Here is a 233,757-nt window from a genome sequence, read left to right as displayed (position 1 = left end):
AATTCACACAGATAGTCTAAAAGCTTCTGGGGGGGAAAAAATCCCAGACACTCAAAGTTAGTGTTGGCAGTCTGTCTCTGAGTAAATAGTAGCACAGGTACACAAAAACTATTGATTGCCTATACCTGACCATGCTTAATATGCAGACTTCCTCAGGAGTCTGCGGAAGTTCAGCATGTCACTGAAAACCTTGGCAAGCATCTACAGATGTGAGGTGGAAAGTGTGCTGACTGGCTACAGTACAGCCTGGTACAGGAACACCAATGCCTTTGTGCGGAAAATCCTACAAAATGTGGTGGATTCAGTCCAGTACATCACGGATAAAACCCTCCCAACCATTGAGCGCATCTACAAGAAACATTGCCATAGAAAAGGAGGACTCATCATCAAAGATCCCCACCACCCAGGCTGTGCTCTTTTCTCACTGCTGCCATCAGGTAGAAGGTATAGGTGTCTCAGGATTCACACCACCAGGTTCAAGAGCAGTTACTACCCCTCAACCATCAGGCTCTTGAACAAAAGGGGATAGCTACACTTATTAATGACTCTTTTATCTTGCTATTTCATGCTCGTTATTTATTGTTGTTTATTTATATCTGCACTTGCACAGTTTGATTACAATTAATAATTCTGATTTTATAGTTTACAGTTACTGTTCTATAGACTTGCTATGTGCGCACTTAGTAAAAGAATTTCAGGGTTGTATTAGGTAATACGTATGTACTCTGATAATATAGTTCACTTTGAACTTTGAACTTACTTTGAACTTTGAGGTGACAATGTCCATCTGGTCTGTCAGCTTGCACTCAAGTCACAATGGTGCAAATAATTTAGCCACATTGCCTGGTTTGATGCAGGCCAATTAACACAATCCCATTGTTTTAATGCTTGACTTTTGCATATGCAATCTCTTAGTCTGCCCACAGACTTGTGGGCAACCTCGGGAGAGACGAAAGCTACAGGAGTAAACCCAGACAGCAGATCTGGTGTGGAGATCCTAAGGCAGCTGGGTGTCACAGAACGTCCTCCCAGCAGCTCCTGCAGCCGAGCCAGTGCCAAACACATTGCTTCAAAAGCCTTCCTTTGGACTACACTGGTGAGGCCGAGAGGGGGGATCTTGATGACTGGGCATCTCAGGATCTCCATACCTTCCGCCCAGGCTTATCATCACCCATTGTCCTTTGTGACAGATGGATGCCAACCAATCTCTTAGTCTGTAGAGCAACCTGCACTTTTAACTTCAATTTACTACGTGCAATTTACAAAAAAAAAACTGAGGCTTCCCAAACTTACTTATATTTACAATAAGAACTGAAGCCTGGTTCTTGTTTGAATTAATAACTGCTATATTAACATAACTCCAGAATACTCCCTAGCAGTTGTCATGTCATGAAACTGACAGCAATTTCTGTAACAGATAGTTTAAAGTGGAAATTCCAAAGTGGCTGTCAGTTTTATGCATGTAGATTAGAATTCCCTCCTGAAGAGAGCCATCAATGTCTACTGTAGCAGCTGAGAAACTGGAGGGAGAGGAGTTAGAATTTATTGTGAATGGAGAGCAGATATTTAACTGCAGCTTTCCCATTGCCATCAGCATCTAAAGATAGATACAGTTATAGGGACCTCCAGAAATATTTATCAGGAAGAAGATGTTAATATCTGCCTCCAACTACATTGTAGGAAGAATGCTGGAACCTAAAGTAAAGGAAATAACAATTAAATATCTGGGAGAGAATGAATTGGTATGGATTTATGAAAAAAAGATCATGTTTGACAGATCTGCTGGAGTTCTTTAAGGATATGACTTGCAATCATCATCAGCAATCACTCGTAATTGAGTATGCTTCTTCTCCTGATGGTTGACCTAATCACTTGTGGGTCTTGGTTGACTGATGAGGCCGATCCATGATCCACAAGTCCTATTACAGTGTTGGCAGCCGCAGATCATTGAGGTGGTGGTGGACGTAGCTGGTTGGACCTCTCCCAGTCTCTCCTGACATTGAAGCAGCCTAGTATTGACGGCATGGTGGAGGTATTTACGGAACCAAATGCTTTTGTAAGGTCTATGAAGGCTGTATAACATGGGAGATGTTGTTCCAGGGCTTTCTCCTGCAATTGACGTGCTGTAAAACTCATGACAAATGTGAAATCTTTATGAGTTTTACTTTGCAATGAAGATAGCTTTCATTCACGACTATGAAGCTTCATTAAATTCAGCGTCAAATTTTGTCAACTGAGAAACATTACAATTACTTTACCACTTGTTTCAAAACAGCAGGAAAATCCTGAATTGAAAAATTAGGATTAGAATCAAATTAACAACCTGAAGCTAAATTTTCAATACTGCTTAAATAAACACAGTATCCTAGGAAATTGCATCACCATTTTTCAGCACCAGGCAATAAAAATACATTGGAAATAGAATATTTATGTACTGTAATTCACGGTCACTCAGCAAGATGCTGGAGGAACTCAGCGGCCCAGGCAGTGTCTATGGAAAAGAGTGAATAGTCAACATTTCAGGCTGAGACTCTTCATCAGGACTGGGAAAAACAGGTGTAAGTGACGTCAAACAAAGTCAATATTGCCATCCTGGAAAGATGCTTCCAATAGTAGGAGAGTCTAGGACCAGAAGCCATAGCCTCAGAATAGAAGGACTTGCCTTTAGAAGAGATAAGTTGTTAAACTAGAGGGTAGAGAATCTGTGAAATTAATTGCCTGAGATAGCTGTGCAGGACAAGTCATCGGGTATATTTAAAACAAAGATCAATAGGTTTGAGATTAGTAGGGCATCAAAGATTATGAGGAGAAGTTAAGAGAATGGGGTTGAGAAGGAAAACAAACAGACATAATCGACTAGTGGTACAGACTAAATGGGCTGAATGGTTTAAACCAGCTACTGTGTCGTGGTCTAATTGTCTTACAGATTTTCAGGTCTTTGACAATTAACTTGCACAGATGGTGGAAAGCAGTACAATAAACATTCTATCAGAACCTGCTCTACCTGACTATCTAGGTCCCTCTATTTTCTAACATTATAGTGTCCTGACGAATGAGTTTTCCAACAGCAGTTGAATCAGGAAAGACAGAAAGGAAATGCATTGGTTCTTGGCTGCAGAGTCGAGCAGTTAGTACACATCCATAATGCAACTGAAGTGTTACCACTTGGGAGTACTGTGCACAGTTCTGGTCACCTCACTATAGGAAGGATGTGGAGATTATAGAAAGGGTGCAGAGGAGATTTAAAAGGATGTTGTCTGGATTGGGAAGCATGCCTTATGAGAATAGATTGAGTGAACTTGGTCTTTTCTCCTTGGAGTGATGGAGGATGAAAGGTGACCTGATAGAGGTGTGTAAGATGATGAGAGGCATTGATCATGTGGATAGTCAGAGGCTTTTTCCCCAGAGCCAAAATGGCTAACATGAGAGGGCACAGTTGTAAGGTGCTTGGAAGTAGGTACAGAGGAGATATCAGGGATAAGTTTTTTACGCAGAGAGTGGTGAGTGCATGGAATGGGCTGCCAGCGACAGTGGTGGAGGCAGATACAACAGGGTCTTTTAAGAGACTCCTGGATAGGCACATGAAGCTTAGAAAAATAGAGGGCTATGGGTAACCCGAGGTGATTTCTAAAGTAAGTACATGTTTGGTAGACAATTGTGGGCCAAATGGCCTGTATTGTGCTGTACGTTTTCTATATTTCTACCTCCATGACCATATGTTCTAACATATAGATTTTCTCAGTGTGGAAACCAGAAAAAACGAGTTGCATTATTACTGAATGGATGACAAGAACTAAAATGTTGTTAGAAAGAACTTGGCTGTTCACTCTGATGAAATGATCAAGATTAGCTTCAGATTTTTTAACTTTGAATTCATTGTGGTAGCAAGCACTCCTCTTAAAGAAATAGTTAACATACTTAAAAAAATGGAATCAGACATATGGAGAACCCAGTAGTTGTGACACTCTCCCCAAAAGAAAAGAGTTTTTAAATCGAGTAAATGTGCCCCTTCTTTTTCAAATCATAGGAGACATGTCCATCCATAAAAATTATTTTGCATAGTCTATGTGTATCTTCCTTTTTTAATCCCTTGACAAAAGTATTTTAAAAAGTTTATTTAGACATACTGCGTGGAATAGGCCCTCTTGGCCCTTTGCAGCATGTTGCCCAGCAACCCCGATTTAACCCTAATCTAATCACAGGACAAATTACAATGACCAATTAACTTACTTGGAAACGGATCAAAATCCAGATTCACGAGGACTTGCCACCATTCATTCCTTTTCTATTTATCTTTACTCACATAAATAGAGTTACAATAACAGCTGTATAAAGACAGATTGATTTTGAAATACAAGCCTAGGTATTGGATACTGAAGAGAAAGCATCGCTAAAGCATTACAAGTCCACCTGTCATGGAGGTGTTTTTACATAACAAAACAGCAAGAATTTCAAAATCATGTTATTATCATAAAGTAAAAGAGTCATAAGTCATTACAGCATGGACACAGGCTCTTTGGTTCAACAAGTCTATACTATGCACAGTGCCCATTCAGCTCATCCTAATTTCCTGTCTTCAGTCCTTGTCCCTCTAAGACAGGGGTTCCCAACCTGGGATCCATAGACCCCTCAGTTAATGGTAGGGGTCCATGGCATAAAAGAGATTGGGAACCCTTACCCTAAGCCCTGTCTGTCTGTATACCTATCCAAGAGCTTCTTAAATGATATGATCGTATCTTCCTCAACTATTTCTGGCAGCATGTTCCATACAATCACCATCCTCTGCATGAAGAAGATGCCCCTCAGGTACTGTCTATATCTTTCCCCTCTCATCCTATATCTGTGCCCCCTAGTTTTGGTCTCCCATACCCCAATCCCTGAGTCGATCATTGGGATATCTCTCCTCCCTATTTACCAGGAGCATTTTATACAAAGGGTCCAAAGCTTAGCTGAACATTACCTGCCATGCATCCCACAATCTCTTTGACCCACTGCCACCAGGAAGGAGGTAGAGGAGCATCAGGAGTAGGACTGTCCTACTGGGTAACAGCTTTGTCCCTCAAGCCTATCCTCTTTAACTATACCTCTTAAAATTTCAAACATTTCTATAATGTTGCCCCTCATTCTTCTATATTCCAAGGAAAAAATGACAGCCTGGCTCCCTGCCTAGAACTTTTCCCTCAACCATGTCTTCTTCCCAGTTCTGATGAAATGTCCTTCCCCCGATGCAGCCTGATTTGCCGAGTAGTTCCAGCAATCTTCTGTTCTTACTGCTAAATTCAAAGAACCCAACACTGCCAGAAATCTTATGAACTGGAAAATGTGGACGGAACCCTGACGTAGGCGTATGCTATCCCACAAGGCGAGTAACGCTGTGGAGCAGTGCTATCTTTCCAACATCAAATGCCCTCAAGTAGTTTGACCAGCAACCAAACAGAACAGGTTATAGCTCATAAAGAGGCTACTCCAGCATAATTTGCTGTGTAGCAAGTGCTGATTTAGCAGTAAAAACAGAAAATGCTGGGACTACTAAGCAAGTCAGGCTGCATCAGTGGGAAGGGGGTAATTGAGCAGAAGGATCTAGGGGTCCAAGTTCATAGCTCTCTGAAAGTAGCTACGCAGGTTGACAGGGTCGTAAAGAAGTCATGTGGTGTGCTTGGCTTTATTAGTTGAGGCACTGAGTTCAAAAGTCAGGAAGCTCGGCTTTAAAACTCGAGTTAGGCTGTTTCTGGAGAATTCTGCTCACCCCATTATAGGAAGGACATTGAGGCTTTGGAGAGGCTTCAGAAGATGAGTACCAGGATGCTGCCTGGATTGGAGGCCATGTGCTACAACGAGAGGGTGGACAAGCCTGGGTTGTTTTCTCTGGAGTGAGGGAGGCTGAGGGAAGATCCGATCGTGATTAGGCGAAGACGAGGACAGAATGTGAGCTTTTTCAGTTGTGAGCAGCAGCTTTCCAAGGTTATGAGTGGCACTTTAAGTAATATTGTTACGTAAAGGACAGCGCAAGTGAAGTGCATTCCTGCTGAGGGTGATGAATGATTGTTGTTAACAACATGGCAACAGAATATTGTGTTGCAACACCTCCTACATGGGAGCTGAAAAATGAAAAGCAATATCATTATACCTGCAACAGATATTGTCCGTGTGTGCACTAAGAGTAGGAATTCTCAGATCCAACAATGTCAACGCTGCGGCGGCCATTTTGTCAGTTAATGACATGTACTTGTTCAAGCTGCTCTGAGCAAGCAGCATGATGGTGTCCCAAACCTTGGCTTCACACCATTCACTTCCTTAGGGATAAATGCTGAAACTAGACCCGGCACTGGGCAGAAACAGACTCCAACAGCAACTGTATGTGCAGGGCTGTATTTGCTCATTCATCTCACCATTTTTTTTTGTGTGGAGTTATTAAGAGATGTAGGATGATCACAAAGAAAAGCTTTCAAGCCTGGAACAAAAAACACATTTCAGCGAGTTCAGATCTGATAATGAAGAAAGAAAGCCATGGGAATTCTCAGGAGACTCCCATGCTTGAGCAATCTTTGTTCTACACTGTAAATTCCCTAACCCCAACCCTAAACCTCCACCCACCCACATTTTAGAAGACCTTGCAAAGCTTCCCTCTGTAATCAAGCTTCCAGTTACCCCTCAGACTTCCCAACATATTATTTTTATTCCTGTTTATTCTCCAAATTAATATACAATTGATTGTTTTAACATTAAAATTGCCACTATAAGTATAGGCTGTAACTGAAGGCAACACATAACATGGTCTAAGCACTATTTACATCCTGCTCCCATACAGAGCAGATGTCAAATGAGTCACAGTTCTGCATACAAACATTCCTTTAATCTTGATACCTCCCACCACTATAATCTTAAAAAAATGTCATCAGCACGTCACTACACGTTCAAAAGAAGCTTATATTTGAATATGTACAAGATGAAATGTGCAGATGTGTGTCCACCATTATAAAATATGGCTTGCACGTATCATTTTGCTAGAAGTGGAGACTTTCTAAATGTGAGCAGCATTGTTGGAAACTGAAATAAAAACAGAGAACGCAGCAAATTCTCAGCGGATCACGCGCCATATGCAGAGAGGGAAACAGAGCTAACACTTCACTTCGATGACCTTTCATTGCTCATGGAAGCTGCCTTCTGATGACATCATTGTAGACTCATTCAGCAATTCCTGTAAACACAGACTTCTACACCAGACATCAGGCTGGAAGCTCTTCTGTGCACTGACTCCAGCACTCAACTTGCCTCAGTGGTGGGCAGGCTGATTAGACCACACCCACAGAGTGCAGAAAATTTATCCCCATTGATTCTAATGCCCAAAATCAAAGATGTCCCCTGAGCAAATATACATGAGCAAACTCTTAAACGGTTGAGCAAAACTACTAGTTACTGGCAGCTTGTGTGAAAGGACTTGATATTCTAAAAAAGTGAAAAGAAAGCATTTGGTTTAAAAGGCAGCTGGGTGTTTCCTGCTTTAACCCCAAGGAATGCAAGAAAGATTGAATAACAAGTTAGCCTGCTACATTACAAATGTGAAGGATAGTAATTGGACAATCAATAAACAAAGGCATTAATTTTCAAGCTATATATGACAGACACACCTTACTCTCTTGTGAACAAGAGGCTGAAGAATCTCATGAAACCAGCAGGCCAAACTGTCAGGCTGCGAGTACAACAGATTCTCAGTATTCAGAAAGCAAAAATAAAACTGCAGATGTTAGAAAACTGAAATAAAAACAGAAGATGCTGGAAATAATCAATAGACCAGGCAGCATCTGTGGAAAGTGAATCAAATCTATCATTTCAGGTCAACAGCCCTTTATCGGAATTAGTAAAACTTACCCAGTGGGCCAGGCAGCATCTATGGAAATGAGTATAGTTGACATTTCGGGCCGAGATCCTTCATCAGGACAGGAGTAAAAAAAAAGATGAGGAGTTAGGGTTAGAAGGTGGGGGGAGGGGGAGGAAGAAACACAAGGGGAGGGGTGAGGGGTGATGTAAAGAGCTGGGAAGTTGACTGGTGAAAGAAATAAAAGGCTGGAGAAGGGGGAGTCTGATAGGAGAGGACAGAAGACCATGGAAGAAAAAAAAGGTGGGAGGGGCACCAGAGGGAGCTGATGGGCAGGTAAGGAGATAGGTGAGAGAGGAAAAAGGGAATGGGGAATAGTCCCTATGCAACTCCCTTGTCCATTCGTTCCTCCCCACTGAAGAGATCACTCCCTACGTGACTCCCTTGTCCATTTGTATCCCCCCACTGATCTCCCTCCTGGCACTTATCCTTGCAAGCAGAACAAGTGCCAGACCTGTCCCTACACCTCCTCCCTCACTACCACTCAGGGCCCTAAACTGTCCTTCCAGGTGAGGTGAGTCTGTTGAGGGTCATTTACTGAGTTCGGTGTTCTGTTGTGGTCTCCTGTATGTCGGTGAGACCTGACGCAGATTGGGAGACGGCTTTCTAATTTTCATGTGCACATGGCCTAGAGGAGGAGGGGCACTGGAGGGAGGAGGTGAGCAAGTAAGGAGAGAAGAAGGGGTTAGAGGGGAATGGAAAAAGAGAGAAGGGGCAGGGGGTCAGAAATTCCCCTCAGTAGATGCAGCTTAATCTGCTGGGCAGAGCTTTTCAATAGTACTGGGTTTTAGCCAGTGGCTAATCTAGCATTCATTTTACAACCACCCAATCTTTGAAAGGGGTATAGTAAGTAAATTGCCTCTGCCCCCGAGACCCAGTTATAGTACATACTTATGGCTATTTATGGGGAAGAAGGCCCAACAGACAACAGAAGACGTTAACACCCCATTCCTAATGTCAAATCAGAATCTCTAATGAGCTGATGTTGGTTGTTCTAAAATCTTAGAGACTATCTACTTGACATTGAGTGCTGCACCTTCTTTGTCTTTTTTCACAGGACATAGTATCAGTGATGCCATCATTAATCTTAAAGACAAGAGATTAGAGCACAACATTCAGGGCTGACACTCTATTGCGATACCAAAGGAGTGCTGCGTCGTTGGGGGATGGTCTTCTGGCTAAGGCAGGTATTGAAGCTGTCAAGTCATTATTTCAAAGACTGAGTTTATCCCTGGTCTGGATAATGTTTACCTTTCATGACAGCATCACATAGTCATCTGGTCAATATCAATATCATTGTCTGTGGGAGCTTGCTGGTGCAGAAATTGCCTGCCATACTTCTGTGACCATTGTTCAGAACTCTTCATTGCCTATGAAGCACATCTCAAGGACATTGAGAGTCACTTGAAAGCAAATGCGTCTTAAGGAGTGAATTTTTAAAAATATACTCAAATAATGGAAGTGTATATGAAATAGAATAGCAGATTAATTAACAGTGATTAACAGCTTAACATCATGAAAATGGATATCAGTGTCAGATGAAACAAAAATCAAAATAATAAGTTAAGAGCCATTCTGATGAAATTTCTCCCTTTTCACCTGAGAATTGTAGTATGCCCTCAATTTTAAGACAGCTCCACCTGGGGAAAACACCCTCACTATCCACCCTATCAACGCCTCTCACAATCTCAGAAACCTTTATAAAAAGTCACCCTTTTGCTTCTGCACTCCAATGAGATCAATCCCAGGATAGCCAACGCAGAGATTCAATGTAGAGTGCAGAGGTTTCCTGGCGATGGTCAGTTGTGTTCAGTGAATTTCATTGTCATGACAACTGAAGAATATCTTCTAGTAACTGAAGCCCTCCATTCCAGGAAACTTCCCAGTGAATCTCTTCTGCAGTCTTTTTAATGATATCTTATTATTCCTGTAGTTTAGGCAGCAATTCCCTTTTTTCTGTGTCTAACTGTTCACTCACAGGTGGATCTGAAACATAAAATCTGTTTCTCCTCCCAAAGATGGCACCTGGCCTACCTTTTACCAGCGTTTTCTGATTTTACTTAAAATAATAAATAATCTGGTGCTCTGAGATCCCTTCTGAACAGAAGTGTTTGCCTTTAATATCTTGCCTGATTTATCCATATTGAGACAGTTTGTGCTTCAGTTGCAAATTTACCTTCCTTTTTAACTGCTGTCCTTTATTTTCCAGCTGTTGATTTTACCAATAGCATTTTACCAATTAACATTTCCTGCAGACAGCAGCATGATAATAAATTCAAGTTGCCTGTCATTGATATTCAACGTGGAGTGCTGAGGTTTCCTGGTGATGGTCAGTTGTGCTCTGTGAATTTCGTCGCCATAACAACTGAAGAATATCTGAAGATCTCCAGAATTCTCCGGGACTGCACACTGGCTCAGGGCCACAATAAAATCCTTAACAAACTGGTGGACAAAAGTCAATGTCTAAGAACAAACAGACATCTGAGGCTATCAAGACATTGTTATTAAGGAAGGACTGGGGGCACAGCAGTGATAGCGGTGATACAACTAATTCAGCTGCAGCTCCATTGTTCTTGCAGTCCACGTTCAATTCAAGCAGAGTAATAGGGTGGGAGGATCGGTGAGACCAGTGAGGAGGAAGGTGGGTTGAATTGATATGGGGTAGTCAACCGGATCTTGCCTTTTGGAGGAAGGTCTCACCTATCACCTGCCAGCTTGTACTCCTCTTCCTCCTCCCGCCATCTTGGTTGTCTGGTTTCTGCACTCTTCCCTTCTGCCCAATATGTCAACCCTTTATTCCTACCCGACTTGCTGAGTTCCTCCAGCATTTGGTGAGAACTGCTCAACATCTCCAGCATCTGCAGAATGTCTTGTGTTTAAGGTAGCCTGGAGGACCTTTTTCCATGAAGTATGACTCTTTGATCTATGATCTAAAGTGAATACCAACTGCACGTGGATAGATGCAGAAAAGAGGGAATTGCTGCCACAACCACAGGAAGGGTGGCATAGTGTTAAAAAGAGCGTAGAAGAGATTCACCAGGATCTTGTCTGGAATGGAGGACTTGAGTTAGAAGGAGAGACTGGATAGTCTGTGTTTGTTCTCATTGGAGTGCAAGAGATAAGGGATGACCTTAGAGAGGTTTATAGGATTATGAGAGGCAGAGATGGAGTGAATGGTGAGGGTGTTTTACGAGTCTAAGCTTAGAGGGCACAGCTCTCAGGTGAAAGGGGAGACACTTAAAGGCAAATGAAACAGTGTGAACATCAAAAAAAAAGTGCTGGAAGGCCGAAATAAAAATAGAAAATTCTGGAAATTTTCAGCAAGCCTTTCTTTCTGTAGAAAGAAAAAAAAGAGCAAATATTTCCAGTTGAAGACCCTCCATGGAATAGTGGGAACTTTTGATACTTTGCCTAGAAAGTACTTTTCATAGTAATACACAAATAAAGTTGGAGGAACTCAGTATGTCAGGGAGCATCTTCGGAGAGGAATTAACTGTCAACATTTTGGGCTGAGGCGCTTCATCAGGTCCAGAAAGGAAGGGGGAAGAATCCAGAAGTCAGTGCTCAGTTTGTATGTGTTAGTCTGGACTTCCACCATCTGCAGAATCTCTTGTGTGTCTCAGAGCCGTTTATATCAGTGCCACCTGATTGAAAATGCGCTTGCCCCAGAGTGAAAAGCAATAATTTTTGTTTCCAGATAATTTCAGGTGACACCAGAAACTTGACTGAGAACTTCCTAATTTCAGGCATGCACCAGATGCTGGTATTTCAGCTGAACACTGATTCTGAAGCAGGCCAGGGAAATTATACTGAACTGTTGTGAGAATGCCCACCGTTGGGGCATTCCCAACAGACCATATTTACATTTTATCCCCTCAGTCCTCCCCCACACATGGCACTGAAAAGTCCTGACCACCAATCAACCTCCCGAACCCCAAAAAATACTGATCTTCTTCCCTTCCCATTCTCCACCCCATGCCTCCACTCTCTCACTACCTCCCTCACCCCGACCCTCCTGGCAGACCTGTGCCTTCAACACCACCACCCTGAGGCCCGCAGTGAAAATGTTGATCTCCACTCCATCCCCAAAAATTAAAGATGGCGGCGTGCAGGGACTCCAGCTCCCGATAATGGTGCTCGCTTTAAATTCTTAGCTAGTGTTTCAAAGTTTCGAGTCAGGGATTTCCATTGTCCAAACCTCAACAGATATAGCACCACTGAACTCTCAGACAAAGCTTAATCCACCAGCAGCAGAGTTAGTAGCTGTGCTCAATGGAATTGGGATTCTATGAATGCTAGACCCAATGACAGTGACCTGGCCTAAGTGGTTCAGCTGAGAAAACGGCAGCCGCAGGCAATGTGAGAGGAAGCAGAAACACGGCGAGAGAACCAGGGCACCAGCTAGGCTGACAGCTAACCTGAACAGACCAGCGGTACCATCACTTTTCCTGGCCAGCATCCGCTCACTAGAAAATACAACGGACTCACTGACACTGGGGATGACTGTACAGAAAGAGATGAGGAACTGCTGCGTTCTGGTCTTTACCAAAACGTGGCTAAACAACAACATGCCCAACTCGACGTTTTTGAACTCCGCAGGATGACTCTGTTCAGTGCAGATAGGAACTCCTTATCGGGGAAATCCAGAGGAGTGGGAAATTGGTGTGCACATTAACATGCACAAACTCATCTGTAGTTAGTAGTCATTGTTCTGGGCAACTGAACGTGTTACTATTAAATGTCGGCCACAGATCCTGCTCAGGGAGTTCACTGTTGCGTTCATCACCGCTGTCTACATTCCCCTGAGCTCAAGCGCCAAGGGAAAGCTTTACTGTATCATCAGCTCTCTACAGAACAAGCATCAAGACGCTCTCTTTTGGACCCCCTACAATTCGCTTACCGCCACAACCAATTGACAGTTGATGAAATAGCCACTGCTCTACCTACCATCCTTACACACCTGGAGAAGAAGGATGCTTATGTGAGAAAGCTGTTCTTGGACTACGGTTCAGCATTCAACACCTTAATTCCTTCCAAGCTCGACAAGAAGCTCAGAGACCTCGGCCTTCAGCCTGCCTTGTAGAGCTAGATCCTGGACTCCCTGTCAGATCGCCGGCAGGTGGTAAGAGTGGGCTCCCTCACCTCTGACCCTCAACACAGGTTCCCCTCAGGGCTGTCCTAAGCCCCGTCCTTTACTCCCTGTATACCCATGACTGTGTCGCCACCAACAGCTCCAATCTGCTAATTAAATTTGCTGATGACACTATGCTGATTGGCCTAATCTCAAATAATAATGAGGCAGCCTACAGAGAAGAAGTCATCACCCTGACACAGTGATGTCAACAAAACAACCTCTCCCTCAATGTCACAAAAACAAACAAACCGGTTGGAGGAATGGAGACAGGCTAAGCCCTATTGAAATCAATGGATCTGGGGTTGAGAGGGTGAACAGCTTTAAGTTCCCTGGCATAAACATCACCGAGGATCTCACGTGGTCTGTGCACACCGGCTGTGGTGAAAAAGGCACAACAGCACCTCTTTCACATCAGACAATTGAAGAAGTTTGGTATAAGCCCCCAAGAACTTTCTACAGGGGCACAATTGAGAGCATCCTGACTGGCTGCATCACTGCCTGGTATGGGAACTGTACTTCCCTCAATCGTAGGACTCTGCAGAGAGTGGTGCGGACAGCCCAGTGCATCTGTAGATGTGAACTTCCCATGATTCAGGACATTTACAAAGACAGGTGTGTAAAAAGGGCCTGAAGGATCATTGGGGACCCGATTCACCCCAACCACAAACTGTTCCAGCTGCTACCATCTGGGAAATGGTACCACAGCATAAAAGCCAGGACCAACAGGTTTCTTCCACCAGGCCGTCAGACTGATTAACTCATGCTGATACAATTGTATTTCTATGTTATATTGACTGTTGTGTTCCACATACTATTTATTATAAATCATTATAAATTGCACATTGCACAACTAGATGGAGTTGTGCATCTTAAAGTAACTTAAAGTAACGATTTTTACTCCTCGTGTATATGAAGGAAGTAAGTAATAAAGTCAATTCAATTCATAATTGAAGGAGACTTCAATCATGTTAGCCTGCAGGACATTTTACTCAAATTCCATCAACTCATCACCATAGCCACTAGGGGAACAAACTGACTCAACCATGTTTATACAAATAGACACAATACTTACAAATCCATTCCATACCCTCACCTTGGCCTCTCTGACCACATCTCCATAATATTAAACCCAGCATACCAAACACAGCTGACAATGGAGAAACCAGTCAAGAGGACCATCATTGTCTGGCCTAATGAGGCAAACTCTATGCGTCAGGGCTGTTTTGAATTGACCAGCTGGCAGATATTCCAGGAAGCCGCCACAGAGTAGGAACAGACCTTGAGGAATATGCCTCATCTGTCATCAGCTGCATTAGCAAATACATAGACAAGGTTGGTACCTCAAAAATGGTCACAACCAGAAGCCCTGGCTGAACACAGAGGTACGCTGCCTTCAAGTTCGGTGACAGAACTGCCTGGAGAAACTTCATCTCAGACATCAAAATGGAAAAGACTACCTATGCACAAAAAAATCAAGGAGCTCCTGTCTGATAATGATCCCTAGCATATGTGGCTGGGCATCACCGAGTACGCAAGGAAAAAACAGCCACTGTACTCCCTCCCTGAAACTTGAAACAACTTTAATGCACACTTTGAGGCATGCAACGTTATGCCAGCCACAGACGCTACCACCCTTCCTGTCTGTAACAGCAGCAGATGTGAGGAGAACTCCACAGAGTGTCAAATCCAGTAAGGTAGCAGGGCCAGACAACATCCCAGGTCAGGTACTCAGGTGGTGTGCACACCAGCTCACTGATGTCTTCACAGACATTTTCAGCACATCACTCATCCAGGCTGCTGTCCCCACAGGCTTCAAACCAGCCACCGTCATACCTGCGCCAAAGAACTAAACAGCTACCGCCCAATGGCATTGATGCCAATCATCATGAAGTGCTTTGAACGGCTGATGATACCATAGTATCTGTCATGCACCTGGCCTTGACACACCTAGAAAACAAGGACACTTATGTCAGAATGCCTTCCCTGGATTTCAAGCATTCAACACTATTGTCCCAAGGACCTTGGTGAATAAATTCCTACTCCTTCTTCTAAATACTCCTCTGTACAAATGGGTGTTGGCCTTCCCCACCAGATAGTCAGAATGCTCAACCACTCCTCCCTCCCCATCATCCTCAACACAGGTGCCCCCACTAGGATTGTGTGCAGAGCCCACTGCTGTACGCCCTGCTCACACACGACTGCACTCCAGCTGACGGAGATCACTGAGGGTCAGATGATACGATAGGAGGAACAGAACGATTGTGGGAGGGTGAATTTACTCTCTGTAGTTTTGGGGCTGTTAAGTGTTAATAAACAGTCAAGACTTCATCGGCAGAGCTGGCGGCAGATGATGACACATTACAATGGCAGTGAAGGCAGAGGAAGGCTGCAGCAGTCAAGTCGACTTGCACTCCGTGTCTGCTCTGTCCAAGAATGTGTGGTGGCTGCCCATGCATCAGCCTCCCTACATTAAACAGAGTCACGCACAAGTGTCTCCATTAAGGAAATCCACCCTAACATCCCAGTTATGTGGACCCTAGATTGGCCTCTACAGCTACCTGAGGCCAACCTCAATGCAGAACATCATACTCCACTTGAGTAATCACACTAATAATACTCTTACAGTAGCTCATGAATTCTGCTCCTTGCTTCATCTTCCACCTTTTGATGTTCCCAAGGCATGGACAATATATGTGATATGAGTTAGAATGACTAAGATGAAGACTAAAAACTTAATTATAATAATTAAATAATGCACCCAAGTCGATTATTCACTAGCCTTTTTGCCTACTTGGGTTATAATCATAAACAAACAGGCTTCAGATTATTGGATCGCTTTTTCAGATATTTTGACTTTAGTTCCAACCTTCAGTTGGTTGCTGTTTGGGAGTTAGTGATTTAACCCTTTATTAACCAACAAGGTTTGTTCCATCTGATTGGCGAATGCAACACATCAATACATCTATTGGTCACACCAGAGTGGAGTTCTAATAATTGGAGTTCCAGTGCAGAAGCCGAGAGGAAGTCCTTGCCAATGTGAATCTGCTAATGATTACTCCGTGCACACGGACCAGGCCAACATTTTGAAAAGAACATCCACATTTATTTAGAGTCATTGACTCCTTAATTGCTTTGAGTGCAATATTAAGGCAGTAAATGTTCGATAGGCTAATTTATATTTGATATTTTGTGACCTTTTTCATCAAATCGTGTCTAACATTATTTTATAGATTCCTATCAGCATGATTACCTAATTCACAACGTTTACTCAAAATAACCAAATGGCTTGCTCTAGAACAACAGGGAATGGTTTAATTTGTATTTATGTTTTTATGATGCTAATTTATTATGGCTCCTTTATAATCTCTGTTATTTTCCAAATCAAAGTACCCTTGGATTTTATTTCAGTTTTTGTTGATACCCACAAAAACCACAAAATCCTAACTTGGGTCAATTAACCTAACAGTATGCAGCATTGACTGATACCATATCTTTTATATCACGACCTTAAATTCTGGATAGGTTGAAAAATTACGTGGAGGAAGATCAGTTTTTTAAAAATTCTTTCATGGGATGTGTCTGTCACTGACAGTACATGCACTTATTGTGTATTCCTCATTGTATGTTTGGTGAGAGAGCAGCTTAGAACCAATCATACTGGTGGATCTGGAGTCACATATGGGCCAGACAAAGTAAGGAAGGCAAATTTATTTTTCAAGAGCCTCAGCAAACCAAAGTAGGATCTCGGCCCAAAGCGTTGTCTCTACTCTTTTCCATAGATGCTGCCCGGCCTGTCCAGTTCCTCCAGCACTTTGCGCATGAAGCAAGCTGATTCTGCTTAAATATGATTGCTTTGTATTTACCATTAATGAGTTCAGTTTATTTTAAAACCAGGCTGTCATGGAGGCATGCAAAGTTATCTCTAGATTAGTGGTCTCGAGCTCTGACTGCTTTACCAGTAACTTATTGTGACAAGGGTCATTGATGAGAATGGTTTGGACCCAAAAGCAGGAGTATCTGAAGCAAGGACTGAGAAACGGTACCAAACTGGACCGAGAACTGAGCTGGAAAACTTAAAGTGGTTGTGCGAGCTATCCATATTCTGAGAGTTCGAGCATCTAGATCCCAGAAGCTGGCACAGTTGGGAGTGTTAAAGTGAGTCTCTGTCTTCTCCTTTGGTTCACCTTGGTCTCTGCCTTCTGGGACTAGGCCAGCAAAATCTCTCTTGCCCCAACCCATTTTTGATTGCCACATTGGATGAGATCTTCGGCCACAGGGACCCCAACCTTGGCCTCTTGTTCCAGAAAGAGAGGCAGAGGATAACCAAACGGGCACCTGAATGGTGACATCCCGTGCACCGTGCGGTAAGGTGGGTGACCTTTGCCTACATCACATGATCACACCATTTATCAGGTCTTCCTGAGGCCAGGCATCTTAGGGTACATTCTAAATCTTGGCTGGTTGACTCTGTCTGGCTGTTGGACTGCAGGTGACACCCAGAGGAAATACTTGCTGTTGCCCCCATCAGCTTGTAGAATGCCCTTCAGAAATGTGATGCAAATTGTGGACCACGATCCAAACAATGTCCACCAGAAATCCGTGGATCTGAAGACTTGGTTCAGGACAATCTCCACTGCAGATGGTAGCTTCCCCAAGCCAATGAACTTGTAGACTTTCAAAAAATGATGAAAAAGAGTACATTTGACGCTCCAGACTGAGACCCTTCAGCAGGACGGGGAAAAGAAATCTCAGGAGTAGATTTAAAAGGTGGGGGGGGGGGAAGAGAACCACAAGGTGATAGGTGAAACCTGAAGGGGGAGGGGATGAAGTAAAGAGCTGGGAAGTTGATTGGTGAAAGAGATACAGGGCTGAAGAAGGGGGAGTCTGATGGGAGAGGACAGAGGGCCATGGAAGAAAGAAAAGGGGGGAGGAGCACCAGAGGGAGGTGATAGACAGGTAAGGAGATAAGGTGAGAGAGGGAAAAGGGGATGGGGAATGGTGAAGGAGAGGGGTGGGCATTACTGGAAGTTCAAGAAATCAGTGTTCATGCCATCAGGTCGGAGGCTGCCCAGATGGAATACAAGGTGTTGTTCCTCCAACCCAAGTGTGGCCTCATCAGGACAGTGGAGGATGTCATGGACAGACATACCAAAATGGGAATGGGAAGTGGAATTAAAATGGGTGGCCACTGGATTTCCCGCCTTTTCTGGTGGGCGGATCATAGGTGCTCGGTGAAGCGGTCTCCCAATCTATGTCAGGTCTCACCGATATACAGGAGGCCACACCAGGAGCACCGAACACAGTATGTGGTCCCAACAGGCTCACGGGTGAAGTGTCACCTCACCTGGAAGGACTGTTTAGGGCCTTGAATGGTAGTGAGGGAGGAGTTGTAGGGGCAGGTGTAGCACTTGTTCTGCTTGCAAGGATAGGTGCCAGGAGGGAGATCAGCGGGGAGGGATGAAAGAACAAGGGAGTCGCGTAGGGAGCAATCTCTGCAGGAAGTAGAAAGGGGTGGGGGGAGGGAAAGATGTGCTTGGTGGTGGGATCACATTAACATTCTTGTTCTGTTTTGTGCAGGGGAGGGGGTTTGGGGTGGATGTTCTTGTTCTGTTTTGTGCGGGGGAGGGGGTTTGGGGTGGATGTTCTTGTTCTGTTTTGTGCGGGGGAGGGGGTTTGGGGTGGATGTTCTTGTTCTGTTTTGTGCGGGGGAGGGGGTTTGGGGTGGATGTTCTTGTTCTGTTTTGTGCGGGGGAGGGGGTTTGGGGTGGATGTTCTTGTTCTGTTTTGTGCAGGGGAGGGGGTTTGGGGTGGATGTCCTTGTTCTGTTTTGTGCAGGGGAGGGGGTTTGGGGTGGATGTCCTTGTTCTGTTTTGTGCGGGGGAGGGGGTTTGGGGTGGATGTCCTTGTTCTGTTTTGTGCGGGGGAGGGGGTTTGGGGTGGATGTTCTTGTTCTGTTTTGTGCAGGGGAGGGCGTTTGGTGGAGGAAGGGTTGATGATCAGGATGCCTCTCTTATTTTTGCCGGGGATGGGTTTGATGTCTTGCTATGAACCACTTACATCTTTGTTTCATGGCTATCTGGGAAAGACAAATCTGAGTTGTATATGGATACATACTTTGAATATAAACACAACTTTGATCCTTTGAAAAACAATAAACATCCAGTAAGCGGCAGTTCTGTGGGCAAGACTGCCATATTAATCAGAGAGAGGTCAGAGGAGAATGGCCAGACTGTTTCAATCTGATAGGAAATGACCACGCATTGCAACAGTGCGGTGCAGAGGCGTGTCTCTGATACATTGAAACTTGAAGTGGATGGGTTACAGCAGCACAAGACCACTCCTTTGCCTTCGCCACTGGGTGTTGTAAATTTTGAAAATTGTTGTTTTTGTCGCATATAGTGCCAGCACACCACAGCAAATTCCTAATGCATGTAAATGTATACAGCGAATAAACTAGTTCCTGGTCCTTGTCTCCTGTGATTATTTTGTACGACGTATGTTATAGCCGGAAGTAACCACATGAGTTGATTTTGATTAAAAGTGTATCAATACATTGCCATTTACAAGCCATGTTGTCTTGAAAAAGTTGCTATAGTATATCACCTTGTCATTAGAGAATTTTGTTCATATACAGGAAAAATTAAAACAGAATTTGGGATCAACAGGTGATTATAACTTCAAAGGATGGTAGTGGTGTGGAACTGTTATTGACATATTGGTTTCTATCTCTGCAGAGCTGAAGTATGACTACCATTAACAACTCTTTTTAAAAAGAATGAATCTTGAATCAAACATCTACCTTGAATCAAATTTGCAGAACTTTTCCACAAAACTACTTCCATTAAAATCATGTCAAGTTTCTGTGAATAGAATGGAGCAACATATTTAATATTGTTTCTATAACGTCTCAGGGATAATGTGTTTTAGTAGGTTGTAGGATTTGCCACTATTTCATTTCAATCTACTACAGGTATGTTTTTCTGATTAGTGCAGTCATGTGCATGTGCTATATCTATTAGATTCTGCCTCATTTAGCATAATTATAAATGAAAGTTCCTTCCCTGTCTGGTAACTTCGTTGCAGCACTTTGGGATCTCTGCCAGAGGCTCAGTCGGATGTCTGCCTGGTGGAAACAGTCACATTACATCTTGGAACGGCGTGACACTTTCTTTGGGCCAGGCATCATTATCACTCCGCTGCAGGGTCTTGTGACTGCCTTGTTCATTACTTAAATGATCAGTTTCTTATAATTTGGGGTAGGCTGGTCGATAAGTCAAGCAACTAGGGAAGTATTGTACCTATCACATTCCCACTGGCAATATAATGTGAGAAATTACATCCTCTGTTATCATCACATTTAAATTGATAGATACAGTAAATCCAAGTTTAGAGAAATTTTCAGTTAAAAACCGAAATAGAAATAAACTCTTTTATCCAGCATTAATGCATCCAGAATTCTCATGCAACTGGCAAAAGTTTCCAAGAATATTAAGCAATTTCATAACTTTTCTTTGAAAGCATTTTTGTAACTTTGGCACCTTTGTTGCAATGTGATTTTATTTGCTGTCTCCCAGCAGCCTGTCCCCAGTCTCTCACTCGTAGGTCAAGTCCAGTTGTATTTCATAAACCGTACTGCATTTCTATACTATGTCTGTTTACCTCCAGCAAAGTTACAAAGTGGAATTATATTTTTAACATTGAACCAAAAAAAAATGGAAATATGTGAAAGCCAGAAAAGTGGTGAAAAAGTGAATGTTTCTTATGGAAGAATTCAACATTTGTTACTTGATAATGTATGGCATAAAGTTGCAAGGTTCAAAGCTCATGTGTTCAGAGACGGATAAAATACAGACTGGCAATTCATTTAAAGGCTTATGCAAAGAATGATAGTGTGATGGACAGAAATGTTATTTTGAGCACTTTTCATACAACCAGCATATTCATGCACCAGAAGAAAATGACAAGCTTTACCTATACAAATACAAGGGAGTATTGAGAGAGTCCTATTGATGTGGAGTGTTTGAGGAAAGCAGGGGGGATTATCTATTGAAGAGGGAAAGCAGAATTGGCAGTTAATATTGGGAGGTTTGGGACTGGAAAACTGAGAACAAGTATGACCTATCCAGGTCTATATTGGGCCATCAGGCAACCCCGCACCTAAAGCTGCCAGTCTAGCTTATGGTCTCAATTTGATTATTAAATGCAAAAAAAAAGTTTAATGCCCTAATTAATTAATCTAGAACTGTTGTAATTAAAGTATTTAATAGTATTGTTGAAATAAGTAGATTTGCAAAGACTGCATATAAATTAACATGAGTGGTTTAATTAGCCTGCTCTGTTTTGTTGAAGAGTCCCTGGAAAGTAATGAGTCACATTTGAGAATAATCTTTAGAAATAAGTTAAGAAAATGTGTTTATTAATGTGTTTATTGTTCATCCAAAGGCCTTTCTTTTGCTTTCATTCTGCGTGTGTGATTCCATCCATTTCTTTAAGCTTAACATTTTGTGAAATCAAAATGAATGACTGGAACGTTAGATATGTGCTTACCAAGAGTCAAAAAGAGGCACGCAAGTTCCATTGTAACACAACGCACCAGATGAATGTTGTTGAGGCAAACAATGCCGTGGCTTCAAGTTCCCCTGAGCAGGACACGAAAGCGGCTTGATCCAGTCTTGATCAGGAGTCGGTGGGAAACTGTGTAAACAAGGGCAGAGTGTGCCAGAAATACCCATCGGATCAGGTAGGGCTTGAGCAGGGAAAGAGAGACTGAATAAATCCTGGGCAAAGAACTTTTAGCAGACTGACAAATTGTCCTGGGACTCTTTCCAGAAGAGTAAATGCTCATCTCTGAGTGACAGCCTAGAATGTAGTAGGTATCACATCCAGAGCTTCGCTAGCTTGGGGCACTACCTAGTTCTTGGGTAATCCCATGGGGTTAAGGGTAACTGGCTTTCACTTCAGTTCTGTAACTCCTGGGGTGGATGATGAGATCTGTGTGGGACCTGCAGACTCTACCACAGGCGGAGTGAGCAAGCTGATAGGGTTGTGAGATGGTATACTCCCTCCCCTGTCTCGGTGCATGGAGTAGAGACTCCCAGCCTGAAGGCTCCTCCATTTTGAATGCTTAGAACTAGGGGCACAAATTAGTGGGACTGCAAAACAGTTTTAAGGAGGCATTGTTATCATCCTTGAACCTCTTCCTCTGTCCACCCGGTAATTTCTATCCGTGACAGAACTTGAAAGGTATTGTTTATTTAGGATTGAGATGTCAGGGTTGTAAATGATGTGGCCAGGCCATTGGAGGTGAGAGAGGTAATTGAGATCTCAGTGTTACAGCATTGACTGGAAGAGAATTTGAAGATTGGTTTGTTTAATTTGCCAGGACACCTCCCAGATTATGCAGCCACAGCGTTGTTAGTACACATGCAATGCTCGAGTGCTAGTTGGAGGTTGTCCACAATTCTGATGAGTGCATGAATATAGGCAGAGGGGTGGAGGTACAGGAGGTGAAACGCACGCCTTCCCTCCGCCAGCCTGCGGGTCACCCTTGGGCAAGGTGTAGCGCCCGTTTAGCCCCCCATTCGGGGTCATGTGAAGCTGTGGGAGCAGTGGTGGATTGTGGTATGTGCTGGTTATGTGACCACTGACAATCTCTGGAAAGTGTTGTTGCCTTGTAAAGACACTGCCCAGAAGAAGGCAATGGCAAACCACTTCCATAGAAAAATTTTCCAAGAACAGTTATGGTCACTGACCTTGATCACCCACGTCACACAACACGGGACATAATGATATAAATATATGTTTTTACACAGAGAGTGGTGGTGGTAAAGGCAGATAAGTCAGGAATATTTAAGAGACTCTTAGATAGGCACATAGATGAAAGAAAAGTGGGGTGCTATGTGGGATGGAAGGTTTAGATGGGTTGGCACAGCATCATGGGCTGAAGGGCCTGTCTTATGCCGTACAGTTCTATGTTCTATGTTTTACGAAGGCAGGATTCCCTGCTGTCTGAGGGACCAGGTTTGAAGACTTAATCTTTATACACTCTTTTCCTCAGATCCAAAGATTGTGCCGGTGTGCCAACAGTGAATTTCATCTTTGGTGTTCGGCTTCACTGAACTGTGCTCCTGAGGTAAAGGAAATGATCTGTTTTCCAGGATCGTAGCATGCACGTTTACTGTCGGAGGATGGCATTATACAGAAGGGGCAGAATGGTAGAGGATCCATGTCTTGTATCTGTTTTGTTCGTTGTGCAGTAGATTTCCCCACCAACTAGAATGAGATTTTCAACTCATATTTATAATGGAAATCGTTGCCTCATGATCCATATGGGTTGTTTACCCACACCTTTCACCTACATAGAAGGTCAAAAACTGATGACCCTGCAGCTAGTAATGTTCATAGTCCAAGAATAACAGCAGTCTAATTTGTAGTCTTTAACATTTCCCTGCTCTGCTCGCTTCCATCACCTTCCTACATCTAGCCTTCCAGCCACGCTCTCTCGAATATATTACTCATCTCATCGTCACGATCTGGTCACGGACCAGAATTTTTCCAGCAGAATTTTCTGCTTCAAAGCCAGACTCATGAGTTTTATGTGCAGAGGAACTCAGCAGGTCAGGCATCATCTATGAAAATGGACAAACAATCGATGTTTCGGGCCAATATACCTAGATACATATATAATATGTGTGTGTACAAGTATATACACACATTTATATATATGTGTGTGTGTGTATGATTTGCATATAAGATGCACATATTTTAGCTCCCCATGTCTCTTAGTGACTTGTTACATTCTTGACACAACATGTGGTTAGAATGAGAACCCACACACATTACTGTCTCACACCATCTTTTCCTCTGCATAATATATAATATTACAGCAGAAAGCAGATTGAAATTATCTTATTGATTATTGACTGTTTAGTTGTGTACCTTTGAAAAAAAAGATTTGATTTATTAATGTATCAAATCATCTGTACTGGTTACACATTGGGTAAATGATTTGACTTGGCGTTGCAGGATGGAAGAGGTGGGCTCTTATCTTTTTTAACTTAAGATCTAATCAAAATTGATATTCAGACCTTCAAATGCAACAGGCATCAGGTCCATTGCATTTGGAAACAAAGTTCCCAGAATCTATTGTAAAGGGTTAATTTTTGTGCTGTCGAATGTCTCACCACCACTATGACCTTGAACGTAACTGTGGAATTCTCTGTTGAGTTCTCTGCCCAGTGAAGCAGTGGAGGCTACCTCAGTAAATAAATTTAAGACAAGGTTGGATAGATTTTTGCATGGTGGGGGAGTTAAGGGTTATGGGGAAAAGGCAGGTAGGTGGAGGTGAGTCCATAGCCAGATCAGCTCAATGAATGGCAGAGCAGGCTCAATGGGCCAGATGACCCAATCCTGCTCCTATTTCTTATGTTACAGAACTTCGTTTCCTGCCATGGGAATGCGACCATGAAAATGCCATTCTGCAGTAGGGACAACTGTGGGAATACAGAATACTGGGGTGAGTCTCATAAACAGTGGTGACAGGTGATGATTGGTTCTGATTCTGTGGTTTGTGCTGGTCCACTTACTGCGGCACGTCATGTTAGTGGAAGGGGTTTGAAAGAAGAGTGTCGCAGGGCTTGGATGTTGTTCTCTGAGGTCTCACCAACAAGCTGGTTGAGAACAGGGCCACAGATTGACTGAGAGGTGTGCTACGGTGTGAGGGGCCTGTGCATAGCTAGATAAGTATTTTAATGCTTGTTCTATTCTGTTCTAATACAGGTGGTTTTATGCAGGTAACTGGTATTTGTATCTTTCTCTCTATTTGAACCAGATCCCAGAATCTTTTGATGCAACGAAGCACAGTCCCTGTTTGAAGCCCCTGCCTGATGTCCAGATGACTGGCTATGGTCAGGAAAGCCCAGACTACACGCAAACACCAGAGATTCTGCAGTTGATGGAAATCCAGAGCAACACACACAAAAAGCCAGAGGAACTCAGCAGGTCAGGCAGTATCTATTGAACAAAATAAACAGTCAACACTTTGGCCGAGGCCCTCCTGCAGAACTGGAAAGGAAGGTGGATGAAGCCAGAATAAAAAGCTGGATAAGAATAACATGACTGTACATGACCTGAATTTAGTTCATTATAGGATTACAGAACACTGTTGCGGAGAAATACAACATGCAAACAGGCCCTACGAACCATCAGGTCTATGCTAACCATCAAGTACCCACTTACATTAATTCTACACAAACCCCAATTTATTTTCCAGACATTTGTGCCAATTGACCATGTGCCCCATCTCCCCCAGATTCTACCATTTACGATGGCCAATTTACCATAACCATTAAACTCATTGACCGTAGACTCATTGCGTCGACCAGATCAGAAGCAATGAACTACTATCAAAAAGTTAATTTTGTTAGAAGTACTTATAAGAGCTTGGAGCTGGGAGATCTACATTTGTAGATTTGGTTCCATATTTAAACCCAGGTTTAATAACTTAGGAACATAATAAATAAGAAGAGAAAACTGTTTAAATTTTATTTCTTTCATGAGATACAGTGCAGAGAAGGCTCTTTGAACTGCGCCCTGATTTAACAGTAACCTAGTTAAGGCCAATTAACCTATAAATGGGACGTAGTTGGAGGGTGGGAGGAAACCCACACAGCCATGGGGAGAACATACAAACTCCTTATAGACAGTTCCTTATTGAACACAGGTCGCTGGTACAGTAAAGCGTCGTGCTAACCACTACACTTACAGGCTGTTCTTAATTTTCTCTTGTATTTATTCCAGCACTGTAAGGTTGTGACTGGTCTTTTATTTCTGCAATGACTTTATGTCCCTTTATTCCTCATTCTCCAAGAACCTAATCAATCTCCCTCTTGAATATACACAGGAGCTGAGCAGTCACTGCCCTTTCTGGTGGAGAATTCCTAACATTCACTACACTCTGGGTGAAGAAATTTCTTTTCAGTTCAGTCCTGAATAGCGAATCTCTTGTTCTAAGACTATAATACCCTTTTCCAGATACCATAACAATGGGAAACCATCCCCACATCTACCCTATTGTGTCCCTAAGGATTTTATCCACTTGCTTTGTTTCGCGACTTCCTATTCAACCTACTCCCCAATATCCCAATGAAGCAACTTTCCCCTTGTCCCACTTCCAACTGACCCTTTCAGATGTTGCAGGATTTGGGGCGTAATCCATTGTAGTGCAGGATTTCTGCAGAAATATATAAATTCCAAGGTCAAAGGTTTACTTGTAAACCAAGTAAAGTCCCCCAGTTTGTATTGGAAGCATTTTCAAAATTAAATTGTAATATGACTAGAAGGACACAATTCAATTTTTCTTCCGGTTCCCTTTCTGCCCTTTTCTGCCATTCAGCAACAAGTTTGTTTAGTTGCAATTTAATTTTTTTTTTGATTCCCACCTTTATGGAAATCTGACATTCAAAGATTTCTCTTCAATGAGATGCATTACATTTGAGCAGGAGACAATACTGAAGCGTGAAGCAAAACACTGGTTGGACCACACTTGGAGTATTGTGTTCAGCTGTAGTCGCCTGATTATTGCAAGGTTGTGGAAGCTTTTCAGAGTGCGTAAAGGCTGCTGCCTGGATTTAGAGAATACTGTATGTCTAATGAAGAGTGACTGAGGGAGCAAGGCTTCACTCTTTGGAGTTAAGGTGGATGAGAGGAAACTTTATGAGAAGCAGAGAGTGGACAGCCAGCAGCTTTTAGCCATGGTGGCAATCAATGGTCAATGCCAGTGGATCTTTGTTCAAGGTGAGAGGATAAAGTTTAAGGGAGACATCAGAGGCTGTGTTTCTTTCAACATAGAGTGAGCGTGCTATGTGCCTGTAGAGGCTGATATAATAGGGACATTGAAGAGACTGTAGATAGGAATGTGGATGCAAGAAAAATGGAGGGTTATGGGCTGTGTAAGGGGGAAGAGTTAGATTGATTGTGGAATAGGTTTATGTAGGCTGATACAACATTGTGGGCTGAAGGGCCTGTACTGTGCTGCACTGTATCTAATCGGAAAGTACACAGAACATTACAGCACAGTACAGGCCCTTCGGCCCACAATATCATGCTGACCTTTTAACCTACTCGAAGATCAATCAATTTAACCCATCCTTCCCACATCACCCTCCACTTTCCTTTCATCCATGTGTCTAAGACCACGCACGGATTATTGTGTTCAGTTCTGGTCGCCTGATTATAGGAAGGATGTCAAAGCTTTTGAGAAAGAGAAAGTGCAGGGGAGATTTACCAGGATGCTGCCTGGATAACAGAGCATGTTTTATGAGAAAAGGCTGAACAAGTTAGGGTTTTCTCTTTGGAGAGAGGGAGGATGACAGGAGACTTGATCGAGGTGTACAAGATAATAAGAGTCATAGATAGAGTAGACGGCCAGTACATTTTCCCCAAGGTGCCAATGGCTAGTATGAGAGGACATCATTTTAATGTGATTGGAAGAAAGTACAGGGGGTTGTCAGAGGTAGGTTCTTTACACAGAGTGTGGTAAGTGCATTGAATGCACTGCTGGCAATAGTGGTAGAGATAGATATGTTAGGGCATTTCTTAGATATGCACATGGATGATAGAAAAATGGAGGGTTACATGGGAGGGAAGCATCAAATAGGTTAAAAGGTCGGCACAACATCGTGGGCCAAAGGGAAAGTACTGTGCTGTGTTGTTCTACGTTTTACTAATTAGATTCAGTAGTCAAGGGACTAAAGAACCTTTTTGACCAGTTCTTGCCTTTGTCAGTTTTATGTCATCAGGAAGGAACAGAAGTCTGTTTTCCTTATTTTTGAACAACATATATCTAAGGTTTGTTAAAAGAGTCAAAGTGCGTTTATTGTCAAGGTATGTAAGCGGTATACAATCCTGAGAGTCATCTCCACACAGACACGAAACAAAGAAAACCATGGAACCTGCTCAAAGAACAACATCAATGCCCCCCCAAAAAACCGAGCAAATGGCAATAAAAACAAGCGAGCGAAAAACACAGAATATAAAACACAAAAATCGAAAGAATCCATGCATACTCAGTTCAGTGGTATGAGAAGGGAATGCATTAAAAAATCGGAAGGAATTGTACAGAACAGCATTTTGAAATTCGCTTCCAGAAAAGCTCATGCCTTAAAGGACTGAGAGCTAAATGAAAACCATCATAAACACTAGTCAAGAAATCAATACTGGTTCTTGGTCTGAAGTGATTATTCCTCTTCACATTCATTCAGTCTGATGCACATGCTGTTGCATGAGATAATGATCAAGAGCACTTCTCAAATGTGTTAATTAGGATTCCTTCAAATAATTTTGAAAAATTGGTCTGAAGAAAGGTTAAAATATTTTTCCAAAGTACTGTTGCTGCTGCTAATTTCTATGTACTTTGTTAAATTGCATCTGTCTTCAGTGACCTGCTCCACAAAGCGGACTACACAAAATTCAGGGCGGCACAGTAACATAGCTGGTAGAGCATCTACCTCACACGAACGGAGACAGTGTCTCTCCGAGTTTGTACATTCCCTCTGTGACAACATGGCTTTCTGCCAAGTGCACCTATTCCCTCCCAAATCCCATTGCTCCAACTGATGATTGATTATTGATCTCTCTAAATTGCCCCTATGTGAATGCGAGTGGTAGAATTTGCAAGGAATGGTATGAAGTTGTGGAGAATAAAAATGGGATTAATATAAGATTATATGGATGGTTAACACAGATTTGATTCCACAGGACTTCCACTCTGAATTTACTCAAAGACTGAATATCCAACTAAAAAACCCTGTCTTGAATATGACATCCAAATAACTTTCACCACAAGATTTCTGCTGAGAATTAAGCAACAATTCTGTATTATGGTTCCATGTTGATGAGCTCAAAGAAGTTGTCTTCTGATGGATTGGTATGTAGACTTAATTAGGGTGCAACAGACAAAGAGATAACTGATAGACTGATTCCTTCATCTGTTCACTTGATAAAATAAAATGCTAGTTTATTTATCTCAGCATATGCCTTGAAGCCATTAACTCATTTCCTGATCAATCCATATCCCAGAGATCTGAGTCTGCATTAATTCAATAGGAAGTTCCTGGCAGAAGCCAAGTTGTCTATATTTTGAGGACGAAAGCCTGGAAGAGGGAATGTGTATGAACACCTTCAGTCCATCCCTTCACAAGCTGGGACAGCAAGATGAAAAACAGATTGGCTGAGGTAGTGGAGGCAAATAACATGGAAGAGATATTGGAAAGAAAGGTAGCAGCTACTCGAACAAGCCACTGCCACTGCTGGTGACCACATAGGGAGTTATCTTGTATGACGTGCCCTCTGAGCGATCAAATAATAATGTTAAAGAAAGTCAAAGAAGTGTATTTGATCCTTTATTAGCAACTAATAAAACATACAATCTTGAAGCGATGAAACTCATGAAACTAAAACTAGCAATATTAAATGTACTTAAGTGGACCTAAGCAAAGTTAAGTAGAGTTAAGTGGTTTCAAATGTAATTAAACAGTGAACAAACATATGACACCAGGTAGTCTGCAGCTTTAAACTGCCAAGAGCAAAGCATGTACACGTAACTAAATCCTTCATTTTTACCACGCCTGATCCGTGTGGTTAGCTGTCATAAAACTGAATAAGCTCGCAACTCAGAATAAAATGCAGACAGAAAACAGATGCATGGCTCCAAAAGAGAGGCCTAAGCACTTGGAACCAATCTGAAGGGGAGCAGATCTGTAACTAGTCCTGTCTTTTCACTGTTGCCACATGATTAAACAAGCAGAACAAGAGGAGACTACATGCAGCACATAAACTTAATGAGGACTTGGTTCAAAAGATAAGCTCTATTTGTCACATGGACATTGAGTCATTGAAAACGCACAGTGAAGTGCTTATTGAAAGACCGAGATAAATTGAATATAGTGGGGGAGTCTAGTTCGGGAGGGTACAGCCCCAGAATAGAAAGAAACTCCTATATAACAGAGACGAAGAAGAATTTCTTCAGCCAGATGGTAATTGAATCTGTGTAGATTGCCACAGACAGCTCTGGAGGTCAAGTTTTGGGTATATTTAAAGAAGAGGTTGGTATGTTCTAAGGTTATGGGGAGAAGAGAGGGAATGGGATTGAGAAGTATAATAACTCAGCCATAGTGGAATGGCAGAGTAACTTGATGGGCCGATGGTGTAATTATGCTGTTATGTCTTCCTTATGGAAATGACTCATTTTGCATCAACACCATCACAGTCTGATGATTGTGCTGGAGGCATTTGTCACATGTCTCCTTGTTTCCAGCACCAACATCAGGTGTCAAGTGACAAGTGAAGTTTATTGACATTTAGCTACGTACATGTAACCATATAATATATATAGAAACAAGACAGTGTTTCTTCAAACCAGGGTGTAAAGCACATAACTCACGATAACTTATGAAGGTAAGGATAAAATTTATAGATGAATTACACATAAATAACAGACTAAAGTGCATTAATATTAAACGTTGTAAGGTACAGAACAGATTAACTGGAGACAATTTGAATATGATGCGGTAGGGAGTTCATAAGCCTAATGGCCTGGGGAAGAAATTGTGTTTTGTTCTAACAGTTCTTGTTTTTATGCATCGTAGTCTCCTGCCTGATGGTAGAAAGTCAAAGAGGATGCTGGATGGATGGATGGGGTCCTTAATAATACTAAGGGCCCTGCATACTCAGTGTTTCTGATAAATGTCCCCGATGGATGATAGGGAGACCCCTATGATCCTCTCAGCTGCTCTCACAGTCCTTTGTAGAGGCTTCTGGTCTGATGTTCTGTTGCTCCCACACCAGATGGAGATGCAACTTGTCAGGATGCTCTCAATGATGCTCCTGTAAAACACAGTTAAGATGGGATTGGGAGCCTTGTTTGCCTCAATCTTCTTAGGAAGTGGAGATGCTGCTTTGCCTTCTCTTACAGGAAGCTGATGTGAGGTCATCCGTGATGTAACTTGGTACACTTAACTCTCGACGGAGGAGCCATATATTCACAGAGGGGGATGGTTTGACTGCACCTTCCTGAAGTCCACAATGATCTCTCTATGTTAGGTGTTCTCCTCACACCAATCCACCAGCCGCTCCGCTTCCTCTCTCTACTCCATCTCATTGTTGTTCTTGATAAGGCCAGCCACCGTTGTCGTCTGCAAGCTTGCTGACCAGGTTTGAGCTGGATCCTGCGACGCAGTCACGTGTCAGCAGTGTGAGCAGCAGCGGGCTGAGCACGGGGCCTTGGGGAGTGCCAGCAGTCAACGTAATGGGACGAGGGACGTCACTGCCCACACGGACTGACTGTGGCCTTACTGTGGTGAACTACATATACCTGTCTGGACACGCCTCCCCTGCTGACTGCTCCTGTGGCCCCTCCCACAGACCCCGGTATAAAGGCGATTGGAGGCACGGCTCCTCCCTCAGTCTCCAGGATGTTGTGTGGGGATCTCTTGCTGCTGATAGTGCTCTCTTCCAGCGAATAAAAGCCTATATCTCGCCTCACGTCTCTAAGAGTTATTGATGGTGCATCAACTTTATTCGCTGGAAGTTTTAAAACATGGAGAGTATCTTACGTCCGGAAAAATTAGACTTGGACCCTCAAGCTCCAGAAGCAGCTCTTGTCTTTGAACTCTGGCTTGCATGCTTCCAATCATACTTGGAAGTGATTCCCCTGACTGAGCCTGCCACAATGCACAAAATCCTCCTTTCCAGGCTCAGCCCGAAAGTATTCTCCCTTATCAGGGTCCTGCCGACCTACCAAGGGGCACTGGACGCCCCCAAAAGACAGTACCTGCGGCCGGTGAACACCGTCTATGCAAGACATCGCTTAGCGACGTGGTGGTAGCGGACCGGCGAGTCGAGCAGGGAGTTTGTCCGAGCCGTGCAGGCCTGCGACTGCAAGGGACTGACGGCGGAACAGCATGCAGAGCTCCTGGTACGAGACGCCTTCGTTATGGGGATCAGGTCAGTGTACGTGCGCCAGCGGCTGCTGGAACACGCTGATCTTACCTTACGCTCGGCGATTGAGCTGGCTGACACACTGGAGGCTGCTCTGCACAACGCTGATGCTGTCCAGTCGCGCGATACCCTGCCGGTTCCATGGACGCTTCAGACCCCACCACCCACGAGCGAATTGACTACCACTGCTGCCACTCGCGAGTCCATGAACTCCCCGAAACCAACCACAGCTGCTGCCAGTCGCAAGTCCGCGCAGTGTTACTTCTGCGGACTCAACAAGCACCCCCGAAAACACTGCCCGGCCCGAGAAGCTACCTGCTCCAGCTGCGGAAAGAAGGGCCATTTCGCCAAGGTCTGTAAGTCTGAACAATGAGCGAGGTCAGGCAGCGCTGCGTGTGAGGCATGGGGGCCACCATCTTTGTCGCCGCCATCTTGCCTGCCCGCCTCGTGCAAGACATGGGGGCGGCCATCTTTGTCGGCACCACCTCGTCCTGCCCCCTACCCACGGGTGCTTACCGGACACCAAGACGGCGATTCAACTCTGGCCTCCGTAACCCTCGACCAAAGCGCCCCACAGCAGCTTGCAAGGTCAATGATGGACATCCTGGTGGAGGGGACCAGGACTAGCTGCCTGTTTGACACGGGCAGTACTGAGAGTTTTATTCACACGGTGCAATGCTGCGGACTCATGACATGGCCGGTAAGCCAAAGGGTCACCTTGGCTTCTGGGTCGCATTCCATAGACATCCGGGTGGGTTGTGTAGTGACACTGGTGGTGCAGGGCACAGAATATTGGGACTTTGCGTTACTGGTCATGCCTCAACTGTGTGCCCCTGTGTTATTGGGGCTCGACTTCCAGAGCCACCTCGAAAGTGTGACTATGGCATATGATGGGCCCCTCCCACCACTCACTGTCAGGAATCCTCAGTTTTGTGGGACCTCGCCATATACCCCACTACTGACCACACACACACACCGAACCACACATCCCACCCAGCACCATGCTGACAGCTGCGCTACTGACACCACTTGCAGCCTCTCCACCCTCAAGATCCCTCCCCCACCGCTGTTGGCCAACCTGACCCCCGACTGTAAAACTGTGGCAACTAAAAGCAGGAGGTACAGCGCGGGGGACAGGGCCTTCATTCAGTCGGAGGTGCAGCCGCTGCTCAGGGAGGGGATCACTGAGCCAAGCACAAGCCCTTGGAGGGCCCAGGTGGTTGTTGTTCGGACTGGGCAGAAAAATAGGATGGTCATGGACTATAGCCAGACCATCAATAGGTTCACGCAGCTTGACGCGTACCCTCTACCCTGCATCGCGGATATGGTCAACCAGATAGCTCAGTACAAGGTGTACTCGACCACAGATCTGAAATCCGCTTATCACCAGCTCCCCATCCGCCCAGAGGACTGTCCCTACACTGCCTTCAAAGCGGGCGGCAGGCTCTATCACTTCCTGCATGTCCCCTTCGGTGTTACGAATGGTGTCTCTGTCTTCCAGAGGGAAATAGACCGGATGGTGGACCGGTGCCAACTGAAGGCCGCATTTCCCTATCTGGATAACATCACCATCTGTGGTCACGACTGGCCGGATCACAACACCAACCTCCAATGATTTTTCCAAGTGGCCAAAGCCCTGAACCTTACTTATAATAGGGACAAGTGTGTGTTGGGAAACACCCAACTCGCTATCCTTGGGTATGTCATAGAGAATGGGGTCATTGGCCCTGATCCAGACCGTATACACCCCCTGTTAGAACTCCCTCTTCCCACCACTCTCAAGGCCCTCAGACGGTGCCTGGGCTTCTTTTCCTATTACGCCCAATGGGTCCCTCATTACATAGACAAGGCCCGCCCCCTGGTCAAGTCTACCACATTTCCCCTCTCTGCCGAGGCCTGCGCGGCCTTCAGCAGCATTAAAGGGGACATTGCCAAAGCAACGATGCATGCGGTAGACGAGACCATTCCCTTCCAAGTAAAGAGTGACGCCTCCGATTTCGTGCTGGCTGATACCCTCAATCAGGCAGGCAGGCCAGTAGCATTCTTTTCTCGTACCCTTCGAGGCCCTGAAATTCAGCACTCCGCGGTGGAGAAAGAAGCCCAGGCCATAATGGAAGCTATTAGGCACTGGAGGCACTATCTCGCCGGCAAAAGGTTCACCTTGCTGACCGACCAGAGCTCGGTTGCGTTCATGTTCAGCAACCAACAGCGGGGCAAAATCAAAAATGATAAAATTTTGCGGTGGAGAATAGAACTCTCCACCTACAACTATAATATCCTGTACCGGCCTGGAAGGCTCAATGAGCCCCCTGATGCCCTATCCCGGGGAGCGTGTGCCAGCGTGCAGCTCGACCAGCTATACACCCTCCACACAGATCTTTGCCACCCAGGGGTCACCTGATATTACCATTTCATGAAAGCCCGGAACCTGTCGTACTCCCTTGAGGACATCAGGACGATGACCAGGGACTGCCAAGTCTGCGTTGAGTGCAAACCGCACTTCTACTGTCCTGAAAAGGCACAACTTATCAAGGCCACCCACTGCTTTGAGCGACTGAGTGTTGACTTTAAAGGCCCCCTTCCCTCCACCGACCGCAATGTCTACTTTCTCAACATTATGGACGAGTACTCACGGTTCACCCTTGCCATCCCTTGCCCCGACACCACTACCACATCCGTCATAAAAGCCCTGCACCAGCTCTTCACTCTGTTTGGATATCCCTGCTATATCTACAGTGATAGAGTGAATGAGTGACGAGCTGTGCCAGTACCTGCTAGCTAGGGGCATTGCTACCAGTCGGACCACGAGTTATAATCCCCAGGGAAATGAACAGGTGGAGACGGAAACTGCCACAGTGTGGAAGGCCACACTTTTAGCCCTTAAGTCAAAAGGGTTGCCGGTCTCTCGATGGCAGGAGGTCCTCCCTGAGACACTCCACTCTATCCGCTCCCTGTTATGTACGTCCACCAATGCCACCCCTCACGAGCGCCTATTCTCTTTTCCCAGGAAGTCTGCCACTGGGACCACTCTACCAGCTTGGCTGACGTCCCCAGGGCCAGTGCTGCTCCAGAAACATGTGAGGAGCAATAAATACTCCCCGCTGGTCGAGAGGGTTCACCTACTTCATGCGAACCCCCAGTATGCCTACGTAGTCTTACCTGATGGGCGGGAGGACACGGTATCCGTCCGCGACCTGGTGCCTGCAGGAGCAGCAGACCACTACCCCGAACACTCCCCGGTAACTATGAACCCTGTACCCGAGGTGACACCGGGCACACCAAGCCCTACACAGACTCCTCACGACACTCCCATACTGGGCAACTCGCACACGCATGAGGGATCACTGATGCCTAATGGGCCAACACCTCAAGTCGGGCCGGAACCAGCTACGTAGATCGCAGCGACAGATTCGACCACCTGATAGACTTAACCTGTAAATATACTTGTAAGAAACTTCGCCCCATGGGGACGCTCTTTTAAAACAAAGGGGGAGTGAATGTGGTGAACTACATATACCTGTCTGGACACGCTCCCGCTGACTGCTCCTGTGGCTCCTCCCACAGACCCCGGTATAAAGGCGATTGGGGACACAGCTCCTCCCTCAGTCTCCAGGATGTCGTGTGGGGATCTCTTGCTGCTGACTGCTCTCTTCCAGCGAATAAAAGCCTATATCTCGCCTCACGTCTCCGAGAGTTATTGATGGTGAATCACTTACTGTTACGAAATCCAGTAACCAATAGCAGAGGCAGGTGTTGAGACCCAGCGAGGACAGTTTCTCCACCTGTTTCCGCAGTACGAACTGAAGTCTATAAGCAGCAGTCTGGCATGAGACCCCATTTTTCAAGTGGGACAGGGCAGAGTGGAGGGCAGATGTTATTGCATCATCAGTGGATCGATTTGAGTGATAAGCGAACTGGAAAGGGTTGAATGTAGCTGGGAGAAAGGCTTTAACGTGCTCCATGACAGCTGTTCAAAGCATTTCATAATGGCTGATATTAATGGCACCGGACGATAATCATTCAGCCTTGCCTGTAACTCACTAACCCTAACAGGTATGTCTTTGGGACGTGAGAGGAAATTGAAGCATCCAGTGGACACCTACATGGTCATAGGGAGAAGGTTCAGACTCCTTCCAGAAAACCCCAACGGGTGACCGGTGACATTGCAAAGTGATTGCGCTACTCTCTGGTACTGTGCCGTTACAGTAGAGTCTCAGTTTAAAGTATTCAGAATGTATAATGACATCTCTGCAACAAGTTGTGGAAAATTATTTTTAGACGCATAGACACTGTGAGCTTGAGGGACTGCCATGTGCGGATTGATAGCACAGCGACTCTCACAATGCTTTCCAGTGCCAGCCACCACTGATCAGGGTTCGATTCCCGCTGCGGTCTGTAAGGAGTTTGTGCATTCTGCCTGTGACCGTGTAGGGTTCCTTCAGGTGCCCTGGCTTCCTCCCACGTTGCAAAGAGTAAGGGTTAGTGAGTCGTGGGCATACGAAGCAAGGTAACGCTCGTGGACTGCCCCCAGCATAGGCATCGGACTGCGTTGGTTGTTGATGCAGACGATGCATTTCACTGGGTGTATCAAGGTACATGTGACAAATAAAGCTAATCTTTAAAGTCTTTGATTATGCGTCATGTCCTCAAGGTCAACATTCATTCAAGTCAGAAGAATAAGACATCTCATTGTCCTAACATACTAGCGTTTATAAGTTGGATATAGGTGTTTAGAGCAAGGTGTTCAGCTCAGTCACAGGACTAAACAATCTACTTTGATAGGCACCCCATTCACTAACCTAACGTTCATTCCCATACGATCAGCAAACACACCCTAATTATTCATCCTATCCCCCACCCTCTAAAACCAGGGGACACCACCACCTATACATTACCCTCCAAGCTGAGCAAGATCCTTATCTGGGACATATTGCGGCTCCCTCCTCATTACTTTGTCCAGATTCATAGAACTCTCTCCCCAATAGTACCATGAGAGACCTTCATCAAAAGCATCACAGCAGTTCAAGAAAATGGTTCACCAATACATCATGAATGTGCACTACCCAAGTGGACAATTGCCAACAACACCCAGATTGCACAAATAAACATTAAAAAATGATAACACACACAAAATGCTGGTAGAACACAGCAGGCTAGGCAGCATCTATAGGGAGAAGCGCTGTCGACGTTTTCGTCATCCTGACGAAGGGTCTCGGCCCGAAACGTCGACAGCGCTTCTCCCTATAGATGCTGCCTGGCCTGCTGTGTTCCACCAGCATTTTGTGTGTGTTGTTGTTTGAATTTCCAGCATCTGCAGATTTCCTCATGTTTGCTCATAAAAAAATGATGGTGGGATTGGTAAAGCACGACTTTTCAAAGTTCAAAGTAACTTTTATTATCAAAGTACATATATGTCACTGTATACAATCCCAAGATTCATCTTCTTTTGGGCATACTCAGCAAATGTATAAAATAGTAACCATAATAGGATCATGAACGATCAGCCAGAGTGCAGAAGACAACAAACTGTGCAAATGTAAATATAAATTAATAGTAGTAAATCATAAGAATTTGAAGTAGAATCCTTGAAACTGAGATTATGGGTGTAACCCTGAGGTTTGGCCAGCTTACGCTTGTCTAGGGTAAGACAGCTTCTGTCCCAGCCAAACTGAGAAATCTTGTTTGTTTGGATGGTGCACGACGTGTTGCCCGGTTACAAATCCAAACCGCAAAAAATCAGACCGTACACTATATGCAATTAAACAATTGAACTTTATAAATTTTAAGCTGACTATAGGGTTGGTAAAGAAAATAAAAAGAAAAAGGGTCAATTTTAATGAAACAGTTTAAAGTGCACGTTGGAACTCCACAGAGTCGTCCATTCGTTCCCCATCGAGCTCCTCCAAGCATCACGGTCGGACTCTCACTCCGAGTCCACTCTGTCCGGTGGTCTACCAACTCTCTCTACTTGCACCTTCATGAAATCACTGCTCCCAGGCCCACAAGAAAGAACAACATGCCTCTCATTGGCTAACATACATTCCAAAAGCCCCATTATCTCTAGTCATAACCCAAACATTGCTGCTGCAGAGAAACCATTACCTTAGCAGTGAAACATTACAGAGAGGCCATTACATTAACAGAGAAACCTTGCAGAGCATTACATTGGTTATGGGAATATTTCAAAGATGGGACGTGAAGATGAGTGTAGCTATCCCCTTTTATTCAAGAGCCTGATGGTTGAAGGGTAGTAACTGTTCTTGAACCTGATGGTGTAAGTCCTAAGGCTCCTGTACCTTCCACCTGATGACAGCAGCAAGAAGAGAATACGACCTGGATGGTGGGGATCTCTGATGATGGACACTGCTTTCCTATGACAGAGTGTCATGTAGATGTGCTCAATGAAAGGGGGGGGGGCTTTATCTGTGATGTACTGTACCAAATCCACTACTTTTAGTAGGATTTTCCATTCAAAGGCATTGGTGTTTTCATACCAGACCGTGATACAGCCAATCAATACACTCTCCACTACACGCCTACAGAAGTTTGTCAAAATTATCAAGATATTCATGGAATCTGTCCACCTGAAGAGCTGCATTCAGATATAAATGAGAGGAGCTCTATGGATATATTCTGAGACCCAAAAATCAGTATTGCAGGGGAAGAAAGAGAAACTACTGCAGATTCTCTAGCTACAACAGGACAGATTATTGCAGCTTTCGGGTCCCACAGAAATACCACCTACTATTTGAACTGTGAATGTCCATGGAAGACAATTGGATGACCTCCAGAGAATAAAATCAGAATTTCCATCTTCATTCTGATTGATAATATCACCTTGGAAAGAACTCATTTTTTTACCAGCTGGAATTGGATTGTCACTGGTATTTTGTTTGACCCTAAGGAGACAGAAATGCCTTCAATTTCCTTCTCAGTATACTTTGCAAATTAGCTACAAATTGCTGGCTCCACTGGAAGATTCTGTTTATCTTTTACTTCACAGTGTCAATTATACCTTTGCAAATGATTTTAGCAATTAAATTGTCGCAAATTGAAATCAAATTAAAGTTTTAGTTTTCCATCAAACCCAGTGAAACTAAATCAATTTTGCTGCTTTTATCAAAAGTCTAGAACTTTGCTGGCATTACTGTAACTAGGTTTACTGATATAAAGACACAAGTAAAGGAAAAACAAGTAGTTAAAGTGAAACAATATTGTTTCAGCAAAAGATATAATATTGTGTTTCTATACCTATTAGTTTTTCTCAATGATAAAACTATTTCAATACAGAGAAATGTCTTATACGAGAAAAAAAATCATTCAAAAAGTCGTCACTACCTCCTCCCATAGATGCTGTCTGGCCTGCTGAGTTCTGCCAGCATTTTGTGTTTTTATTCAAAAATTCTTTATTTAGTTTTGTCACATTCTGTGGCGAATGTTTTATGAAACATGTTGTGAAGAAATGAGGGAACAAAATATCAAAACAGCAGTCAGCTGGTTCTATTAACGAAACATTTGCAAACAATTACCAGTGTTTCTGGAAAATTTTCAGAAATGACTTGCTTCACAAATTACAACATCCCATCGCCAACCTCTGACAGGAAGGTATCTGCTGCCGCCAGACCTCTGCAATCTCTTTTCTGTAGGGCAATTTGGTTCTATTTTAATTACATTTTATGGTGATTTAATATTTTGTGCCTGTTGCAGTAAGCAGCATCTGTTCTACAGAGTGAAATGAACAGACAAAATTTTAGTGTCAAGCAGTATTAACCTAGCCAGAACACAGGCAGTTGCACTGTTCAGCCTTTTGCTCCAACAGTGATGGAAATTCCTTCTTTGCTCTATGGGAGCAAAGTTAGAAGCACATTTATAAGGTTTGCATTTATATTCAGTTGCAGCAATGCACAGAGGAAATAATCCTTTCCTGAATAAGAGAAACGCACTCCCCTGATGTGACATTTTTCTCACTACTAGTTGAACACTGACTACACTACAAAATGGTCGAAAAGTGGGTGTGGTGAACTACATATACCTGTCTGGACACGCCCCCTGCTGACTGCTCATGTGGCTCCTCCCACAGACCCCGGTATAAAGGCGATTGAGGCCTGAGCCCGGCCTCATTCTCCAGGATGTAGTATGGTGGTCAACTACCGCTTGTTCTTTCTTCCAGTCAATAAAAGCTGATATCTCGCCTCATGTCTCAGAGAGTTATTGATGGCTAATACAAAGGATGAAACTGCATCTTTCACGTTCTTTATAAGGTTAAGTGTTCGTACATGTACCTATTTTGTCTAGAAGAGCTTCAATTTAAAAAAAAATACATGCCAAATAATTAATATGTTGGATCCATATTTTCTCAGATGGATTCAGGTTCTTTAGATATCAGGAGGGTATTTAGGAAATTATTAATTTATCATCAACGGTGTCATCACTTGTCGTTAGCAACTAGTGTGTACAGTATATAGCACCTTTAATTAGTAAAATGCTCCAAAGTATTGAAAGGTGGGCCAGGAAACAAAAATTTGCTGAGACAAATACAAAGATATCAGCAGGCAATGGCAAATGTAGGTTCAGGAAGTGTCTCAAAGTGGTGGAAAGGTGGATATATCAATATTTTCATACAACTTATCAGTCCAGTCAGATCATCAAGTAAACTGGTTTATTGTTGTCACCTGTACGGAGGCACAGTGATAAGCTTGTCTCGCATGCCATCCATACAGATCAACGGTGCATTGAGGTAAAACAGTAACAGAGTACTGAATAAAGTGTTTCAGCTACAGAGCAGGTGCAGTGCAGGCAGAAAATAAGGTGAATTGTGAGGACAAGCATCCAATTTAATGCACTATGGGACCACTCATTCGTCAATAGTTAGAAACAGTCTGGAGCCTACTGGAATGTACATTCAGGCTTTTGTATTATCTGCCTGATTGGAGGGGAGAGGAGAGGGAATATCTGGGGAGGGTGGGGTCTTCGATTCTGTTGACTGCTTTACTAAGGCAGCCAGAAGTGTAAAGGAGTCCATGGAGGGGAGATTGGTTTCTGTGATGTGTTGAGCTGTGTCCATGGTTACCTGTAGTTACTTGTGGACACAGGTGGAGCAGTTACCATACCAAGCTGTGATGCACTGGGAAGGGATGCTTTCTTGGGTACATTGATAAAAGTTTGCAAGGGCCAGAACGATGTGCCAATTATTTGAACCTCCTGAGGCAGCAGAAGCACTGGTGAGATTTCTTGGCAGTGGAACTTAAAGCTCTCAACCCTCTCAACTTCATCAGCACCATTGATGTAAACAGGAGCATGTTCACCAGCCATTTTGTTTTGCTGACATTGAGGGAAAGGTTGTTAGCATGATACCATATCACTGGGCTCTCCATCTCTTTTGACTCATCATTAATTGAGATTCAGCCCACTGTGGTGGTGTCATTTACAATTGCTTTGCAAAGTCGATACTCGCTCACAAAAAAATCTGATTCCCTTACTAATTTGCCCTCTAACCTATTCTCCCACACTCCCATCAAATCTATCACTCACCTACACAAGCACAATTTACAGCGTCAGTTAACTTACCAAGTAATATGTCTTTAGAGAGTGTAAAGAAATCTGGCCTCACAAATCTAATTGAGTTTTTTTGAGGAGGTAACATATTAGATTAATGAGGGCAGAGCAGCTGGTGCAGTACACATGTAGCTTTTGACAAAGTCCAACATGGCAGGTTATTCCAGAAGATTACAGTGCATTGGCTCCAAGGGATATTGGCAAACTGGATCCAGAATTGGCTTGGTGATTGGAGGCAGAGGGTAATAATCAAGAGTTGTTTTTCTGACCGGAAGTCTGTAACTAGAGGTGTACTGCATCAATTGTTACTGGTATCTTTGTTGTTAGTTTTATATACACAGCACTGTGCAAATATCTTAGGCACATGTAAGAAAATCTGCAAAGCAAAGATGCTTTCAAAAATAATGAAATGAAAAGTTTCTAAATATGAAAAAAATACTATAAAGAGCATAAGTAAAAAAAAACTAGATCAAATCAGTATTTGGTGTGACCTCTTTGCCTACGTCAGTTCTCTTAGGTACGCTGTCGTGCAATTTATAAGAAAATTAGCTGAAAGGTTGTACCAAGCATCTTGGAGAACTTGGCACAGTTCTGCTGCAGACTTCGACTGTCTCCCTTGCTTCTGTCTCTCCAAGTAATCCCAGACAGTCTCAACGATGGTGAGATCACGGCTCTGCAGGCCACACCATCTTGTTGCGGAACTCGTTGTTCTTCTTTTCGCTGAAGATAGTTCTTTATGACCTTGGCTGTGTTTTTTGGGGTCATTGTGCAAAATGAAGTTGGGACTGATCAGATCCCTTCTTGATGGTTTGTGGACCGGATGAGAATCTGCTTGTACTTATCAGCATTGAGGATTCCACTAATTCTGACCAGATCACCAACTCCATTTGCAGAAATGTAGCCCCATAACCTGTAGGGAGCCTCCACCATGCTTCACAGTTGGCTATAGACACTCTCCAGCTTTTCTATGGACAAAATGCCTCCTGTTTGATTCAGCTGTCCAGAACACTTGCTGCCATTATTCAGTACCCCAGTCCTTATGTTTTTGTACGTCTGTGAGTCTCCTGGCTTTGTTTCCACCATGAAGACCACTTCTGACAAGACTTCTCCGGACTGTAGAGAGGTGTACTTGGGCTCCAGAGGTTTCTATGCGCTCAGAGCCGATATCAGTGCTGGACCTCTTCCAATTTAGGGATGTCATTTTGGTGTAACTCTCATCTGCTGCACTCCGTTTCCATGGCTAACTACTGCATTTCTGGTCCTCAACCTTGCCCATTTCTTTGTGCCTCTTCAGAGGAGCTTGGACAGCACATCTTGAAACTCCTGTCTGCTGCAAAATTTCAGTTTGGGGGAGACCTCGCAGATGCGGGAAGACCACCTTGTGTCTTGTTGTCATGCTCACTCTTGCCATGGTGTAAGAATTGATGATTTGAAGGTTAAACTGTCACATCCGACACATCCTCACTTTTTAGTTTGGTTGTACTTCACCGAGTTTGATTCCTTCTACACCTGTTTTCTGTTTCAGTTAATCAGCTTAGTTCATTCAACTCATTATGCCATTGATCATCATCATCCTGTTTGTTATCGTTGTTTAATTATGCACTGAGCTATACACCTACAAAGTAATCAAATCTTTATTTGAAAAGTGGTTGATTTTTTTAATATGTTATTCTCTTTAACAAAATACAAAAACATTCTCTGACATTTAATGTTTTTGGAAATCTAAAATGTCCTCTTTTCTACTGACGTATTAATGCAGAAGAAGAAGGAGCAAAAATAAACATCTGAAACATAATTTATTTTAAAAATCTAGGTTGCCTAAGACTTCTGTACAGTTCTGTATACTGAGACTATACCGTAGGTGGTATAATTAAAAAGTTTGCTGATTACACAAAAATGGATGGAGGAATAGGCAGTGGAGAATGTTGGCATGTAACTTCGGACTGTTCATGTACAGAGGGACCTTGGAGTGAAAGATCATTGCTCCCTAAAATGGCAACATGTGGATATGAGCATGTTTTCACACAGAGAATACAGAATGAGCTGCCGGAGGAGAGGATGGAGGCAGATACAATTGTAATATTTTAAAAAAGACACTCGGAGGGGTTCTTGGTTAGGAAAGGAGTAGAAGGATACAGGCCTAATATGGACAAATGAGGTATGCATCACAGTTGGCATGAACAAATTGGGACAAAGGTTCCATTTTTGCTTTGTTAGTCTCAATGACTCTGTTGTTCAACGATTCAATGTAACTGTTAGCACTCAGGGGAAACCAATGTACTGTAATCAGAGGGAGCACATGCAAACTCCAAATGACACAGCACCAGAGGTCAGGTCAGTGGAGCTGGCAGGCAGCCAATCTACTTGCTGTTCTTCTCCTTTATTCCTGGAAAGGGATTCCATAGTTTTGACACACTATATTGTTTGTTTAATTTGGAAATCTTGGTGCAGCTTCCTCTATATCAGTGAAATCTGATGCAAACTGGGGGTGGGGGGGGGGGCGAGAATCTGCAGATTCGAGCGCCTCACTCCATTCTCTGCAACAGCCAGGATCTGCCAGTGGCTATACATTTCAATTCGACTTCGCATTCCTACAGCCACATTCATCTGCAGACCCCTCTACTGCCATGATGAGGGCAGACGCCGGTTGGAAGAGTGACACATCATATTCCATCTTTGTAGTCTCCAACTTGATGGCATCAACATCGATTATTCTAAATTAGGTAACCACCCCCCTTGTTATCACTTAACCCTGTGACCCCTTTCCCCTCCCCAGCCCTCCAGACCTACCCACCTCATTCACTTTGTAACCTCTAGTTCCCAGCCACTTCCCTATCAGATTCCTTTGTCGACCCTTTGCTTTTGCTATCCATCACCTCCCAACTTCTCACATCATCCCCTTTCTCCATCCTCCTCCTCCCCCTCCCTCCCTCCTCCCTCACCTGGATTCACCTATCACCTACCAGCTAGGAGAGTTCCCCTCCTGCTATCTTTTTATTCTGGCTTCTGCTCTCTTTCCTTCCGGTCCTGTTGAAGGGTGTTGGCTTGAAATGGTGACTGTTCATTTCCCTCCACAGATGTTGCCTGACCTGTTGAGTTCCTCCAGCATTTTGAGTGTGTTCCTCCAGAGTTTAAAGCCTGGTTTTTAATAAGCATCAATAGTTAGGCCAATTTGGAGAAGAGGAGGTTTCTAAAGTGTTTTGAGGAGATTATTGAGATAGTGAGTGGTGAGGACATAGAGGAAATTGAAACAAAAAGTTAAAAAAATTAAATTTGAAGCATTGTCAGATCAGGAGCACACATAAGGAAATGAGAGAGCTTGGATTTGTGTGGTCGAGTTTTATTTAAGCACAAATTCATTTAGTGTGGAAGGATTAGTTAAGACAATTGAGTATGAAATTAAAAAGTATGAATTATGATTTAAGTAGTGGATCTGAAGCAAGCCAGTCAGTAAATGTGGTCCTAGTGATGGTTTACATGTGGTCAAATATTCAACTCATACAAATTGGTGAACAAATAAAACTTGCTTTCCCTAATTAAATTCATGTTCACTATTAGTAAAACAACCTTACTTTCAATCAGCTCCAATATTTTTAAAAAATGTGAAAATCTGCAAATAAAGAAGTCTTGCATTCTCTGATTTTCTTCCAGGTTTGTCTAAAGTGCTGAGCTGGATGTCAGTCTTTAACTCCTGGACCCTCCGAAGCAATTGAGGAATGTTAATAAGCCTCCAGTATTTGGATAGCAGATGGCTATGCTGTTTTGCAAATTGTAATAGGTGTCCCCTTGCTGTCTAGTGTTCTCTGTGTGGACATATTCATGTGGAAGACCAGAAATGCCTCATAACGACACGTTTTGATAACATATTTGGGCCACAGCCCATCACAATGGGCTCTGTTGGGATGCCCCAGGAAGCCCCAGGGAGGGATAGAATTCAAATGTTGCAAGTTAACATCCTTTTATTCCAATTCTCCTCTGTCCTCTGCTGAGGAATATTGCACATCGTAAACAGTAAATGTAATTTGTATATTCATCAGAAAATATGTCTTAATTTCCATATTTCTACTTACTAAATCTGGTTTTCTAAGATTGATACTAAATATGTAATTTCCTGCAAGCTACAGCAGTTTTGTTTGTATGCCTCTATAGTGGCCACAGTATGTGCAAGATACATATATCAGTAATTGTTACAGCAAAGTCACTTATATCAGCATGATTTCTAAACTTCCCCTTTCTCACACAGTGTCAGAAATATGAGCAATTGGAACTGAGTCAGTTAAACAGCTGGAAGCAAATATGTGAAACGATTATATCACACTGTTAAAAACACACTGACAAAATAGTGCTTCCTCCACCACGCTAATGAACTTCAGAATTAATTATCAGTATCAAATGCTACATAAATAAAAATATTTCAGAAATAATTGATTTTACTAAATCTTTTTACAGATTAACATAATAGTCTTATGGGTGGTATTTCCAGATAATCTTATTTATATAGTAATAAATAGTTGCATTATTTCTAATTGTTTCTTTGTAATATTCTATAATAAATTGTACATTTGTGGAGAAGATGCTATAAATAGAAATAACTTTGAAATGTCCTCTCTGGCTTAAAGGTGCAATTTAATCATTGTCAATTTGCATTACAATGAACATTCAAGTTTCTGATTTTCCATTATCCTCACTGTATAATTAAAGATATTTCACATGCTTAAATAACAACGGTTGCAGAGAAAAATAAGACTGTCATTTTCAAATGATACAATAATGAGGTGGATCTACCAAGAAAGCTGTAAATTCGGTTTGTATTGTATCTTGAAGTATTTGTTAGCTGAGTGGAGTCTTCAAGAAACACAGCATGGACACAGAGAAAATGAATCATGGAAAGTACACAACACAGCCAGAAGCCATATCATCTTATTTGGTCTGTGTCTGTCAAAACAGAACAATCCAACCTAATCCAAAAGGATAGACCGAAAGAGAAGATGGAAACTGTGATAAACTGTGAGGCCATCCACCTTTGTTGGAAAATGGGAATGTGGATCTTAGGTTTGGGGTTAGGACGGATGTTTTTGTGATAGATGGAGTTTTAATAAACTCACTGGAGTAACCCCTGGCATTTGACAGGGTGGGAAAATGGGGAGAGATTAAGTAGATCAGACACAAAGACCTATAGAATTTTAGATAATCAGTGTTGTAAGAGATAATGAACAGGAGAGCGTTGCTGAGGCAATGAGCACCCATGATTTTACTGAAGAGGGTCAGGTACAGGGGAATGACTGGTGCACACCCTGTTTCAAATTCTTACAAAATTTAATGCACCTCACTTACAGTACCGTGCAAAAGTCTTGGGCTCACATATATAGCTAGGGTGAGCTAAGAATTTTGCAAGTACTGTAGTATTTTATGTACTGCACTATACTGCTGCCCCACACACACACACACACATTTCATGATGTACAGTATGTGAGTGATGAAATTCTGATAGAGGTCTCTTTTGTGGACTGAGAGTGGGAAGGTGGCAGGGAGAGGGGAATCATGGTTGGGAAAAGGGAAAGGGAGAGGGGAGAGAGTGGAAAGCACCAGAAAGACATTCTATGATGATCAATAAACCAATTGCATTGGAAACGAATAACCTTGCCTGTGTCTCAGAGCTGGGTGTGCCACCCTCCGCCCTTGGCACTCCTTCTCTGCCAGCTGTCCCAAATCCTCCAGTGGCATTCCACCCTCACTATTCCAACATCCTTTCTCCCTCCAGATTTACAGACTTGCTCTCTACTCCACATTGTCAAATACAGTAGTGTGCAAAAGTCTTAGATACTATATATATATATATATGTGTGTGTGTGTGCCTGAGACTTTTGCACAATACTTTAGAACCCCTCCCCACCACCATAGCTTACCTGCTCCATTGCCTTACAATCTACCTTGTTAAGATCTTGCACTGTTTCGCTTATCTGCACTGCACTTTCTCTGCAACTTTTACACTTCATTCTGCATCTTTATTGTCTTATCTGCTTTTCCCCTCAATGCACTGTGTAATGATTTTGATTTGTACGAACAGAATGCAAGACAAGATTTTCACGGTACGTTGTAACATGACAATAATAAACACATTCTATTCTATTCAATTTAATTATCGTCTCTTATCATAACTTCTCTCACTGCTGAGATTTTACAGACCTGGCAATGCCTTTGTAAGCTTGCAACCTCCCCCACCCCCAATGGCAATCACATCTTCCCTGTAATATAGAGTCTTGAATTTATGCAGCCCTCAGACAAAGGCCTAAATGGTATTGTGTACACCCGCCCCCCATCATAGATTAAAAGTGTTTGATTCATGGAATTCTTCAGATAATCTGTTCTGGAAGTTTTTGAGTCACACCTTCCTGAGATCAGACAATTGCATCCTGGAGTAACAGTACCTACTGGATTTTCTGATCAGGTCAACACTTTGGCATCAGCTAAGGTGAGATGACAATCTTTCGGATCCTTGTGTTACAGTCCTGAGGTATCTGAGTTACAGTGCTGGGCCAGGAGCTCGCTATGCAGTTCAATGTCCCAGCACCGTCTCATTTCATTCAAGCTTCCGTCCTCCACCAGTCATAAGTCAGAGCACCTTGCTGGGTGGACTGTGCGGGATGATGAGTCAGGCAGGAGATCCTTTTGCCTGACTTTAGTTCCATGTGGTGAAAAATGGACTGTCCAGTCATGAATGTTGCTCTGACCTAATGCCAGTCAGTCTTTGACCTTGATGCTCAGCTGCCATCCGGAACAATGAAAATTGGATCAAGTGTAGTCCCTACGATGTTGTTTGTTGCAGCACAATCTCTGTAAGAAGGAGAGCAACAGAGGAACGGCAAGTTGGGCAACATCTACTGAGGGGAATAAACAATCAACATTTTGGGCCAAGACCCTGGAAGGGTCTGGAGAGGAAGGGATTAGAAGCTGGAATAAAAAGGTAGGAGAGGGAAAAGAGTATGAGCTGGCAGGTGAAAGGTGAAGCCAAGTGAGGTGGAAGGTGGGTGTGTGGGGAAGGGGAGGGGGATTGTGGTAAACTATGTACACCTGTCTGGACACACCCCTCTGCTGACTACTCCTGTGGCTCCTCCCACAGACCCCTGTATAAAGGTGATTGGAGGCACTGCTCCTCCCTCAGTCTCTGAGATGCCATGCTCTATTTTACTGCTAATAAAAGCCTATCGTTCACCTCCCGTCTCCAAGAGTTATTAATGGTGCATCAGGGATGAAGTGAGAAGCTGGGAGGTGATAGGTGGAAAAGGTAAAGGGGCTGAAGAAGAAGGAATCTGATAGGAGAGGAGAGTGGACCATGGGAGAAAGGGAAAGAGCAGGGTTACCAGAGGTGGGTGATAGGCAGATAAAGAGAAGAGAAGGGGTAAGAGGGGAGCCAGAATGGGTAATGGGAAAAGAGAGAAGAGGGAGGAGGGATAAATTACCAGAAGTAAGAGAAATTGATGTTCATGCCATCAGGTTGGAGACTACCCAGATGGAAGATGCAGTTTTGCTCCTCCAATCTGAGAGTGGTCTCACCATGGCAGTAGGGGAGGACGTGGACCAACACATTGGAATGAGGATGGGCAGTAGAGATAAAATGGGTGGGCATAGGGAAGTCCTGCCTGTTGTCGTAGATGGATCGAAGGTGCTTGACAAAGTGGTCCCTCCATCTTCGTCCAATGTCAGAGGAGGCCACACTGAGAGCACCCAACTCAGTGGATGACCCTGAAAGATTTGTAGGTGAAGTATGGCCTCAACCTGGAAGGACTATTTGCAGTCCTGAATGGCAGTGAGGTAAGAGATGTAGGGGAAAGTTTTGCAGTCTGTAAAAGGAATAAAGAGATGATTCCATCTCAGGCAGGAAACACATCTATTGTATTGAAGTACCATCATTACCAGCAGAACAAAGCAGAGTGGCAAACAACTATCTGGGTGGGTGGGTGGGTGGGTGGGTGGGTGGGTGGTGGTGGTGGTGGTGTGTGTGTGTGTGTGTGTGTGTGTGTGTGTGTGTGTGTGTGTGTGTGTGTGTGTGTGTGTGTGTGTGTGTGTGTGTGTGTGTGTGTGTGTGTGTGTGTGTGTGTGTGTGCGCCCGCCCAACCAGATACAAAAGGAATCTAAAGTACAGTACTTATAACGTTGGCACTGGGCAAAATCCCAAGAAAAAAAATGGGTGCCAAAGCTAGCATCAGTGATGCTCTGCTGCTCAGCAGGCCATTTGAAATGGAGAAGCAGAGTTAATGATACTCTGCACCTCCATCAGAACTCAGAAATACACTACTCGGTGGAAGTGAACCCACAATATGTTGAGAAATGACACTTTATTGCCGGTTAGAAGGGGTCAATTCATACACTTTATCCTGGTACTTGGTGCTTTTCTTAAAATCTTGAACTGTTCCCTTTAAATTAGGCCTTCATGAGTCAAAGCACTGAGTATAAAAGTTGGCGGTCATGGTCTGGTGGACAAAACGCTGGTGAGGCCACACTTGAACTGTTTGTCCAGTGACTGAAAGCTTCTCAGCAGCTTGCCAATTGTCAGAAGAATCAGCAATCTGTTATGGTATGAAATGATCTGGCTGAGTTGTAGAACCCACCCCTCAAACAAACATCCAGCAATCACTCTGGTCTCATTCAAGGTACATGTCACAGAGATTGAAACTGTACCCAACTCATTCCAAATAAGAGGGAACACACAGAGTCGTAATACACTAAATCATTTCGCTTTCTTATCGACTCTGACTACTTCTAGTATTTTCTATGCATTCTGTTACCATTTTCTGAATCTCCACTATTTTCCCGGTTACTGATGTCAGGCTAACTGGTCTATATAGTGACTACTTTTCTCTCTCTGTCCTTCCTAATTTAGTGGAGTTTACATTTGCTCTCTTCCGATCAATAGCAGCTGTTCTTGCACCAGTGGAATTCTGAAAGCTGACAGCCAGTCCATCTACATCAGGGGCTGCCCACCTTTTTAACACCATAGACCAATAACGTTAAGCAAGGGGTCCATGAACCCCTGGTTGGGGAGCCCTGATTGACAACCTTCACAGCCACCTCCTCCAAAACCCTTAGGTGCATGTCAGCAAATCATAAGGATTATTGCCTTTCAGTCTGATTAATTTCTTCAATATTTTTTGAAGATGTTGTTTTCTTTGAGCTCCTCATTCTGGATTTGTGGCTCCCCAATATTTCCTGCAGTTTTCTGAGTCTTCTCCTTTATTCCTCAATATAATTTTGCCTGCCTTATTGGACCTGTATTAACTTTAGCTAATCTTTTCTACAGTATACACCTATAGAAGCTCTTAAAACTATATTATTGTTTGCCAGCCTGCTCTTAGATTTTACTTTGCCAATTTCTTTCTCTTAAGGGATATATGCTACTTGTAAACTGCTGCTGCTGCGGAGGCCTCTGTCGGTCAGAGTTGACCATGGGTATTGCATCCTGGATGTCTAGATACACAAGCCTGGGGATACGATACGGAGCGAGCTGTTGCCAATGCAACTGGCTCCCCCTCTCCACGCAGCTGATGAATCCAAAGGAGCAGCAGGGACTGATACAGTTTGGCACCAGAAGCGTTGCAGGAATTGCTGGTCAGCATTGAACTCAATGTAGGACTACTTTAGGGACTCCAGCTCCGGACTTTTCCCTCGGGGTTGACTCCCAAGCCTTTCCCATGAGCGGGTATAGCTGGGATTTGAGACGAGAGTTTTCCTTCTCCTAGATAAGCTGCCATCCACAGCTGATGAGCCCCGTCAGCCCAAAGCGACTAGTTTTAAGGCGCCAGTAACCTGCTTTTGCCCCCTCTCCCGTCAGTAGAAACAGTTCCACTGGGCTTAGTAGCTGAGCCACACATGAAGGCCATGACTTGGACTTGGTTGTCAGAGGCTATTTGAGGCGCACACATTTAGTAGGTAGTGGGAGCTTGTCCCCATTACCTCTCCTGGCTATGAAAACTTTAAGGAATCTATATTAACTTTTCTACACTATGACATGCTTTCTACATACTTTTCTGTATTAACTTGTAAACTATACATTAATTATTTCAGTATTAGGCATTGTTTCATACCTTTCTACCCAATCTACCACAGCTAATGCATATCTTCTACCTCATGCCTTCCTCGTTTGGTTTATTCAACTTTGGGACTCTAGTCTTAGATTGGACTAAATCACAGTCAATAGTTTTGTAAAATTCAGTCACATTATTCATATTCAATCATATGAAGGTTGGCATGGTAACATAGTGTGGAAGCTACAGTAAGGCAAGGGTTAAAGACAACATCCAGGTGAGAATGACTGTGTAATCAAACCCAGGCAAGGGAGATCATTGAAATGAGAATGCCAGAGCTAAGTCGTTGCCCAATGCATACAGAAGGGCAGGGATGTCTGGGCAGCATACACTCGGGCCAGACGAGTGAGGCCCCTTCAGTGAGACTTTCCAAAAAATGTCCTCCTAAAACTCAAGGAGACAGTTGAGATAGGAATGACAGAAAGATGTGGAACACACCCAACAGCTAAGGGATGATTGCTTTACTAACTTTAAAATACCATCAGCTGTCGCTTGAAGTGTTGATTGACTTTTAACATTTCCATTGTCAATGGCGATTGATCTTGCAAATAAGGAATTTAAACATATACAATTTACCAGATGGTCAATATCTGTAGCTGATAGGCCAATTCTGTATAAAAAGAGTAGTCTCCTGTTCAGGCTTCATGGTGACAGGGGTCATACCGATCTCCTTGTGCAGAAGTAAATTATGTTTGAGTCATAACAGTGTTATGAATGAGGAGCAAATCTGATGGGCAGAAGGGTACAGAATCGCCAATGCCCCCGCCCCTTTTTGAGAATTGCAAGATCACTGATACCCAGGAAATGAGAGAGATACACATCATGTCAGTAACGAGAGAGAGAGAGAGAGAGAGACGCAGGATAACAGAAAAGGCAGTTGTTATTGACAACACAGGAATACACAACAAGTGGAATGTCTCCTTCTAACAAAAGTGGAACGGAACCACTGATTACTGCTATTGTCTCTTGGAGAAGGAATTGTGTATTGAGTACTGTACTATTCATTGAAACCCCTCAGGGGGCAGCCAAAGTGGTCTGGTTGAGGGATTGCATCATCCCAACCTGACTGACATCTGAGACCCCTTGAATGAGGATAAAAGTCGGGTCTGGGGAACACCCCTCAGATGCACCAGGAGAGACGCTACGAGACCGGTGGGGGCTTGTGTGAGTGTCCACCCTTGCCTGGGTGACGGGTCCTCCACAGAATGGTCTAGCTAAAGGACGGATACGGATCAAGATCGTAACAAGGAAAGTCGGCAAGTTTTTCTCTCTCCAACAATTGCCACACGGTGATCAGCAATGACTGCAGCCTGTATGAACTGAACTGAACTCTATATTTCCATTGGACAATTCATTATCCCCTAAGCAACGATAGAGCTTATTTCTTATTGGTGATTATTATACCCGCACTTTTAGGTTTAGTATTGATGACGTATATATATCTGTATATTTGCATTGATATTATTTTTGTGTATTTTTACTAATAAATACTGTTAAAAATAGTATCATCAGACTTCAACGGCTACTCCTATCTTTGCTGGTAAGACACCCAGTTATGGGGTTTGTAATAACAGCATGTGTGTTCTAGACCCAGATAATTATTTTATTTTATTATCCACGGCAAGTACAGCAGTCCGTGTAATACTATTACAGTGCTAGCGAGCCGGGTTCATTTCTGCCTCCAACTCCAGCAAGTTTACGTTTTATCCCATAACCACGGGGGTTTCCTCCAGGTGCTCTGGTTTCCTCCCACATTCTAAAGACTTACAGGTTAGTAGGTTAATTTGTCACATGGGTTTAATTGGGCAGTGCAAGCTCGTTGTGCGAGAAGGCTCTGCTGTTTCTCTAAATACGTACAAAAAGTGTGATCACCGTCCCCTAAAAGCCCATGAGCTGCCGGTTCATTAATTAACCTCCTAATTGAACAACATTAGATTAAGTAGTCTGGCCCCTCATTAGGTCTTCAGCACATTCATCAAGAAACTAATTCCTGTAGACTGAATGAAGCCACCCTCGCCCCACTATTACTGCTAATGTAATTTGCTCAATCTGTATGTAGATCAGAGTCCACCCCTTCCCTCCTGAATATTAAATTCCACGCTCCTCTTTGTTTTTATTTGTGCTGTATCCTAGTCACTACTATAGTTTGGGGTGCCAATATTTTCTTCTCCTTACGGTTCTTTTAACTGTTTCAAAATTGATTCTGCTTTTTGATTTTCTAAGCGAAAATCCTGATTATCACTGGTTTATCCCATTCTTTATCCTTCCTTGTCTCCTTTTCTGTTTTCCCCCAAAAGTTATGTATCTGGAATATTTCATGTCTAGCCTTGCTCACTTTAAGCCAAGCCACTGTAATTGCTATTAGATCATACTCATTAATTTCCACTTGTGCAATTAATTCACCTATCTTGTTACAAGAATCTATGCACTTACATTTTTCTTTGCTCTAACTCTAATTGATATACTCATATACCTGTATACTCCACTCCCTTCCTGACACCCATTTTGTTACCCTAACCAACCCTTCCCTGACAACTTTCTAAAATTCTCCTCACCAGAAATCCTTTTCACCCACAATTTGGTTTTAACACATTGCACATTTCTATGAAGGATGCAAAGAACACCATCTCAAATTATGCTTGAGTAACTTAGAACCCAGTGGTATGAACATGGAGTTTTCTAGTAACCCATGCCACCAATGTTTTCCCTTCCCCTCCCCCACACTCACCTGTCCACTTAGCTTTCTGCTCCCTTTTATCACCTTTACCATCCCCTTCCTCTACTCGGTTCCATCTGCCCATCATCCACCACCAGCCCCTGCCTTTGTCCAGCCCCCGTACTGTCACATACCGTAAATCTTTCCTTATCGCTCTGAGTCCTGATGCAGGGTCTCATTCACCTTTAGCCTCCACAGATGCTGACTGACCTGCTGAGTTCTTCCAGCATTCTGATTTTCTTTTTGCCATTGCTGTAGTTTTGTTTGTGGATCAATGTCAATGCTAATTCCATTTTTGGCGTTATTGGTTGGATTTCATCGCTGAGACAGAAGATTATAGTTTCAATTGTCTTACACCTGCAACAATAGAGAACCATTCAGCCAGTGGCCCCATGAATGGCCCCATGCCCACAGCTAGACAAGCCCTATTTCTTTTCCCTACTTCCTCGTATCTGTGCAATGTGCTTTCTCTCACATGGCCCATTAATTCCCTTTGATTCTTTTCACTATTATTTAACGCCAACTGGTCCTTTACAGTAGCTGATCACTTTAGGACATGGGAGGAGATCAAAGCACCAGGAGGAAAGCCATGGGGTCATCCAGAAAATGTACTAAACTCATCCCAAACAGCACTCAAGGTCAGGATCAAGCCAGAGTCCTTGGAATTAAGAAACAATGACACCACTGAAGGAGAATTGCGCTGTCTTCACAATAAGTATTCAAACACGTGTTCCTTCGTGCTCCACTGGGCAAATCTCAGCACTGCAGGACTGCTTTGAAAACTGAGCTGGAGAATGTTCAGGGAGGCTGCTACCGATGGCAACCATGTTAACATCAGGAAATATGTGGATTCTGTGACCAGCTACAGACGGAAGTGCACTGATGATGTTACCGTCATGAAACACATCCGGGTGAAGGCAAGTCAGAAGCCATGGCTTACTGCAGAGGACCCAGCATGGCTGAGGGATCCTGGTGCTGCCTTTAGATCGGGTGACATGACAGCTGTCAGGGAAGCAAGAACTGAGTTTTCCTGCTTCATCAGGAAGGCAAAACGGGAGCATTCTCAGAGAATATACAACCACTTCTGTGATACCAGAGACATGAGGCACATACGGCAGGGAATTCAGAGGATTACAGACGACAAGTCTACCCAGCACATCACCGACCAGGACTCCTCAACACCCAAAAGGCTGAATGTCTTTTACGCCTGGTTCGATGCACAGAACAAGGTGCTGGCAAGGAAGGCAGCCCTCCCCCCAGGGGGGCAGAAACTCGGTCTGGCTGAAGCTGAGGTGAGCAGGACCCTGGCCAGAGTCAACCTATGCAAAGCTGCAGGGCCCAACATACCATATCGGGTTCTGACGAACAGTGCAGCCCAGCTAACTGAGATATACTCAGCATCTCTCTGGACAGTCCATTTTCTCTTCAGTTTTCAAGGCAGCAACCTTCTTTCCAGGGCCAAAGAAGGCAACAATATCCTGCCTAAATGACCATTGTCCTGTGGCAGTAACATCAACCATTATGAAATGCTTTGAGCGGCTGGTCATGGAGCACATTAAAGCCTTTCTCCTGGCTACATTGGCCCTTTCCATTTTGCTTATCGCTTGAATTGGCCCACTGATGATGCCATAAACTCTGCCCCCCAGTCTGTGCTGTCCCACCTGGAAAATGGAGACTCATGCGCCAGACTGTTGCTTATAGACAGCAGTTCAGCATTTAGCACCATCACACCCCAGAAACTGGTGGGGAAACTGTCCTCGCTGGGGCTCACCACCTCCCTCTGCAGTGGGAACCTGGGCTTCTCAACAGGAAGGGCACAGTCAGTTTGTGGGCAGCAGTGTCCCTTGTCCCAGGGCTGTATGCTCAGACCACTGTGTTCACACTGCTAACGCACGACTGTGTTGCAGGATCCAGGTCAAACCGTGTCGTCAAATGTGAGGATGACACAGCAGTGGTTGGCCTTATCAATGATGATGATTTGGAGCACAGAGAGGCTGTGGAGCAGCTGCTGAACTGGAGTGAGAACAACAACCTACGTCCGAATGTGGAGAAGACCAAGGAAGTGATTGTGGACTTTAGGAAGGTGCAGATGAACCGTTCCCCTCTGCACATACATGGCTCTTCCATCGAGAAGGTGAAGTGCTCCGAGTTCCTGGGAGTTCGCATCGTGGATCCTTATTATCACCTCCCTGGACAAGAAGGCACAGCAGCGCCTCCACTTCCTGACAAAGTTGGAGCAAACAAGGCTCCCCCACCCCCTGTCTTAACTGCGTTTTACAGGAGCGCCATTGAGAGCATCCTGACATCTCCACCTGGTATGGGAGCAGTCGAGCATCGGACCAGAAGTCCCTACAACAGACTGTGAGAATGACCAAGAGGATCATAGGGGTCTCCCTACCGTTCATCGGGGACATTTATCAGGAGTACCCAGTATGTGGGGCCCTTAGTATTATTAAGGATCCCACCATTCCATCCAGCATCCTGTTTGACTTCCTACCATCAGGCAGGAGACTCCGATGTAAACAAGGATGGTCAGGATGGGAAACAGTTTCTTCCCCAGGCCATTAGGCTTCTGAACTCCCGGCTGCATCGCAGTTAAGGTGTCATAGAATAACTTGTACTGGACCCTACAACATTTAATTTTTATCTCTGTGTGATTCATTGGTAGGTATTCTTCTTACTTTCCTAAGTAATTGTCAGTTAAAGTCTCTCCTGAGCCTATCAGGCTGGTGTTTATGCTGGTTTCCGTGGCGTGAAGTGACTGAAAGTACGAGGACCGCCCCCCCCCCCCCCCAGATAGGACGCCAGTCTATCGTGAGTTAACCCCCAGCATTTTGCCGGTACCCATTTTCAGCTGGGTGGACTGGAGCAATGTGTGGTTAAGTGCCTTGCTCAAGGACACAACACGCTGCCTCGGCTGGGGCTCGAACTCATGACCTTCAGATTGCTAATCCAGCTCCTTAACTGCTTGGCCACACACCACACCCTAAGTAATTGTACTGCATGTTATATGTGAGTTATGCATACGACTGTGCTTTACACCCTAGTCTGGAGAAACGTTGCGTTTGGCAGATTCCATGTATATAGTTAAATGACAATGAACCTGACTTGACTTGACATCAGAAAGATCTTTAGTGTACGAGTATGACTTTTATTTCTGCCACAATTGTTGAAGATAATCTGATTAATTAGCATTTAGTTGTGGATTAATTCTTAATGTAGACGTACTATCCTGTGTTTTAGCTAAGCATACTCCAAGTCAAACCAAGCAAGACGAGCTACTAAAGGAAAGAATTTCCAGTCCTGGCTGGATTTGAACCCCAAGGCAAAAAGGCAGTGTGCCATCATACTGCACCATCCAGTTTCTGATTAGTGATGAATTGGATTGAAACCAATGACTTTACAGGGAAAGCAACCAAAACTATGTGATTATTCTGTTACTATCATTACGAACCCACAGATGCAAAACAAAAACAAAGCTAACCCGTTTGGTGGGAACCATAACTTTATGAAAATATCTTATTAACTTAAACTGTATCGGCCTTTAGATCTGAACTGCCACTTCTGTTTCAGGAATTTACTTCACTATTATTTTATCAGCTATGTGCCTTTGAGTTTATGTGTCACCAATTTCCATTCTGCATTTTTTTAGTTTTATTTTTGCATTCTTTTTGGTTTTTGAAAAACTTAGCTTTTGGAAATTGGTTTTCCACAAATCACATTCTGTCAAAAAATTAATTTGCAATAAAAATATAAAGTAATTCACAAAGCCGTAACATTGTTAAATCAACAGTTAAATAATCTCAGATTCAGACTGCAGCTCCCTGAGATCAATCAAAATTTGCTTACATAAATTTTCCATCAAGAGTGATAACTTCATGTCAGCAATGACTTTATTTTGTGGTGGAGTTCTTGGGGCCCCATTTCATGTCAACCTGTTTCTGCAATCTCCCTCAGCTCCCGCCAATCAGAAGATTGCCTGCTTGTTCACCCTGCAGGCAGGAGCTGCAGGAACTCTGCCCCAACACATACCCAATGTTCCAAAGGTCTGCTCAAGGCAATGCCTTTCTACAGCCTCTCTGTCTCTGCTTATTTTTAAGCCTCACCCCTCAGGATTTATTTTTCTATCGATTCCTTTCTTGGTATGAGAGTCTGCTGAACACTGTGATCATCTGCAGGTCCCCCACGACTGCAGTGTGACTGCAGGAGATTAGAAATGACATTGGCGTTTCCAGCACAGTCCTTCTCAGGATCAAAGATGATATGAACCCACTCCTTTCTTGAGTGTTCTGAGGTGTCTAATGAGGCCAATGTGGAAACAATTGATTGTGCTACCGGTGGGGGGGGGGGGGGTAGGAAGTGCCTGAGAGGCAGATGAGTGGTAAGCTTGGATGACTACAGCAGGCAGTTCAAGGTACTGGAAAATACGCCAGTGCTGGCCCAGCCAAACTCCCTCAACTTGTCAGAATAAGTGAAGCAACACCAGCACCCTTCCCTCTTCCAGCATCCCCAGCAGTGACACCCTGGTCGCCCTCCGGCGGCTGATAGCATGCTACCAAAATGGACACTCTAATCAGAGCTCTGTTGTGGGAGGTTCAAGGATGTGCTCAAAGCTTCCAATGGGAAATGCACCATTCCCACTAACTCCAGGGAATCTCTGGCCCAGAGTATTGAGAACTTTGAAGCCATGCATCAGCAGCACATAGAGGTAATGGAATGAGCAGAGGAAGGGAGGAGGTGATAAGTGATGAACAAATGAATAAAGAAGATAGAAACCAACTAAAGTGAACGTTGAGATGGTAGATAAATGAACTAAGTACAGATCCACCCCAAGTTACAAACACCACGCTTAGGTACAACCACGCACATGAACAAGTGCTTGAGAGATCACCGGCATGGATTTGCTGACTTCCTTGTGGCTGCCATATGGGAAATCAGTCTGTGGCCACATCCCTCATTTATGAACTCTTTGGGTTATGGACTGTTCACAGGAACAGAATTCTGCTTTAACCCAGAGGTGACCTGTAACCAGTTGTCGGTATGAACCTGCTTTCTGAATTTTGTTATATTTTCTAACATCTCGCTCCAGACAGCCTGAACAACCATCTCCCAGGGTTTCCACATGGGTGTTCTCTATAAAACTCAAGTTAGTAAACACTTGGAGTATTGTGTTCAGTCCTGGTTCAGTCCAGTTATTATAGAATGATGTGGAAGCTTTAGAGAGGATGCAGGGAAAATGTACCAGGATGCTGCCTGGATGGGAGAGCCTATCCAAAGAAGGATTTTTTCTTTGGAGTGAAGGGGAAATAATTTAACATAGAAACATAGAAAACCTACAGCACAGTACAGGCCCTTTGGCCCACAAAGTGGTGCCGAATGTGTCTCTACCTTAGAACTACCTAGGCTTTCCCAAAGCCCTCTATTTTCCTAAGCTCCATGTACCTATTCAGGGGTCTCGTAAAGGACCCTATCGTTTCCGCCTCCACCACCACCACTGGCAGCTCAATCCACGCAACACTCTCTGCGTAAAAAACTTACCCCTGACGTCTCCTCTGTACCTACTTCCAAGCACTTTAAAACTATGCCCTCTCATGCTAGCCACTTTAGCCCTGGCAAAAAGCCTCTGACTACCCACATGATCAATGCCTCTCATTATCTTGTACACCTCTATCAGGTCACCTCTCATCCTCTGTCGCTCTAAGGAGAAAAGGCCAAGTTCACTCAACTTATTCTCATAAGGCATGCTCCCTAATCCAGGAAACATCCTTGTAAACCTCCTCTGTGCCCTTTCTATAATTTCCACATCCTTCCTGTAGTGAGGTGACCAGAACGGAGCACAGTACTCCAAGTGGGGTCTGACCAGGGTCCTATATAGCTGCAACATTACCTCTCAGCTCTTCAACTCAATCCCATGGTTGACGAAGGCCAATACACCATACGCCTTCTTAACCACAGAGTCAACCTGCGCAGCAGCTTTGAGTGTCCTCTAGACTCGGATCCCAAGATCCCTCTGATCTTCCACACTACCAAGAGTCTTACTATTAATGCTATATTCTGCCATCATATTTGACCTACCAAAATGAACCACCTCACACTTATCTGGGTTGAACTCCATCTGCCACTTCTCATCCTGGTTTTGCACCCTATCAATGTCCCGCTGTAATCTCTGACAACCCTCTGCATTATCCACAACACCCCCAACCTTTGTGTCATCAGCAAATTTATTAGCCCAACCCTCCACTTCCTCTTCCAGGTCATTTATAAAACTACAAAGAGTAAGGGTCTCAGAACAGATCCCTGAGGCACACCACAGGTGACCAACCTCCATGCAGAATATGACCCATCTACAACCACCCTTTGCCTTCTGTGGGCAAGCCAGTTCTGGATCCACCAAGGAAAGTCCCTTGGATCTCATGCCTCCTTACTTTCTCAATAAGCCTTGCATGGGTTACCTTATCAAATGCCTTGCTGAAATCCGTATACACTACATCTACGGCTCTACCTTCATTAATGTGTTTAGCCACATCCTCAAAAAATTCAATCATGCCCATAAGGCACGTCTTGCCTTTGACAAAGCCATGCTGACTATTCCTAATCATATTATGCCTCTCCAAATGTTCACAAATCCTGCCTCTCAGGATCTTCTCCATCAACTTACCAACCACTGAGGTAAGACTCACTGGTCAATAATTTCCTGGGCTATCTCTACTCCCTTTCTCCAATAAGGGAACAACATATGCAACCCTCCAATCCTCCGGAACCTCTCCTGTCCTCATTGATGATGCAAAGATCATCGCCAGAGGCTCAGCAATCACTTCCCTTGCTTCCCACAGTAGCCTGGGGTACAGCATCTTCCCCTCTGCCATCTGATTCCTGAATGGACTTTGAAGCTTTGGACACTACCTCACTTTTTTAAAAAATATACAATATTTCTGTTTTTGCACATTTTTAATAATCTGTTCAATATGCATGATTTACCTGTTTATTTATTATGGGTTTTTTTTCTCTCTCTCTGCTAGATTATGTATTGCATTGAACTGCTGCTGCTAAGTTAACAAATTTCATGTCACATGCTAGTGATAATAAACCCGATTCTGATTCCCTCTGGTCCCGATGATTTATCCAACTTGATGCTTTACAAAAGCTCCAGCACATCCTCTTCCTTAATATCTACATGCTCAAGCTTTTCAATCCGCTGCAAGTCATCCATACAATCGCCAAGATTCTTTTCCATCGTGAATACTGAAACAAAGTATTCATTAAGTACCTCTGCTATTTTCTCTGGTTCTGTGGTGAACTACATATACCTGTCTGGACACACCCCCGCTGACTGCTGCTGTGGCTCCTCCCACTGACCCCGGTATAAAGGCGATTGAGGCCTGAGCCCGGCCTCATTCTCCAGGATGTAGTATGGTGGTCAACTACTGTTTGTTCTTTCTTCCAGTCAATAAAAGCCGAGATCTCGACTTCACGTCTCAGAGAGAGTTATTGATGGTGCATCAATTTTATTGACTGGAAGTTTTAAAACATGGAAAGCGTTTTACGTCCGGAAAGATTGGATTTGGACCCCCAAGACCCTGAAGCAACTCTTGGCTTTGAACTCTGGCTTTCATGCTTCCAATCATACTTGGAGGAGGTTCGTGCAACTGAACCCGCTGTTATGCACAGAATTCTCCTCTCGAGGGTCACCCCGAAAGTTTACTCCATTATCCGGGACCTGCCGACCTACGATGGGGCACTGGAAACCCTCAAAAGACAGTACCTGTGGCCGGTGAACATCGTCTACGCAAGACATTGTTTAGCCACCCGGCGACAGCGGCCTGCAGAGTCGAGCGCCGAGTTTCTCCGAGTCCTACAGACACTCGGGCGGACTTGCAATCGCAAAACACTCACGGCAGAACAGCATGTGGAGCTCCTCGTACGAGACACCTTTGTTACAGGAATCAGGTCAGTGTATGTGCGCCAACAGCTGCTGGAAAATGCCGATCTTACCTTACGCTCAGCGATCGAGACGGCCGACATGCTGGAGGCTGCTCTGCACAACACTGACGCTGTCCAGCCTCGTAATCCCCTGCCGGTTCTGTGGACACCTCAGACCCTGCCACCGCCGAGCAAATTCGCCAACGCTGCTACCAGTCACGATTCCACGAATTCCCCGAACCTGACCACAGCTGCTGCCAGTCCCAAGCCTGTGCAGTGTTACTTCTGTGACTCGAAAAGCACCCCCGAAAACGCTGCCCGGCCCAAGAAGCGACATGCTCCAGCTACGGGAAGAAGGGCCATTTCGCCAAGGTCTGTAAGTCTAAAGCACGAGCGGGGTCAGGCAGCGCTGCATGTGAGGCATGGGGGCCACCATCTTGCATGCCTGGATGTGGGCGGCCATCTTTGTCGGTGCCCACATGCCCCGCCCCCTACCCACCGGTGTTTACCGGGCACCAAGACTTCAGTTCAACTCTGGCCTCCGTAACCCTCGACCAAAGCGCCCCACACCAGCTTGCAAGGTCAATGATGGACATCCTGGTGGAGGGGCACAGGACTAGCTGCCTATTTGACATGGGCAGCACTGAGAGCTTTATTGACCCGGACACAGTGCAACGCTGCAGACTCATGACACGGCCAGTAAGTCAGAGGGTCACCTTGGCTTCTGGGTCGTATTCCACAGACATCCAGGTGGGTTGTGTAGCGACATTGGTGGTGCAGGGCACAGAATATCGGAACTTTGCACTACTGGTCATGCCTCAACTGTGCGCGCCTGTGCTATTGGCGCTGGACTTCCAGAGCCACCTCGAAAGTGTGACTATGGCATATGACGGGCCCCTCCTACCACTCACTGTCAGGAATCCTCAGTTTGGTGGGACTTCGCCATATACCCCATTACTGACCCCACACACACACCGACCCACACATCCCACCCAGCACCATGCTGACAGCCGTGCTACTGACACTACTTGCAGTCTCTCCACCCTCAAGATCCCTCCCCATCGCTGTTCACCAACCTGACCCCTGACTATAAACTTGTGGCAACTAAAAGCAGGAGGTACAGCGCGGGGGACAGGGCCTTCATTCAGTCAGAGGTGCAGCGGCTGCTCAGGGAGGGGATCATTGAGCCAAGCACAAGCCCTTAGAAGGCCCAGGTGGTTGTTGTTCGGACTGGGCAGAAAAATAGGATGGTCGTGGACTATAGCCAGACCATCAATAGGTTCACGCAGCTTGACGCATACCCCCTACCCTGCATCGCGGATATGGTCAACCAGATAGCTCAGTACAAGGTGTACTCGACAATAGATCTGAAATCCCCTTATCACCAGCTCCCCATCCGCCCAGAGGACTGCCCCTACACTGCCTTCGAGGCGGGCGGCAGACTCTATCACTTTCTGCGCGTCCCATTTGGTGTCTCGGTCTTCCAGAGGGAAATGGACTGGATGGTGGACCAGTGCCAACTGAAGGCCACATTTCCCTATCTGGATAACATCACCATCTGTGGTCACGACTGGCCGGATCACAACGCCAACCTCCAACAATTTTTCCAAGTGGCCAAAGCCCTGAACCTTACTCATAATAGGGACAAGTGTGTGTTCGGAACCACCCAACTCGCTATCCTTGGGTATGTCGTGGAAAATGGGGTCATTGGCCCTGATCCCGACCGTATGCGCCCCCTGTTAGAGCTCCCTTTTCCCACCACTCTCAAAGCCCTCAGACGGTGCCTGGGCTTCTTTTCCTATTACGCCCAATGGGTCCCTCATTACATAGACAAGGCCTGCCCCCTGGTCAAGTCTACCACTTTTCCCCTCTCTGCCGAGGCCTGCGCGGCCTTCAGCCGCATTAAAGGGGACATTGCCAAAGCAATGATGCATGCGGTGGACGAGACCATTCCCTTCCAAGTAGAGAGTGACGCCTCCGATTTCGCACTGGCTGCTACCCTCAATCAGGCAGGCAGGCCAGTAGCATTCTTTTCTCGTACCCTTCAAGGCTCTGAAATTCCGCACTCCGCGGTGGAGAAAGAAGCCCAGGCCATAGTGGAAGCTATTAGGCACTGGAGACACTATCTCACCGGCAAAAAGTTCACCTTGCTGACCGACCAGCGCTCAGTTGCGTTCATGTTCAGCAACCAACAGCGGGGCAAAATCAAAAATGATAAAATTTTGCAGTGGAGAATAGAACTTTCCACCTACGACTATGATATCCTGTACCGGCCTGGAAGGCTCAATGAGCCCCCCGATGCCCTATCCCGGGGAGCATGTGCCAGCGCACAGCTCGACCAGCTACACGCCCTCCATGCAGATCTTTGCCACCTGGGGGTCACCCGATTTTACCATTTTGTGAAAGCCCGGAACCTGTCGTACTCCCTTGAGGATATCAGGACGATGACCAGGGACTGCCAAGTCTGCGCTCAGTGCAAACCGCACTTCTACCATCCTGAAAAGGCGCAACTTATCAAGGCCACCTGCCCCTCTGAGCGACTGAGTGTTGACTTTAAGGGCCCCCTTCCCTCCACCGACCGCAATGTCTACTTTCTCAATATTATCGACGAGTACTCGCGGTTCCCCTTTGCCATCCCCTGCCCCAACACCACTGCCACGTCTGTTATAAAAGCCCTGCGCCAGCTCTTCACTCTGTTTGGATATCCCTGCTATATCCACAGTGATAGAGGGTCCTCCTTTATGAGTGACGAGCTGCGCCAGTATCTGCTGGCTCGGGGCATTGCTACTAGTCGGACCACAAGTTATAATCCCCGGGGAACTGGACAGGTGGAGAAAGAGAATGCCACAATGTGGAAGGCCACACTTTTACCCCTTAAGTCAAAAGGGTTGCCGGTCTCTCGATGGCAGGAGGTCCTCCCTGAGACACTCCACTCTATCCGCTCCCTGTTATGTACATCCACCAATGCCACCCCTCATGAGCGCCTATTCTCTTTTCCCAGGAAGTCTGCCACTGGGACCACCCTACCAGCTTGGCTGACGTCCCCAGGGCCAGTGCTGCTCCGGAGACATGTGAGGAGCAATAAATACCCCTCGCTGGTCAAGAGGGTTCACCTTCTACATGAGAACCCCCAGTATACTTACGTGGTCTTACCAGATGGGCGGGAGGACACGGTCTCCGTCCGCGACCTGGCGCCCGCAGGAGCAGCAGACCACTACCCCGAACACTCCATGGTGACTATGAACCCTGTACCCGAGGTGACACCGCACACACCAAGCCCTACACAGACTCCTCACAGCACTCCTATACCAGGCGTCTCATATGCGCATATACCAGGCACCTCGCACACGCATGAGGGATCACTGATGCCTAGTGGGCTGACACCTCCAGTTAGGCCAGAACCAGCACAACCACTGTCTTCGGTGCAATCACCACCGGCACCTGTGCAATTACAGCCGGTGCTACATAGATAGCAGTGACAGATTCGACCTCCTGATAGACTTAACCTGTAAATATACTTGTAAGAAACTTCGCCCCATGGGGACTCTCTTTTAAAACAAAGGGGGGGTGAATGTGGTGAACTACATATACCTGTCTGGACACACCTCCGCTGACTGCTCCTGTGGCTCCTCCCACAGACCCCGGTATAAAGGCGATTGAGGCCTGAACCCGGCCTCATTCTCCAGGATGTAGTATGGTGGTCAACTACTGCTTGTTCTTTCTTCCAGTCAATAAAAGCTGAGATCTCGACTTCACGTCTCAGAGAGAGTTATTGATAGTGTATCAGGTTCCATGCACACTTTCCCACTGTCACACTTGATTGTCCTATTCTCTCATATCTTATCCTTGGGGTTTTCCTGAATTCTGCTTGCCAAGGCCTTCTCATGGCCCCTTCTGGCTCTCCTAATTTCATTCCCTAGCTCCTTCCTGCTATCCTTATAATCTTCTAGATCTCTATCATTACCTAGTTTCTTGAACTTTTCATAAGCTCTTCTTTTCTTCTTGCCTAGATTTACAACAGCCTTTGTACACCACAGTTCCTGTACCCTACCATCCTTTCCCTGTCTCATTGGAATGTAGCTCTGCAGAACCCCACGCAAATATCCCCTGAACATTTGCCACATCTCTTCCGTACTTTTCCCTGAGAAAATCTGTTTCCAATTTATGCTTCCAAGTTCCTGTCTGATAGCCACAATTTTCCCCTTACTCCAATTAAGTGTTTCCCTAACTTGTCTGTCCCTATCCCTCTCCAAAGCAATTGTAAAGGAGATACAATTGTGATCACATGATAGGTGTATATAGTGACAAGAGCTATTGAGTGGACAGTCAGCACTTTACTCCCAGGGTGGAAATGGCTAATATGACGGGGCATAATTTTAATGTGATTGGAGTAGAGTGATGTTGGAGGCAGGGTTTTTTGCACAAAGTGTGGTAGCTGCGTGGAATGTACTGCCAGGAGTGATGGTAGAGACAGATACATTAGGAACATTTAAGAGACTCTTAGATAGGCACATGGATGAAAGAGAAATGGTGGGTGGGGGGTGGGCTATGTTGGAAAAAGCATTAGATTGATCTTGGTGTCGGCTAAAAGGTCAGCACAACATTGTGGGTCCAGGTGCCTGTACTGTACTGTTCAATGTTCAGCAACTCTCTGCACACACAGTAATCACTTGGAATTCAGCCACTCTCATCACTGTAGCAGAGTGGAGACTTAAATTCCTTTGTTTTGTTCATTTAAGCATTTCTGCAAAAGGCACGCACACACAGAGCTTTGGGATGATTAGTGCCATCCATTACAAATAAAACATCCCTTTGATTAACAATTGATCACTGCTACATCCCTCGAGTTCACCTGTACTCAGCAGACCTGTTATTAGTTGCCACGTTTACTCTGGTGACCCTGTGTCCCAGACTTAATATCCTTCTTGCATTCCAGCAGAGATTAATTATGATATAAAAGTTCACTACTTTCTTTATCTCTTTTCTACCCTCCAGCTATCTGCTAAGTCGCTTGTCTGGAGAACACAAGTGTGTCCTCTATACCTCCATCCGCGCTGTCCTCTTCACGGATTGTTTCACTGAGTCAAGCACCTGATTGCCTTGGATATTGCTACAAAGGGTGCTACAGCCCTGTCACTCCTTCCAAAACTACCTTACCTTCATGATAAAGTTTTAGCAGGCTGTTTGTTTCTCATTATTTGCAATCTCACCAGGTCTTACATGTTTAATAGACAAGGACATTTGCTCTGTAACATCCTGTCTTATCCTGTAAGAGGACCTCAACCTTGTCGTGGTTTGGAGGCTTGCGTGCCTCAATGACCTGGAGATCTATGCTGGCTGGAGTTAGGGTCTTGTGCTTTGGCTCTTGGGAGGGTCACCCTTCCCAAACAGGTCAAAGGGCAGAGGGCAGATTGAGCGTGGTCCACCAGTCCGCCAGGTTCGAGGGTTCAGCTCAGGGCTAACAACCATGACTGGTAAAACAACATTGTTATGGAAGCAGCAGTGAAGAATCCTTCTACATCGGAGTGCTGCCGTATTCCTGTGTCTCCACTCAGGATTTGCATGACTGACAGTAGTGAAAACTGACATGATGAACAAAGCCCTGCCAGAGGCAGAGGACCTTCACTTCTGCCCTAAGCACCAACAGCGTAACAGGCAGTAAGTAAGTATCCTGTCTTATACCAGCTGTGTTAATGTCTGAGTGCCATAATATTCTCCTCAGAACCTAACATTCCTACTCAGAGCTTACAGTTCATAAATAACATCAAATTTTGTTCCTGGTTTTGACCAGCAGTAGGGAAGTACTGCACATAAGAGATCATGCAGAGTAGCTCAGATAAAATTGAGGAAAACTGGTCTAGAAGTAATATTTTCAAGGGAAAACTAGCCTCTTTTAAAGCGGATCTACACCCTGCAAGAAGAGCCCATCTTTCCAAGATTATTACAGAGAATAGTAGCAATTAAAGAATATTGTTTTCAATCATAAGCTGACCTTTCATCCCTGCCCTAAACTATAATGTCCTCAGTCAAGCACCTGCCACAAAATGTGAGGAAGTCACAATATAACAATAAAATTATTTCCATTAGGTAGGGTATTGCTACAGAGTACCGATAAGCTCTGTAGCCAACCTCGTAAAAAGAGAGCATCCATGTCAAGATGAGGGAGCATATAATTCCTGTTCTAACTACTGTGTTGGCTTCCTGTATCTTTCAAAATGGATTTTTTTTTAAAAATGTTGCTTTAAAGAAATCTAAAATCTGACCGGTTAACTAACATCATTCAAGGGAAGGACATACCACCTCTAACTGTCTAAACAGAATATTATGATAGTCTTGGGCAATAAAGGATGGGTAATAAATATAGTCCACCTTTTCAAACCAAATAATAAAGAACTTCACAGGTAGACTTGGGAAGATGGAAATTCTTACGTTAGTGGATGAGTTTTGGAAAAGTGCATGCCAGTCAGTCTATGTCCTGTACAGTAACATCCCTTTCAAAATAATCGATGCTGCACGATGTCTTAACTGTTCCATATAAGACGAGTGGAAAAAAAGTCAAAATAGACTCTGCTGTGATAAACTACTGTTGGGAGTCAATATGAATATTTTCTTCAATAACTAGTCTAAATTCACAGTTGGTTATTTGAAAGGTTAGTGCACCTGTGAACATAATCTTGATTTTGCAATGAAAATGACATACGGCAGGTATGGCGCATAAGGTTTCAGCATACGTGTGCATCACTTGCCGTACAAAGTGATTATGGAATCCTGAAAGTTAATAGAATGAGGCATCTAAGAAGGCAGTAGACTAATTTTAAATGGCATGCAATTAAATAATATCCAACAAATTACCTCAGCAAACAACTTCTATTAATGTTTTGAAAATATAATTTACAATTAGATCATATTTTCCTTTTGATTACTTTGCATCACTCACATTAAGAAGTTTATTTTTAAATCTGTGACTCACAGAGTATCTTGATAAAAAATAGGTCAGTTCAAGTTGTGAGAGTAATGTTCTCCAAACCTGTGAAGAATTTCTGTACTGGCCATGATCCAACAAAATCCCATTTTCTGCTTTGGAAATGACCATACACTTAGCTATAAATGCAGTATGTCAAATCAACATTAATCAGGCTCCCAAGCTCAGCTGATGGAATCGTAGAATGATGGATTAAAAATTATACCGACCATTTGGTGTAACTCAACATCCAAAATATTGTTTAATTGGATTCTGCCATCGTTTCATTTTCCAATCACATCTTGATATGCAGTCTGCTGCTATCCAAGGTGATGGACTGGGTCACTGTGACCACTTAGGTGCAGCTGGAAAAGTGGCTTTTATGAATCAGCCAATGATAGAAAGTTAGTCAGGTGGATAAGAGGCTGAATCCTTTACAGCTACAGTATTAGTACCGGCAATTTCATGATTAAACAAAAATCTGAAGTCAGTTTTAGAATTGGTTTCCCTTAGTGTGTATTTTTCTATCCCCAACACAGCTTCTCACACATTGTTCTGCTAAGTTCCCTGTTGTCCCTCAACTACAAACTGAAGTTCCCAGTGTCCTATTGGTGAGGGAGTCTGAAGATCTCCTTAAGTTATTTTTGTAGGAATATTATAATGAGAAAGGAGATAAAAAAATAGCAAGTACAAAGGAAGAGAAAGCACAAGTATGAGTGTACCTTCAGTTTGAAACTGGTCACAATGATCGCATATCACACATTTAAACGACTCCAGAGAACGTGTTGTGACACATTGTAGAACATCTTTGGATTGGCCCATTCACTGGAATCTTGCTCATCATTATATTTGCATCATTAAACATTTCTCTGCAACTTCGATGGTGTTCTAATGAGGAATCATTGATACAACGAAGAGGAGGACAATCCTTTTCACCTTTCCTCACTCCTGACTCTGCTGAAAGAGAGATGAAACACTGAATGGCACCATTGCAGCCCTCAGCAAGTGTTCTGTTCATAAACAAGGAACTGTGTCCTGTAGCATAAATAAAATGTAGATTTAGGAATGGGAGAGCATATCTGCAGTTACCTTTGGGCCCCGTATGGATACGTTCAACAGCTTAAAAGGGGCTATGAAATAATCAGGTTATTCTGCAAAATTACAGTGGCACATACATCCACATATGTGACAGCCACTTTAACTGTATAAAATGAGCTGCTTTAACAAAATTGCTACTGCCGACTTCCAACGGAATTTACATCAAATTGGCTAATCTAACAAAAGTCTCTTTGGCTCCCTGCAGCAAATGGTTTGAGCACGCTGCTCACGCTCTACACCAGCAGGGGTCCTGCATGTAATGGACCTTGACTGCAAATAAGCAGCATCCACTTTAAATTCAAAGCTTAGTGACTGAAGTTCACCTCTTGAGACAGTTTTCTTAAGACGGGCCTGAGAAAATGAGGTCAAACACATTATATGCTGATTATTGTAAAGCTAGTTTAACTTCTCTCTGGGCTGCATGATTTAACTTAGCCTCCTACTCTGTTAGTATATCAAACATTTAAAGCAGGAATCTCATTACGTTGTCCCCAGAGCTTAGCTCAGTCATGATGTGTTCTTGTGGGGGAATATTTTAAGAGCACAATTGAATCCATGAAGAATCTTGTTAATCATCATTCATTTTTAAATTACTTTGATCAAAAAGCTTGGTAAAACACCCCTTGTGAACAGTGGCAGTGGTCTTCAAAGGAGATGAGAAAGAAACAAATATGGTACGAGTGACATTAGATCTTCCTAACTCCATCATCTGCTATCGGCTGCTACCGGAAGGGTCACTCATTACATCAGCCTTTCCTGAAACTGAATGCAGGTTATGAAGGTATGCTTCTCGAGCAGAACTTTGGGAATAACTAGAAATTCTTGGCCACACGCATACTGTATGCAGAACAGGTTTATACCATTCCCTAACATAAATATTTTTTGGCTTTGTCTGCTTACCAGACAAGTTCACTTTCAATACATACGTGCACAGTCTGTCACAAGTGCAAACTAAATTTAGCCACTCATGACTATTAAAATTTAAATTTGAATATTTCCAATGCAGTTAATACCCATTTCCCCGCTGCTTTTGTTCCATGTTAATTTTTAAATTTAGCCATCATTGTAGAGCAGCTATATTGGCCAAGAAGTCTGGTATTAAGGTAAGAGGCAGACAATAGGAGCGCAATAATGCTTAAGGCACCTTATAACAAAATATTATTTTGGCTCACTGTGTCATCAAAACAATTAAATAAATTCCAGCTATTTTCAGATTTTGCACAGATTAATTTATATTCTAAGCACTTTAGTTGGCTCTGCAATAAGAATATTCATTATCTGAGCTGTTGGCAACATCATTAGTAGGCAAATGCATCAAAGGCTGTGTGGTTCTTGTGTCTGATCTCTCAGGCTTCAGTGAAATGACATAACATAGAAAACCTAGAGCACAATGCAGCCCTTCGGCCCACAAAGTTGTGCCGAACATGTCCCTACCTTAGACATTACTAGGCTTACCTATTGCCCTCAATTTTACTGAGTTCCATGTACCTATCTAAAAGTCTCTTAAAAGACCCTATCGTATCTGCTTCCACCCGTGTTGCCAGCAGCCCACTTCACGCACTCACCACTCTCTGAGTAAAACACTTACCCCTGACATCTCCTCTGTGTCTACTGCCCAGCACCTTAAACCTGTGTCCTTTTGGGCCAACTACTTTAGCCCTGGGAAAAAGCCTCTGACTATCCACTTAACCTATTCTCATAAGGCATGCTCCTCAATCCAGGCAACATCCTTGTAAATCTCCTCTGCACCCTTTCTATGGCTTCTACATTCTTCCTATAGTGAGGCGACCAGAACTGAGCACAGTACTCCAAGTGGGGTCTGACCAGGGTCCTATATAGCTGCAACATTACCTCTTGGCTCCTAAATTCAATTCCACAATCCTCCACACTGCCAAGAATCTTACCATTAATACTATATCCTGCCATCATATTTGACCTACCAAAATAAACCACTTCACACTTACCTGGGTTGAACTCTATCTGCCACTTCTCATCCCAGTTTTGCATCCTATCAATGTCCCACTGTAACCTCTGACAGCCCTCCACACTATCCACAACACCCCCATCCTTTGTGTCATCAGCAAGCTTACTAACCCATCACTCCACTTCCTCATCCAGGTCATTTATAAAAATCACGAAGAGTAAGGGTCCCAGAGCAAATCCCTGAGGCACATCCCTGGTCACCGACCCCCATGCAGAATATGACCCATTTACAACCACTCTTTGCCTTCCGTGGGCAAGCCAGTTCTAGATCCACAAAGCAATGTCCCCTTGGATTCCATGCCTCTTTACCTTCTCAATAAGCCTTGCATGGGGTACCTTATCAAATGCCTTGCTGAAATCCATATACACTACTGCTCTTCCTTCATCAATGTGTTCAGACACATCCTCCAAAAATTCAAACAGGCTCGTAAGGCACAATCTGCCCTTGACAAAGCCATGCTGACTACTCCTAATCATATAATACCTCTCCAAATGTTCATAAATCCTGCCTTTCAGGATCTTCTCCATCAAGTTACCAACCACTGAGGTAAGACTCACTGGCCTATAATTTCCTGGGCTATCTCCACTCCCTTTCTTCAATAAAGGAACAACATCCACAACCCTCCAATCCTCCGGAACCTCTCCCGTCCCCACTGATGATGCAAAGATCATCGCCAGAGGCTCAGCAATCTCATCCCTCACCTCCCACAGTAGCCTGGGTTACATCTTATCTAGTCCCAGCAACCTATCCAACTTGATGCTTTCCAAAAGCTCTAGCACATCCTCTTTCTTAATATCTACATGCTCAAGCTTTTTGGTCTGTTGCAGTCATCACTACAATCACTAAGATCCTTTTCCATAGTGAATACTGAAGCAAAGTATTCATTAAGTACCTCTGCTGTTTCCTCCGGTTCCATACACACTTTCCCACTGTCACTCTTGATAGGTCATATTCTTTCACGGCTTATCCTCTTGCTCCCCACATACTTGTAGAAGGCCTTGGGGTTTTTCTTAATCCTGCCTGCCAAGGCCTTCTCATGGCCCCTTCTCATTCAATAATCAGTATGCTGTCAAGCTCAAGAGTTAATGGATGTGATTTGCATTTCTATACACATGATAGGGTGTGGTAATGCTATGTCAGTTGCCATGATTAATGTCTACTTATTTTATCTCCAATACATAGCTACTAATATCCAGCAAAGGGCAAATTGCAGAAATTTACTTGTTACGATGGATATAAAATTTCGTAATTTTCATCAGATTAAACAAGATAGATTTCTATTTAACTTAAGTGATGGTTAAGGAATGAGCCTCTTCCCAATCAAAGGGGCAGGCTTCTATTAGTCAGGGTCAAACATGATATTATAGCTTAGCTAACAACGTGATACACCAGCCAGGACAGTATGATATGGAGAGCAAGCTGTTGCCCATGTTGCAGGCTCCCCCTTTCCACGCAGCGGATGAATGCAAAGCAACGGCAGTGGCTCATAGTCTGGCACCAGTGGCTTCGTAGGAATTACCAGTTAGCAATGAGCTCTATGTAGGGCTGTGTTAGGGACTTCGGCTGTGGATCTTCCTTTGGGGTTTGTTCTTGGCGCCTTCCCCATGAGCGGGCATAGCCACAAGGCAGCGGAGGTTTGAGATCTAAGTTTTCCTTCTCTTAGATCGGCTGGCAAGCCCTACCTGCCCGAAGTAACTGGTTTTAAAACACCAATTACCTGCCTTTGTCCCTTCTCCTGTCAGTAGAAACAGTTCCACCAGGCTTAGTAGCTAAGCCACATGAGAAGGCCAGAAGTTGGACTTTGGTGTCAGGGGATATTTGAGGCACATGCCACTGGGAGCATTTAATAGGTAGCTTATCCATACTATCTCCCCCGGCTATGACAACCTGAAGGAGTCATCAGTGCAATTAGCCCTAAGTTAGTACTGGAGCAAATATCCGGCAACCTCTGGCAAGTAAAAGCTCTTTTCTTTGAATGGTTGTTGATTAACAATTATACATTAACAAGCAATCGTTCTCTATGTTGATGACTTAAAAAAGAAAAGTTCTTGTCCAGCAAGTCTACTATTTACAAATCCATCCCAATTTCATGCTCTACTCAGGAACAATAAATCCAATGGCAAATTTTGGTAATATCAAAAAAAACAATGCTAAAGTTATTTCTTCCTCTCCCTTTTAATAATTTGGAATTTTACAATCAAAAGGGCTATTCCCAAATCTAGATAACTCTACAGAATAATAATTGAAGCATTCCCATTTTCCTCATTTTATATAAGAAGTATTGAGAGTGGAAACCATCTAATTTGGAGATTTAATCTACTTCAGTCATCCTTATTTTTTCTATAGCTATTTCCTTTTAACCCATGATAAATTCTTTATATGCAATAACCCATTATCTTCCCTTTACATTATTTTGCTGCTGGTAATTTTCCTCTTGCTTCTCCTCATTTAACATTTTTCTATTTAATTTTTATTCATAGTTGCCTCAGTTGAATCTACCATTATTGGGGACATATTCATATTTACCACTACTTTTAACTCACTTATAAAAAAGTAGATCTAGTAACTACTCTATATCCCAAATAATCCCTTTATTCTTTTGATGGAAACACTTCTTCCTGCATTAGTATTTCAAATACGGGAATTATGAATACCTGTATCAGACTGAACATAAGAATGCATTTTCCTGGTCAATAGCCCATCAGCTTTTCTCATCTTTTCCCATAATCAATTCTCTAGACTCTGACATTATCAATAAATATTTTCTACCTCATGACCTTTACATCCTTTCTAAAGAAAGACCTCCACCCACCCCCACTGTAGATCTATACGTTGTTGAAAAATTACACAAGGAGCACAGTGACAGATCAGACGCCTTTCATACAAGAATTGAAGGCTGTGCACAATGTTTGGGGGAGCATGGAGAACATTGCTGGACTGACAAGATAAAAATATTCAGAGGCAGATTATTTTTAGTACCTATCCTCAAAAAGTACTTTATTTTAAAAGTAGGTCGTCATGAAGGGTCTCAGCCTGAAATGTCGACTGTTTACACTTTTCTATCGATGCTCCCTGGCCTGCTGAGTTCCTCCAGCATTTTGTGTGTTGCTTTGGATTTCCAGCATCTGCACATGTTTTCATGTTTATGAAGACAACACTGTTGATATTCATTATATGCTGTCTATATGGACTTTATTAAGGCCTTCAACAAGGTCCCACATGGCAGGCTGATGTGAAAAGTTAGGTCACATGGAATTTGGGGGTGGGGGTTGCTGGCTAGATAGTTTCAAGATTGGTTGAAGTTGAAGGTTGATTCTCTGACTGGAGGCCTATGACTACAGCTGTGCTCCAGGGCCAGTTTTGGAAACTCTGTTATTCGTCATAACAGCTAGGATATAGATTACAAATTACAGCAGGAGATAGAAAAGCTTGTCAGAAGGGCAATGTCATGATAATCGTTGGGGATTTTAACATGAAAGTGGATTGGGAAAACCAGGCCAGTACTGGACTTCAAGAGAGAGAATTTGTAGAATGTCTATGAGATGGTTTTTTAGAACAGCTTGTTGCTGAGCCCACTAGGGGATCAGCTGTGCTGGATTGGGTGTTGTGCAATTATCTGGAGGTGATAAGAGAGCTTAAGGTTAAGGAACCCTTAGTGATCAGTGATCACAATATGATCGAGTTCACTTTGAATCTTGAGAAGGAGAAACTAAATTGCAATGTGTCGGTATTTCAGTGGAATAAAGGAAATTACAATGGCATGAGAGAGGAATTGACCACGGTTGACTGGAAAGGGACACTAGCAGGAAGGAGGGCAGAGCAGCAATGGGCGGAGTTTCTGCAAAAAAATGAGGGAAGTGCAATACAGATATATTCCAAATAAGAATAAATTCTCAAATAGTAGAAGGACACTACCATAGCTGACAAGTGAAGTAAAAGCAAAAGAAAGGAATACAAGGAAGCCAGAGCTAGTGGGAAGAAAGAGGATTGGGAAGCTTTTAAAAACTTGCAGAAGGAAACTATGAAGGTCGTTAGGAAGGAATAGATGAATTAGGAAAGGAAACTGGCGACGAATATCGAAGAAGATACTAAAAGCTTTCTTAAGTATATAAAGGGTCAAGGAGATATTGAACCAATATAAAATGATGCAGGAGATACAGTAATGAGAAATTCAGATATGGCAGAGGAACTCAATGCATATTTTGCATCAGTCTTCACAGTGGAAGACATCTGCAGTATACCAGACACTCAAGAGTGTCAGGGAAGAGAAGATGGTGCAGTGAAAATTGGGACTGCTGCTTCTTACAATGTATGTCAGTGATTTGGATGATGGAGCTGTGGCTAAATTTGCTGATGATACAAAGATAGGTGGAGGAGCGGTTAGTGTTAAGGAAACAGAGAGCCTGCAGAGAGACATAGATAGTTTAGGGGAATGGGCAAAGAAGTGGCAACTGAAATACAATGTTGGAAAATCATGCACTTTGGTGGAAGAAATAAATGGGCAGACCATTATATAGATGGGGAGAGAATCCAAAATGCAGAGATGCAAAGGGAATTGGGAGTCCTTGTACAAAATGCCCAAAAGGTTAACCAACAGGTTGAGTCGGTTGTGAAGAAGGTGAATGCAATGTTGGCACTCATTTCTAGAGGTATAGAGCAGGGATGTGATCTTGAGGCTCTAAGAGGCACTTGTGAGGCCACACTTGGAGTATTGTGTGCACTTCTGGGCTGCTTAGTTAGAAAAGATATACTGACATTGGAGAGGGTTTAGAGAAGATTCACCAGAATGATTCCAGGAATCAAAGGTTACCATATGAGAAACATTTGGCAGCTCTTGGGCTGTATTCCCTGGAGTTCAGGAAAATGAGTGGGAATCTCATAGAAACATTACAAATGTTAAAAGGCCTGAACAGGTTATATATGTCAAAGTTATTTCCCATGGAAGGGGAGTCTAGGACAAGAGGACACGACTTCAGGATTGAAGAACGTCCATTTAGAACAGAGATGCAGAGAAATTACTTCAGTCAGAGGGTAGCAAATCTGTGGAAATTGTTGCCATGAGCAGCTGTGCAGGCCAAGTCATTGGGTGCATTTAAGGCAGAGATAGGTTCTTGATTAGCCAGGGCATCAAAGACAGGGGAGTGGGGGTGTCATGTACACACAACCCTGTAGAAGTATCAACAGCAACAGAACACATCTGGATTCTGGTTTTGCTGTTGACAAAACACTGTTCTATTAGTAACTACGTAATATAGCAACTTAAACCAGGTAAATCAAGAGTTAACAGTGTTATGCATATATAGGTGTAAATATATAAATCCCCAAAACTTCTTCAAGCATAGGTGGTGAGTGATACAGTCTTACGATGGTGTAGTAAGAAAGTTCAGTTCAAATGCACAAGGTTAATTAATGCCAGATGTTTGTAATCCAAAGACGAATGTTGTGAGAAGGCAATTACATCGATATGCCACAGATTCCATGACAGCAATACAAAATAACACTAGCAGTAGGTTTTATCTCCGAAGTTGTTCCACTCCACACATGAAATATCACTGACAGTGATCTTCAATGAATATCCTTTCAACACAAGTGGTACCACACTGGAATTCAGATACGGGACATCCCAAAGTGGTGGCCACAGGATACTCAAACAGAATCCACGTATGGATTATCACCAACAGTAGCTTATCACAAAGGGGTCCATCTTCAAGGGAACCACCACCCAGGGAAGGGTCGACACACCGGTATATTCCACAAGGTTATCCCAATCACACACAACATGATAGTCATTTAGTCAGTTTCACGACATGCAAAACAACTCCAACAGTGACTTGCCGCAAGGGTGCCTTTTTTCAGTGAACTACCACACCCAGACAAAGGGTAAACAAACACGTGGTATTTCCAAAGGTTTCCCCTCACCAGAGAACCAACTCCTGTGGATTAAACTAAGTGACTTTTGTAGTCGAATGGAAACAAACTCACCCTCACGGGCTACTTAGAGAGAGAGTCCAAACAGTGATCTCTTTGTCACTAGGTTTCTTCTGTTTCAAACCTTCATCTCCTCTCTTCCTGCAAACTTGTTATAATTGCAGAACTTCTGAGAGTCATGTATCAATACTTAGGATACTCACCCCTTTTGGGCTACTGAAAGTTTAAACCAGCCACCGACTCACTGGTATCTTCCACTGACTGAATCTATCTTGACTCTAACTGTGTCTTTCTGTGTTTCTGTGACTGTCTTTGTAAAAAGTAAACAAGCTGCAGAGAAACCATAACATCGATTGTCCATCAAATAACTCCACCTCTCTCACCATAGTAACTAAGCAATTCTGCAGTCAGCAGAAATCCAAGTGTCCAAAAGTCAGGTCATTCTCCCGGCGTTTTAAAATGACAGTCTACAGAAAAAAATGAACCCTAGGGGTGCATAACAGGGGTCACTGGAAGAATTGGATCAGCCCATGATTGAATGGCAGAGCAGACTCGATGGGCTGAATGGCCTACTTCTGCTCCTATGGTTATTTATGTAAATAATTTGGGTGTGAATGTTCATAGCATGATAGCAAGTTTGCTGAAGGGGTCTTGTTGATAGTGAAGCAATTTACAGTGAATTCCAGAGAGATCTTGATCAGTTAGGGAGATGGCCTGAGAAAAGGCAAATGGATTTCAGCTTAGATAAGTATGAGGTAATCCATTTTGGGCAGTCAGAGTAGGACTTACAGAGTGAATGGCATTGCAATGTCAAATATTGTAAAACAGAGGGACCTGGGAGAAAGAACACACAGTTCCCTGAACGTGGCCACGCAGGTAACGTTGGTGAAGAAGGTGTTTAGCATGGTGGCCTTCAGTTAGGGCATCGAGTTTAGGAGTAGGGATATTATGTTGCAATCTTTGGTGAGGCTGCAAATGGTACCGTGATTTATGAAGATGCTGCCTGACTAGAAGGCATGAATTATAGGAAGAGTTCGGCCTCTCCGAATCTTTGATTTCTGGAGAACGAGTGATCTCATAAAAGTTTAGATAATCATGAGGAGTATGAATAAGGTGCATGGTCATCAGGGTTGGGGAGACCAAAACTAGAAGGCACAGATACAAGATTTCAATAAGACCTGGAAGATAACTTTTTTTACATAGATTACCTGGAATGAGCTGCCAGAGGAACTGGGCGAGGCAGGTACAATTGTAACATTTAAGATGCTTTTGAACAGACACATGGAGGAGAGCAGCTTGCATGCTTTTGGGCCAAATGTGGAAAATTAGGATGCTGTGGCTGCCTGAACTAGTTGGACCAAAGGGCCCGTTCTTGTGCTGAATTACTCTTTGAGTCTAATTACACTGTAAAACTGACCATAGCAACTTCAAGATTTCCTCACGTGCATTTCCTCAGTTTAAAGCAGAAATTCTGAGAGAGTGGCAGGTGATTTGTCCTCTAGATCTGCATAATTAAAGCCTTTTTCAAGGCATCAATAACAATGGGTAAACACAAAATACTCTGCAGATGCTGGGGCCAAGCAACACGCACAACACGCTGGAGAAACTCAGCAGGTCAGGCAAAATCCGTCGAAATGATCAGTCAATGTTTTCAGAATCAGGTTTAAAATCATTGGCATAAGTTGTGAAATTTGTAGTCTTTGCAACAGCAGTATAATGCAATACATCATAACAATAATAATAGAGTAAAAAACCGAATTCCAGTAAGTATATTTACAGAGTGTGTGTGTATATATATAGTTAAATTAAATCAGTAGTGCAAAAATATAAGTAAAAACGAAGTAGTGTGTGATGTTCTGGGTTCAATATCCATTCAGAAATCGGAAGGCAAAGGGGAAGAAGCTCTTCCTGAATCATTGAGTGTGTACCTTCAGGCTCCTGTACCTGCTTCCCAATGGTAGCAATGAGAACAGGGCAACTCTCTGCAGCTTATTTCAGTCCTGTGTACTAGCCTCCACCATTTCATACCAGACAGTGATTTAGCCAGTTAGAATGCTCCCAATGGTGCATCTGTAGAAATTTCCAAGTATCTTTGATGATATGCCAAATCTCCTCAAACTCCTGATGAAATATATTCCCTCACTTGCAGACCCCCAGTTAGTTCAGATTGGCAAAAGCATCTTCTCCACAATCTCCACCAGCCCAGGTGCACCACACAGGGCTGTGTGCTCAGCCCCTGCTCTACTTGCTTTACACCGATCACTGTGTGCCTAGGCACAGCTCCAATACCATATTCAAGTTTGCTGATGACACCACTGTTGCCGGCCGAATCAAGGGTGGTGATGGATCAGCATACAGGAGGGTGATTGAAAATTTGGTTGAGTGGTGTTATAACAACATCATGTCACTCAAAGTCAGCAAGACCAAGTAACTTATTGCAGACTTCTGAAGAGGGAAACCAGAGGTCCATGAGCCACTCCTCATTGGAGGATCCTGGGTGTTTCTATCTCAGAGGACTTGTCCTGGATCCAGCATGTACGTGTAATTGCAAAGAAAGCACAACAGTGCCTCTACTTCTTTAGGAGTCTGCAGAGATATCAAAAACTTAGACAAACTTCTATAGATGTGTAGTGGGTATCATGGCCTGGTGTGGAAACACCAATGCTTTTGAACAGAAAATCCTACAAAACGTAGTGGATTCAGCCCAGTGTGTCACGGGTAAAGCCCTTCCAAGCATTGGGCACATCTACAGGAAATGCTGTCTGCAGGAAGGCAGCATCCATATTCAAAGATCCTCACCACCCAGACCATGCTCTTTTCTCACTGTTACCATCAGGTGGAAGGTACAAGAGCTTCAGGACTCACACCACCAGGTTCAATCTCTCCCATTTCCTGCATATCTGCCCTCACCCTATCCGCCCACCACCCCACTCGGGATAGGGTTCCCCTTGTCCTCACCTACCACCCCACCAGCCTCCAGATCCAATGTATAATTCTCCGTAACTTCCACCACCTCCAACAGGATCCCACTAGCAAGCACATCTTTCCCTCACCCCCCTTTCTGCTTTCTGCAGGGATCGCTCCCTATGCGACTCCCTTGTCCATTCATCCCCCCATCCCTTCCCACCGATCTCCCTCCTGGCACTTATCCTTGTAAGTGGAACAAGTGCTACACCTGCCCTTACACTTCCTCCCTCACCACCATTCAGGGCCCCAGACAGTCCTTCCAGGTGAGGCGACACTTCACCTGTGAGTCGGCTGGTGTGGTATACTGCATCCGGTGCTCCCGGTGTGGCCTTCTATACATTGGTGAGACCTGAAGCAGCCTGGGAGACCGTTTCGCTGAACACCTACGCTCTGTCCGCCAGAGAAAGCAGGATCTCCCAGTGGCCACACACTTTAATTCCATGTCCCATTCCCATTCTGATATGTCTATCCATGGCCTCCTCTACTGTCAAGATGAAGCCACACTCAGGTTGGAGGAACAACACCTTATATACCGGCTGGGTAGCCTCCAACCTGATGGCATGAACATTGACTTCTCTAACTTCCGTTAATGCCCCTCCTCCCCTTCTTACCCCATCCCTGATATATTTAGTTTTTTTCTCTCTCTCTCTGCCCATCACTCTGCCTGTTCTCCATCTCCCTCTAGTGCTCCCCTCCCCCTTTCTTTCTCCCTAGGCCTCATGTCCCATGCTCTGTATCACTTTTGCCAATCACCTGTCTGGCTCTCAGCTTCACCCCCCCCCCCCCTCCAGTCTTCTCCTATCATTTTGCATTTTCCCCTCCCCCTCCTACTTTCAAATCTCTTACTATCTTTCCTTCCAGTTAGTCCTGACGAAGGGTCTCAGCCTGAAACGTCGACAGCACTTATCCCTATAGATGCTGCCTGGCCTGCTGCGTTCCACCAGCATTTTGTGTGCGTTGCTTGAATTTCCAACATCTGCAGATTTCCTCATGTTTGCCACCAGGTTCAAGAACAGTTACTCCACAACCATCAAGTTCTTCAACAAAAGGGGATAACTACACTTACTTGCCTGTCCACTGAGATGTTCCCACAATCGATGGTCTCATTTTAAGGACTCTTTACCATATTATCACATGCTCTCATTATTTATTGCTGTTTATTTCTATTTGCATGTGCATAGTTTGTTGTCTTCTATGCTCTACTTGATCTTTCATCGATCCTGTTACTATTCAATAGATTTGAAGAGTATGCTCACAGGAAAATGAATCTCGGGGTTACATGTAGTGACATATAAGTACTCTGATAATAAAGATTGAACTTTGTAGCTGCATTGATACGATGGGCCTCAGAGATGTTGACACCCAGAAACTTGAAATTGCTCTCTCTTTCCACTCAGTCTCTACATAACACTAGGTTACATATGTAGAATTTAATTCCTTTGTATAAATATTTCAAAATGTAAATTGTTTTAAAAGTTATTCATGATGCTTTAGTAGTTTTAAGCAATCCACACTGGTATGCTATACCATGTGTACAATGTACTGTGTATGTTAATCAAAATGGCTTCTTTGTTTTGTTAAGAGTAGGAATGCTTCTTTGTATGATAAGTGCTTTCTCTCGTATTTGTTTAGCTTTAGACTTGCTGATATCGGGATTGTATTCATTTGTTAACCAATGGGGAATGTTATTTTGTCTTGTGAGGCTGGGGGCTTGGGGGTTTTCGCGGTCTTTTCGGGGGAGTCGGGAAGAAGACACTGAGGAAGGTGGATGCGCACTGCACTGCTCGGTCGACCACCCAGGTGGTCCCAGGTGCGAGGACGTGGAAGTCGGAGGAAAGTGACGAGGGGTCGAATGGTTCGATGGTTGAGCTCCAACGATGTGCACTAAACTGACTGAACTTTGATAAGTTGGCGCTTTTTACTTTATTTTCTTTTCCTTCATATATACTGTATTGCATAGTACTCTTTTAGTTTTAGTAAAATCTTTAAAGTGTATTCCATAACGGTATCTGGTGTGAGTTTGATATGGTGTGTGTGCGCATGGCGTAAACTTGATTCTCACAGCACCTGCGTGTACGGGAGGTGGGGCTGGTGAGTGGCTAGATCTCCTTTTCCCCGAGACATATACCAGCCTGTTGGGTAGGTGTTACACATGTATGAAGTGCATTGCAGCTCCTAGACTAGGCAACTTGTTCTGAGTCATTCTCAGTTGTGGATATCACTGGCAATGCCAGTGCTCGTTTCCCATCTCTATGTGCTCCTGAAATGAGACAGCAGAAAAAACTCAAATGCATTTTACGGCCTTGAACATCGCCTAAACCTGTAACCTCTAGTATGAAGAGGGATGAAGGAACAGGAAAATGTGTTGACTCCTCCAGGTCAACACATCATCCTGTTTTAGGAAGATGTTACTATGTTTTAATCACTATAGGGTCAAAATACTGGAAAATTTCACACTAAAGTCTTCAACAAAGACTGTGGTGAGCAGCATTTTGAATAATTGTGTTCCAATTTGGCCATCTTGCAACAGGAACAAAAAACCATTCAGCTAGTAAGAGTACAGAAAAAAGATTTATTGATCTCTTCAGAGAGGTTGAGCAGACTAGTACTATATTCATCAGGGTGTTGGAGAATAAGGGGTAATCTTGAAGAGGTGTCATGAGAACCATAGATAGGGTGAATGCATTTTCCCAAGGTTGAGGAATCAAGAACTAGAGGGCATAATGTTAAGGTAAGAGGGAAAAGGCTTAATAGGAACCTGAAGGGCAAAACTTCTTCACCAGAGAATGGTCCATATATGGAATGAGCTGCCAAAGGAAGTGGTTGAGGCAAGTATATTTAAAAGACACTTGGGCAGATGCATGATAGGAAAGTTCAGAGGGATATGGGCAAATGGGACTAGCTTACATGGTATCTTCATTAGGCCAAAGGACCCATTTCTATGCTGTATGACTCTATGACTTTATGAAATGATCATCGTTCCAAGTAAGTAACCCACCATTGCCTACTCAAGGGCAATAAAATTTGGGGAATAGGTGCTGTCATTGCCAATAATGCCCATAGCTAAAAAATAAATAAGTAACAGGCAAGTGAGTGAATTTAGTTTGATTTTATATTTGGGTTTTCCATGAAACATCCAACAGTGAAACTCCTGCAGAAATAGGCAATTATATTAGCATTAGCAATTCAACCCCATCAATAATGCCTGAATCAGAAAACAGTTTCTGGCAATTTGTCTTCCATTGTTGTTCCAAAACTGATTCAAGTCAATGTACTAGATACTGCAAGCATCAGAAAACCCTTGGGAAATTAGACAGCATTGTGCAATCACAGTGAAATCATTTACAGATACATTGAAATTTAGGCTAAATTTAAGGATATTGTGAAAGGAATTCTCATTCCTGAAACTATAATGTCACCTAGGTCATACTGACAGTGGTCTACATTCCCCCGCAGGTGGACGTGGAGTATGCTGTGAATACACTGTATGCCAACCTCAGTAAACTTGAGACCAGGTATCCCGAGGCTTTGCTCATTGCAGCCGGGGACTTTAACCAGGGCAACCTCAGAAAAGCGCTGCCAAAGTTATACCAACACATCTCCTGCACCACTAGAGGCCCAAATATACTTGACCACTGCTACAAAGCAGCCAAGGATGCCTACCGTTCCGTCCAGCGACCTCACTTCGGAAAATCGGACCATCAGGCCGTACTCCTCCTCCCGGCTTACAAACAGAAATTGAAGCGGGAGGTCATGGTGTCAAAAGTGGCATCGCGTTGGACAGAGGAAACGGATGAGGTCCTCTGTGACTGCTTTGAATCGGTGGACTGGTTAGTATTCAAGGACTCGGCAGATAACCTCGATGAGTTAGCTGTCACAGCTGTCACAGACTTTATCTGGAAATGCACAGAGGACTGTGTGTCTCGCAAAACGATCCGGGTATTCCCTAACCGGAAACCTTGGATGAATTATGAGGTCCAGTCCCTTTTGAAGGCTAGAGCTGCGGCTTTTAGGTCCGGGGATACCAGTCGCCACATGGAAACCAGGCGTGAACTCCGGAAAGCCATTAAGGGCGCCAAGAGGCAATATCGAGCCAAGTTGGAAGCCCAGGCTAACCAGAGGGATGCCAGTAGACTATGGCAGGGTCTAAATGAGATCACTGGGTGCAAAGAAAAGGCTGGGAATATCAATCACTGTAGTGCTTCTCTTCCTGACGAACTTAACGTATTCTATGCAAGATTCGAAAAGAAGAGGAGCGTCCCGCCCCCTCCGGATGAACCGGACCTGGTGGCATCGAGATTCATCATCACCGAGGAAGACGTTAGAAGAGCCTTCCTGAAGATAAATCCAAGGAAGGCGACGGGCCCAGATGGTGTCCTGGGACGGGTTCTCCGGGCCTGTGCAAGCAAGCTAGCTGGAGTGTTTGCTGACATCACTCTGAGCACCAGTGCCCCACAATGCTGTGTACTCAGCCCCCGCTGTACTCACTGTACACCCATGATTGTGCAGCCAAGTTTCCATCGAACTCAATATATAAGTTTGCTGATGACACCACAATTGTAGGCCGTATCTTGAGTAATGTTGAGTCTGAGTACAGAGAGGAAATTAAGAACCTGGTGGCATGGTGCAAAGACAATAACCTATCCCTCAACATCAGCAAGATGAAGGTATTGGTTGTTGACTTCCAAAAGAGTAGCGGACCACACAACCCCATCTACATCGGTGGTGCGCAGGTGGAACAGGTCAAAAGCTTTAAGTTCCTCAGGGTGAATATCACAAATGTCCTGACCTGGTCTAACCAAGCAGAGTCCACTGCCAAGAAGGCCCACCAGTCCCTTTACTTCCTGAGAAAGCTGAAGAAATTTGGCCTGTCCACTAAAAACCTCACTAATTTTTATAGGTGCACCGTAGAAAGCATTCTTCTAGGGTGCATCACAACCTGGTATGGAAGTTGTCCTGTGCAAGACCAGAAGAAGCTGCAGAAGATTGTGAACATAACCCAGCACATCACACAAACTAATCTTCCATCCTTGGTCTCACTTTACACCACATGCTGTTGGAGTAGTGCTGCCAGGATAATCAAGGACATGACCCACCCAGCCAACACACTTTTTGTCCCTCTTCTCTCTGGGAGAAGGTTCAGGAGCTCGAAGATTCATACGGCCAGATTTGGAAACAACTCCTTTCCAACTGTGATAAGACTGCTGAACGGATCCTGACCCGGTTCTGGGCAGTACCTTCCAAATATCCAGACTTGGCTTGCACTGCCTTACTTTCCTTTTTCTATTTTCTAATTATGATTTATAATTTAATTTTTTATTATATTTACTTCGATTTGTACTTAAGGGAGCGCGAAGCACAGAATCAAATATCACTGTGATGATTGTATGCTCTAGTATCAATTGTTTGGTGACAATAAAGTAATGGATACATGCTTTCACACACATTGATGAAACATTGTCAAAGTTGGGAAGTTGCAAAGTGTTCAGTTGAAAGTAAGTTGGAAAGAATGGCTAACACAAGGTAGGGCACAGTTTTAAGGTGCTTGGAAATAGGTACAGAGATGTCAGGGGTAAGTTTTTTTTTATGCGGAGTGGCGAGTGCATGGAATGGGCTGCCGGCGATGGTGGTGGAGGCGGGTACAATAGGGTCTTTTAAGAGATTCCTGGATAGGTACATGCAGCTTAGAAAAATAGAGGGCTATGGGTAACCCGAGGTAATTTCTGAAGTAAGTACATGTTCGGCTCAGCATTGTGGGCTGAAGGGCCTGTAGGTTTTCTATGTTTCTATGAAACTTATTATTTATTATATCAATATACAGTAGAATAGTGACTAACACAACACTTTACAGTACCAGCGACTCAGGCTCAATTCCCATCCACAGCCTGTATAGAGTTTGTACGTTCTCCCAGTGACCACGTGGGCTTCCTCCAGGAGCTTGAGTTTACTCTCACACTCCAAAGATATACTGGTCGGTAGGATAATTGGTCATTGTAAATGGTACCATGACTCGACTAGGATTAAACAAGGTTGCTTGGAAGCACGATGCAAAGAGCCAGAAGTGCCTATTCCGTGCTGTATCTCAATAAAATTTTTTTTAAAGTACCAAACTTCCCCTTTTAAATGAAGGTTACAAAAATGAGATGCACTGTCTGGTAATCAAAATCTATACCCACAAACCGATAGTGGAAATAAATCACACAGTTACTAACACTTATATTTTTAAATGTACAGATAAAGTGCATTGGTCAGAGGATTCTTAAGGTTAGATGATCACCCAAATAAAAACGAACTTTGAAGCCCTTTCTTGGCTTTTCCACTTAGACCAAACCTAATTCCAACATTTTCTCAAGGTTCTACCAGAAGAAGTGAGGAATGGCTCTCCTCAACACATTTGCAAGCAGCTGCTTGATCTGTAGATAATGCTGGTGTAAGCCAACCTGCATTGTAGCAGGGAAAATCCAGGGAACATCGAGTAACGTAGGTGTCAGATATTACTACCTCACAAAAAACATTTGCACCTGGCATTGCATATAGATTTCATTCTAAGTCAAGGAAAATTGCCTTCCTAATTTTAAATAGTTCTTGCCTTGCTGTTCTCTAATCAATTATCTAACTAACCGGCATTCTGAACGACCAGACACTGTTAAATGTAACTTCATTGGTGGTAGCAGACAGACAGATACTGTTCTTGGTCATGAAACACGTGCGTATTTATCATGGTACCATTGCTCATTATGTTAATCAGAGTGTCACAAGAGATCTGGAATCCTAATTTCAGAAATTACAGACCAGTTAGTTAAACATCTGTTGTGGAGGAGATATCACAATCCATAACCAAGGAAAGTATGTCTATACACTTGAAGAATGTGAATAGATTAGAAAAGCCCATGGCTGATTTGTCGAAGGGCTGGTCATATCTAACCTAACCAAATTTTTTGACACAAACACGAGGAAATCTGCAGATGCAGATCTAGTCCTGACAAAGGGTCTCGGCCCAAAACGTCGACAGTGCTTTTCCCTATAGATGCTGCCTGGCCTGCTGCATTCCACCAGCATTTTGTGTGTGTTGCTTGAATTTTTTGACAATCAGAATCAGGTTTTATTAACACTGACATATGTCATGAAATTTGTTCCGTCCTCAGAAGCAACCAAAATAGAGATTGGGGAATGTCTGATACAGGGGTAACTTAACATTTTGATCCTGTTGCATGCTTCTCAGGCCTCAGCCTTGGGTGCTTGAGATTAAATTCGCTTCATGAAATAAATCTGAAGTTTAAAATAAAATGGTATCAAACTGGTATCATTGATACCACTCATTTGACTGTCTGGTGATGAATAAGTCATGGTGTACACAAATTCTGCTTTAAGTATAGGAGCCAGGCTTGCTGGTCTTTTGTTTAAAGAGAAAGAGAAGCTGTTATGTAATTCTGCCACATTTCCATTATATCTTGCTGCAAAGGGAGATTTCCAAAATGTCTCAGTTATGTCTCAAATGATCGCATTCTCTGAGTCAGGAGATGTTGGATTCAAGTTCCATTCTAGACGCCTGGAGATAAACTCCAGCTGATTGTGCGGTGCAGTACCAGAGGTGGGCTGCACTGGGAGAGGCCCTCACTTGGATGGGATATTGAACTGAAGCACAACCTACTCCCTCGAGTGAATAAAAGAAAAGATCCCAAGCCAGTACCATGTAGAACAGAGGAATGATTCTTGCCGAGTTCCTCCAGAATTTTGTGTGTTCTGTTCAAGATCTCCAACATCTGCAGAATATTTTTATATATTTAGAGATTCAGCATAGAACGGGCTCTTCCGGCCCAACGAGCTGCACAGCCCAGCAACTCACCTATTTAACCCTAATCACAGGACAGTTTACAATGTCCTATTAACTGGAACATGGGATCCTCATGGGAACATGGACCTGGAGCACCCAAAGGAAACTCACACATTCTTGGGGAGGATGTACCAACTTCTTACCGAGGACACCAGAATTGCACTCGGAACTCCGACACCCGGAACTGTAATGCCTATATGCCACATCATATAAAGAACATCATATGCTGTGAGGTGTTTTGTATTTTTCTGAATGGGCAATGAAAGGCGCTATATAGAAATGGATTTTTCTTCCTTCCTGTCCATAACGAATCCACTTGCAGGAAGAAAGAAAAAGGCAGGGTTAGGGAAGCCCAATTCTTCCTGCCTTTCCTACTTCTCGTTCTTAAGGAATTCTCACTAAAGATGTCCTAAAGATTAAATTTCGGCTACTGTCAAGGTCTTACTGTTAACTCTCCAGCAATATGAGTTAAAGTGGGCTTACCTTGCTGATGAGCGCGTTGTGTCATAACTTCCCATGTGATGTTCAGCAGATCTCTGTCATCACAGCCGCAGCTAGCTCACATCTCCATTCTTTGTCTTCATTGCTACTTTTGGTGGCTGTGGAAGTGAGGAAGCAAGAATTCAGTACCTTTGCAATGAACTTACACATGGGAGCATTTAGGTATTTCATCTTGAGTTAATCAATAAACACAGAACTATCACAATTGACATCTGATTTTTTCTTTAAACAAACCAATACTTAAAATACATTCTCATGACCAAATTCAGAGCAGCCTGTTGCAGCTACTTTTTTTTTAAACCTCGTTACCCATGTACATTGAGCCAATTTACTCTGCGTATGGATGGTAGAATCCTTTTCAATGAATTGCTCGTCAGAAAGTTGTTTTCTAAGCAGAAGGCAGAAAATCACATACTGAAATGCCAGATGCAAGCTGAACTTAATTCTGAAAAGGTCGGGTTTACGCATGAGCAGAACTAATTAATCAGATGCATCATAACTTAGTCTGTGAAGCTACTGCAAGTGGGTAAGAAATAATCAGTAATTTTTATTTTTTCAATTATCCAGCAAGGATAAAGTACTAGCTTCGATTTTTTAAAAAATGTAAATTCCCTTTAGCACATGAGTGCCATAATAAGTTACTGAATAAGAGTTTGCCACTAAGGAGATGCTCCGCAAAATTTAAAGTGTCACAGCACCTTAAAATCTGAGACCAACTGGATAGTAATAATTCTCATTTCTTTTGCAAGTTCTTGAAAATGACAACCGTTGGCAAGTACCTTAAGCAAACAGTATATGAAAATATTGGAGAGCAGTGTAACTGCTGCCATCTATTGCTGATTTCAGGAATTTCAACTTGCATATTTCCTGCAGACTGACAAATGGAGTATGTTCACGAACTCCAGAAAATATGTAAACTTTGAATTTTAATATTTACTTAATTATAAATAAATACATCGGTCTGGAACTAGTTAAGAGGATGGGACACAGTAAATTATATTCAGCCTGTGTATGCATAGTTGGGCTGAATGAGGAGGGTCTACAGACTAACCCCCCCCAACCCCACCACACCTAGGGTTATACAGTGAAGCCTCAGATGATGTATTGCAGATGACCAGTCCAGAATATCCCAACATCTTCACAGAATACAAGGTTGTAGTTGGTGTCCAGCCTTATGTCAAAGATTATAAGGCTTTGTAAAAGTTTTTTAAAAATGGAAGTTGGGAGGAAGGAACTTGAAGGGCATTTGAAAATGAAGGAATTGTTGGATAGTGATCCAATATACATCAGTACATGTCATGGGTTAACTGGAATTGATAAAAGTTACAAGATGAGCTACACATGATTACAGTTGATATTAGTTAATACTTAACATACTCCTGTGAACTTCCTCTGATTAAAACCTCAAACGTAAGTTTAATGAAAATTAAATCATCAGAAATATCCTTGTGTCCAATTCAAAGAAGAGCTTTTGGAGAAGCATTGCTTTGAATTATTATCAATTCAAAGCACGATATGAGGACATTCTTACTCTCAGCCATTAGTTCTATAATGAGTGAACCTATAGCCAAGGAAGTGACAACCCCCTCCAGTCAGACTGTTTGAGGTAACTCATTTTCCATTCTTTCTACTTCTCTTCTATTATTTATAGATCTGTGCACTTGTAATGCTGCTGTGACACTGTAGTTTCCTTTGGGATAAAGTATCTATCTATCTATCTAATAACATTATTAATGATCTGGATGCTGATGTGTAACTTGGATTCTATCAGGATCTCTTTACAAAATGAGTACAACCATAACAAGAATAAGAGAAGATTTACTAGGCTTAATATTAATTTAGCATGTTCAATATCAAAATTGAAGTTGGTGTAAGTCAGCAGTGAGCTTTCCTGTGTCTAGAGACATGCCTTATACATAAGAAGATCCTGTAGTCACCATTAAAACCATTACCCTCTTCCCTTGATAGACAGCGCATTTGAAACACTCCACAAGGCACAGATCTTCCCCAAACTGGATCTACTTAGTGAATACCATCTAAACCCGATCCACTGTAACAACCACTGACCACAATGGGTACTTAGAGATGCCTTTTGGACTTTCCAACAGTCCGGCCATTTTCCAGGCCTTCATCAACAAGGTCCTCTGAAACATGCCACACAGATATGTATTCGTCTACCTCAAGAACATCCTCATCTTCTCCAAGTCTGTCACATCCAATCATTCCTTTAGTGTCTTCTCAAAAACCAATTGTACTGCAAATTAGAAAAATGTCAGTTCCACACCCCAGCTATTTCCTTGCTGGGTTACGTCCTTTCACCCCAAGGCATGACCATGGACTCGGCAGAAGTGCATGCTGTTATTGAATGTCTGCAACCATGCTCCAACAGCTACAGCACCTCTTGGGCTTCTCCAACATTTACTGCGGTTCATTGGAAACTACAGCCATATCACCGCTTCTCTCACCTCTCTCACCAAGTCGCCGACCTCAAGGATAATTTTTTCTGCTGCCATGGATCACAATTTTGAGCAGCTCAAGAAATGCTGCACCACTGCTCTCATTCTCTGCCATCCGACACCCTCCGGATCTTTTGTGATAGAGGTGGGAGCATCTGATGTGGGTGCTGGAGCCATCCTGTCCCAACAAGGGCCGGACGTGAAGACACACCCTTGTGCATTCTTCCCTCACAAGTCGAACTTTCCACAGCACTAACATGGAGTAGGAGACAGGGAGCTACTCACCATCAAATAGGCCTTTGTGGAATGGAGACATTAGCTAATGAGGAACTCTGAGTCCTTCCTGATTTATACGGACCACCAGAACCTCATCCATTCAAAAGATCCACCGACTCAACCCGCATCATTCTCACTGGGCCCTCTTTGTCAAGCTACTTAACTTCAGCATCTCCAGCTCCAAGAACACTAAGGCAGACACCCTGACACAACAGTTCGATCCAGCTGAAATGGAGATCGACCCTCAGCCCATTATTCCATCCTCCCAGATCCTCGCCTCAATCATTGAGGACCAGATTGGCCGAACTCTACAGTACAAGTCTGCTCTGGCTGACATACCTTAATAACCAACTGCATGTGCTTACGGACTTGCGCTCTGAGGCACTCCAGTGGGCTCATGCCTTAGCCATCTTGTCATTCAGGGGCATGACGGAATCTGGGTTTTCTGGGACACTGCTTCTGGTGGCCCACCATGCTCACAGGTGTACTGTACATCATTTCATCACCGTCTGCCCTCAGTGTACCCAGTCCATTTCCTCCAACTAGTAGCCTGCTAGGTTCCTGCAGCCCCTGCCAGACCCTCACTGTCCATAGTCCCACGTCCGCATGAACTTCAACACAGCTTTGCCGCCTTCTGATGGGACCATGGTGATCACGACAATGGTGGACTGGTTCTCCAAGGCAGCCCATTTCCCTGCTCTCCGCAAACTTCTATCAGCCGCTGAGATGGAGGGCCTAGTCCTCCAACACGTGGATCGCCTCCATGGTTTCCCCCCACAATTTGCCCTCCCCTTCTGGTGAGATTTCTTCTTCCTCCTTCGTTCCTTGGTGAACTTGCCCTCTGCTTATCATTCGGAGACCAATTGTCAGTCAGAAAGAGCCAATCTGCAAATGGAGAAGTGTCTGCGATGCTTTGCTGCCTCTAAAACTTCCACATGGAGGAAGGGTCAAACAATCTACACACCTCCTCATCCACAGGTATGTCACCCTTTGAAGTGCTTCATCATTCCCAAATCCGTTTATTCCCCATGGAGGAGCCGACGGTGAAGGAACTATCCACCGGGGCTCGTCTGCTACTGCAGGAATGCTTGGAAGAGGGCACAGAGGGCCAACCTATTTGCCAACCCTGCTTAGTGTCAACAGGCCAACTGCCAGTGGCCTGGGGACCATGTCTGACTGTCCACCTAAGATGTGCCCCTGTGCACTGACTCCTACCAGTTCTTGCCCCAGTTCCTTGGTCCCTTTAATATCACCCATTACTTACCATCTCCAGCTGCCATCGCCCCTCAGGATCACACCTACCTTTCCTCATCTCTCTGACGGCATCTGGTGGCATTGACATTGCAGGGTAATATAATGGGTGGAAACGGGCATAATTCACAATCACCGACATTGAGTTGGGGTTCCCTTTAAGAGGCTGGTCTGGTGCGATGACGTAATGACATGAAGTTTTTTTTTACCACGCATTGTGTTCTGTGTTTGGCCGGCAATAAAGGAGTTGTTAAAGGTTTCACTTAAACTCAAGATGCCTCTGCCATTTTATCTGTGAAAACCTACAACATCATCATATCTATTTAGGGGAATGTCCCTCAGTCAAGATCTTGAGGCTTACCATAAGACACAGGAGCAGAATAAGGCCATTTGGCGCCTTGAGTCCTCTCCAACATTCCATCATGGCTGATTCACTTTCCCTCTCAGCCCCATTATCCTGCCTTCTCCCTGTAATCTTTGACACTCCAACAAAACAAGAACCCATCAACCTCTGCTTTAAATATACCCAATTACTTGGCCTCCACAGCCATCTGTGGCAATAACTTCCACGGATTCACCACCCTCTGGCTAAAGAAATTTCCTTGGTTAAAAATTTAATTGAGCAATGTATAAATATAAATATGTCAATTACTGACTAATGCAGTTATTCATCTGCTCCCTATAGAAACCCATTCCAGCTTCTAACAAGATAATTTAGAAGTGTTGCAGATTATTCTCCACCTGCTTGTGTAAGTGACATAGCAACAGCACACGAGAAGCTCAACGCCATCGAGAATGAAGCAGTCCATTTGACTGGGAGACACAAGACTGTAGGTGCTGGAATTTAAAGCAAAAAGAAAAAAACTTCTTGGAGGAACTCGGCAGGTAAAACGGCTTTGTAGATGGAACGGAGTTGTTGGAATTTTGTGTTGAGACCCTATACCTGTACTGTTAAGACCATAAGACATAGGAACAGAAGTAGGCCATTTGGCCCATCGAGTCTGCTCCGCCACTCGGTCATGGGCTGATCCAATTCTACCAGTCATCCCCACTCCCCTGACTTCTCCCCATACCCTTTGATGCCCTGATACCCTACTGTTGCAGGGTCTTGATCCAAAACTTAGTCAATTCCTTTCCCTCCAGCACATCTTGCTGAATTCTTCAAGTAGTTTGCTTTTCTCTCCACTTCATTGATATCCTACCCCCACTTAAGTATTGCCTTCTCAATCAATGCACAAGATGTTTACATTTGCACCATATGCACCTATAAAGTATGCAATATAAAATGCATTACAGCAAAATGGCCAGACATCTTTGACGTCACTCTATTTTTTTCTCTCTTGGTCAGCTAAAAGTAAAAAGTGACAAGCTTCATTTCAAGAGTAATAGATAGATGGAAATGTGACCATGAAGTGCACATCCTGACTTGGATGAATAATCCTCTATTAACCCAGGAATAATATCCTGCCTCACCAAGGCACACACCATTCTTATTTTGAAATACATATCACAATTTTTTAATGTCATTAAGTCAAGATCTTCACAACATTGATTGTAGCTGTTCAAGTTGGGACCAACCTCTTCAGAAGAGTGGGAAGCAAACACTGGAATTAAAATAGAAAATGCCAGCGATACTCAGCGTTTAGGCAAGTGCCTTCATTGTTTCTGAACTAGGAAATTAAAGAAAACATGCATATTTTAAAATCTAAATCCATTGGTAGCCAGGATAATTTAAATCATTATCCATGGACAATGGCAATGACAGGCTGGCTACCACTAGATATTGGATGAGAAATGAAAGGGGGTGGTAAAGACTTGGCAACTGCAGTTGATCTGTCTGGAGGAGGTATGGACAGAAGGACACGAATTTGAATGGGGGAGAGAATTGCAACAGGTAACTGAGTTGGAGAATACAGCAGTATCTCCGTTCCAGCACTATTTTGTTTCTTTTTTCCTGGTTTCCTTAAATTTCTCTGTTGCCAACTGTCTTGAGGCTGTGGCCCTAGCTTGAGTACAAGTTGATTGTCGTAGGCTTACATATGGACATAAGAAATAGGAGCAGGAGTAGGCCATCTTGCCCGTCAAGCCTACCCCACTGTTTAATAAGATCATGGCTGATCTGGCCATGGACTCATCTCCACCTACGTGCCTTTTCCCCATCACCCTTAATTCCCCTACTATGCAAAAATCTATCCAATCTTGTCTTAAATATATTTACTGATATTTACAGGTGCAAGTACCATATGACCATGAGGTATTTCATTGATTTGACTGAGTTTCTTGTATTTACTCTAAATGCCCACAGGAAAGTGAATCTCAGGGTCGTATATAGTGACATATATGCACTTTGATAATAAATTTCCTTTGAACTTTGAACATCAAAAATTAACAGTTTGCAGTAGTAGCAAAATAGTGCATTATACACATGACAATCATAAATCAATATAATTGTAAATCAACAAAAATTATACATAATTCACATGGCAAAAATACAAAATAAACATGATAAATTTAGAGAAAGTCAGGAGAGAGAAAGAAGAAATATAATCCTATGTGTCAGTACCTCCAGTTGAATTTTGTCTTTTCCCCCCGAGCCATCAGACTGTGGTTTTGTTTTGCCATGTGCTCATTTGTTTTCACACCCCATGTGCTCTTGTCTCTGCTCCTGCTCTACTCTGCCTCTCACCTGTTTCTCATTATTACCTGTTGTGGTGAACTATGTGCCTGTCGGGACACGCCCCTGCTGACTGCTCCTGTGGCTCTTCCCACAGGCCCCTGTATAAAGGCGATCTGCGGCCTGACGCTCGGCCTCAGTCTCCAGGACATAGTATGATAGACACTCACTCCTGGTTCCTTCTTCCAGTCAATAAAAGCCGATATCTCGCCTTACGTCTCAGTGTGAGTTATTGATGGTGCATCACCTGTTTGCTGCCACCTGTGTCTCATTGTGCTCCACCTATTATCTGCCTCTCTGTTTACAGCTTAGTGTATTTCAGCCCTATGTTTTCACCTATTTGTTGCCAGATTGTGCTAGAGAATTTTCCTGAGCCTTTCTGGCATTTGTATCTGTACTCTGTCTCAATATCCACTCTGCCTGTTTCCTGATTCTGGATTTTGGATTTCTCTGAATGTTTTGATCTCTGCCTGAACTTTGATGCCAAATTTGTTTGCACCTCAGGATTTGTTACTCAATTAATATCACTGTGTGCACAGTACTGGGTCTGTGATTGGATCCCTGCTCCAGTGTCCTGACACCTAAGTAGCATTTGGGTTTTTCAGGTTGGAATGGCAGTGGGGAAGAGGCTGTTGTAAAATCTTGAGATCTGGGTCTCCTCCTGCTTGATGACAGCATCTAGAAGAGGGCACAGCCCAGATTGCCCCAGTGGCGGGGTCCTTCATGATAGATGTAACCTACCTGCGATATTGCTGCCTTAAAGGCATCACCAGTTGGTTTCGAGAGCTGTGATGCAACAGACTGAGTCCGCTACTTTTGTGGCTTCTTACAATCTTGTGGATTGGAGTTTCCATGCCAGACTCTGATAGAACCAGTCAGAGTACTTTCCACTGTACACTTAGAAATGATATGAATCTTTTATTCTTATAAAAGATTATTTATCAGAATCTTTAATGGCATGCTGATCTACTTAAGCTTCTAAGGAAGTAGAGATTCTACCAGACTTTAGGAGCATTCCCACTGTAGGTAGACTGTCTAATCCTGTTGGAATTTTATGTGAGATCCCATCTCATTCTACTAAGCTCTTATGAGTATAGGCTCACCTGTCCAATTTCTTCTCCTATATCTACCCTGCCATTTCAAGATTCAGTCCCATAAACATTTGTGGCATTTACCAGAAAATAATTCCTGAGAAAAGGAGACCTAACTACATAGACTAATCCAGATGGTCTCACACCAACGGTTATGCATCTGCTGCAAAGATGTAGATTCTTGCTCCTATATTCAAATCCTCCTTCCAGTTGCCTTCCTCATGCTACACTGAACACTTGCTTTTAGCAACCGGTTCCCCACCTGTAACCATTTTAATAATAATCTGCCTTTTGTTTTTAGAACCAAAGTGGATAACTTCACATCTGCCTGTGTTAAGCTGCATCTGACATGTATTTGCCCAGTCACCGAACTGGTGTGTGTATTTAAAAAAAAAATCTGGTGCAAGAACTTAGCACCTCTCAAAGTCCAACCCTATGTACCTGTTGTGAGGGTGCCAATGGATAAAAGGTCAGCCAAATAGGGCTTTGGTGAAGCTGAAATCCTTGTATGGTGGATACAATGGTTTACAGGAACATTGATTAACTCCAACCATGCCATTGACTTTGGACAATGGAGATGAGAGGTCATCGATGGCCTCTGCTCCACTGGATGCTAAGAGCCCAAGAAGAAGACAGAAGAACTTAGCAGGTCAGGCTGCATCTTTGGAAGCAAAGGGAGGGTCAACATTTCAGGTTTATTTACTTCCACTGATGTTGCTGGACCTGTTGAATGTATCCAATCGTCTGCTTTTTGCTCCAGATTCCAGCACTTGCAGTCTCTTGTATCCCTAAAGCACACTGCGTGTGTTGTCTTTATGGCAGTTATTTAGTTTATAATATTTTCACATAGTAATTCATTCGTTAGTATTTTCTAGTTAGAATTAGAAGTGTTTAAAGTATATTCATTGCCTGTAAATATATCAGCATGCGATGACGTCACATCCGGTTTCGCCGCGTCTTGTGGGAAAATACCGGTTTGAGATCAACGCGAGGGTGGGGGCTCACCACAAGGCAGACCCGAGCAGAAGTTGTTTTGCAAGCATTAGAAATCACAGTGAGAGCAACGCTGTAAGTTAATAGATAATCGATATGTTGAACTAAGATGTTAACGCCGATCCTGTTAAAAGTAACAACGGTCGATAATGTTTATGTTTTCGTTAGTTAAAGAGTTGCGGATAGTTTGCATTGAAGTGTATTTAAAGTAGTCAATGGCGTAGGTAAACTCTGCCTGTATACTGCACCTTAAAGTCACTTTTACAAGTATTTACAATGGAAATGTGATATCAAGAAGGGAACAAATACTGTATCAATCTTGTATTGTTTTATCAACAGTTTTCACCATATGTTAATGTGAAGAGTAAACAGTAAATGGTTAATCTTACTGCGACCTGGTTCTCATTGACTGTGGTTTATCTCGGCGTTTAATTCGGCGTTCACTTACACCCGAACGAGAACATTACAGTGAAAAAGCGGCATTATCAGGTGTTTCAAGTGCTGCAATGTCATCTCGATCCAGCATCAAGTCAATGTCACCCAGCGACAAGGGCAGTAGAGTGACATCAAGTAAGTCCACCCAGGCAAGAGCCAAGGCAGAAGCCGCCAGGGTGCGACTGCTCTACGCCAGACAAGAAGCAGATTTGAAAATGGAACAGGCTGCCAGAGAAGCCGAAATCCAGAAGGAAAAGGCTGCCAGAGAAATGGAAGCGGCCGCCAGAGAAGCTGAAATCCAGTTGGAAATGGCAAGGATGTCGACAAAGTTGCAAGTGCTGCAGCTAGAAAGAGAAAAAGAAGCTGCCAAGGCGGAAGCAGAGTACATAGAAGAAGCTGAAGAAATGCATGATCCAGCCGAAGTAAGATCTACTTCAGAAAGGACCAGATTGGAACGCACAAGCGACTATGTCCGATCTCAAATAGACAGGCAGGCTCGTCCTTCCTCTCCATACGTATTCAATAACATCCCATGCCATGAGGAACCTCAGGGAGGCACGATTGCATCACATCCATACGAGGAAGACAATTTACCCTCGCATCTCCATGATGAAGTCGAGAATGAAAGAGCCGACAACCAATACTTCTCGACACCAAACTTACGAGATTTGGGGAGAAGAGATGCAGAGGTCGAATTCAGGACAGCAAGTTCCATAAGAAATGTACGCCCTCAGTCAAATACGCGCCAATGTATTTCCCCAGCCCGCATGCCGCTTACAGTTGATCCCACGATGCAGTATTCAGCACGACGGGATCTCGTCACTTCGGGACTGTACCGGTTTGATGATAAACCTGAAAATTACCGTGCATGGTACTCCACATTCACCAACGCTATCGACGGAGTCCAGCTCAGAGCAACCCAAGAGTTGGACCTTATGGCGGAATGGCTGGGAAAAGAATCACGCGAACAGGTGAGACGCATACGTTCAGTGTACATCAACAGACCCGAGCTAGTCTTAAGAAAAGCGTGGGAGAGACTTCGGGAGGGCTATGGGGCCCTCGAAATTATTGAAGCGGCGCTATATCGACGTCTGGAAAACTTTCCTAAGGTGTCAGCCAAAGATCACATTAAGTTAAGAGAATTCGGAGATTTACTCATAGAGGTCCAAGGCGCCAAAGAAGATGGCTACTCAGCTGGTCTAGTATACTTAGATACTCCATCCGGGATTAGACAAGTCGTGGACAAACTTCCATTTGGGCTGCAGGACAGGTGGCTGTCCGTTGCTTTAGAATACAAGGAAGACCACGATGATCGATTTCCTCCCTTTAAGCTCCTCACTAGGTTTGTGTGCAGGGAGGCGAAGAAGCGAAATGACCCTAGCCTCACGGGTCCAGGAAGCAGTACAATTTACACCAAGCCAGGTAGATCCTCTTCGAATGTTTTCAACATTGATAAACCCGTCTCAGTGCTCAAGACTGAAGCCCTTACAACTAACAACGACCCTAGCAAGTATTGTCCATTGCATAACAAACCTCACCCCCTTAAAGGATGCAGAATGTTTAGGGAAAAACCCCTTGAAGAGAGGACGGCCCTTCTCAAGGAGAAAATAATATGTTTTAGCTGCTGTTCCTCAACCTCTCACCTCGCCAGAGAGTGTACGATCGCCGTGAAGTGTCCGGAATGTGATAGCACTGATCACGTCGGGGCCATGCATCCCGGCCTGTCACCGCAAACCGACAACGCTCCTTCACCCCCACAACAGGACGGCGGGGAGGGAGAGGCTCACTCCAGGACAACAGTTGTCAGCACGAACTGTACAGAAGTTTGCGGTCAAGCTCAGTCAAGCCGTTCTTGTTCCAAGATCTGCCTCACTAAGGTGTACCCTAAAGGAGCCAAAGACAAGGCCATCAAAGCCTATGTGATTCTGGATGATCAGAGCAATCACTCATTAGTCAGTCCAGAGTTCTTTAAATTGTTCAACATTGAGAGTGAGCAGTTCCTATACTACCTTAGAACTTGCTCAGGCAACATGGAAACCCAAGGAAGGAAGGCAGAAGGCGTCCAGATCGAGTCCCTGGATGGTAAAGTCGTCATCTGTCTCCCTCCGCTCTTAGAGTGCAATGAAATCATGAATAACCGCACTGAGATCCCGACACCAAGTGCGGTACTACACCAGCCGCATCTCCACCACATCGCCAAACACATCCCAGAACTGGATCCAAAAGCAGAAATACTCCTGCTATTAGGAAGAGATGTTATCCGGGTACACAAGGTTAGGCAGCAGGTCAATGGACCACTTGACGCCCCCTTCACACAACGCCTGGATCTGGGCTGGGTGGTGATAGGAGAGGTGTGTCTCGGTAACGTACACAAACCAACGGTTAACACACTCAAGACCAATGTGCTAGAGAGTGGCCGCCATTCAATTTTTCAACCCTGCACGAGTTCCATGTGTATCAAGGAAGCACAACAAGGTGTTAACAAGCCCAAGGTAACCGACGAGTCGCTGGGCCAGTCAGTCTTCGCTCAAACGGAGCATGATAATAACTTGCTCCATCAGCTCAAGATGTCTTCTTCTTAAAAATGATGGACACCAAAGTCTTCAGGGATGAAGCAAATAATTGGTTCGCCCCACTACCCTTCAGAGAACCACGCCAGCGCTTGCCAAATAACAAAGAGCAAGCGGTCAAGCGGTTAACATCCTTACAAAAAACCCTGAAAAGGAAACCCGAGATGCAACAACAATACATAGCATTTATGGGAAAGATCTTCACTAACGGACATGCCGAAGTAGCACCACCACTGCCGGAAGGCGGGGAGTGCTGGTACCTCCCAACATTTGGAGTTTACCACCCACAAAAACCCAATCAGATCAGGGTGGTCTTCGACTCCAGTGCCCAGTGTTCCAGCGTCTCCCTAAATGATGTGCTTCTCACAGGCCCCGACCTTAACAATACCCTACTCGGGGTCCTGCTGCGCTTCCGGAAGGAGAAGGTCGCAATCTTAGCAGACATCCAGCAGATGTTCCATTGCTTCTTAGTACAGGAAGACGATCGTGATTTCCTCCGTTTCTTATGGTACAAGGACAACGACATCAACAAGGAAGTTATCGAGTACCGGATGAAAGTCCACGTTTTTGGCAATAGTCTGTCACCTGCCGTGGCCATCTATGGGCTGCAAAGAGCCATCAGAGAGGGCGCACAGGAGCACGGCGATGACACCGTTAAGTTTGTAGAAAGGCACTTCTACGTCGACGATGGCTTGATATCACTACAGACAGAAGACGAAGCAATCGATCTGCTGCGACGTACACAAGCCTCACTCGCGGAGTCAAACCTCCACTTGCATAAGTTTGCATCAAACCGTCAGGCAGTAGTGGAGGCCTTTCCACACAATGACTGTGCTCCAGCAATCAAAGACCTAGATTTAGATGGAGAAACCATACCTACACAAAGGAGCTTGGGTCTCCTCTGGGAGATAACGACCGACTCGTTCACATTCTCCGTGCCGACCGTGATCAAACCATTTACCCGCCGTGGAGTTCTCTCCACTGTCAACAGTGGTTTCGATCCCTTGGGTCTACTGGTGCCAGTTACGATCCAGGGAAGAGTCCTTCTCAGAGAACTTACCTCTGAGCTCTCTGACTGGGATACTCCCCTACCTGAAGACAAGCTAAGCAAGTGGGAGGCTTGGAGAGAGTCACTCCCAGATTTAAAACAGCTTCATATCCAACGTAGGTACACTGCGACCTCACCCACCGAGGCAGCGCACACAGAATTGTGTGTTTTTTCGGATGTGTCTACCAAGGCCATCGGCGCTGTGGCTTACTTGAAAGTAGTCGGGAGGGATGGCCAAGTTGAAGTAGGATTTGTAACTGGTAAGGCGAAGCTCACTCCTCAGTCCGAGCCGACGATTCCAAGGCTTGAACTGTGCGCAGCCGTCCTGGCCATGGAAATGGCAGACCTTATCCAGGACGAGCTGGACCTTGAGTTCGACGATATCAAGTTCTACACAGACAGCAAAGTCATGCTTGGTTATATTTACAACGAATCAAAACGCTTCTATGTGTACGTTCATAATAGAGTTCAACGCATCCGCCTGTCACCTAAACCCGAACAATGGCATTATGTACGTACCGAGGATAACCCTGCAGACCATGCATCAAGATCCTTACCTGCATCCCGCCTGGCTCAGACAACCTGGTTTACCCGACCCCCCTTTCTGTATCAGCCACCATCGGAAAGGACTCAAATGAGTGAGACATTTGAACTGATCGAACCCGAGAGAGACTCGGAAATTCGGCCGCAAATACAAACAGGAGCCACCTACCTCGAAGAATCGATACGTACCAACGAACGCTTTCGGCGGTTCTCCACTTTGAATTCTTTAGTGAGAGGACTTGCGTTCCTCATTCATATGGCCAGATCACATAAACATTCATCCCGAAACAGTAAATGTAGGGGATGGCACAAATGTACTTTGCCTCGCACCGCGAAAGAATTAGCCCAGGCAAAGGACGTCATCTTTAAAACAACGCAAAGAGCGGCTTTCACAGGGGAGTTTTCAGCTCTCCAAGTCAACAAACCAATACCAAAGGACAGCCCTTTGAAGAAATTCAGCCCGATCCTGAAGAATGATATCATCTGCATTGGAGGCCGGTTAATACACTGCCAACTTCCGCCCGCAGAAAAGAGTCCAGTAATCCTGCCCAAAGGCAGCCATGTAACCTTACTGCTCGCTCGCCATTATCATGAACAGGTAAAGCATCAGGGCCGTCACCTTACCGAAGGAGCAATAAGGGCAGCGGGACTGTGGATCTTGGGAGGTAAATCACTGATCAATTCGGTACTTCATAAATGTGTAACCTGCAGGAAACTACGAGGCAGATTAGAAGTTCAACGTATGGCGGACCTCCCACCTGAGCGCCTTGAAGCCTGCCCTCCCTTTACATATGTGGGGCTGGACGTATTCGGCCCCTGGTCTATCACTACGAGACGCACCAGAGGAGGAGAAGCAGAGAGCAAGCGGTGGGCCATTATGTTTAGCTGCATGAGTTCAAGAGCGGTACACATTGAGGTCATCGAATCTTTGGATACATCCAGCTGCATTAACGCTCTCAGGCGCTTCTTTGCGATAAGAGGCCCTGCAAAACAGTTAAGATCTGACTGCGGCACGAACTTTGTAGGAGCATCAAAGGAGCTGGGGATGGACAAAGCAGTGCAAAGGTACCTCAGTCAGCAGGGATGCAACTGGGAGTTCAACATACCACAAGCCTCTCACATGGGAGGTGCATGGGAGCGGATGATTGGGATCGCGAGAAGAATTCTTGATTCAATGTTTCTGCAGCAACGCACCTGATTGACCCACGAGGTGCTGTGCACCCTAATGGCAGAGGTCACAGCCATTATAAATGCACGACCACTCCTACCTGTGTCTTCTGACCCAGAAAACCCCTTCATACTTTCGCCATCAATGCTCCTTACGCAGGAGCTCCCCCTCCACCAGGAGACTTCTCAGACAAGGATTTGTACACAAAGCAATGGAGACAAGTCCAAGCTCTGGCAAATCGGTTCTGGTCTCGCTGGAGACAGGAATATCTACCTTTGTTGCAACACAGACAAAAGTGGACCGAACCCTGCAGGAATCTTCAAGTTGGAGACTTAGTCCTGCTCAGGGACAAGCAAATCGCCCGCAACAGCTGGCCAATGGCCAGAATCACTGCTACATTCCCTAGCAGGGATGGACATGTCAGGAAGATCGAGTTGAAGACTACTGACCAAGGCGATGTGAAAATTTACCAAAGGCCAGTTACAGAAGTCATTCTACTTCTACCTAATGACTGATTAGAGACTAAGTTTTGTATTCTGTTCATTGTGACCTTACGAAGGTCAGGCGGGGAGTGTGTTGTCTTTATGGCAGTTATTTAGTTTATAATATTTTCGCTTAGTAATTCATTCGTTAGTATTTTCTAGTTAGAATTAGAAGTGTTTAAAGTATATTCATTGCCTGTAAATATATCGGCATGCGATGATGTCACATCCGGTTTCGCCGCATCTTGTGGGAAAATACCGGTTTGAGATCAACACGAGGGTGGGGGCTCACCACAAGGCAGACCCGAGCAGAAGTTGTTTTGCAAGCATTAGAAATCACAGTGAGAGCAACGCTGTAAGTTAATAGATAATCGATATGTTGAACTAAGATGTTAACGCCGATCCTGTTAAAAGTAACAACGGTCGATAATGTTTATGTTTTCGTTAGTTAAAGAGTTGCAGATAGTTTGCATTGAAGTGTATTTAAAGTAGTCAATGGCGTAGGTAAACTCTGCCTGTATACTGCACCTTAAAGTCACTTTTACAAGTATTTACAATGGAAATGTGATATCAAGAAGGGAACAAATACTGTATCAATCTTGTATTGTTTTATCAACAGTTTTCACCATATGTTAATGTGAAAAGTGAACAGTAAATGGTTAATCTTACTGCGACCTGGTTCTCATTGACTGTGGTTTATCTTGGCGTTTAATTCGGTGTTCACTTACACCCGAATGAGAACGTTACACTGCGTCTTCCTTGCATTCTTTTAACAGCCCCTCTCCCTCTGCCTCTGCTTGGTGCTGTCTACACACTTAGAGGTATTATATCGTATTCAGCTCTCTCTTTCAACTCATGGTGTTATAGGAGAAGCCCAAGCACTGATCTCTGGTTTAGGCAGTGTCATTCTGTGTGCCTGTGTGGTGAGGCACAACTCAAGCACTGTTGGCAGAACTCGGGTGTGATGAGGAGGCTTACAGGAGTGAGATAGATCAGCTGGTGGACTGACATCACTCAACGTCAGCAAGACCAAGGAATTGAACTTAAGAAAGAGAAGATCGGGAGATCATACACCAATCACCATTGAGACAGCAACAGTCGAAAGGGTGAGCAACTTCAACTTTCTGGATGGCAATATTTCCAAGGATCTATTCTGAGCCCAATACATTGATGCAATAATGAAGAAGACACAGATGGCTACACTTCATTAGGAGTTTGGGAAATTAGTTATTTCACTAAAGATTCTAGCAAATTTCTACAGATGCATTTTTTTAGGTCGAGGGTGTTGAATTTGTTACCACAGGCAGGTGTGGAGACCAGGTCATTGGGTATATTTAAGGCAGAGATTGGATACACCATCAAAAGTTATGGGGAGAAGGCTGCGGAGTGGAGCAGAGGAGGAGAAAAAAAGGATCAGCCATGATTGAATGACAGAGCACACTCAATGGGCCAAATAGCCCAATTCTGTTCCTGTCTTATGGTCTTATGATAAAATTTAAAATTGTACCATCATGCATAATTGTAAACCAGAATAACCATGTAAGAATTATAGAAATGTACACTAGTCTCATAAAAGGTATTTCCCCCTTTAACTATCCTTCATTCATGATGCGTACATTAAATACAATGGTATTGCCATTCAAAGGTCACCATTCTCTGCATTTGTTGTACCAGCAGTTCAATTCATGTCATTAAATAGTTCAAGAGACATTTAAATAATCATATCTACAGACAGGGAATGGAGGAATGGTAGACCATGTCCAGGCAAATAGTTTGGATCGGGATTTTGTGCTATGTTCTACATCGTTAAAATTTCCTCCTTAAATTGTTGGAGGGAAGGAATTTTGGGTTGAGACTCTACATCACAACTGCTGCTGCTCGATGTGCTGAGTTTGTCCAGTAGACGTTCCAGATTGCTGCCTCTACAGTCTTCATCTCTAAACTGCTGGAGGAAATCTGATGCAGGGTTTCAACCCAAAGCATCAATCAATCTTCCATGATGAGGCCAAACTCAGGGTGGAAGAGCAACACCTCATATACCGTCTGGGTAGTCTCCAGCCCCTTGGCATGAACACCGAATTCTCTCCAACTTCTGGTAATTCCCTCCCTCTCCCTTCCCCATCCCAGTTTCACTCTGCCTCTTCTTCCAGCTGCCTCTCTCATGATTCGGCCTTCTTCTACTACACAGTGCCTTCCCCTTACATTCCTCCTTCACCTTTCCTGCCTATCCCTTCCCCACCCCTTGATCTTTCCACCTGGTTTGGCACCTACCAGCCTTCTTCCCACCCTCCCCCACCTTCTTTATAGTGCCCCTGCTCCCTCCCTCCTCAGTCCTGACGAAAGGTCTCGGCCCGAAATGTTGACTGCTCCTTTCCACGGATGCTGCCCGACCTGCTGAGTTCCTCCAGCTTGTTGTCCGTGATCAATCTTTTCACTTCCACAGATACCGCTCAATTCCTCCTGCAAGTTCTTCCGTTCCTCTGCAGCCAACTTCTTGAACTCAAGTTCCCAATCAAGCCCCGCCTCTGCGCTCGCCCCGCCCGCCCTGGCCGTTTTTGGCCCCGCCTCTGCGCTCGCCCCGCCCGCCCTGGCAGTTTTTGGCCCCGCCTCTGCGCTCGCCCCGCCCGCCCTGGCCGTTTTTGGCCCCGCCTCTGCGCTCGCCCCGCCCGCCCTGGCAGTTTTTGGCCCCGCCTCTGCGCTCGCCCCGCCCGCCCTGGCAGTTTTTGGCCCCGCCTCTGCGCTCGCCCCGCACGCCCTGGCCCCGCCTTCCCGCGGGCGCGGTGTGCGTCGGGACGGAGAGTGACGTTGCACAATAACAACAGCAGGCCACGAGTGCAGGCGGGCAGGGACCCGCAGGTCTGTTCGCGGCCGGGGGCCGATGCGTTATGGATGCGAGCTCCGTGCCTGATGGCGTGATTGTCGAAACCGCAGGCGACGCGCATAACTTGAAACGGACTGGGGTAGGGCACCATCAGCATGAGAGGTGAGCACAGAGTCACAAGCCACACGCGAGTTTGTCTGAACTTTCCTGCAGTTCCCTTCATTGCAGGGGTGTGTCAGTTATTGGGCTTCGCATCCTATCCTCGGGGCACTTAAAGCCCATGACTTGTGGTTTTCCATATGTTCACTAACTGATTTAGTTCTGTTGTTATAGTCTGCAGAATAATTGAGAGTATTTGTACAGTTTGTTTTGAATTGGGCTATGTCATTAAGAAAATAGCATTTTTAAAAAGTTCAATGGTACATCCATAACTTTGATCTTTTAATGATGACATAGTAATAAAAGGAGCAATTCAAGATGGTTAGAAGGAACATTATAAGGTTGCAATTTTTTTACATTAGATTGATGAGTTGATTAAGTCTCCAGCAAGAGTGAAAAATCATTGATATCTCAATACAATAATTGCACACTGTGGCCACTTTATTAGGTACCCCTTCTACATCATGCTCTTCTGCTGGTTGTAGCCTGTCCACATCAAAGCTCACACACAAAATGCTGGAGGAACTCAGCTGGCCAGGCAGCATCTATGGAAAAGAGTAAACAGTTGACGTTTTGGGCTGAGACCTTCGTTAGGACTTCAATATAGTCGTTGTGATGGTCTTCTGCTCACCAATGTTGTAACGCGTGGTTGAGTTACTGTCGCCTTGAACCAGTAAACCAGTCTGGGTATTCTCCTCTGACCTCTCTCATTAACAATGCATTTTTGCCCATAGAACTGCCGCACACCAGGGTTTGTTTTTCTTTTTCACACCATTCTCTGTAGACACTGTTCTGAGTGGAAAATCCCTGGGAGATCAGTTTCTGAGAAACCACCTTATATAGCACGTACAATCATTTCATGGTTAAAGTCACTTAAGTTATATTTCTTCCCCATTCTGAACAACTGAACCTTTTGACTATGTCTGCTTGCTTTTATGCATTGAGTTGCTGCCACATGATTGGCTGATTAGATATTTGCATTAACAAGCAGGTGTACAGATAACCTGATAAAGTGGCCACTGAGTGTGCATCAGATATAGCAAAGGAAACCGGTTGAGACTTCAGTGGCATAACTATTGGAAGGACATATTCGTTACCATTTCCTCAATTTGGAATATCGATTTACAACCTAACTTTATTACTGCAATCTTTGGTATACCAAATGAGGATGGTAATCAGTTTTCTCCTTCAATCAGACGAATGATTGCTTTTGTAACATTAATGGCCAGAAGGTCTATATTACAAAATTGGAAAGAAGTAAACCCTCCTACCACGTCTCAGTGGCTTTTTCAAACTATTTCTTATCTGAGTTTGGAAAAAATTAGAAGCACTATTTTTGACTCGTCAATTAAATTTGAAGAAACTTGGGGACCGTTCATTCGACATTTTCATATGAATTAATTTGGCCTCTTCCAGACCTTCTCTCTGTTTATTCTTGTTCAGGTATGGAGTTCCGGAGTTTTTTGACACTATCATATACTTATAAACTTATTATTGCCCATGTTAGTTTTAGTTTAGTGTTTGTTTCATATATATATTTTCTTTCACACATCTTTAATTTTTTTTTTCTTTTTCTTTTGATGATTATTTTTTCATATATAATTATATAGACTCGATTGATGAATGTACTTTTTTTTTGTTGATGTTTAATAGGATATTATTATCCTATTATCAATGTAATCTTAAGTCTATTGTATTCATAAGCTACTCATTATTATGTTATGTTTTTTTATATTTATATGAAACTCAATAAAAAGATTGAAAAAGAGACTTCAGTGGAGATTTAGCCATGGTTATCTTTTAGTAGAAACACAATGTTGGATTCCCTTTTCTGTGCTGAAAAGAATGGAAGTCATCTCTCTGACACAGTGGTGTCAAGAAAACAACCTCTCCCTCAAATATCATAAAAACAAAGGAGCTGGTTGTGGATTACGGGAGGAATGGAGACAGGCTAACCCCTATTGACATCAATGGATCTGAGGTAGAGATGGTAAACAGCTTCAAGTTCCTCCGCATCCACATCACTGAGGACCTCACGTGGTCTGTACACACCAGCTGTGTGGTGAAAAAGGCACCACAGCGCCTATTTCACCTCAGACAGTTGAAGTTTGGTATGGGCCCCCAAATCCTAAGAGCTTTCTACAGGGGCACAATTGAGAACATCCTGACTGGCTGCATCACTGCCTGGAATGAAAACTGTACCTCCTTTAATCGCAGGACTCTGTAGAGAGTGATGCAGACAGCCCAGTACATCTGTAGTTGTGAACTTTCCATGACTCAGGACATTTACAAGGACAGGTGTGTAAAAAGGGCCCATTGGATCACTGGGGACCCAAGTTACCACAACCACAATCTATTCTTGCTGCTACCATCCGGGAAACAGTACTGCAGCATAAAAGCCAGGACCAACATGCTCCGGGACAGCTTCTTCCACTAGACCATCAGACTGATGAACTCACGCTGATTTGAGTGTATTCTATGTTACATTGACTGTTCTATTCATTATAAATTACTATGATTGCTCATTTAGATGGAGACGTAACATAAAGATTTTTACTCATGTATGTGAAGGATGTAAGAAATAAAGTCAATTCAGTTCTTTTGATATATCAAATACAATGGGAGTAGGGTACCCGTTTCTCTCCACCCCCCCCCCCCCCCCAAAACTTATCTTGTAGTTTATGGTTGGCCTGCCACAAGCCTCAACTCTTTTCTTGTACACCAATACCTTGTGAACTTGAATTTAAAACTATATTTCCCTTCTTAATTATCCTTAGTGAACCAGAGGCCATGATCCTCCACGAGAAACCACCTTCTCTGGAGAATTCCAGAGAATCATTACCAAATTTTACTCCAAACATTACCTGAAAACGTTGCCATCGTATTCCTGTAATGATAAATGCTTTAAGACTACCTGGTGATATATTACAATGTATTTGGCTTTTCAACATTCATTTAAGTTGATTTAATATTGATGAATGATGTTATTTGTTAAACATTTTAATGTTGTGTTTATAATGAAGAATAGTATTGATTTAAGTACTTCTGCCCCTGCTTTTGAGATGAAAGGTGGAATGGGACAGGGAAGAGAGCTTTGCAACATTTGAATGTTATTTCTTTGCAAAAAGCACGTATTGATGATTCAGGATAATTATTAATTTTGAATTATTCAGAAATGAATTAAACAGCTGCTTGAAAACCACAAAAGTGCACGGAGCGGTTAGGCCGTATTGCTTGCTTCTCCGTTTATGGTTCATCCTATGCTTTGTCCATTTTCTTGCCTGTTCTTTCTTATCCAAAGATCTTTATCCCAACTTTATTTCAGTGAATAACTAAGCATTCATGGCTATCTAAGAAAAAGAATTTCCCAAGGAATAAAGAACTTTAACCTTCAATACTATGGAAATTTGTTACCTCAGATAATCATGGACTACTTAGTCAATTTTCCTTTTTGTATCTGGTCTCAATGGACTTCCTCTTATTGCAGTACTTCGCCCGTTTTAGGTTCTCCTTTACCTCCGTGTCCAGCTGTCAGTAACCAGAATTGCTCTTAGTTTTCCTCAACTCCAGACCAATTGTCTTCAATCACTCCAGATAAGAAATATTTAAGAAAAGTGAAAATAGGAGACAGAAATTGAGTCATAACTTGAAATATGAATTTAGTATGTATTGGAAAAAATCACAAAGCTGATGGAGAAGTAATAAAGACCTTGGCAAGTTTATTTTCTGGACTAATAACTTGGATCTTAAAATAAGTAGATATAAGGTAGAAATTTTGTGTATGCGTGTTTGCTTATGCTGGTTTGAGTATTGAGGATAATAGTCCTTGTTTCTTTTAAAATGTATTGCTTTAGTGCCTGTTTTGAAAAATTGTGTAAAATAGATCTATTTTATATATGTTCCATTTTGAAGGGGTAGGTTATTGTGTAATTCAGTTGAGGATATTATCTAAGTCCACAAACATAGAAATTTTGTGAGCAGCAGAGGACGTCCAATCTATAAATTGCATTGAAGCCATTATACTGATTGCATAGGCCACAAATTTACTACTAAATACATCCTCTGCCTCCATCAACAAGCTTGCAGATGATACCACTGCAGTGGCCGTATCTCAAATTACAACGAGTTGGAATGGAGGAAGAAGATAGAGAGCTTAGTAACATGGTGTCATGCCAACAACCTTCCCCACGAGAGCTCATCATTGACTTCCGGAAGGGGGGTGTACTCATGCTCCTTTCTACACCAGTGGTACTGAGATTGAGAGCTTTAAATTCCTTGGAGTGAGCGTCACTAATAGCCTGTCCTGGTCCACTCATGGCCAAGAGAGCTCACTTCCTCAGGAAGCCAAAGAAATCCAGTACGTCCACTTTGACCCTCATCAGTTTTTAAGTAGAAATCTTTCTATCTGGATGCTTTGCTGCTTGGATTTGGCAATTGCTCTGCCCATGACTGAAAGAAATTGCAGAGTGATGTGCACACAGCTCAGAAACCAGTCTCCTTTCCAAGGACTCTGTCTACTCTTTCTGCTGCCTTGGTAGAGTAGCCGGCATGATCAAAGGCCGCTGCCACCATGGATATTTTCTCTCTACACGTCCCCACACCTCCTTCACCATCTAGGTACAATAGCCTGAAAGGACAGGCTCAAGGACAGCTTCTATCACTCTAAAACTACTAAATTGTACTCTGACCTGGTAATCTATCTCATTATTGTTTATCTCATTTTATAGTCTTGAAATTTGTCTCCTAACAGGTAGCCACAAAACCCAGGAGAACCCACTTAAAAAAGATCATCAAACACCCCACTGTGCAGAGAGAAAAAAAATCAAATCTTTCAAACAATAACTGCAAGTAAATAGCATTCTGAACTAAAGTCCACAAAGCAAGTCCCAGACCTGTAGATCAGTGCAGAGCTGAGTAAACATCACGGGCAGTGAGCTGAACCAGCCTTAGTCTCACCTCAGGCACCGACTCCTGATCTTTTCAGTCTGGCCTGGCGCATAAATCATCATCGAAACATCAGTTTCAGTTGCTTTGATATGCTGTTGGCACTAAGCCCGAACTTTCTGATTTAGCTTAAATCATTGTCCAGACACCTGAATATTTGGCCCATCAAGTTTGCTCTGCCATTTCAACATGGCTGATCTATTTTCCCTCTCAGGTCTGATCTCCTGCCTTCTCCACATATCCTTTCATGCCCTGACCAATCACGAATCTATCAACCTCAGCCTTAAGTGTACCCAATAACTCCCCCACCTGTGGCAGTGAATTCCACAGATTCAGCACCCTCTGGCTAAAGTAATTCCTCCTCATCTCCGTTCTAGAAGGATTCCCCTCAATTCTGAGGCAGTGTCCTCTGGTCCAACACTCCCTCATGATAGGAAACATCCTCTCCACATCCATTCTATTGAGGCCCTGCAATATTTGATAGGTCTCAATGAGGTCACTCCTCATTCTTCTGAATTCCAGTGAGTAGAGTCTCAACTTCACACACTCTGCTCTTTGACCTCTCAAACTTCCGGCATACTGCTTGTGTCTTCCAGTGAAGATAGATGAAAAATACTTACTTAGTTTGTCCGCCACTTCCTTGTCCCCCATTACTACTTCTTCAGAGTCATTTTCCAGCAGTCTGGTATCTACTCTTGCCTTTCTTTTAGACTTTATGTATCTGCAGAAACTTTTGCTATCCTCTTTAATATTATTGGGTAGCTTACCTTTGTAGTCCATCTTTTCCTTAATGACATTTTTAGTTATCTTCAGTTGGTTTTTAAAAGCTTCCCAATCCTCTAGCTTTCCACTAATTTTTATTCTATTATATGCAATGTTTTTGGCTTTTAGGTTGGGTTTAACTTCTCCTGTTAGTCATGATTGTGTCATCCCGCCCTTAGAATACTTCTTACTCTTTGGGATGTTTATATCCTGTGCCTTCTGAATTGCTTCCGGAAATTCCAGCCATTGAAGCTCTGTCATCAGCCCTGCCAGTGTTCTTTTCCTATCTATTTCAGTCAGCTGCTCTCTCATGCCTCTGTAATTCCCTTTACTCCACTGTAATACTGATACATCTGACTTTAGCTTCTCCTTCTCAAATTTAAGGGGGATTCTATCATATTATGATCACTGGCCCCTAAAGGTTCTTTTGCCTTTGGTTTTCTAATCAGTTCCAGTTCGTTGCACAACACGCATTCCAGAATAGCTGATCCTCTAATGGGCTCAACCACAAGCTTCTCCTAAAAAGACATCCCATAGGCATTTAAGAAATTCTTCCTCTTAGGATCCAGCACCAACCTGATTTTCCCAATCTATCTGCATAATGAAATCCCCCATGACTATTGTAACATTGCCCTTTTGGCAAGCATTTTCTCTCTCCCATTGTAATTTGTAGACCATATCCTTACTACTGTGTGGAGGTCTGTATACAACTCCCATCAGAATCTTTTTACCCTTGCATTTATTAGCTCTATCATAATGATTCAACACCAATGATTTACTAACCCTATGTAAACTCCTTCTAATGATTTTATTTCATTTTTTACCAACAGATCCACACCACCCCCTCAACAGACTACCTGCCTGTCTTTTCAATACAATGTGTATCCTTGGATGTTAAGCTCCCAGCTATAATCTCCTTTCAGCCATGATTCAATGGTGCCTACAACAACAACATACATACATGTTTGTAACTGTGCTACGTCCATCCACCTTTTTTCTGTATACTGTGCGCATTCAAATATAACACTTTCAGTCCTGTATTCACCCTTTTTGATTTTGTCCACCTATTACATTACAATAGATCCTGTTGGCAGATGTTGGGTTAATAGCCTGTTACTCTGTTCTCTGGAATTGATATTTCTTTCTTTGATTCATAATTAATTATAAGGAATTTCTGACTTTGCTGAAGGAAAGAATCATCATCTTCAGGATTAAATTAATCACAAAGTTATTAATCCTATTGATCTGAATGTTGTAGCACTGTTGGTATTTGAAAAAGATAGCGTGCTATGCCAGATAATTTGTTCCTTATGCATGTAATATTAATAGCTGACTTGTACAGTACATGTAAATTTAGTAATCCAATTATCTGATTATATAAATTATTTGTTTTACTGTTAGCTAGTAATCTAGCCAGTAATTTGATTAAAATAACACTACTGAAACCACCTGAAGAAATGTGTCGTGATTGATAAATTAGGAAAAAAATTCGGTTGTTTTATTTTTACAAAGTATAAAATTGCCTAACTCTTATCAGGAGTGGGTTGTAAAATTTATGAGCATCTCCACCTCTTACCTTTTATTTTAGGACTAAAACATTATTTGAAGAGATCCGAGCATCAGTTGCAAATAACTCCAATGGAGATAGATCTTTCTGGAGACCTGTTCTTCCATGGGGTGGAGTGTATACCATCAAAGCTGGAAAAAACGCAATGGCCTGCACTCCATTGTACGTGAAGATCAGCCTAAAAAATACTTGCACCATTGATGGATTTTTGATGTTACTATATGTGATTCTCAGTGAAAATGAGAATTTTCGTAGAGAGTTATCGACCTACTTGGGAAAGGAATTTGTTGAGCATTTTCTATATTTGATGGATTCATATAAATTTACAACTGTGAAGTTGTTATGGATTTGGGATAAGATGGAAAAATGCCAGTACAAAAGTGAAGTCCATGAGGCCTCTTTAGAAATTGACCTATTTGGGAATGAACATGACAACTTTACAAGGAATCTGGAGAACCTTATGTCTACCATACAGGAAACATTTTGTTCTAATGGAAGATGTCCAGCACGTGTGCAAGAAGATCAGCGCAAGACAATTGTAATCTAGTAGGTTAACTTTTATTTCCAATAAGAAAGCTTCATTTTAATTTCTTTGAATATTGCAACCAGCAAATTATAGTAGTTCTATGAAATGAGTTTGGATAACCTAAGCCCTGTTCTTACTGGTATGAATTTATCAGTTATAAATTGTCATATTGACCTAATTTGTTTCTTTTCAAACTGGACAGAATAGAATGAGCTTCATTCAGTCTCTGTGAACACAGGGATCTTGAAGTATTTCTTTTTTCAGTACAATTTTTAAAGTTCTTTAAATGCTGGATTGCGTGGTCCAGCAAAATTTCAGTCAAGGACATATATCGTGAATTAATCTTTAATAACAAACATTGCATTTTATCATTCGTTACACAGTCACTTACTGACATGAGTAATATGGAGGTAATGTCTCTAAATGCTAAGTCCAAGTTGATACTTATTTTTTCCATTTATTGAAGGAATGGTTTATTCATTCAAAACCTGTGCAAGTAAAAGAAAATGGCAGAAATTTTAAAAGTTAATAAAAAGGGCATAATGAAGAGGCATTTTCAGCTTTGCATTTTTTGAGTTCAGTATAAAAGTGTTCAGAAAATAGCAAAAATTGAAAGACCTATCAACAACAGATGAAATTTGCAGAAAACTGAATTAAGTTTAGATTGAACAGGCAACTGTTAATAGACTTCAGTTTTTTGCTGAGATACAAGATTGTTGTGCCTCCATTTTGACTAAATGACGTGTAAGAAAATGAGCACAGTTCATAAACTTTATCATATGATGCAATTACTAGAGAGTTATCTCTGGTTAAATTAAACTTGAAACAAAAGCATAAAGGCTGAGTAAGTTTACAGAAAGTTTGGTATAACTTGTTAGAGACACCAAATTAAAGCTTCACATCTGTGTATTACGTCCAGCATTTTCAGTTTCACCATCCATTATCCTGTGCATGGTAATTTAAACTTGGATAGATGAGTAATTTAAACTTGTGATATTTAAGATGTTTCCTGTTGATCAGAAATAAAAAGTGATCAATTATTGTGAGAATCAATTCTGAAACAAGAAATCATACAAGATCACAATGCAGCAGCTTGAAATAATATTGTAATTAACAAATTAATGTGTTACTATGAATATTTTGCTGAAATTAATCATTATTTGTTTGATAAATTTCTTATCTTGGTTTAACTGATGCTGACACAGTGCAACACAATGCAAGTGTTTTTGCTTATGATGTGATTCCCAATTTGGAGACTAAGATTTATTTTTATTTGCTGAAGTCCTTCACGAGATTCTCTCTTGGGTGATGTACTTCAAGCAGCAGTGGATGAATTATTCTGTCCCAGGACCGAGCTCTGTGAAGAACTTGGGTATGTTCACCAACTTCGTGTGCTTACAAATTGAATACAGGCCAATAATTGGTTTAACAATGACCATGGAGTGAGTTATTGTCCATTATAGGAAATGTGTATTATGATGAGAATCTGGCTAGAGCAGGGCCTCTCTAAAGTAAAGCAGTGAGCAGGCATCCTTGTTCAGTGGAAGCTGAATAATGAGTGAACAAATTCCCATTATCTTTCCTTATCTAAACATAGGTCAGAAATCATGAAAGACATACTTAATTTTGTCCTAGACTTTAAAAAAAAATCTTAGGTTGAGAGAATGGGCTAAAGATTTCCTACCAGCGTCATGACACTAGATACCTTACCATGATACCAGCTGGTGATTTCTATTTTAGAATATGTTTTAAGGAGTTTAAAAAAAAATCTGGAAGCCTAGTTGATATTTGAGAAAAATGCAGCATTTCCTAATACTAGGTTGTTGCTGCAGTTGCAATAAACATGGAATAGTTATTTAGAGCCTGATCTGGTACATGCTTCTATATTTACATTTATTTACATTTCAAAATTTACATTTCTTTCTTTAATCACTAGGTATTTGTGTGCAATTCCAAAATTCTCAATGTCACATATATGTTTATTGTGGTATATCCAATAAAACGAATGTGGCCTGCACACACAAAATACTGGAGGAACTCAGCAGGCCAGGCAGCATCTATTGAAAATAGTACAGATGACATTTCAGGCCGAGGAGATAGAAGGAATGGGGGAGGGGAGGAAGAAACAAAATGATAGATGAAACCAGGGAAGAGAGAGGAGTGAAGTAAAGAGCTGGGAAGTTGAAAGAGCTACAGGGCTGGAGAAGGGGATGGCATTTTTACAAATAACAGAATGGGAAAAGGTATAGTCCAAAAAGCTGTGAGAGTCAGTGGGTTTGTGATAAACATCAGTGGATAAGCTGTCTCCAGAGATAGAAAAAGAGATATCAAGAAAGTGGAGGGTGGTGTCAGAATTGGACCAGATAAATTTAAGGGCAAGGTGGGAACATAGAAAAACTACAGCACAATACAGGCCCTTCGACCCACAATGTTGTGCCAAATGTACTTCAGAAATTACCTCGGGTTACCCACAGCCCTCGATGTTTCTAAGCTCTATGTGCCTATCCAGGAGTCTCTTAAAAGACCTTATTGTATCCGCCTCCAGCATCGTCACCAGCAGCCCATTCCACGCACTCACCGCTCTCTGCGTGCCTTTGTACCTACTTTCAAGGCCTTAAAACTGTGCCTCTCATCATAGCCATTTTCAGTCCTGGGAGAAAGCCTGTGACTATCCACACAATTGATGCCTCTCATCATCTTGTACACCTCTATCAGGTCACCTCTCATCCTCCGTCACTCCAAGGAGAAAAGGCCAAGTTTACTCAACCTATTCTCATACGGCACACTCCGCAATCCAGGCAACATCCTTGTAAATCTCCTCTGCACCTTTTCTATAGTTTCCACATCCTTCCTGTAGTGAGGTGACCAGATCTGAGCACAGTACTTTGTGGGGTCTGACTAGAGTCCTATATAGCTGTAACATTACCTCTCTGCTCTGAAACTCAATCCCACAGTTGCTGAAGGACAATGCACCATATGCTTTCTTAACCACAGAATCAACCTGCACAGCAACTTTGAGTGTCCTATGGACACGGACCCAAAGATCCCTCTGATTCTTCACATTGCCAAGAGTCTTACCATTAATACTATATTCTGCCATCTTATTTGACCTACCAAAATGAACCACCTCACAATTATCCAAGTTGAACTCCACCTGCCACTTCTCAGCCCAGTTTTGCATCCAGTCGATATCCCGCTGTAAACTCTAACAGCCCTCCACACTATCCACAACATCCCCAACCTTTGTGTCATCAGCAAATTTACTAACCCATCCCTCCACTTCCTCATCAGGTCATTTATAAAAATCACAAAGAGAATAGATCCCTGATCCACTGGTCACCAATCTCCATGCAGAATATGACCCGTCTACACTCACTTCTATAAGCAAGCCAATTCTGAATCCACAAAACGAGGTCCCCTTGGATCCCTTGCCTCCTTACTTTCTCAATAAGCCTTGCATGGGGTTCCTTATCAAATGACTTGCTGAAATCCATATACACTACATCTACTGCTCTTCCTTCATCAACATATTTAGTCACATCCTCAAAAAATTTCAATCAGGCTTGTAAGGCACAACCTGCCTTTGACAGAACTATATTGACTATTCGTGATCATGTTATGCTTCTCCAAATGTTCATAAATCCAGACTCAGGATCTTTTCCATCAACATACCAACCACTAAAGTAAGACTCACTGGTCTATAATTTCCTGGGCTAACTCTACTCCCTTTCTTGAATAAAGGAACAATATCTGCAATCCTCCAATTCTCAGGAACCTCACCCGTCCCCATTGATGATGCAAAGATCATTGCCAGAGGCTGAGCAATCTCCTTCCTTGCCTCCCACTATATATTTCGTCTGGTCCCAGAGACTTATCCAACATGGTGCCTTCCAAAAGCTCCATCACATCCTCTTTCTTAATGTTTATATGCTAAAACTTTTCGATCTACTGTAAGTCATCCCAACAATCACCAAGATCCTTTTCTGAGTGAATACTGAAGCAAAGTACACAAGGGTTTCTGTACGCTACCATGTTTCCCATGTGTCATTGGAATGTACCTATGCAGAACACCACGCAAATATCCCCTGAACATTTGCCACATTTCTGCTGTACATTTCTCTGAGATTATCTGTTCCCAATTATGCTTCCAAGTTCCTTCCTGATAGCTTCATTTTCCCCTTACTCCAATTAAATGCTTTTCTAACTTGTCCGCTCCTATCCCTCTCTAATGCTATGGTAAAGGAGATAGGATTGTGATCACTTTCTCCAAGATGCTCTCCCACTGGGAGACCTGACACCTGACCAGGTTCATTTCCCAAAACCAGATCAAGTACAGCCTCTCCTCTTGTAGGCTTATCTACATAAGTGTGAAGAAACCTTCCTGAACACACCTAACAAATTCCACCCCATTTAAACCCCTTTCTCTAGGGAGATGCCAATCAATATTTGGGAAATTAAAATCTCCCACCATGACAATGCTGTTATTATTACACCTTTCCACAATCAGTTTCCCTATCTGCTCCTCGATGTCCCTGTTACTATCAGGTGATCTACAGAAAAATCCCAGTAGAGTTATTGACCCCTTCCTGTTTCTAACTTCCACCCACAGAGACTCAGTAGACAATCCCTCCATGAATTCCTCCTTTACTGCAGCCGTGACGCTATCTCTGATCAGCAGTGCTATGCCCCCACCTCTTTTGCCTCCCTCCCTGTTGTCCTTTCTGAAACATCTAAAGCCTGGTATTCTAAGTAACCATTCCTGCCCTTGGGAACCATCCAAGTCTCTGTATTGGCTACAACATCATAGATCCAAGTACTGATCCATGCTCTAAGCTCATCTACTTTCTTCATGATGTTTCTTGCATTAAATAGACACATCTCGAACCATCTGAGCGTATCCTTTCTCTATCACCTGCCCATCCTCCTTGCACTGTTTCCAAGCTTTCTCTATTTGTGAGCCAACTGCCCCTTCCTCCATCTCTTCAGTTCAGTTCCAACCCCCCAGCAATTCTAGTTTAAACTCTCCCCAATATCCTTAGCAAACCTCCCTGCCAGGATATTGGTCCCCCTGGGATTCAAGTACAACCCATCCTTTTTGTATAGGTCATGCCTTCCCCAAGAGGTCCCGTTGATCCAGAAATCTGAATCCCTGGCCCCTGCTCCAATCCCTCAGCCACACATTTATCCTCCACCTCCCTCTATTCATATACCTACTGTCATGTGGCACAGGCAGTAATCCCAAGATTACTACCTTTGCGGTCCTGCTTCTCAACTTCATTCCTAACTCCCTGTAGTCTTTTTTCAGGACCTCCTCCCTTTTTCTACCTATGTTATTGGTACCAATATGTATCACAACCTCTGGCTGTTCACCTTCCCACTTCAGAATATTGTGGATGCAACCAGAAACGTCTTGGACCCTGGCACCTGGAAGGCAAACTACCATCAGCGTTTCTTTCCTGCGTCCGCAGAATCACCTGTCTGACCCCCTAACTTTAGAGTACTGCTGCCTTCTTCCTTTCCCTACGCTTCTGAGCCACAGGGCCAGACTCTGTGCCAGAGGTCAGCCACTGTTGCTTCCCCCAGGTAAGGTAGGCTGTCTCCTCCCCAACACTGGAATACTTATTCCGATGGGGGACAGCCACTGGGGCTCCCGAGACCCCGGAGTGACTACTTGCCTATTGCTCCTCTCTTCCCCTGACCAGACAAAGGGAAAGTTGGAGGCAAAGTTGAAGTTGTCAAATTTAGCATGGGTGCAGGAAGCAGCGGCAGTGTGGTCGTCGATGTAACGTAGGAAAAGTCGGAGTGGCACCAGTGTATGATTGGAATATAAACTGTTCTAGGTAGCCAACAAAAAGGCAGGCATAGTTGGGACCCATGTGAGTACTCATGGCTACACTTTTTGTTTGAAGGAAGTGGGAGGAGCCAAAGGAGAAATTATTGAGTGAGGATGATCATCCCACCACCCCACCAGGGATAGGGTCCCTCATGTCCACACCTACCACCCCACCAGTTGCTGCATCCAGCACGTAATTCTCCGTAACTTCCAACTCCAATTGGATCCCACCATCACGCACGTCTTTCCCTCTCCCACGCCCCACTTTCTGCAGGTATCACAGATCTCCCTCCTGGCACTTATCCTTGTAAGTGGAACAAGTGCTGCACCTACTCTTACACCTCTTCTATCACTACCATTCAGGGCCACAGACAGTCCTTCCAGGTGAGGCGATACTTCACCTGTGAGTCTGTTGGGGTCATCTATTGTATCTCGTGCTCCCGGTGAGACCTAATGTAGATTGGGAGACTGCTTTGCCAAGCACCTACACTCCATACTCCAGAAGAAGTGGGATTTTCCAGTGGCCACCCATTTTAATTGTACTTCCCATTCCCATTACAGCATATCCATCCGTGGCCTCCTCCACTGTCACAACGAGGCCACACTCAAGTTGGAGGAGCAACAGTTTGTATTCCATCTGGGTAGCCTCCAACATGATGGCATAAACATCGATTTCTCAAGCTTCTAATAATGACCCCCCCCATCCCCTTTTGCTCTCTCACCTTAACTCCTTGCCTGCCATTACCTCCCTCTGGTGTTCCTCCCCCCCCCCTTTTCTTTCTTCCATGGCCTTCTGTCCTCTTCTATCAGACTCCCCCTTCTTCAGCCCTATATCTCTTTCACCAATCAACTTCCCAGCTCTTTACTTCATCTCTTCCCCTTTAGGTTTCACCTATCACCTTGTGTTTCTTCTTCCCCTTTCCATACCTTCTAACTCTTGACTCCTCATTCTTTTATTTTCTCTCCAGTCCTGCTGAACTCTTTTTCATAGATGGTGCTTGGCCTGCTGAGTTTCTCCAGCATTTTGTGTGTTGCTTGTATTTCCAGCATCTCTTGTTTGTGATTGAAAAACTAAAGTATTTTCTTCAAAAAAACTAATGAATTAAAGTTTTTCCCCATCCCTCAAGCAACAATCAAGTTTTAAGTGTAAAACAGGACTGAATATGTGCGTACAAAGGTAAAATACTGGCTTCCATTTTGCAATCTATCTGCTACACTTGTTAATAGCTTCACTTTGTGTGTTTTTTTTTTCCTTATTAGATTTAGCCTTAGCTGTGGAAAAATTTAAGCAAAAATGCTATGAGAGGTAATTTTGTCACATGCCCTGAGTTGAATTTTGTGTAGTTACTTGTCACCTTAAGGGAACTGAGATGATTTAATGGCCCCTTCATCTTGAAAAATGAACTTAACTGCAATTATGTAAATTGAGAATATGAAAGGATAATCTAAAAACTAAGTCTAAGTAATGGAGATGTTTTATTATCATATACCATTTGATATCTGAGTTCTAACATGACACCACACCTTTCCTAGATGTAATGGTCAACGGGAGTTCACACAGAGAATTTTTTGTCATAATGCTCCTCCATTTGTCATCCTAAATATGCAGCAATGGAAATCCGAGGAACTGGCATATGTGCCATATAGTTTGGCTGTGGCAGAACACAGGTAATTTCCTAATGACATACAATTGAGGTGATACAATTCTCCTTTTACATCATTACTGACAATTCTATTTAAGTATAGAATTTATGAAAATCAATAGTACCTGAAATTGACTGGTTCAATTATTAATGCAGGAGCAGTGCAACAATCATTCAGCAAGTTTGATGTCCCAAAATTGCACACTTTTTAAATATATATTTTTTAATTTAAGAGAATTAAATAGAATGAATAGAATAATAGAGTAATGAAAATTAATATTAGTCCTCCACCCTCCCCCTTAACATCCCTGTCTTAAAAAAAAAAGAAAAAGAAAGAAAGATTGCCTGGATATCAGAGGATCCCCACATGCTCCATGGAGTTCAAAATTACTTTAGTATATCTTTATTTTTTCCCCCAAATAACTAATAATTTTATCTTCAAAGGACCTATATATTTAATCCTATCTTTTGTAAATCAGGGTGCCAAATTTTCAAAAATATCATTCATTTTTTAAATTATAAGTAATTTTTTCAAGTGGAATGCAGCTATGTATTATTCCAACGGTCCATAGTTAAGTATGAATCCGATTTCCAAGTAACTGCAATAGCTTTTTTGGCTACTGCCAATGCAATTTTTATAAATTTTTTCTGATATTTATTCAATTTAAGTTTCAGTATTATCCCTTCAATATCCCCTAATAAAAATAATATTGGGCTATGTGGAAGTTGTATTCCGATAATTTGTTCCAGTAAAAGTTTTAGATTTATCCAAAAAGGTTGAATTTTAAAACAAGACCAAGTAGAGTGTAAAAAAGTACCGATTTCTTGATTACATCTGAAACATTGGTCAGACAAATTAGGCTTTCATCTATTTATTTTTTGTGGTGTAATATATAATTGATGTAAAAAAAAATGTAAAATATTTAGGTATAAGAGTCGATAATGATATAAATTTATATAAATTAAATTATTTGCCATTATTGAAAAAAATTCAAGAGGATCTTGATAAATGGATGATGTTACCAATAACATTAGTAGGTAAGAGTTAATGCTGTAAAAATGAATATATTTCCTAGATTACAATATTTATTCCAAACATTACCAATACAACTGCCCCAGAAGTTTTTTCAAGAGTTGAATAAATGTGTGAGGAAGTTTCTTTGGAAAGGTAAGATGTCAAGAATATCATTGGAAAAATTGACATGTAAATTTGACCTAAGGAGGGTTACAACTCCCAAATTTTAAGAATTATTATAAAGCAAATCAACTTAGATTTGTTGCATCTTTTTTTGATGAAGAAAAACTGGCATAGATTAGAATAGATAGGAGAAAATATACCAGAAGATTTTATATATAAATGGGAATCCAAATGGATACGGGAAAAGAAAATCTCTTATTTGATCAATTTATGGAATAAGATAAATGTGGATGATGAGATAAAGAAATCTTTATTAGCAAAGAGGACCCTAATTCAAAATAGACTTATTCCTTTTACAATGGATAACCAACTTTTATATAACTGGTTTCAAAAAGGGATCAGATATATAGGTGACTGTTTTGAAGGAGGTATATTGATGTCGTTTGATCAAGTAAGGAATAAATATAAAATATCAAATAACACTCTTTTCTGGTATTTTCAATTAAAGGCCTTAAGAGATGAACTGGGTCAAACAATGTTAATGCCAAAACCTAATGAAATAAACTTTAATTCAAAAAGGAAAAATTTTAAAATTTACATCTTGTATGTATAATTTGATTCAAAAACAGACAATTACACTAGGAATTCATAAGTCAAGACAAAAATGGGAAACTGATTTGAATATTAAAATTTGATGAAAAAAATTGTTCAAGACTATGTCTTGATAGTATGACAAATACAATAAATGTCCGACTTAGATTAGTACAAAATTGCATACTCTTGAAACAACTTAAGAAAATGTAAGCTCTTAACTTTGTTTTTTTTGGCTACAGACTGAATGTGTAACAGTCTGCATATAACTGTTCATAAATGATCATGTGGGAGGTGAGAATAAATTGTTTGGACCATAGATTACCCATATGGGAGGGGTTACATGAAATAAAGGGAATATAAATAAAATTTAGAAGCAATCACATTCTATTAGAACATGTTGAAATAGAATGCTTGTTTGGAAAAATAAACTGATTTTCTTTTGTTCCTAGGTACTTACTAGAAGGGGCAACACTTTTCAATAAGGAGGAGCATCATTACTCGGCTGTTTTTATGATTGATGGTAATTGGATGCATTATGATGGACTTAGAACTGAGAACTTGGTGTTACTAAATAAACCTCCAGAGCTGCTGCTCTTGTCCTCTCTTGTCTATGTTCGAGATCAAGAATTGATTAAGAATGATTTGTGTTACTCAAAAATGAGTAAATGGATATACAACACTATTTAAGTCATACTTATTTTAAAACTATGCGGAGTAAATTAAATCATTTTGGTATTAAAGGAAGATTGGACTGTAAAGTTCTGATTTATTAACCAAAAAGATTTCAATGTACAAGATATTAACTTTAAAACTATGCAAATATGTACAAAGATGTATTTTGGATACTAAGTATTTTTATATAACTTATGGAATAAAATTTATTTACGTGTTATATTGAATGATGTGCACACAAAATAATTAGAACTTTCTAAATGAAGAGATGTAAAAACCAGAGCACAAAGAAGCAGCTCTGAAAAAATTATCACTAATTTTACTCAAAAACACAGTGGCACACCTTTAATTGGAAATGATGGCAAAATGCTGTGACTATTAATAAATTCTGAAACTGGGCAGTTAAACAAAACCAGATGCTTCACACACAGCAATAACCAAATTATCTTTTTTGCACAACCTAACCAAAAGTAATCCCGAATCTAATCTAATGCAAAGGTATTTTCAAATTATTCCTGCTGTAAAGTACATTAAAATATTCTTAGGAAACTTCAAGCAACAAATAGTATATTAAGCAAAATTACTGCTAGGCAATTTCTGGTTCCAAACTTGGATTGTAATCTAACAATTTACCAAACTCTGCTTTAATTTTGCAGTCTGATTTTGTAACTGCACGAATGTGATATCACTGCTGACAAATGCTATGGATATTCTAGTAGTAGTGCCAACAGTAGTAGCCAGTGCAGGGCAAGTCCAGGCATTTTGAGAAAAAAAATGTCTTATCTGGAAAACTAATTGACAAGCACATTTAATAAAGAGGTGTTGGAAGTAAAAATTGGTGACAGTTATCCTCTGGTGATGTTAAGAAGAAATAAATTACTAGGTCACACATTTTTCCAGTATTCCAAGCAGATAATTTTAAAAACTAGTCTTAAGAAATTAAATGTATTGAAGCCCTGCCAGCTCAATTAGTTTTTAAATCTACCAAATGAAATAATTATCATACTTAAGATATGCTTCAGAACTGTTTTACGATGAGAATTAGATTCCCTTTCAAGAACATAGCATGTTATTTGTAGCAGAGATTAAACCAAGTTCTATACCTTAGTGATAGACAGAACATTTAATGTAAAATTCAGCCATCTTTATGTACATCTCATCACCCAAAGTAGGAATTTCATAAAAACATTAGGTATAGGATTAGAATTAGGCCATTCAGCCCATCAAGTTTCCTTTGCCATCTCATCATGGCAGATTATCCTTCCCAATTCCCTTCTCCCCATAACCTTTGATGCCCTAATGAAGAACCTATCAACCTCTACTTTAAATGTACTTACTGACATGGCCTCCACAGATGTCTCTGGCAATGAATTCCACACATTCATTTATCTCTGTTCTAATGGGCATCACTATCTTCTGAGGTTGTGCCCTCTAGTCCTAAACTTACCGGATATAGGAAACATCTTCTCCACATCCACTCTATGTAGGCCTTTCAATATTTGATGGGTTTCAATAAGTTTCTTCCCTCCCACCCCCCTTCTAAACTACAGTGAATACAGGATCACAACCATCAAGCGCTGCACATACGTTAACTCTTTCATATCTGGAATCATTCTTGTAATCTTCCTCTGGACCATCTCCAACACCAACATATCTTTTAGATAAGGGGCCCAAAATTGCACCCAATATTCCCTGTGGTCTGACCAATGCCTTATAAAGCCTCAGCATTACATCCATGCTTTTATATTCTAGTCCTCTTGAAATGAATGTTAACATTGCATTTGCCTTCCTTACCACTGACTCAAACCTTCAAGTTAACCTTTAGGGAATCCTGCATGAGGACTCCCAAGACCCTTTGCACCTATGATTTTTGAATCTTCTCCCCGTTTACAAAATAATCCACATTTTTTTTCCTTCTACTAAAGTGCATGTCCATACACTTCCCTACATTATATTCAGTGTGCCACTTCTTTGCCTATTCTCCTAATCTGTCTTTGCAATAGTACAAATTGAAACCAAGCTAAAGGGGTAGGTTTATGGTTGTAGAGAGATAAAATGAGGCATTTTAATCTGGGGAATGCCTTAAAAAGGTAGTCAGGAATCGTGTTCCAAAGTGCTGTTTGTGGAGACAGGACTAACAATTTTGCATTAACAAGTTTAAGGATGTGGAACCTAGATCGTGCATTAGGTATAATGAGGTTAGAGGATGACTTCAGCAGCAGAGGTAGCAACAAGGTAGAGATCAGAGTAGAGTGGGATCAATATTGCAGGATTGAACAGGATACATAGTGTTTGCAATCTTAATAAATCCAAGTGCTTAAAGGAGTGACATTTGAAAGTTCTTAGGTTGATAATGAACTAAAGAGAAAAAGTATAGTTTACTGATAGTTATCTCAGCATATACATTTCTGGATATATTCATTTGTAGTGTGGACACTACTGGTATTTATTGACCCTTCCTAATTCCACAAGATTCAGACGAGGTAAGAGCAACAGGTATTCTTACTTAAAGGACATGAGGGAATCAGATTGACTTCCAATTCTGACCCACCCACTTCCACCCTCCAAACAACCCAGTAGTTTTACATTTATTGGTGCTAGTTATAAATTACAGATTTAATTGTGAATTTAAGTTCCCTAGATGCCATAGCAAGATTTAAAATCTGCCTTCCACTCCATGGTCCAGATAATATAGTCCAGTCATAGAGATGATAGTCTAAGAGCTCAATCAGTAAGGTACTAAGTGACCTTCACAACTCAATGTCTGTAAGTGCCTATTGACAAATATAAAGTTAAAACCCAAGCACCTCATTAAATAAGGCATATTTTGTAGTTGGCTGGATGTTGAACAGTAGTAACCTTGCATTTGCAAAAAATAGTGGTACCGCTCAGGCATGCTGTCCACAACCCAAGTCCAATGTAAATTGGAGAGGAATTTCCATCAGAAATCATGTTACTTAATGTTAGCAGCAAAGATTTTTTTTTTCCCCATCAAGTCTAAATCGATTTTAAGCAATCTGCTGGAGGAATTCAGCAGGTTGAGCAGTATCTGTTGTGGGGAGGGGAAAAGATTAAGAGTTGACATTTCAGGTTGAAACTTGTATCAGAACTAATGAAAAGGGGAGATAGCCAGTTCGCAAAAAAACAAATTCAGCCATCTGTACTAGCATCTACCAGGTGCAAACTGTTAATCTAGTGGTGGTAACCAGCCACACTAAAAGTAGAAAGGAAATATTGCAAGACACCACTTTTCAGATTTAAAGATTTATTTTGTAAACCATGAAATACTGTAACAGACAGTATTTGACACAGCAGTACCACAAGCATGTAAAATCTGGACACTGCTTTAAGAAAAAACAAACAAGTGGTGTGAAAACAGTCCTTTAGCACTTTTACTTTGTAGCAAATGATACCAAAAAGCAGGCAAGATGTTTCTCATGTTTGAAGTGTAAGACTGATGTTTTCAGGTACAGAGCATACAACCATACAAACTAACATTTAACCATTTATAATGATGTCATTCCCTCAAGTCAAAAAACAAATAGGTCTTTTACCTGTTTATTTACAAAGTTTAGAATCACATTTTATTAAAAGTGAAGCAGTCTGGATTTAAAGGATAGTACTGGATTGAAAGGCAGGTAGATAAAATCCAGTTCAGTATCAAGTTAAAAGTTAAGGCAAGCTATGAAATCAGTAATGACTTTAGACCTGCCCATGTCCCCCATCAGTTCAATAGTTTACATTTACAAAGCTTTCATAATCAGTGTTGATGATCACCATTAACAATGTTAATTTAGGCCATCATACCAAGTTTAAAATCCTATGTTTTAAATTTAATTAAGACATTAAGGGATGAATACAAAATGTGGCTCAAATATGTTAAGTCAATGGGGTAAATTTAGTTTTGGTGAATACAGGGGGAGAATTATTTACCTACCCAAGTTGTCACCAACTTCCAAAGTCTAATTGCAATTAGATTAGCAGAATAAATCAAAGTCTCTTGAAACATCTTTACAGTTTATTTGCATGCAAGTCTCTCAATGTGCAGAGCACAGAAGTATCAGTTTCCACAATCAATTTCAGCAAAATATCTTTCACAATAAGTTAAAGCCAAGTAGATTGAAATCATTAAAACTTTGTTTTAGTACTTTATAATAGTATTCCAGTTGTGGTATTCAAATACACTTCATGTATCTTCTGGTGAAAGGGGAAGTTGTCCCATTGACAGGAGATGACAATGCAGATAGCAACAAATGATTAAAACATTAATTCCAGAAATACCATTTATGGCCAATATAAATCATGTATTACAACATTTCATAGCAAGTGCTCATTTTTACACTTGTAATCAAGTGACTAACTACTGAAAATTCTGTGCAAATTTAGCTAGACAATATAGAAGAGTATGACACTGAAAAATAAATGCCTTTTACAAAAATAGTATGGGATAAAGATGCTGCAAAAGACAAATCACTTTGTCCCACATTATCAGGTTACCTATATAGATCTACTTTCTTCTAATAGACATGCAAAAAAAAGTTTAAATGAAAGTTTCCAAGTTGCATCTTAAATATGTCAAATGCCAGTTCCTACTATTTTGCCAGAATTTTTGAATTTTGTCACAACTTGAAATAACTAAACAAGTGCATAATAGGCAAAACATATACACAGACAAATACTCCCTATTTGCAATGAATGGAGGCCAAATATTTCACTTGCCACTAACTAGATCCAAGTTTTCATTACTATGGGCGAAACCAATATTTGACATGCTTTGCATCAAATATATTTTTATAAAGATTCTTAAAATTAACAAAACAAGGTTATAGTTTTATCAGATGCCACTGACGGTAGTTATTGCTGTGACATCAGTTACTGTCATCAAGATAAACACTTGTGCTACTAAACCAGTAGGACCTGTGTAGTTTGCCATGCCTTTGGGACTAGGTTGTCTGTGGACTTTGCTCATTTTTATTTCAGTGTAGATTAAATCATGCCATTATTTAAATGAAGAAATACACATTATGTTCTACTTGTACTTGGAAATATGGAAGTTTATAGAAGGATGGAATTTCATTCTATATACGGAACACCACAAATGGTACTTTTTACTGACAAGTGGTATATTTAGAGCACAATAATTCTGTAAATCAACCCATCCATAAGTATAAATTACACTTAATAAAAAAGCCATATAAAAATGTTATTGCACCATTTTATTCCAACAAACGCATGTAGCTTTCATCATCAAGATCCAGAAACTTTTAGAAGGTTAGGATAGATACTAAGTAGCACACAATGATAAAGCCCAATCTGAAACACTAATGCAAATGCACAGACACATGTCCATGCAACCACCAAAATGCACAACTATTTACTCTACCAATCTAAAACAAAATGTACACTTTACCAAGCACATGTACAAACTTGTGCTGGTACTTTGCTAATCTGGTCTAAACATACTAATTATAGCTTCAATCAAGTCAAAAAGAACCTTTGTTTAACTGATTGTTAATTCAAACTTTGCTACAATTACACCTTTTTTGCACATTTTAGGTGCAGAAAAAACTGCAGTTTTATTGGGAGATTATATTTGTAATACTTTGAAAAAGTGCATCTGGAAATCATTTTGGACGTTTATATTAATTGAACAAAATTGTCTACATTAATGTCATGTAACATACAGAAAAACAGTGTCTGCAAAGTACATTAAAAACTTACAAAACAAAAAAGTTTGGCAACCAATTTTTTAAAAAAAAACAAATTCAAGGTCTAGTTCAAATGGACTAGAATCAGAGAAAAACATGCATAATGAGAGGCAGATGAAAATGAATTATTTAGGTTTGCAGTGTTGAACAAATTAGCCAGCAAGGTTAGGATTTTAGAAGCTGAAAGTTAAATTAACTATTTCACTCCAGATATGCTTGCTCAGAGGTACGCGAGACCTACTCAAAAATGATGGTAGTTAAAAAAAATCAATTTACAGGACATTTACAACAAATATGTATGTAACATCTGTGTGTTGCTTGTAACATCTATGTCCTGAATTCTAGGATAGCACCAAGTACTAAGTTTCTCTGAACAGCAGCTGTTAGAATATTAATACAGGAATACACAAATAAACTTAACACCTGCAATTGGAACTGAATAACATGGCAAATATACAAATATTTTTTAAAAAATCAGTATTGTTTAAAATATCATGCTATATTCACAAAGTCTATTAACTATCCGATTCAGACATAATATTCCTATGTGAATATAGGTTTGTAACAATGGAAATTAAGAACTTCCAAAACATTAAACCATGAAAAGTACAATTGCAGTTGCACAGGTAACCCAATTAATATTTTTAGATGTATATTGTTTCACTTTGAATAAAACCAGATCAGATATTAAATATTGATAAGTGACCTTATCACTCAGATGGAAGATTGCTAAAAGAAGCAAAATATACACAATAGCATGTCATCAGATCTACAAATTACATAAACCACACTGCATAATATAAGCAAAGAGGAAGTCATATTCAAAAACTTGTGACAGATATGACAAGGCAGCCCTTAAAGTTTTTATGTAACTCACAGGTGTTTAAAAAAATAATGGACTAAACAGAAATGGACTCAAGTTGAAAGGGCTTTGAACTTGTGCAATTCATTAGAATTAAAATGAGGATGGGTGGAGGCAACAATTACTTAAAATGGAGGGGAATGTTAATAAGTTAGAAATGCTAGGGCTCTTTTAGCCCTGGCTATTTCAGGCATCAGTTTATCTTCCCCATAGCACAAGATCATACAATATAACCAATTTGATTAAAAACAATACTTTCTGCAAAGTAAATACCAACAGTAGCAGCCAAGATTCTCAGTGAAACCTGCAAGATTGTGTATCTCCTCAATCTCAGCACAGTTGGTCATCTTGTCATGCAGGATTTATTACCACGGTAAATTCTTCATAAATCAAAGCAACGATCAAAATGCAGCCAGCCCAAAGTTGCACCGACATGATAACATACCAGTAGAATCTGACCAAGTATCTAGGGTTGGGTCATACCTCTGTACCATGTTCAGGTACGATGACCCTGAATGACCTCCCACCACATAGAGGTAATTATCTACAATGGCCGCACCAACTCCTGTCAAGGGGAGAAAGATGACATTTTATTTAAAAGGATTTCAAAAATAATGTACATTGAAAAGCTCGAAATGAATCTTACAGAATCATTTTAAGACTATGCAATTACAAATTGCTTCAGTAAAAAAAAACTTTCCGAGATTTACCTGTTCTTGGATCATTCATTGGTCTACACAAAGTCCACTGATTTTGATGGGGTTCATATCTCTCAACACTTTGCAAGTGTGATACACCATTGTGTCCACCAACAACAAAGATGAATCCAAGCATTGCACCAACGCCAAAGTTAATTCTTTTATCAGCCATTGGAGCTACCATCTCCCAGGAATCTTTGCTTGGATCATAACGCTCCACACTATTTTCATGCACAAAAAGTAAAATGGTAGATTAAGCTCACTTAAATGAGCAATTATAAGAATAAAAATAAACATGTCAATAACCAAGCTCTACATGAAGTTCTCTTCATGCATTTCAATAGTTTGACTACTATAAACTTACATTTTCACCATTTTTCAAACAAATGGCACTATGATTGCAAACCTTTGATTCCTTTAATTATTCAAATTTCCTGCTCTGAAAGAAGTGACCAAAGCTTACCTGGTTTCAGAAGGTGCCAGATTCAACCCATTTAACAGAAGTTATTTGATTCTAGTATATTAGATCCCTTTGTTTGAATGCAAAGATTAACTTCACATTGATGAAAGAAATAAATTGTAATTTTATGACAATATTAACATTCCTATTAGAAAATTCAAAATGGACAATGTTGTCCAGTAAAACTATATATAACTTTACAGAATACTCAATTTATATAACACTGGATAATAAAAGATTTTGATTCCTGAATACTCTTGGGTCTATCTTATGGATTTTGGGCTGCTGATCATGAAAATAATCATGAAATGTTCCTATCAATTTTTTTTAAAAAATCACCTATATTTGTTAATTCATTTCATAATTTAAGTCAGAATAACTGATGCCTAGATTTAGGAAGGCACAAATCCACAAATTAAACAGGTTATCAATGACAGGCAATTCGAAGAAACTCTGTGGGACCAGAGAAAACTGCATGGAAGGCATTCAAGGATGTTGTTGAGATTTTTCTTGATGGCAAGAACACCAATGTGCACACAGCTAGTTGGTTGACAACATGCTTCAAACATACAAAACTATGAAGTGCAACATGTCACTAAAGATTCATTTTCTGCATTCCCATTTAGACTTCTTCCCTGCAAATCTTGGCGCTGTCAGTTACCAGCATGGTGAAAGGTTTCACCAGGACATTGCAGTCATGGAGAAACAATATCAGAGCAACTGGAATCCATCAATGCTGGCTGATTATTGTGGACACTTAAGAAGGCTCAGACACAGAGTACAAACGAAAATCATCAACAAAACATTTTGAGCTTAGTTAACTACTGCAGAGCGTCAGCACTGTTATGCAATTAAACGCATTATATTCAAAAGTTAATGACTTGTCTCCAAATTCCTATGTGAATCAAGTAGTCTGAAATTATATCTGTGTTCAGCTTCCAGCAGTTTATCATAAACAAAAAACTTATGAAGCAATATTTTCAAAAAAATTGTCATTTAGTGTAACTAAAACAACAGATGTTGAAAGAAATTATATTCTAACATGTAAACGACAATTCAAATTGGGACTTAATTTTATTAACTACTGTTCAATTAATTCTGACAATGGCAATTTGCTAATTAGAAAGGATAATAAATTTGACAGAAAAGTCAGATATTATATCAACAAATGTATTGACCCAAGAAGTCAGCAGTCTTTCTCCCCCCCCCCACCCAAAAAAAATAACTGGATATGATCTTAAACCTTTAAAATCTTCTGTTCATAGTTAAAATGTTGCATCAGATTTCTGAAAAATGTCACAAATGGTTAGACTACATAAATATGACACAAAAAGGTGTCTCTAAGGACACAAGTTAAGTGAATGGGAAAAATCTGGCAAATAGCATGCAGTATTGGAAAATGGGAAGTTGATTATTTTTAGCATAAAACATAAACTTTAAAGGATGAGAGAATACAAAGGTACTAAGTCCAGAGGGACTTGAGTGTCCCATGCAATGATTTGCCAAAGGTACAAGTAGTAATTAAGCAAACCAAAAAACTAATCATTGCTGCAATGTTTCAATGCAATTCTGAGTTCTTTTACACTTCTGCTTTAAAAACAATTGCAGAATTGCAATAAATAAATAAAAGCATAAAACATAAAATTTGAAGGATGAGAGAATACTGCAATTCTGAGTTCTTTTACACCTCTGCTTCTCATACAAGCAAAAGAAGCAGAGGAAGATTGATTCTTGATATGGGAATGAATAGTGTCCAGGGGTAGGCAGTAATGCCATGTTACAGTATGAATCATCATATTGAAAGACAAAATTAGCTCAAGGGTGCCCTACTTTAGCTAATTTTTATGTTCTTACTTGAGCAAAAGACCAAGTTCAAACTAAATTTATTATCAAAGTACATGTAAGTCACCATGTACAACCCTGAGACTCATTTTCTTACAGGTATACTGAATAAATCCATAACCATAATAGAATCAATGAAAGTCCACACTAATAGGGCAGACAACCGGTGTGCAAAAGATAACATACTGCAAATACAAAAAGAAGCAAAACATTAAAACGTTCTTATTGACTATCCATGGAAAGACAATCTCATGAAGGACAGAATACAGACAGCAAAAATCTGGAGATTCTATTATGAGCCAAAGTGAAGTTAAATTTATTTCAACCAGGGAAATAAGGGCAAGGAAAAAATCCACAAATTAGAATTTTCATTCTTGCTCACTTTTTAGCGGAATGTGGAAGCTTTCATGACATTTAACCGACCAATAAAAGGGCTCCTTGCCAGAAATAATTTGTGGTCAATGGTCACATACGTATAATCACCAACAGGGCCCATATAGAGTTGCCAGAAACAATAGAGCTCATAATATAATACATCAAGCAAAGAAAACTGTGAAACAGAGGTTTTGACTGAATGAATGAAATTACTGTACAGTGCCTATAAAAAGTATTCGTTCCCCTTGGAAGTTTTTCTGTTTTATTGTTTTACAACATTCAATCACAATGGATTTAATTTGGTTTTTTTTGCCACTGATCAACAGAAAAACTCCATGGTCTCACTCGCTTCTGATTCAGACCACAGGCTCCTACACCCCCAGCTCTAGATCCAGCTCGGACTGAGATCCTGATCCTATCCAGACCGGGACCGCTCTTACTGCCGCTGGGTCCTACCACTCATCTTATTCCTCTACTATCCCCTATCCTCCCCGCGACTCCCAACCCTCCCTCCACCCCTCATCTCCCCTCCATTCCTCTGATCCCTCATCCTCCTCTCAGCCCATTCTCCCTGAACATCTCAACCCCCCCTCTCCCTCCTGAGACCTCCCACTCTTTACCCTCCTCTGACCCCAGCCCCAACCCTTTCCATATCTTCACCATCCCCTCTGACCTTACCCTCTCTGAAGCAGAGTGTTCTGTGCTCAGCAAGGGCCTCACTTTTGTCCCCCTCCGTCCATACCTCAGTGAGTTCCGTGCCCGGCATGACGCTGAACTCTTCTTCCGTCGCCTACATCTCCGAGCCTACTATTTTAACAAGGATTCCACTCACCCTACTGATGACCCCTTCTCCCGTCTTCAACCCTCCTCCTTCTCCTGGACACCCCCACCGGGCCTTCTACCTGCATTCAACCTTTTCATCTCCAACTGTTGCCGAGACATCAACCGTCTCAACTTCACCACTCCTTTCTCCTGTTCCAACCTCACTCCCTCTGAACGCACTGCCCTCCACTCTCTCCGCACTAATCCTAACCTCACCATCAAACCCGCAGACAAAGGTGGTGCCGTAGTAGTCTGGCGGACGGACCTCTACCTCACTGAGGCCAAACGACAGCTCTCTGACACCACCTCTTACTTACCCCTGGAACAGGACCCAATCAAAAAACATCAAACCATTGTCTCCCGTACCATCACTACCCTTATCAATTCCGGAGACCTTCCATCCTCAGCCAAAAAAGTCATAATTCCCACACCCCGCACTGCTCAGTTTTACCTCCTCTCCAAGATCCATTAGCCTGACTGTCCTGGTAGGCCCATAGTTTCGGCCTGCTCCTGCCCCACCGAACTTGTATCTGCCTACCTGGACTCCATTTTGTCACCCATAGTTCAGTCACTCCCCACCTACTGGGATACATCCCATGCCCTCCACCTCTTCAATAACTTCCAGTTCCCTGGTCCTGACTGCTTCATTTTCACCATGGATGTCCAATCCTTATACACCTCCATCCCCCATCAAGAAGGCCTCAAAGCTCTCCGCTACTTTCTGGACAATAGACCTCACCAGTTCCCCAACACCACCACACTCCTCAGGTTGGCGGAACTGGTACTCACACTTAATAATTTCTCTTTTGGCTCTTCCCATTTTCTTCAGACCAAGGGTGTAGCTATGGGCACTCGCATGGGCCCCAGCTATGACTGCCTCTTCGTGGGTTATGTGGAATAGTCTATGCTCCAAATCTACACTGGTACTGCTCCCCAACTTTTCCTTCACTACATTGATGACTACATTGGTGCTGCTTCCTGCACTAATGCAGAGCTCAGCAATTTCATCCACTTTGCCTCTAACTTTCACCCAGCCCCCAAATTCACTTGGTCCATCTCGGACACTTCTCTCCCCTTTCTCGATCTCTCGGTCTCCATCTCTGGAGATAAACTGTCCACTGACATCTTTTATAAACCCACTGACTCCCATACTGACTTACATACTTACATACCCACTGACTTGATTATACCTCTTCCCACCCTGTCAAATGCAAAAATTCTATTCCCTATTCCCAGTTCCTCTGTCTCCACCGCATCTGCTCCAAGGACGAGGCTTTCCATTCCACAACATCCCAAATGTCCTCTTTCTTTAAGAATCGTGGTTTCCCTTCTGCCGTCATCAATGATACCCTTACCCGCATCTCCTCCATTTCCCACACTTGCCCTCACCCCATCCTCCCGTCACCACAGCAGGGACCATGTTCCCTTTGTCCTCACCTACCACCCCACTAGCCTCCGGATCCAGCGTATTATCCTCCGCAATTTCCGCCACCTTCAACAGGACCCCACCACTAAGGACATCTTTCCCTCTCTGCTTTTCGCAGGGATCGTTCCCTCCACGACTGCCTGGTCCACATGTCCCTCCTCATAGATCTCTAACCTGGTACTTATGCCTGCAAGTGTAAGTGCTACACCTGTCCCCACACCTCCTCTCTTACCACCATTCAGGGCCCCAAACAGTCCTTCCAGGTGAGGCAACACTTCACTTGTGAGTCTGTTGGGGTAATCTATTACATCCGGTGCTCCCTCCTCTACATCGGTGAGACCCGACGCAGATTGGGGGACCGCTTCGTCGAGCACCTCCGCTCCGTTTGCCACAACAGAGAGGATCTCCCGGTTGCCACCCACTTCAACTCTGCTTCACATTCCCATTCTGATATGTCCATACATGGCCTCCTCTACTGCCATGATGAGGCCAAACTCAGGCTGGAGGAGCAACACCTCATATACCATCTGGGTAGTCTCCAGCCCCTTGGTACGAACATCAAATTCTCCAACTTGCGGTAATCCCCTCCCTCTCCCTTACCCCATCCCACTTTCACTCTGCCTCCTCTTCTAGCTGCCTATCACCTCTCTCATGATTCTGCCTTCTTCTACTACCCATAGTGCTTTCCCCTTAGATTCCTTCTTCACCTCTCCTGCCTATCCCCTCCCTGCTTCCCCTCCCCCACCCCTTGATCTTTCCTCTGATTGGTTTTACACCCTCCTCGCACCTTCTTTATGGGGCCCCTGCCCCCTCCTTCTTCAGTCCTGACAAAGGGTCTCAGCCCGAAACGTTGACTGCTCATTTCAACGGATGCTGCCCGACCTGCTGAGTTCATTCAGCTTGTTTGTACATGTTGATTTGACAGCATCTGCAGTATACTTCGTGTTACCAGAAAAACTCTTTTGGGTCAGAGTGAAAACAGATCTTTACAAAGTGATCTAAATTAATTTCAAATATAAAACACAAAATAATTGATTGCATAAGTATTCACACCCTTCAAGTCAGTATTTAGTAGTTGCATGTTTGGCAGCAATTACAGCCTTGAGTCTGTGTGGATCAGTTTTGCACAACTGGACACTCCAAATTTTTCCCCATTCTTCTTCATAAAACTGCTCAAGCTCTGTCAGATTGCACGGGGATTGTGAGTGAACAGCCCTTTTCAAGTCCAGCCACAAATTCACAATTGGATTGAAGTCTGGACTCTGACTTGGCCACTCCAGGAGATTAACTCTGCTGTTTTTAAGCCATTCCTGTGTAGCTTTGGCTTTCTGCTTGGGGTTAATGTCTTGCTGGAAAACAAATCTTCAAATGTTCTCCCAAGTTGCAGTTTCCTCCAGGATTTCCCTGTATTTTGCTGTATTCATTTTACCCTCTACTTTCACAAGCCTTCCAGAACCTGCTGCAGTGAAGCATCCCTACAGCATGATGTAGCCATCATGATGCTTTACAGTAGGGATGGTGTGTTTTTGATGATATGCGGTGTTTTTGGCTTATGCCAAACATTCCATTTAGTCTGATGAACAAAAAGGTCAATTTTGGTTTCATCAGACCATAGAAAACTTCTTCCAGTTTACTTCAGAGTCTCCCACATGCTTTCTGGTAAAATGCAGCTGAGATTTCATGCGAGTTTTTTTCCTCCCAATTGTGGCTTTCTTTTTGCCACTCTCCCATAAAGTTTCGACTGGTGAAGCACCTGGGCAACAGTTGATTTGGTGTGTCAAATTAAAGGGGGTGAATACTAACTCAATCATTTATTTTGTGTTTTATAATTTGTGATTTAGATCACTTTGTAGTGATCTAGAAACATAGAAAACCTACAGTACAAAGCTTCGGCCCACAAAGCTGCGCCAAATGTGTCCTTACCTTAGAACTACCTAGGCTTACACATAGCCCTCTATTTCTCTAAGCTCAATGTATCCATCCAGGAGTCTCCTAAAAAGACACTATTATTTCCACCTCCACCGCCGCCAGCAGCCCATTCTACGCACTCACCACTCTCTGCGTAAAAAAAAACTTACCCTGATATCTCCTCTGTACCTTCTTCAAAGCACCTTAAAACTATGCCCTCTCATGCTAGCCAGTTCAGTCCTGGGGAAGAAGCCTCTGACTATCTAGATGATCAATGCCTCTCATTATATTGTACACCTCTGTTTTCACTTTGACACAAAAGTGTCTTTTTCTGTTGATCAGTGTCAAAAAAGCCACATTAAATCCACTGTGATTCAATGCTGTAAAACAATAAAACATGAAAACTTCCCCGGGGGGGGGGGGGGGGGGGGGGGGTGGAAAGAGAAGGAACACTTTTTATAGGCACTGTGTACATTTTAAATCTTTACTATTTATCCCCAATATAAATTTTCAATTTTGTTTCCAAAACTGTACTTTTTGTGTAATAAAGATTATACTGTGTTACCTGTTCATGTGGGCAGGACCATATCCTCCTATAGCATATATCATGCCATCCAAAACTGCAGCTGCAAAACAACTGCGACTTTTTGACATAGGTGCAATGGGCTGCCATTTTTTGATTTTAGGAATGTATTTTTCCACAGATTGCAAATAATTTTCTCCATCATAACCACCTATTGCATAGAGTTCACCGGCTAAAACAGACACTCCAAGAGTGCTTCGGCATTCATTCATTCGTTCTACTGATGTCCATTTGTTGGTCTCTGGATTCCAACCTTCCACCAAATTTTCATGTTTTCGATAGTTGATTCCTTGTTGAATATGGGTTGCAATTCCTCCTACCACATAAAGTTTTTGATCAACAACAGCAACTCCGCATTCATAGCGTGGGCTACTGAGTGGTGCCAGACCTGTCCAGGAGTCTGTCTGAGGGAAGTACATTTCCACACTGCAAAAGGGTTATAAAGACTCATTAGACATGTTTATAGTAACATTATTCTGCATTGTAAGGACTATAATTTCATCAAGGGCAAGCTTTCCTTCACTTCATACAGCTACATAAATTTGAGTCTCAAAAGTTGTTTTTTTTTTAAAGCTTTAAAGTGCTTAGTACTTTTTTGTCAAAAAAATTCTGCCTGTTATAAAACTTTGTTTTCGAACAGCTGGTCAACTAAAGAAACATCCTTTAAGGTGTATTAATAATGAAATATAGCTGAGCTTAATTTAAATTTAATTGCTAATATTGATTACTAGTAGATAATTATTTTTCAAATACAAGATTTCCCAAAATGTTCCCAGAGGTAAATGAAAGGTTAAAAACAAAGCCCATCAATTACACATCCTCCCGAGGCTACAGTAAGGCTCTATTTGTATGAACTGTTCATAATCTGAACAGTTCGCAAATCATAAATACGGCCATGAGTTCTCACTTGATAGATGTCTGCAGCCCTGCAGCAGCCAGCAAAATCAGTTCTGCCAAACCCCTAAATGCTTGGTTGCATGTACAGACCGTACATAAGTTGGGCATTTGCATGATGGAAAGTACATGGCTTATCATTAACCCAGATACACAGCATCCAACTATTTCCATCAATAACACTTAGTTCTCTTTTGAACCGTCAATGGAATTATGTCTTGTGAGAGGCCTAAAGGGTTCTACTTCATGCTTCGTCAAAAAACACTCAAATCAATACTTTTTAAATGAGTGACTTCATTAAATTGGCAGATATCTAAATAACCCAAAATGGTTTTTAGTGAAGCAGGCTGGTAGGCTTACTGCCTCTAATGTGTAGGTGTACGATAAAATCTGAGGAAAGTGATGAGAAAGTGCTGAGAATAAAAAATGGGATCAATATGGGATTAATATAAATGGGTGATGGATGGTTGTCAGGGACTTGGTGAACCAAAAGGCCTAGACCTGTACTGCATGGGACTGTGGCTAAATATTGAAGTCACATTTCACTTACTTTCAAGGTTATATATAGATCCCAGGTTTCCAAGGCAACTCATTTCAAAATAAAGTCATCAACCTTTTAGTTATATGTAAAAATAATCCCAAAGAAGCCAACTCCTTTGTTGTATTCAAGTTATACTTTGACCAAAGCATTATTCAACTTAAGTAAAACTTTTCTTCAACTTACGGCGTTCTTTTTGGTTATAAATTTATACTAAAACTGCAAAATCTCTTGGATCATCGAATATAGCCATATATAGCTTAATTCATGCAAATCAGAATTCCAACATGTGGCTTCAGCTCAAATTTTGGAAATAACCTTTTTATGCATAAATACATTAAAAATTTAAATGTTGTATGTCCCGTCCCAGAATGTATCCAATATCCAGAGGCCGGTTAATAAGCTAGTCTTTCCCAAACAACATTTACCAAAATATTTTCTGGGTTTCAGCAACTAAGTTACAGAGAAAGGTTGAACAAGTTAGTTCTTTATTCTTTGGAGCGTAGAAGGTTGAGGGGGGACTTTAGAGGTATTTAAAATTATGACGGGGATAGATAGAGTTGACGTGGATAGGCTTTTTCCATTGAGAGTAGGGGAGATTCAAACAAGAGGACACGAGTGGAGAGCTAAGGGGCAAAAGTTTAGCAGTAACACGAGGGGGAACTTCTTTACTCAGAGAATGGTAGCTGTGTGGAACAAGCTTCCAGTAGAAGTGATAGAGGCAGGTTCGATATTGTCAATTAAAAAAAAAATTGGATAGGTATATGGACAGAAAAGGAATGGAGGGTTATGGGCTGAGTGTAGGTCGGTGGGACTAGGTGAGAGTAAGCGTTCGGCACGGACTAGAAGGACCGAGGTGGCCTGTTTCCGTGATGTATTTGTTATATGGTTATAAAACACATCAATGAAGGCATACAAAATAGTTCATGATCTTAATTTAAAACAGTTAGAGAAGAGGCAGTCAAACTGCTACATAAGAACATCCCAGATACCAGTCAAATACAGTGGATTCCAGTTAATTCGGTCAACGATTAATTGGAGCAGCCGTTAATTTGGAACAACTCTTAAAGAACAACTATTCAACAAAATAGCTGGGATTCCCTTTGCTTATTTGGGACATTATGCCATTTAACTGGAGCAAGAAACTGTGGCTGAACAGTTTCTAACCAGTGTTAGCTACATGCTCTTGCACGCCCATTAGACACTACAGCGTGCATCAAGAGAACAGTTTTTAAATAGCATCATTTGCATGAGTTTGCGCTCAAAAAAAGGTGATTTTTGTCACTGATAGCTGCCGAGAAATAAGCTGCAAGACAATTCAGAACTATTTTGCTCATTGCGCTTTCAAGCATTTAGGCTTGGAGATGCCAGAAACAGCCGGGAGTTTAAAGGAAGAATCTGAAGGTATCAACTTCTCCCTAGTTTCTAGTTTGAACTAACATCTTGAATGTTACAATGAAAATGAAGAGCTGGAGGATGGAATTGTCAACAGTATGTATGAAAGCAATCCATCTGCATTAGATGTCTGCGCTGATTTTTTTAATATACCTTTTAAACTATTTTCATGAAAGTTCAGCTAATTGGGGCAACCACTTAACTGGCCAAAATGTACTGGTCCCAATTAATCAGAAAGCACTGTATTTGACAAAATGATTCTGTTGGCATGCATTTTAACAGTTAAAAAGGAATGCTACTCAGAGTAATACTAAAATTTCTGCAAGTTCAAGAATCTATAAACAATAAATCTAATAATGATCAGTTTCAAGAAACTGCATTCTACAAATGGATACACTTCCATTTATTGAACCTGTACTTTTCCAATAAGCAAACAAAATTCTTCCTGATCAGAGTGACAAGACTGGATTCTTAATCCATGAACCAAAGGAATTAAATAAAACCATCTTGCAGTTTTCCCCCAGTTGGACATCTATAGTGAAAATAGGTTCACAGAGCTATCAATATAGCTCGAGAATAAATTTCAAAATTCGTCTCCTATGTAAAAAAAATGGAATAGCAAAATTTGAATGCCATTTCCAAGTATTTATGACAAAGCAACCTATTACACTTAGCCAAATATACAGCAGACATTACTCACAATATGGAATTGTTCCATTTTATAATACAAGTTTACAGCAAAATATTACTTTAATAAAATGGAAATAAGTTATGGATTTTACATTGGTCCAATGACTCACCTGTCTAATGTTGCGAACAATCCAGTTTTTCCACCGACAGCACAAAGTACTTTGGGGGCACAACGTGGTCGAGTCAATAACTCAGTCTGATGGGAAAATCTGTGCTCTGGCATAAAATGATATTTAAGGGCTTCATTTAGAAGGTGCTTGCAAGTATGTTCATCACGAATTAGCTGATTTGCTTCATATAATCTTGTCAGAAATTTTACACTTAATAATGGCAGTCGAACACAGTGCAACAGCTGTGCTAAATATTTTTGTCTTTCTTGCAGATCATATTTAATCCATGACTCTAATGCATAAAAAACAGATTCCTCCGTCACAACATTCAGACAGTCATTCGAGATTATTTCATCCAACTCTGTGTGGTTTAATTCAAAAAATTCTTCAGTCTTGCATACATCTTCAAAATTCTGACAGATGTACTTGTTGGCAGCAAGGTACAAGTCATGACAACCATACGTTTCAGCAAACCGAGAAATACCAATGCAATTGCCAGGATCAAGCTGACTTTCAAGGAATGTACAACATTCTTTTAGCACAAGTTTGATCTGAAGCAAGTTTGCAGCTGGCAGGAGAGATTCTACTGTATCTTGCGAAATGAATATAGTTCCTGTGTATGCATACTCTACAATGGCCTGCAAAGCAGTCTCATCAATGCACTGAAATTCAACTTCAGAGTTTTCATTCTCTGAAAGGTTTCCGGTAAACATGGCTTTGAAGTATGGGCTGATGCTAGCCAGCACCACCTTGTGGGCATGGATCTTGACATCACCAACCCTGAGGACAATGTCACAAAGTTCACGATGTTGTCGAAGAAGATTTAATCCCTGCAGCAACTGTTCAGAATGCGGATGTGTCAGATTGGCAAGCATGTAGGACTGAGGGGACTGGTCCATCTGAGTGAATCAGAGATCAGAACAAAACACCCAACTATAAATAAGAAAATATTACAATATTTTATTTAATATAAAAATTAATGTGCAAATGAGAAAATAAATGTTTTTAAATTAAAACTACTTCCAATAGACCGCAAAATTCTCATTGTAGCATTTGAAACAACATATTATTGGCAATTAAAAATCTTGAAGCTAATAACATAATTCAGAAGCAATAAACTAATTTCAGCTGTACTTACTAAGGACTTACTCTCTGACAAGTAGTTCTTCACATGTGTAGAACTGAAAAGCAATCTGAAAGATTTAAGCAAAGTATGTCAATTCAAAAAGTAATGTCACAGATAATAATTTGTTGACACTTCCCTCAAAAGCAAAACAAAAAGGCTGCTCCTCATACTGTTTTAAATTTCAGTCACATGAAAATAAGCTATGTGCAACAGAATATGTTTCAGTTAGAAAAATGCACATTTCCAAATTGAGACAGCTTTAATAAGTTTTGAAGTCAAGATCCAAATATATTTAATTAGCCAGACACTGAACTTTAAAAAGGGACAATATTGTTTCATCTGCCTGGTTTCAGAGAGATGAAAGCATCAAAGAAGCCCCATATATTCCAGGGATCAGCAACTGATTCACTTAGGGGTTTCCAACTTAATGTTTACTTTCTCTCTTTCCACAGATGCTGCCAGAGCTGCGAAGACTCCCAACATGTTTTCATTTCAGATTTCAAGCATGAACATCGTTTTTTTTTTGCTTCTTATTTGATTTATTTTTCTGCTTGGCCTTAGTCACAAGCAGCTCATATCAAAATATAGAAGCAGCACTTAACCAATTAATAATTACAAGTGAACTACATTAATCTGGCATCCTCAAGACCTTAATTTTGCAGACTTTACTAAACTATTGGATATTTCTTCAAAACATTTTTCATTTTTTGATGTTATACAGCAGTATAATAGGCTTACCAGTGAATCACATTAGTTTAAAGAGTGTTCAAAAGGTTTAAAAGCAAGGAAAGGAAATTTCAGTGATACAGAACCATCAGCACCTTCAGACAATGGGAAAGCAGAATACTGGAGTTTTACTGTAATAACAAACTAAAGGTACTGAAATCATTTCCATTGGAATGTATAAAGTTAAGAACATTAATAAAAAGTTTAACTTATAATATTTTAAAAAGACACACAGAACCTGTTTGGATCATAAGGGTTCATCAATTTAAAATGTTACAAAGTGACTGAAGCTATTTGAAGATATTTCCTTCTGTTAATAGAGTCCTCTTCTCTTTTATGACACAAAATGCCTCCAATTAAGAGAACCTTTCTTCAAAAGGGCAACAATTATATTAAGTGCCCAAAAGCAAGGTGAGGGGCCTTAACGACCATCACCCAATGGCACTCACATCGACAATGATGAAGTGCTTTGACAGGTTGGTTATGGTTAGAATTAACTCCTGTCTCAGCAAGGACCTGTACCCACTGCGATTTGCTTATCACCACAGTAGGTCCACAGCAGATGCAATCTAATTGGCTCTTCATACAGCCTTGGATCACCTGGACAATACAAATACCTATGTCAAGATGCTGTTTATTGACTACAACTCAGCATAACACCTTCATACCTACAGTTCTGATCAAAAAGATCCAGAACCTGGCCTCAGTACCTCTCTCTGCAATTGGATACTCTACTTCCTAACCACAATACGCAGATCAGAAATAACATCTCTACCTCACTGACAATCAACATCGGCACACCTCAGGGATGTGTGCTTAGTCCACTACTCTACTCTCTCTCCACCGTGACTGTGTGGCTAGGCACAGCTGAAAAGCCATCAACAAATTTGCTGGTGATATAACTATTGTTGGCATAACTTCAGAGGGTGATAAGAGGACATACAGGAGTGAGATCAGCTAGTTGAGTGCTGTTGCTGCAACAACCTTGCACTCGACCTCAGTAAGACCAAAGGACTGATTGTGGACTTCAGGAAGGGCATGACAAGAAATGTTCACCAGTCCTCACAGAGGGATAAGAGAGGAAACAGTGAGCAACTTCAAGCTCCTGGGTGTCAATATCTCTGAAGATCTATCCTGGACTCAATATATTGATGCAGCTACGAAAAAAAGACATGACAGTGTCTATATTTCATTTGGAGTTTGAGGAGGTTTGTTAAGTTACCAAAGACACTCACAAATTACTACAGGTGCACTGTACAGAATATTCTAACTGGTTGCATCAGCGTCTGGTATGTGGGTGGGGGGGGGGGGGGCTACTGAACAGTATCAAAGTTGCAGGGAGCTGTAAACTGAGTCAGCTCCATCATGGGCAATAGCCTCTGTAGTATCCAGGATGTCTTCAAGGAGTGATGCCTCAAAAATAAAGGTGGCAGCCATCATTAAGGATTCCCACCACCCAGGTTGTGCCTTGCTCTCATTGCTGCCATCAGGAAAGAGGTACAGAAGCCTGAAGGCACACAGTTAACAATTCAGGAACAGCTTCTTCCCCTCTGCCATCAATTTCTGAATGGACATTGAACCAACAAACATTACCTCACTATTTTTTAAATTTTCTATTTTTGCACTATTTATTTAAAATTTACATATTTTTTACCATCATTCACATTTTTTCCTATCATGTATTGCATTGTACTGCTGCCACAAAGACAACAAATTTCATGATGTATGCCAGTGATATTAAACTTGATTCTGAATCCTGCCAATGGTGCCCAGAAATGTCAAGCATAAAAATGAGATTCTTCCTTAACCAGCACATCGAAGTAAAATATTCCCTAGTTTGTGATTTATAGCCTTAGAGGCACTTCGGATTTTCAAGCATTTTTCATCTGCTGATGTGGCATTCATAACACCCAGTATGTGAGAATTCTGTTGAAGCATTATGTGGTTTTGTGAAGGTCAAAGCCAGGGGGCCTCCATTATAGGATCATGCTTCCTGCATGGAGTATGTCCCTTCATTCCTTTCAACTATTAATAGCCCAGTGCCAATGACATGAATATTGGTTGCTGTTTCCAAGCGGCTGGTGTAACTGAAAATGCTCTTGTGAAGTCTGTATGAATGGAGAAGTTAGTGCCTTCTCCACAATTTCTTCAACTTGCAACAAACTGCAGGTGGAAAAACATTGCCTGACACCAGTAGACACTACTTGGACAGGATTTAGAGTAATTTCAATGGAAAAGAAAATAGTGGAGGCAGGGGCCAATGCCCTTTTTAAAAAGGAAACATAGGAGTACTTTTCTGGAGCTAGAATTTATCCTGGGTAGAAATTTCCCTTGCACTATTTACAATGCAAATGTATTTTTCTTCCACCACAAGGCCAATCAACCTCAAATTTATAACTCAATATCCACTTATCATACCTTGAGTGTATATTGAAGTTTTATTTATAGCATTGGATTTCAACAAAGTAAACTTTTCCTCAAAAGATAATTCAAATGTGAATAGACTTTCAAACTTACACTTCAAGTAGTAATCATTTTTGAAATTACAAGGACAGCTGTATAAACAAACAGTACTGTCTGTAAAGAGAACAAGTTACCCGTTCACAGGAATCCTAGTAAGAGAAATGGCTTGTTAAAACAAGATTACCAAGAGACAATCCCATATACATTGGAAACAATACTGACAGTAGGACTACATTTATCAGCAACATCAAAATATTCACCATGATTATAGAACAGATGAAGGTTTAGGCATTGTACCCAGGTGGCCCAGATATTTTGCACTATTTTTAAATCATAGATCAATGGTGGTCCAGATTAGCTTATTTTGCCACATTTGATGTGCAATCAATACACAGGTGTTTTGCATGTCCAAGAGATACCCTTCAAGGTACAGTACTGTGACAAACTCAGGATGTTTTGGCTTATCCTCTGAAGTGTTTAGAATACTGTATCAACATTGGCTGACAAAAATGCTTGAATATTCATAATTTAAAATGATAATTTTAAAGAACCATCTGACCCCCCCCATACTGAAACTATGCAATTGTAATTATTAAAAATTTAATCATTTGCAATTTATCTTTGTACCCAAAGGCTATAAGAACTTGATGCACTTCAAGCACAAATAAGTTTTCTCACTAGATCGCCCTTGCGTATCTGCTTTTGCTGAATAAAGTCCAGTTACAAAGTAGAAATAAATAGAAACATTACTTGTGCAAGAATACTGAAGCAGAGAAATTTGCACAGTGACCATCCAATACTTCAGTGAAATTACAAATGTTTTAAGTAGCAATCAATTCATCTCCCAACGTTAACAGATACCAAGTTGAGATCTTGAACAACTAAGCACGAACACAATTAGATTCACTGATTGGAGAAATTAGCACTGGAGTGCAAGATTATTCTTGGTGCTGCACACAATTCAAATGAGAATTATTAGACTAACAAATTTTACTTTAATTTTAACTCAAACATCTACCAATATCTAAAGACACAAACGTTGAAAACAAAATTGTTTTAGAATGTGCGGCACCAGCAACGGAGCTCGATGCCACCACCAACACTTCCTCTCCACCCCATTGCCTTGGGAAACTGAAGATTAACTGATTTCTTAAAACACTGCTACTTTTGATCCCCCCCCCCCACACAAAAAATCTGGACTTTTGATATGGTAACAGTTAACAAATGCCAAAATAAAGATCAAATTAGGATGTAGAGAAACTTAGACATGATGTTCCCAAGCAGTCATTTTGACTTTTGAATATTGCTTGAGATTCTGCTAAGAAAACATTTAATTTCCTGCCATGTACAAGATAGATTATATATGCTGCAGCTATGGTACATAAATGTAGCAGATTTATATTCACACGTGACAATTAACTAAGTGATTCGGGGTTGTTTACACCTTAGGATCCCATCATTTAACCAGACAGTTTGAGTTATACAAAACAGAAACAGACCCTTCCACTGATGCTCTACGGGGTACACAGTAATTAAATCTTTACCTATTCTGTTCCATTGCTGTTCTTGTTCCTCATAATACTTAAGTTTCTTCATTATAGGGAAGGAAACAGCATGGTAACAAGCTCTTTGATCCACTGAGACAAAATTATCAACAAAATAGATCTTCCCATATTCTCATCAGTTTGCCCCCCCCCCCCACAACCACCCGTGATTTTACCATGCAGCAACCCACTGTGTGCAGTTTATGAAGGCCAATTAACCTACAAAACTTACACATCTTTGTGAGGAAACCCAAGCAGTTAAGGGAAAATGCGCAATTTTCAGAGACAGCACCCAAGGACAAGACTGAACCCCCATCTCTAGCATAGTGAGGCAGTGACACTACCTGCTGGGCCACAGTGCCACAATTTTACATTTATTATTGATTTTGTTTCCACAAAATGGTTACACAGGCGGTAGGCTCCAGATCACTGTATACATAAAAAGTCTTTCCTCACAATCATCATGCGTCTTTTTGCTTTTCATTGGAAATAATGCCATGCATTTCTTTAATTATCTGCCAATGGATAAACTATCTCAATTTATTGTGGTAATCGTACTCAGCATTTACTCAGTCCAGTCGCCACTCAAATATTCTATTTCAAACCAGCACAAAAAATTGAATGAAGAATTGTCATTACTTATAAAGATCCTACAAAAAAAGAATAAACAAGTTAAACCCAGTAATGTCAATCAACAACTGAAGCTAGTAATCTAGCTCAAAAGGCACATGATAGCTTTTGTGGGAAAGAAGTGTCATGTTAGCAAAAGCAGCCCCAAATGTGAGATAATTACTTTTACAAGAGCAAAGACTAGCTACCTGAGATTGTTTTGTTAATGAATTGCTGATCATACTTCCACAATCTTTCTGTATTTTCAGTTAACCTAGAAATCCTGAATGTAAATGGAATATTTCAAATGGAAAGTTGTTAGTAAGCAAAGAAAGGCATAAAATTGCAAGTGCAGTATGGATAAATACCTATTCAGTACAGGCCATTCAATTAAAAATGGATTTTCACAACACGTTTATCCATATTCAAATATATTATGATAGCACAAGCTAACAGCAAAATGTAGAAAACATGTAAAAGTTAAAGCATCTAATCAATTAATTTCTGATTTAATCTAGAAGTGTTAAAGAACATACTGCATTAAGAAACCCAGAGAAACTCTCTTCTTCTCTGAGTAGGATCCTCTTTCCCTACTTTGATCCAAACTGAATTCCATTTCTCTCCCTCCTTTATGTTTCCTGGTAATAAACCTGTGAATTATAATCAATTTAGTCTACACATTATCAAAGTATGACTACATTATACAACCTAGAGATTCACCTCCTAACAGGCAGCCATGAAACAAAGAAACCCAAAAGAATCCATAAAAACGCTCCGTCAAACATTGAGGTACAAATGGGAAACTGGCAACTGAACTCCCCCTTGGGCTTCCAGGTATGATTTGTATACTGACGGGAATGACAATTAAATGTTCTTCATAGCAAATATTCATTTCCAATACTGCATCCTTATGCACATCTTCCCCAAGATTGGCTGCAAATAAGACTCCAGGATGGTATATTTGTTGCCTCCCTGGTGCAAGGGTCAAGGATGTCTCTGAGTGGCTGTAGGACATTCTGGAATGGGAGGGCGAACAGCCAGTGGTCGTGGTGCACAAAGGTACCAATGATATAGGTAAAAAATGGGATGAGGTCCTACAAGGTGAATTTAGGGAGTTAGGAGATAAACTAAAAAGTAGGACCACAAAGGTAATAATCTCTGGATTACTACCAGTGCCACGTGCTAGTCAGAGTAGAAATAGGAGGATATTTCAGTTGAATACGTGGCTTGAAAAATGGTGCAAGGGGGAGGGATTCAAATTTCTGGGGCATTGGAACCAGTTCTGGGGGAGGTGGGACCGGTATAAACAGGACAGTCTGCATCTGGGCTGGACTGGAACCAATGTCCTAGGGGGAGCATTTGCTACTGTTGTTCAGGCTTTAAACTAATGTGGCAGGGGGATGGGAACAAGTGCAGAGAGACAGAGGGGTGTAAAATGAGGGTAGAAGCAAAAAGTAGTAAGGTGAAAAGTAAAAGTGGCAGGCAGGCAAATCCAGGGCAAAAAGCAAAACGAGCCACTTTTCAACATAATTGTATAAGGGCTAAGAGTGTTGTTAAAAACAAGCTTGAAGGCTTTATGTGTCAATGCGAGGAGCATTTGTAACAAGGTGGATGAATTGAATGTGCAGATAGTTATTAATGAATATGATATAGTTGGGATTACAGAGACATGGCTCCAGGGTGACCAAGGATGGGAGTTCAACATCCAGGGATATTCAATATTCAGGAGGAATAGACAGGAAAGCAAAGGAGGTGGGGTAGCATTGCTGGTTAGAGAGGAGATTAACACAATAGAAAAGAAGGACATTAGCCTGGAGGATGTGGAATCGATATGGGTAGAGCTGCATAACACTAAGGGGCAGAAAACGCTGGTGGGAGTTGTGTACAGGCCATCTAACAGCAGTAGTAAGGTTGGGGATGGCATTAAACAGGAAATTAGAAATGAGTGCAATAAAGGAACAGTAGTTATAATGGGTGACTTCAATCTACGTATAGATTGGGTAACCAAATTGGTAAGGGTGCTGAGGAAGAGGATTTCTTGGAATATATGCAGGATGGTTTTCTGAACCAACATGTCGAGGAACCAACTAGAGAGTAGGCCATTCTAGATTGGGTATTGAGCAATGAGGAACGGTTAAGTTAGCAATCTTGTTGTGCGAGGCCCCTTGGGTAAGTGTGACCACAATATGGTGGAATTCTTCATTAAGATGGAGAGTGACATAGTTAATTCAGAAACAAAGGTTCTGAACTTAAAGAAAGGTAACTTTGAAGGTATGAGATGTGAATTAGCTAAGATAGACTGGCAAATGACACTTAAAGGGTTGACAGTGGATATGCAATGGCAAGCATTTAAAGATTGATTGGACGAACTACAACAATTGTTCATCCCAGTTTGGCAAAAGAATAAACCAGGGAAGGTAGTGCACCCGTGGCTGACAAGGGAAATTAGGGATAGTATCAAGTACAAAGAAGAAACATATAAATTAGCAAAAAAAGCGGCACACCTGAGGACTGGGAGAAATTCAGAGACCAGCAGAGGAAGACAAAGGGCTTAATTAGGAGAGGGAAAAAAGATTATGAGAGAAAGCTGGCAGGGAACATAAAAACTGATGGTAAAAGCTTTTATAGATACGTGAAAAGAAAAAGATTGCTCAAGACAAATGTAAGTCCTTTACTGTCAGAAACAGGTGAATTGATTATAGGAAACAAAGACATGGCAGACCAATTGACTAACTACTTTGTTTCTGTCTTCACTAAGGAAGACATAAATAATCTTCCGGAAATAGTAAGGGACTGAGGGTCTAGTGAGATGGAGGAACTGAGGGAAATACAGGTTAGTAGAGAAGTGGTGTTAGGTAAATTGAAGGGATTAAAGGCAGATAAATCCCCAGGGCCAGATGGTCTGCGTCCCAGAGTGCTTAAGGAAGTAGACCAAGAAATAGTGGATGCATTAGTGATAATTTTTCAAAACTCCTTAGATTCTGGATTAGTTCCTGAGGATTGGTGGGTGGCTAATGTAACCCCACTTTTTAAAAAATGAGGGAGAGAGAAACCAGGGAATTATAGATCGGTTAGTCTGACATCTGTGGTTGGGAAAATGCTAGAGTTGGTTATCAAAGATGTGATAACAGCACATTTGGAAAGAGGTGAAATCATTGGACAAAGTCAGCATGGATTTGTGAAAGGAAAATCATGTCTGACGAATCTTATAGAATTTTTTGAAGATGTAACTAGTAGAGAGGATAGGGGAGAGCCAGTGGATGTGGTATATTTAGATTTTCAAAAGGCTTTTGACAAAGTCCCACACAGGAAATTAGTGTGCAAACTTAAAGCAGACGGTATTGGGGGTATGGTACTGATGTGGATAGAGAATTGGTTGGTAGACATGAAGCAAAGAGCTGGAGTAAACGGGACCTTTTCAAAATGGCAGGCAGTGACTAGTGGGGTACTGCAAGGCTCAGTGCTGGGACCCCAGTTGTCTACAATATATATTAATGATTTAGACGAGGGAATTAAATGCAGCATCTCCAAGTTCGCAGATGACACGAAGCTGGGCGGCAGTGTTAGCTGTGAGGATGCAGGGTGACTTGGATAGGTTAGGTGAGTGGGCAAATTCATGGCAGATACAACTTAATGTGGATAAATGTAAGGTTATCCACTTTGGTTGCAAGAACAGGAAAACAGATTATTATCTGATCTGTGGCCGATTAGGAAAAGGGGAGATGCAACGAGACCTGGGTTTCATTGTACACCAGTCATTGAAGGTGGGCATGCAGGTACAGCAGGCAGTGAAAAAGGCAAATGGTATGTTGGCATTCATAGCAAAAGGATTTGAGTACAGGAGCAGGGAGGTTCTACTGCAGTTGTACATGGCCTTGATGAGACCACACCTAGAATATTGTGTGCAGTTTTGGTCCCCTAATCTGAGGAAAGACATTCTTGCCATAGAGGGAGTACAGAGAAGGTTCACCAGATTGATTCCTGGGATGGCAGGACTTTCATATGAAGAAAGACTGGATCGACTAGGCTTATACTCACTGGGATTTAGAAGATTGGGGGGGGGGGGGGGGGATCTTATTGAAACGTATAAAATTCTAAAGGGATTGGACAGGCTAGATGCAGGAAGATTGTTTCCGATGTGGGGAAGTCCAGAACAAGGGGTCACAGTTTAAGGATAAAGGGGAAGCCTTTTAGAACCGAGATGAGGAAAAACTTCTTCACACAGAGAGTGATGAATCTGTGGAATTCTCTGCCACAGGAAACAGTCGAGGCTGGTTCATTGGCTATATTAAAGAGGAAGTTAGATATGGCCCTTGTGGCTAAAGGGATCAGGGGGTATGGAGAGAAAGCAGGTACAGGGTTCTGAGTTGGATGATCAGCCATGATCATACTGAATGGCGGTGCAGGCTCAAAGGGCCAAATGGCCTACTCCTGCACCTATTTTCTATATGTTTCTATCAGTAAGAGTCTTAAAGACAAAGTAAAAATTCAGATTTTCCACTTTTCTACACATTCAAATCTTCTTCAAATTACACTTTTACAACATTGTTGTTGCTAGGTTACACACAACAGAAAACTATTGTTGAAGGCCGATAGGTTACTTAAAATATCTGTCACTGCTATTTCTAAATTGAACAACACAGTAGAGAAGAAAATGTTGCTCTAATGCATAATTCAAGCTTCAAAGGAAAATACACTGATGAAACGGATATGAACTGCTACAGAAAAAATATGATAAACTAATTATTTCACTGATCAACATACATAAGATGCTGCAGGAATTCTTTTTAAATCTTTTTATTAATTTTCAAGCAAGCATAATAAGAAAAACATCGAGTACAGAGAGCTTGTGAGTACATAATAGGTAAAAATACAAATACAAACAGTTAATAATCCACATATAATAGCCTCCCAAACTCATAGGTTACAAAGAATAGAAAAATAAGAAAAAAAACAAAAAACACAACTAACCTAACCGACATGGGCTATTGTATTATACCAAGTATACACAGTAGTGTCAATAACTCCGCACCTCTATCCAACTAATTAAAGATGATAAGAATAAGGTTTGGGAAAGGTCAGTTTAAGTCATATGAAAATGTTGGATATATGGTCTCCAGGTTTCTTCAAATTTAACTGAAGGGTCAAAAATGACACTTCTGATATTTTCTAAACTCGAGCAGGAAATAGTTTGGGAGAACCACTGAAATGTAGTTGGAGGATTAATTTCTTTCCAGTTCAATAGGATAGATCTCCTAGCCATTAATGTGACAAATGCAATCATCCACCGGGTTGAGGGGGGATAAACGACTATTATCCACCACTGGTAAGTCGAAAATTGCAGTAATAGGATGAGGTTGCAATTTGATATTCAAAACTGTAGATGCTGCAGGAATTCTAGTTTAGAAATAATACTGATCCTTTAAAAATAAAGAGAGAACCATTAGAAATGGTTGATAAATTTTAAATCATTTCTCTGTATGGCAGGTGAATATTTGGGAGTAATCCATTTACAAACATATCAAACTAAAACCATGGTGTTAAATTTCAGGATTATACAATTTAATGGTTAAAAATAAACGCATTTTGCTTATGATTCTTTATGTTACTATAAACAGTTGAAAGATTTTCACATTACAGATGAAAGCTAATTAACATTTTAGTTACAATCTTTTACATCAAAATTTGAACGATTTATTTTGTGAGAGAACCTTCGGGTTGATGAATAGCATTTTTTCTCACCCACAATACTTGCCTTTAGAAACAATTTATAACATAACGTAGAGAAAAATAAGATACCCCTTTGTTGTCACTTATTTGAAAATCTAAAGCCTTCAAATCAAGAATGAATGGCAGTGGCATACAAGTATTACTGTAGGAAAACGCATTAATTGGTAATGTCATACCAAAGCAGTCTTATAACTGTTTTTTTTATGTTCGACAATAAGTTAAATAAACAAACAGAAATACACCCGTTTCAAGAAAATAATTCCGAACAATAGCCCGCGCTTATTTACTACATATATTTCGTACTGTGGTAATGACTTGAACCATTCAAGAGACAAATCATACATCTGTACTCTTAATTCTCCAATCAGGCTCTTTTAACTTTTCATAACTTCATCCACTAATTCATTGGAGTTAATAAGGGCCCTTGGCCTATTTCAGGCACATCTATTATCACACATAAAACTATGTTACCTCAGTTTAAAACAATTAAAACGTATACATTTTAGATCGTCACATCCCAACAAACTCACCTAACGAGAAGACGGTGAAAAACCGCCAAGCCAAAGATGAACAAACCGTCCAATTCCCTATCAAACACAAATACAAAACAGGTGGGCTATACGCAACTTCCGGCAGAGGTTAGGATTTTACTTCGTTTAAAGCGAAGAATAATATTTAAATCGCGTATTACGGAACTCTTTACGTGCTTATATTCACAAGATCCTCTTGGTTGTTCAAATTTATAATCAGGTTCTTCGCACAGATTTCTGCTTCCCCCAGAGCGACGCTGGGAATTGTAGTTTCAGGCCTCACGTTTTGCCATACCAACAGGGGTGCCGGAACTACACTGGCCAGAGCGCTCGATGACATCGACGGGCAGCACCGCACCCGGATGGAGCGTCGATCGCCGCTCACCATGGAAGCGGTTCGAGGCGAGCGCGCGCTGTGTTCACGTGACCTGTGTTTGCCTGGTTACGGCCATTTTGTCGCGAGTTATTTCAAACAGCCGGGCGCGCGCGTGCGCGTGCGCGTGAGCGAGCGGAGGGAGGGTCGGAGTCACTCGGCCGGTTCTGAGGGAAAGTTGGATGCGAGCTATTGTGCAGAAAGGCAAATGTCATAAAAACGATTGGATGACGTCAGGGAGAGAAGTATGAAGCCCTGGAGACGGCGGCGTTTATGGCCGCGGACTCTCGGCCGGGCGTTGCGTGTGGACAAGTTTCATGGCAGGCTCGGTCGTTAAGTGCCTTCCGCCGGTGTTTCAGTGTGAACAGGGTGGCGGTGACCGCGAGAAAGGCAGCGACGTGGGCGGCGGCGGCGGCTCCCATACTCGGGATGGCGTGATGTCGGCGAGAAGAAACGGCAGCCCGGCGGCTGCAGCGCCTTCCAGCCCCACGCTTGACATGGAAGAGGATGCGATTCTTCGGCAGCTCAACAGCCGGGCTTTGATCAAACGCACCGAGGCACTCAAAGCACTGCGTGTCAGCGTGAGGCAGAATGCAGGCAGGTTGGTCTTCGCCAACAAGAAGGATCTTTTCTCGGCTTTGAACGAGGTGCTGGTGAACAGCAGAGGGGAGGTCAAAACAGTATGCATTCAGTTAATATCAGAAATCATTCAAGGGTCGGATTCAGACCTGGATTACTTTAGGTCTGCAGTGTTGCCCAACCTAATACGGAGTTTGCGGGATGACAGTCCCAATGTGCGCAATGAACTCGTGCAGACTTTGCATGCTTATTTAAAATGCCCTAACATCTCTAAGGACGTTTTCTGGGCTTTGGTAGAGCATGGATTGGAAAGCCAGGATGCAGCTGTTAGGAAAGCTGTGACCATTGTTTTACCCATCTTACTCACTAAGGAGTTCAGAAGTGACAATTTATTTGATGTAACCGTCTGTTTAGCTAAAAAGCTAAATGGTGATAGTGTGGACGACTCATTATCAGCTTTTGACGCCATGGGTCATATAAAACATCATATTGGCGAAGAAGAATTCAACTCTTACTTAAAGCGGTTGCCACTGTCTCTTAGAAGAAACTATAACAAGTTACTGGAAATAAAATACGAGTCACTGTCCAAGTTAAATGGTGATGCTGAACCTGAGCTCGAGTTAAGTAAGAACTTTCGGACAAATTCAGGGTTTCGTGGAAGATCTAGCAGTAATATTAAAGATGTCTCTCAATTTCCCAGACCAGTTTCCAAAGACTATAACAACCTAGAGTTTCAAATAATTCCACAGGAGTTGTATGTTCGTCTTCTAGATCGGGAAGATTATAAAAGTAGAACACATGCTGTCGAAGAGCTGAAAACTGTTATTGAGGGCTTCAATTTTATGCCTCTGTCCTCTACAGCTATTTTGAGTTTTGTATGCTTTTTAAGTACTTTGCTTGATGATTCAAATTTTAAAGTTGTACATGGTAGTTTAGAAATCATCCATTTGCTGGTAGTTAAGTTAAATCATGGTGTGATAAATTATCTCAAGCCCATTACATCTGCAACAATAAAAGTGCTGGGTGACAACAAGGTTGTCACCAAGCAGGAATATATGAAAGTCTTCATGGGCTTAATGAAGCAGATTCGTCCTCAAAAAATACTTGATATTTTGCTTGACAGTATAAAACATAAAAATTCCAAAGTTAGAGAGGAATTATTAAATATTGTCATAGCTTCACTCTTGACTTTTCCAAGTGAAGACTTTGATTTGCCCAAGCTTTGTCACATAATTGCTCCAACATTGACTGACTCCAAGAAAAAGGTTCGCCATGCTGCATTAGAGGCTTTTGCTGTTTTAGCTTCATCTTTTGGTTCCAACAAGACGTCTTTGATTAAGGCAGTGGATGCTGTAGAACTGCAGGATGATGGGGAGGGTGTAATGGCTGCAATACAAGCCAGACTCTCAAGGCGAACTCTGCCAAAGTTAACTCCTCAAGGACTTGTAGAGTATGCAATACCAATGCCATCTTCTGCCCATGGTAGAGGAATGCATGTCCTGTTAGGTGCAGATACTGAATGGCTGCTAGCTGGTGGAAGAACCCCTAGTGCCCACAGTTATCATGGTGATCATGAGCCTCATTCTCTGGGATCACCCAGCCCCAATTCGGATGAATATACCTCAATCAGAAGAGTATTAAGTGCTGGCCGAGGAAAGAACAAGTTACCATGGGAGTGCAGGAATTCAACCTGCAAGGAAACAAGTCAGCAAACTAGATTTTCCAACGCTGCTCCTGCAGAACAGGTAAGAAGTAATTTGGGAGTAATAACCCTAGTAATGCAATAAAGTTAAAATATATTTGATATTATTTTGCACATAACAGTAAAACATAATAGTTTGTCTGCTGTTACTAATTAGGCTAATTGAAAATGTAATGCCCTGGGAAAAGTTTCACTGTTAATATGGTTTCTCTGTAGTAGCAGGGTGTTTGGGTAGAGATAATGGAGATTTTGAAATACAGCATGCAGTTTCCCATGAGGGGAGTGGTTTTCTTATGTGCCCAAGAGCAAAGGATTTGCGGGCTTTTGTTCTGGAGAAGATGCCAGAACAGAGAAGTTGTACACTGCAGGACAGAGTGGACTTGGAATGGGGTCGGGAGTCGACGATGCCTGGGGGAAATTGATGTAGAATGAACTGATGGGGTAACAGTGAGCTCCAATGTCACATTAGACTGTTTCATGAAAACGAGCCCTTTTTGTTTTCTATACTAACCCTATAGTCAAATTAAAGCTCGATCATTTAATTGCATATTTAATTCAACTGTTATTTCGTGGTACTGATTTGTAACAAGGGAACACATCACGCAGCTTCCACACAAACAAGATTTCTTAGTTTGGCCAGGTCAGAGGCTGTCTTCTCCTAGATTAACACAGCTGGCTGAACCTGAGGGTTACACAAGCCAGTTTTAGGGTGATTATAGTGATACTGAAAACATTTTTTTAATGAAGAAAAGGTTGCTGTTCTCCTTAAGTTCTGTACCTAAGGACACAACAGAATGCAGATACTAGTTGACACCACAGGTCTTCAAATGAATCTTTACTAATACTGTGGAGGGTTAATGAGTAGAAGTTTTTAAAATTAGTTTCTTTTGAGCAAATGTAATATTGCAACATAGTTGCATAGGTGGTGTTGGGATCCTCTGTACATAATTGAAAGTGAATGCGGCATATTAAAATCTAATTTACAAGTGTAGCTTTAAGTACTTTAAGGTACCAAATATGATCCATCATAAACTTAATTTTAAAAGGGTATTAAGTTATGTAGTGTTCCTATCACTAAAATAGTTACAGACTAGAAGTAACTAACAGAATTAAAGTAAAGTTTATTTGGGGCGGGGGGGAATAATCCTTTCTAAAAGAGGAGCTTTTGTAGTACAGTTAGCTTCTTGGCTAGGTGTTGCTTTTAATACACTGTCATAAGAGTTCTATAATTTTGCATTCATTTCATGACACATCTTGTCATCTTGAACTCCCTCTAAAGAGCCATCTTTTATGAGGTAAACAAACTATCTGTGTTAATTTAATGGAAGCAAACTAACTGGGTTGAAACTTTCCACTGTAAAGGAAGCAATTACTTTAATGAAATTAAGACCATTAGACATAAAAGCGAATTAGGCCATTCATCCCATCGAATCTGCTCCACCATTCCATCAAGGCTGATTTATTTTCCCTCTCAATCCAATATTGCTGCCTTTTCCCCGTAACCTTTGACATCTTTACTAATCAAGAACCTATTGACCTCTGTTTTAAATGTACCTAATGGCTTGCCCTCCACCACCATCTGTGCAAGAATTCCACATCTTCACCAACTTCTGGCTAAAGAACTTATTTCAAATTTCTGTTATAAAGGGATGTTCCTATGTTCCTGCTGCCCTTGACCAACCTGATGGAGGTATGCTATAATATCTTAAATTTGTACCAAGAAAAAATTTAATTAGCGTCTTTAGTGATCTGCTGATGAAAGATTCTGCTTCACTATACTTTTATTTGAATATACTTTTGAAACTGCATACTTGTAATGTAGGGTAATGTGGCAGGCCCTATACTTGCAGTTTAAGACACCAAGGGGTTCTTAAAGACTTAATGTATGGTGTAAACACCAAAGACAAAAATAAAATTGAAGAGCTCACTTTGCAATGGAGTAATAGCAGTATGCGGTCATTTTTTCCTTCACATGAGTCTATCTAGAAAAACTCTTTAGTGGAAGGTGATTGTAGAAATCAGTGATTGATCACCCTAAGATGGCTGTTTGACACGTTAACAGTGGAAATGCTGTGGTGTCTCGGGTTTAATAATCTGAAACAGATAGTTTGTGCAAGTGAGTGTGACTATAGTAATCTATCCTTTTTAACACTGCAAAATTGACAAAACCTATTGGGACTATCTTTGATAATTTGCTAACTTTTATAAAAAGCCATACATTACATTAATTATATTATTCCTAGTGTTTGTGTGTGTAGCTTTAACTACATTTCCATCTGTAATAAGTTCGTGTACTGTTTTTAAATGGAATTGCTTTGCAGTTGAGCATTTTCTCTAGCGTTTAAGTTGCCTCTGATGAAGACATTTTGTTCTGTGCAGTCATAGATGTAGATTTGGATCTAAGCAACACCAGCAGAATACACAATTATTACTGTTATTCTGAAGAATCTAGTTCAGATTTGAATGAGACTAGGAGTTTATTAAATATTATATGGAATTGTTTGCTAATTAAGCTTTTTAAATAAATTTTAATCTTTCATATAAAATATCATTGCCTTGAAAATGTCCTAATTTTTCATATTTAGTTATCTCACCTATGTTTACATATTTTCTGCTATCTCACCTATGTTTACATATTTTCTGCTTTGAAATATATTTTAGAACAGCGAAAACAGCATATCTTCGCTGTATTTGTTTTGCAATAACTTTTTGCTTCAATTAGGAAGATGAATTTCAAAAACTCGTAGGACTTAGTAAACAGAGATATGAAAGATTTCATAACTAGTGACCTGTATAGAACTAAATATTTGGGTCAGATGAATTAATTCTATTAATATACATGATAGGTTAACTAGATGTACAGGTGATAGTAACATGTGGAGTTGCTGCCATTGATTTCAGTAAGAAGTTGTAATTCAATAAGTTGAAAAAAAATCACAAAACATTATCGAAAAATGCTTTTGTTTATAGTTTTAAAGGCTTTCTTTCATTTTGCTGATTGATGACAAACTCGTGCTTCTTCACAGCCAGCAAGTAGAAATTACTGCATCCAGACTAATTGGAATTCCAATTGAGTTCATGCTGTACTACTACAAATGCTTTTGTTAAAATAAAAATGGAGATTTATTATCGATGTGTGTTATTGTCAATGTCTCCCAGATGTTTGAGATAAGCTTGGGGGGGGGGGGGGAGCAAAAAAATGCACTCTGTAACAATATTGCTAAAATTATCTTTCCCCAAGTACTGTACATTTGGTAATAAATAGATTAGGATGGATAATTATATATATCATGCTATCTAGATTTTTTCTCAGTTTATGCTTTTATTTTAAATGTTATCTATAACATTTATAGATGAAAAACATAGATTAAAAAAACCAATTAATTAAAGTTTTAGTTTCTACCTGCAACACTGCAAGAACCATGCAGCACAAATGATTAATTATGCATCATTGTTGCTAGGCAAGTTATTTTTTTAGGGATGCAAAGCTGTATTAATATCAGCTACTTATGTGTGCATTTGAGTTTATGATCATTGCTGTAAAGATTAAATTAACAAAGAAATTGTGAATCACAGAAATGTGAGCAAGTTGTTTTTTTTCCCCTCAGTATATCCCAGTATTCTTTAGAGAAGTATATAGTATTTATAGCAATTCACCGTTGAATGGTTTTGCTTTGACAATGACATTGTTTAACAACATGTAATGTAATCTTGGATTTCCATTTGACTTAAATCATGAGCAGCTTGCCTAACTATTTTTCATATGAATTTGTGTTTGGTACAAAAAGGCTATGAGGATGATTAATGCTGAAGAATAATGCAGAAAAATAAATCATAGACACACTTTTAAAATATTTGTGTGGAATAGATAGCTTTAACATCCTTATCTATAACATGTTTAATGTAGGGAAGTTTGATGTTGGTCTTTCTTTTAATGCAGGCATAAAATTCAGAAACTAAATTGAAATGTTATTAATCGGAGCAATAACCAGATAACCAAACCTTTTATATACTCTAGTCCAGGGGTCGGCAACCACTAGCACTGAAAGAGCCATTTGGACCCGTTTCACACAGAAAAGAAAACACTGGGAGCCACAAAACCCGTTTGATATTTAAAATGAAATAACACTGCATACAATGTTGTTTTTGCCTCTATGCTATGTATAAACAAACTATAATGTGTTGCATTTATGAAATCGATGAACACCTGTAGAGAAAACGAAATTACATTTCTGCATGCAACAAAAACATTTTGAACTCCGAAAAAAAGACGTTGGGTTGAAGGTTACTTTTAAGTAAAATACTCAATGTCTATTTGAGTCCTTCTTGTATTTATGAAAAACGCCAAACTTAATTTGTCCGCCAGCAGCAAACCAAAAATAACGCCAGCCAGCTGTCAACCTGAAAAATAAAAGGACTATTTCACTGAACAATGAAAAAAATATGAATATACATAAAATAATAGGCAATTAAAATATTTATCATACTTGGTTAATGGGATTTCTGCTCCTGGACCTCAGCACACAGCGTCTGCACATCAGGGCTGTATGATGTCACCTTCATCTTTACACAGGATCGCAAGCTGTCATCTGTGAGGCATGCGTGATGTTTGTTTTTAATAAAGTTCATGTTGGAGAACACATGCTCACATACATATGTGGATCCAAAGATCGACAGGACTCCAAGCGCATACTTTTTAATGTTTACATAAATGTCGGGGATAGCATTCCATGTTTCGAACACAAGTTTGTCCGGTTTGGGGAAGTTTTCAATATCACTCCATTTGTGATTCTGAGCAAGAACGGCCTTCTGACGGGCAACATCTTCAAGGTCTGCTGTCAAGCGTCTAAACTTGGACACCCATATGTCTTTGTCGGCTATGTCGGCCAGTTCCATCTTAAGATCAGGTTGACTCACACCTGCCAATGCAGTCATATTCAGCAGGGATGGATCGATGCTTAGGGGAGTGACCGGGAAGGATAATGCGTTTTTTTTTCCTCTCTGAACTCACAGAAGTGTTTCCCAAACGATGTTTGCATTGCGATGATTGCAGAATGTAAATACTCCGAATTTATCATGTCGTGAGCTTGTTTGAACTCTCTCAAATTGGGGAAGTGAGACAATGTGCCTTTCTGTAAATCTCTGGCAAGCACTGTCAACTTGCGCTCGAATGCCAAAGCATCCTCCAACATGTGCAGGGCTGTGCGTCCTTTCCCCTGAAGAGCTGTGTTCAGCCTACCTTGGATCGAAAAATTAAAGAAATCGCGCACTGGCGGGTGTCAGGCTTTGGCAGTGGTGACATATTAATAGCGACAAAAAGCACGTTTTATTTAGATTATACAAGATCACCATAATTTTCAAATTTAGAATTACATTTCAAAAACTAACAAACTAACATAAAATACATTTTAATTAAATACTCATCATTTATTTTCCAAAGCCACAGGGAGCCGCAGCATAGAGATGAAAGAGCCGCGGGTTGCCGACCCCTGCTCTAGTCAAAGTCCAGTTTCATTTCTAAGATATAGTATTAAGCTGAAAGGTGCATTAATATATTTCATATAAGAATTATGCAAGGATTTTAAATCCAAATTTAGCCCATACTATTCAAAATAACACCTGATACTTATTGAATCAAAGCATGACTATAAATACTAAATCACATTAGACAAGCAACTACAGCGAAAGTTATGATAGGTGCAATGCAATCATGACATAACAAACGCAACACTAAATAAACATAACAATAAATAGTTAAACACAACAGCCACATGTCAGTCAAAAACAAGTTATAAGTGTCCAAAGCAGGGTCAGGTAGAGCAGCTTTTTAGCACATTAACACATATTTGACACATTAACTGGCTATTTTCAATTATAGTACAATTTTTTCTTCAAACTACAGTGGATTCTGGTTAATTAGGACACATCGAGATGAGTACATTTTGGCTCAATTAAGCAGCTGCCCAAATCAGCCGAACTTTCATGGAAATAGTTGGAAAGGTATTAAAAAAGACAAACTACCATTCAGCAAAGTAACAAATTATATATTTAAATAAAATACAGAACAAATGAGAACCTTATCAATACTACTACATTATGATAAATTTGTTTTTTGGTTCCTAGCACTTATTGATGATATGTTGTCATGTTCTTTTGATTGTAAATGAACAAAATCAGTCCAGACACCTTCATACAATTCTTTCAAATCTTCATTTTCATTGTAACATTCAAGACGATTGTCGATACCTTCAGATTCTTTGTAGTTCCTAACTTGTTGAAATAGTTTCTGGCATTTCCAAGGCTAAATGCTTGAAACTGCTGTGAGCAGAACAATTCTAAGTTCTTACTCCTTGTGTCTTGCTTATTTCTCATCAGATATCAGTGATAAAATCATTGCTTTTTGAACACAAACACATGCAAATGATGCTATTTAAAAAGACTCTAAGCATAGTGTAGTGTCTAACAGCCACACAAGTTCACACACCTGACGCTGGCCAGAAACTGTTCAGCAGCGTTCTCCTACATGGTGTCCCAAATAATTAACCGATGGCTCAATTAACCAGAATCCACTGTGTATTTACAGTGTTTTCATTGTAATTAGTATGCAATGTAGTTTGAATAATTTGCCCAATAGTTTGTAATAAATAATACATTATTTTAAATTATGCTCCTACTTTCATTTATAAAGCAGAAAAAATATACAATTGATTCTAGTAAATTGGTCCATTGGTTAATCGCTGCAGCTGCTTATTTGGGACAACTCATAAAAAGCTAAAACCGGTCGAGAAAATAGCCAGGATTCCCTTCGTTTATTTGGGACACTATGCTGCTTAGTTGGTATAGGAGACTGTTGTGAACCTTGTGTGACCATTAGACAGGACACTGCTTGGAGCGAACAATTTTTAAATAACATCAGTTGTGTGTGCTTATATTCAAAAAGCATTGATTTATGTCACATTAGTTGGCAAGAAATAAGCAGGAAGGCAATTCAGAACTGTTTTGCTCACTCTAATTTCAACCATTCAGGCTTGAAGATGCCAGAAACATCTGGGAGTGAAAAATCAAGTGATTTCACTTCTTCAACAAGTTAGGAACTACAAAGAATCTGAAGGCTTCGACAATCATCGTGAATGTTAGGAAAATGAAGATTTAGATCCTGCTGTCGTTTATATCATTGTGTGAAGGCAGTCCATTATCTACACTAGGTGTCTTTGCTGATTTTATTAATTTAATAGTTAATCAAAAGAACACAACAGTGTATAGGTGCCTTGAATCTCTCCAGCGTTGATAAATAGGACCTAATAAACAGTTTTATAGTCCTGTGGTGTTATTGACAGCATTCCAGTTTGTTCTGTATTTAATTTAAGTACATTAGTTGTTACTCAGTTTGTCTTTATTTTATATATACCCTTTTAAATATTTCCATGAAAATTCAGCTAATTGGGCCAAAATGTATGGGTCCCGATTTGTTATATTAACTGAGAACCCAATGAAGTCTATTATTTCTGAAACATGTTCAGCATTGTTAGTTAAAGCATCAGTATTTTCCAAAAATGCATTTTTCTGTTTTTAAACCTCAGTTTTGATCAACATTCATCTAAATGCTAACATGTAACTTTTCCTTTTAAAATATTAATATGTAGTAATTTTGATTGTCTTTAACGATTGCTTAGTTCATTTGAAAATTGACTTAATTGCTTATTTGGGATTATATTTTAAGGAAAGCATCTCTGATTGTTTTATTTTCTTGAAGGTTCAACTGTTCAGTGATATGCAGCAGTCTTCAAAACTAATGAACAGTCAGATGATGCATGCTGCTGATGAAATGTTTTTTACCAGACAATCTAACGTCAGAAATACAAATCTTGAGAATAATTTGACCGTCGTTTCAAATTCTGGTAAGCTGCTATTGTGCATTTTGTTAATATTTTAGCAAATTGCTTGAAACAATAAAGTCATTATTCATGGTTTGAAGCTGTGGGGGTGGGGATTGATCTGATGCAACTATTTACACACAATTGATTTCTTTACCTTGTAGGACAAAGAAAGCTGCTGTTTTCCGCAGCATTGCTTTTCCCAGGTGATATCTTGATTTCTCAAAACAAAGCTTTGATGATTATTTGGTTACTTAGCTTCCTAACATCAACCTTTTGTTTGAGATGGAACAGTATGAGCCCAATGAAGATTAACTTCAGCTTACTAATTTGGTCTTTTTCTTTATTTAGGGTTTAATATGTGTCAAATCTAGTTTACAATTACTGAGGATTTGGGGAATAAAGTAGTTGAACAGATCTTGGAGAGTCAAGCCTAATGCCTAAAAATTGAGATCATCCCAGAGATGACAACAATCCTGTACAGGATGGTAAATCCTGTATTGGCTTAGGAGTGGGAAAGGGAGTTTAAGTGACATGCAACTAGATACTCATCATGGCCATTGGGTACAGAGTGTAAGTACCTCACAAAGTGGTTGCCTATTTGATGTTTGGTCTTGCCAACGTAGAGGAAGCACAATGAGAGCACTGAAAGCAGTAGATGGGACTAGATGAAGTGCTTGTGAATATCCACCTGGAAGGGATGGTGGAGGGAGAGATGTGACTGGTAGCAGGATTCTGGAAGAAATGCCTAGAAATGTTTCAAATGGTGCAGTGGTGACTTATTGTGATAGTTCACAAGGCAATCATCAATTATCCTGGTTCAGAGCTACCACAACTGAAACTTGTCACCACAGACTCTGCAATAAGTACATTGTCTCTTTAGAACCTACAGACTCTGGACTGCAGACCACCCTGCGGGCAGTGCAGAAGTTGAAGGCTCGGGAAACATCTCCATTGCCTTTGATCACATGGCTGCTGGGCAGGGCTGCAAGTAAAATTGAAATGCAAAGACCTAAGGCCCACCTCTCAACCAATCTCCTTTCTAATGTATAGTCTCAAGATTGCAGTACCAGAGGGAGATCAGGGACTGTTCGTACTCTGCTTCACAGAGACGTGACTCTGCACTCTGGACACAGCAGATCTGCCCAAGGATTTCACCTTCTACTGCATGGACCAGATGATGTTGGGTAAAGGCAGAGGCAGTGCTGTCTCAGTCCTGCTCCCTGAACCTGGAACATCTGGCAGTCAAGTGTCATCTATTCTCTCTGCCAAGGGAGTTTGCAGGTGTCATTTTGATGACCATGTAAACCCCGGTAAATGTCAATTAACACTAAAGGAGCTGAGCATGATCAACAGTCTTGAGACAGCACACCCTGATGATTATGGAGGACTTCAACCAGGCCAGCTTGAAGAAATCTCTGATAAACTACTACATGTCATGTGTGGAACCAGAGGAGCCAACACACTTGATCACCATTACACCACCATCAAGAACACTTACTGTGCCATACCACACGTGCATTTTGGCAAGTCCAATCATCTGGCTGTACTTCTAACATATAGGCAGAAGTTGACTCCAGCACCAGTGGTGAGGTCCACAAAAGTATAGAGCACTTGACTGAAATGGTGGACTGGACTATATTTGGGGATTCGTCTTTGGATCTGAATGAATATGCTAGTTATCACCAACTTCATCAAGAACTCTGTGGATAAATCAAAAGATTTGCAATCATCTGAAGGCTAGATCATGACCAGTGATCCAAAACCCTACAAGAAGTCTAGTTATGACCTATGGAGAGCGAAAACGTAATTCCATGTAAAGTGAGAGACACAATCAAAGGCATGACACTTGTGGCAGGGTGTGCATGACACAACTTCCTGTGAGGCAAAACATAATCACATAAATGGCTATGATATTTCACTCCTTAATAAGCTCAATGCCTCTTATGTGTGCTTTGACAGGAAGGATAAAACTACACCTGTGCTAGTCCCCACAGTGTCTGGCAATCCTGTGGAAGTGGAAGACTGGATTGACACAAAGGTTGGTGATGTGGATAGTGTACAAGGTTACAATGGAATATAGACAGGATATGGAGTGGACTGAGAAGTGGTAGATGAAGTTCAGTCCAGAAAAGTGTGAAGTGTGCACTTTGGAATGTCAAACTTGAAAGCAGAGTACAATTGGCAAAATTCTTAGCAGTGTGGAGGAAAAGATGGATCTTGTGGTCCAAATCCACAGATACCTCAGAGTTGCCACTCAAGTTGATAGGGTGGTATGATGTTTTAGGCTTCATTAGTTGGGTGAAAGAGTTGAAGAGCCGCAAGGTTATGTTGCAGCTCCGTAAAGCTCTGGTTAGATCACACTTAGAGTATTGTATTCACTTCTGGTTCTTCCATATAACATATAACAATCACAGCATGGAAACAGGCCATCTTGGCCCTCCTAGTCCGTGCCGAACCCTTAATCTCACCTAGTCCCACCTACCCGCACTCAGCCCATAACCCTCCACTCCTTTCCTGTCCATATACCTATCCAATTTTACCTTAAATGACACAACTGAACTGGCCTCTACTACTTCTACAGGAAGCTCATTCCACACAGCTATCACTCTTTGAGTAAAGAAATACCCCCTCATGTTTCCCTTAAACTTCTGCCCCCTAACTCTCAAATCATGTCCTCTAGTTTGAATCTCCCCTACTCTCAATGGAAACAGCCTGTTCATGTCAACTCTATCTATCCCTCTCAAAATTTTAAATACCTCGATCAAATCCCCCCTCAACCTTCTACGCTCCAATGAATAGAGACCTAACTTGTTCAACCTTTCTCTGTAACTTAATTGCTGAAACCCAGGTAACATCCTAGTAAATCGTCTCTGCACTCTCTCTAATTTATTGATATCTTTCCTATAATTCGGTGACCAGAACTGCACACAATATTCCAAATTTGGCCTTACCAATGCCTTGTACAACTTTAGCATTACATCCCAACTTCTGTACTCAATGCTTTGATTTATAAAGGCCAGCGTTCCAAAAGCCCTCTTCACCACCCTATCTACATGAGACTCCACTATGGAACTATGCACAGTTATTCCTAGATCTCTCTGTTCGTCTGCATTCCTCAATGCCCTACCATTTACTCTGTATGTTCTATTTGGATTATTCCTGCCAAAATGTAGAACCTCACACTTCTCAGCATTAAACTCCATCTGCCAACGTTCAGCCCATTCTTCTAACCGGCATAAATCTCCCTGCAAGCTTTGAAAATCCACCTCATTATCCACAACACCTCCTACCTTAGTATCATCGGCATACTTACTAAACCAATTTACCACCCCATCATCCAGATCATTTATGTATATTACAAACAACATTGGGCCCAAAACAGATCCCTGAGGCACCCCGCTAGTCACCGGCCTCCATCCCGATAAACAATTATCCACCACTACTCTCTGGCATCTCCCATCTAGCCACTGTTGAATCCATTTTATTACTCCAGCATTAATACCTAACGACTGAACCTTCTTAACTAACCTTCCATGTGGAACTTTGTCAAAGGCTTTGCTGAAGTCCATATAGACTACATCCACTGCCTTACCCTCGTCAACATTCCTCGTAACTTCTTCAAAAAATTCAATAAGGTTTGTCAAACATGACCTTCCACGCACAAATCCATGCTGGCTACTTCTAATCAGATCCCGTCTATCCAGATAATTATAAATACTATCTCTAAGAATACTTTCCATTAATTTACCCACCACTGATGTCAAACTGATAGGTCTATAATTGCTAGGCTTCCTTCTAGAACCCTTTTTAAACAATGGAACCACATGAGCAATACGCCAATCCTCCGGCACAATCCCTGTTTCTAATGACATATTAAAGATCTCCGTCAGAGCTCCTGCTATTTCTACACAAACTTCCCTCGAGGTCCTGGGGAATATCCTGTCAGGACCCGGAGATTTATCCACTTTTAAATTTCTTAAAAGCGCCAGTACCTCCACCTCTTTAATTGTCATAGGTTCCATAACTTCCTTACTTGTTTCCCACACCTTAGACAATTCAATATCCTTCTCCTTAGTGAATACCGAAGAGAAGAAATCATTCAAAATCTCTCCCATCTCCTTCGGTTCCACACATAGCTGACCACTCTGATTCTCTAAGGGGCCAATTTTATCCTTCACTATCCTCTTGGTTTTAATATAACTGTAGAAACCTTTCGGATTTACTTTCACCTTATTTGCCAAACCAACCTCGTATCTTCTTTTAGCTTTTCTAATCTCTTTCTTAAGATTCCTTTTACATTCTTTATATTCCTCAAGCAATTCCTTTACTCCATGCTGCCTATATCTATTGTAGACATCCCTCTTTTTTTGAACCAAATTTCTAATATCCCTTGAAAACCATGGTGCTCTCAAACCTTTAACCTTTCCTTTCACCCTAACAGGAACATAAAGATTCTGTACCCTCATAATTTCACCCTTAAATTACCTCCATTTCTCTATTACATCCTTCCCATAAAACAACTTGACCCAATCCACTCTCTCTAAATCCCTTCGCATCCCCTCAAAGTTAGCCTTTCTCCAATCAAAAATCTCAACTCTAGGTCCAGTCCTGTCCTTCTCCATAATTATATTGAAGCTAATGCTATTGTGATCACTGGACCCGAAGTGCTCCCCAACACATACATCTGTCAGCTGACCTATCGCATTCCCTAACAGGAGATCCAACACTGCCCCATCTCTAGTCGGTACTTCTATGTATTGTTGCAAAAAACTATCCTGCACACATTTCACAAACTCTAAACCATCCAACCCTTTTACAGAATGAGCTTCCCAGTCTACGTGTGGAAAATTAAAATCTCCCACAATCACCACCTTGTGTTTACTACAAATATCTGCTATCTCCTTACACATTTGCTCTTCCAACTCACGCGCCCCATTAGGTGGCCTATAATACACTCCTATCAGTGTTACTGCACCTTTCCCATTCTTCAATTCCACCCAAATGGCCTCCCTAGAGGAGCTCTCTAATCTATCCTTCCAAAGCACCGCCATAAGATTTTCTCGGACAAGCAATGCAACACCTCCTCCTCTGGCCCCTCCTACTCTATCACACCTGAAGCACCTAAATCCAGGAATATTTAGTTGCAAATCACACCCTTCCTGCAACCATGTTTCACTAATAGCTACAACATCATAATTCCAGGTATCAATCCACGCTTTAAGCTCATTCACCTTTCTTACAATGCTCCTAGCATTAAAATAGATACATTTAAGATTCTCTCCATCTCCTCCTCTCTTTCCATCCCTAACAATGCATTCAAATTTATTATCCTTTTCTTTCTTCTCCCCTACATCTTCGGGCTGAGCGCATCCCTTCTCTATCACCTGCCTTTCCTCCCTCACACACTGTCTATTTACTTGCTCCACTGGTGAACTAACCTCCTCTCCCATAGCCTCCTCAAATAGTCTCCCGCCCCCCCATCTTACTAGTTTAAAGTCCGCCCTGTAGCCCTAGCAAACCTCCCCGCTAGGATATTGGTCCCCCCACGATTCAAGTGTAACCCGTCCTTCTTGAACAGGTCACTCCTGCCCCAGAAGAGGTCCCAATGATCCAGAAACTTGAATCCCTGCCCCCTGCTCCAATCCCACAGCCACGCATTCATCCTCCACCTAATTCTATTCCTACTCTCACTGTCGCGTGGCACAGGCAGTAATCCCGAGATTACTACCTTTGCGGTCCTTCTTCTTAACTGCCTTCCTAACTCCTTATACTCTCGTTTCAGGACCTCTTCCCCTTTCCTTCCTATGTCATTGGTACCTACATGTACCACGACCTCTGGCTCTTCACCCTCCCACTTCAGGATATCTTGGACGCGATCAGAAACGTCCCGAACCCTGGCACCAGGGAGGCAATTTACCATCCGGGACTCCCGGTCACCTCCACAGAAACGCCTGTCTGAGCCCCTGACTATTGAGTCCCCTATTACTATGGACCTCTTTCTTCTAACCCTACCCTTCTGAGCTACGGGGCCGTCCTCAGTGCCGGAGGCTCGGCCACTGTCACTCCCACCAGGTAGGCTGTCCCCCCCAACAGTACTCAAACATGGGTGCTTATTGTCAAGGGGTACAGCCACTGGGGTACTCTCTAGTACTTGCCTCTTCCCCTTCCTGACTGTAACCCACCTATCTGCCTCCCGTGGTCCCAGAGTGACCACCTGCCTGTAACTCCTCTCTATCACCTCCTCACTCTCCCTGACCCGGCGAAGGTCATCGAGCTGCAGCTCCAGTTCCCTAACTCGGTCCCTCAGGAGCTGCAGTTCGGCGCACCTGGCGCAGATGTGGACGTCCAGGAGGCTCGGAGGCTCCAGGATCTCCCACATCCGACACCGAGAACAACAAGCTGCCCTCACACTCATACCTCCCAAATAACTGAAAATACAAGAACTAAAAGATAAGCCTACTGTGCCCTCTTCCGCCTAAGCCCTCTGAGCCCAAGCCCTACACTCTGCGCCCGGCTCACTCCGCTGCCCGCAAATGAAGCTGCCCGCTTCTTAAGGCTGCATTCTTTATACATCTTCCCTCCTTCCCGGGCCTCCTTCACGCGCCTGCGCAGTCCCGCCTCTCATTATAGGAAGGATATGGACGCTTCAGAGAAGGTGCAAAGGAGATTTACTAGGATGCTCTCTGGGTTATGGAACATGTCTTAAATGGAAAGATTGAGTGAGCTTGGGTTTCTTCCCTCTGGAATAAGAAGGATGAGAGGATTACTTGAAGGATATACATAAAATTATAAGAGGCATAGATTGAGTGGGCAGCCACTGCTTTTTACCCAGGGTGGCAGTGGCTAATATGAGAGGGCATCCTTGTAAGATGATTGGAGAAAAGTTTAGGGGAGATGTCAGAGACAGTTTTTTTAAAAAAACTGAGTAATAAGTGCCTGGTATGCACTGCTTGATGTGGTGGTAGAGGCAGATACATTAGGGACATTTAAGATTAGCACATGGATGAAAGAAAAATGGAGGGTTATGGGCTAAGTAGGTGGGAGGGGTTAGATTGATCATGGAGTAGGTTTATATAGGCCAGCACAATATTGTGAGCCAAAGTGTCTCTGTTTTCTATGTTCTGTATGTGGTCATTATCTGACTAATTTCAAGGTACAGTTATTTACTTCTGCCTCCAATTCCTCCAAAAATGTGTCTGGGGAATGAGTTAGGTGAGCCATGTCAATGCCATGGAAATAGAAGTGATGTGGGTCAAGGGAAATTGCTATGTTCATGTTTTAATATCAAACTATCATTTGCTTAGCTCGGGTTGAGTGTTTAGGAATTTTTGTTATTCATCTTGTTATACAACCATAACAACACAAGTAACTCAACACCATCTCATACAAAGCAATTTGCTTGATCTACTTTTAGACTATGTATTAGTGTATACAATGACTGCTGTATTTGTAGTCAACAGCATTGAAGCAACTCAGCAACGTTACTTCAACAGCACCTTTCTTCTCTCTCTGGCCATGTATTGGTAGAAGGCAATGACATTAATAATTTGGAAATACCTGCATCATATTACACACCCTGACTTGGATATATGTTTATCTTCCTTCACAGAATATAAATTTCCCAGAACTATCCAAAACTATATTTTACATTCTTGTAAAGCAGTTTGCCCACTATTAGCAGAGTGGAGTGTGAAGAGAATAAAATTTAGCCCTGCTGCATAAAAGTTAATTGGAATGATTACTCTGACCTAAGTGTAGGCATTGGTGAAAACGTTTTTCCCTCTACCCCCATCTCCTCTGCCCCCCGTCTATTATTATCCAATTCTGTTTTGATTTTTAATATCTAAAATGTGTATGAAAATTAATGAATGCAAATATATCTAACTTTAATATATCTTATAGTCAGTTAAAACCTTGAGCAACAACATGTTGTCACTTGGAAAGTATTGTTTAGCCTGTAGAATACTTTTGTAGTTACTTAATTTTAAGCAGACTTAAAAATATTTAACCAGATTAGGTAACTTGAGGAGAAGATTAACTATAGCAGGAAAAAGTTGTAGAACAGTTGAATGAATTCCAAATGTATTCTTCTCTACCTTAATTTACATAATGAAAGCAGTAAATCTGATGCCTTTGGAGAAGTCATGACAGCCTGTTATGGAAACTTTTTGTTTTGTGAGGGACTTTGCGATTGTTGCTAGAGAAACCTTTTTGCTATTGGTTCAGTTTATGGAAGAGAGCAATTGAAGTGGATTTTAAGCATTTTAGATTCACTCCATGTCACAGTACCACCATTATGGCACTTACTAGAGCTTTCTTTAATGATACATTTCAACTCATTTTTGCTCGGATGCTCTTTACCAAAGTAATGAACTCATAAACTGCTCAGAAAGACAGATACTATCCAATGAACTGTACATATATTTTCAGTTACTTGCATTTTTTTCTAGATAGTTCATAGCAAAACGGTGCAAAATGTATATTGGGATGGATCTTGTATTAGTAATTACTTAAAGCTATCAACAAGTGACAGCAGCATGGGAATTCCCTTGCATGTGTAAATCATGTCAGAAATTCTGAAGTTCTTTTGAGTAATCCATCCTTCCTCTACAGCTATGCAGTTTTCTGTATACTTTACTGTGGACAAGGAATTTTTTTATCTCAAAATATTGATGCAGTTACAAAGAAGACATGTCAGTGCCTATATGTCATTTGGAGCAAATTTAAAAATATACACATTCTGAGATGTATGTATTATCAGAGACTGGCAAATTTCTACAGGTGAGCTTTGGAGAGCATTCTGACCGGTTGCATCACTGTCTGCTATGGAAGGGCCACAGTACAGGATTAGAAAAACCTGCAGAGGGTTGTAATCTCAGCCAGCTCCAGCATGGGCATGAGACTCCGCAGTGTTGAGGACCTCTTCAAAAGGCAATGCCTCTAAAGCGTAACATCTATCATTCGGGACTCCCGTCACCCAGGGTATGCCTTCTTCTCATTGCTGCCATCAGGGAGGAAGTACAGGAGCCTGAAGACACAGACTCAATGTTTTAGGAATAGTGTTTTCCACTCTTATCATCAAACTTCTGAATGTATGGTGAACCAACTAATGAATACTACACTATTTTTGCTCTCATTTTGCACTTTTTTTTTAAACTTGTATTTCTTTTTGTAATTTATAGTATTTTTCTGTATTGCTTTGTACTACTGCCACAAAGCAATAAATTTCACAACATATGTCAGTGATATTAAACCTGAATCTCATTAATCCTTGGTTGAACACAACCATGGCAAGGGAAGGCATGTTTGCTGAACCATACTTCTCAGCAAGTTATCCACACTTACAAAGATTAGTTTATTTCATTTGTTTGTGTGTGTGCGCACGCTTTGTGGGGTGAGTGGAGGGGAGAGGATATTCTTGCATCACCTCATATCTGTTGTCCAGAATATTAAACCCAAGTCCCTTGATTCTTGAACAATCTGCGAATGGATGCAGCTTCTTTCTATCCTTTAAATCAATCATGTTCTTGTGCATCTCTGTTACTTCTTCTTTAAGCTTTTTTGCACCAATGTGAACAACCTGAGCTTCCCCACGGTAACCTTAAGCTCGAATTTCCTCATCCAGGAAATTGTTCATTTTAAATATGCTCATTCTAGTATATCCTATCTTTCTTCAAGTCAGGTGGTCCACATTGAATGCAACTGTTGTTATGTCTAAACTAATGGTTTATAAAATTCAACATAACTTCTCAGAATGTGTACAGTCGGCACTCCTTATCCGTGAGGGATTGGTTGCGGGACCCCTCGCGGATACCAAAAGCGTGGATGCTCAAGTCCCTCATTCAACCCGTCTCAATGCAGTGGACATTAGGACCCAGCCATGGAGCTCTGAATCCGCAGTGTTTCTGTTCACAAAAATAATGATCACGATTGAAAATACGGTGGAAATAATAAAGTGATCGGTAAGAGGTGAAATGCCATCGGTCATTGGAAAAGCGTTAGGCTACATTGGGTCAACGATCAGAACAATTTTAAAGGATAAAGTAAGAAATGCCCTGCCCCAATGAAAGCTGCAGTTATTACTAAGCAATGCAGTGGTTTAATTATTGGGTTTTGGGTTTTTGATCCTCTACGTCAACCAGGCACAGATGGAGAGTGCACTCGGAAGTGGTTCGTCACTGGATCAAACTCAGTAACTTCCCGAGCCCAGCACTGAAATATACGTTCTTAAGTGTTTTATATGCATAGAAAGGTTAAAATATGGTTTCCGGTGATGTCATTGTCGAGAATAGCAGCTTAAGACACTAGCTCCTCTGGAAAAGCGCATATTAAACCCCGTTAACCCATCAAATATAATATTTTTCGTAAAATATTTGTACTGAAAAGAGGGGCAAGAATGGGGAAAAGAAATGGAAATAAAAAATGCGACACTGTGGAGCCTGCGTCCGAGAGGAGTGCAGTGAGCGGCTCTCCGACCCAACCGTGTGCTAGTGAGGCAGCTGCTGGGCCTCATTCAGACGAAGCGGCAAATATGTTTGAAATCCTGAAAGAGATAAGGGAGTTCCGGAAAGAAATAGAGCAGCAGCTCCGTGATATTAAGGCAGAGCTCGCCAGTGTCAATCAAAAAATCGGGTTGGCAGAGACTCGAATTGAGAAGGTGGAAGATTACATTCAAAACGTGGAACAGATACTGAGCAAGACAGTAAAAATAATAGATCATCAAGAAGGTAAACTGCTTGACCTGGAGGGAAGATCACGGCAGAAAAATATCAGAATCTACAACGTTCCGGAAGGAGCGGAGGGCTAGTCTATGATGGAGTTCGTCGGATAGTTACTGCGGGATGCGCTGGATCTTCCCCCAGCTATGAAGCTGGAAGTCGAAAGAGCCCACTGCGCATTAGTCCCAAAACCTACCCAGGATAGAAAGCCACGCTCAATAATAATTAAATTCCTTTGTTACAGCATCAAGGTGGAAATTCTACGAAGGGCCTGGGGTAAGAAGAGAGTGTATTTAAGAGGATAAAATATTTTGACCAAGATTACCCCCCCCCCCCCCACGGTCCTCCAGAAACGCAAAGAATACTCTGAAGTAAAGCGAGTACTAAATCAAAATAAGATGAAATTTCAAACTCCGTACCCTGCTAAACTTTGAGTGTTTTATGACAACGGGACGCGGTTGTACCACACAGTGGAAGAGGCGACTACAGATAAGAAGGCCAGAGGGTTACCCATCAGCATGACCAAAACGAGGGAAAGCCTGACTGAAGAATTATCCTGCTCTGCTTGGGAAATAATGCGAGAATCGAGAAGACAGGAGGCTGAGAGAAATATGTCAGGAAGAGACCGGGAGTTTCCCAAAGACAGTCCTCACCCCCTTCAGAAGAGCCATAACATTTGGCTAACTTTAAAAATGTTGAGAAGCAGAACGGACGCAAAAGTACATGGTGATATACCTATCTCGAGAAATACTTATTATAATGTGGATTTTATATTACTTAGTTGTTGTTCTTTATTCGCTCACATTCCTTTCTCCCCACCAAAATGAGAATATATATATGTGTGTGTGTGTGTGTGTGTGTGTGTGTGTGTGTGTGTCTGTGCATATATGTACAAACCCCATTTCCAGATCTACCTAGCTGTGTCCATGAACTTCTCAGGCAGTTAGGGGTAGGTTGAAATGCTGGCCTTGCTTTCAATGCTCACTTACAGCCATACCATTAACAATTACTTGATATTGTGTAAAATTGTCTAGCTATGAGAGACAGAGCAATTCCAGTCTGGCCGATTATGGCTCCTCCTTCAGCGGTGGATAAATGTCAAACAGCTATTACCCTCCAGAAGTCTTATTGATGTTCCAGACCTCATGACAGCCCATTTTCTTGCTAATTTATTTTGTCTTTGATTTGCTTTCATTTTAATTTTAATTGCTCTTGAGAAACCAAATAAAAATTAGAAAACTCTTCAACGGGTCCTCTAATAACTTCACTATATATCAAATTTATAGTAAGGTGCTTTAAGTACTTTTAAAGCACAATCACTTGTAATATAGGAAATGATTCTTTAGGTCCACCTGTATACAACAACACATTGCTCAATTTCAATTTTGTGAGCAATACATAGTTAAATCTCCATCTACAGATTTTCTCTTGTTTGACATTGTTGTCCTCTGTCAATTTCCACTAGAGGTTGTTTCCTGCAAGTGTATTTAAATATTTTCAACTCTTCTGTAAATGATTTTGAAAGATTGTCATCAGCGATTTTCTGAAAACAGATGTGCTGAAAACAATGACTGACATGCAGCATGAAAATTATGGGCAAGACTAAGCTTGATAAGTGCATAGCACTGGATTGTAATATAGTTAGATTTACTGTGATTAAATGGATGCTAGTGTTGAGTAATTGTAATGTTAACAGCTAAACTTTACCTTGTGTATTCACTATTTTAAAATGCTTTTATATAGTCTGTAATTGTACTTTATAATTCTATAAAATTGTTCTTATTTGATTTATGTTGAGAAACCTTAAAATTTTAGACATTACTAAATATATTCTGAAATTGGTAATTTACATTATTGTATGCAATGAAGTGAAAGTTTTCATGTTTTCAAACTGAAGCAGTTAAAGGAGCTCAGCATGAAAGGATGCAGTTATAGAGAATGCAGAACTTTAAGGGAATTCCAGAGCTTAGGCTATAGCAGTTGAATGCAATGTTCTATTCACTATATAACTCAACACAGCTACAATATTTCTACATATGCAAAATATTGAGAGAATTGTATTATAGATTGATAATTGCACTGTAGATTATTATAACATGAGCCTGTTTATGGTGATAAGTAACATTGTGCTGAAGTTTCATTTGGCTTCAAGATCTTCTAAAGGCGATGTCTGAAGAAGGTGACAGCTGTCATTGAGAACACTCACCATCCGGAAGATGTCTTGTACTATCATCTGGGAGCAGTTCCAGCTTGCTTACTACCCATTGACTTACAACTTTTTTTTTAATTTCAGTGCTAATTTGCTTTAATTTTAAGATTATACCTGTTTGTTTTGGATTTCCCCCTCATCAAAAGAAATAGTTTCATGCTTTCTCTCATTCCTTTTGAAGACTTTTGCCCATTTTAAATTCCAGAATACTGATCAATTGAGCTGCTTTTGCCAGGATGGTGTCAAGCCTGCCTGTGTTGAAGCAGCACTCATCCATGAAAATGACGAGCATTTTATTACATGCTTGACTTGTGCTTTGTAAATGGTGTAATAGTTTTAGGGATTTAGGAGGTGAGTCATTCACTCTAGAATGCTGAGACTCTGACCTACTCTGGTTACTATGGTATTTGTCTTGGCTCCTCCAGTTATGTTCGACTTGATCATGACACTTTCAGGATGGTGTCAAGTGAAAATAGTCTGACATTTTTTTCTGGTAGTTGTCTGATAATTGTTAGATGCGAATGTTACTTTCCACATATTACTGTCCAAAACTTGGTACACATGCACATGATTTCCTTAATTTATTGATGAGATAATGGAGCTTAAAATTGTTCAATTATCTGAATTCTTGTCTTTAATCTTATGTGTTATGTACCCCATAACTGGGTGTCTAACCAGCAGAGAAAGAAGAACCTGTTGGAGTCTGGTGGGTACCAAACTAAAGGTGTTTATTAATAAAAATAAGCAAAACCATTATCAATAATGCAAGTATACATATAAAACAAGTTAGCAGTAATAAACCTAAAAGTGCAGGAATAATAATAATAATCAATAATAAACAAGCTCTATCAATGTCTAGGGGTAAATTGTCATAGAAAAGTATAAAGTTCAGTTCATGAGTGCTGATGTAGTCATGGTTGTTGTATTGTAATCGTTGGGGAGAGAGAGAGCGAGAGAGATGTAACAGCGACAGCAACCAAACCTTCCTTTGCTTTCTTAATCCGTCGTATCGTTGTTATGGTGGTCATTCAGTTATGACTCCTCTGGTCTTCAGCCAGACCGTTCTTCTGTGGTGGACTCGTCATTCTGGCATGATTGGACACACACACAAGTCCCCACCGGCCCTGCTTTAACACTGTGAGCTTTACTGACCGATCTCCTGGTTCGTTCTCCGAACCCCCCACCTTTCTTGTGGGTTCCAACACTCAATCACTGTCCACTGGCGTGTCTGGAGGGTGTCTCTCCAGACCTGTCTTTTTATCCTTACTCACGGGGTCTCAGCTATCCATCATTCCTGAATGACTGTGTCCATCAAATAAGGCCACTCCTTCAGTCCACTGAGGAATGTTTGTGAGCGAAATAGTAGAAGATAAATAACCCTTGCAGAAGTCATAATACAGTAAATCAATACTCTCGCTCCCCTCCCTTATCTGTAGCAAATGTTCTAGCCTGTTTTTCATCTCTTTCTCAAGGTCAGCATAGCAACAATAATAGTTTGTGTTTCTCAAGGGGGGGAATGGTTAACTCTGTACCCCGTTGTCCATCAGGTCTGTTCATCACTCATAACATATATAAGAGGGAAGGTTATTGATAAAGAAGATGAAGTTACTTGGGCCTACGATATTGCTCTGATGAATTCTTGCTTTGGTGTTCTTGGTTCAGAAGATTAACAGCAATGTTCTCAATGTGAATCCAGCCATTAAAGTGTTCCCTCTTGCTTCCTATTGGAGTCCATGAAACCGCATTATCCAAGGCTGCCTTGATTTCAAGGAGCATTCACTCTTGCCTGTACCTCTGAAATTCAAAATTCATCAATGTTGGACTAAAGTTGGAGCAGCATGGAAGTGTAGCTGTTAACATAATGCTATTACAGTGCCAACAACCTGGGTTCAATTCCGCTGTCTGTAAGGAGTTTGTACATGCGAGTTTCCTTCATATGCTCTGGTTTCTTCCCACATTCCATTGACGTACAAGTTATTAAGGTAATTGACCACATGGGTGTAATTGGGCAGCGTGAACTCCTTAAGCCAGAAGGGCTTGCTACCGTACTGCATCTCTGAAATTTAAAAAACAAAAGGGAAGTTGTTATCAAGTCTGAAGTATGTTGTTTTGGCAGAATACCAGTTGAGTACTTACAAGGAGGGAGCACTGATTGATTGCGCTGTTGGTGATTTTGAACAATGATGGATTAGTGCTTGGCCTGATTGAATTTGTATTGGACTGGGCATGTCTGACCAATTTTCCACATTCTTGGGCGAACACCATTTGTAGTTATAATAGCCAAGTTGTACTGTATACAAGGCCAGTTCAAAAGCACATATTTCCAGTATCAAAGCTGCAGTGTTATCAGAGTTCATTGTCTTGTTGGTAGGCAGTTGTTTTGAGGCATTCCTGAATCATTAACCAACTGTAATAGATGCCATTACTAAATATATTTCTGAAGGAGGATCTCTTTCTCATTTCTCAACCCACTCGAGAAATTCTCAAAAGTATAAGGCCCTTAGTGCAAAGTATGGACTAGACTGCTCACCAGCTGAAGTTTATAATGCTGGAAATGGACAACAAAAACTCCACAAGCATTCTTAGCAATCTTATATCTGGGATACAGGTAACGTACCCTCTTTTTTATTTCTTTACAGCTGCGCAGACCAACCATTGCACTGAGCTGGAAAATTTTACATGGCCAGAAAATTGCACAGCTGTTTAAATATTAAGAAAACTCCAGCTATACAGCAACAAAGGCTATGTGCATGGAAGCATTTCAGTTACTGTGCTGCCGCTCACCCATGCAGCTTAGAGAGAACAGTGGATACAGTAGAATTCCAGTCTGTTAGACATTAGTTAAGTAAAAATATGTCCTCTTAAATCAATTACTTCCTCCTACCAATAATATCCTGCAAACCTTTCTGCAGTTTCAGATCAGCTTGCTCATCAAATCCAAGAAAAGCATTAGGCAAATCAAGATCTGGACCTGACTTATTGGATGAAAGCCTTTTCATTATCAGTCACTAATTGGATATAAGGCTATGATGGTTTACTGTCACGTGCGGGGATCTGGCTGTGAATGTTTAATTAACTGCCTCCTTGGTTCAGTTGCCAACACAATTGATGACTAGATGAAGACAGACTGCGGAGTATTAACTCATCTGTACCATTCCATTACTCCTATTTAATGTACATTTATTCCGGTTGTATCTTTACCAGGTTATTCCTTACATTTGCATGGGCTTGGAGTTTCTATTCTGGTTTTCTCATTGCACCAAAATTGACTTGTGATGATTGAGTTTAGAACATGCAAATCTAACATTGCAGATTGTGGTACACTATGTTTCTCTTAATGGCCACAATATGAATGACTAGTCTTGTAATGCTAAATTCTAATTTCAGGCAATAAAATGGAGGGTATCATCAATGTGAAGAGAAGGGCTATCTAAGAACTGTGGAGTGGTACAAACGTATGGCACAGGGCAAGTGTATGGTCACGCACTTTGGTAAAAGGAATAAAGGCATAGATTTTATAAAGGAGGATATTCAAAAATCAGAGATGCAAAGCGATTTGGGAGATGTTGTGCAGGGTTCCCTAAAGGTTAACTTGCAAGTTGAGTTGGTGGCAAGGAAGGCAAATGCAATGTTAGCATTCATTTCTTGAAGACTAGAATATAAAAGCAAGAATTAATGCTGAGGCTATTTAAGGCATTGGTCAGACTGCACATGGAGTTTTAGGAGCAGTTTTGGGCCACTAATCTAGGAAAAGGCATGCTGGCATTGAAAATAATCCAGAGGAGGTTTACAGGAAGGACTCTGGGAATGAAAGGGACAGCATGTGAGAAGCGTTTGATGGCTCTGGATATGTAGTCGCTCTGGTTCAGAAGAATAGGGGCGGGGTCTCATTGAAATCTATCAAATATTGAAAGGACTAGATAGAATAGAGGTGGATAGGATGTTTCCTATAGTGGGGGAGTCTAGGATCAGAGGGCACAGCCTCAGAATAGAGAGACATCCATTTAAAACAGGTGAGGTGGAATTTCTTTAGCCAGAGAGTAGTTAGTCTATCGAATTCATTGTCTGTGGAGGCCAAATCATTTGGTATATTTAAAGTGTAGGTTGATAGGTTCTTGGTTAGTCAGTGTCAAAGGTTATGGGATGAAAGCAGGAGAATAGGGTAGAGAGGAATAATGGCATAGCAGATTTGAAGGAGCAAAAATAGGCCATTTGGTCCAATGTCTTACAATCACTGACATTTGATTTGTGACAGTGGTGGTGAACATGGATGATTGAAGTTCAATGTAAATTTATTAGCAAGGCATGTATTTGCTACTATATTCTACCTTGAGATTAATTTTCTTGCAGATACTTAGAGGAAAAAAGAAATACAATAGAATTTTACAAAAACTATGCATAAACTAATACTGGCAAACAACCAATGTGTAGAAGAAGACAAACTGTGCAAATAAAAATAATACTGAGAACCATAAGATTTGGAACTTCTACCTTTGTAACTCTGTTTCACCTTTGAGTTTATTCCATAGTAGAGGCAGGTCAAATCAACCTCAGTATTAGAGTAGTTATGGTACAGAATGGGCAGTGCCTCCATTTTTCCTTCTGGGTACATGCCTTCTGGCAGAGAATTCCAAACTTATTGCTTTCTCTTCTAAATTTTTAGATAGCAATGTCAATTGAAGAAAATAAATGTTAATTGCTGTAAGTGACATTTTCTTTTGTTTTGTTGCAGGATTTGGGGAAACAGTTCACACTCATCCCGGAAGTAGGAGGATACTTTTCAGTTCATCCAGAATGTTAAATGTGCAAAGTGTTAGTGTGGATTCTGACTTGCAGCTTTTAGGCATTGGAAATCACTTGCCACAAGATAAAGGTGTCTGTCATTAATGACTTATTATTTCAGTTTCTTTTGAATATAATGAATGCCACAAATTAGGATAGCACTTTTGCTGTTGGGCTGCAACATATCTAAAAGGTTGTTTGATACTATAAACTTTTAGAAGTGTTATTTGAATTTTTTTTAATTGAAACTGACCCAAAAACAACAACATTTTCTTTTTACTGTTATATAAATGGTCATGATAAAATTACATACTTAAATAAGTAATGAAAATGTTAATTTGCTTTACTGTTGAATGCTAGATACCATCGTAATTTGTAGTTAAAGTTACACTGAATATATGGCTTGTAATGTCTTTTGACGTTATATCTTGGTGAGGTGTTTCTGTGGAATACTCAGAGCACTATTTGGTTAACATCACTATTTGAAGAATGGTTCATATATGATCTGAAGTAAATAAGCTTTCTATAGTACAGGTTGTGAAAGGAATTCAACATTGCACAATCATTACCAAAAGGACTGCCATTAACGGGTGGACCTGGAAATTGCCCAGAGGAATAAATACAGTGTTACCCTGAGCTGAGATCATTGACACTATCATATTTTTCAACTCAATGTCAGTTTACTTCTATTTTACTTGGGCTCTTTGGTGTTGCACTTTGTTGAATTCCATTTTGATGTACAGTGAAGACAATCTCAATTCAACTTTGGAATTAAGCTCTTTTGTCCATAATTGGAATAAGGCAGTCATGAGAGCTGGTGCTGACTGCATCTGGAATGAGCCAAACTGTGCATTGATGAGCAGATTATTGCTGAGCCATCATCATCTCATCTGCAAGATACAGACCAACTTGTCTCCACTCTAGTTTAATAGGTTCTGAGGCCACAAGGTACTTAATGGTCCAAGCAAGTGGTTCATTTAAGAGATGGTGCACTTTGTCTTTCATTTATAGCAGGCTACTTGGTACTCCCAACAAATGGAATGGAAATTCTCAGTAGCCTACTTCATACTACTGTTCAAATTTATGTGCATGTGAACTGAGCTGTGTGCATCCTTAAAGTTTTCAAAGAAGAGTTTGAGAAGGTCCTTTGTTTCATTATGCACCAGTAATCTCAGGAAAAGAGTTCTTCTTTGGAAGTGTACAATGGGCACATAAATGATGCAGCGTGCCAGTTGGAGCTGATCGAGGGTAAATAAGGCCTTATTATTGAGGACATTGACATTGATTCACTTGTACTTCAAGTGGATTTGAACGATTTTGCGGAAACAGCATTCATGCTAACTTTCCAGTCCTCTGAAGTGTATGGTCGGATATGGGAAGTATTGCTGCTCCCGATAGGTCATAAGCTTTGTGTCAGGTTTGAGATCTTGGTCTTCAAACACATTTTTTTTCCTCAGATTGAATGCTAAATTCATCAGTGTTTGTCTTCACTGAGATACAGGAAAGTGGTGTGAGTTTTTGGTCTTAATTTTGCAACTAGTCATTTGTCACTCAGAATTTTCCAGAATAGATCTTTATAAAAGAACAGTTTTGTCCAACAGGACCAAATATATTGGGGAGAGTTTAAACTAGAATTGCTGGAGGGTGGGAACTGAACTGAAGAGATGGGGGAAGGGGCAGTTGGCTCACAAAAAGCTTGTAGGCAGTGTGAGAGGGAGGGATACGTTTAGACTGATGGTTTGTGATACGTCTATTTTAATGCAAAGAGTATCATGAACAAAGCAGATGAGCTTAGAGCATGGATTAGCACTTGGAGCTAAGATGTTGTGGCCATTACAGAGACTTGGATGACTCAGTATCCAGTCCTGCCTCTTCGAGTGCCAGGCTTTAGATGTTTTAGAAAGGACAGGGAGGGAGGATTGGGGACCATGCCTTATGAGTCTTTTCTGCAGGGCTGAAATGGCTTAAGCGAGAGGGCACAGGTTTAAGGTGCTTGGAAATGGGTACAGAGATGACAGGGGTAAGATTTTTTTTACGCAGAGTGGTGATTGCATGGAATGGGCTCCCGGTGACGGTGGTGGAGGTGGACACAATAGGGTCTTTTAAAAGACTTCTGGATAGGTACATGGAAAAAAAATAGAGGGCTATGGGTAACCTGAGGTAATTTCTAAAGCAAGTACATGTTTGGCACAGCATTGTGGGCTGAAGGGCCTGTATTGTGCTGTGCATTTTCTATGTAAGTACAAGGTCAGTTCTTTATTGTGCTTCAATAAATAAGTCAACATGGAGCTTAGTCTCCTAACATATGCGATCTGCATATTATTGCTCCATGACTGAAATAAGAGTAATGTTGGTTCTGGAGTGACAGCTGCATAGATTGAACAGTTTCCCAATTATCTTGTCGATTAGCTCCAGTCCAGCAGGATACTGATGGTAAGGTCTTCACAGGAGCAGTTAGGATGAATTGTCTGTAAAGATTTATCTTTGCAGTTTTGATTTCTCTAGCTGTAGATTAAACTAATGGAACATATTAGGCAGCAGTTTATCCCAGTAGTAATTGGTACCTGTGATGGTGCAGGTGCTTATGGAAATAACAGTCCAAGTAAGAGACTGGAATTAACAAAATCTGATTGGAAATGTTAATATGAGGTGTTGCATTTAACAATCCACTGAAATGTAGTGCTGGTTATGACAACACAATGCTCTTAAACATTTTTGTCAGAAGGGAGTTCTATTAAATCTCTTTCACCTCGTCTTGCCAGTTGCATCTTATCAGAGGATTTGCTTGGGAATGTTTTTTCTGATCTTTGAAGATACTTGGTCCACATTCCAAAGTAGAGTCCTCCTTGGCCACAATTCGTGCTTTCAAGATTAGGCAAATGCACTGTTCACCTGCATGCTGATTTCATAATGGAGTGAGCCAAATGGTCATGAGGCATTCACACATGTCATGGGTAGTTGCTGGGATGCCAAACATTTTTAACAGCATGGTTCATCTCAAGAAGACTACTTTCCTTCCAGTTATCCTTCTGGAAAATGTGTGCATACTTCTTACACCCGCTTATTGCAAAAGTTCAGCCTTAACTTTAGATCTCTCATTTTTGGCCTCACCTTTGGAACTGATGAGTTCGTTTTTGGAGCCATCTTATCCTCTTGTCAACTTTTTAAACTCCCTGCACCATTCATGACTAGGTGTGGCAGGACTCCCAGAGTTTTGATCTGGGGTTTCTTGCATCAGGTTAGTCCATGTTGATTTTGCTGTTTAACATGTATACAATGCTGTCTTTATCTTCACAAGGTTAGTGTCTCATACTTCAGGTGCCTCTGTGTCATGCCTTTCTACCTTCTCATTAAACCAGGGTCAATTCTTTGTTTTGATAGTAAGGATAGAGTGATGGCAGGTGCATCTGTGATAGATACATTGGTAATAACAAGGTTAGATAGGTATGTCCTTATTGGTTTAAACACCTGCTCAAGCCCAGTTTGACAACTTATGTCCATCAGATCTTGCTGAGTTTGTTCGGTTTTTCTGTTCAGGGTGGTGAACATTCAAGAGATCTAGCTGCAGGACATTTCATGCTCTTGCTACTTTAAGTGATTTTTTTTTTGTCCAAGTGTTCAAAGGCACATTGATTCATCAGCTGAGGGAGGATGATCGGTGAAAACTGTGTGACTGTTTCCTGATTATAAAGTACTTCTAATTTAATTACTTTTAGACTTTGGAATTGTCATTTTATTATTTCTAAGGATTTACATGACTTTCAATCCTGATTGTGATACTCAGTGAATTTAGGTTGATATTTGTTTCAGTAAAATAATTTCTGTACATTCTTTGTTTTAACAGTTCGTTCCAGCTTGTCTCTTTCCTGCAAAAATCACACTCTCTACAGTCCTACCCCAATTGAATCTGCGCCGTTTCCAATTTCCACTTCCAGCCAGGGATCTCATTACCTTCCATCCTTTCAATTGCCAACTGGAACTCGACTTAATGAGATCTCTGCACTCGAAGGATCCTCGAAGAAATCTCAAGAACAGTGTGTTAACTTTTCAAACTCATGGCCCACAAAACACTTCGAAGGAGCTTCTAGGACCAATTCACGGAGGCTAACTAACCAATTATCTGAGGATTTGCTCATTCTTGGTAAATAATTTTGAGTATTATAAGTTTATTCTAAGTAGTACATCTAGAAAATAATTAGTGTTATAGCTTTTTGAAATCCTGTATCGTTCTTCTCTCACCATTATGAAATCATAACACTTGGCTGCATTGTTTCATGTTAAACCCATCATAGATGTACAGGGTCTCAGCAAAAGCCGAATATTGCAAAAAAAAAGCTATTTGTTATCATCACATTGCTGTTTGTAGGAGATTGCTTTGAACAAGTTGGTTGTCATGCTTCCCTATTGCAACAATGAGTGCACTTTAGAAATTATTTGTCATCCTATTTATTTAATTAACGTAGGTCAGTGTTTCCCAGCGTTTTTCAGCCCAATGTTCCACCCCACCCCCCCCCCCCCCCCAAAGCACCTTCATACTTGCCAATGCCCCTCTTAGGCAGAATGTACTTTCTGGCACCCCCATAGTGTAAAAACATGTTTAACATAAAGAAAATGATTCTGCTTTAAATGTTTTATTTGTCTTTAAATCTAGCTTACGCAGTACCCATGTGCTGTACAGCAACTTTGATATCAATGTGAACTTTGAGCTTGATCATTTTTAGCAAGTGTTGAAATATCTGGTTAAAGTTGTGACCGTCAAAAGCCTTAAGTCCCCACATGTAACAATGTCCAAGCGGTTTCTGGTTTTATTTTTGTCAGTATTTCATTCACTGGATTGAAGCCTCTTTCAACCAGGTAGGAGGATGAAAATGCAATGAAAAGTACTTTAGCTCTTCTCCAAAGACCAGGAAATTTCATTTGACTATGTAGCCACATATCACAAAAGCCAACGTTTTTGAAAAGCATTTTTTGCTTTTTCATTCTGAATTTCGATAATTTCTTGCAAGCTCTCTTCCTGTTCTTCCACCTTGCAAAGAAATAGTTAATTACCCAGTCTGGAATTTTCAGATCATTCAAATCCTTGAATCGATTCTGAAAATCCTTCTTCAGTAACTGCAGGTATAGCAATACTCTTGCAAATCACTGTCTATGAAAGAAAAAGAATGCCATACTTTCCATGCAGGGAAACTGTTGAGAACATTCTTCTCTCAATGTTTTGCTTATATTTTTCTACTTTACTGATAAAAGTGTACACTGCACTTTTTGCCTGGATTAAATTGAAATTCTCACACTGCAGTTTCATGTTTAGAATATTCATTTCTTCATACAGGTATACCACATCTCTGTAAAAATTCAATCTTGTTTCACAAGCTCTTGTCAAGTTTGAGCAAAAATTCAACAGCGGTGTCAAAAAGATCAAAGAAACATTTAAGCAACAGCCTTTTGAAAGCCAAAGCACTTCATTGTGAAGAAGCAAATATTCAAACTCTTCATCATTATCTTGGCGTAACTGACGAAATATTCTGCTATTTAATAGATTAGCTTTAATTTTGTTGATAGCAGATATTATATGCAAGAGTCATGCTTGAAAAGAGTTGCTGGCTGAGATTTTTAGCTCTGTGATGTTGATGAATGACACAGTAGATTGCAAATAAATTTGGAATTTCTCTTTTCAGAAATGCCACTAAACCAGCATAAAATTCTGTCATATGGTGCTCCATCTGTTGCACAAGAAATCATGTTCCTAATCAGGATACTTTTATCCTCAATATATGTTTTGATTTAATCATAGATTGATTCTCCATTGATATTTGTTTTTAACTTTTTATAAAAGAGAGTCTCTTCATAAACTTCTCCACTCTTGATAAACCATACATATGCCATTAGCAATGCCTTGTCTCACACAATTGACCATCCAGTTGTATCCCAAATTCTATTTTTGTTGCTTTGTACATAATTGATACTTAATGTCTTCACTCATTTCATCAAAACAACAAGCTACAGTGTTATTACTTGGAGCACTTCTGATATAGCAGACATTATTAATCTTTCACGAGTTGTATGAGATTTTTCACAATTTGCTATCATTTTGAAGCAATGAAACTGCTTTCAAGTCATTTTTAGCTTTCTTGGCAAATGACTCGAGTGTTCAATGCTTTTCAAATGCTCCTTTCATCTTCTGGAACTGAGTTATACCACAAGTAGCCTTTTCAGGGTGTCTTTTATGGAAGTGTTCATGCAATCTTGATGGTTTCATGGCTTCATTAGACAGTACAGTATTACAAATAAGACACAGGTGGCATTGCTGATCTCACTGGAACGGAATAAAACCATACTCCAGGTATGTAACATTGTATTGGCACACTTTCTGTAGTTTTTTTTTCTCAGCAGGATTAAATTTCAAGGCTTAACAGCCTTCAGACTCCTCGAAATCATGCCATGTGTATTTATCCATCATCAATAGGGCTAAATTAAAATAAAAAATTAACACAAACTGGGAATACCTATTGGATGTTGATGATGTAACAAGTTAACGCCAATGGACCAATGATAGCGTGACGCAAAAGAATGCCAAGGTGAAGAGGAAGTCAATCACAACAGCAAAAATTGCATTGACAAGGATTCAGATTTGAATCTGAATGTTTGTTGGGACAGAGCTGGTGTTTGGCAAGCTACCTTTATACTATTCCAGTTGGCACGTTTGACCAATCATGTAAGGCCTCATAATTCCCAAGGATGATTCTTGACTGCACGTATGAAGCCGAAATCGCTTTGAACACCTCAAGAAATCCTCTGGGTCGGCAGGTTCACTGATTGGTTCTATTTCACCATTCTGTTCCGGCCAGTGCTGTATCATTACGGGACCTGTTTTTCGTAAATCTGTAGATAAAGTTGAGACAGTGTACTTGACTTACCAACTATTAAATTGCATGAACTTTTTCCATGCCATGAGTCAAGGGGAACTGTTGGGCACCCTGGTTGCTAATTTATGCACCCCTAATAATATCTATTTGGTTGGTAAGGTCGAATGAGATTGTGGAGTTTCAGACGCACTGTGATGCAAGTACTGATTGCTTGCCAAGCTATGGTTCTTCCTGTGTTCCAGTGCCTCATCCTTTTTTAATTATTTTTTCTGGAAGTGCCTGCTGTACTAACAGTCGGATTGGGTATCATGCCTCAAGTTAGGGTGCTACTTACTGCCCACCCCCCCCCCCAAAGAATCTTGAATACCCCGATGATTTCTGTTTCCCTTAATGCCCACTTAGGACTCATAACAGCCCCTGTTGAGAATCAGTGCCCTAGGTTTTCTTAAATTGTTTTTAATCCCACTAAGTCATAAATTTATGTTCTCTAATTATTAACTTGTATAATATAAATAACTTTTTCCGGCTTATTTTCATGTAGTGAGCAAAGAAGCAGTGATGACAGTACTCCTTGTGCATTTTATCAGCTAGCAGTCACATTAAATAAATTACCAGCTCAACTTTTGCAAATGTCTACTTTCGGCTGTAAAGATATTTAGATTTAAAGTAACTGTGCTATGAATTCTAATTTTAAGAAGGTTCATGGTTGCTTTGGATTATTTTCATGCTCTTTATCACGTGAGATGATTTCAAGCAAGGAATATGACAATGTCATGTTATGCACTGATTTACTTTTTTTAAACAGACCAGATCTTGATGACAAAGGATAGTTAAATAACCAGCAGTGAGTTCATATTTCAATAGACACTCAATAGACACTCAATCAGTGTTCTATCAGCTGATAGATTCAAATTTTAACAATTTGCTTCACTGGTAGATCCTATGTGGAATCTAACAATGGAGCCCAGTCTCGCTGAGAATATTGGAACTTGCAGGTCAGACTTGTACAATCCTTTTGATATTGCTGGGCAATTAATTTGAAAGCAAAGTGAGAAGGGGGATTAATTATTTGTTTTGTGTTAAGTAAAGTTTTTGATTTCTTCTGTGTTTTTAACAATTCTGAATCTGAAATAAATAGCTTAATTGAAGGTGGGTAGGGCTATACTAGCAGTTACTGACAGTCATAAGAGCATCAGTGATGTTATGCTGTCGTTGAATTCATGCTGGAAATTGTTTTGGGCCAGCAAGTTTTTTGGCCCTCCATATCTGGACCAGGTAATTATGGCAGGGAGTCTGCCTACACAATCACACCTTTGAAAAATGGGACAAAATTCTTATCCAATGATTGTTCTCTGAAAGCTGAAACCCCTTTGTATTAGTGATTTGCAAATTATATATTGTCAGTAGTTAAAGCATCCAAAAAGGTATTTCTAGTTTCATTACCTATTATTTTCTATAAGATATAGAAATCTTTTGGTTTTAGTTTTATATATGTTGTGCATATTTATTTAAATATCTGATTATGCAGGCGAGGTCGCGCAAGAAAATCGTTCTCCTCTATCGCTCAAACCCGCACTGGTGCGGTCAGCATCGTCTCGGAGAGATCTTAACACTACAAAGCCTGTTCCTCCCATTCCAAGGGGTACAAGTCCAATGGTTGAAGCAGAAGTAACTGATTATGGTAAAAAAGAAACAAGTAGAGCAGAATCTAAAGAGGTGTGGGAGGAAGAGAAGAACATTGACAACAATCTGGAATTGAATCTTTCCTTGTTGGATAACAATGAAGAGGAAACTGATCATGAAGAAGTTAGTGTATTATTGTGTTTTTTTTTAAACTTTTTTTCTCTATCTAAAGACACAGATTAAAGCTTTCAATGCTAACATCTGAAGCATGGAAATTAATATTTAAGTTTATTTTAAAACATTGGCAAAGAATTTTTTTGCTGTTCAAAAGCTGTTAAATTGGCAAATATGAGAGCAACTCTATGAGATGGTTTATATTAATATTGATTTTAGAAAGGAACAATGGGTATATTTGCCATGGTCTTTGAGTAACATTTTGATATATACCCTGTGTTAGTACTGGCAAACATCCTTAACCTAACATTCTTACCAAAGAACTGTGCCACGAAATTCCCATGTACTTTAAGGAATACTGATGAGTATCAATTAGTTTTGCATTTCACAGTGCTCGAAACAGCTGTTGTTAGAATTATCACGTCAATACCATAGAGTCAGAAACTTTAAAGTTCACAGGCAATTACAGAGATGTAGTTTCAAAATCTATGATGACAATTCAATACAGCATTTATGTAGTACTGCGTGGTAGTTCAGTGGTTAGCACAAAGCTTTGCAGTACTAGCAACCCAGGTTCAATTCCCACCGCTGTCTGTAAGGAGTTTGTACATTCTTTGACTGCACTGTGAAATGCAAAACTAATTGATATTACTTACACTCCCACAGCGTAAAGACATAACTAGTTAGTAACTTGATTGGTTATTGTAAGTTGCCTGTGATTAGACTAGGGTTAAATCGTGGGCAGCACGGCTTGAAGGGCCAGAAGGGTCTATTCTGTATGCATCTCAATAAATAAATTTTAGATATGTGAGGGACTTGCTGATCGTAATGTCATTGATTATCAAGGGAGTGATTAGGCTGTCTTGGAGATGATTATTATGTATAATCTTTTGCCATAAAGTATTACTTGATACAAGCAACAAACAGCTATGCCAACTAATCCCACTTTCCAGTTCTTCATTCGTTGCCTCTTAGATCATTAGTTAGACTGTTTTATTTGCTGAGGAGATGCAAATGGAGCTGAATGTTGTACAGTGAACTGCCATTCCCTCCTCGATCTCATGATGGAAGGAAAGACATTGATAAAGCAGCTGAAGATGGCTGGACCTAGGACGCCACAAGAAAGACTCCTGTGGTGATATTCTGAGGGTGACATAATTGTCCTCCAAGAAGTACAACCACCAGTGCAAGGAATGATTCTAATCATCAGTACTTCCTCCTTGTTTCCCCATGTATTCAGTCTTCTAGTTCTTTGATGTTACATTGATAAATGTTGCCATGATGTCAATCACAGTCACTGTTTCGTCACCTTTGGATTTCAGCTCTTTGATCCATTTTTGGACCAAGGCTGGGGTGAGGTCTCAATCTGAGTTGTGCTAGCAAAACCTAGCCAACACACTGACAAGTGGGTTGGTTATGAATGATAGCACAATCAGTGATTCCTTCCTTGACTTTGCAGATAATTGGCATATCTGCATTTCTTGCAGATGATGAGTGCCCTAAGGTCACTAAGAAATAGTGCAGCAAAGAAAAGGGCTAAACTGAGCAATGGTGCATCCGATGCGGAGAGTCCAGATTCCACCCTCAAACTGGAACTTGGCTTGGATTCCATATCACGTACTTCATCTCCTTATACAAGCACGTACAGTGAAAGTGATACTTGCAGCCAGGATTCTTTGATTTCTCCATTGCCTTGTAGCAAGAAAATAATGTAAGTATTAAGCATTAGCATTATTCATTATTACTGAGTTCTGTGTATATAATTAAACTGTAGTAATACAACCCAAATCCATACATGCTTCAGAGATGACACATTTTATTTTTATGAAAATTATTGATCACTGAAACATTGTATAAAGTGATAAATACTTCCCTGGTGTATTTTACCATTTCATTTCACTTTTAATCCTTATTTTCTATATTCCTTCATTAGCTTTGCTCTTCATGGAGATGGCTGAAAAGCACAGTAGCGTAGTGGTTAGCACAATGCTTTACAGTACCAATGACACGGGTTCAATTCCTGCCACTGTCTATAAAGAGTTTGTATGTTTTCCATGTGACCATATGGGTTTCCTCCAGTGTTCTGGTTTCCTCCCACAGTTTAAAGACCTACCAGTTGGTAGGTTGATTGGTAACCACAAAATACTCTGCAGATGCTGGAGTCTCAGCAGGTCGGGCAGCATCCGTGGAAACGAACAGTCAATGTTTTGGGCTGAGACCCTTCGTCAGGACTGAAGAGGGAGGGGGCAAGAGGCCCTATTTTCCCTGTGGGGCGGCATCTACATCAGTGAGACCCGACATAGATTGGGGGACCGCTTCATCAAGCACCTCCGCTCTGTCCGCCACAACAGACAGAATCTCCTGGTTGCCACCCACTTCAACTCTGCTTCACATTCCCATTCGGATATGTCCATACATGGCTTCTTCTACTGTCATGATGAGGCCAAACTCAGGTTGGAGGAGTAACACCTCATATACCGTCTGGGTAGTCTCCAGCTCCTTGGCATGAACATTGAATTCTCCAACTTCTGGTAATTCCCTCCCCCTCCCTTCCCCCATCCCAGTTTCCCTCTGCCTCCTCCTCCAGCTGCCTATCACCTCCCTCATGGTTCCGCCTCCTCCTACTACCCATAGTGCTTTCCCCTTACATTCCTTCTTCACCTTTCCTGCCTATACCTCCCTGCTGAGTTCCTCCAGCGTGTTGTGCGTGAGATTGATTGGTAAATTGTCCCATGATTAAGCTCGGGTTAAATCAGGTGTTTCTGGGCTACCTGACTCCAAGGGCCTACGCTACACTACATCTCAATAAATTGGTGATGTGGCTGATATAATTTAGACTCTGGCAGATTCAGGAAGAACTCACTCCAGATATTTTTGTATGATGTAAGTTTGTGCACAGTAATCTCAAAAGAGCATGATTTAAAAACTGCAATCGCAAAGCTATCCATACTTTGAGAATTTTACACAATCCTAAAGTACTTAAAGAGAGAAGCTTTTAAAATCTATGTGTCTTATTGTTATAATTTCTCTAATTTCTTATCTTTTTATGTGTTTTTAATTTTTGTTCACTTTTATCTTTTCTAAATTTTCTAAATATCATTGACCTGGCCTAACATTTTGTTTATAACTTGGACAAATGATGCTTAATTATAGCTTAAATGTTTTTATTGATCTTTTAAATTTCTTGATTCGATGTTTGTTTTAATTTCTACAGTTCTGATGGGTGTGTAGAGTTAGGATCTAAAGCCTGCCATGGTCAAATGCCATCAGAAAAGTCGAAGTCTTCGGGTGAATACAACTCCAGCTCAGGTACTGCTGTCTGTATTTATTTTTTCTTAAGGAAATCCTAAGAAGCCAAAAGTGATTTTATATATATCTAGTTTTTAAAGGTTTAATGATGTAGTTACTGTACCACTTCATTCATTTCAAGAATGACTGCAAGTGATTCAGAAAACTAACATTTTGTGTATTTTGCTCATTTATTCACCTTTATGGGTTCTTTAGAAACTTGAACCCTGCGCTTAGTCTAACTCATTTGTAAGGTCCAGATTGGCATTCGTTTTGCAGTGTGACAAAAGCGCAGCAGTGCCACTATTTCCTTAGAACTTTGCAAAAATTCAGCATCTAAAACTATGACAAACTTCTATAGATGTGTGGTGGAGAGTACATTACGACCTGGTATGGAAACAATAATGCACTTGAAAAAAAAATCCTACAAAAAGTAATGGATAGGGCCCTGTCCATTACGGGTAAAGCCCTCCTCACCTTTGACCACATCTACAAGGATTGCTGTTGCAGGAAAGCAGCATCCCCATATCAGCAACCCCAACAATCCAGGCCATGCTGTCTTCTTGCTGCTACCATCAACGCAGTCATACAGAAATTCAGGACTCACGTGCCAGGTTTAGGAGCAGTTATTACCCCTCAACCATTAGGCTCTTGAACCAGAGGGGTAACTTCTTTCACCCAATCACTGAGTTGTTCCCTCACCCTATTGATTCACTTTCAATGACTCTTCATCTTGTGTTCTTGATATTGCTCATTTCTTTACGATTATATTTTTTCTCTCTTTTGGACTTACATAGTTTGTCATCTTTTGCACATTGGTTGTTGTTGGGTGTGGCCTTTGATTGTATGTGTTTCTTGGATTTACTGTATATGCCCACAAGGAAACAAATCTCAGGGTTATATATGGTAGCATACACAATATGTACTTCGATAATAAGTTTACTTTGTACTTTTTGTCACGTTCTGTTCTGGCTTATGCATTATAAAACTGGACACACAAAAATGACATGCAATCCACACTTTCCCATTGCTAAATTGATCAGGTTGCAACCTCCAAAGCCTGCTTGCTAGTTTTTGGTCTGTGGATCTTAAGTGACGTTATAAATGCAATAAAGGTCCCTACACTCCTTCCAGGCAGTAGGCTCCAGAGCATAGATCTAGACGAAATTATCTCTCCTGAGCTCTCTAATTCTTCTGATGAAAGTATTGCCATTGGAAAGATGAGTCTTGCATGAATAATTACTGTAATAGCCATTCCTACTAGTGAGGATTGTGTTATTTATTGCTAGACCTAATAAAATCAGCATCACTTAATAAAATCCAAGTATGACAGTATTTTTTTAGAATTAAGTTCTTGGACTTTGCTATTGGTACACGACAACTCTCTTGTTATCAAATTGTCTTCTCTCGATTCTTGTATTTAATGCTTCCTTGTAATTGGTTTCCAATCTAAATTCTTTGAAGAATGGATCACAATATCCTGTGGGATATTTTAAATTCTGATAGATACAACTAGATGCATTTCTAAGAAAGGGGATAAAATTGTTTTTTTAAAAAAAATAACATTGAATGGAAGTGGAGTTCAAAGTTATCCACACCTCTGAGTTCTTTTTCTTTCGAAAACAAAATACAGGAGTGACTTTCCATGATAGAAACACCTCTGATGTGAGTATTGTTGGACAACGCATGACTTATGGAAATGGAATGCCATATTTTGAAGAGGAGAAACAAAATGAATTATTTCACATTGGCTCTAAATTACAATCCAAAGAGCCTCAAAAAAGTACTAGTTATAAACCAGCAAAAGGTGAGTATTATTGTTTATTCAAAATATTTTTCACACAAATCCATAGCTGTATAATTATTCATATACTTAATTATCTCCAAGTATTGACGCAAAAAAGAAATTTGTGTTAATAAATAGCAGCCAGTAATTACAATATTATTTGTGTTATTGTAGCACAAAAGTCACATTTTTGCAGTTATGTGTGCGCTTTTTGGATTATGGGAGTAGTAGCGCATCTTAAAGCCACATTGTTTATCCATTCAAATTGTGCCCTTTTAACCAACTGTGTGTGGATTGACAGGATCTACCATCAGCATGCAACAAGTGGGCAATCATGAGATCAATTCTGGAAATGAACTCTGTGAGAGTTCTGTGGTTATAGTAGGAAAAGGTAAGTTTATTGAGCTTTATTTATTTATTTAGTGGTTCTTCACCAAGTAGGCCCTTCCAGCTCTTTGAGCCATACTGCCCCAGCAACCCCACAACCCTCATTAACCCTAACCTAATTATGGGAAATTTGAAATGACCCATTAACCTACCTGGTACATCTTTGGACTGTGGGAGGAAACTAGAACACCCAAGGAAGACATGCATTCCACGGGGAGGATATACAAAGACTGCTTAGAAAATGGAGCTGGAATTGAACTCTGTGAGAGCATTGCATTGATTGCTATACTAATATGGTGTTGTTTTCCCCCTGGGGTTCCTATTCCATCACAGTGAAAAATCTTTCACTTTCATTCATTGAAAGTCCTGTATAGCATGGAATTGTCATGGATAAGCAAGACAGTTTGGATTGTCAATATTTCTGGTCTTTTAGTAATGTGAAAATTCTGCAGCAGTTCATTAATTCAGCTGATAAAAGATTATTTTTGTGTTGCTATTTGTAGAAGAATAATTCATTTGTTTTAATGACATGTATTGCAATTTTCAAAATAAGTTATTTATTTGCAATTCCTTTTAATTCTTTTAGGTGTCTTTGGAAGTCCCCAGTCAGTTACGGTAGCACACAACCAAGCTGTCACCGCATCTAATAGTGGTGATGATAAGTGTGACCGAAGGACAACAATGGATCTTCCTTCGGGAATCTATGGAAGGGCTGTACCTCAGAATAGTCAAACCTGCTTTGATATTCTAGAGAATGAGAGAGAGGTAATTTCCATGAATTGATAGATGGGAAGTGATCTGGAATGCAAGCAAAGTAAAATGTTGGTATAAGGAATAATCCTGATCTCTTTATTCACAATGCATTTGATTCTGTTGAAATGGTAAACTCAAAGTTTTATGTACATTTCTCAGTTTGCATTTAATGCAGAACTAGCTTATTAATCTGGCATGACTTTTTCTAGATCAAGGCTTTTTAAAATAAATTTATTATTTTTATTTAGCAATACAGTGTGGAGTAGACCTTTCTGGCCCTTCAAGCCGTGCTGCCCCAGTGTCCACACAACCCCAATTGACCATTATCTAATGATTCAAAGAATACTAGTTAATTTTTTTATTATTTAAAATCCAGGTGCCCAATTGTTGTGTGAAACCTTCATTTCTTCTATCAGAATGAAAGAAGTGGGAGCAAAAGTAGATTATTTGGCTTCTTGTGCTTTAGCTGTTCAGAAAAATTGATTGTGATCTTCTACCTTGAATGCAACTTTCCTGCCTGTTCCCTATATCTCTAGCTTCCCTTAATATCTGGAAACCTATTCATCTGTGTTTAAAAATAAACAATGACTATTCTATCTCCCTCTGAGGGAGAGAATTCCAAATACTCATCACCCTCTGAGTGAATTAAACTCTTCTCATTTCAAAGTCCAATTATTTTGAGACCATATTTCTTCACAAAGGGAAACGCTTGCTTTTTACCATATTAACCTTTATTTGCTATTTTTAGCTGGCTTTCCCCAAGCCTCCTACTATTCCACCTTGACTTCAGTTTAGGTTTCTCTTTGATTTTATTTTACTATTTGTTTTGCACCTTTCAGTCTCCTTAGTTATAAAGAAAATGTTACTTGCATAGTTTTCCTGGGTCCCAGCTCTTGCTTTTGGTGACTTGCCACACAAAGAACTTAAATGTTCAATGTCAAGTCTGACAGATGTTTGTGGATATAACGTTACCTGCTGCAACAAATCACAGTTAGTTAAATTTAATAGGACCTGAAAGAGCTGAAAGCAGTCACTTCTTAAAGGTAAAATAAATATAACTTTGTTATCAGGTATCTTGTGTTTCAGTCCAATTAATTTAATTTTAGCCAAAAATGGATGCAGATATTCTCCAGGTTATGTATGGGTTGTGATACAATGAATTCAATGTCTCCATAAGTCAGAAACATCCCATATTGTATCATTCTACATATGTTTGCTATAGTTTTATTTCATTAAATATTCACCATAACATTACACCTAATTTAACTAATAGAATATATACTGTATCCAGTCAGTACTGATGCCATGAAATGTTACTGGAGTTGAAGAGGGGATGATAAATAGGCCTTGTACTTATTCAGAATAATGCATATAGATTATTTATGCCCATTAGCAACATGACAGAGTAATATGAAGACACATAACAATGAAGAATGTATCGATTTTTAAGTTTATGATAAAGCATGGAATTGCATTGTAAAGTGGACATAGATCTCCCATTTATATTACATATTGTTTTTAAAAATTGAAAACACCTGCAAGAATTTGTGGAAGTCAAATCATTTGTAACACGGGGAGTCTCTGAACTTAAATGAAACACTTAAGTTTTAATATTCAGAAAATGCACATTCATAATATAGAACAAAGTGTACAGCACCCTACTCTTTTCAAAGGGCGTAAGTGGTTTAGATGCACTATTTAGATTCCTGGTTATCTGCCACCTAGTATCCTAGAAATGTTTCCATTGCCAAGCAACAGATGTTACTGAAAGAAATCACACTAAACTTATTCAACTTTGCTCTTTGGGTCCCTGTTATATTTCTATTTCTGTGCTGATTTTCATGTTATAAAGTACTTGAGATAATTTTTGGATATGCAGGTTGATACTTTAACGTTATTTTAAACTTCCTTTGAAAGATTACTATGTCAAAATCAGCTCGGAATAAAATGAAGCAAAAGAAACATCAGTATCATACGGATGAATTAATAAACCATAGTTATAAAGATCCTGTAAAAAAGGAAGAAAGATTGCATGAAAGCTTAAGAATTGCAAGTCCAGATGAGGCTGCATCTGAAAGTAAGATTCCAATGCCAATCAACTACTGTTGTTTTTGTCACTATAGCATTTAACTCCATTCCTTATAAATTTTTAATATTTATTCATTCTTTAAATTGCCTAAAATTTCAGGGAATTCGTTACTGTATGCTGGCTAGTCTATTGAGATTTTAGTTGTGTATTGTGACCAACAGAAAGAAAGTGGAAAGTTTATATGACATTTTGTTACTCTGAAATTTCAGTAACATGGGAAAGTAATTGGCAAGAGATGATAATGGTGAATGTAGCTATTATTGGGGGGATGAAAAATGATTTGTAAAATGAACATTTGCATATTTATCTGACATACATATTTTTGAAAAGCATTTGTATTTGGAAGAGTTTTGGTAAGATTTTTAATTCAAAGGATTTCTAATGCAAATTTTAACCAGGGAGCATTTGTCTTTGTGATTTAGAGTTGGATGTTAATGGTGAAGCTTTCTTTGCGTTGAAAACTGATTCTTCATCTGTGGAAGTGACCACTCCGAATCCTTCACAATTCAAACGTAGTGCTAGTGTGAGGAAAAGTCGGATTTCTAGCTCACCAAATTTCGGTAAGAAGTTCAATGTAAAAGTTGCTTCTAACATTAGAGATGTAGTGTCTGATTAAATGCAAGATTGCCACTCCAGTGTAACTTATATAGTTGTATTAAATAAGTGAGTAACACCAAAGCAATTACAGCTTTCATACTTGTCATGTACTAAAACTGTAATGTGAAAATACATATATTGTTCAAATGTTGGATTTCCTTTCCATAGTAGGCCACTGTGGTTTATTTCAATGTTTATTTCTTGTGTCTTCGTGGTAATTTCTCCATTTCTAAGTTCCTGCCCAAACTTCAATGTATTGTCACTGAAATGCAGTTAAAACCTACAAAATCATGGAACTGGAGGTACATTCATTTCTGGAGAGAGAAGATTTTCAGCTAGTTATTTTTGGCAATTTGGTCTCACCAGCAGCATCAGTATTTATTCTCCTTTATTGTTTATTCTTGAGAACTGCTCTTTTGAAAACCAGCTGTCTTGGTGTTCTTGCATATGACCGTATATCATACAGTTTAACCAATATTTATGATGGTGAAGGTGTACCGCTACTTTTGGAGAGAGACTTCTAGGATGCAGACGGTTATGAAGAAATAGAGCTGTCTTTATAAATCAATATGGTGTGTATTTTGGAGAGGGACATGTAACTGTCTACATGCACTTGTCCTCCTTCGTTGCAGAGATCACAGATTTAGGAGGTAGTAAAGCAGCCTGGACTAGTACCTGCCATGCATTTTGTAGATGGTATACTCCGCAGTCATTGCATGCTGGTGGTTGAAGAAATTAATGTTTAGGTTTGTGAAAGATGTAGGCTGTTTTATTAAGAGCTCTTGAATATTGTTGGAGCTTTGCACAAATGGAGGTTATTTTATACTTCTGACTTGCAGTAAGTGGAAAGTATTTGAGTGGCTAATAGGTAAGTCACTCATTGCAGGATACCCAGTCTCTGACCTGTTTTTGTTGCTACAGTACATACGTAACTGGTCCAGCTGTATTTCTAGTCAGTGGTAACATTAGGATTTTGATAGTCTGTGTTCAATGGTAATGATACCAGTGAATATCTCCCTTAACCTTCTCAGCAATTTAAAGCGTAATTGATTTCTAACTTTTTCCTGTTCTAGTAAAGTGTCACCAGCCTGCAACGTTTATCGGGTTTCCATTTCTACACATGCTGCTTGACCAAACTGTCTCCAACAATTTGTTTTTTTTATTTCAGACTCCCATCTGCAGAGCTTTTCTTTCATAGTACAGTTGTTTATAGGTTAAAAGAAATTTGGCAAAATGTTTCATCATATGCTAATAAAGTGAAATCCCAAGTAATTAGTTAGCAATGGTACAGAAAGCAGAAGTGGTGGTGAATTGTTGCTTTTAATACAGAAAGACAGGAAGGAAGGTTCTTTCAACTAACTTGACATTAGTGACCAAGACATCAGTATGTAGGACACCATTGTGGGTAGGTCGCATATGGAATTTCCAGTTGGCAGATGATTTCCCTCCACGCCGCTCTGACATATTGGGAAATCATGTACATGGCAAGTTACAGAGTGGTTTGCCTTTGCCTTCTGCCAAGGTGAGTTTTTTGTTTACGAGACCACTAGCACGTAACTCAGCACAGATGAAGAGCATGCAAGGGAGCTGGCCAGATTCGAACTCAGGGTCTCTCTCCCCGAAGTCCAGCGCTGATGCCACTATGCTACCAGCTGGATGTAGGCACAAGAAATTCTGCGGATGTTGGAAATCTTGAGCAACAAACTTAAAATGCCGGAGGAACTCCAAGTCAGGCAGCATCTATGGAGGGATCCTGATGAGACCCTGCTTAAAATGTCAACTGCTTATTTCCTCTCATAGATTCTGCCTGATTTGCTGAATTCCCCAATATTTTGTGTGTGTTGCTTGGCTGCTTTCTGGGCAACATGCTTGAGGAATGATATGAAGCCTTGTCAAAGATGCTCGAGTGATTTGTAAAAAGACATCAGGAATGATGGGTTTAGTTATGTGGAAAGAGGAGGGAAGCACTGTGAGTGGGTAGGACAAAGGGATTATTTCTTTGGGAGTGGTCCAGGATTGTTGTGGAGAGAAGCTGTAGATGAGGGATGGCCAACCTTTTACATTCCATGCGTCAGTTTTTTCATGCACAAGTTCAGATACGCCATACAACTTTTGTACCCCCATTCAATTCTTGTAAAAATATGTTAATATAGACTTTAGCATTTTTACATGATATATTGATTTAATGTAAAAACAAGGTAAGCATTACTTACCTTAATGAGATTTTTAACAAATATATTTTGTCTTCTTTTGATTTCTTCCTTTTTCTTAATAGCATATTCTTTTCGTAACTCAGACCCAAACACTAGCTTCAGTTTTCTTTCAATTTCAGTCTGATGTGTTTTATAGTGTCTATTAAGATCATGTCTTCTATTATGTGAGAAAGTGTTTTCACAAGCAATGCACAACGGTTTTCCTGATGGACCTGCAATAAATAAGAACTCATTTTCTCACTGTTCATTGAATTCATGCTTACTATCACTTCCTGCTTTTGTTTTGCTCATTTTCTTTTGCACTGTGATGGGTAACTGAATGTAAAAACAAGGCTTAATTTTTGAGAAAGTACAAAACTGCAAATGTCCATAAAGGACGAACAAAGCACAACTTTTCAGCGCACAAGTGTCAATTGTAAACTGGCAAAAACCTGCGACGCACCGCTGGTGCAGACACCTGGTGCCTCAGGATCAAACAAGTATCAAACGTGTATTGAACGGTTATGGAATGACTGCAGGACAGAAGTCCTTCTTTCCTAGTTTGACTCATTGAACATTTTTTTAATTGAAAACAGATTAATGTGAATGAAGATAACATTTGCCAAAAGATGTGCACAAAATAATAAAATCGCTAAAAATAATTGCTAAGTTTTAGATTTATTCTCAGTAAAACCCATTTCTAGCTCTAAGCTACTTGAATTCCTGTTATAGATTTTTTTTTTCTGCAAATCAGTTTTTGGTTAATACTTTTTGCATGAGTAGGCTTACTTTTTTTATTATTATCACTAGGGTGCAATGCGCCATTGATTGGCCATCCCTGCTGTAGATGAATATATTTGATTATCTTCACCCCATTGGCAATCCTGGCACCACACTCCTAATTAGCCTCTCTCATTGTCTCTGCAACTTAAAACTGCCTTGTTTTCTCCTCTCAACCTGAAATATTAACTTTTTTTTTCACTTTTCATATATATTACTGGACCTGCTAAGTATTTCCAGCATTTTCTGCTTTTGAGTGAATTGAAAATTGTTTCACAAGTGATTTTAATGGATTGTTGAAGTGGTATTTAAAATTCTATATAACCTTGTAATGCGAATCAAATCAAAATATAATTTCATAAAGTACTCCCAAGATTTTCTGTCCTTCATAGGTGTAGAGAACTCTCCAGGTTGCAGACTATTACATAGAGATCAAACACCTTCAATCTTGCCTGGTTCAGAGCTTATAGATCCATGTGAAGCAAGACCTTTCTCCAAACCGGATCTTGCATTATCAGAAGCTTTGAAACTCATATCTGATGAGGATTGGTATGGATTGAATATTTTCTTTAATATCAGTTTTTGTTTATTCTGTATTACAGTTGAACAATCTATATCAGAACGATCAAATTTTCATGTCCTGTGATAAAGCTGGTCTATGAAACCTAATTTTGCCTCTGAGATCAATCTTAGCTATTCCAATAGAGTAAATTTGCTTCCCTTAATCCTGCACGATATAAAGTCTAGCTTAAAATTGATCCTATTCACTTTTTTTAGAAGATATGCATTTTGTTTCTTTTTTTGACATTTCAAATTCTGGATTGGTACAGCTCACTGGAATGCTAAAGCACTTTAAATGAAATTTTTTTATGGAGATTTTATAACAGTCCTTTCTTGAGTGCTGTAAGTTGTAAGCAATGATGTGTATGTCAGTGGTTCCACTGAGAAATAACAAGTTGTGTCATGCAGTCTGAGAACTGGCATGGAATCTAATTATTCTGATAAATATGCATTTTAACATAAATATGAACTTTAAAGAAAAATATGGGCCTCCACCCTTACTACTCCTTAACAAGACTCTTCTTCCTTTCAGAGATAGTTCTGTTCCAGTTTTTATCATATCAGTAAACGTGTATAAATGAAATTGTCATGTTGATTATTAGTCATCTGAATCTAGTGTGGATGTCTAATTCACTTTCTGTACATCTTCACAGGGAGAAAAAAATTGAAGGCATCAATTGTATTCGATGTTTGTCTGCACACCACATAGATGTTTTAATAGCAAGATTGCATGAGGCCGTCTTTGCTGTTGTTCAAGAGGTGGTTATTTTAAGTTTTGTAACGGAGGATTTATTGACCATACTGTTGTTTTTATTGTGATATTAAAACATAAATTATAAATCAGTGTTAAAATGGGGCTACAGTCTGAAAATGAGTTGAAAATGTATTGGAAGGTTTGAAGGAACAAAGGGACTTGGAAGCACAAGTGTAGTTTGTTGAAAGCAATAATCATGGGTAGACAGGATAATGAAAAAGTCATTTAGCATGCTGCCCTTCAGTCAGGGCATTGTGTATAGGAGTTGGGATGTCGTTGCAGTTGTAAAAATTATTGGTGAGGCCACACTTGGAGTTCTATGTAGTTTTGGTCACCCTGTTACAGGAAAGATGTGGTCTGAACTGGAAAGAGTGCAGACAGGATTTATGAAGTTGTTGCCAAGACTAGAATTCTTGCATTATAGGGAGAAGTTAGCCAGGGTAGTTCTTTATTTCCTGGTATGTTGGAGAATGGGGGTGACCCTACAAAAATGTTTAAAATTGAGAGGTATAGATTAGGTAAGTGGTAACAATCTTCCCCAGGGTAAGGAATCCAAAAATAGGGACATGTATTTAAGGTGAGGGGAAAGATTTAAAAGGATCCTGAGGGGCAACTTCTTCAAGTAGAGGTGGTGAGTATATGGAACAATCTGACAGAAGAACTAATTGGTGTACGTATGGTAGTAATTTTAAGTAGCACTTGGATAGGTAGATGGAAGGGTTGGGCGTAAAAGACCATGGACTAATTGGGTGGCACCATTGTTGGTGTGGACTCACTAAAGGGCTTGTATCCGTGCTGTTTTGCTCTATGGCTCTATATGCATTTTAAAATCTGAGGTGATATTTCAGTGGGCATAAAACAAAATAGTTGCATCTTTGGAGGAATTATCTTTTAAAGTCTCCTTCTGTTTGATATCCTTTCATTTCCAACTTCTCATCAGTAAGAGCAGTTAATATGCTGTTTGTAGTACCATGTTGAATTTGGATTCTGCAAAAGTAATTATTTTTAGGCATTTCCTCAGAATTGAGGATGATTTACTTATATTCTAGCTTTATTTGCCACCTTAGTACCAATGGGAGAACTGCAGCTTCAACTGCAGATGAAGCAGGTGATGCCTGTTTTGTGAGGTAGTCTGCTGCTTCTTGCTCAGGATCTCTACACCTTCAGCATGGTGTTGAGGTTGTCAATATCGTCCCAAATGTTCCCTCTCTGTTTTGAGCAGTCATGGCTTAGAGAGCCCCAAAAGTCATTTTAATTAACTGTACAGCTCTAGAACATACATGGCTAAATTGTACAATATCTGTACCATCTCCTGTGGTCTTTGCCTGCCTACGCTTTTCCGGGCTGGGCATAGAAAGCTGATCAAGCTGACTGCCTGCACCTTGGAGGGATCCAGGGAGGCTTCAGTGGTAAATCAGGTTTGATGGTCTTGTAACAGCATCTGCTGCTCAGGCATCTCTCGCCTCAACACATCTCAGCCTTGCAGTAAGTCTCTGCAATCCAGGATTTATTTGCTTGGCAGTAGTTGAACATAGTGGTCTATAATGAAGTACTAGCTATAACCAGCCCAATTCAGCCAACTGAGAATGAATTAATTCTAAACAGACAAATATATGGGCACTTAATTTAGGAATTAAAGTTTTTAAAACTGCTATTTTTAGAACTCGTCTTTTTTTTCTGCTGCTAGGTGAAAAATCTACGTTCTAGTGTTTCACGAATAGCAGTGCTCTGCTTGGGAGAAATGTTCACAACTTTAAAAAAGAATATGGATCAAGAGCTGGATATTACTGTTAAAGTCCTTCTACATAAAGCAGGTGAATCAAATGCCTTCATACGGGAGGATGTTGACAAAACATTGAATGCAATGGCCCTCAATGCTACCCCAGCACGAGCAGTTTCATCCTTAATAAATGGTGGACTAAAGTAAGCATATACTTATTTCAGTATCAGTAGTATACAGGAGAATATTGTGCAAGCAGTTTTGTCTCAACAATTTTCTGATTGAGTATTTGATATTATCCTTAAAGACCAATCAAAGTGTAATTTCTTTTTCAATTTTGAAATCTATTTAAATCCAGCAAGACACAAATAATACAATTGTGAAGCTTCTGTGAAGCAAAATGTTTGCTTGTATTTATTTCACCTTGAAAACCTATTAATACCATCCTTGCTTCTGAAGTTTTTCCTTTACACGGTTTCACTTCTTTTCAGCCATCTTAATGCTGCGGTCAGAAAATGTACAGCACAGCATCTTGCCAATGTAGTGGAACGAATGGGAGCAGGTCGGATTTTATCTGGAATTAAAGATATAACTGATCGAGTTATACTTGCAGTGGCAAAATTTACACAGGATGGATCACCAGAAACTAGGCGAGAAAATATATTTTAAGATTATTTAATAGAACTATCAGTGTGTGTCATTGCTGATTGTAATGTGAGCATAAGCAGCACTATTTGTAACATGAAATCCAGAGTATAGATGAGAACCAAATGGCCCAGTGCTTTATATATATATTGTAAACATTCATCTTTCAACCGCTAGTTATTTCCTTTAAACCTACAAGAATATCTCTGTTTGCTTTTCCTTCATGAACACATTAAATGTTCCTCTCAATGCTTTAGTCATTCCATTTGGCAGCAGGTTTCAAGTAATTCCATATTTGATCTGTTGTTGCCATCTAATTTTCATTTAAACTTTCACAAATGGAAAACGCTCTTTGGTTTTGCTGATTTTGAGTAAGAGGTTAATACGGCACCAATCAATCAGATTTTCAGTCTCCATCCTGTTTGCAAATTTGTTGTCACCTTTGATTTGTGTATTTTTATACATGATTTGTAAGATGAAGTCAGAAGTGCACCTCTGCATTGTAGTGTAGTTTAAGGCTGAAACATGGCTTCGATGAATAATAACCACTCACTGAAAAATTATTTTTGCATGGAAATTTTTTAGAAGAAAACTGAATTAGCTATTGCTGAGTGTGAATGTTTTTACATGGATTGAAATTTAAATTTGATCCTTTTTGGCAGATTTAAATAGATGTTTTATTATTTTGATAAATTGCTTCCAATACTCTAGCAAAATTAGGAAATGTGACTACTTATCCGATAATCTAAATGCTTGGGCATAAAAAGGAACTTCCAAATTATTACTTAATGCCCTATGTGACAGCTTTGTCAAAATATCTAACACACTTGAATTTTGAAGGTAATCTACTATCCATTGTATATTCTTAATTTTTGCAATAAAAATACTGGAATTTAATATTGTGGTGCATATGCAGGTACTATGGACGAAAGATGTTGTCTGTTATGATACCTCATCATGATTTTGACAGAGTACTTGAAAAGCATTTATCACCCAGGGACCTTCCTTATATTCGAGAGACCGTCAATAATCTCCGACAAAAGGTACAAGAAAGTTTATTTTAAAATGCCAAGTTCTGAATTCAGTCATTAATGAGGAGCTTGTGAAATAATTTGCTTATCAGATTTTGTGGTGCTTTAACATTTTTTTATGTTGTTACAATGAATCCAATTGCATTTTTATTTCTGTAAGGGACTTGGAGAAATGCCATTAGATACCCCATCAGCGAAAATTAGACGATATCCAGGTGGTGGAAGTATGCGAGCTTCATCTTGCTCCAGGGAAGTACAAAATTTAACTGGAAGGTATTTACTTTGCACAGTTAACCATTAAAGGAACATAGCGATATAGTAACTGAATTTTTAGTTTAGTCACCATTTCGTGCAATAGTTTTACATGAAAAGCAAATTAATGTAGATGCTTGGAAACCTTTCATTGGTGAAGAATAGTTTTGGGCAATGTCAACTGTTTAATCATTTCCATAGATGTTGCCTGATTGGCTGTGTTACTTCAGCATTTTGTATGTGTTCTGGATTTCCAGCATCTGCAGAATCTGTAGTGTAAATGTAGAACCATTTTCATCAATTTCCAAAAAAAATTGCAGAAATCCCGGCAAGCTGAAGTTCAAATGTTGAAAAGGTTCATAATAAAAGTTCAAAGTACATATATGTCACTATATACAACGCAGATAGTCACTTCTTTGCAGGCAATCACAGTAAGTACAAGACATACAATAAAATCATTGAAAGACCACATAAGACAGGCAGCAACCAATGTACAAAAAAAAGCAACAAACTATGCAAATATAAAATGAAAGAAATAATAATGATAAATAACTAAGCAATAAATATCAAAAACATGAGATAAAGAGTCCTTGACAGTGAATCCATTGATGGGATGAGTGAAGTTATCCCCTCTAGTTCAAGAGCCTGATGGTTGAGGGGTAATAACTGTTCCTGAACCTGGTAGTGCATGTCCTGGGGCATATGTACTTTCTTCCTGAAGGCAGCAGTGAGAAGAAAGCACAGCTTGGGTGGTGTCTGATGGATACTGCTTTCCTGCAACAGCATACCAAGTAGAGGTGCTCAGTGTTGAGGAGGGGTTTATCGATGATAGGACTGGACCATATCCACAACTTTTTGTAGGTTTTCTGTACAAAAGCATTGGTGTTTCCAAACCAGGCTGTAATAAAACTTGTCAATATGGTCTCCACCACACATCTATAGAAGTTTGTCAAAGCTTTAGATGACATGCCGAATCTTCACAAACTTCTAAGAAAGTAGAGATGCTGCTGTGCTTTCTTCATAATGGCACTTGCAGGCTAGTCTCAGGACTGAAATGATAATACCAAGGAATTTAAAGTTGCTGACTTGTCGAACTGTTTTGGGGAAATTAGGTGGGAGTGAGGCAAAGAATTAAAGTGACAGGCAACAGGAAGTTGAGATAATCGTTGTGCATCATGCAGACCATGTTCCACAGAGCAATCACACAAACTGTGTTTGGTTTCCATATGAACTAAGTAAAAGAAATAAAAGAAGAGCATCAAGATGGCGGCGTAACGCAGCTTGCAGCGGCCACTCCGGAGCTGATATGTTATTTGTTAAACGGGGTGCCGTGCGCAATCCTAATTAATGAAAAACGGACATGGGAGCACGGAGGAACATCTGGAAATCTCCAGGAAGGCCCTCTTCGTTGCTGCTGCTGCTGTGAGGTCCAGGTCTCTGCTGAGAAGAACGGGCCCCCAGTCCTCAGAGTCACGTTGGCGGGGGCGTCTTAATATGCTTGGCAGAGGATGGTGCTCAGAAGAGCTGTGCCGGAGGGGATGGTCGAGGCTCGGAGTTTCGATGGACTCGGAGTCCGCTGAGGTCAGGTCGCTTTCAGTGTGTTCTGTGTCTGCGAGGCTGGGTTCGACAGAGCTTTCATTGTGTGCTGCGTCTGCGAGGCTGAGTTGGGCGGCGCCGTTGAAGTCCATAGCGGGGGTATTCCCTTCTGCTGCCGGCGTGGGATGACGAGTCTATCGGGACCCTGAGGGCTTGTGGAAATTGTGTGGTGGTTTCTTTCGAACTTATAGTCTTTTAACATCTTTGGACTATTTTTACAGTGCCCATGGTCTGTTTTTTTTATCAAATTATGGTATTGTTTGCACTGTTGTAACTATGTGGTTTTGTGCAGGTCTTGTAGCTTTAGTTTTTGGTCTTGTTTTGTTGGTGGGTTTGGAGCTCCTTTCCGGGGAACACGCTAAGATGGTAGCGCGATATTAATATGCAGCAGCCTCTCCGGACTCTGGATTGGGGATTGCCAAACGTTATGTGGATTTTCTGGTGTAGTCTGTTTTGTTGTGTGCTTTTGTGATACCATTCTGGAGGAACGTTGGCTCATTTTTTAACTGCATTGCATTTGTGGTTTTTAAATGACAATAAACTGAATCTGAATCTGAAAAAAAATACAAATGAAACACAGTTTAACGCGGCGATATATCTGGTAGAGGCATTGTTTTGAATATGTTGAAAATTATGGAAGATGTTAAATTGACTTGGTAGGTTACAATGGGACATTGAGAGGAAACAGCTGGGCTAAGAAATAGCTGATGGAGTTGAATCCAGGAGAGTGAAGTGATTCACTTTGGAAGATTGAAATTGAAGGCAGAATACAGGGTTAATTGCAGGATTCTTAGCAGTGTGGGGAAACCGAGGAATCTTAGTTTCCATGTTCATTATATCCATCAAAGTTACTGTGCACGTTGGTCTGGTTGTTAATATGGTGTATGGCAGATTTGTTGGGAGGGGATTGAGTTGAGGAACCACAAGGCAATGTTACAGAACCCTGGTTAGACCACACTTGGAATATTGTGTTCCATTCTCTTCACCTCATTATTGGAAAGATGTGGAAGCTGTAGAGAGGGTGCAGAGGAGATTTACCAGGATGCTACGTGGTAGAGAGTGTGTCTTATGAGGATAGATTGAGAAAGCTAGGGCTTTCCTTTTTGGAGTGAAGGAGGATGAGAGGTGACTTCATAGAGGTGTACAAGATGATTATAGACATAGTTTGAGTGCACAGACAGAGACAAAAATGGCTAATGTGAGGGGGCATAATGTTAAAGTATTGGGAGGAAATATAGGAGGGATGTCAGAGGTACATTTTTTACTCAGTGTATGAGTGCATGGAACACTGACTGGGTTGGTGATGGAGGCAGGTACATTAGGGACATTTAAGAAACTCTTAGATAGGCACATGGATGAAGGTGGGGACAACATTGTGGGCTGAAGGGCCTGTACTGTGCTGTACTGTTCTATGAACTATGAATTTGGGGCTGGTATAATGGACAGTGAGGATGAGAACATTCTGCCCTAGTTTTGGACTTTGGAAGGAGGAAAGAGAACAAAATTACAGGAAACAAAACAAAAATAGTTGAGGGCCTAGCAAATCTGGTGGAGGAGGAACCACAATTATTAATAAAAAGGGCATATAAGCATTACAGTTAAGGAAGGTAGCGTCATCAGAACAGACTCGATAAAGAACATGAAACTAGCAAAGTTGTTGCCTTAGGTACTTAAGGGAAGCAGTGTGACAGGATGTATATTCAAATTATTATTCTGTAAAATATAAATCCAGTTGCTTTAGCTCCTCTGTGAGTTGCATTTATTAATATTTTACATTTACCGGAATATATGATATTGTAGCGGTGTGCTACACGCAGCGCTAAAATTACGACACGGAGTCGGTAACTGCAGTCAAAGGAAAAACTTTATTCGAAATCCTCAGCCTCACTTTTAAGCCTCCCTCAACCTGCCCCCCGTGGCGCAGAGGCTCCAAAGCTCTGTGCTCGCAAACCCCCGTAGGCTATCTAATTGTGAGCCGGTTCGGATGTGCCAGGAAATGGGTTGCCACATAACCCCCCCCCAGAACCGGCAATACACCCCCCAATGTCCACAGTCTGGGCCAGAACCTGCTTGGGAGGTAGGCCTCTGCGTGAGGTGCCGGAAACTCGGCCGGTTGCGCCAGGTCCACATGGGCCGGTTTGAGGCGATCCACCGTGAAAACCTCTTTCCCCCCAATGTCCAGCACGAACGTGGACCGGTTGTTCCGGAGCACCATAAACGGCCCCTCGTATGGCCGCTGCAGCGGTGGCCGATGCCCGCCCCTTCGTACAAACACAAACTTACAGTTCTGCAGGTCTTTGGGTACGCAGGTCGGGTTCCGCCCGTGCTGTGAAGTGGGTATGGGGGCCAGGTTACCAAGCTTCTCGTGTAGTCTGCCCAGGACTGCTGCGGGATCTTCCTCTTGCCCCCGTGGGGCTGGTAGGAACTCCCCGGGGACGACCAGGGGCACGCCGTATACCAACTCGGCCGACGAGGCGTGCAGGTCGTCCTTGGGCGCTGTGCGGATGCCGAGTAGGACCCAGGGAAGCTCGTCCGCCCAGTTGGCTCCTCGCAGGCGGGCCATGAGGGCCGACTTCAGGTGACGGTGGAAACGCTCCACTAGCCCGTTCGACTGTGGGTGGTAGGCAGTTGTGTGGTGCAGCTGAGTCCGCAAAAGGCTGGCCATAGCTGACCACAGGCTGGAGGTGAACTGGGCGCCTCTGTCGGAGGTAATGTGGGCCGGTACACCGAAGCGAGATATCCAGGTGGTGATCAGGGCTCGGGCGCAAGATTCGGAGGTGGTGTCGGTGAGCGGGACCGCCTCTGGCCATCTTGTGAACCGGTCCACGATAGTCAGGAGATGCCGCGCTCCGCGCAACACTGGCAGGGGGCCCACGATATCCACATGAATGTGGTCGAACCGCCGGTGGGCGAGATGGAACTGCTGCGGTGGGGCTTTGGTGTGCCGCTGCACCTTGGCCGTCTGGCAGTGCATGCACGTTTTGGCCCATTCACTGACCTGTTTGCGGAGTCCGTGCCAAACGAACCTGCTGGAAACCATCCGGACAGTTGTCCGGATGGAGGGATGCGCCAAGTTATGAATGGAGTTGAAAACACGGCGCCGCCAGGCTGTTGGGACGACGGGACGGGGCTGGCCGGTGGCGACGTCACAGAGTAGGGTCCTCTCACCCGGGCCTACAGGGAGGTCCTGGAGCTGCAAACCAGAGACTGCGGTCCTGTAACTCGGAATCTCCTCATCCGCCTGCTGCGCCTCTGCCAGTGCCTCAAAGTCTACCCCTTGGGAAAGGGCATGAACGGTAGGGCGAGAGAGCGCATCCGCCACAACATTGTCCTTACCCGAGACGTGCCGGACATCCGTCGTGTATTCAGAGATGTAGGACAGGTGGCGTTGCTGGCGGGACGAACAGGGGTCGGACGCTTTCGTAAACGCAAAGGTAAGCGGTTTGTGGTCCGTGAACGCAGTGAAGGGCCGACCTTCTAGGAAGTACCTGAAATGCCGGATTGCCAGGTAGAGCGCCAACAGTTCCCGGTCGAAAGCACTGTACTTGAGCTCGGGTGGCCGCAGGTGTTTGCTGAAAAACGCCAGGGGTTGCCAGCGACCTGCGATGAGTTGCTCCAGCACCCCACCGACTGCCGTGTTAGATGCGTCCACTGTGAGGGCGGTAGGGGCGTCCATTCTGGGATGTACTAGCATTGCTGCGTTCGCCAAAGCTTCCTTCGTTTGAACGAAAGCGGCGGCGGTCTCCTCGTCCCAGGTAATGTCCTTGCTCGGACCTGACATCAGGGCGAACAGGGGGCGCATGATCCGGGCAGCTGAAGGGAGGAAGCGGTGGTAGAAATTGACCGTACCTACAAATTCCTGAAGGCCTTTGATCGTGGTGGGTCGGGGAAAGTGGCGGACCGCATCTACCTTAGCGGGCAGAGGGATTGCCCCGTCTTTAGTAATCCTGTGGCCCAGGAAGTCAATGGTATCGAGTCCGAACTGGCATTTGGCGGGGTTGATTGTAAGACTGTACTCACTCAGTCGGGCGCAGAGTTGACGGAGGTGGGACAGATGCTTCTGACGACTGCTGCTGGCTATGAGGATGTCGTCCAAATAGATGAACGCGAAGTCCAGGTCCCATCCCACCGCGTCCATTAACCGCTGGAACGTCTGTGCGGCATTCTTCAGGCCGAACGGCATGCGAAGGAACTCGAAAAGGACAAACGGGGTGATGAGAGCCGTTTTGGGCTGCTGTGAACTGCGGTGCCAGAACCGATGGGAAATCCGCCAGGACCCTGGTGAAGTCGTTGTCAGACAGTGTGATGGAGCCGAGGTGTGGGGCTGGCAACTGGGCTGCACCCAGGGAGAACGTCTGAACGGTCTCGGCGTGTACCAGTCTCTTCCTGGGCAGGTCGACCAGGAGGCTGTGAGCTCGCAAAAAATCCGCACCCAGAAGCGGTTGGGCTACGGCGGCCAGTGTGAAGTCCCACGTGAACTGGCTGGAGCCGAACTGTAGCTGCACCTGACGGGTGCCATAGGTCCTTACTGTGCTGCCATTCACGGCCCTCAGGGAGGGACCTGGTGCCCTGCTGCGGGTGTCGTAACTCGTCGGAGGTAAAACACTGATCTCGGCCCCAGTATCAACCAAAAACCGGCGTCACGACCTTCTATCCCACACATACAGGAGGCTATCCCGATGGCCAGCTGCCGTAGCCATCAGCGGCGGCTGGCCCTGGCGTTTCCCGGGAACTTGCAGGGCGGGCGACAATGGCAGGCTTCTGCGCCCCATCTCTGGTGGTAGAAGCACCAGTGTTCATTGGGCCGGGGGTTGGCGGGCTCCGCGGCCGGGCCTGGACTGGTTTGCTGCTGGGAGCGTGGCTGGGAGATCTGTGCGATGGACGCCCCACTCACCTTTTTGGTGTTCCACAGCAAGTCCGCCCGGGCTGCCACCTTCCGGGGGTCACTGAAATCCGCATCGGACAGCAGCAGGTGTATGTCCTCGGGCAGCTGCTCCAGGAATGCCTGCTCAAACATGAGGCAGGGTGTGTGTCCGTCGGCGAGAGACAACATCTCATTCACTAAAGCCGATGGAGGTCTGTCACCCAAGCCATCCAGGTGCAGTAAACGGGCAGCCCGCTCGCGCCGTGAGAGTCCGAAAGTCCTGAGGAGCAGGGCTTTGAATTCCGTGTACTTGCCGTCTGCCGGGGGCGACTGTAAGAACTCCGCGACCTGGGCCGCTGTGTCCTGGTCGAGGGAGCTCACCACGTAGTAGTAGCGGGTGTCTTCTGAGGTGATCCGGCGAACGTGGAATTGGGCTTTGGCTTGCTGGAACCATAGGTTCGGTCGCTGTGTCCAGAAACCCGGCAGTTTCAACGAAACCACATGAACAGAGGCGGCGTCGGTCATTTCTGGTCCAAAAATCGTTTGGACCGTCGGGGTCACCAATTGTAGCGGTGTGCTACACGCAGCGCTAAAATTACGACATGGAGTCGGTAACTTCAGTCGAAGGAAAAACTTTATTCGAAATCCTCAGCCTCACTTTTAAGCCTCCCTCAACCTGGCCCCCCGTGGCGCAGAGGCTCCAAAGCTCTGTGCTCGCAAACCCCCGTAGGCTATCTAATTGTGAGCCGGTTCGGATGTGCCAGGAAATGGGTCGCCACAATATGTTGTTTTAAATATTTTATTCTCTAATTTGGACTTGCATCTTTAGTTGAACTGTGCTTAAATAAGATCATATGACAGATAACATGAAACTCCAACTCCAGACATCATAATTAGTTGGGTATTCTTGTTCTTTCTAATCTTCTGCTTAAAATAAAATCTGCTGGTTTAAATTTGGTTTATCTTATACATACTATAAATGTTAAATGTTTTATCATATTGGTCAATTTTTGTTAGGAACTACAAAAATTTAAACAAGGCTGGCTTACATCTATAATGCAGGTGAAAACAGAAAGGCACAACAACAATAGTAGATATCCCATCTAACTTTCAGAAACATAGTATTTTTGAGAATGTGCACTAGTGTGTAATCTCTTTTGTAGTTCTTGATTAAGCTTCTATTACAATTATTAGTCATCATTCAAGCAACCAGCAGTGGAGGTAGAGTTATGCAGACTATGCACTGAAGGTGGTATTCTGAAAGGGAAATCATATTGTCCCTTCAATATCAAAATAATTAATGTATAGAGTCAAATCTGCAGTTTCTCTTTGGAAAGGAAAACCTTTTCTATATGCATTTATTATTTTAATTTCTTTCTACAAAAACCTGCCTTCAAATTTTATTTGTATGATTGTAGATTTTAATTTGTAACAGGGATATCACAGATGCAGTAATGAATTTACGTGATTACACATGGAAACCATCTCCACGAAACTTGATGGAAAATGCAGAATACCTGAAAGAAATAACTGGTCTTTTGAGTGCAAAGGACTTTCGGGATCGTAGCCGAGGGATTGAACAGTTATTAACAGATTGTCAAAACAACCAAGAACTTGTTATTGTGAACATCGTTAAGGTAATGTAGGGGTAATCATTATGTAAGTTTCTGTGATATGACTGATTGAGATATTTCTGCTTTCCAGATTATTATCTAGTTTTAAAGTAATGTGTGTTTCTGTGGTTGAGATGGTGGAGGGAAAGATGTTGAGATAGGAAGTGGAATAAGAAAGTAAGAATCTGCTGCTATATGTTCTATTAATTGCAGAGTTTTTTTTAGATAATTTTTTTTTAAATCTCATTAAATGTCAAAGTATTATTAACTGACTCATGCTCATTACGAATTTGGTTTCAATTTCATAAGTTTTTTACTCTGAAAAACTTTGTTCTTGATAGCCCTATTTTACTTAATTTTTTTTTCAAACCTTCTTTGACGGATCAAGCTTTTAGCATATGGAAAAGGAAAGATATAAAATGTTTTCGTGATCTTTTTTTTGAAGGTAGTTTGATGTCTTTCGACTAACTTTCCAACAAATTTAAGTTACCTAAATCTAATTTTTTTAGATATTTACAAATCAGAAATTTTTTACATAAAGTTCTACCATCTTTCCCCAATTCAACTTCGATGGATTTCTCACATTTGATTTTTACCTTAAATCCTTGTCAGAAGGGATTAGTGGCTTTTATTTATAATATGATTATGAAGATACAACCAGAAATATCAGGTAGAATTAAACAAGAATGGGAAAAAGAACTTCAATATAATATATCAACAGAAAAATGGGAAAAAATTTTACAAATGGTTAATTCTTCTTCTATATGTGCTAAACATGCTTTAATACAATTTAAAATTGTACATAGAGCTCATATGTCTAAAGATAAGCTTGCTCGATTCTATTCTCATATTAACCCTCAATGTGACAGATGTCATTCAGATGTGGCTTCATTGACCCACATGTTTTGGTCATGTCCCACTTTACATAACTATTGGAAGGACATATTTGCTACCATTTCCTCAATTTGGAATATCGATTTACAACCTCATTTTATTACTGCAATTTTTGGTATACCAAATGAGGATGGTAATCGACTTTCCCCTTCAATTAGACGAATGATTGCTTTTGTAACATTAATGGCCAGAAGATCTATATTACAAAATTGGAAAGAAGTAAATCCTCCTACCACGTTTCAGTGGTTCTCTCAAACTATTTCTTATCTGAGCTTGGAAAAAATTAGAAGCACTATTTTTGACTCATCAATTAAATTTGAAGAAACTTGGGGACCGTTCATTCGACATTTTCATATGAATTAATTTGGCCTCTTCCAGACCTTCTCTCTGCTTATTCTTGTTCAGGTATGGAGTTCCGGAGTTTTTGACACTATCATATACATATAAACTGTTATTATTGCCCATGTTAGTTTAGTTTAGTGTTTTCTTTTCTCTCAATATATATTTTTTCTTGTATTTTTTATTTTTTTTTCTTTTGATGATTATTTTTATTTTTTTCATATATAATTATAGGCTTGATTGATTAATGTACTATTTTTTGTTGATATTTAATAGGATATTGTTATCTTATTATTAATGCAATTTCAAGTCTATTGCACTTATAACCTATTCATTATTATGTTATGTTTTTTTTATATATATGAAACTCAATAAAAAGATTGAAAAAGAAAAGAAAAGAAAAGACTCATGCTACTTGTTCCACAAACCTCATTAATTGCAGAGGTTATGTTCAGCAATGTCCATGAATAACAAATTTTGCAAGTAATTTTGGCCTAATTAAACTGAACTATTCTAATGCCCATTTACCAAAAAAACTGGAATAATACCAAAATAAGCTATTAAATATGCAATGTTTTTTTAAAATATTGATAATAGAAATATGGAAGGGTATACTATCTATGCGGGTTCATAAACAATTAGGCAATAAACTGGAATCTGTGAGCCAGCTTTATTAATAGTGACTGGGAGTAAACTGTTATAGTGGTAGGTTATACATTTGATCTAGTAACCGTTGAAATAAGCATGAACCATATATATTGATTCATACCAGCGGTAATAAGTTTTCAAATCACTAGTTTTTAAACAAAAACTGCTCTCTTTTAGAACAGCAGCTGCCATGTTGCACAACAGGAAACCACTTAATACAACAGATCCAGAAATTGATAATATTTGTACTGATAACCACATATGCAATTTTTCATAATGTTTCATGGATACTGGTTGATAATAGTTAAAGCTACAAATGACAAACTTGTGAATAACAAGGAATGAGTTTACATTCCAATTACATAATCCTGCCTTCACAACTGGATCTGTATTTGTGCATTTATAATACAGTTCTGATTTTACTGCTTTAATTACTCATAAAATGTGGTCTGATCATCTAAGTTCAATAATAGACAAACACAATCTGCCTGAACTAATAACACAAACAATTATACTTTTTATGTCTTTATTGAACACATTGCTTAATCATTCACAGTCCAAGTTGTGCTACAAGGTGCGGGGAAAAAAACAACTGAGACTTTTGCACAGTACTGTATATGGAAAGATTTAGTGGGCTGTGGGCAGAAGGGGCTCGCTCACTGAGCAATACAGTTTGCATGGATGAAACTAGAACTAGAGGTCATAGGTTAAGGATGAAAGGTGAAATATTTAAGAAAGAACCTGAGGAAGAACAACCTCACTCAGAGGGTGCCAGCAGAGGTCATGAATGCAGGTTCATTTGCAACACTTAAGAGAAGTTTGGATAGGTACATGGATGAGGGTATGGTGGGCTGTGGTCCAGGTGTAGGTAGTAGATGGGACTTGGAAGAAAAGCAAATTGGACCTGAGTAGATAAGCTGAAGGATCTGTTTCTGTACTGTAGTGTTCTGTGACTATATTCTGCAGCTGATGAGATTTAAATGTGTTGAGATAAAGTGGGGTTGTTAGCAGATATCTAATGAAAATATAAAGTGATATGGTTACCTTTCTCATCTAGATATTTGATGCCTTCAAACCTCGATTGCATGATTCCAACAGCAAGGTGAATCAAATGGCATTAGAAGCCATGCAGAAAATAATCCCATTATTGAAGAATAATCTTGCTCAAGTTTTGAATATACTTATTCCTGCTATTGTAGACAATAATCTGAATTCTAAGAATCTTGGGATTTATAATGCTGCCATCAATGTTATTCATGCCTTCGTTCAACATATAGGTATGTAGAATTGATATTTGAGATGTCTGTCCTGTAATCAAATTCATGTCTGTGAAAATTTGTCTCCAGGTATTTGCAGACAAGAATATGTTTGGAGATTGTCATTGTCTTACTACAATAACATGAATCATTTGGTTTGAGCACATCTTTTTCACTAAGTGTAATCTGGTTTTATTCTCACTTGACTAAATTAAGAATAGAAAATATTGGAAGTCAGGCAACTTCTATGGAAAGGGAAAAGAGTTGAGGCTTTGGGTCTTCATTTCCCTTTCTCATTTCTGACAAGCCAAAGATTTGTTGAAGATCGTTTTTAAATCTCCATTAATGGTGTTTAAAGATTATCAGTAAAAGTTACTATTCTCCCAGCTTTTACCTAAAAGGGTAAATTGCTAAATAAAATTTATTTAAAAAGCACAGAAAATCTTATAATTTCCAAATGGGTCACGCATCATTTCTAGAGAAACAGGTTTAATAGTTGGGGATGATAATCTTTCATTGTAATCGAACTGTTATCAATTTTATTTTCTTGCTGTGCAGGTGTTGGCTATTTCCAGAATTTTCTGTTTTGTATTTTAGATTTCCAACACCTGAAACTATTTCTTAGTGTTTCAATGTAAATTACTTAGAGTTAAAATATGAAAATAATATAAATGCAAATCCTATCTTTAAATATTTTAATTATTGTATTCAGATAATTTGCAGCTGCTTCAGCATTTCTGCAACAAGGCTCAATTCCTGAATGGAAAAGCAAAACAAGACATGACTGAGAAGCTTGCAGGTGAGGTATATTTCTCTTCGATTACAATTCACCAGGAAGGAAAACAAGGTAGTGAATAAATACCCAGTATTGTGTATCTGCACTTGTAATTTGCCATTATGATGAATGGAATCTGTGCAGTTCCCTTTTCTCCTCAACAGCTGATTTCAGGATGTGTCATGGCTATTCCATGGCAGCAATGAGTTGATCTCCATTATAAAGTGAGTATGTCCTCTCCAAGATGTATGAAACATTGAAAGCATTTCCCATTTTGGTGCTATAAACTACTTGATCAAATACTATCTAGTTATTTCAGCTGTTGACACTTAAATACAAACAACCATTCTAGAAGATTCTTTAAGGAAAGATTAAACTGGTCACATTGATTTAACTGCATTATTCCAAGGGCTTTTGATTGGCTTCAAACAATGTTTTCAGCCACTGAAAATTTATCATAAATTTGCTTTTTGAATAACTAAATTTTGTGGAGAGGGAATTTTGTAAGGAACAGTTTCTTTTAAGCTCCATTATTGCAATGACACGCCAGCAATTTATCCACCTCTGTCTTGAGGTATAAACCAGGTACTATAGACCCGTAAATTAGTTGTAAATACCTTTTTGTGACTTTAATATGGTCTGGAAATGATTATTATAAAGATATGGATTAATTAAGGAAATGCAATTTGTATTTGTAAAATAACATTGATTATTTAAGGAAAATACTGATGTATGAAAATACTGATGATGAGTGGAATTCGTAGAATCACAGGAAAATGTCATGTAGGAGGCGGTCATTCAACCTGGTTAAAGATGGCTCTCCAATGTGATCGTATCTTCCAGCACTAGATTGGTAATGCTACAGTTTATAGAACTGCAAATACATATGCAAGTACTGTTTAATTGTGATGAGCGTTCCTGCCTCTTAACACCCTTTCATCATCCCTTTTTGTTGCTTCCTCAAAAAATGTAATGACATTAGTCTCACAATATTTCAATGTGTACCAGACAATTGATTTTATTTTTTACATCCTTCATTTGTGTGAGGAGTAAAAACCTTTATGTTACATCTGTCTGTATGTGCAAATTATAGTAATTTGTAAAAAAAAAAGTATGTACAGTATGATATACAACAGAACAGTCAATAGAGCCTTAGAAATACAATTGTGTCACCATAAATTAATCAGTCTGATGGCCTGATTTTAATACTGTGGTACTGTTTCTCAGATAGTAGCAGCTGGAACAGTTGGCTGTTGGGTTGACTCGGGTCTTCAATGATCCTTCAGCCCTTTTTATGCACCTGTCTTTGTAAATGTCCTGAATAGTGGGAAGTTCACATCTACAGATGTGCTGGCCTGTCCACACCACTCTCTGCAGAGCCCTGCGATTGGGGGAAGTAACGTTCCCATACCAGACAGTGATGTAGCCAGTCAGGATGCTCTCAATTATGCCCCTATAGAAAGTCCTTAGGATCTGCGGACTTATGCTGAACTTCTTCAACCGTCTGAGGTGAAAGAGGCGCTGTTGTGCTTTTCTCACCACACAGTTGGTATGTACAGGCCAAGTAAGATCCTTGGTGATCTGTATACTGAGAAACTTGAAGCTGTTCACCCTTTCAGCTCCAGATCCATTGATGTCAATAGAGGGTGAGACTGTCTCCTTTCCCCCTTTAGTCCACAACCAGTTCCTTTGTTTTTATGACATTGAGGGAGAGGATGCTTTCCTGACACCACTATGTCAGGGTGATGACTTCTTCTCTGTAGGCTGCCTCATTATTATTTGAGATGAGGCCAATCTGCAAATCTAATTTGCAGGTTGAAGCAATGGCTGGAGACACAGTCATGGGTATACAGAGAGTAAAGGAGGGGGCTTAGGACACCGCCCTGGGGGGCTCCTGTATTGAGGGTTAGAGGGGCAGAAGTGAGGGAACCCACTCTTACCACCTGCCGACAATCTGACAGGAAGTCCAGGATCCAGCTGCGTAGGACAGGGTGAAGGCTGAGGTCTCTGAGCTTCCTGTCAAGCCTGGGGAGGATATTGGTGTTGAATGCTGAACTGTAGTCCAAGAGCAGCATTCTCACATAAGCATCCCTCTTCTCCAGGTGTGTAAGGACAAGGTGTAGAGCTGCAACTATTGCATCATCTGTCGATCGGTTGGGTTGGTAGGTGAATTGTAGGGGTCCAGTGTGGGTGGTAGCAAGCTGCAGATGTAGTCCTTGACCAGCCTCTCAAAACATTTGCTTGTTATTGAGGTGAGTGTGACAGGATGCCACTCGTTCAGATGTGTTACCTTGGTCTTTTTAGATACAGGGACGATGCTGGATGATTTGAAGCAGACGGTCACCCTACACTGGGTGCCATCCAGTCCCACGCCTCACAGCTGTTCATTCATTGGAAAGACCTGCGTACTTCAGCCTCAGAGATGACCGAGGTGCAGGTCACATTGGCGGCTCTCCTCAGGGTCTCAGTGTTGGCAACATTGAACCAAGTGTAAAAAAGACCTGGCCCAACTGGAAGAAAGGCAGCAATGTTAGCAGCACCATTGTGTTTAGCTTTGAAGTTTGTGATGGTGTGCAGACCTTGCCATAGGCTGCATGTGTTGTCAGTAGGGAGTTGTGTCTGGATCTTGTCCCTATATTGTTTGATGACTTTGTGTAGATTGTAGCTGCATTTCTTGAGTGCTTAGTGGTTACTGGCGGTGAAAGCTCTGTCTCGTTCTGGTGAGTGCAGCGCTTGGAACTGTTGATCCAGGGTTTCTGGTTTGGGTGGACCCTGACTGTTTTTTGGAAGACAACATCCTCGATACACTTCCGGATGAAGCTCGTGACCACTTCTGTGAACTAGGAGACATCCTCATCACAAAAGACATTCCAGTTGAAGTCCAAAGCAGTCCTGTAGCATGGAGACTAATTGGTTGGACCAACAGTGGACAGTTTTAACTATGACCGTCTCTTGTTTCAACTTCTGACTGTACTCAGCAGAAGCAGGTTGAAGGAGTGGTCAGATTCTCAAACGATGGATGGAGGAGTGCTTTGTGAGTGTTGCAGAAGAGAGAGTAGCAGTGGTCGAGTATGTTATCTTTCTCTGTGCTCACCTAGATGTGTTGACAAAACTTTGGAGAGACTTTATTCAGCAATGCTCAATGTCTCTGGTGACAATGAAAGCAGCCTCCATGTGTATAGTCTCCAGGTGCTGATGGTCACGTACCGTTCCTTGACAGCCAGGTCAGTATCAGCCTGTGATGGAATATACATAGCTGTGATAATAATAGCTGTGAACTCTCTAGCAGCCAGAAAGAATCTACACAGCAGCACAAGGTACTCCAGATCTGGGGAACAAAAGGATTTGAGGGCATGCACATTCTGGAGGTTGCAGCAAACATTATTGACCATGAAGCATACCACACCTCCTTTACTCTTCTCAGTGAGGTTTTTAGACTTGTCCACCCAGAACAGAGAGAACCCAAAGGGCTCGATGGTGTGATCTGGTATCATCGACCAGATCGCCATGAAGCACAAAATGTTACATTCCTTTGTTTCCTGCTGATAGGAGATTCTGGCTCCCAGTTCATACAGAGTATTGTCCAGGGACTGAACATTAGCCAGAAGTATGCTCTGGAGCGGCAGCTGATTAGCACACCAACTCAACATCACCAGGACGCCGGCTCTTCTCCCTTGCCACTGGCACTGCTTCCGAGATAGCAGTGGTGTAGTAAATGAGCCTCCCGTGGATTGTGTAAGCAGGGGTACCCAATGTGGAAAAGGCAGCACATTGTGGGTAAATGCCATCTTCCCAATGTTAAGAAGAGTCATTTGATCATATCTGATGTTACTATTTAGCTTCTTGAACAAGAAATGCAAAGGAAATAGCAAAAATTAGCTGTACATTGTAAAATTGATACAGAGCTTGCAACACGGTTACTGTACACAGTTCCATCCAGTTCAAAAACAATAGAAGTTTGCAGCATTGGAGACAGTAATTTAGTGTACTGAGCATACGTTGGCTAAAAAAAATAATCATACCTGGTGTAATCGAGCTTTTGTTTTTCACATTGAGTCATATCCACACTTTCTTAAACATTGTTAGTATTTTTGCTTCTTTCCCCTTTCATCCAGCAAGTTTCAGCCCCTTGTCACTCTCTGAGTAAAGATATTTTTACTCAAATCTGCTCCTGATTACTGACCTCTCAGTTTTTTTCCTTTTGTAATGAAAATTCACCAATCCTGGCAACATCCCCTTGGTATTTTGTTTAACCTCCCTGGTGCTGCCACACCAGTAAGCTGTGGTCTTAACGTTTCAATGTTGAAACAATCTTCCTGCAATTAATAAAAGCCAATATTGCATATGTCTTTAAAATGGAAAATGATGGTAACACCCTGCAGATTAGGAGGCATTAAAAGGGAAACAGTTAATATTCTGGGTTTGGAACCTTCAGAACTAGGCAAGAGGGGAAAATACATTTGTTTTCAGTAGCAGAGAAGCAGAGGTGGGGGAGGGGATGGTAGGACATTGAAAATAAAAGTAGAATTCTATATTCCCTCGTATCCACCTTCACTTTCTATTCTGCTACCACTGGAATCTCTGAACAATCATCTTTTTGTAAAGTTCGTAATATTCTAATTTAATTCTGTTCCTGCATGTTCTCCTCATATGTGCTGTTTTCTTAGTAAAATGGTAGAGGAGTTTGAAAAACATAATGAGCTTATAGTAGACAGTCCAAAGCAAATCACACAATGCTGGAGGATCTTAGCAGGCCAGGCTGCATCTAGGGAAAAGAGTAACCAGTTGACATTTCAGGACTGGAGAGGACGAGGAGAAGTCAGAATAAAAAGTTGGGGGGAGGGGAGGAAGAAGTTCAAGGTGGTAGGTGATAGGTGAAACTGGGAGGGAGTGAAATGAAGAGCTGAGAAGTTGATTGGTGAAAGAGATTAAGGGCTGGAGAAGGGGAATCTGATGGGGGAGGACAGAAGACCATGGAAAAAAGGAAGGGGGAAGAGCACCCGAGGGAGGTGATCAGCAGATGAGGAGATTAGGTGAGATAGGGAAATGGAAATGGGGAACGGTGAAGTTGGGGGGGGGGGAGCAATTACCATAAGTTTGAGAAATCGATGTTCATGCCATCAGGTTGGAGACTACCCAGATGGACTGTCAGGTGTTGCTTCTCCAACTTGAGTGTGGCCTCATCGCTGTAGTAGTGGAGGCTGTGAATAGACATGTTAGAATAGGAATTGGTTATGTTATGTAGGACTAGATGTTAATATCCCTCATTTGCACTCCTGAGACATGCTGCCTAGACTCTGCGGTGTGGCCAAGTGACCAGTGGCATCTTCTGGGTTATCAAGTGGGCGCCCTCTTTCCTCAGTGTTTCGCTGATAGGCCTATGACACCTCCAGAGGGTTCAGCAGTGAATCCTGGCGTCCCAGGCTCACCCCCTAGATGCCATTCACTCACTTGGGGTCCCAGATGGAATCTTTTCTCTTCTTCCAGAGCCACTGACTACCCTTTTCAGCAGCTCTGGAGAGATCTTTGACTGCTTATCGGTGTGTCTTCCCTCACAGTCCCAACTCCCCGAGTAGCATTGATGTTGATGTAGCTAGAAATCCTCTGCAGTGTACTTCGACCGGTCACACCCTTGCTTTCCAGCCATGTTGCTGCATATCGGCTGCAAGCACAGCGTACCTCAGCTTCTTGTGCTCGTAGGCCTCCTCCACTCTATCCTCCCAGGGAACTGTAAGCTTAATGATGTAAACGAGATGGAGTGAGGCCGACCATAGCACAAGGTCTGGTCTGAGGTTGGTTTCCATGATTTCAGTAGGGAAGCAGAGCCTCTGGCCTAAGTCTGCCACCATCTTCCAATCACGTGCCCTGTTGAGCCGCCCAGTGTCTGGTCTTGATGTGGTCTAGCCGCCCGGTGTCTGGTCTTGATGTGGTCTAGCCGCCCGGTGTCTGGTCTTGATGTGGCGAGTCTGGCCTATCCCTCACCTTCCTGGACAAATGCTACTAACGGCCAGTGGGATGAAGGGGGAGGGAGAGCGTTGATGTTCGTCTGCCGACTTTCCAGCACTGCTGCAAGACACTGTAGCACCTGGTTGTGCCGCGAGGTGTATCAGCCTTGAGTGTGGCTTGTGGAATGAGCTTCCAGTAGAAGTGGTAGAGGCAGGTTCTGTATTGTCACTTAAAGTAAAATTGGATAGGTATATGGATAGGAAAGGAATGGAGGGTTATGGGCTGAGTGCGGGCCAGTGGGACTAGGTGAGTGTAAGCGTCAGCACGGACTAGAAGGGCCGAGATGGCCTGTTTCCGTGCTGTAATTGTTATATGATTATATATGGTTTTGCAGCCCACCAGAATGTGTTTTAGTGTTGCAGAAGTTGGGCAGAGGGAGCATGTGGGGTCCTTTCCGTACCACTGGCTGAGATTCATGGGAGATGGCAAGACATCGTAGGCAGCCCTGATGGTGAAGCTCGCTCTGAATGTCTCCATCTCCCCACAGCTCTCTCCAGGAGATCTTTCTTTTCTCCACTCCCTCCCATCTCATCCATTGCCCTTACCTTGCCTGAGTGACAGTCTTACTTTGCCGCCGCCTCCTGCCGACGTATCTCCTACATCTCTGAGATGGAGCAGCCTTGTTCCAGGCTGGTGTACTGTCCCCAAGGCCAAGATCACTCCTCCCTTGCTCCACTTGGCCCATAATGTCCCTGTGCTTGAGTGCCGCCTTTGCTTGCTCGGTTGCTTCTGATGGAGTAGAATTGAAATGGGTGGCCACAAATTCACCTATCACCAAAACTCGTCTACCCCAGATGCCATCTCCCTGGTCCTATATTAATTTATGGAGCACCTGGATAGTAAAAACACTTGCATTAGGATACTGTATATTGGCTACAGCTTTTTTTGAATTTATTTAAATCTTGCAGTCATCCCACAACATGAGGGAGTAAAAATCTTTGTGTTATGACTCCATTGTAATATATAGACATGTGAATTTATAAGTCTAATGGCTTGTAGAAAGAAACTGTCCCATAGCCTGTTCATCCTAGCTTTTTTGCTGCAGTTTGCCAAAACACCAGCAGCTTGAACTGTTTATGGTTGGGGTGACTGGTGACCCCAATGATCTTCCAGGCTGCCTTTATGCACCTGCTGCTGTAATTGTTAAAAATGGAGGAAAGCTAACATCCACAGATGCACTGGGCTGTCTGTACCACTCTCTGCAGTGCCCAGCAATCAAGTTTGGTGCAGTTCCTGTACCAGGCGATGATACAGCCAGTCAGTATGCTCTCAATGGTGCCCCTGTAGAAGGTCTTGAGGATTTGGGGGCTTATGCCGAACTTCTTCAGTTGCCTGAGATTGAAGAGACGCTGTTGTGCTTTTTTTATTTTTTTGCAACATAGCTGATATGTAAATTCCAGGTGAGATCTTTGGTGATAGTATTGCCTTCAATACTATAATTCCAAGCAAACTCATCAACACCTCCCACTACAACTGGATCCTCCTGACTAGAATATCACAAACAACATGAATAGGCAGCAACACCTCTGCCTCAATTATTCTAAACACTGATGCTACATGAGGTTGCACCCTCAGCTCCCTACTCTACTCCCTGAACACTCATTGCTGCATGGTCAGATTCTGCTCCAACTCCATCTACAAGTTTTCATATGATACCACTGTACTGGGCCATATCTCAAATAATGATTGTGTACAGGAAGGAGCTAGAGAACTTAGTAGCATGGTATTATGGTAATCTTTCTCTCAATGTTAACAAAACAGCTGGTCATTGTCTTTGGAAAGTGGGTGTGCATGTGCTCCTGTCTACTTCAAAAGTATTGAGATTGGGAGCTTCAAGTTCCTAGGAATAAACATCACCAATCGCCTGTCGTGGTCCAACCACATGGACACCATGGCCAAGAAGCCCACCAATGCCTCTACTTCTCAGGAGGCTAAAGACATTTGGCATATCCTCATTAACCTTTGCCAATTTTTATCCATGTACCATATAAGCATCCGATCAGGATCTATCCAGATTGGGAATGGCAATTTCTCTGCATATGACCTTAAGAAACCGCAGAGACTTGTGGACGCAGCTCAGCACATCATGGAAGCCAGATTCCTCACAATGGACTCCATTTATACATTTTGCTACCTCAGTAAAACAGCCAGCCTAATCAAGGAGCCCACACAACCCGGAAATTCTCTCTTCTCCCCTCTTCCATTGGGCAGAAGGTACAAAGCCGAAACCATGTACCACCATTCTCAAGCAAAAGAAAATCTGCAGATGCTGGAAATCCAAGCAACACACAAAATGCTGGAGGAACTCAACAGGCCAGGAAAAGAGCATAGTGGATTTTTCGGGCTGAGACCCTCTGCAGGACCTGATGAAGGGCCTTAGCCCAAAACACTGACTATACTCTTTTCAATAGATGCTTCCTGGCTTGCTGAGTTCCTCCAGCATCTTGTGTGTGCTACCACCATTCTCAAGGACATCTCCTATCCAGCTGTTACAGAACAATTGACGCTTCCCTGGAATGATAAGATGCAATCTTGACCTCACAGTCTTGCTTGTTATGATCTTGCACCTTATTATTTATCTGCACTGATGTTGGACAATAGCTGTTAGATTTGATTCTGCATTTTGTTATTGTTTTGCATTGTTTTCTCTGTGTACTGGGTAATGATTTGATCTGTATAAACAGTATCCAAGACTAGCTTTTCACTGCTTCTTGGCACATCACAATAATATTCCAATTCCAAGGATTAAACAGTTACCGACAGTAACAGAAATAGCCCATATGGTTCATGATTGCCTTCTTTTTACTCTTGCAATTAGAAAGGAAATCTGTTTCTTTTATTTGGTCTGGCCTATATGTGAATCTAGAATTTAGTTGTCTCAGTGTTCAGGGACCAATTAGGGGTAAACGGCAAACGCTGGTACAGTTCATATCTCACAAACAGGTTTTAAAAACACTAATGATACTATGTGCAACTGATGAACAAATGCAATGAGTGCCTCACTGAATGTAACAATGGGTTGATGCATTGAATTTAAAATAAAACTGTAATAACAGATTTATTCCTTTTTCCATTTCAGATCTGGTGCCAGATCTTTATATACGAAAACCGCAAATTGTCGAACAAAAGGTTTTGCCAGTTTTGTGGCATCTTCTGGGGAACATGACAAATAGTGGTTCACTTCCTGGTAGCGGAGGAAACATTCGTATTGCTACAGCCAAACTGGCAAAAGTTCTGTTTGAACAAATGGGTCAAAGTTTAATTGATCAAACCCCAACTCAGCCACCACATATTTCAAAGACTTTACGGGACCTGTTAGATTCCACATCCTAAAACCAGAAATCAGCTTCAGAAACATTTTTAGTGAAAGCTAGAGAGCTTATATGTATTCCTATTATGTTTCTGTTGAATGTGCACTTTTCACACATTGAAATGGTTCTATTTTTACAAACAGGAACAAATCTCTGTTTATTTATATATGCTACAAGTTAATACTGGATTTTAAATTCTGCAATTGCAGGTTGGTTTCTGCAGCAGCCATGAATAACATTTACACTAAAATCACTGCAGCTAATCTTGCACTTCTGTACAGTAGGATCTAATAAGCATTTAACACTATCACTATATGGAAAATGTCATTAATTGTAAAAGATGTGGTGCACATCAAATATATGTTTCTAAATTTTTAATCAAGTGTACAGTGTTAACTAATACACCTACAGATCACTATTTAATGCTAAGTTTCTATATCATTGGAGGCTAGGAGAAGGAAGAGTGTAATTGGTAAAGTGCCTTGGCTGGCAGAGTTGAATCAATGTTTATTTTGTATTAGTCCTCCAATATGAAAATGTTTATCTCTCCAATTGTGTATTGTACAGTGTTAATTTTCTCCTGGTTGTAAATTATTTCATTCGCTTGAAAGCTGAACTTAAAATTCTACATTTACACATTGTGCTTAAAATGTTACCAAGGCATGATCAAGATCCCTGCAAGAAAAATATTTTTGTTACAGGTTCTAATACACAATTGTCTTAAAGAAGCATTGATAAATGTATATTCCATATTTTTGAGCATACAAACATATAATCTTGTTTTACCTACCTATTTGTGAAATAATAACTAAAATTCATTTGTGTAATTGTACAGTCAGTTGATAATAGTGCCAGTGCTCTGGTACAGGCAAAAAAGTATGTGCTTCTTGGTAAAATGTTTAAAGGAAGTAAATGACTTTATTTGTTTAAATGCAGTATTATTGATTATTTTTGGTAAATTATTTAAATGTTTATCTGAATTTCTATCTTGATTTGCTGCAGTAGAATTCAGTACAATTCCTTATCTATGGTTGCAATCACAACTCAGTGTATTATCACCATGGTGAGACTAAATACCTTTATATTCATACTTCTGTTGAGTGGTAAGTAGTCATACAATGACTAAGATGAAATACATAGCTTTAACACTTCAGCACTTCTGAAAGATCAAGCACAAAATGTTCTGCACTATATCTCAGTCACTCATATTTTGAGATTTTTATTTATGTACATTTATGATAAGAATTGATCACTTTTGAAAAAGTTCATCAGGCAAAAAAAACACCATTAGTGTTTGGGCAGTAGTATAAATATAAAGCCAGGAAATGTCTAGACTTGTGATAATTAGCTTTTGTTTAATGACAGATGTGGAACTGCTCCATTTGGAAGGTTGCTCTATTAATGTCTCATGAATTTTTTCCTAAAGGGCAGATGGCTAAAATACTTAGAACTGGTATTCTCAATGAATAATCTATACTATAAAGCAGCAATTGTGCTGCTTCACGACAACCCAGGAAAGAGGATGATAGAAAGTGAAAAATTTTAGTTCAAAAGACAGCTTTATATACACGAATCAGGCTGAATGTATAGAAAAATACAGATGTCAGTAAATACTGACCAGACAAAGCAAGTAAAAAGAATGGGGATTAGCAAGTGTAGAATGGTATTTATAATGGTATTAGGGATTTGAGTTCAATTCTGTTGGTGTCTGAAGAGTTCGTACCACATGGGTTTTCTCTGGGTGATCTGGTTTCTTCCCATAGTCCAAAGTTGTATTAGTTAGTAGGTTAATTAGTCAATGTAATTTGTCCTGAGATTAGGGTAATGTTAAATAAGTGAGCTGAAAGGGCGCACAGTGTAACTCTTCTTTAAAAAAAAACTATTTATTTATTTATCTCCACAGCGATTTAAAGGCTTTTGAAATGTACATAACAATAATCAAGTTGTCAGAAGAGTAAAGGGGTTCATTAAGGACAAAACTGGGGATCTATTAGTGGAGACAGAATTTGTGCCTAAGTGTACATTTTGTGTTCATGTTTATCAAGAGGGTATTGACAAAGCTGCCAATGGCAAGCAACTCAATTTAATATTGGCTACAGTGAGAATTCTATAAACAATAATCCAGATGACAATTTTGCAAGTATGAGTAATAAAGGAGAGCACTCCTGCATTTGTCAGAAGGAAATGGTGCTTGACCACTATGATTGTTTTTTACAGCATGGACACAAACTTGTCTAAGACAAGTAAACAATTGTAGCAAATTTTTTTGTTTTATATTGAAAGAATATACATGTACAGGATTCTGTACTGAAACATGCTGTATCTTTTCTTAATTTCACTAGATTTAAGATTATAGAACAAATTTTTGAAATTTACAAATGAGACCAAAATCGCTAAACTGTAATGTTCAGTAAGACTGGCTGTTGGAATAGTAAAACAGATGACAGATATAATTCAATATGGAGAATTGCATGTGGTACCAC

At 41.4% G+C, this 233,757-nt stretch overlaps 3 protein-coding genes across 12 annotated transcripts; 2 read left to right on the top strand and 1 right to left on the bottom strand.

Annotated features, from left to right (window-relative positions):
• Positions 1-107,336: 107,336 nt before the first annotated feature.
• On the top strand, positions 107,337-135,661 carry c2h14orf28 (chromosome 2 C14orf28 homolog). 2 transcript variants are annotated; one of them, XM_059959638.1, is made up of 6 exons: positions 107,337-107,522; positions 114,814-115,338; positions 116,601-116,690; positions 122,685-122,819; positions 124,976-125,046; positions 133,553-135,661. In XM_059959638.1, the coding sequence occupies exons 1-6, from the start codon at positions 107,425-107,427 to the stop codon at positions 133,735-133,737; spliced, it is 1,104 nt and encodes a 367-aa protein (XP_059815621.1). In that variant the 5' UTR covers positions 107,337-107,424; the 3' UTR covers positions 133,738-135,661. The 2 variants fall into 2 exon arrangements, with proteins under 2 accessions (XP_059815621.1, XP_059815630.1); XM_059959647.1 differs by lacking the exon at positions 133,553-135,661 and having other exon boundaries at positions 124,976-125,425.
• LOC132387233 (kelch-like protein 28) lies at positions 115,394-156,514 on the bottom strand. Of its 8 annotated transcripts, none has more exons than XM_059959627.1 (7): positions 156,238-156,514; positions 144,648-144,702; positions 143,510-144,442; positions 139,865-140,308; positions 132,479-132,687; positions 132,252-132,333; positions 115,394-116,327 (listed from the first exon to the last, which is right to left on the bottom strand). In XM_059959627.1, the coding sequence occupies exons 3-7, from the start codon at positions 144,406-144,408 to the stop codon at positions 116,249-116,251; spliced, it is 1,713 nt and encodes a 570-aa protein (XP_059815610.1). In that variant the 5' UTR covers positions 144,409-144,442; positions 144,648-144,702; positions 156,238-156,514; the 3' UTR covers positions 115,394-116,248. The 8 variants fall into 8 exon arrangements, with proteins under 8 accessions (XP_059815610.1, XP_059815587.1, XP_059815596.1 ...); XM_059959604.1 differs by lacking the exon at positions 115,394-116,327 and adding an exon at positions 150,187-150,260 and having other exon boundaries at positions 128,325-132,333; positions 156,238-156,511; XM_059959613.1 differs by lacking the exon at positions 115,394-116,327 and adding an exon at positions 150,187-150,260 and having other exon boundaries at positions 128,325-132,333; positions 143,510-144,408; positions 156,238-156,511.
• A 212-nt stretch (positions 156,515-156,726) lies between these two features.
• Positions 156,727-232,212, top strand: LOC132387203 (TOG array regulator of axonemal microtubules protein 1). Of its 2 annotated transcripts, XM_059959553.1 has the most exons (23): positions 156,727-158,934; positions 166,645-166,789; positions 184,428-184,568; positions 188,322-188,618; positions 192,869-193,146; positions 194,625-194,848; positions 196,352-196,446; positions 198,059-198,232; positions 198,513-198,602; positions 199,185-199,363; positions 201,269-201,428; positions 201,863-202,000; positions 205,402-205,558; positions 206,224-206,329; positions 208,012-208,247; positions 208,536-208,694; positions 209,606-209,732; positions 209,881-209,993; positions 217,868-218,069; positions 220,984-221,203; positions 221,895-221,981; positions 231,043-231,092; positions 231,196-232,212. In XM_059959553.1, the coding sequence occupies exons 1-23, from the start codon at positions 156,928-156,930 to the stop codon at positions 231,223-231,225; spliced, it is 5,415 nt and encodes a 1,804-aa protein (XP_059815536.1). In that variant the 5' UTR covers positions 156,727-156,927; the 3' UTR covers positions 231,226-232,212. The 2 variants fall into 2 exon arrangements, with proteins under 2 accessions (XP_059815536.1, XP_059815529.1); XM_059959546.1 differs by having other exon boundaries at positions 156,728-158,934; positions 231,043-232,212.
• Positions 232,213-233,757: the final 1,545 nt, after the last annotated feature.

The sequence above is a fragment of the Hypanus sabinus genome, chromosome 2, assembly GCF_030144855.1.
Source record: "Hypanus sabinus isolate sHypSab1 chromosome 2, sHypSab1.hap1, whole genome shotgun sequence".
NCBI lineage: Eukaryota > Metazoa > Chordata > Chondrichthyes > Myliobatiformes > Dasyatidae > Hypanus > Hypanus sabinus.
This window is presented reverse-complemented; position numbering and strand designations above follow the sequence as displayed.

What these genes read in the sequence shown, in the direction of transcription:
- c2h14orf28 (XM_059959638.1), top strand. Translation starts at nt 107,425, where the DNA reads ATGGATGCGAGCTCCGTGCCTGATGGCGTGATTGTCGAAACCGCAGGC. An exon ending in GGGCACCATCAGCATGAGAG is followed by an intron (nt 107,523 to 114,813) that starts GTGAGCACAGAG and finishes CTTTTATTTTAG; the next exon opens with GACTAAAACATTATTTGAAG. An exon ending in GGCTGTTTTTATGATTGATG is followed by an intron (nt 125,047 to 133,552) that starts GTAATTGGATGC and finishes ATTCCCATTTAG; the next exon opens with ACTTCTTCCCTGCAAATCTT.
- LOC132387233 (XM_059959604.1), bottom strand. Translation starts at nt 144,408, where the DNA reads ATGGACCAGTCCCCTCAGTCCTACATGCTTGCCAATCTGACACATCCG. An exon ending in GGTCCTGCCCACATGAACAG is followed by an intron (nt 132,688 to 139,864) that starts GTAACACAGTAT and finishes GCATGAAAATAG; the next exon opens with TGTGGAGCGTTATGATCCAA. An exon ending in AATGAATGATCCAAGAACAG is followed by an intron (nt 132,334 to 132,478) that starts GTAAATCTCGGA and finishes TCCCCTTGACAG; the next exon opens with GAGTTGGTGCGGCCATTGTA.
- LOC132387203 (XM_059959546.1), top strand. Translation starts at nt 156,928, where the DNA reads ATGGCAGGCTCGGTCGTTAAGTGCCTTCCGCCGGTGTTTCAGTGTGAA. An exon ending in CCTTGTAGCAAGAAAATAAT is followed by an intron (nt 194,849 to 196,351) that starts GTAAGTATTAAG and finishes TAATTTCTACAG; the next exon opens with TTCTGATGGGTGTGTAGAGT. An exon ending in TCAATAATCTCCGACAAAAG is followed by an intron (nt 209,733 to 209,880) that starts GTACAAGAAAGT and finishes TATTTCTGTAAG; the next exon opens with GGACTTGGAGAAATGCCATT.